Below are 241398 nucleotides of genomic sequence, written 5' to 3'. Positions count from 1 at the left end.
TCCTTCTTCCTCCAGTAGCTTCCTCAATGCTTCTATTAGCTCCTTCTCACAGTGAACCTGCAACTACATTTCCACAATTAGTTTCAGGATAGGCATTAATCTTCCATCTTAAATTAAATTAATAGATTACCTGGCAGCCAGCACTTGCCCTCGCCGTTGTGATTGCATCAACCAACCCAGTGTAGTTCCAGTTCTTATCACATTGTAAGGTCCATCATGTATCGCAGCTTCAATGGTGTAACCACCATTGTTATCAGGAAGATGATACTCTTCTGCTCACACGCAGGCATTGTTGATACTCTTGTGCGGTCATCTTAGAAAAACAATCCAACAGTGAGAGACCGTATATTAGATTCTCTCTTATGTATAAATTATTTATATAATGTACAAGTTATTTCAAGTAAGGGTGTCAGCATTGACAAACAGATATACCTGTAAAACTATTAAATAAAGGGAGAACGACTTACACGTACCCAAAATTTATCGTAACGACAAGTTGGTATCTAAAAGGTTTTGAAACAATAAATAGGTACCTTTTGTCATGTTCTGTTAGTGGTTTCTATTTATTACTGTTTATTAATAGTGAAAAGACTAAAATGCCCTTAAAAGTTTGAATTTTAGTTTTTTATAAATTTAAAAATTACTAAAAAACCCCTTAAGTTTACAAATTTAACTAAATACCCCAATGTATAAAAATTTTGTAAAATAACAAAAACACCCCTGCCACCTGCAGTGCCAGATTCCGGCCACCACCGCTGGAATCTGGCCGGAAAGTTGCGTTACGACACAGACCCGTCGGATCTGTGTCGTGACGCGTCGATCTGGCCTTTTCCGGCCAGATCCGTGGCTGATCTGGCCGGAAAAGGCCAGATCTACGGCTAGATCTGGCCGTCGACACTGCAAAACTCCATCTGCGGCGTCGACGGCCAGATCTGGCAGTAGATCTGGCCCTTTCCGGCCAAATCTGCCACGGATCTGACCGAAAAAGGCCAGATCGGCACGTTACGACACAGACCCGACGGGTCTGTGTCGTAATGTAGTTTTTCGATCAGATTCCGGCGCTGGTGGCAGGAATCTGGCACTGGGGGTGTTTTTGTTATTTAACAAACATTTTATATATGGGGTGTTTAATTAAATTAGCAAACTTAGGGAGTTTTTTAGAAATTTTTAAATTTATAAAAAACTAAAATTGAAACTTTGAAGGGCATTTTAGTCTTTTCATTATTAATAAACAGAAATCAGTAACAGAATATAACGGAAGGTATCTATTTATCGTTTTAAAACCTTTTAAGTACCAACTTATCGTTATGGTAAATTTTGGGTATGCACAAGTCGTTCGGCCTTAAATAAATTAAGAAACAGTAAAGTCTGTCTCCTGAGTTAACGATTAATTATTTGACTAATCCTGGTTACGGCATGGATCAATAGACAGGTAAATTGCACATGGTTTTCTGGTTCTGGGCCCTTTGCAAAGGCGTTACTTACAAGGCAATTTCGTTGTTTATTCTCTTCAAAACATTAGTCAACAAACTTATCATTTTTTTTATTTTTTATTTTTTGTTAATAAGGGATGTCCAGACTGATGTTAAAAGGCCAAGTAAATCTTTTTAATAATCATACCTATTAGTGTATAAAGAGACTCGAACTCAAGAACTCATATTAAATTTCTTTACTCTTTTACTATTAAATCATCCAATTGTGGTTAAACAAACTTATCATTTTTCTTCACTAAACCTAACAATAGCAGCTTGATATGTGTTATCATATCAGTATAAAAACATAAGACACCGATTATTTAATTAGGAAAGGCACACATGTAGGAGTATTTGGTTATGGTAGAACGTACACTGCAAGCATTGGAAATTTTGAAGGAATAAAAGATGACCAAAACGGTTTGTACTAATTTGTAGGGGCGGATCTAGAGTATATTGAGGGTGAAAATATTTATATGTAATTTTTTTTCTTTTTATGACAATTTCAACTAAAAACATATAATATGAATATTATATGCTATTACATTTTATTTTGGCCCACCCTAACAAATATTTCTGGATCCGTTACTACTAATTTGAAGAACCAGTAGATTTCCTTCTAAAATTAGTTTATCTACATATGGAAAAGGTATATTTTGGTTGTAATGTCTAGCAAAAGAAAGGTCCAAGCATTTTTGGAACATATAGTTGAACATTTAAAGCATAAAGAATGAAGTATTCATACACAACAAAACTAGAGAAATCAGGTAAAAGGATCGGGTACATATCATCAGCACAAAATGTCCTTGTCGCTTGCCATTGTTATTTAAATGGAAGAAGGAAAACATCATTTAACTTCTAGTTTAAGGATTTAAGCCCAAGAATATCGAGGGTTTGGTGGGCGGCTATTGACAAAAGAGAGCCTGGAGCCCAATTTCAGGAGCTCTTTACTGGTGTCATCCTTGTGAACAATTACCTCAATGAAGCAGAGGCAATCCTTCTTGCCTCCAGTAGCTTCCTCAATTGCTTCTATTAGCTCCTTCTCACAGTGAACCTGCAACTACATATTCCACAATTAGTTTCAGGATAGGCATTAATCTTCCATCTTAAATTAAATTAATAGATTAACCTTGGCAGTCCAGCACTTGCCCTCGCCGTTGTGGATTGCATCAACCAACCCAGTGTAGTTCCAGTTCTTTATCACATTGTAAGGTCCATCATGTATCGCAGCTTCAATGGTGTAACCACCATTGTTAATCAGGAAGATGATACTCTTCTGCTCACATCGCAGCATTGTTGATACATCTTGTGCGGTCATCTTAGAAAAAACAATCACCAAGAATGTAACTTTTGATAAAAAAAAAGTGAGACAATTGCCCCCAAAAAAAAAAAAAAAAAAAATGAATTCAAATACCTGGAAGCTACCATCTCCAATACAAGCAATGACACGCTTATTGGGCACATCCTGCGCATAACCAACAGTTGCACCAACCGACCATCCAATTGACCCGTATTGCAATTGGAACTCAAACCTGCAAAACCAAACCATATTCATATTATTCCCAACAATTTTATGTAATATTTCGTGAATAAATTGCTCACCCGCATCCCTTTGGCAATTTTAGTTATTGGCAGTCAAATCAAGAGTCTCCTGTGTCAGTAATCATATCAGTTTCACTAGACAACATCTTTTGTATGTGTTGGAATAGAATATTCACCCTCAATGCCGCTTTGGGTTCACACTTCAGAGGTTGCCCCTCAGGAACATAAATCCTGTGGTGATTGTCATAAGCTGTAGTATTGCGCTGGAGCCACTTTGAAAGTGCTTTCAGGAAGTCTTTCATCAAAACACATCCAAATGAAGGTCCATTTTCCAATAACCACGCGATCAGGCTGGACAATAATCGCCCTCTCTCGCTTCAGAAGAAGAGAGTACCCAACACAGCTAAGGTCATTAAATATGGGTCTAGCAAACAAATAAGCATCGGCAAATTCCACAATTTCAGCGCAAAAAGCTGTGCTCACTGCACCCCAATAAGTTCCAATAAAATGAAGGTGGTCTTCTGGTACTAGCTCTTTTGCCGATGGCATTACCGCAAGGGGGTAACCACAAGCATCAGAAAGCTCCAGAAAGGCATCACATGCCTTGGCCACTTGCAGTTTTGGTCCACCAACCAACACTGGTTTTGCTGCCTTGTTCAAGAACTCTGCTGCTGCATCAACTGCAGCCTCCAACCCCATTTGATGACTCAAATTAATATAGACAAAGGAAAAAGGAAACAGTCACATTAATCTATCATATGTTCTGATGTTGAGATAAGATAGTTAAATAATGAGGAGAGAAATTAGTCGAGGGGAAGTGAAAATGGAACTGGGTGACGGCTAAAAGTAGGATGTGGAATAACGGGCAAATTACAACTGATGTTGATATAAACATGCTTGCTTTCTTTCAAAGCAGTTGATATAGCAGTATCGATCAATTCATGCGCATCTTCCAAGTTATTCACCATAGCCTAATCAAAATATATATCATACACCAAAACCCCATAAACAATACCATAAGTCACACGTTATTATAGCTACCGTAAATGTTTGCCTCACTTAGTGTATTTTATAGCTACACTATAAGATAAAAATGAGAAAAGAAAACAAAGATTTCGCATATTTTAAAATATGATTTTAATAAGCCAATTGTGTGTGTTGCAAATCTGGACGTTGCAAGTTATCAAGAAGTATTTCACAACTCTCATGATATAGCCTTAATTTGCATAACTTTGTCAACAATTCAATATCAGCAATTACCAAGTTCTCGTAAGAAGATGGTTTTCCTGGGGCTCTCAAAATACATAATAAATTTTTGTCATGCATCATGCCCCCAAGTTTTCCTTTTATCGGTTCCACACATATGGGAATCGGAACCGAAACCCCAAGTACTCGTTGGTTCCAATTCTACCCAAAAATTGTGCACACATATATTTAATTCTTTGTCATGTTTGTACAAAAAGCTTGATACATTTTTTAAATTTCTCAGAAGATTGTTGTGGTAAAGAAGTTAATGATCAATGAGGTGTTGCCATGGATAATTATTTTTTCGTGTGAAGACTTTTGAATTATTAGAAAGCTACTTTGGATGTTTATGATTTGGAAAGTTTGGTTGAAGGGAACTAGTAGCCCCACAAAAATTTTAAATATTAAATAGAAAATTATGAATTTTGTCCTTGTAAATTCAAATTTTTCAACTTTGGAAACCTTAGATTTTGAACATCACATTTGGCCCTCATACATATGTGATCCAATTCGAACACAACACAACACAAATCCAAGCTAAATTCGGCCAATACAAATATTAGAGTTCAAGTCACTTACTTGCAATTTTCGGACCAAGACAAGTAGAAACACTTCAAGTATAAAAGATTGCTCCAGCAACTTGAATTGATTCACCACTAAATCCCTTTGCCAAGACTTGGATAAAGAATGCACACTCAAGAGCACACAAGTTCTCTCAAATGGATAAACCAAATTTCAATATATTTCATGAGCTAAATGTTACAATGAAAATAGTTGTCTTCATATATGCAAGTACAAGGTAAATAAGTAATTGACAAATACATTAAAATGAAATAAAATTAACTAATATTACAAGCTATTCATTCAAAAAGCAATGTCATGCTTATTTAATGCAAAAGAAAAATGATTCCCTAATTCTAGGATCTATGTCTTTAACCACATCATTAGTTGCAATAAGCTCACTTTATTAGATTAAAACTTGATCAATGGCCCTAATTAAGTTTACTAATAATGGTGCAAGAGTTCAGGCCTTGAGAATCTTGCAAATGGATCCAATAAGAGTTCATGTGGATTTTCCCCTTTAGAATGAGACTTGGGCCGGATTGGACAACTTCAACACTTGGGCTTTTTCTTGATGAGCTTGAGCTTCCCTTATTGAGCTTGGGCTTGCAATGGTTTGGGCCAAAATGTTTAGATTCTCTCCTTCTTTGGAACTTGTTTGGGCCAAATTTCCTCTATTGCATTCCACAATCCAAGTGTTTTAGGACTTTGAGTGAAATTCTTCAATCCAACCAAATTAGCAAGTGTTTTAGAACTTGTAATTCCTTGTCCACTCATGTTTACAAGTGTTTTTGGACTTGTAAACGTATCAATATGTATAGGTAACTTTGCAGTGCTCTAATCCCTTTATTCATTCAACATTATTTTCGACCCTCCCCAAAATATTTTTTGGCTCCACCCCTAAAGGGGACTATTGTATTATTTTGATTTGATTGTGTAATGTTTTGAACTTTAAAAATGTATTTATATATATTTGTAACCAAAGTGTCCAGGCAATTTATGCGTAATTTGACTAATCCTCGAAAGAGATTAGCTAACAATCCACCGCTATGACCTCCCACTTAAATTGCAGATGCTCAGATGGGGAATCGAACCTGAGACCTTACGTCTATCCCCATTATCTCCAGTTTGTCCTAACCATCTGGGATACGGGATACCCACGTATGAGTCTTTAGCTAGATAATGACTCGATCACATTTTAGTGTGTGTGTGTATATAGTCTATATATATATAATATATATATATATATATATATATATATATATATATATATATATATATAGATTGTAGAGTTTATACATTTAAATTCATATTTTAAGCATTATCAATGGTTTACAGGTTTTGAAAAAAAACAAATATAATTATATCAAAAGGCGAATAATTTGAGTATGTTGTGACTAATTGTGCATGCATTAATAGAGTTTATTTCATTTATCATTATAATCCTTGACTAATTGTGCATGCATTAATAGAGGTTTATTGCATTTTCATTTATATCCTTTATATAAAATGTCCAATTATTAAAAAGAATAAAGGACATATCATTTATCAAGGTTTTTTTTTTTTTTTTTTTTTTAATTATAAATGCACCTCGCCACTAACAATTACAATAGACTTAAATCAGATATACTAGATAAAGAATCAAACCTTATTTGTCTAACCATCTCAGCTAGCCTGTATGGATGTGTTAAATTCTAATAACACTTACATGGGTTTGTAATAAGTCTTTGTTGTACTGCAATAGATCTAGTGGTAGATTATTCCTTCGCTCATATGGTGATGGGAAGCAGACTAGCAGACAAAGCCATCAAACAGTCAAGGTTTTACCAAGGTTCTGATCAGGTTGTCTCCCATGTTCTTTTTTTTTTTTATTCTATTTTATTATATTCCAAGAGTTCTGCCGTGGACACTCTAGTGTTACGACATTAATATTATCTGTTATGTAAAAAAAGAGCAGTGAGTTAGGATTATACCTGAAAGCAAGTAACAGTCTGAAAGCAACTGAAATGTTGGCTAAATCTGGCAATCCAATAGTGTGATGAAGGATTTTGTTGGTTCCATAATCATTTGTATTTGGCCCTCCAACCAACAAATTACTGGCAAATTTTCAGCGTAAGCTCCAGCAACCGCATTCAGCACGCTAAGTCCACCAACTGTGAGAAAAGCAGAGTGATGGTGCGTGAACAAATGCTTCCAGATATATAGTCAAAACCCCACAAATGGTACACGATAAGAGAGAAAGTCAAAATGTGGTGCCGACTGATGAATCATGAAAGTAAAGGTGTAGGGCATTGCTTTTTCAATGACATCACGTGTCAACCATGAGAGACCATATATTAGATTCTCTCTTATGTATAAATTATTTATATAATGTACAAGTTATTTCAAGTAAGGTGTAAGCATTGAAAAATATATATGCCTGTAAACCTATTAAGTAAATTAGAAACAGTAAAGTCTGTTCCTAAGTTAATTATTAATTATTGGGAGAAGACTTATACAACCCAAGATTTATCGTAACGACAAAGTTGGTACCAAAAGGTTTTGAAATGACAAATAGGTACTTTCGTCATGTTCTGTTAGTGATTTCTGTTTATACTGTTTATTAATAGTGAAAAGACTAAAATACCCTAAAAGTTTGAATTTTAGTTTTATAAATTAAAAATTTCAAAAAACCCCTAAGTTTACAAATTTTCACTAAATACCCCAATATATAAAAAGTTTATTAAAATAACAAAAACACCCCCCACCGGCAAGTGCCAGATTCCGGCCACCACCGCCGGAATCTGGCCGGAAAGTTGCGTTACGACACAGACCCGTCGGATCTGTGTCGTACGGTATCTGGCCTTTTCGGCCAGATCCGTGGCTGATCTGGCCGGAAAAGGCCAGATCTACGGCTAGATGGCCGTCGAGCCGCAAAACTCCCATCTGCAGCGTCGACGGCCAGATCTGGCAGTAGATCTGCCTTTTCCGGCCAGATCAGCACGGATCTGGCGGAAAAGGCCAGCATCTGGCTGCTGCTTCGACGGCCAGATCTGGCCTTTTCCGGCCAGATCCGTGGCGGATCTGGCCTGAAAAGGCCACATCGGCACTTTACGACACAGATCCGATGGGGATCTGTGTCGTAATACATTTTCCGACCAGATTCCGGCGATGGTGGCCGGAATCTGGCATTTGCCGGTGGGGGGTGTTTTTGTTATTTTATAAAACTTTTATATATTGGGGTATTTAGTAAAATTTGTAAACTTAGGGGGTTTTTTGAAATTTTTAAATTTATAAATTGAAACTTTGAAGGGCATTTTAGTCTTTTCACTATTAATAAACAAAAATCACTAACAGAATATGACGGAAGGTACCTATTTGTCGTTTCAAAACCTTTTGGATACCAACTTGTCATTACAGTAAACTTTAGGTATGTACAAGTCGTTCGCCCTTAATTATTTGACTAATCCTAGTTACGGCAAGGAGATAATGATCAATAATAGGTAAATTGCACATGGTTTTCTGGGCCTTTTGCAAAGGCGTTACTTACAAAGCAATTTCGTTGTTATTCTCTTCAAAACATTAGTAAACAAACTTATCATTTTTTTTATTTTTTGTTAATAAGGGATGTCTAAGCGGATCCTGATGTTAAAGGCCAAGTAAACAGGTAGGAGTATCTGCCCCTAGTTAGTAAATACGCGTTTTATACGCGAATTATACGGCTGACCGTATAATTCGCGTATAAAACACATTTTAACGTATGTTATAAAAATTGTCGAATTATACGTGTATAATATGAATACCCGTATAATTCGTGAATTATTCGCGTATAATTCGTGAATTATTCGCGTACTATTGCAAAAAAAAAAAAAAACCTATTGCTCACGGTATCTCTTCTCTTCTTCAGTTCTTCTCCTTCCTCAGTTCTGCGACGGATGACATTTTCAGCTTTTTTTCCTCAGATCTTCAACTTTTTCAGCTTTTCTGCCAATACTTCTCCTTCCTCAGCTCGGACGGCGAACTGGTTGAGATTTTAACGGGTTTGTGTTTGTGTTTGGGGGAGAAGAATAAGTTTAAAGAAAGGAAAGTATTGGCAGAAAAAATAACCTGTAAAGCAGATGCCATTGTTGGAACTCTGGAAGAAGCAGTTGGCTTTGTGGGTGAGAGTGTGAGACCGTGAGACACTGAGAGATGATTTGATTGAAGAAGAGAGAGGGAGGGGGGTTTTCAAGATGGGTCACGGGTGTTTAATTTGTGTTTGTGGTGGATTTCATTATTTCAACACTCAACACTGTAGATTGCGTTTTATAATTCTATTGCATAAACAAAACAAAAAAATATATATATATTTTCTATTGGTGGGATAGAACAAGACATGGGGTGGGATAGAACAAGACATGGGCCTGGGAATTTATTAAGGCAAAGAAAATATTAACGTTACCATAGGCAAAAGCAAAAGCAAAAGATTTAATTTAAGTCAATGCTGAGATACATTAATAATTAGTCCATAAAAATATCAAAACTAAGATTAATATTGTCGTATTTTTTAAAACGTATTATTGATAATATATCGTATTAAACCCGTATATATCCGTATCGTATTTTTTCTGTATCCGAATTTTATGACCGAATTTTTATAAACGTATTTTTCACTGTTTACCGTATTATACCCGTAAAATTCCCGTACCGTTTTTTTGCCATACCCGTATTTACTAACTAGGGTATCTGGTTATGATAGAACGTACATTGCAAGCATTGGAAATTTTGAAGAAATAAAAGATGACCAAAACGGTTTGTACTAATTTGGAGAACCAGTAGATTTCCTTCTAAAATTAGTTTATCTACAGCCGGAAAATGTATATTTTGGTGGTTAATGTCTAGCAAAAGAAAGGTCCAAGCATTTTTGGAACATATAGTTGAACATTTAAACCATAAAGAATGAAGTATTCATACACAAAAAAACTAGAGAAATCAAGTAAAAGGATCGGGTACATATCATCAGCACAAAATGTCCTTGTCGCTTGCCATTGTTATTTAAATGGAAGAAGGAAAACATCATTTAACTTCTAGTTTAAGGATTCAACCCCAAGAATATCGAGGGTTTGGTGGGCGGCTATTGACAAAAGAGAGCCTGGAGCCCAATTTCAGGAGCTCTTTACTGGTGTCATCCTTGTGAACAATTACCTCAATGAAGCAGAGGCAATCCTTCTTGCCTCCAGTAGCTTCCTCAATTGCTTCTATTAGCTCCTTCTCACAGTGAACCTGCAACTACATATTCCACAATTAGTTTCAGGATAGGCATTAATCTTCCATCTTAAATTAAATTAATAGATTAACCTTGGCAGTCCAGCACTTGCCCTCGCCGTTGTGGATTGCATCAACCAACCCAGTGTAGTTCCAGTTCTTTATCACATTGTAAGGTCCATCATGTATCGCAGCTTCAATGGTGTAACCACCATTGTTAAACAGGAAGATGATACTCCTCTGCTCACATCGCAGCATTGTTGATACATCTTGTGCGGTCATCTTAGAAAAAACAATCGCCAAGAATGTAACTTTTGATAAAAAAAAGTGAGACAATTGCCCAAAAAAAAAAAAAAAAAAATGAATTCAAATACCTGGAAGCTACCATCTCCAATACAAGCAATGACACGCTTATTGGGCACAGCCTGCGCATAACCAAGAGTTGCACCAACCGACCAACCAATCGACCCGTATTGCAATTGGAACTCAAACCTGCAAAACCAAACCATATTCATATTATTCCCAAAAATTTTATGTAACAGTTCGTGAATAAATTGCTCACCCGCATCCCTTTGGCAATTTAAGTTTCGGGGAGTCAAACCAAGAGTCTCCTGCGTCAGTAATCACAGCAGTTTCACTAGACAGCATCTTTTGTATATGTTGGAATGCAATATTCACCCTCAATGCCGCTTTGGGTTCACACTTCAGAGGTTGCCCCTCAGGAACATAAATCCTGTGGTAATTGTCATAAGCTGTAGTATTGCGCTGGAGCCGCTTTGAAAGTGCTTTTAGGAAGTCTTTCATCAAAACACATCCAAATGAAGGTCCATTCCCAATAACCACGCGATCAGGCTGGACAATAATCGCCTTCTCTCGCTTCAGAAGAAGAGAGTACCCAACACAGCTAAGGTCATTAAATATGGGTCCAGCGAACAAATAAGCATCGGCAGATTCCACAATTTCAGCGCAAAAAGCTGTGCTCACTGCACCCCAATAAGTTCCAATAAAATGAGGGTGGTCTTCTGGTACTAGCCCTTTTGCCGAGGGCATCACCGCAAGGGGGTAACCACAAGCATCAGAAACCTCCAGAAAGGCATCACATGCCTTGGCCACTCGCAGTTTAGGTCCACCAACCAACACTGGTTTTACTGTCTTGTTCAAGAACTCTGCTGCTGCATCAACTGCAGCCTCCAACCCCATTTGATTACTCAATCTGCTCACCCGAAAAATAAACAAATTAGTATAGACAAAGAAAAAGGAAAAGGAAACAGTCACATTAATCTATCATATGTTATGATGTTAAGATAAGATAGTTGAATAATGAGGAGAGAAATTACCCGGGGGGAAGTGAAAATGGAACTGGTTGACGGCTAAAAGTAGGATGTGGAATAGCAGGCAAATTACAACTGATGTTGATATAAACAGGCTTGCTTTCTTTCAAAGCAGTTGATATAGAAGTATCGATCAATTCATGCGCATCTTCCAAGTTATTCACCACAGCCTAATCAAAATATCACACACCAAAACCCCATAACCATTAACATAAGTCAAACGTTATTATAGTTACCTTAAATGTTTACCTCACTTATTGTGTTTTATAGCTACACTATAAGAAAAAAAATGAAATAAGAAAACAAAGATTTCGCATATTTTAAAATATGTGTGTTGCAAGTTATCAAGAAGTATTTCACAACTTTCATGATAGAGCCTTAATTTGCATAAGTTTGTCCACAAGTCAATATCACCAATTACCAAGTTTCTCTTAAGAAGATGGTTTTCCTAGAGCTCTCAAAAAACGTAATAAATTTTTGTCATGCGTCATGCCCCAAGTTTTCCCTTTTACCGGGTCCACCCATATGGGAATCGGAATCGGAACCAAAACCCCAGGTGCCTGCTGGTTCCGGTTCTACTCGGAAATTCTGCACACCCCTATTTAATTCCTTGTCATGTTAGTACAAAAAGCTTGATACGTTTTTTAAATTTCTCAGAAGATTGTTGTGGTAAAGACGAAAATGATCAGTGAGGTGTTGTTTGGATGTTTATGATTCGAAAAGTTTGGCTGAAGGGGACCAGTAACCCCACAAAAATTTTTAAATATAAAATTTTCACTTTGGAAACCTTAGATTTTGAATCTCACACTTTGGTCCGCATACATATGTATATATAACTTTGCATTTCTCTAATCCCTTTGTTCATTCAACCTTACTTTCGGCCCTCCCGAAAATATTTTCTGGCTCCACCCCTAAGGGGACTATTGTATTATTTTGATTTGATTGTGTAATGTCTTAAACTTTAAAAATGTCTTTTTTCTATTGGTTGGATAATTTTTTTTTTTTTTTTTTTTGGTAACCAAGGTATCCAGATCAACTTACGTGCACCTCGACTATCCTCGTGGAAGATTAGCACAACAACTTATCGTCATAACCCCCCACTTAAATCATGATACTCAAATAAAGAATCAAACCTAAGACCGACGCCTATCTACACTATACCCAGTTTGCCCTAACCATCTACGCTATCCACAGATATATATATTTAGTTGGTTAATGACCCGATGAGACTTCGGTGTTGACTAGTTGTACATGCCTTAATAGAGTTTATTTCATTTATCATTATATAATCGTTTAATATAAAATGTATCCATTACTATTGATTGAATATATATAAAATTCAGCCACTGTTATGAAAAGAATGAAGTGTGTATCATTAATCAAGTGATGATATTATTATTATTTTTTACTTTTATAGTGGGGTTCTTAATAGTTTAGTTGAATTTTTTCTTTTCGTAATTCTAAAAACGAGGTACCATTGGTAGATGATTAGACAAAGAATCGAACTGAAACCATATATCTATTTATATTATGTTTAATTCGCTTTAACTATCTAAGCTGTCTACCAATGACGGGGCAATGAGTGTCTTCTAATAACACTTAACATGATTTGCCATAAGTCTATTTTGTTGTAATGCAATAGATCTAGTAAGAGATTATTCTCCTTCACTCATATCTATCTGAAAAGTTGGGTGACGGGAAACAGACTAACAGACAAAGCCATCGACGTCAAGCAGTCAAGGTTTTTACTAAGGCTCTGATCAGGTTGTCTCCCATGATTTTTTAGTTTTCCTTTTATGCTATTATATTCCAAGAGTTCTGCCGTGGATATTCTAGTATTACGACATTAATCCTGTTATTTAAGAAAAGAGCAGTGATATAGGATTATACCTGAAAGCAAGTAACAGCCTGAAAGCACCTGAACTCTTGGCTAAAATCAGGCAATCCAATAGTGTGATGAAGGATTTTGTTGGTTCCATAATCATTTGTATTTGGCCCTCCAACTATACAAATTACTGGCAAATTTTCAGAGTAAGCTCCAGCAACCGCATTCAGCACGCTAAGTCCACCAACTGTGAAAGTCACAACGCAGGCGCCAACACCACGCGACCTGGCGTATCCGTCGGCAGCGTAGCCAGCATTCAGCTCATTACAGCAGCCGATCACGTTAAGCCTAGGCTCGGCAATTAAATGATCGAGAAGAGTCAAGTTAAAGTCACCGGGTACAGAGAAAACGTCAGTGACACCAGCTTGGAGGAGTCGCCGTGCGAGGTGACCACCAAGAGTTGACCGCGGGGGTTTGACGAGTGACATAAGTGAGACGGAAGTTTGAATGGCTGACACGACGCCTGTTGGTGGGGTGCAGGTTAAGTTGTTGCTGAAGGATTTGTGGTGGATGTGTTTACTCAAATATGTATATTGAAACATTTGCACAGCACTCAAAAACACCATACTTGATCAAAAAATCGAAAAGCTTAATGCATTCCTTGTTTTTCCTCTTGTTTTTCCTTTTGTTTTTCTATAGCTCAAAAGCCTTATCCGAATGAAGAGGGGAGATGATTCTAGTTCTAAAAAATACAACCGATCACCACAAAATAAAAAGTGGAGAAATCAAATAATCGGTGCCACACATTTTTACTATTCCCAGCAGCGGCTACAGTATTTAAAAAAAAAAAAAAAAAGAATCTTCTTTACCCATTTAAGAAAAGTTCCATTGTCTTGGGTTAAGGTAAAATGGACCAGACTTTCATTTTCTTTGGGCTGCTAATCTAGACTTTGTAATGGGCTGGGATTGATCTTTGACAGGATGTGAAGAAATCCATTGATAATGTTGGCATGCATGGAGCATGGTTTTGCAGTAAAATGTGAAAAGATTTTTGAGGAAAATAGAAATGAGAGAAGATGAAATGCATGGAAATAGTTATAGAGTTGGGCGGACAGGTTGAAATTATGAGGTTTTACTGGGATAGGCTGAAAGTAATGGCAAATTGGAAACACATCTACCAAAACAGGAAAGCATCGGTCAATTCCCGATGGTTTCTTTCTGGTACCACAATAACACGTGTCATTTTTTATTACTTCCTAAAGTAATTCTTTCTAGTAAGTTGTATTCTTTTTAAAAGTTTCTATATCAAGAAAAAATGTCAAATTGAAATAATAATAATAAAAGAAAAGAAAACATCCACAAACGTGGTGGTATTAGGTAGTGTTGATGCATTTTATTTTTTTGATGAAACCTGCCTAAGAATTTATAGTAAACCAATATTATAATGCACAAATAATATGAAAATAGCAAATAAATACAAATAACAGAGAGTTTTTAAAGTGGTTTGGATGCAAAACTCAAATCCTACATCTATTGTTATTTTATTATTCTTTTTGTATATTTTTCACGTACAAGTGAGCTTAGCTCTTAGTACAGATGAGGCAGTTTTGAATAGTAGAAAAAAAGGTCCAACAAGATCCCCCCAATTAGGGTGAGAAATCAGTATATATACTGTTATATTAGTGGACTTACACATGAAGTAATCTTTTTATAAAGTGACACGGGCTTAGCTAACAGAACAGCCTTGAGATTTACCAATGAAGTAATCATTGATACACCTACAAATGAAACAACCCTCTCATAGAGTGACATATGACTTGAATGACAACACAACCTTGGGACGCGTGACGTTAACGTGAATCCATGCTGTATAGATTTACCACATAACAAGAAGCTACATGTAGAGAGCCAAAACTCAAAAATTTTGGTAGCGGATAGATAAGAGTAAAGTTGTAGGGCAACTATGAGCAAACTAATGAGAGACGGGCGTTAGATTCTCCAAATTCAATGTGTATAAATTATTTGTATAATGTACAAGTTATTTCATTAATGAATAGACAAATATAATTGTACGGGTATTAAATAAATTACTGACTCCTAACTTAGGGTCCGTTTGGTTCACTTTTGGGAATACTATTATTAGTATTCCAATAAGGTTAAACAGTAAAAATGACTTATTCTCAAAATATTATTCTATATTATTCAATTTATTTTAAACCCCTTAAATTTGTTGATTTAACTAAATACCCCCAAATATTTTTTTTTAGAAATTGCAAAAACACTAAGGCCATCCTCCGGCGGTGGTGGCCGACTGTCTGTATTTAATGGGTGGATTGGGAATGTTTTTGTTAACTTTTAATATTTTATTATAGGGGTGTTTAGTGAATAAACAAACATAGGAGATATTTTTTTTAATATCCAAATCTTCCATCGTAATACCGCCCAATTTAATTTTTTTTTTAAATATTATTCTAAAAACTATCCGAATAATGAATCAAACAGACTCTTAATGATTAATTATTTGACTAATACAAGCATTTTTGGAACACATATTCATACATAATAAGACTAGAAAAAAGGATCGAGAATCACTTCTAAAAGACTAATATTAGAAAACCGTGGAACTAGGCTGATTCAGCAAGCCAAAATCCTTGTGCTAGTCCTTGCAATTTAAATAGGAGAGAAGGATAATACATCATTTAATTTCTGGTTTAATGCTTCAAGCCCAAGAACATTGAGGTTTTGGCTGGCGGCTATTGGCAAAAGAGAGCCTTGACCCCAATTCCAATAGTTCTTTGCTGGTATCATCCTTGTGAACAATTACCTCAATGAAGCACAAGCAAGCCTTCTTTGGTCCAGTTGAATCCTCAATTGCTTCAATCAGCTCCTTCTCACAGCGGACCTGCAACAACAGATTCAACAACCGGTTTTACAATCATTGAATTGATTATGTGTTGGCACTGATGAACGAAAGCCAATGCAGGAATATTAACCAACTAACCTTGGCTGTCCAGCACTTGCCTTCGCCGTTGTGGATTGCATCAACAAACCCCGTGTAGTTCCAGTTCCTTATCACATTATAAGGTCCATCATGGATCTCAGCTTCAATGGTGTAACCACCATTGTTAATCAGGAAGATGATACTCCTCTGCCCGCATCGCAGCATTGTCGATACATCTTGTGCAGACATCTAAGAAAAACAATCGCAAAAATAGTTATATTTTGATAAAAACATGAGAGAATTGCAGAAAACAAATAATGAACTCAAATACCTGAAAGCTACCATCACCAATACAAGCAATGACACGCTTATTGGGCACAGCCTGCGCATAACCAAGAGTTGCACCAACCGACCATCCAATTGATCCATATTGCATTTGGAACTCACACCTTCAAAGCAAAACCATATTCCAAATTATTCCCTTAAATATATAAACGCCACAAGTAGCCAAAATATTATCAATTAATAATTGCTGTCATAATTGCTCACCCGCATCCCCGTGGCAATTTCAGTTTCTGGCAGTTAAACCAAGAGTCCCCTGTATCAGCAATTACAGCAGTTTCACCAGATAGCATCTTTTGTATATGTTGAAACAGAATATTCACCCTCAATAACGCTTTAGGTTCACACTTAAGAGGTTGCCCCGCAGGAACATAAATCCTCTGGTAATTGTCATAAGCTGTAGTATTGCGCTTGAGCCGCTTTGAAAGTGCTTTCAGAAAGTCTTTCATCAAAACACATCCAAATGAAGGTCCATTCCCAATAACCACACGATCAGGCTGGACAATAATCGCGCTCTCTCGCTTCAGAAGAAGAGAGTACCCTACACAGCTAAGGTCATTAAATATGGGTCCAGCGAACAAATAAGCATCGGTAGATTCCACAATTTCAGCACAAAAGGCAGTGCTCAATGCTCCCCAATAAGTTCCAATAAAATGAAGGTGGTCTTCTGGTACTAGCCCTTTGGCTGATGGCATCACCGCAAATGGGTAACCACAAGCATCAGAAAGCTCCACAAAGGCATTACATGCTTTGGCCACTCGCAGTTTAGGTCCACCAACCAATACTGGTTTCACAGCCTTGTTCAAGAACTCTGCTGCTGCCTCAACTGCAGCCTCCAACCCCAATTGATTTCTTGATCTGCTCACCCGAAAAATAAACAAATTAATACAGATTTAAAAAAAAAAAAAAAAAAAGGAACATTCATCATATGTTATGATGTTGAAAGAAGATTGTTAAATAATGAGCAGAGAAATTACCTGGGGGAAAGTGAAAATGGAACTGGCTCACGACTAAAAGGAGGACAAGGAATAGCAGGCAAGTTACAACTGATGCTGATATAAACTGGCTTGCTTTCTTTCAAAGCAGTTGATATAGCAGTATCGATCAATTCATGCGCATCTTCTAAGTTATTCACAACAGCCTATCAAAAAATCAAACACCAAAACTCCATAACCATTACGATAAGATGCTGCATGTTATTATGTTTTTGGTTAGAAGCTGTCAAGCTGATGATGTATTTTGTTTCTAAATAAGAATATGCTTTTTAATTTTCTAATTCTTTGTCATGTTTGTACATGAGGCTTTTGATTTTGTTGTATCCATGCTATACAAAAGACGTTGATATGTCCGTTAAGTTAGTTCCCAATAATATTGTTATGAAAAAGAAGTTGATGAACAATTAGATTTTGCTATGGAATCTATACCTGAAAGCATGTAACAGTCTGAAAGCACCTAAATTCTTGGTTGAAATCAGGCAATCCAATAGTGTGATCAAGTATTCTGTTGGTTCGATAATTTTTATTTGGCCCTCCGACTATACAAATTACTGGTAGATTTTCACTATAAGCTCCAGCAATTGCATTCAGCAAGCTAAGACCACCAACCGTGAAAGTCACAACACAAGCGCCGACACCACGCCACCTCGCGTATCCATCGGCGGCATAACCGGCATTCAGCTCATTACAGCATCCAATCACGTTAAGCCTAGGCTCGGCCCTTAAATGATCGAGAAGAGTAAAGTTAAAGTCATCGGGTACAGAGAAAACGTCAGTGATACCAACTTGGACGAGTCGCCGGGCTAGGTGGCCACCGAGAGTTGACTGCGAAGGGATGACGAGCGACATAGGAGAGACGGAGGTTTGAATGGTTGACACAACGCCGTTTGGTGAGCTGGCTAAGTTGTTACATACGGGTCTGTGGCTGTGGGAGTCAAGTAGTGTGATCCATTAATCTGGGTGTCCATGATTTTGCAATGAAATGTACAGAGAATTCTGATGAAAAATTTAACGAGAAAAAAAAGTATAAAAATCAGAGGTTGTGTGTTTTAGTTAGTGAGAGAAATGAAATGCATGGAGATATTTATAGAGTTCGGAGAAGACTTTTGAGTGGTTATCATTAGGAAGTTTTACTTGTACAGGCTAAGAGTAATATATTGCAATTTGCAAAATTGATCTTACCAAAAGAGACAAAGTATTAGTTGTGTATTGCACATGGTTTCTGTTATTGGTATAATAAGAAAAATTAAAATAGTAAATACCGTCTACTTTGTAAAGCCATTAAAGGCGTTTCTAACAATGAGAGGCGTCCGTAACAAGGACCTCCATTGCAATAGCAATTTGATATATGTTATTGTATAATTGAGCAAACGACATGTTCCCACCCAAGGTTTAGCGAAATGGTAAGTTTCCAACTCTGGTTTCATAAATTCAAGATTTTCACTCTTAAATTAATAGAAAATTATTTAATGTAACGATTAAAAAGTAAAATCGTCATTCCAAATCTCACGTGAACAGTTGCTAGCTGCCCACAAACTTGGCCGGTTTGTGTTGTTTTCCCTGTCTCACCGCTTGCAGTGCCGTTGCCATTTTCCAACCAATCTGGCCTACTTTTAGCACTGTGGGACTACTCCAACGCCACCATCATCTTCCCCTTAACCTCCTCTTCAAACCCCTACCTATCCCCTCTTGCCAACACTCACTAATCAACGACCATTGCCCTTGATCGATTCGCATGCTTCAAGCAAAATTCCAGTGGCTTTCGGTGTCGAAAATTGACCTCATCACCACCAATAGCTTCATCGGCATCCCACCTCAAAGACCCCCAACAGCCCCATCCTAGTTGCTCGTCGTTCATCGTCTGTCACTTCCTTTAGGGTTTTGCGATTTTGGTGAAAATTGGGTTTAACTAGAGCTCAATTTAGGGTTTTACAAGGAGTTTAAGGGTTTGTGATTGAATGGAGGTTAATTGTGCTTGATTCTTACATGTTTTAGTGTTATTTTTTGGGTTGGATTGATTTCCAGTGGGTTTGGAATAGCGTGGTTTGGAATGGGGTGGTTTGGTCAGCTATGGTGGTGGTTTGGCCGGAATGGGAGGGTATGAAGACGAGAGGAGGAGGGGCTGATGAAGGAGAATAAAATGGTATGACAGTTTGGTAATAGCACCCTCTGCATCTGTGTCAGAACCCAACAGTTATTAACGGAGTTAATTTAATGATGGGAAATTAGAATATATGAAACCAAGGGTGGAAACTTACAGTTTCGCTAAACCTTGGGTGGGAACACGTCGTTTGCTCCATATAATTTAAGACATCAACTAGGTTGCTAGCAATTTGTATGAGTAAGTGGTATTATAATTGGGATAAAACAAGCCTAAGCATTTTTGGAACATCTGATTGAAGATTACAAAAAAGAGCCTTTGTAATAATCCATCTACAACCAATGAAGAGGGAATGATCTTGAAATTTTTTTAATATAAGACTAGAGAAATCAAGTAGACGGATCGGATTTGGATATATATCATTATTGAAAAGACCCATAATGGAAAACAGCTGAAATTCTCTGATTGGTCAAGCCGTTCGAGAAACCGGAATTTATTTTCTCTTTCTAAAGGGTTCAAGCCCAAGTGATCTACTGAGGGTTTGGAGGGCGGCTGTTGGCAGAAGAGACCCTGGAGCCCCATTCCAGCAGCTCTATGCTGGTATCGTCCTTGTGAACAGTTACCTCAATGAAGCACAAGCAATCCTTCTTGACTCCCAATGCCTCCTCAATTGCTTCGATCAGCTCTTCCTCACACCGAACCTGCTACAACATATTCAACCAATACTTCCAGGATTAGCATTAACCTTCTGGATAATGGATTAAAGCAATATTAATTATTTGAGACTTAAAAATTGATATAATCATTACATAATTAGTATTATTTATAATAAATTAATTAGCTGATAATTGACCTTGGCAGTCCAGCAATTGCCCTCGCCATTGTGGATTGCATCAATCAAGCCAGTGTAGTTCCAGTTCTTTATTACATTGTAAGGTCCATCATGTATCTCAACTTCAATGGTGTAACCGCCATTGTTAATCAGGAAGATGATAGTCTTCTGCCCGCATCGCAACATTGTTGATACATCTTGTGCAGTCATCTGAGAAAAACAATCGCTGAGAAAGGTGATCTTTCCATTTAAAACACGGTGTTTTTTTTTTTTTTTCACCAACCGGGTTTCTCATTGTTGGCAAAACATGAGAGAATTGTTAAAAATAAATGATAAATTCAAATACCTGAAAGCTACCATCACCAATACAAGCAATGACACGCTTATTGGGCACAGCCTGCGCATAACCAAGAGTTGCACCAACAGACCATCCAATTGATCCATATTGCATTTGGAACTCATACCTGCAAAACCAAAAGAATATTCAAAATTATTCACTCAAATATAAATGTCACAATGGGCCAAACTATCATCAATTAATAATTTCTGTATTAATTGCTCACCCGCAACCTCTTGGCAATTTCAGTTTCTGACAGTTAAACCAAGAGTCCCCTGTCTCAGCAATTACAGCAGTTTCACTAGACAGCATATTTTGTATATGTTTGAAAAGAACATTCACCCTCAATGCCTCTTTTGCTTCACACTTTAGAGGTTGCCCCACAGGAACATAAATCCTGTGGTAATTGTCATAAGCTTTTGTGTTGTGCTGTAGCCGCTTTGAAAGTGCTTTCAGGAAGTCTTTCATCAAAACACATCCAAATGAAGGTCCATTCCCAATAACCACGCGATCAGGCTGGACAATAATTGACTTCTCTTGCTTCAGAAGAAGAGAGTACCCAACAGAACTATAGTCATTGAATATAGGTCCTGCGAACAAATAAGCATCGGCCGATTCCACAATTTCAGCACAAAAGGCAGTGCTCACGGCACCCCAGTAAGTTCCAATAAAATGAGGGTGGTCTTCTGGTACTAGCCCTTTTCCTGATGGCATTACCGCAAGTGGGTACCCACAAGCATCAGAAAGCTCGACAAAGGCATCAGATGCCTTGGCCACTCTCAGTTTAGGCCCACCAACCAACACTGGCTTCACTGCCTTGTTGAAGAACTCTGCCGCTGCCTCAACTGCAGCCTCCAACCCCATTTGATTACTCAATCTGCTCACCCGAACAATAAACAAATTAATAAAGACAAAAAAAAGAAAAAAAAAAAAAAAGGTTAAATAATGAGCAGAGAAATTACCTAGGGGAGAGTGAAAATGGAACTGGCTCACGGCAAAAAGTAGGATGAGGAATAGCAGGCAAGTTACAACTGATGCTGATATAAACAGGCTTGCTTTCTTTTAAAGCGGTTGATATCGCAGTATCGATCAGTTCATGCGCATCTTCCAAGTGATTCACCACAGCCTATCAAACACCAAAACCCCTTAACCATTATGAGAAATCACATGTTGTTAGTGATCTACATATCAATGTCATTCATTCAAACCTGAACAATTAATGGATTATGTTGAATTTATATGTATACAATGGTACCATTATATAAGTTGCTTTGAGTTTTATATAATATATTACAAAAGCAGATATCCACATCTCATGCTGCAGCATTCTTCAACGACACAAGTCAACTTCACAAATTAAAAGTCATTAAATATACAGTCTGAATCATGATTTTACCTGAAAGCAAGTAACAGTCTGAAAGCACCTGAATTCTTGAGTAAAATCAGGCAATCCAATAGTGTGATGAAGTATCCTGTTCGTTCCATAATCGTTTGTGTTTGGTCCTCCAACTATACAAATAAGTGGCAGATTTTCACTATAAGCTCCAGCAATCGCGTTCAGCACGCTAAGTCCACCAACAGTGAAAGTCACCACACACGCACCAACACCACGCGATCTGGCGTATCCATCAGCAGCGTAGCCGGCATTCAGCTCATTACAGCAGCCGATCACGTTCAACCTAGGCTCGGCTATCAAATGATCGAGAAGAGTCAAGTTAAAGTCACCCGGTACAGAGAAAACGTCAGTGACACCAACTTGGACGAGTCGCCGCGCGAGGTGGCTACCGAGAGTTGACTGCGAAGGGTTGACGACTGACATGGGTGAGACGGAGGCCGTTTGAATGGTTGACACCACGCCGTTTCCTGGGCCGGCTAAGTTGTTGCTTACGGGTTTGTGAGAGTACTGAAGTGATCCATCATTAATATTGGTGTCCATGCTTCGCTTTTGCAATGAGATGTGAAGAGAGTTCTGATAAAACAAATGAGAGAGACGTTGAGTTGTTTCCGTGAGTGAGAGAGATGAAATGCATGGAGAGGGATAAAGATAATGGGTGAGTTTCTCACATGTGAAACTTGCAGCTGTTAAGTTTTGTTTAAATTAAATGAACAAGACGACAATGGGGTGGTTTGCATGAGCATGAGGAAAAAGCTGATGCAATATGATAGATTATTTGAATGAATCCAATTTGCAATAACAATGAAGATCTCGAAGATGGGTCATAATCTTATTTATTTTACATAAATTTATAAACTATTAGATTAATGGGTGTTGTTCATGATAAAATTGAATCTAACCAATAAAATTAACTAATTAAACCTCCATAGTTGGCTTTGTTTTTGCTTTGACGAGTGAATCATACACAAATAATGTAGCCATTATTAATTGATTAATTGGTACAAGAACATGCTAATTGCACTTAAACAACAGAAAAATATTTGATGTTGTGGTTGGTGAAGGGGGTGCTCTTGTTTAATCTTTATCCTTCAAGAATTAATTATGGGTAAAGTATGTGACTTATAACCAATAATTAATCAACTCCCCTAAGGAAAATAATATAATTTTTTTTGTTACCCCATAGTGTCCAAATCAGCTCGCATAATTAATCCTCCGAACCCTAAAATTAAAGACCGAATAAACCCTCCAATACTCACCTTTATTAATAACCTAGATAAATCAAACTCGAAAACCTCTCAAATAATACACCCAAAAGTCTCTATCCTTCACCCAATCACGCATACAAAATTACCCACATAATTGCCCTTTTATTCCACTCGTTACCAACATATTTAGTTCGTTTTAATTTATAAAATTTTTTTCTAATGTAGAATTAACTTAACAAGTTAAAAATGATCAATTTACAAAATTCTTGCACCCATTAATATATGTTGAAACAACAGAAACCTCATTTGTTTGGTCAAAAATTCTTCCACCCTCCTGCCTCTGTGCTAAAGATGCTCTTCCAGTCCACTCTTTATGTGCAAATAATAAGCATCACCCGTTACCTTGTATCATTGCTGTTGTTAGATAATCAAAATTTTCGTGACACTATTACTCTCCGATCACGCTGTCTACAGTATGAAATTCTGATACTATGTTCTGTTACCACTATTACTTGATAACAGGCTTCTGTCGTGTCTTGGCAAATTGTACGTCCCCATTAAGAACAGAACCGATAAATCTCTCGACTTCTTCTGTGCTTATTTCACCAGTAAATGCTGCAAACTTCCCCCTTTTAGGTTTGTAGGCCACCAAGAACTTCTCAGATGACTTGAATCCCGATTTATCAAATGCACTTAAGAATGATGACTGCTTTGTAGCATCTAAGAGGGCATAAGATATGGCGTTTCTTGAGCTGAAGGCTGAATTCTGTTGCCTGGATAATGATTTCTGTGAGACCTGAAAGCAAAACACAGACAGCAAATGTAAGACCAAAATCATAAATCAAATTGCAGGCAGGCAAAGAGAGGCAAAGACGACACCTTCTATGAACATCTATCCATTAAAAAAAAAAAAGGGACAACATTTGTGACCTTAAGTCAATGTTAAATGCTCGTAGACTAAATGCTTAATTGAATAGAATTGAAACAGTAACCAAGTATGAGGATGTGAGACAAGGCTTTTAACTAAAGCTTAAAAACTACAGCATCTTCCTATTTCTTTTAGCATATTAGAATATGTTGTAATCCTTTCTTATTTCCAACCAGTAAACCAACTTATTCAAGACAAGAAAATATTACTCACATCTAACAAAATGGAGTGCAGTTTCTCTTTTCCTTTGGATGATCTGAAAGCACCTATAATACAAACGGGAGTTGCCCCCCCACACACAGCATCAAAATTTGATACTGTCAGCAGAGGTATCTTCTTCTCCACTGAATCAGTTTGTGCAGTGCTAGCCTGATAGGAAGCTGCCTTTTTGTTTTTTTTCTCAAAACCATCAAGTAATATACTAAGTTCATGAATTGCAGATTTCAGATCTTTGACAGAAATCCCTGTTTTAAGGACGTGCTTCTCTCCATTTGATAACCAACCAACTATAGCTGGAAGGGCATCAACTCCCAACTTCTTCACTGCCGGATCAGAAACATCATGAACCTACACAAACGTGAAAGAAAGAAAAAAACAATTTTACGTCAATCTCAGAGAAAAACAATAAGCTATTTTAAGCAAGAAATGGGAATCTAATACTGTCAAGTCAGAGTGTCAAACCAAATATGCACCCAAGAAGAGAGAGAGAGAGAATTTGCGTGTCAACAAGCAAACAAACAGTTCTATCTTTCCAACATCCATCCCCACCCCAGCCCCCTCTCACAAAAGACTGCCATAAAGAAATAGAATAGACTAAGCCAGTGAACACCATAACATACCTCCACATCATAGAAAATTAATCGTTCACGATACAAGCCACTGAGAACTCGCCAAATTACAGGTGTATCTCTTTTTGTGGAAAGAAGTACCACCCTTGGCAATTTTTCAGCAGTTAATTCAAAACGAGTCAGGTCAATCCTCTTAGAATATCTGGGCAAGTAGTCTTGACAAAAAGATTTTAGATTCTTTGCTGTCAAATCACCATTGTACTCCACCAAAGAACCCTTATCACCTGTTTTGTATGAATAAACAAATATCCTGGGAGCCCTACGGGGATGTATGCCAAGTTCCTTACAGAAAGATAATTCAGTTTCACAATTTATGCTTCCAACCTGTAAAAGAAAAAGAACAACAATCATTTGCAAAGATCTTAACAGACAATCAAATAGAACGAACACATGGAAAAATATACAAGCAATCAAGTACCTTTAAAGCTCCTTCCAGTGAACTGGCAACTTCCCCAATAATGGATTCATAATACTGGTCCCCCTTCAAAGAGGGTGTGTAAGATAACAAAAGCCAAGTCATCCCTTGGTCAGATATTTCTTTCTTGAAAACCTGAGAATTTACGGCTCTGAGGCTCTTAGGGGGATTCCTAGATCGAGATTGAGAACCACCAGAACCACTAAAACCACCGAATTGACGCCCACCTTTGACATTACCCCCAAAAAAGCCGGAGAAAATATCATCCAGGCCAAAACCAAATGAGTTCCCTCCACTTGGACCACCAAAGGAAAATGAAAAAGTTTGGGAACTTCCCTGCCCACCCATATTCTGCCATTCACCAGACCTAGAAGTAAACCGACTTTGCCCTGGTCCACCACTTGTGAAGTAAGTGTAACCACCGTGATCCCCAGGTTGGCCAGCATTAAATCCAGGATTGCCCTTCTCATCCCCATACAAATCATAATTTTTTCTCTTCTCTTCATCAGATAAAATATCATACGCTGATGAAAACAAGCAGGAACAAAACAAAATTTTATCATAATAAAGAATTACAAAAGAGGATGAACGATAAGGAAAAAGTAAAAAAAACCACTCATTTTTCTTCATTAGATAATTAATTATTTTGGGGACAATAGTCATTTCAGCTCAGGAAATTAAGAAAACTGCACCAAAATACAAACAAAAAAGAGTGTGCCATACCATTGTTAATCTCAGCGAATTTCTCTTGAGCACCTTTATTTTTATTCTTGTCTGGGTGATATTGAAGAGAAAGCCTACAAGAAGTACATTAGAAAAGGAAAAATGAGCAAGAGGAGACCTTAAACAATGTTTTAAGTGTGTGAGCATTCATCATCATGTATATATCTATTTGTGAATCTATACAAATAACTATGTATCTGGGAAGACCAATTACAGTTGAGTATACCATCAACTCTCTAATGGACCTATATGGCCTTTAATGAACTGGCAATTCAAAAACATATAGATTACAAAATACTTAATCAACAGCAAATTATAGATATTCAAATTAACTAGAACATTCGAACTAGAACAAAATTCAGAAGACCCCACTTTACTTGAAACTTATGTCAGATTGCAATAAATTCAATTTAAAACGGAATTTTACGTATATTAGCTTAACAATAACAATGAACTATTGAACAGAGCTAAGTAAATAATACATATAACTCCAAAGATATACGTTAGTATGCATAAACAAACGCAGCGCTCGTCTACTAACGAAAACCACTATAGCAACGCCACATGCACCATCAGAATTGGTATCATCAAAAGGGTGACCTGATTTAGCAGAGCAAAACAAAGCCACTCTCTGAAACCAGGGCCAAACCTTTCTAACAATTACACTCTTAATCTAGACTGAGGCCAAGCCAAGAAAAAAAAAACAATGATGTCATCATACGCCTTTCCCATGGCTACTTCTAACCAAGATTGCAATCACGCTTTAACTATCAATTAAACTCATGTCTCAGCCATGATATAATTTGTAGTAAGAAGAAACTAAATCCGTAAAATTTAATTTAAAAGAAAAAGGCAAAAAGAAACTATATCATGATCATTATAACAATAAATGGGATAAAAGAGGGACATACTTGTGGAAAGCTTTCTGAATTTCACGTTGGCTTGCGTTTTTGTCAACCCCAAGAACCTGCCAGGGAAATCTGATTCATAAGTAACCTTTCCACTGAATGCAAACTTGATTCTTAAACAACGCAAGCTACATGGGCAAATAACTCCCAGAAAAATAAAATCATCATTCTATACAAAAATTTGAAAGTTATTTCCTAATGCTATAAATTATATATAGTATTATTTTCTAATGCTATAAATTATATATAGCAATCCAAAAGAATTCAACAATTGCCAGTAAATTACTGCAACATTGAACAATATCTTATCTACAAAAGAGTAAATTCTACAGTTACGCACAATCGAGAGCTGAAAGGAAAGCTAATGCAAACAAGCAAGAGAATTCAGAAATTAAAAAAAATTACCTTGTAAGGGTCGATGGTTTTGGCTTCCGGGTTTAAGATCAATATAGCTGCAAATACGAAAATCAAAATTGCAAAACGGATATTCATCTTCGAACCTGAGATTTTTTCAGTGCTTTGTAAAAGGACGAGCCGTGCGGTGTTTTGGAGCGAGAAAGTTTTAACGAGGGAGAAGAAATTGAAGGATGAAGAATAAATAGGTTCCCGGGCGAGAGAAATTCCAGATGCTTCGGGGTTCTTGCAACCTTCGGTGACGTGGCGCTTGATGGTGATCCCACGCACATTAACCAATAGGATTTTAGAATAACAGATTTGCTGTATAATTACATTCGTGTAGGTGTAGCCAAAGCGCACCGCTCACGCGCCCTTTTTGGCACGCTCTACTAGCGCTAACCATTTTGGGCTGCAAAATTGGACCTAGAGTAGCCCAAAAAATTCCCGGCAACTACGAAACGGGCCTTGCTAATGTACTAAATACACGTAGTACTTTTCTAAATACACCTTGATAAAATTCCCGGCAACTATGAACGTATTGGAATCATAAATTAAAATTGAGCGTAGGCTTAATAGTTAATGGCTAAGGTTCAAGGACCGGACAGCCTACTAGTTACAAGTTTGGTCTTGATCCCTGGGTTTAGTCTCGATCAACACTCCAAGTCAAAATATCATATCATAATAGGACAAGATTTTCTGTGGAAAGTTGACAGTTGCGATGGCGTGCTTACTTAAAAGAAGATACATCCCGCCGCATTGAATAGAATCCTCGAACACTCAAGCTCGTATATGAGCACCACCATATATAAATATTGACAAGCTAACCAAAACGACGAGACGACCGTCTTCTTCCATTTCATTTTATATTTTCACCTGGAAAAAGTAAAATCACAACAATCACAAAGGTCTCACACAAGCAAAACCTTTCACACTTAAATCTCTCGTCGTAGTAAAGTTTCTGTTTCTTTAGGTCTCAATACTCACCGATCCAACTCACTAACTCGGTCCGCTCAGTTCGCTTAACAACTCACTCAGTGAGAGAGATTGTTTGCTGTAGCTATGGCACTTTCAGCTTCTGATTTACCGATGATGTACACGCTGCTTTCTAATTCAATGAGTGGCGATGAGAGCATTCGCAAACCGGCCGAGGCGGCGCTGTCTCAGTCCGAGAGTAGGCCTGGTTTCTGCTCTTGTCTCATGGTACTACCATCGATTTTTCATTTCGAGGGTTTTAGTTTTGCTTCAGATTTTGAATTTATCTACAATGCGATTAATTTTGTTCGTGCAGGAAGTGATTACTGCAAAGGATTTAGCTTCTCAGGTTGATGTTCGATTGATGGCTTCTGTCTACTTCAAAAATAGTATCAATCGCTATTGGAGGAATAGGCGCGATTCTTCGTAAGAAATTAATCTATATAATACTTCCTAGAAAGTTCTTTTTGAAAGCACTGGAGTTCATTGCGAAGTGTTTAGCTTGTTTTATTTATTTATTTTGGTAGAAATGTAACTTGAGCATTTGTTCAGGGGAATAAGCAGCGAGGAGAAAGTGCATTTGAGGAAGAAATTGTTGTCGCACTTGAGAGAAGAGAATTATCAGGTATTATATAAATTATATTATTCTTTAATCGAGCAATCATTTGTTGGCTTTTTCACAAGCCTATATTTCTTTTATCACAAGTTTTATTTCTAAGTATAGTACTATAGTTGGTCTCTGCGCATTTATCATTTGATCAAATTATTGAGTTTAGCAGTTAGGTTTGCTGATTTTGTTATTTTGCGTTTTGTTTCTTCACAGATAGCTCAAATGCTTGCTGTTCTTATTTCCAAAATTGCTCGCTTTGATTATCCTAGAGAATGGTATACATTTCACTCCGTATTTTCTTTATTTATATTGTATTATCACAATTTTAACATGACTTACTAACTTCTTTTTTATTTTTCAGATAATAATTGTTATGTCATAGTAAGCAAAAAAATGTGAATATATAAATAAATGACTCTAGACCATGTATATATTAAAAAAAAAAAAAAAAAAAAAAAAAAGACTTTAGAACGTATTGAAAACGATTTAGGAGCTTAGCGACATTATAGCTATTATCTTTCATTAATTGTTATAATACAATTGCCGGAGCCACCCTCTATTGCTCATAGCTTTTCTTTGAAGATTATGAAGGGTGAAAAGAGGGAAGTGCCATAATTAATAATTAAATAGATGTATGATATATACATATATATTAGCAATTAATAGACTTACCAAATTCTGCTTACATTACACTTATGTTACATTAAAGCCTACTTTAAACATCTAAGGATACTTGTTGCTAATGCACGTGTGATCTTTGCACCATAGACATTAGATTTTCGGCTGCTATGTCGTTTGACCTTTATTTGTATTAGTGGTTGCATGTGGTGCTTGTGTATATACATAAAAATCAAAATTTTGTCAATTTGACTTATGCTTATATGTGAAACAATGAGCAAATTACCAATTTTTCTTCCCCGTTCGCATAGAACTTCTCAATCTTTTGAATCAACCGAGAATATATGGATATACCTACAATTCCTTCCACATCTGAATTTCACTTGGAATTTCATTTATGATGTACCTAGAACAGCATCTATTAAGTTTATGATACTTCAAAGAAGGACATAATTTCAAGGTAGTAAAAACAGATTTCACATTTATGGAGGAAACATTATGAAATGCGATAGCGAATAGAATGGTTTGACTGGGGCTGAGTTCATACATATTTTCAAATGTGTACTCTCTGTGCGGAAAATAAATGCATTGCCGTTAAAGTTTAAACTTTTTTCCTTAAGAGCACTAAATTGTTCCTTTTTATTAATTCTTGTTATGTAGAGCTACAGTGTTCCGTTTATTTCCCCTTGTGCACTGAACTTGAGTATATACTCTAAAATTTCTGTTGCACTGCAGTAACTGATTTTTCTTTGTTGTCATACAAAGGGACTCTTATTTTGTTGTTCATTTCTCGGGTGTCCATTAAGCTAACTTTATGTATTGATCTATATTGTATAGGCCAGAGCTCTTTTCTGTTTTAGCACAACAGCTTCAAGTGGCAGATGTTCTTACATCCCATAGGATTTTTATGATCCTATTCCGGACCTTGAAGGAATTGTCTACTAAGCGTCTTACTGCTGACCAGAGAAATTTTGCCGAGGTAATGGTTGCTCTACCATCTATTTTTTCTTTTTCCTGCCAACCTAAGATTCATTTAGTTTTCATAGATACTTCTAATCCTAGTGAATGTTCTTTCGCAGATTTCTTCTCATCTCTTTGATTACAGCTGGCACCTTTGGCAAAGTGATGTGCAGACAATATTACGTGGTTTATCAACAATTTCCCCTAGCTATAATTCAAATGCTTTGGAGCAGCATAATGATGAACTTTATCTAACATGTGAGAGATGGTTGTTGTGTTCCAAGATAATACGTCAATTGATAATCTCAGGGTTTCAAAGTGATGCAAAATGCATACAGGTGGTTATCTATCTTTGTTTTGTTTTCTCTGAGTTTTAGAGTTGGACATGCTTTTTTTTTTTTTTCTCTGTGTGTGTGTTCTGCTTTTGTTAACTTGGCATAAGGAGTGTTTGACTTTATCCTTCAGGAAATACGACCAGTAAAGGAGGTCTCTCCTGTGCTCTTGAATGCCATCCAGTCATTTCTACCTTACTGTGAGATGTCTCTCTTTTTCTCTGGTGTTACTATACATACATTCATGGACATATGGATTTTTTTACATGAGATTATTCTCAAAATTTGTTCTAGAAGTTCAATTTTTAAATGTCTCTTTCATAATTATGTCATCTTTTGGCTTTTAAAATAGTTAAAAAACTAAATTGGAGTTCATACTGTAGTTACGTGCGGTTATCCCATTTTTGGCCATTTAATCTTCATATATCTAATTTTATTGTAAAGAAGCTGAAGCCAGTTTAAATACATTTAATTCTTGAAAATTTAGTGGTAATAACTTGCTCATGTGAGTTACTTTCTTTTGCAGATTCAGCTTTTCAGAAGGGAAATGATAAATTTTGGGACTTCATCAAGAGGGCATGTACCAAATTGATGAAAGTTTTGATTGCGATTCAGGGGAGACATCCTTATACATTTGGTGATAAGTGTGTCCTTCCACCAGTCATGGATTTCTGTTTAAACAAGATAACAGACCCTGAGGTGGATATACTGTCATTTGAACAATTCCTGATTCAGTGTATGGTAATGGTGAAATCTTTGTTGGAATGTAAAGAATACAAACCAAGTCTTACTGGCCGGGTGATGGATGAAAATGGGGTTACACTAGAGCAGATGAAGAAAAATATTTCCAATGTTGTTGGTGGTGTCTTGACTTCCCTTCTGCCTAGTGAACGAATAGTTCTTCTGTGTAATGTATTGATAAGAAGGTATGATTATCTGGTCTATGGTTGTTGCTTATTAATTGTGTTTGTTATGCAAAATTTTAGTAACTTTGCTGTGTGTTAGTTTGACATAACGATGTCAATTATGTGCATTAAAATTATGTATAGTTATCATATTTCCACTACTCAGATGTATGATTAGGTGAAGTATTATAGTTGTGTACTTGAAATTTATCTATTGAATTTGTTTTTGGAAACAGAGGTTAATGGTTGAAACCACAGATTATAGAAAATTGTGTTATTTATTGTAATTTTGCTTCTCTTAAACCAGTATATTGATGTTTCAACAGGTATTTTGTTCTAACAGCAACTGACTTGGAGGACTGGTACCAAAACCCCGAATCTTTTCACCATGAGCAGGATATGGTTCAATGGACAGAAAAATTAAGGCCTTGTGCTGAAGCATTATACATCGTATTGTTTGAAAACCATAGCCAGGTAGGTAGCAGTGACATTCAAATTTTTATGTATTATTTTATTTAATTTTGTGTTGTGACGCCAATTTTTGTTGGTTGTAAATAAATGTGTTATTTATTTTTCAATGTCTTTTTTCAGCTGCTAGCTCCTGTTGTTGTGTCTATCCTTCAAGAGGCAATGAATGGTTGCCCAGCTTCAGTAACTGAAATCACTCCAGGGTTGCTTCTCAAGGATGCTGCTTATGGTGCTGCAGCATATGTTTATTATGAGCTTTCAAATTATCTGAGCTTCAAAGATTGGTGTGTGCATTTTCCTTTGTTTTATCTATGGTATTTTGTTGCAACTAAGAATGGGATTGTTTGCAAGAATTATATGTAACTCGAAACTGGTATCCTATGTTATCTGGGTGTTTTTGTTGATATCTGCCCACATACTAACACAAATTCCAAATATTGTTGATAACATATGTTTGTGCTCTTTTGTTTAACTTTTGCTAAAGACCGCTTACTCTCCCAATTTTGTTGATGACATATGTTTGAACATCAGGCTAGATTTAAATTTTAATAAATACATTTTCAATGAGGGAAACCAGTTTTTGTACAAAATGATGCTGTTTCAACTTTAATCCTGCCCAACATTGAATGAGAAAAGGTAAAAAAGAACAAAAAAATAAAGGTTCCACGGTGAGGAAAAAAAAGAGTGCTTATTCTCATCTCAAAATGCCTATTTCTTTTTCTTCTTTATAGGGTAGATGTCAGTTCCCTTTGATTAACATTGATGCGAAACCGAATTATACTGCAAGGAAGTAGGAGTGGTATTTGGTTACTGCCTTTTGATTTAGCTAATGTTTCAGATCATTCTATTGTTAAAGTTGCTGTTTGTACTGCAATTTGATTGTAGTTTGTTGAGCATTCTTATGCCTTCCTGTTGATTGCTGGAGTAGTGAGCTGACTTTTATCTCTGAAACTATCCATTACAGGTTTAATGGTGCTTTATCCCTTGAACTCTCAAATGATCATCCAAATATGCACATCATCCATCGGAAAGTTGCACTAATATTGGGACAATGGGTGTCTGAGGTAACACAAATTTGTTAGTTACATAATAGTTTGGCATATGATAAAATGTTAGATTTTTCTCTCTCTAAAGAGTACTTCACTGGTTGTTGCTGATGGCTATATGGCCCTCTACACATTCAATGGCTAGTTTTGTTTTATTCTAAATTTTTAAAGTCTATGTGAACATTAATTGATTGTGCATGTTATCCTAAAAAATACTTTGAGCACATTTCTCCGCAATTGAAGAAACAGGGCACTAGTACCGCAGTTGAAGGTAGAGCTTTGATGAGTCAACATTTTAAAATGTTCTTTAGAAGTATGCTAGAGTTCTTTGACAGTTCTTTTGAGAGCCATTTCTATAAATTGAGAGCCTGGTACGAGTCAATAATCATTGTACTTTGTAAAATGTTTGTCCAAGGGGGTATATTTGAAATCCTATGACCCACAGTGATGTTTCTTTAATTTCTGATTTTCAAGTCTGTTTTGATGTATTCTAGTCACAATAGAAGTTGTGTTTCTAATTTTTGATATTTTGGCAGATTAAAGATGACACAAAAAGAGCAGTATATTGTGCTTTGATCAAATTGCTACTGAATAAAGACCTATCTGTCAGGGTATGATCCATAAGTTCACTTTTCTTTTGCACATCACCTATTTTGCTCTTTCTGTTAGCAATTGTTTGATAAGCTTCTCCCTCATAAATTTTCATGATATTATGTTCAACTAAAGAATTTGTGCATTTGTTGTTTTAGTTGGCAGCCTGTCGGTCTTTGTGCTTACATATTGAAGATGCCAATTTCTCAGAACAAGATTTTAGTGATCTACTTCCTATTTGTTGGGATTCATGCTTTAAGTTGGTTGAGGAAGTTCAGGAGTTTGACTCAAAGGTACATGGAATTTTATTTGGCGTGTGTGTTAGAGTTGCGGAAGAGTGAAATTCCCCATGATATGTAGGTTTCTTGAAAATATATCTTTCGCCAAGTTTACAAGCCCTGAGATGAGTGCATTAATAAAAAAAATAGGTTAATGGTTTCTATTAAAAGAAAAAGTAGAATGAGCTAGGATTTTGAACAAATCCTACTTTTATATTATATAACATATGAATTGAATTTGAATCTAATTTTTTGTCCATTCTTTAATTAATTTCAGGTTCAGGTTTTAAATTTGATATCCATTCTCATTGGACATGTCAATGAAGTCATTCCATATGCAGACAAGTTGGTGCATTTCTTCCAAAAGGTGTATGAATGACTTAAATGTGCATATTATTATTGATTTCTTAATCCTCTAGAAATTAATTGCCAAACTTGGAGTCAAGCTTGAATCCTTCTACTGTAATATTATATTTCAGAACTAATAAAACTATAATATTGCTGACTGGTCAATATTTATTTTTACCCTCCAAAATAAATTTGAAAAAAGAACAGAAACGGCCCTTGTTATAGCAGGTCAGATATCATGAAACATGAATAGTCTGGGAAATTAAACGTCTCGACCATATTCTCCTATTTACTAATCATGGGAAACCTTCAAGAATTATAAATTGTCAGTCTGACCTATATTATCTGTAGTTATCTTCTGTTGGTAGTGTGGTAATGCATTAAAATAGTCGTAAACTACACTAATTAAAAGTATTGCTTCCCTGACTGTTCGTTTTCTCTTTTTAATTTTTTTTATCTAATTTGGGAAGGTTTGGGAGGAATCTTCTGGTGAAAGCCTTCTACAGATGCAGCTTCTTATTGCTCTTCGAAACTTTGTGGTTGCTCTTGGATATCAATCACCCAAATGCTACAACATGCTACTTCCAATTTTGCAAAGGGGAATCGATATTAATAGTCCTGATGAGCTAAACCTTCTGGAGGACAGCATGCTGGTTTGTTTAACTGTTTTATTGATGTTATTAGCTGACTTCTTTTATCCTTGAACATATAATGCTAAATGCTATCATCATAATTGTGCAGTTGTGGGAAGCCACACTTTCTCATGCTCCTGCAATGGTACCTCAACTATTGGCATACTTTCCATGTCTAGTTGAAATTATGGAAAGAAGTTTTGATCACTTGCAGGTCAGACTTACTTAAAAAGTGACCATATGACATTTTCTACCGTGAGTCTGTTGTTGCTAATAGGAGCATAATATTTTGAAGATTTGTGATTGAATTGTGTCTACAATGAGAATTATATCTTTAAATATTGGATTGAAAACTGTATAAATGCTTTTTAAAAGTTAAAAGCCAGAAGAGAAACCACTTGAGTAGTACCTACAGAAAAAGAAGTTGCCAATTTATCTAGCCAAACCTTTTTGAGAATGGAAAAATGAAGTATCAAGGGTTTCTTTATTTGTAATTGCCTTTGCTGAATACCTTTGGGAGCTCAAGTTTGAATAGATGAATTTTAGATTTTGAATATATATTTAGTGTCCTGAACCGTGGACCAGAAGATTATCTTCTTCCCCTAGTGGTGTTCAATAGAGAGAGAAGATAATTACAGGAACCTTTGAACTATAATTCTATAACTTTCCTTTTGTTTCATAGCTAGTTTGCTTCAGTCAGCATATAAGTGTGGTTGTACATGGTTGATTTTCTTAATCTGCATCTATCTTCAGGTTTTGCATGTTATTTTTACTTTGAAATATAATTGCAGGTTGCTGTGAACATCATCGAGGGTTACATTATTCTGGGTGGATCTGACTTTTTAAGAATGCACGCCTCCAATGTTGCTAAACTTCTTGATCTGGTTGTTGGAAATGTTAATGATAGAGGGCTGCTCGCAACGCTTCCAGTCATTGATGTTCTAATACAGGTGCTTTAAACTTGAAAGAGTGGTTTTTGAGGGAAAAGATTATGAAAAATATTTTATTTTAGATGTTTGAATTGTGTGGAACCAGACAGTGTTTGTCTAACATTAAGAATTTACTCTCAGTTCCAGTGGATGTTCAATTTAAAAAATGATTCAGATTTCAATTATGATGTTGCGCTTTCTACTTCTGATGCAGTGTGCCTCAGTTTCTGAATTTTTCAAATGTTGAATGTCTTTATACCGTAAGGTAGCCTTCAAATTTATGTTTTTATTCCTGATCCCATGTTTTCTGTTGGCTCCATTTTTGTAGTTTATGCCTTCAGTTACTAATGAAACCGAATAAAGCCATTTGATTCCCCTTGGTCTTTAGATGTGTTTATGATAGTCAATGATGAGTCAATCCAAACTGACTGATTCTTCCTATTTTGGCAGTGTTTTCCTGTGGAAGTGCCCCCGTTCATCACCAGTACACTACAAGTAAGTGTTGTTCTATGCCTGTGAGAATCTGTTATGATTTTTTTTGAGTAATTGGAATCAACTACGCATTTTGGAAGCTTTTTAACATACTAGTTTATCTGGTTCAATGTTTTTAGAAATTGATTGTTATATGTCTGAGTGGAGGAGATGACCATGATCCTTGTAAGACAGCGATTAAAGCCACTTCAGCTGCTATTCTAGCCAGGATTTTGGTGATGAATACCAATTACCTTGCTCAATTAACATCTGAACCATCAGTTTCATTACTACTCCAGCAGGCGGGTATTCCAATCGAAGAAAATATACTACTTTGTCTAGTTGACATATGGCTTGACAAGGTCAGTAGTAGGGCATCATTTTTATGAAGGATACTTTGGGAGATTGTAAAAGTTCTTGTTCTTTTTTATGTTTTAAATTATTTTTACTTGTATGCATATGTTATGGCCCTTGGAGAGCTGCATTCTGTTACATACATGTAGGGAATTTAGAGTTCATATCTTTACTTGTGGATATTGTTATTCAGAAATCATTCTTTCTCAAGACTCCATGAGTTTACTTGACTTGGAAAGTTATGATTTTTATACTGATATACGCTTTAAAATTCCTACAAGTAGCTCACTTGACAATGCAGATAGTAAATTATCCTTGTTAATTAGGTAAATTTATGTTCTTAGTTTAATTGTAATTATCATAATTTGATGTCTATATACAGGTAGACAATGTATCTTCTGTCCAGAAAAAGATATTTGGCTTAGCCCTTTCTATAATTTTGACAATGAGACTACCTCAAGTTCTTGACAAACTTGAGCAGATCCTAAGGTATGACTTCCCCCTGAAATTGATGCATCAGTTACAATTCGAGTATTGGATCTCCTTTTATGCTAATAATGATGATTCTAACTTATCATGCAGCGTATGTACAAGCGTAATTTTGAGTGGAAATGATGCCTTAACAGAGGAAGAGTCCAGGTTAGATTCCTTATGATTCTAATTGGACATGTTTTACTTAGATTAGTGATTTTGAAAAAAAAAAAAAAAAAAAAAAAAAGATTAATGACTGAAAAATTATCTTTATGCATGATCTTTATGATGAATGCCAGTGGCGACAATATGAGCTCTAGCAGGTATCACAGTGAAGGCACAATCCCGAGTAAAGAGTTAAGAAGGAGACAGGTGAACATTCTTGAATATACCTAAGAAGGCTAAATACTGGTGATAGACTAAGTAGACAACAGTTACTTTCTAATGGATTTTTTTTTCCTTTTCTAGATCAAGTTTTCGGACCCTGTTAACCAGCTGTCATTAGAAACGTCAGTGAGAGACAATCTTCAAACATGTGCTGCCCTTCATGGAAAATCCTTTGATTCAGCCATGAGTAGAATGGATGGTTCTACAGTTATTCAATTGAAGCATGCATTGAAGATGCCGTAGCCATGGTGGTGATTAATGTCAACCTTATGAATTAGTAAAATGGTGAGAGCGTTTCAAATTTCCTATTAGTTTCATATATTGAAAAGGTAAACCTTCTCTCCATACACAGACACGCAAGATTGAATCATTCAATTGGTTTACACATCTAATTAAGCATATTATAATTGTTTGCACAGGTGGTGTTGAAGGTTTTTTGACTTTGGATTGGTTTCTACATTCTTTGTACTAATAATTTATAGGTGCGTGGGCCGGGTGTTGATTTCATCATTCATATTAAATTTAATTTGTAAATGCCCCTCTGGCAACAGGAAACTCTGTAAATAGATTGCTGCTCCTTTCATATCTGCTTATTGAAGGCATGGAGGATCAGGCATTGAGTTTATAAGAATTGTCAATACTTGTGAAAATGAAATGAGGGAAGAAAGGAATGTATACGGAGTTTTCTTAGAATGATCTTTCTGGAAATTGCTTTTCGGATTCTGTTTTTTAGATTGAAGATTTGAGTATCATCACTTCAGTGCAACAATTTACTATGCAGAGTTCTCCTTTGTTTCGATTCGACTCTTCATGTTCTTTCTCTGCTTCACCGAATCCAGCAGCAGCTTTGGCATCTCTTTTGTTCTCTGTTTTCGTCCCCTCTTTCCACAACCTCCTTCAACCATCTAGACCCAACTTTCTATCTGGTTAAAACGAAAGCACTTGGGCACAACACAACCAATTCTGAATTCAAAAGAATGTGAACTAACCCAAAAGAACATGAAAAGAGATAAATTGACAGTTCTTTAATCTGATTTACACTTTCAGCATGTTCTCCTGTTGACAGTTGTTTGAGCCTTTCTGATGAAAGATGATATTATAAAAATTAGGAATTTTTAACATATGTAAATGACCATAACGAACACAGTCATCATTGCTGAAGTTGCAGATTTTGAATTCATACAGTAACTGCCGCGGAGTCTGAGCCACTTTTTTTTTTTTTTTTTTCTTTTTAACTAAAGAGTTTGAGTCAGTTTACTCACACCTTAACTAATCATTGAGGGAGACTAACGCATCAATCTATCATTACGGTCTTTTACTTAAATTATGGATGCTCATATGGGGAATCAAACTTGAGGTCGTGTGCCTATTCATACTATTCCCAATTTGCTCTATCCATCAAGACTACTCATGGATGGGTGAGTGTCTTTTCATAATTGCATAATTTTGCAATTGTTTGATCCGGTTTATACAGTCCCCATATTTTCAACTCACCATGCTCACTGAACGCCTATTTTTATCCTGGCCAGACAAACAATCAAATAGGTAATATACTTGGAAAACGATAAAAAGATTCATCAAAAACTAAACACGCTAAAATGGCCATGATTCATATATTTCTAAAAAGTAAAGCTTAAAAGTATAACGTCTACAACCATAACCCAAAAAACAAAGAGGGGTGAACTACATTCAGATTGATTCAGAAGTTGCCCTTCTAATGATTCAAATATAGGGTGTATTGGAAATTTATGGGTTGTAACCAATGTCAAATCTATGGTAGCAGATAAGAGCAGTGTGCCGGAGCCCACACTTTCCACAAATTTGACAAGTTGGTTGTGAATAGTTTCTTCCTCCACTGCTTTGGTCAAGGGTAACACCTGCAATCAACTGAGTAAGTCTACTCTCATATAACGGCAAAATCTCAAACACCCTTTGGAGACTAAGAGAGCCTATCATGGCAGTGATAGTGCCGGCTGCAGTTTCATATTCTCTCCCCAGTCCCTCAAGAAGTTGCATTATCTGATCCTCAGAAATTTTATACTCAGCAGCTCTTAGATGATCAAATATGTTTTTCATTTTTGTGTAATAATCAGCCATGCTCATATGACTCTTCTTTGTGTTAATCAGCTCCATCCTGAGTGGTAAGATCATAGCCCATGATGAGAAAAACTTCTGCCAATGCAACCCAGCGGTCATAAGTGGTGGTGCAATCCTTGACGATGCTCAGAATAGTTGGAGTCAGGGTGGAGCATAGCCATTTAAGCAGTGTTTGATCTTGGCTTTTCCAGGTTAAGTACTCTGGATTGGCTGTAGTAGTTGTATAGCACCACCTTGTGTGCTGATTAATACTGGATTTGTTGAGTTTTTTGATCCATCAATCATTCCCTCAAGATTGTCAGCTCTGATCCAAGGCATGATCTTAGTTTTCCAAGTTGAATAATTTCTCGTGTGGAGCTTGATGGGCATAGCAAAGTTGTAAAGAGTTAGCTGGGTAATGGTGGGATCTGATTGATTTGAACTGTTTGAGCAGAGAGCAATCCTCTATTTATAAAAAAGAAAGAACGCCCTAGAATTTAGATAATTTTGAAAATAAAATAAATAAAATTCCTACTTCGCCATGTTACAGTGGGGTGCTGCTCTAGTTTGTTGTAGGTAATTGCTTTCAGGAGAGAGCGCAAATTAGAGGGATTCTGCATTAGCGGGCATTAATTGTAATTTAAAATTTGTAAAGGTGATTTGGTTACACCTCAATTTAAAATGCTTTAGAAATGTTTCTTTTATATATTGATTAACCACCAAATTAGGGATCAAGAATACATGGTATCATCGCATCTCTTATTGGAGATTGGCAGGAATTCCCCTGGGACCAATGGGGCATTACAAGTTTACGTCATAATTGGCCTTGTTTTAATTAAGCACACATTGAATGTATCTTACAACATTCCCAGGAGGCTTATGACGCTCAACTTCTCCATTAAATGTCAAAAGAAAAGCATTTAAAAGTTAAAACAAAACAAAACAAAACAAAAAAAAGGTTACGATGATGAGGTATCATAAAGATGCCATATAAAGGTGAAAAAGCCAATTAGAATCATTGTCTAAACACTATATTAATAAACTGAGACAAGCAGATACAAATGAACAAAGTGCCAAAATTGGAAAAAGAAAAAGGGATGGAGAAACAAATTAGAGGGGACTCATTCTTGAGCTGGTGCACCATTTGTTGCATCCATAGGCTCAGCTTCTGCTGACTCCTCAACTTTGTCACCCTTCTTACCTACACAATCATCCCACACAACACAGAAATAAATTAACATTCTAAAATTAATTCAACCACAAAAATATGTTAAGCAATAATGTGTCTTAAACTGCTAATGACACCACTCATTCACACTTTCAGAATACCTTTCTTCTTCTTCCCACCACCTTTCTTCTTAGTTTTAGTGCCTAAGGCCAACCAGGCCTTTATTTCAGGATCATCTATTGTCTTGGTGGGCTGCAACTCCTGCAGAGGGTGAGATGTGATCCGGTCTGAACCATTTGGCATTAGCAAGACCGTGAATTTGATATGAGCAACATAATCACCTGCAAAACCCTTGTCCATTAAAATTTCATTGAAGAATAGTAACCACAATGACCACAAATCCAAACATATTGGTTCTACCAAGAAAATACTACAACAATCAGCAAAATCTTACCAGGCTTCTCATGAAGAACAGGATATGGCTGCAGGAGGTCATGATTCACACATTCCACTAATCCCAATCGAGCCCTTTTTTCTTCCAAAGCCCTGAGGTGAATAAACCACAAAGCATGAGGGGCCACAAAAGAGACTACAAAAAACCAATTAAGAAAACTTCTGGTTCTAAGCAAATATGTTAAAAACACAACAAACCTTGCAGAGAATGGCATGATAGGAAATTTCTGGCTTATTTCACTAAAGATAAATCTAGAAGCTTTCATCTTTAAGTGATAGTTCTTGTCTACAGCTCTCTTATAAATAGTCGTCTGCTTCTCATCCAACAACCTAGGCTGCAAATATAATAACCAGAGACTTCAGGGCACAAATAATAAAACAACTCACAAGAATAACTTCTGATTTAATTTCAGGGTTTACAATTACCTTGCCATCCCCTGTGCTTGTAACTATATCTATTGCATAAATTTCGTTCTCCTCAAATTCTGCATCATCAACCCTTGTTTCTGGATTGGAGACACTGAGTACAACTTTATTTCCATCGATCACAAACTGCTTCAGCTGGTGGCTAAGAACACCTTCAACAATCTTGCAATCGTATGCAGACGCAACCTTCTGAATTGCTTCTGTTACATCCTTGTTCTGCCATAAAAGGATAAATTATGAAAAAGTGACTTTAAAAAAAAAAATACAGCTATAATTAAAAAGAAACAACCATGGCAATCAGGCATAACATATAAGCATATATGTAAAAGGCCAGAAATATTTTTAGCTCGATATGAATCACTTTGCAATGACAAACAAATGCATCGCTGCTTATATAACCAAATCCAGCCAATTTCAATATAGGCAACAGGGAAAGGAGGAAACCAATAAGAAATTGGGGTCCTCGGCAAAGTTGCCTTTCTCTCCATCAAGGAGCATCCGCTAATATCATTTTTTGTCTACACCTAAAAACCACTAATCAGAATTGTCTTACTCACCAGAGAGCCAAGTAAATTAAATGTACTAACCTAATATGACATGATATCACCCCATCAGAGTAACTATGACAAGAGCCTCATATGGGTGTTATCCCATAGCTTCAAATAGTGTTCATCATATAGGGACACAGATGGCTGAGACATACAGAAATCACTCTTCTGAATGCACGCTTTACACAAAGTTTTAAACCGGAAACAAGCACCCTGAAAACATGATGATCTATTAAAGCAACAAGCAAGATAAAAACTAATTTGGGTGTGCCATAGAGATTGCTAGGCTGAATCCATGAATAAAAATACCAGAGGAAAAAGCCAGGTGGAAGAAAAAGAAAATTTTTACCAGACAACCTAAGAAAATTCTTAGTAGAATTGAAACATGTGGAGATGGAGTTTGGAAAGGCGACACAACTGATTACAGACAATACCCTATCAGTGTAACTATGACTAAAAAAGGTTTCATTGGAGATTCATCCATCACCTTTGAAGTCCTCATCATGTAGAGTATACACCAAACACAAACGATGGCAGAACAGAGTTAAATGTCCCCACAAGAGGGGGAAAAATAACTACTGAAATGCAAACCTAGAAATGTGAGCAGTCAAAAAGGTAACCAATCAATAGCATACAAGCTTATGCAATGGACAGAATTTTGGCCCATATGGCAATAGGAATCAATAAAACAGAGATGTATCAACCCAAAGCAGGCCAAATAAGAGCGACAGATAATGTTGGCAACAGGGAAAAGAGGAAATCAGCAAGCAATTGATCACCTCGGCAAAGTTGCCTTACAAACAGTATCAGATGTACAATTATCAAAATAAATTTCACAAGCTCAGAAAATCCTTTCACAACTCCATAAAAGAAGCAATCTCAATTTGTTAATAGTAGTAAGGCAATCAATCATAATACTGAGCCATCGCCTCCTCCACCCAGAAGAAACAAATAATGCGAGTAAAAAAGTGGCCTAGAATATAAACGGAATTTAATATATTAGGTTGTAAGAAATGATATGCCCCTATCAGAGTAACTATGACAGAAGCTTCATTTGGATGTTAGTCCATGGCTTATCACACAGATTCCTCATTTAGGGATGCAAGGATAAAGCAAACACAATCTTTAACGCTCGAAAATTTTACCATGAAGGGACCAACACACCATAAGGTTGACAATTCAAACTTTTAGAAGAAAAATAAAGCTATCACATGACCACCAGAAAAGAAGAGGTGCAGAAATCAGTAAAAACTGCTAGGTGTGATAAAGGAAAAAATGTAAGTCAGCCTCGTAATCAACAACAAAAGAATGCAACACTAAAAACTCATAGACAGAGCCCTGAGTATTCCCAAAACCATTGAACCCATTGAAACTTAGCAAAATACTAAAATAAAACAGCTAACCAGCATAAATTTGATAAAAACAATACACTAACAGACTGAAAATAATTCAAACTCTCACAGGAGAAGGTAACTAGATTAACTCAAAACGAACAAATTACCTTCTTTCCTGGCCTTACAAGCCTTAAGGCAACTTCAGCAGCAGTATTTGCTGCAGCAATGACATCAGCTGCCCTGCCTGTAACAGGCCCTTCCTGGACAACGTGAGTATGTGCAACTACAGCAATAAACCCATCTATGTGACATCCCATATCACTGCATCCCCAAAAAACTGAGTCATTTGACTGTCCAAACATTAGTCAAATGATTAAACAAATAAGGATACTCAGAGAAAAGGCTCACATCTTCACCATATCGCCTTCTTGCAACACTGACTCGTCACTGGCAAGCGGTGAAAAATGGCACACTGTGTTGTTTACAGAAACGCAAGTTGGGAAGGCAACACCTCTCTCAATCTTCTTCTTAACATTCTTGTACATGTTCCCAGTTTGCCTTTTGCACAAAACGGAAGAAAAACATAAAACCATTGAATCAAAACAGACTAAAACAACCAAATCACAATCAAATGACATTCAACATTAGCTTACTCTCTGATAAATGAATCTCCTTTCTCACAAATGTCAACAATCTTAACTCCAGGTTTACATGCTGGTACTACCAATTGCAACGCCTCTGGAACCAAAAAACAACGACGATTCAAACAATTAATATCAAACCGCTAAATTAAACAAACATTGAAAAATTTATAGGGAGAGTGAGAATATTAACTATTGACAATTTCAGCAGCGTTCTTATATTTGGTGACGACCTCAGGAGAGCTGAGATCCAACTCCTTCTCCTCCCTCTCGTCGTCCGACATGGTTTTGATTGAGCTTCAAAAATCTAGTTCCTAAAAGCAGATAGACAGATAATCGAGTGGAGTAAGAGGAATTAAAATGAAGAAATTGATAAAGAAAGAAGAGAATAGAGGACCTACCGGTATAAATAGACGGCGGTGGAGCTAGGGTTTAGTGACAGCTGAGACAAAGAATAAGAAGTGAACAGTGGCTCAATAGAGAGAAACTAGGGTTACGGTTCTTATGCAGCCTTTGCTTATATAGAATTTTCTACATACTCTAACTAGGGTTTTGTTTGGTTTATATATATTTATTTATTTATTTATCTTCCGGTGCAGAAATTTCTATTGGGTTAAAGGGTAAAGGCCTATTTTGTAAGGGTGGAACTGGTATTAATATTAAAAAAAATTACTTTATTATAAAAAAAATCAAAGGCTTTATATTAAGGTTTTCATTATGAATTTTTCTATTTATATAAAATAAATTATTATAATTTTTATCAATTAAGACTGAAACAGCCATTAATATAGTTGTTTCCAACATTGTTGAGACATAAATATAATATATTTGACAATTAATACAACATAAAACGACAAGAAATATCTTATATTTATTATGAGAAAACAGAATCTTAAAAATGATTAATGACGTAAAACAGTTATCTAACTATACATTAATGATTATATAATGATTATTGGACAATGCTTAAAAACTACAACAATGCTCAAAAGTGTCGGATGTTATGTTAACCGTTGAATTATAATTTATCAATGATTATAATTAAGTGTCTTAAATTAAGTAAACATTTTAAATTATTATAGCTTGATCCTTTTTTTTTTAATATATAGAAATTCATAGAAACATAATTATTTTTAATCATAAACTTTTATCATGAGAATTACATAATCAAGTAAGTTAATTTCATAATATTGTTAAGTATCCCAATTTCGCATAGTAACTAGGGATAATATCAATTAGGGTACAAACCTTTTAAACTTTTGCAATAATAGAAAAGATTATTTTTATTTAAAAACATAAGAAAATAAATACAAAATTTTTCAATTTGTTATTTTCTCAATTTTCCTTTAATGCAAAAGCAGTACATTTATCTATGAATTACAGAAGGGGCCACGGCGGTGGATCGCTATGAGATAGACTCCCTTAAAGATTAGTCGAGATGTGTGTAAACTGATATGAACACCTCAGTTAACAAAAAAAAAAAAAAAAAGATTAATTTTCCGTCTGTTTTTTAGTTTTTTCAAATTAATTTAAGAAGTAAATTTAGTTAAAATTTTGAATAAAAAATCAATAGCATCTAAATATTTGATCATTTTTCAGAAAATTAATTGCAAATCACGTTAGATACCTCTTAATTGAATTATTTGAAACTTTTATTTTTACATAACAAAAGTCGCGAAAAAGTTTGTACCCTAAATAATATCCTTCAAAATTATCAATTATTTACTTACATAATATCAAATTATATTATTTTAATTCATCAACAAAATTATAATTTAAATTATTTGAGGAAAATTAATTTAATTTAATTATAAACATTTAATCCTTCTAAGATTAACTCCTACTAAACTCATTAAACTTTTTAATTTTTATTTTTTTATTAAAAAAAAAAAAGACAATTTGAAACATTAAAGTAATATAAAAGAAAAAAGAAAAAAAAAATGATAAAAGCCAACCTTAACCCTAACCTAAGCGACTCTCTCAGCCTCTGTGACTCTTTTTAATCCCTGAGTTTCTGCCTCTCTCTCTCTCAATCTCCGTCTTCGCTGCCGACAAAGGTTTGATGTCCTTTTTTCATTCATAAGATTTATGTTATTCTGATTCGTTTTTCATCCCTAACTGGAAATTTTAGTGTTCTTTCATTCGTTAAAGAAAACTCGAATATGATCTCGTTTTATTAATTCATTTGTTTCAGTTGTTGTACAGACAATTCGAGGAAATTCTATCAACCGTCTTAGCTTCAATTTTGTTTATTTGTAAGTTTTTTTTCTAGCCCACTCTCTTAGTTTGCGTTATTTGATATGAAGTTTAGCTAGACGTGATCGTGAACCAAGTTTATGATTTTTTGTTTCAGTTTTATTTTATCGCTATCAAATTTAGTGTAATATTGTTATACAAAATGGATGATCGTTAAATATTAGCTGATTTTATTGAGTGTTTGACCTGATTGTATTGCAATATGGGGGTTTTTTTATGATGATGATAATATTGTGAAATTTTACATATAAGTGGCAATATACAAATTGTTGTTTTAAACTTTTGTATTTTGTGCTATTTTTGTTCTGGTTTCTGAATTAGAAGAAGCCTGTATTTTTGAGACTTCTAGGAGGCAGTGTCTCAAGAGGGTGATATAAATTTAGTGTAATATTATTAGGAAGAAAATTGATTTCTATTTTAGCTAGTATTGTGTTTGGAATGATTGGGTTTTCCTTGAAATTTCGTTATGAGTTTATGCTATTTGTCAGTTTGTTGAAAGTGTGTTTGCCTCTTTTTGCAACTCGTTGATTGTTTGTCGAACAGTCATAGAAACTATTTTAAATATGCCACGTGAAACACTTGCATATATGGAAGTTTTGTACAGAAGTGCTGCAAACTCCTTGTTTATGTTTTTATTTTATTTTATTGTTTTTGTTCTATGATCCTGTTAACAGCTTAGGCTATTGAATTGGTCGGTCAACTGTAGTGATAGTTGCCTTTATTATCCTGTATTATTATTGTGATATTTTAGCTGTGAACACCTGTTGTTTCTTCTGATATTAATTTGACATCGACTTACTGGTTAATGTTTGGTTGTTAGTGCAGCTTTGACGGCCATAAGGTTCATATGTAAAGAAGGATTTTGAAGCAGCATAAAACTATTTAGGATACTGGTGCCAGCATAGTCCTTGTTTCTTTTCTTTGAAGGTTTTGAAGCATTATGGTAATCCATGCAGGCTATCGTCTAATTTCCTACTCGAAAGAGATTGTAGATGGACAGCCGATTTTTGTTTCTTCAAATTGTCTTCCTGTAAAGGCTTCAAAATATGAACCTGCTGGTCATTCTTTTCATTCTGCTGCACTTAAACTCCTCGGATGTGAGGAAGATACTGATGTTGATGATCAGAAAGTCTCCAATGATAAGGAACAGACATCTTTGCCACAATATGAGTCTTATAGTAGCAAAGGTAAAAAGAAGTCAGGTACAGGAAGCAATCAACAAGATCATTATGCATTGCTGGGATTGAGTCATTTGAGATACCTTGCCACAGAGGATCAGATAAGAAAATCTTACCGTGAGACTGCTTTGAAATACCATCCTGACAAGCAGGCTGCACTTCTTCTTGCCGAGGAAACTGAAGCTGCAAAACAAGCAAAGAAGGACGAAATAGAAAGCCACTTTAAGGCCGTCCAAGAAGCGTATGAAGTTTTGATTGACCCTGTGAAGAGGAGGATATATGACTCCACAGATGAGTTTGATGATGAAATCCCATCTGACTGTTCCCCACAAGATTTTTACAAGGTCTTTGGTCCAGCTTTTATGAGGAATGGAAGGTGGTCAGTTAGTCAACCAATACCATCTCTAGGTGATGAGAGTACTCCATTGAAGGAAGTCGATAATTTTTACAATTTTTGGTATAGCTTTAAAAGCTGGAGAGAGTTCCCACATGCAGACGAGTTTGATCTTGAACAGGCCGAGTCTCGTGATCATAAGAGATGGATGGAGAGGCAGAACGCTAAACTTTCAGAAAAAGCTAGGAAGGAAGAATATGCACGAGTCCGTACTCTTGTCGACAATGCTTACAAAAGAGACCCTAGAATTCTAAAGAGAAAGGAGGAGGAGAAAGCTGAGAAGCAAAGGAAAAAGGAAGCTAAATTTCTGGCAAAGAAGTTGCAGGAGGAAGAAGCTGCTAGGGCTGCTGAAGAGGAGAAACGCCGAAAAGAGGAGGAGGAAAAACGAGCTGCTGAAGCTGCATTACAACAGAAGAAGCTGAAGGAAAAAGAGAAGAAGCTCTTGCGCAAAGAGCGGACTCGTCTTAGAACACTTTCAGCATCCATTGTATCCCAGCATTTGCTTGATCTCTCTGAGGAGGATGTGGAAAGTCTGTGTATGTCACTGGATATTGAGAAGCTGAGAAGTTTGTGTGATAAGATGGAAAACAAGGAAGTCCTGGAACAAGCAAAAGCTATCAGGAATGCACTTGGACATGTTGATGAATGTGAGGGAAAGAAACAAGATGAGAAAAAGAATTTACAGCAGAATGGTTCTGCGGAGGCAAATGGAAGTACCCCTTTAAAAAGCTTTGAGAAGAAGGAGAAGCCTTGGGGAAAGGAAGAGATTGAACTTTTGAGAAAAGGAATGCAGAAATATCCAAAAGGAACATCTAGAAGGTGGGAGGTTATTTCGGAGTACATTGGTACAGGAAGAACTGTGGAAGAAATTCTGAAGGCAACCAAAACAGTCCTCCTTCAGAAGCCTGATGGTGCAAAAGCTTTCGATTCTTTTCTTGAGAAGAGGAAACCTGCAGTGTCCATTTCTTCTCCCCTTACAACTAGGGACGATGTGGAAGGGGCATCGACCCCTCAGGGACCTCAAAAAACAGCTGCAAAGGTGGATATACCAAATGAGTCTTCAAGTTCAAACAGTCCTGTGGATGTGTCTGCTGCTAATGGGGTTTCTTCAAGTTCCGAGCACGATGTGTGGTCTGCTGTACAAGAAAGGGCATTGGTTCAGGCTCTAAAAACCTTCCCCAAGGAAACCAGTCAGCGCTGGGAGCGAGTTGCAGCTGCTGTTCCTGGAAAGACTGTGAATCAGTGTAAGAAGAAGTTTGCACTGCTGAAGGAGAACTTTAGAAACAAGAAAAGTGCAGTTTAGTTTTTCTTTGGTTGGCTTCTTCCGCTGCTCAGAATGAGAACGTGATATACATGCGGGAGATTTTTCCTGTTATTTCATTTAAATTTAATTCTTATCTCGTTCAAGGCAGCGATCTCGTGAAGTATTATTATTTGCGAAAAGAGAGGAATTCTTATTCCTGGAGTCTGTTACCATCGGTCCGGTTTTTGGTTGTTTCCCGTACAGGTATTATAGCTGATACTTATTGGAAGGGAGAACCCTTTAGATATAGATATTAGAAAATCCAAAATTTCTCGATATATGGTTGAAGGTGCTTCATCTTTGACGGAGACTGAGATTAATTTTGTAACCTTTTATCCTTTTGTTACCAGTTAAGGCATTATATTATTGTATGGTTTAATTCTGTTTTTTATTGATAGAGAAGAGGGGATCATGTTTTAAACTCAACTCATCCAAGAGTCGGGACAAAATAAAAAGCCATATAATTTAAGACACTTTCAATATGGTGATTAGTGCCACAATAATTCTTGAAATTAATTATAATTTGCTTGAATGGAAAAAGCTCTAAAACTTAATTACTATTGTTAAGAAAGGAACTTGAATCCCCTTGAAATCTATTCGTTTACATGACATCCTGAGATATATTCAGACCGTTTAATATTCCTATGCAATGCCTTTTCGAATTTGAGAATTCTGAATTCAGGTGGAAGGGAACCAAGATGAAGCTTACAGAATTTCTCACCTTAATGAAAAGTGCCATGGCCAGAAGATTTCCCTAATATCTGAAGTCTACAAGCGGGCATATGGGATCATGTTTAAGAATTAGACAGATAAAATTGCATTAACAAAGAAAATTATAAAATGCATTCAAAGCCCGCTTTAAAATCAAATTACCAATGGATGCTTTTACAATACATACTAGATAGGAAATAGCAAACATCTGATCAGCCGATATCCAATAATAAAAAATTGCGATGCTAATACCGCAAACAGAAATAGCTGGGTAAAGATCATATGCCTGGACTGATTTCTATTTTCAGGTGTTACAGGGAACTGCTGCAAGTATTGTGCCCATACAAGCAGGTTATGATTCCTATTTCCTAATACAAAAACAAATGCAACTTGTAACAAAGAAATCTCCATCAAAATGACTGTCTACGTTAAATCCTGTGAAAAACAAGAAGTTTATAGGAACTTTCTCTCGCCTTGCTGTCTAAAATTGGCATTAAGGTTGAGGGAATCTTGCGATTGAAACTACCCACATTTCCCTTGTCCACGAACACAAAATATTGAGTTGGTTATTAAAAGTAGTGTTCAATTGGAGAAACCTAAGAACTATATGAAGAAATATTGAAGTAATCTATTGCTTTATGCTTGCATTGGCACAATGAACCAAAACAAGCAAAACAATGTAAACAATACCTACAAGGGTGCATTGTGAATATATCTTCTCTCATAAAAACCAGTCACTTGGTCAGCCACAGCCCACATGATGGCCTGGCCAGGGGGGATCCTCATGAGCCGAGGCAGCAGTCCTTTCCACAAGGCACGAAGCCCCTCCTCAGCATATATTGTTCTGATAGCATGGATCATGCCCTTGTACTTCAACTCACCCCCAGCCCGACTCTGTGCCATTAACCTTGTTTTGACAACATCAAAGGGACCAGTGCATACTGGACCAACTGTTCCTGCAAGGAATCCCGATATCATAGATTGCCATGGTTGAAGGGCTTTCCCATCACCTTCATGTTTCTTCCACAAAAATACATCAAAAGCATTTTTAGCTGTGAACATGGCAGCCTGGTTTGTCCCATTGCGCATAACAGTTGGGGCAGCCCCTGCCCAGAGTCCAAGGAGCCCTTCTTCACGGATGATCAAACGAGCACAGTGTATTGGACCCTTATACTTTAGAAGCTCAGGACTCAGCCCTCTCTGTTGCTGCAGTCTAATTTTCACCACCTGCACCAGTCCATAAGCAGTCACAACTTATAAGCAATCCCATTTTACTAAAAAAACATATGGAAAGTGGAAACATTGTGGATGCTTATACATTGAAACAATAAAGCAGTTAAATGGCATAACTATGACTTGAGGTTAATAACTAACCAACTAATTAAAAAAAAATCATCATTAGTTGGATATCAATGTTGTAATGCCTTCTTACTCAAATCATCACAAGTAGAGCTACTTGTTTTCAATCTTACTCGGTGACTTTCAGTAAGCATGAGCTTTTAGCATAGAATACATACGTGTTGGGAGTTTGAGCTAGATATGTACGTGTGCACTATGAAATTCTCATGTTATTTTATTTTTCTCTCAACTCTTCCAAATGTATGGCAAGTTGACTTATTTAATATCTCATACATGAAGAATTTACAAATCTACTTTTCTTTAATGTACACATAGTGGCTGTCATTTATTATTACAAGAGCTTGACATTCCATTTTCTAACCTAGTGCACTTGTTGATTGACTATAGAATACTATCCATCATTATCCTCATATCAGCAACAACATATGTGCTATGAATATCACATCACAAAATAAAAGAAAGAAGTTAATTAAAATATGCACTTCACAACAGTATTTATCAAGTGGTCTTAAAATACACGGCAGCACGGGTAATCAAGAATGAGCAATGAATAAACTAAATCTTTCTCGAAGGTTGCTCTGTAAATTCACCAAAATCAACCAATACTCACTCAAGTATTCATCAAAAGGTAAGATAAGCAGACGATGTTGATATCACCACCAACTCAATAAATTTAAAAAAGATTATATAATCAACATATCATAATTCCAAACTCAATTAAGAGCTAGAGAAGAATTTTCTGACATTTACTATATTATGTCTATGAAAATGAAATGACCAGTGTAACTCCAGCGTCGTATGCCACTCCCTTAAATTTAAATTTTGAACCACTGCAACGCGGGAAATTCTATCTCTCTCTATCTCTATCTCACACACACAAGACAGATTGACAACAGAGACCCATGAACCTATGGCCTAACATCTCTATAAAATTAATTGAACAGCATTCTGAAGCTTCAATCAGCAATGCTTTCAAAATTAGATCCTTTCTACCAGAGATAATGCTATTGAAACTACATACACACACACACACACCTTTTAATCGCTTTCCACGCTCACCCACCAGGGCAAAGCACTTCCGCTCCAAACAAAGAATTGCATTTATTTCCCTTCATTTTCATAAGCACCACCACCACCAAAAAGCGAAGTCAATGAAGCGGTCAAGGAACTTGGATAAATTGATACATCTAATAAAGCACACTCTCCCCGTAAACTAAAACAAAGTAAACTAGTAAACTAATACATCTAATCTCCTACAAACTTAAACAAAGTTTTACCTTTTCACCTAATAAAAGATGCCTCACTAAAATAATAACATTAAAACTTAACACAACTGTTTTCTAAGAATTCAGATCTCATTATGAACTAGACTGCAAAATGAAACTTGTTTTCATATAAACACCCAAATCACCAAAATAAAAAATCTCCCCAATAAATTTCGCGTTTTCATCAACAAATTTTAAAAACTGTAAAACGAACCTCGAAAGGAGTAACAATAGCGAGTGCTTCAAGAACACCAGCACCGAACCCAGAAAGAATTCGACCGTGATTACTAATTTTCCCAGTTTGTGAGTCCTTAAAAGCAGATTGAAGCACCGCATTTGACCCCATTCGAAGCGTGTACTTCAATGTCAAGTGTGTAGCGAAGGGAGTCAAGCCCTTCCAGAGAGCCCGCACGCCTTCCGTACGCGATACGGTTGCGCCGCAGTGGATTATTCCCTTGTAAGTCCCCGTCCTATCCAGCTGTAACCTCGTCTTGATGACGTCGATGGGTTGCAAACAACATGCCTCCATGATCCCTCCCAATGAACCCGACACTGCCTTCATGTACGGCGGGATCGATTTCTTGGGATTCGAGGTGGGGTTCTGCAGTTCTTGCTCTTGTTTATTCATGGTTTAGATGGAAAATTGAATCAATCGAATTGAGACTGAGGAAGAAGAAGAAGAAGAAGAAATCGTTTTGGCTTCTCTTCTCCTCCTCCTTCGGGGTGTGAATGATTGTTTGTTTGAAGTCGTTGTTGTTCAATTTTAGAAGTTGTTTGCGATCCAGCCCACGTGAGCTGACAAGTTTTGGAACATGTACAAATACAGCTGAGACAGGGACGAATAGTGTGGCAGGAATCCTGCCGCAGAATTATTGCGACTGGTTCACGTAATCACGTTATAGAAGATTTTTTTGTCGCCTTCTTTTAAGAACTGGTATTAAATAATTAAATTTATATAAATTCTCATATGCACATTTTTAGAATTTATATGAGAATTCTTTGAATGCAAATCCTGTCACATGTTTTGTATTGTTTTTTATGTTTTTTCTATATACAAGTACGATTTACAAAATATAAATGAAAACATATTAAGTGAAAAATAAACTTTTATATATTATTATAATGACAAACTTATAAATAAAATTAACTTAAAAAAATAATATGTAACATGAATCTATGTCTTAAGGATTTGCTAGATAACAAATCTCATCTTCAAAATTGCGATTATAGGTTACCTATCAAAGAAATATATACAATGGATTGACCATTTCTAAGTGATCGTGTCTAAATTCAGAGGATGTCATATTTACTTACTTTCTTTTTATTTATTTATAAATAAATATATGAGTTAACAACTTTTTTCTACCCAAATAATAACTTAATGACATTTTTCTACCCACATACTTTAAATATCACCTTATTATCCAAATTCATATTCCAGTGGCGAATAAAGAACAAACTCGGTTCAGATTGTTGAGGATTTTGAAGAGGGGAGGCTGATGAGTCTTTTGGTGATGGAAAGTTGGATTTTGGTAGTTGAGATTGATCATAATTTGACTTGAGAATGGCGGTTGTGTAAACCCTAATCCCTTGATTGTCAACTATTGGCGGTGTTGATAGGAGTGGGGTTTTAAGAAGTGATGATCGGGGAAGAGAATAGTGGTGATGTGGGGTCGCAATGATACCCGAATAAAAAATGGAATATAAATTTGGGTGATAAAGTAGTATTTTAAAAGTTTGTAGGTAGGAAAGTGTCATTAAACTATTATTTGGGTGGGGAAAATAGCTTCCTCTAAATATATGGTAGATTTAATGTTTACCCTGCAAAAGAAGAGTCAACTATTTTGCCAACCCAAGGTTTGCCTTAATAACACTTTCCCACCCAAAATGTTTCAAAATACTATTTTCCCACCCAAACTTTACATTCCGTTAATATTCAAAATACACTTTACTTTTTCAGTCGGCATTGACAAGTTACTAGCAACTAAGGTGAGAGGGGTTTTATAAAGTAGAGGCCGATAGATCGAATGATGATGACCAATTGAATATCCGCTGTCGGAATTAGCCAAAAATTAGCTAAGAACAGGAAATTCTAACTTTGTGATGGTCGGTAATCGGTAAACAATCAAATGGCAGAGTGAGATAGGTTTTATAGAGAAGAGACCAGAGGTTCAAATGGTAATAACAGAGAGAATTTTTGCTATTAGAATTGACTGAAATTGACTTCAGGTATTAACGGAATATAAATTTTGGGTGGAAAAATGGTATTTTGAAAGGTTTTGGGTGGGAAATGTCATAGAGGCAAATCTTGGGTGGGAAAAAAATCGTTTACTCTAAAGGGAAGCCAAAAACTTTCCCATTTTCCTGATGTTGTCAAACCTAAGACACTGAGGCCTGCTTATTTTCAGCCCAGGAAGGTAGAGAAATGGGCTTATTTAATTCAAGTAGCTCTATTGTGATTACAGAAGCCCATGTATACAGTGAAGTTCACACTCTTATCTAATCTTTTTACTGCAGCAGTGCACCAGTGTCATTTTATCGCTTTTGAAGATCCCGTTTTACTGACTAAGCAACTGCGTGTCATTGCTAGATGGCTCCGTCTCTCCGATATCGCCACGTCGATCACCATACGTGTGTCTTCCTCCATAAGACTCACTTAGTCACCTATCACATCTCACAATTGTTCTCACTCATCATCTATATAAATCCGCCAAGTACCACTCTCCAAGCACGACATACTTTGGAGTGTCTGCAGAAGAATAGAAACAAGCTAAATTAAGTCTAAGGAAGAACATCGAAATGGCATCAGAGCAGGAAAGGAAAGAGCTTGACGCAACGGCAAAGCAGGGAGAGACAGTTGTTCCTGGTGGAACTGGTGGCAGGAGCCTGGAAGCTCAGGAACACCTTGCTGAGGGTAACCCCTATGAATACGAATTATGGTTGTTTAGTTTACTTTTGTTATGAATATGAACCAACTTTTTTTTCATATGGTGATGAAGGGCGTCACCGTGGAGGGGAGAGAAGGAAGGAGCAACTTGGAACAGAAGGGTATCAGGAGCTGGGTCACCGTGGAGGGGAGACAAAGAGGGAGCAAATTGGGACTGAAGGGTACAAGGAGATGGGGCGCAAAGGTGGGCTGAGCACCATGGACAAGTCTGGAGGAGAACGTGCTGCGGAGGAAGGAATCCCGATTGACGAGTCCAAGTACAAGACTTGTAGTTAGTTAACATAAAAATAAAAATAAAAAAATCTGGCTGTCTAGACTCGTTTAAGTCGTGTTAATGGCCAAAATAAATAAGGAAGTGGGGAGTCTAGATTGTCCAGAGCAGTGTAGGAAGTGTACTGTACTATACTGTTGTGTAAGTTTGAAGCTTTCTGTTTTTAAACTTTCTAGGTTTTGTATAGGGTGGCATTTTCTGTATATATAGTGTCTAGTAGGTCTCGGTCTTTTTTTGTGATGGTGCCAAATGCCTCTCCCGTTTCTGTACTTTGCTCTTTGAATCTAATGCAATGCTAGCTTCGGTTGAATAATATGCTTTCTTATATATACATATATGCATGCGCATAAATCTTTTTAAAATAGTTGTCACCTTCAGATAATAATCAGTTAATGCAAGGAGTATAAGGTTGCAACGTAGTATACAATTACCAATGGACAGAAGTAGTGGTTCCGAGCAACAGCTAGTTGATGAAGGAATTCTGAGAACTCAAAAGGCTTTCTGTGATCCTTTTCTTTTCCTTGGCGCTCAAATAATTAAAAGCTAGAAATCTTTGGATGCCATTGCCCTCAGTCATATATATTTGCTGTTTATCTAACTTAAAAAAGGAGGAAGCCGATCGATATTGAAAGTGATGAACTCACACGTACTTATAATTCAAGGCTTAAGCAGAAAATTAATGCTTATAAATTAATTTAATTGGAGAAACTTGTACTATGATATATAATCAGTGAAGAGATATACTGTATCTGAAAGTATTGTGAGATATATGGTAAACATATATATGAATGAAAGTAGTCACAGTGCAAGAATCCAATACATTCTGAGATATATTTTCCATGTTTACGTATACATTATTATTCTCTAAAATCGGATGCCCAGAAAATGAGGAGCAAGAGTACTGACTGTTCAGGCTAAGTGTGTTTATAAAAAGATTAATTTGGACGTCCAGATAAACTTAAAAAAGTTAACCCACACCAACTTCTGGGTGACATATATTCATCCCATAAATACTTTTAAGCCGATTCTTCAACGCAAAAAGACTTCATGTCAAGCTGATCATAATCAAGTAATATTAGATTTATAAAAGGTAATTTTGTGATCTAATAAACATAAGATTCTATTCTATAAGATTCAAAATACTGTATATAGATACTATAAAATCCTTATCTTATGATCAACTGACATGTGTGTGTGCATATATATATATGTTAACTTTCAGTCTCCCAATTGAAGTTCATGAAATTTTATTATCCAAAAAAAAAAAAAACAAAATTTTTGATACTTATATCAACATATAATATAAATATACTCTTGAATTAAATAGAAATATGGAGTTTAAGCAAGCTGTATTATTGTAAGCCTGCAAGCCTGCACCTCAAGTTATGTAAAGTTGAAAGAGGCCTACCGCCGGTGTGTTAATTAACCCTTTTGTTTGAAATAAATATGATGTATCAGAACTTTTATCAGTTGCCGCTTCAGTGGAGATTTACGGATAAGTGACTGACAGCCTCGAGAGTTGGAAAATTTCACCGTCTATAAAATTGATTTACCGCAACCGCAAGGCACTCGTGTCATTCTGCTTGCCTTCTCAAATACTGTTAGGATTGACTAAGCATCTGCTTGTCATTACATCTAGCATGGACACTGTTTGCCTCCTTACGTGTCGCGCCTTGCTTTGATGATCTCACACCCAGTTTTACGACATTCTGCTCCATATAAACACACTCAAAACTATTCTTCGTATCATTGGTGTATCGTCGATAGTTTGTTTACAGAAACACTCCTAAAATTTTGCTATAAAAAAGTAGTCTGAATCAAGAGAGATAAAAATGTCTTCAGAGCAGGAGATAAGTGAACTTGACGCCAGGGCCAGACAGGGAGAGACTATTGTTCCTGGTGGAAATCGTGGCAAGAGCCTTGAAGCTCAGGAGCGCCTTGCCGAGGGTATATACAAAACTCTCTATCTGTTTCAATATGTATATATGTTTTATATTGTTCTGAGTGTTTGTGTAGCTAAGTCTTGATTTGGTGTTTGTAGGACGGAGCCGTGGAGGGCAGACTAGGAAGGAGCAGATTGGACATGAAGGGTACCAGGAGATGGGCCGCAAAGGTGGACTTAATACCACGGACAAGTCTGGGGGAGAGCGAGCAGCCGAGGAAGGAATCCCCATTGACGAGTCCAAGTACAAAACTGGCAGTAACAATTAACATGTCGAGTACTCCAGGGATGTCGCTAGGCTTATGTTTGTGTATCAGTATGTATGTTTTCAGTCTCTTGTTTGCTGTAAATTAGTCTAGCCACCTAGACTTCTGTAGGTCCGTCGATGTTTTGTAGGTGAAGGTTGTGCCTTCACCATTTGTGTTTTTATTTACTGGGAATGGGAGGGGCATGTACCCCTCTCTTTTTGTGTACGCTTCATGTTTGATTATCTAATGGAAAGTTGTTTTTAAGTAATTGAAACGATCGGGAATTCGGGATGCTTAAAATCATTTTCCAATTAATTAAAAGGAAATGAATTAAGATGAAATATTATATGGAAAGGTACACCGAGTTGATGTATATATGCCTGCCAGAACGTCCATATATATGCTTGCCAGGTGTTTCACCATCAATGCAAGTATACTGGTCAAATAATAGAACTTGCTTTCCAACAAGCTTGCAATGCAGACCTGAATTCAAGAAAAAATGACATTTTATGCATGCTCGAGTAATCCAAGGTCAGGGATGAGAAACAAACACAGTAAACTCAAGAAAAAAGCGTTATTACGAGACTAAAAAATTAATGAACTTTGTTGTTCCTCAGAAGATGCACAACGTATTGTACACATCTATCGGCTCCACGGCCCACGCATAATCTGAAATATATATGATAACAGAAAGGAATTAAAGATCTATAAGTAGTACGACCTCGTATTAATGGTGAAAATATTATGGAACTGCACAAGAGCACCTCAGCTCATATGAGCTCCTCTTTATGTCCTGTGCTAATAATTCCTATGATATTATGAACTCTTTATCACAACGCTGGCTGTACATTATTTCGTGAATTGAATTTCCCAGTTCACTCTTACTATCAACTGCTCCTTTGCAAAAACTGAGAAAGATTAGAGCCGTAATGGCCCCTCAGAACAGGTGGAAGATGCAAAGAAACGCAACCGACTGAGCTCATTAAATGGACTCGTGTCAATTGATTGAGTTGGAGAAAATTGCCATGGTTGATATAGCAGCTGTGTCATTACCAAATAGCTACAGTGTTCCTTCTTCGTTACTTACGTGGCCCCTTCTCCCCTTTTTTCTCAACGATCTCTTATCTTCAGAAAATGACCTTTCCTCCATATATAAGAATAAGCCCTTTAATTATTTCATCTTAAAGTTCAATCGGTCGGTACCACAAATTCCTTAGTAGATTACTAGTTAATCCGAGTTTCCGTTTCAAGGTCAAGAACTAAAAAAATGGCTTCAGGACGGCAAAGAGAAGAACACGACGCCAGTGCAAGGCAGGGAGAGAGTGGTGGGACTGGGGACAACAACCTTCAACGTCTTGCCGATACTCTCTCTCTCTCTCTCTCTCTCTCTCTCTCTCTCTCTATATATATATATATATATATAGTCTTATGTTAACTGGGTTCAATTTCATGTTTGAAAATGACAACTGATATTTTTTTGTGGTTATATAGTGCACCGTGGAGGGCAAACAAAGGGAGAGCATCTTTGGGTACCAGGATACCAGGAATCAAGAGGCCATCAACATCAAGGACAGCAGAAAAAAGAGCAGCATGGAACTGAAAGCAACAAAGAGATGGGACATGGAGGGGCTGGAGAAGCAGGTGAAGTCAACCAAGGGATTGATATTGATGAATCTACTGGCTAGTAATAGTAATAGCCCCAAATGATCACAACTCTTCATAAACGGTATTCTCTGAGACCATGTAGCATCCTCAGCTTATGTTCTGTTCTGTTTGTTGCAATAACATGTTTGTGACTTTTGAGTATTTTCTAATTTGCGGTTTCACCCATTAAAATCTAGGACAAAAAATATAACTCCACTTCAATCTTCATGTCAAACAAACAACAAACAAATGGGGGTTCCTCATTTGTAATCCTAATACAGTTGCCAAATAAATCCAAATTCAGGCTCAAACCTAGAAAATGGAACTTTTGGTGCCTGGTAAGTTCTTAAAAGATGTTTCACTGAATAAGTTTTTGCAAGGCAACGTGGAAGAAAGGTGGGGGAAAAATGAACTTTAGCACAGTTTTATAGATACATGATAAGCCCAAAATGATGTTCGATTACTTTTCCTGTAATCAGAATTTTTCGTGTTTCCCCTTTTCTTCTATATCTCCCATTTCTTATTCCCCTTGCTGCCAACCTTCTGAGATTGCTTCATAAGATCAGTGACTTACTGCTAATGCGGTCACAAGCAAACCAAGCACAAGAAATGGCTGGGCACTAGCCTGAAACACAATTAAAGGAACAATGAACTTTAGCATCTAGTACCAATTTACGTCAGCAGAATGATATATCCTACAGTTTATATTCCACAAAATAAATTGAGGACTCAATTATGTAACCCAGGATGATAACGGAAAAAGTACCTGATATTTAACGTCATATTTTACAGGGTCTTTGAGAAAGTACTGAAACTGCAGCATCCAAAGTATTGAAATGAGCACAGTGTTCAGAAAGGTAAGAAGAACTCGAAATCAAACTATTGGCAGCATATCACCTGAGTGAACTCTATGCAATTTGAAAAATAAGCTCTAACATTTTAAATCTAAAGCAAATCTTTTATCAGGTTGAGAAACATGGTGCAACTTTCATGACCAGAAGAACATTTTCAGTCTTTAATGAAAATAATCGGAAAAGTGCTCTACCTGAAACACGACTTGGGGAATTATCAAAGCTAGCAATGCTAGGGCGTAATATGGTTTACCGGCCCCTAGTAGATAACCTGCAATCGTGAGTATGTACAGCCATGAGCCATCTTCATAAAGGAAAACACAATTCAAGTTCATTTTCCAAACCAATAAACAACAGGATCCCGTTTAACTGGTACTTAAATCAGTCTCACTTTCTTCCGTAATAATTCTTTGAACTTTTTGAATAAAAATTATGCAATTTTTATTAATTTCATTTTCTCCTCAACAGCCAATCCAGGTCACTACGTTGCAACCGGGTAACTGATGAATGGCACTTGATGATGAACAAGGTCCACCTTTTGTTTTACGCTTAAACTTTCTTAAAATCAGCCAGCAACTTGCTGACATAGTAAGTGATGGCTAATTAAACAAAGAGGTGATTAGCTTACTATATCTGGCAAGAAAAATATTAGTTTCTTGAAACATAATATTGAGGTGATTTAAGAATAATGTACCAGCCACAGATATCTGAGTTATGTCGATTGCACCAACACATATCCATTTAGCAGTTTCAGCACCAAAAGCTACTGGAAGTGACTGTTCAGCAACACAAAGAAGATTATAACAAATACTTGTAAGGATACAAACGAAAATTCATTTGAAGATTGCAAATTGTTTATATGACATGTAACAGAATGGACTAAGAAGAAAACCTGAAGTCCCATCGCTCTGTCTCCTTCGATACTCTTAAAGTCATTTACAATCGCAATACCTAACTGAACCATCGAATTATTAGTAAAACAAATCAGGTTCGGTTGGATTATTTCATGCACGCATACAATAAGATGTGAAAAACGTACCCCAGCTATACTGTACAAGAGAGTGAGAACTATTATATCAGGTGTAAGCGTCCCAAACAAAGCTTGGCCAGCCCACCTATTAAAGAAAGCGTAGCACAACACTTATTATTTAACAATACAAAGAAACATTTTACAACACAATAGCTATTATGCAACAAAGTGAACTCTATTTTAGAGCCTCTGCCACAAGATTACTAGAATATAGTTCTTCTACAGGTTAAAAGTGTCTATACAAGGCATACTAGCTAGCAAAATATTTAAGAGTATCCTGAAGATAAATCAACATACAATTGATAGTCCTTCCTAAAACAAATCTAACACCATGAAGATGCAATCATGATGACAATCATTTTATCAGATCACTTGGGTGCACTCTATGAACAATCATCAAAAGTAGTATACTTCAATTAAAATAAATAAATAAAAGAAATATGGATTGATTATGATAGAACTTGTCTCGGTCAAAAGTATTAAGTCACTCTCTAACTCATGTGTATCGTGGTTGGCAATGGTGACTAATTGACAAATGCACTTTTTCTTGAATGGTCAACTTAAAACATTTAGATGAATAATTTAGACATCAAGCTGCTGAAAACCTCAAGACAGAGTTCAATTCTGCCAACAAATTTAACAAAAGATAGATAGAGAGGGAAAATCACACCATGGCAAACTTATATAGCTTGCTCCCAATGCAAAATTTCCAATCCATCCATTTTGTTTCAGCTGCAACAATATAATATTTGGAGCATAGTCAGCGCTTTACCAGATTCACTTCTGTAACATGAGAGAAAGTAAAGTGGTTTGCCTTAATTAGAGGAAGAAAAAAATAAATGTAAAAATCTACCTTCAGAGGTGGGGCAGAGTATATGTATGACAGCAAGGATCCACCCAGAGCAAGGTAAAACATTATTGGGAAGTTATGACCAGCCTGTTAAGGAGAAGAATTCAGAAAACAACTTCTAAAACTTTAACTTTTGTTTAGTATGGCATACATACTGAATTTACCGAACAATGTGAATTACCTACCCACACATCTAACAAACCAGCTAAGCCAAGGCCTGCTAGAAGAAGCACCCAGATCTGGGTAATGACCTGAATGAAATTTTTTAGGAAAATTAGAAGGAAAAAGTTGTGAGTGTTGATGTGGAAATATTGTATAGGAAACAAAATCTAGTTTAATTACATACCTCATTCTCAGATATTGCACCAGAAGGAATTGGACGATAAGGTTCATTAATTGCATCAATCTCTCGGTCATACCAATCATTGATTGTCTACAATGTGAAATAGCAGGCAAATTTACATTATTGCAGTTTAAAGCTCTCATTTAGTCAAGCAAAACACAACTCTAAATCCATCAGAAAAAGTACCTGTGTATAGCCAGTGAGACAAGGGCCAGACATCATCATGCAAACAATTGATTTAGCAACATCATCCAAATTCCAATGAAAGTTTCCTACAACGTGAATCAAATCAGGTCAAATGTGACTTACAGGACGGGAGAATCAAATTTAGTTCAGTTTTATAAAAAGACATATGACTAATGAACTAAGAAAGATCAATGAAACCCACTAGTTAGAACATTGCCCATGCCTATATCTATGCCAAAACATAGCAGATATCCTCCACACCGATGTCAAAATGCAGAAGTTATATTGACTTTGAAAGCCAATAGATAGATGTGTCTCAGAATTTCATCCTATAGATTTTGAGGGAACTGGGTGGAGTTTAGAGACAAATTAAATAATAACAGTGAAGGTATTAGAACTTAGAAGAATATAATAATCACTGCCACCAGAAAGCATAAGAACTTATAGGCAATAGGAGAGAAAACCCGGAAAAGTTCTTAATATACATTCAATGGTGCCATGAGGTAAATATCTATAAGGCTCTAAGCACTCTCTAGAGGTACGTAACTTCTCTTCAGAATGTCTAAATTGAAACAATATCTATAGGTCAGAAGAGGTCTTTAAATTTCAGTACAAAATATTAAGCAAAGATAAGTACCAGAAGCAGCAGCTCCACAAACTACTCCCCATACTAACGGAGGCCAAGTAACAGGCTTTGTCAGTTGAAGACGAATCTTCCATTTATTCTGCAGAACAAAATTCAAATCCAGTTTAATCCCTTTCGAATGTTACCCAAAAGTACAAGCATTGTACAGATTATACATCAACCATATGTGCAGTTTCTCAAAACTTGCAATAAGTGTGGGCATTTGTCAGAATAATTGCTAAACAAATTCAATGTCGATATTCAATTCTTCTTTCTTTTAATCCTGAAGACTCCGTTTTTTCAGAAATCACACAGCAAGCCTTACAAACAAGACAGAAAACTACACAGATGTCGTATATGCAAGATGTTCCATTTCCACCTAATATTAACTCAGGCATGCTACACTTCAGATGTAGCACACAAATTAAACACCCTCTTAAGATAAATTGAAGCATGATTTTTGTCAAGCTCTCTACTATAAAGTGTTTTCCTTTCTTTTAGGCTTTTAGCACGAGGAAAAAAAAAATACAGCTTGGAATTAAGTGGAACCCAGCACTGAAGACTCACAGATTCTTGTGCAGCTCCTTTGATGCCAAGAAGTTGATTGAAGCTGGACCCACTTGCAGCTGGCGCTTTATCTGGTGCCTGTGATTTAACTACCATAAAACACAATAAAACCGCAGTCAAAAGCCAGTACAAATCACTCTTCAACAGTTGAACTAAACTTCTTCCTAATAACATAATCAACCAAAGATTGCTCACGAAACCTTCTTCTGCACTAGACTCCTGTGCCCTCACAGTCAGTCTCCGCGCTGAAAAATTAACAAATATTTCACACCATCACTACATAGAATCAAAATAGTAATTTTGGTAGCCGTAAAACGAAGCTCTTGAATTGCATCTTTTGATTGTTGTTATCATTACTGTTATTTATACTTCAGTTACGTAGCAACCAAACAAAGCATTAACAAGTGAACTCACTGGTGAAAGAAACAGAGCAAGGAGACAGCACAGGCCGAGTTCGAACTCGGCAGTTGGAGTTGACGTGGGATAATCTCGTTGACAGAACCGTATTCAGTACGGACGACATTGAAGTTCAGGTTGCGAGGGGAAGAGAAGTGAAACTGAGGAAGATAATTAAGTTTATCTGAACCTGCTGCGAAACGATACAATTGTTTGTAGTCTGTTGGGGTGTAGGAGAGAAGAGGAGGAACTTTACGGTGTGCGTCACAGTTATTTTAAATTGTTGTGATGGTTCGCGTGGTGAGATCTTATTGGTTGCTTTGTTGTTTTAGGGGACCCACATTTTGGATGATGTAAGATTCCGACCAAGGCCAACGTTAGAATTTGAACCGTTCGGTCTTTGGACTATGTTGTGTCATGTGTGAGTCAGCTCTTCAACAAGCAGTTTCCTATTTTCCTCTATTAATACTAAACAAACAGTTATTTACAATTGAAAAAATAATAGTTTCTTAACTAGTATATTTTTGTTAATTAAATTATTAATTCGTCATATAATTTAAGATCTACGTCTTTAATAACTTAGGTTTGAATATAAGAAACTGTATTTTGAAAGCATATAAAACAACTACTTACTTTAATCATGAAACGAAACTACATAAAATTTGCTTTCAAAATTCAAACCCAATTTCAAGACTGGGATTTCAAGCCAAGCATCAACAATTCCCAATTGCGATTTGAAATTTTTGGGCATTAAACTAGCCCAATAAGGCCCAGTTTTTTCCTTTCAAGCACATTCAGCCCACTAGACCTATCCAATGTTTACCCTTGATATATTGAGCGCCCAAATTCCACCTCCTTCTAAAATAATTGCAGACCCCCCTGGTTGATTGGATTAAAATCAATTGTGATGTAGCATTTAAAGGAGTACTCTCAAGTATGTTTCAGCTGCAACAATATAATATTTGGAGCATAGTCAGCGCTTTACCAGATTCACTTCTGTAACATGAGAGAAAGTAAAGTGGTTTGCCTTAATTAGAGGAAGAAAAAAATAAATGTAAAAATCTACCTTCAGAGGTGGGGCAGAGTATATGTATGACAGCAAGGATCCACCCAGAGCAAGGTAAAACATTATTGGGAAGATATGACCAGCCTGTTAAGGAGAAGAATTCAGAAAACAACTTCTAAAACTTTAACTTTTGTTTAGTATGGCATACATACTGAATTTACCGAACAATGTGAATTACCTACCCACACATCTAACAAACCAGCTAAGCCAAGGCCTGCTAGAAGAAGCACCCAGATCTGGGTAATGACCTGAATGAAATTTTTTAGGAAAATTAGAAGGAAAAAGTTGTGAGTGTTGATGTGGAAATATTGTATAGGAAACAAAATCTAGTTTACTTACATACCTCATTCTCAGATATTGCACCAGAAGGAATTGGACGATAAGGTTCATTAATTGCATCAATCTCTCGGTCATACCAATCATTGATTGTCTACAATGTGAAATAGCAGGCAAATTTACATTATTGCAGTTTAAAGCTCTCATTTAGTCAAGCAAAACACAACTCTAAATCCATCAGAAAAAGTACCTGTGTATAGCCAGTGAGACAAGGGCCAGACATCATCATGCAAACAATTGATTTAGCAACATCATCCAAATTCCAATGAAAGTTTCCTACAACGTGAATCAAATCAGGTCAAATGTGACTTACAGGACGGGAGAATCAAATTTAGTTCAGTTTTATAAAAAGACATATGACTAATGAACTAAGAAAGATCAATGAAACCCACTAGTTAGAACATTGCCCATGCCTATATCTATGCCAAAACATAGCAGATATCCTCCACACCGATGTCAAAATGCAGAAGTTATATTGACTTTGAAAGCCAATAGATAGATGTGTCTCAGAATTTCATCCTATAGATTTTGAGGGAACTGGGTGGAGTTTAGAGACAAATTAAATAATAACAGTGAAGGTATTAGAACTTAGAAGAATATAATAATCACCGCCACCAGAAAGCATAAGAACTTATAGGCAATAGGAGAGAAAACCCGGAAAAGTTCTTAATATACATTCAATGGTGCCATGAGGTAAATATCTGTAAGGCTCTAAGCACTCTCTAGAGGTACGTAACTTCTCTTCAGAATGTCTCAATTGAAACAATATCTATAGGTCAGAAGAGGTCTTTAAATTTCAGTACAAAATATTAAGCAAAGTAAAGTACCAGAAGCAGCAGCTCCACAAACTACTCCCCATACTAACGGAGGCCAAGTAACAGGCTTTGTCAGTTGAAGACGAATCTTCCATTTATTCTGCAGAACAAAATTCAAATCCAGTTTAATCCCTTTCGAATGTTACCCAAAAGTACAAGCATTGTACAGATTATACATCAACCATATGTGCAGTTTCTCAAAACTTGCAATAAGTGTGGGCATTTGTCAGAATAATTGCTAAACAAATTCAATGTCGATATTCAATTCTTCTTTCTTTTAATCCTGAAGACTCCGTTTTTTCAGAAATCACACAGCAAGCCTTACAAACAAGACAGAAAACTACACAGATGTCGTATATGCAAGATGTTCCATTTCCACCTAATATTAACTCAGGCATGCTACACTTCAGATGTAGCACACAAATTAAACACCCTCTTAAGATAAATTGAAGCATGATTTTTGTCAAGCTCTCTACTATAAAGTGTTTTCCTTTCTTTTAGGCTTTTAGCACGAGGAAAAAAAAAATACAGCTTGGAATTAAGTGGAACCCAGCACTGAAGACTCACAGATTCTTGTGCAGCTCCTTTGATGCCAAGAAGTTGATTGAAGCTGGACCCACTTGCAGCTGGCGCTTTATCTGGTGCCTGTGATTTAACTACCATAAAACACAATAAAACCGCAGTCAAAAGCCAGTACAAATCACTCTTCAACAGTTGAACTAAACTTCTTCCTAATAACATAATCAACCAAAGATTGCTCACGAAACCTTCTTCTGCACTAGACTCCTGTGCCCTCACAGTCAGTCTCCGCGCTGAAAAATTAACAAATATTTCACACCATCACTACATAGAATCAAAATAGTAATTTTGGTAGCCGTAAAACGAAGCTCTTGAATTGCATCTTTTGATTGTTGTTATCATTACTGTTATTTATACTTCAGTTACGTAGCAACCAAACAAAGCATTAACAAGTGAACTCACTGGTGAAAGAAACAGAGCAAGGAGACAGCACAGGCCGAGTTCGAACTCGGTAGTTGGAGTTGACGTGGGATAATCTCGTTGACAGAACCGTATTCAGTACGGACGACATTGAAGTTCAGGTTGCGAGGGGAAGAGAAGTGAAACTGAGGAAGATAATTAAGTTTATCTGAACCTGCTGCGAAACGATACAATTGTTTGTAGTCTGTTGGGGTGTAGGAGAGAAGAGGAGGAACTTTACGGTGTGCGTCACAGTTATTTTAAATTGTTGTGATGGTTCGCGTGGTGAGATCTTATTGGTTGCTTTGTTGTTTTAGGGGACCCACATTTTGGATGATGTAAGATTCCGACCAAGGCCAACGTTAGAATTTGAACCGTTCGGTCTTTGGACTATGTTGTGTCATGTGTGAGTCAGCTCTTCAACAAGCAGTTTCCTATTTTCCTCTATTAATACTAAACAAACAGTTATTTACAATTGAAAAAATAATAGTTTCTTAACTAGTATATTTTTGTTAATTAAATTATTAATTCGTCATATAATTTAAGATCTACGTCTTTAATAACTTAGGTTTGAATATAAGAAACTGTATTTTGAAAGCATATAAAACAACTACTTACTTTAATCATGAAACGAAACTACATAAAATTTGCTTTCAAAATTCAAACCCAATTTCAAGACTGGGATTTCAAGCCAAGCATCAACAATTCCCAATTGCGATTTGAAATTTTTGGGCATTAAACTAGCCCAATAAGGCCCAGTTTTTTCCTTTCAAGCACATTCAGCCCACTAGACCTATCCAATGTTTACCCTTGATATATTGAGCGCCCAAATTCCACCTCCTTCTAAAATAATTGCAGACCCCCCTGGTTGATTGGATTAAAATCAATTGTGATGTAGCATTTAAAGGAGTACTCTCATCAAGTAGCGATGAGAATTGTAGTAAGAGACGACAAGGGTATGCCATTAATTGGACAAACATCAAATTTTTTTTTGCTACAACACCCCTTGTAGCAAAGGCGTTAGCTTTTAGAGAAGTTATAACTTCGGCTTGCAATTTCGGTTTGGGTAAGATTTTGTCGGAAAAAGACTGTTTAGATCTTATTAAGGCATGTGGGAAGGAAAAAGTTTTTTGAGAGATTGATATAATTGTGAGAGATATTCACAATTTAACCCGTAGCTGTTTCTCAATCGTCAATTGGTTTTTGATAGACTAGAAGGAAAGTTAATTTGTTAGCATATGAGGTTGTTGGGTTAGCAGCATCGAATTCTCTACATACGAATTGGTTGACTTCTTGCCCAACGAGTAATTTAAGAATTTGTCTTTAGGATAAACCATGTTAAGATCTGTTTGGATTAGTATGCTTGGTTTCTAACTTATGGCTTTCATATGTATGATGTAACCTCATATGTATGTCATGTGCGTTATGGAATGAAAGTTTCATTTTGAAACCCCCCCACCCCCCCCGGCGCGGGGGCAAAAAAAGGACCTCTCCAATGTCCGATTAGTTTAATGTCTTTTATTATAATTAAGAGTGATAAAATGGATCAATCTATCGTGTCAGATTCCTGACGTATTATATATGTCTTAAATCGAATATGATCCATTTAATTATTCGTGTTAGAGGTCATATTCATGTCTGATTATCAATTTAACTAATTTATAATAAACAATACAGTGCCACTTTTTTGAACATTTAAGAACTTTTTATAAAACTTTATAAAAGCAGTTTAACAGAGTTTTGGAACCAAGCTAACAAGTATACAACTGGTGAACACATTCCACTAGCCTTTTCGTGGATAGGTGAAATGAAATCCTCCATTAAAGAGAGAGACTTTATATTTGGTGAATATTTAACAATGGATCGAAGGGGAAAGATAAGATTATTATATGCATAAAAGAAGCTATTTTAAATTTGGTATTGCTGTTGGGGATTCTTGGCAAAATCCAAATCTAATTCTGATATCTAAGGTCGCCGTTTCACCTACTTTGTAGATAATTGCTTTAAGTTATTGCCTTACTGGTTTGTGCAAATCTGCAATGAGGATGGGCACATTAAAGTTTTTGGTATTTAGACCAAATTCTAATTGGCCAACAAAGCAAAAGGGGATTACCCCAACACAAGTCTGAGTATGTTCATAGTCATAGACAAGCTCTCTCTTTATAAATGCAACTAAAAAATATTATCATCTTTGGATGTGACATGTATACATTGTGTGAATTAATAGCTAGGATTGATTAATAATTAGGTGATAGTGGAGCAGGCACTATCATCTGAATAGGTTAACCAACCTATTATGCTAATTTCTGGCAGACCCTGAAAACAAAATTTGTTTAGGATAAATATGGAAGGATGATTTGATGGTTAAAAAAATAAAAAAAAAAATCTATCACAATTAGTAAAATGACGAACTAATATAATTTTTTAAGTTTGAATTCATTTAATAGTAAAAAAATAAGAGAAAAATCTAATATGATTTTCTAAGTTTAAATCCTGATAACTGTTAATAGAGGTAATCATTAGAGTTTTTATCCGATCGATAGTTTCAGAATCTTAAGAGATTAGTTGAAATACGCGTAAATTGATCTAGATATCCTCGATCATTAAAAAGAAAAATATAAATACGCCCAGTTTATTAAGCAAGTTGCTGCTACACATATTCTCCACTTCTCTATCCTTATACAACGATTGAAATGGGAATGTGATTCTTGATCCTATTCCTGTGCCTCCCATTGATGATATTAGTGAACAGTAAAAAAGAGTGTAAGCTTTAAATAAAGTTATCTTTGGTCGAAAAGGATGGAAAGGACTTAAAACTAAATTAATTGTTTTTAGTATGAGTATCAGATACATCTGTATATATTGCAATTAAAGATTGTCATGAGTTTCTAAAGTTGTTTAAAAAACACACGATCAATCACAAGGCCCCATATATATAACTCCAAACTGGGTTTTGCAAAGTGGAAAACACATCACACGTAGTTGTAATGCCAAAACTTTGTTGTCTTTTACTCTTGTAGCTTTTACTATTCTAAACCCATCAATCAATGTGTTCCATTTTTATATTAACTTTGTGTTTGGATTCTTTCTTTAATATAGGCATTTCCCTAGCAATTATGATAGCCCAAATGGCATGCAATGATCAGTACAACCTCACCCACAAAATTCCAAACTCAATTCAACTTGGTTTATTATTGTGGATGCAATAATTTGCACCAATGAAAAGTACATAAGATCCGTGATGGGTTTATGTAGAAGTTTGTATGAAACTCGTGATATTGATGTTGGATTAATAGATGAATAATAAGCAAACACAAAGAACAAATTTTTTTTTTTTTTTAAATAGTTCAAATGCAAGACATAAATTTGAGGTCTACTATTATGGTATTACTTTTGTCGTGTACAAATGGAGTTTACTCTCAATCTAGTTGAGGTGGTTTAGATTAAGTTGAAGAAAAAGATTTCCCATTAAAGTGAGATATCAGTATCTATATTGTTACACTAGTTGACTTATAAGTGAAGTAAATCTCAAATAGAGTAACACACGGTAAAGATTGACAGCATAACCTTGAAACGCGTGGCGTGAATCATGATGCCCAACAATTATCTTATTTTGTTTGAGCTTGGCTCAACTAGTTTGATTCGAATGTTGTTGTGATCTAAGTTAATATTAATTTTAAAACAAAGGAAAGGGGCTATAATTTGATTGCAATCCGAAAATCCAAAGATTGAGGAATGAGGACTTTCACCCAAAGGCGATATGCCACATTATTCCCCACTATCACCCACTTTACAATTTACATGCACATATTCTAAGCTCAATCCACCACGCCTCCTTGCTTAGATCCCCATAGCATTAGATTGAAATTTGTTGATATATGGTAATGGTACCAAAACGAAGCTCAAAAGAATAAACTGATACACGTAAAAGAATATGATTATGAGCGCGAATCTGACGCTATTGAGTAAAATGCCGCCTCCAAATTGAAATTGTATTTACTCAACAAAATTCCGCCTCCTGTCCGGTCACATAATGTGGATAACGAAAGTGACTCACAATCCACACAGCTTCCACATTGCCTCTATCTCGGTCCCACTCCCCACTCCCCACCCCACCCCACCCCACCCCACTATCGTTTTCTATTTTTAATAATCACCGCCACTCCTAATTACAACACATGCTTCTTCTTCTTTCTAATTAGTCACTATTTACCGCTCATATTTTTCTCGGAAGGTTTAGCAAAATGACAAGTTCTTACCCTTAGTTTCTTTTTTAGTGGTAGAGGGTATTTAAACTAATTTATGTATATTTTAACTTCTTTTGAGACCCTGAAATTGACAGTAAAATAAATCCTCTAGCGACCACCTTTATTAACAATACATATAGATCAAACTTATAACTTTTTGAGTAATACAAGATCTATGAGTTATAATTGACTGTTGAACTACCCAGTGGTAGTTTTTACTAGGGGTGTTCAGTTCTGAATACCTTGTACTTTTTGAAAGAATCGGAACCGACGGTTCCTTGAAATTTGGAATCAGAACTGGAACCGATGGTTCCTGTTTCTAGGTACCCAGAACCAGAACCTGTAACAACGGTTCTGGTTCTGGGTACCCTGTAAAATTTAATGACCCCCCAAAAGTTTTTAAAATGGTAAAAAAACCCTTAAAAACTTACAAATACCCCGCACCTGACATTTGTTAACAAAAATAAAATTACAAATTACAAACTTCATTACTTTGTAAAGATAGATTCTCAAAAGTCAAACCAACTTACTTTAAATGTTATGAAATATAAATGTATTGACATTATTTTTTCTATAAAAGCTTTTATTAACCCCCATAATCTTTAATTTTATTTTATATTAGTCTCAGTTTCTGGTTTCTGGTTCCAGTTTCGGTTCCTAACTATAAGAATCGGAACTAGAATCGCATAGTAACGGTTCCTAAAATTTAGAACCGGAACCTATCTATTAATGATTGGTTTTGGGTAGGAATTTGAACCAAACCTAGGATATCCATCGGTTCCAGTTCTAACCGATTCTTTTGAACACTTCTAGTTCTTACCCCTGATTTTATATATCTCAACTTTTTATCTTTAAATTAATATAAATTATTTAATATAACGTTTAAAGGATAAAATGGTTATTCCAAATCTCAAGTCTCATTCACGCTCTCTCAACTCACCGCCATTGTCGACTATCAAGCTAGGAGGGGGATTTTGTACAAGAAATGTTGATAGAGTTCGACTTTAATTAATTTTGTTTTACTTTAAATCTAAGGTAGTTTTATAATTAACACGTGTATAATTATTACTTGAAGTTTATAATTAATACGTGTCAAAATTGATACTAATCACAATCATCACAATTATTTAAATGAATAAAAAAATTAGATAATGTTTTTAATAACCCAATGAATAAACAAATATTAACATGGAAAAGCGGCGATGAAACAAAGCAAAGCGGGCAACGTCTTTGGCCACTGGTACGGGTACCACCACCAAAACAAAAAAGTTAATACAACAGTAGTATTAGTAGTTTATTTAAAACAGAGAGTGAGTGAGTGAGTGACACAGAGAATCTGTGCTCATGTAAATTTTGCTTATAAATACTGAAACAATCCCTCACTTGTCCCGAATAAAACAGACCTCTCTCCGTTCTGTTTTTTTCTTTAACTGTTCATTGCTAGTAGTAGGGTTTTTGTATCTCATGGACGCCTACGCACTGCATCTAGCCATGGCGGCTCTCGTTGGCTCCTCCTTTGTGGCCGTATCGGCCTACCATATGCATAGGAAAACCCTAACGCAGTTACTTGAGTTTGCCAAATCGCTCGAGAGAGAACGAGACGAGAACAACATCATCTCCGACGCGGTTTTCTATTTTTTAATAAATCACCGCCACTCCTAAATCCTAATTACAACACATGCTTCTTCTACTTACTAATTAATCACTATTTACCACTTGTATTTTTCTCAAGGTTTAGCAAATGACAAGTTCTCACCTCTGGTTTCTTTTTTGGTGGTCAAGGATATCCAAGCCAGTTTATATGCACCTCAACATTTCCTAAGATCTTAAAGTTGACAATGAGATAAATCTCATAGTGGCCATCCTTATTAACAACTTAGGTAAATCGAACTCAAAACCTCTTGAGTAATATAAGATCTAAAAGTCATAATTAACTGTTTGATCATTCAATGATGGTTCTTATTCCTGGTCTCATATATTCCAAATTTTTACCTTTAAATTAATATAACGTTTAAAGGATAAAATAGTCTTTTCAAATCTTAGATCTCATTGACGCTCTCTCAACTTACCATCATTGTCGACTAATGGTAGGCAATAAGGTAGGAGGGGGATTTTGTCCAAGAGGTGTTGATAGAGTTGACTTTAATTAATTTTGTTTTACTCTTAATCTAAGGTAGTTTTATAATTAATACGTGTATAATAATTACTTGAAGTTTATGATTAATACGTGTCAAAATTGATACTAATCACAATCATCGTAATTATTTAAATGAATAAAAAAATTAGATAATGTTTTTAATAACCCAATGAATAAACAAATATTAACATGGAAAAGCGGCGATGAAACAAAGCAAAGCGGGCAACGTCTTTGGCCACTGGTACGGGTACCACCACCAAAACAAAAAAGTTAATACAACAGTAGTATTAGTAGTTTATTTAAAACAGAGAGTGAGTGAGTGAGTGACACAGAGAATCTGCGCTCATGTAAATTTTGCTTATAAATACTGAAACAATCCCTCACTTGTCCCGAATAAAACAGACCTCTCTCCGTTCTGTTTTTTTCTTTAACTGTTCGTTGCTAGTAGTAGGGTTTTTGTATCTCATGGACGCCTACGCACTGCATCTAGCCATGGCGGCTCTCGTCGGCGCCTCCTTTGTGGCCGTATCGGCCTACCATATGCACAGGAAAACCCTAACGCAGTTACTTGAGTTTGCCAAATCGCTCGAGAGAGAACGAGACGAGAACAACATCATCTCCGACGCGGAATCGCCGCAGCATGTTAAACGCCATGCGTCGCGTCGCGCTCGGGAGAGGCGGAAGGGAAACAGCTATTATCGCCGCGGCTCGGCTTCGTTACCGGACGTTATGACCTTTTCTGTTCCAGCGATTGATGGCGATGATAGGCGAAACGGTCCGCTTCCTGTCGACGGGATTCCCCCCGGGCTTCCTAGGCTGCACACACTGCCTGAAGGTACGGCTTTAAGGACTTATTGCTGGAGCGATAGACTTTTTTTTTTTTTTTTTAGTTAGGTTATATATGGAGAAACGATAAGCTTCTGTTAATGAATAATGAAACAATATTGTAGTGAATATATATTAGACTTGTCATTTTGAAACTAAATGATGCCTAGTTTTAATTTTTAAAACAATTTATTCTGCATTGCAACTTTTACTAGTATACGGTTTCTGTCTTCTTTTTCATGAAGAAAGAATAGAAAAGTTGAACTCGACTTAAAATAAAGCAAAAATAATCTGAAACGTAAAAGCTAAAAGGGAGTGAATGACTACGGTGGCATATTATTCGTTTAATATATTCCAGGGTGGAAACAGTTTTTTCTTTTCTTTTTTGTTTTCAGAGAATTTATGAACTGATTTTGAGGACGGTTGATGTTGATCAACAAAATGGAAATATGCATATGGATTTTTACTTTTCTTAATCCACTGAAATGTGTTATGGTTTACCAGCACTTGTGTTGTATAACCTTTTGCTTTAGGGACTTCTCTTCTTTTTGAAGAAGTCCTAAGGATGGAAACATGCTTCTCCTCTGCTTTTAACAAATGAGAAGGACAGATAAATCAGTGATTTTAGCTAATAATAATATTAACTTCAAACATACAATTATAACTGCACTTACTATTGTCTATTCAAGTACAATTGTTATATTTCAGGGAAATCTGCTGGACATGGAGATTCAACAAAGAGGGTCGGGAGTCTTATCAGGCCAACTTCTCCTAAATCTCCTGTTGCTAGTGGTAGTGCCTTTGAGAGTGTGGAAGGATCTGATGAAGAGGATAATATGACTGACGGTTCTAAACTGGACACTACTTACCTGCATACTAACGGAAATGCGGTAAGTTACTTAAGCAATTATGAAGCACTTTTTTATTTCCTAATGAGCTACAATTTTTTAAATTCTGTTTCTCTCTCTCTCTCTCTCTCTCTCTCTCTCATATATATACTCATATTACAAAAAATTAACTTAGCATTGGGTACTGCAAATTATACTGTGACCTCTTGGCTGAGGAATGAAGATTTCCTGGATAATCCCTTAAAAAATCCCTTTTAATAAGATTTGTTTTACTGTATTTCTATTTTATGTCTAGAATCTTGATGGACTTATGAGTTATTTATGAAACTCTTATGTTCAGGGCCCGAATTTAGCAGACCACAATCCCAATGGAGAGCAAATGTCTACAGCTCCTTCAAGCATGATTCGATCCCATAGTGTATCTGGTGACCTGCATGGGGTTCAGCCTTATCCTATTGCAGCTGATATTTTGAGGAAAGAGCCAGAGCAAGAAACTTTTGCTCAACTTGTGATCACTCCTACTGGTATTGACTATTTTCAGCTCGATTTGATGTACATTACAATCATTTTTTACGTTATTAGAGAGATAAGGGTCGCAAGCTTTTCTCAACAGCTTCTGTTGGGACTTAATTGATAAAACTGGCAAACCTGGTCACTTTAGATACAAAGTTGCCATTTTATCTGTTTGATTTATTGTCAATATGTTAATAAATTTTGAATGAACTGCTAAGCTGATACTTTTGGAATGCCAAATTTGTTCCTGTTTCTGATGTGGTTGTGTCTTTGTTTGAAAAATATGTTATATGTCAAGTTTGCACAATTTAATGTTTAATTGTGGGTTGAGATATGCTCAGCTCTAGCTGTGATTTTCTTATCTCTTAAACCATTTTCCAGAGGTGCCATCTCCGGATGAAGTAGAGGCCTATGTGGTACTTCAAGAATGCCTTGAAATGCGAAGGAGATATTTATTCAGGGAAGCAATTGCTCCATGGGAGAAAGAAGTAATATTGGACCCCAGTACACCAAAGCCTAATCGAGAACCATTTTCTTTTACTTCCGCGGGAAAATCTAATGTGAGTTCATGTTTATGATCATTCCCACGTTCTGTGCCTCCACAAATCTTACTAGTGTTGTCACTTTATGCTATTTTTCTGCTCTTAAACATGCCTTATTTTTTTCTGCAGCATTACTTTGAAATGCAAGATGGAGTTATTCATGTTTATCCGGATAAAGATTGTAAGAGACATCAAGTTGTGCTTCTCTTGTTTTTCATGATTCATGGAGATCTATTCCTTTATCAAATGTTTATTCTGTTTAACTCTTGCTTTTTTTTTTCTTTTTTTTTTAATTGTTCTCTAACCAGCAAAGGAAGAGCTTTTCCCTGTCGCGGATGCAACGACCTTTTTCACCGATCTGCATCACATACTTCGAGTTATTGCATTAGGAAATATGAGAACTCTATGTTTTCAGCGGTTGGCTCTTCTGGAACAAGTGAGTACTTATCTCTTGATAATTATAAGTTACTGAAATGCATTCTTTTAAAAATTATTGTCAGTAGCAATTAGATCCTTACCATGTATATTTTTTCTTTGGTGCTGTGCAGAAGTTCAATCTTCATTTGATGCTTAATGCGGATAGGGAGTTTCTTGCTCAGAAAAGCGCACCTCATCGTGACTTTTATAATGTTAGGAAAGTTGATACACATGTCCATCATTCGGCATGCATGAACCAGAAACATCTTTTAAGGTTTATAAAGTCCAAATTGAGGAAAGAGCCTGATGAGGTAACTATTTGTATATATCTGATGATATGTTGTCAAATTCTCTTTTCTGACAGTCATTCATGACTAATATGGCATGCTCCAATCCTTTTTAACATTATGTCTTTGCCAAGTAACTAATGACAAAATTATTGTCCTCTTAAGAATTCATGTCAATTATACATTTAGGTATTTGGTCATAAATTTTGCATTGTTTGTTCAGTAACACTAATTATTGTCTTCTCTAATCAGGTTGTGATATTCCGTGATGGGACATACTTGACCCTGAAAGAAGTATTTGAGAGCTTGGATTTAACCGGGTAATGAAATTTCCCTATTGTGGTCTTCATTTTTCCTCACTCCAACCCCTGAAAAATTATAAATTTTTTGTCTTATTGTTGATATTTTTATTGAGTTATTAAAATCTGTAATCTTTGTTAATATTGGTTGAACAGGTATGATCTCAACGTTGATCTTTTGGATGTTCATGCAGACAAGAGCACATTTCATCGCTTTGATAAGTTCAATCTTAAGTATAATCCCTGTGGTCAAAGTCGGCTGAGGGAAATTTTCCTTAAGCAGGACAATCTTATCCAAGGTATGCTTTTTTTATTTATTAGGTTAAGCCACATATGATATGCTGGGGCTGCAACTATGGAAAATGACACCTTTAACTTTGTAATGGAAGATCATATAATTGTCTCTCTTTTGTAATCCATGCCTGAATTCAGATCTTAAACCTAGTTAACTACTGCTATATATGGAATTTGTTTCACTACTTCAAATCTGTACTGAGATGAATACTTCTTGCCTTTGCACTTATTTTCGAAATCAATATTTGGGACTTTATTTTTATTTACCTAGTAGTTATCTGTCAATACTTAGAAAATGTGAATTAAATGGGTATCTAGTTGTGAATTCTATTTTGGAGTTTTGAGGAATTTCAATTTTTTTTCTTATGAGTCCTGCTACTATGTCATGCTGACTTGTCTTCACTAGATAGATGATTCTTTGTGCCATGGTTTGATTCCTTTGGTTGAACTAGAAGCTCCTCCCTCACAACTTGTTGATTTATTGTGGTCATATTTTTGTTTGTGATTGAACAGGTCGTTTCCTTGGTGAGCTGACGAAGCAAGTGTTTTCTGACCTTGAAGCAAGTAAATATCAGGTGCTTCCTTTACCTTTTTATACTGCTATGCGTAACAGCTTCAGATTTTTTCTTTATCTTTGATGCTATGGTAGTTTAAGAGGGTTGCTGAATTGATTTTTGGAGATGAGTTTATTTGCGCATTTTATAGACAAAGGCATAAAGTGGATGGAATAGTTTGGCTGAATCTCTGTTTGATGCTAAAAAATTGTTAGATTTCACATGGTAATTTCATACTTAAAATTTGGCTCATGGTTTTACTTTATCTTGTAGGAAGTGGTATTGATTATAATCTATCTGTATAGTTGGAGCTGTTCTATTAAGACATCTGTGTATGATTCTATTGCTACGATGACATTAAACTATGGAAAAAAGATTGGGCAAACTTTTCTTTACATGTATTATAATCTACATTATGCTTTTGCATGTGGTTTTGATGTTCTGTATCTCTCTCTATATATGTGTGTTTATGTACATGTATGTTTGCTTGTTTACCATGCTTGATGCTTAATTTGGTTACTGCAGATGGCTGAATATCGAATATCAATATATGGAAGGAAACAAAGTGAATGGGACCAAATGGCAAGTTGGATTGTGAACAATGAATTGTACAGTGAGAATGTTGTATGGTTAATTCAGGTACTGTTGAAAATTTCTCAGAATTTATGTAAGTGTATGTTGTAAAATATTGGAGATTAGATTTATTGCTCCCCTCTCTATGAATGTATGTGAAACTTTGCATATTGTGCTAATTAGTTCTTGCTCATGGTGGTTGTCATTTTGCTTTATATCAAGAAGGTATATGCCTGGATAAGAGCATTACATCTAACATTAGTAAATATTGTGCCATTATCCCAAAAAAGAAAAAAAAATCCATAATGAGCTGATAAGAGGCTTTCTATATTTGTCTATATATAGCTTGCTCTGAGGATGATGAAGTATAGTTATTGGTCAGAGGTTCTGTATAGAATAAAGCATTAGTATCTCTTTCGTCTTTTGTTTTGATCCCTATCGAGATTTTTCTTTATTTTTTATCTCTCTGTATACCTGCTAGTGTTTTTATTCAGGTTTCTCTTGATACTTACAATGCCAAACAATTTCATGGGTTTTGGGGACTTTTATGGGATTTGCATTCACAGATTGCATGGTATATATATATATATATATATATATTTTTTTTTTTTTTTTTTCTGTTTTCCAGCTTCCACGGCTGTACAATGTGTACAAGGAAATGGGGATTGTGACATCCTTCCAGAACATTCTTGACAACATCTTTATTCCACTGTTTGAGGCTACTGTGGATCCTGATTCTCATCCTCAGTTGCATGTTTTCCTGAAACAGGTTTGATATCATTCTGTGTAATCTTCTAGTATTATTATGTTGGGATTGTATCTTTTACTGAAGTTTGGGATTAGATTATTCCATTTTGTGATATATCTGATCCACTATCTAATCTTTTTTCCCAGTAATGCACATATCTAAGTTTCCTATCAACAAAAGTTATGAGATAACCTGCTTTGTTTTATTGTTTATTCTGTACTCTTTTGAACTTTTAAGTCTTAGACTTAACTGTGTGATATGAACCTATCATTTATTTGGATTTTTAGGTTGTTGGGTTGGATTTAGTTGATGATGAGAGCAAGCCTGAAAGACGCCCCACAAAACATATGCCCACCCCGGCTCAATGGACCAATGTATTCAATCCGGCATATTCATACTATGTGTATTACTGCTATGCTAACCTCTACACATTAAACAAGGTTTGTATTATTATCTCTTAGCAATCTTGTTCTTCAAAACAAGGTTCTCTTTCCACTTTGGGGGAAAAAAGCTTGTGATTTACCCTTGTTACCCTCTGTACCCAACAAATCTAAATTGTCAAATAAATACATAGGGTCATTTTTTTAAGCATGAGTTCGTAACTTCTTTCCTAATGTAATCTATTATTCCTATCTGTTAATTTTAATCCTGAGTCTTTGGTCCTGTCATCCATATTACCGCTGCTATTTCTAGGTGCTAATGCCTTGATTTTGGTGCTTCAAGTGCTAATTTGTGAGATAATACCTTTCAGCTTCGGGAGTCCAAGGGCATGACGACTATCAAATTCCGCCCACATTCTGGAGAGGTACTCATGGAAGCTTCTTTTACTTGATCATAATATCCTATTGTTGGTTGTCTCATGTATGATATTTTCAGGCTGGTGACATTGACCACCTTGCTGCAACATTTCTCACGGCTCATAATATTGCACATGGAATAAATTTAAGAAAATCTCCTGTTCTCCAGTATCTCTATTATTTGGCACAGGTAAGTATGAAAGGAGACTGGTGTCAAGTTTATGCTACCAAGTTGTGATTTGCAATTTTAACTATGTTACCATGTTTATCAGATTGGTCTTGCTATGTCTCCTCTGAGCAACAACTCCTTGTTTTTGGACTATCATCGGAATCCTTTACCTATGTTTTTCCTACGGGGTCTCAATGTGTCACTATCAACAGATGATCCACTTCAAATTCACCTAACTAAAGAACCTTTGGTGGAAGAATATAGCATAGCTGCTTCTGTGAGCTCTCTGCTTCTCTTCTCTCTCCCTCCTCTCACCATTTTACAACATCTAGATCTTAAATACATAATGATCAAGCCCTTTCCTTACAGGTGTGGAAATTGAGTTCATGTGACTTATGTGAGATTGCCCGAAATTCAGTCATCCAATCAGGTTTCTCACATGCTTTAAAGGTATGTACACTTATCCATCTGACATGATAGGAGATGTTGTTTTTCATTGAGAAGGATGGTGGCCCAATGCTTTCCTCTTTTATAATGAAGAGTGAGGTTGGACTTTTGAAGTTGGCAGTGATTGACATGATATTTATTGTGACTGTAATGAATTTGATAGGCAGCTTGTCATTAGAAATGACTACCATGAAAATTGGACTTCTCCCTGTAAGTGTGGATGATTTTTTTTCAAAAAATTATATATTTTAGATGTATTCTTGTTCAATCTTATTGCATTCATGTGAATTTGCCAAAAACAAGTAAATAACATAGATTTGGAGTTGACTAAGGGATCCTATTTTGTCATGATTCACTCTGAATTAATATTATACACCAATCTCAGCAACTTTGAATGTATATGCTACCGTGCTGAATAACAGTGCATTAGGTTATTTTTTTTTTTTTTTTCTTAATTAATGATACTGTTTGGTTTTAGCATATCACCAGCTCCACTGATATCAACATTTAACATGCAAATTATGACAGAAGCTGGAGAGACCTTCTGGAGTTATACTAAATTTGTCTAGGTATTTTGATGTTTATGTCTATCTAATTGTTAGATCTGATCTATTAAGTTTTTTGGTTTCAGTCACATTGGATTGGGATGAAGTACTACAAAAGAGGACCAGATGGAAATAATATTCACAAAACAAATGTGCCCCATATCCGGGTGAAATTCCGTGACACGGTATGAAATTTTCTCTCATATGCTTCCCATCCTTGTGTTTTGGAACATTAGAATTTATTCTCTGTTCTTTTTTGTTATTATTCGTAAATGTAAGAATTTTTATGAAAATTAGAAAAATCTATGTTAAAATGGCTGCTGCAGATCTGGAGAGAGGAGATGCAACAAGTTTATTTGGGGAAGGCAATAATTCCCGAAGAAGTGGACAGGTGATGGCTGCAACAAGTTATTTGATCCATTATTGGAAACAGTTCGTTATGTTTGTAGAGGTAGATATAAACTTGTTATATGTTGTTTGAGATATTCACGGAGATTAAATGGTCGGTTAATCTGGATTTGCCCTATATGTTGCAGATGGAGGTTAAGTACCTGCACTTGAACCTATTGATACTTTGTGAAAAGGGAGAAAGCATTGATTATGGAAGATGAGAAACGGCTTGGGACAAACACGGTGAACTCAAAACAAGATTGGAGGACTGAGGAAGACCATTGTACATGATGGAACGGAACAATAAGATGGAGAAATCCACTACATATCAGACAGAGCTCCAATCTATATACACAGACATAGCAACAAGTAGTCGGATACTATATTGATAATATAATATAATATATATGTTTTTAACTTTAGCTTAAAATTAGGATCAATAATTAATATCATAAGAGGCTGAATTTGATATTATTGCAGCTTTTTGTACCTTGTATGCTTACACATTGGCAAGGGGAAAATAGTTCTCTTGCTTCATCAATTTTGTCCCGTAATCTTTACCAGCTACAGTTGGCGATTGTGTCATGAACTATAATATTCAGTGCAATACCTAATATTTACTGTCTCTGGTTCCAGTAAATAATTATGCTAATTGGGATTTTAGATAATCCCTTCCTCTACCCATTAATTACCTTTGACCATCAATTTACGTTGTGTTGGGACTTTGAAGCGTAATGGAGGGGCGTTTGACAAAAACACCGCATTATCATTTTGGGTGCGTTTTGGTTTGAAGAATGTTTTATTATTGAAAAGGTAGGATTACTTTCAAAATAGATTATTATTTCTGTGATAAATTACTTTAAAGATTACGAGGAAATATTATATCTTGGTTAGATTAGTAGATATAAATAATTAAGATATTTGGTTAGGAAAAACAAAATATTATTGATAGACTTTTATTGAATTGCTATTCTTTTTTAATATAATAATAATAATATATTATTATTATTATTTAAATAAATTCCTTTAACCCCCTATATTTAAGAATTGAGTTAAACACCCCAACAACAAAGTTTAAATTTTAACAAAATATCTCTAGCCATCCAAGACCACTGTCGACCGTCGAAGTCAATCACCAAAACAGCACACGATCGACGAGATCAGGCTAGCCATGCACTGTTTTGGCTTTTTTTTGCCAGATTGAAGGTTGAAAACAGTTAGATCACTGTGGATATGGTTGTTTCTAGCCAGATCCATGCTGATCTAGTTGTTTTCAGCCAAATCGAAAGTTGAAAACAGCCAGATTGTCGTTGATCTGGTCGAAAATGACCACAAATGGTCGATCTATTTTGGCCGTTTTCGGCCAGATCCACGACGATCTGACCGTTTTTTACCTTCAATCATTGTTTTAAAACCCAGACCAGAGGGCAACCCGTTTTGCTGCTTGAGTCATGGGTCAATCGGTCCAATCGGTTGGATCAATGACATCCGCGACAATTTTATTTTTAAAAAATTACATATTAGTCTCTTAAATTTTAATATATTACAAAATTCCCTTAAAAAGTTCAAATTAGTCCCTAAAGTTTTTATTTATTACAAAAATACCCTAAAAAATTATCAATTAATCCATAAACTTTTGACATATCTCCAAAACACCCCTATAAAATTACAAATTAACCCTTATAATTTTAAAATATTATATAAACCCCCTAAGACCTGAACCGGACCGGAGAAGCTACCGGGTCCAGGTCGGATCGATCCGGTCTGATTTTTAAAACAGAGCCTTCAATCTGGCCAAAAACAACCAGATCGACACACGGATGACCTGATCCTGCCTGTCATGCGTTAATATGGTGACTATTGTCGATGGCCGACGGTGGTGGCTGACGGTCCACGATGGTCTTTGTTGACTAGGGGTAATTTATTAACTTTTAAACTTTTTGTGACGAAGGTGTTTTAGTTAAATTCTAAAATATAAGGGATCTGAGTTATTGTTATTTGGTAAACATTTGAGGGCAATTATGTCTAAAATGGTATTTAATTAAGGGTAAAATGGGTATAAAATTAAGATTAGCCTGGTAATCTTTAAATATCATCCCTTATTTAACCTGCAGTAATCATTGTTGGTATTGAAAGATTACTAAAATCTTTTATTACTTGACAAGAGAATGTTCGAAATTAAAGATAGATTATCAGAGTTATTTTTCCAGAGCCCTAACCAAACACACCCTTTGGATATCTAAAATCTATTTATCATCATTTTTTTTTTTTTTGACATCACACTTAACACAAGCAAAGCGTGATTTTAACCTATAATTTTTACTTGAGATTCTTTTTTCATTATTTCAGCAACAGGTGGGTCTCTAGTCTAAACATCAGGCTTCAATCCTCAACTGTTTCCCGCATGATATATTCAGTCTGTTTCAGCAGAATTAAGGAATAATTAAAAGATAAATATAGACTGTACTAAACTGGATGACACTGAATCTCGAGNTTGGGACAAACACGGTGAACTCAAAACAAGATTGGAGGACTGAGGAAGACCATTGTACATGATGGAACAATAAGATGGAGAAATCCACTACATATCAGACAGAGCTCCAATCTATATACACAGACATAGCAACAAGTAGTCGGATACTATATTGATAATATAATATAATATATATGTTTTTAACTTTAGCTTAAAATTAGGATCAATAATTAATATCATAAGAGGCTGAATTTGATATTATTGCAGCTTTTGGTACCTTGTATTGGTTACACATTGGCAAGGGGAAAATAGCTCTCTTGCTTCATCAATTTTGTCCCGTAATCCTTACCAGCTACAGTTGGCGATTGTGTTATGAACTATAATATTCAGTGCAATACCTAATATTTACTGTCTCTGGTTCCAGTAAATAATTATGCTAATTAGGATTTTAGATAAATAATCCCATCCTCTACCCATTAATTACCTTTGACCATCAATTTACGTTGTGTTGGGAGTTGGGACTTTGAAGCATTATGGAGGGGTGTTTAACAAAATCACCGTATTATCATTTTGGGTGCATTTGGTTTGGGAAATGTTATATTGCTGAAAATGTAGAATTATTTTTGAGATAGATTACTATTTTTGTGATAAATTACCTTAATCTTTAAGGGGGAATATTATATCAATATGTTTGGTTAATAAATTCCTTTAACCCCCTATATTTAAGAATTTAGCTAAACACCCCCAATAACAAAGTTTAAATTTTAATAAAATACCTCTGGCCATCCAAGACCACTGTCGATCGTCGGAGTCAATCACCAAAACGGCACACAACCGGCGAGATTAGGCTAGCCATGCGCTGTTTTGGCTAGATTGAAGGTCGAAAACAATCAGATTACCGTTGATCTGGTCGAAAACGGCCTCAAATTGTCGATCTACTCTGACCGTTTTCGGCCAGATCCACGGCAATCTGGCCGTTTTTTACTAGACCCACGACGATCTGGCCGTTTTCGACCTTCGATTTGGCCAAAAACAGCCAGATCGGCATACGAATAGCCTGATCCCACCGATCATGCGTCAATATAGTGACTATTGCCGGTGACCGACGGTGGTGGTTGGTGGTCAACGGTGGTCTTTGGTGACTGAGGGTAATTTATTAACTTTTAAACTTTTTGTGGCTGAAGTGTTTTAACTAAATTCTAAAATGTAGAGAGTTTTGGTTATTGTTATTTGCTAGACATTTGAGGGCAATTATGTACAGAATGATATTTAATTAAGGGCAAAATAGATATAAAATTAGGATTAGCCTGATAATCTTTAAATACCACCCTCTTAACTAGCAGTAATCATTATTGATATTGAAAGATTACCAAAATCTTTTATTACTTGACAACCAAATAAGAGAATGTCCGAAATTAAAGATAGATTATCGAAGTTATCTTTTCAAAGCCCTAACCAAAACATACCCTTTGGATATCTAAAATCTATTTATCATCATTTTTTTTTTTTTTAATATCACACTTAACACAAGCAAAGCGTGATTTTAACCTATAATTTTTACTCCGAGATTTTTATTTTCATTATTTCAGGAACAGGTGGGTCTCTAGTCTAAACATCAGGCTTCGATCCTCAACTGTTTCCCGCATGATACATTCAGTCTGTTTCAGCAGAATTAAGGAATAATTAAAACATAAATATAGACTGTACTAAACTGGATGACACTGAATCTCAAGAAAGTTGCCAGTAATTTAAGCTAACAGTGACCAATACAAAAATCAAAAGCATATTTCCTCGTTAGGGCAGTGCAACGAGTCACAGCCGATCTTCACATTGCAGAGTTTAAAGTCTGGCCATATTTAACCCTACAAAGCATGATCTTGGCCAAGATTTTTATTCTTATCGATCAGGTGGCTCATAAGAACAACTCTGTAAATGTCCTGTGATTTCTCTTTTCAATAAACAAAAAAGGGAAATCAAAAATCATTAGCAAACATAAGTCTTTAGCAATTCAACTCGCTTATAAATTTCTAATTCAAAACAATTAACCTATCATAAATAGTATCGTTGTTACTCAAGATTATGAATTATGAAAAATAAATATCCGGAGAAAATTGGGGCGCATGCACCTAAAATTTAGCATACACTATGGAGTACAAGTGCAATGGACAACACTATACTTCTATTTCTTGTGTTGCTTTATCTCTTTGATTACACCATCTGCTAGCGAATCAACATCATTATTCTTCCCAAAAAATTTTACAAACTCCATCTTAGGACTCATTAAGTACCTGCACAAGATTACATAATTGTCACAAAGTTCAACAAGGGGCCTCGTATAAGTTGAGAGACCATCTTTCTGATGTACTCTTAAACAAAATATGCCAATTTTATTCCTTTGTTATTATCATTTCTCTCTCTTAATAGATCAAAAAATCATTCTTGTAAAGGATACACCATAAAAATCATACGGCAGTTACAAAAAACAGTGCACAGCAGACATAGATACTATTACTCGAGAGGCAGCAATTTTATGAATCCAGCCTAACTAATCATTAAGCTAATGTTTCATAGCTTCTTACGAATATGGAAGCTAAGAATTGATAGCATGGAAAGGAAGCTTGATAACTAGTAAACTAATCCAAACATCATAAAAAGGTCATCTAACAATAAATATTTAAGAAAATAAAAAAGATAAACATAACATATAATGGACAGATGATGACTTATAAACCATTAACATAAGCAGAAAATTTTGAAGTGAAAAAGTTGCAGAAAACTGATACGTACATGACTATGGAGTGATCAACAAGATAATCTGAATCTTCCTCTGCTGTCTTCATATAATAAACTCGATATGCACGAGCAACTTTCTTTATCTCATCTGGACTCCCAGTTAACCCAACCAGTTTTGGATGAAACTCTGTGATAGTAAAAAAGCATGGAAATCAACTTGAATTGATCCAATCATAGTTAATATGAGCAAACAAAACCAAAAAGTGCACTTTAAGAAATGAATTAAGAAGCACCTTTGACATACTCGCGTACTTGCTCCACAGTATCTCTCTCAGGATCAACAGAGATGAACACAGGCACAACATCAATTCCCCCTTTTTCCTCTACAACATAAAAATAATAACCATTACATCCTCATAGTAAATTTTTCAAGCTAGTTTCTCCCATGTAATATGTATCCTGCAACTTGGAAATAGATCTTGAATTTACATCAATAATTTTGTTAAGGGAAGCTATTCTTGGAGTAGTTTTTATCCAAATTTAAAGTTTCGATCATGCCTCTAACTTAACCTCCATTTGGATAATGATAGATGTGGAGGGGCAAGACTATCAACTCAGATTTCTTGTAAATTAGTTACAGGTACAAACTTTAACAACTAGAATATTCTGAAGTTTGATGAGCAACATACACTAAAAACACTACACTGTACATCACTAAAGACATTACTAGTCACCAGCCCAAAATAAACTTCAGATATGCCTATAATTTGTTCAAATTACAGGTAGTATTGTTCACTACAAGATTCAGAAGCAGAATAGTAGAGACAAAAAGAGTGATTCCATAGTAATATTGCAAAATGCAGAAAAGAGATAGAAACTCACTTGTTTTATCAACTGCAGCAGCTAGCTTTTGTAACTCATCTGGGCAGATATCAGGACAATGAGTGAAGCCAAAATATATCATTGTCCAATTCCCTAGAAAGTCTTTATCAGTTACGCGCTTCCCGTCATGGTTTATAAGATTAAATGGCCCCCCAATGGCCGCTTTGCCTGCAGATGGTCCTTGTTTAACAGCTTGTGAAGCATTATTTATTTCTGCAGCAACAAATGTAATATCAGAGAAGATCTAGCAAAATGCTTGCAAGATCAAGGCCATCAGCACTGTAAACAAAAAACCAATCTATCAATGTGTGTATGCATAATAATTAATTTGCTGCACCAGTGGCACAATTAGCTACCAAACCTTACAAGTGCTACGTTAACTTCTTTCATTCTTTACTACTAAAAGCATTCATTGGAAAAGAAACAGTTCACAACATGATAAAATCAGCCACACCGCACATATGTGGCATATGATTAACAAACAGGGTGCGTAATTACACATGCTAATACATATATCAAAAACTCACCATAGAAATCTACCTTCAATATGTCGTTTCTTTTCCCTGTCATAGTACCATATTATTCCAGCTCCAGTAAGAACCAACAATAGAAAACTCAACCATGAAACAGGCTGCCAAAAAAAAGAAAAAGAAAAAATCAGTATTCAATTAATTCATATAACAAACAAAATCCCCCAAACGCAATATTTGCAATCTTTTTAGAAACAAAAATAAAAAAACCAATCATTACCCCGCCACGAACAGGTTTTCCACCATCGCTTTTGCCTTGATTCGAATCTCCCGATTTTTCAGCTCCTTCAGAATGCGATTTCGCATCGCTTTTCGGTACAGGTTTTTCGGATTCAACAGCTGTAGGTGTGGTACTGGTACTCAACAAATATCTTTGATTAATCACAAAAGATTGAATTCCAAGACCAAAAGGGAGAACCTGAATAAAAAAAAAAAAATTATAATTAAATAACTATACAACAGTTTTTATTACTAAATAAAATTAAAGTAATAAGAGAGAACAAACTAACGAACGAACCGGTGGAATTAAAGGTAGAGTTCGAAGGTGAAGCGCGTGGATGATTGATGGTGATGCAACTGTGGATCGGCATTGGCCAAAAGTACCAACATAAGAATAGAGACGTATATGTTTACAGAGGTTTCGAAGATGATTTGCTTTACTAGCAATAGCTGTTGCCATGCCTCTTCAGAGATTTGGTATTGCAGTAGCTCGATTTCTAGTTTCTCTCTTCGTTCTTCATTAAACCCCTACAAGGGGTTTTAATCCCAGTTATTCTGGGGCTGCTTGGAGCCCAATGGGCTCAACAAGACTGAGGCCCAAATGAAAGTTAGGTATAATAAAGGGTTAATATCTTTGATCTCCCCCGAATTTTACTATCGAATAAAACACCCATATAATTTGTGAATGATCACCAACCTCTTTTGAAAGTCTGCTTAACCTTAAATAAAAATTGTTTAGCGTTTCAGCAATAAGGATATTTTCCCAGCAAGTGCTAATAATGATGCTTCCTTATCAACAATTTTGGATTTATAACTTGAATAATAATTTTTTTTTTTTCCTTGGATTCTCCTAAATCATGTAGTTTTTTTTTCTTCTATTAATGTAATTATTTTGTTTATATCCAAACCAGATAAAAAGAACCTCGTCGCTAGGTATTGGTGTAGGGCGCCAAGGATCCCATTCCCGATTCCCTAGGGGGGGTTCCCTGTCCCCGCCCCCGAATTTGTTGGGGAATCCCCAACCAATTCGGGGCCGGTTAGATGCCCATCCCTACTCGTTGCAACAAGTGCGATACTGTATGAGTGTATATTTTGCTTGGCTTTTAATCTTGCTATTGCCAGGATCACAACCCGGAACAACAAACATGATTTGGTAGAATATAGACACAAAAGGTTGAAATACAGATAAACCTCCACAAATGCAGATATTTATTTATATTACCACGACTAAGTAGATAGCTACAATTTATATTAAAAAAAAAGCTACATGATACATCAGAGATAACCAGTTACTGCGACACTAAACCCAATATTGCAAAACTCGTTTCGGCCAATCCTTATGGTGAAAAAGTGTAGAAATTATTCTGTATGGTGCAGTACCAGATCCAACATTCTATTGTATGAATCACTGGTTCTTAGACTGCAAAAAATGTTCACACAGTTAAGGCCGAACCACTTAAGTATATATGTCATATCACATTATGTAATAGATACCAACCTCAAAATTTTTTGAGAAATCTTTCATCTGCTCAGCAAGTTCTTGCCTCTTCTGAACAGCTGCACGAATACAATAACCAAAATTTAAGAATAAATTGGCTCAACACAATCAATCACTTCAGTCCCTTGTAACCACATATTTTTGGGCTAAATACAAATTAGCAAAAGAACATCAAATTCAAACATAGCAAAGTAACTCAATGGCAATGAAAACATACCCTTACTAGAAATATCTTCAATCCTCTTTGATGTCCTCACAGCAAACCGTTGGAATGCAGGACTGAGAAACCACAACAGAAAAAACGTTAGAAAACCATGGAACCTGCAAAACATAAATTTGTTGCTTTAAATGCCCATATGCAATATAATGCAACATCAAAGATGTCAGGTTAAGAGAATAACGCCTCAGCTCTTAAATGTTACTTGCAGCATCATTTTCACAATGGGTACAAGCCTACGAAGAGTCATCTTAGGCAAGATAAAGATAAAGATAAAGACAAACAAACACACACAAAGGTATAACAAATCAACTTCAATGAGATTACTCAGAGGAAAAGGAACCAAGAGGGTGATCAGGATTACAAAGCCTCAGCTCTTAAACATTAATTGCAGCATCATTTCCATGATCAGTACAAGCCTACGAAGAGTCATCATTGGCAATAGAGAGAGAAAGTCATCATTGGTAAGATAAGAGAAAAAATATATATGAATTCATAGCTCATATAAGTCACAGAGATTATAGGTAACAGATGACCTTTTTTTGGGTGGGGAGTTGTCCAAGATAAAAAGCCTCAGCTCTTAATGGTTAATTGCAGCGTCATTTCCGCAATCAGTACAAGCCTACGAAGAGTCATCATTGGCGAGAAAGAGTGACCAAAAATAGATCTTGGTTGATTTGAGATTGTTCCTTATGATATTTTTGTCTAATTGTGGCCCAAAGATGTTTTCTTGTCTCTCCTTTCCAAAATATATTTAAGAAGAACGAATTGAACTCATCCATCATCATCATTGGTAATAAAAGATATGACATGCAGATTCAAAGCTCATATCTATTCCAACTAATTCAATCCTATAATTGCTATTGGTTAAAAAAAATCATATACCCAGATCAACGAGACCGTTAAACAAATAATGTTAGGTTCAATGAACTCAAACTCATTAAAATACCATATCTAGTAAAATATTGAGATATTATGAACAGGCAAAGTTATTGCAGATAAAACAATAAAATGTGATTGCAATGAGTGACTATGAACATGATCTTATGATTAGTTTAGAATATTTGTTATTCTGAATTTTTCCAACAACATCCATATAGTTCACAACTTAAAACAAGCATGAAAATCATCACCAAAATTTCACTTAAAACGCAAAAGAAAAAAAATGATCGATCAAGATATCAAAGATATAACACCCCAATAACCATTAAGTTTACGACAAAATCTTCTCAACCTTCCGGTTGTGCAGTGCAATACTTGTTACACTGCAAATAATGACGTCAGGATTTGAGATTATTTCGCTTCAAAAGAACGAACCAATCAGGAAGAGATAAGTCCTGATGGTCAGAGAACGAAGCTTAAGCTTCTATCAATTAACAAAATTACACTCAAAAAGAAAACATGGAAAGACAAGAATTAAATGAGAGGATACCTGTTGGCAAGACCATTCACGACAATCTCATTAACAAGATAAGACATCACTCTGTGCACAAAATTTCCACCCGCCATTATCGTATCTCTGCTGGCAAGTTTTTATTAACTACAAATAAAAAAAGAAACTTCGTCAGCTACAAGACTCAACTCAGCCCTAGCAACGTTAGAAATTAGAAAAACGTCTTTCAAAGATTAAAAGATCATTTAAACAAGCTAGGTAATCGATTTTCAGCACAAAACAAGCAGTATACTAAGATCAGATAAACTTAATTATCAGAATAACACAATGATACCTTCGATAGAAGATTAACAAGGTGAAAGAAAAAAAAAAAAATTAAATGAAATTTGAGGAGCCAAAAACTTAACCGGAGAGCCGATACCAATTCGTAGACCCTAGTTTCTAGAAACTCCTGTCGCATTGGCGTTGGCTCGCTACATGTTAATATCAATTATATAGGAAAGTTTCGGGGCTTGTGTGGGCCAGAATTTAGAATTGGGTCAAGCGGCCCACCTTTGACAGTAGTCCTTGGCCCACATAAATGAGTTCAGCCCACATAATATTATTTATTTGATAATTATTTAGAAAATGAAAATTCACATGATAATAATTGATATATGATCAAATTGGTCTGCTTCATCACACGGGTATTAATAAAGGAGAACTTAATTTCCATTAGCAGAGCATAAATTTTATACGTAGGTTTGAAGAAACTTATCACGCAGAACTTGTTATGTTTGTTCATTGTGGGTGTGGATTGGGTTGGATAAATTAATGCCATTCTAAGCTATTGTTTGTCACGTCTGTAATCTTGGTCTGACGAGAAAGTTAATTACATGTTGTATATCTAATTTGCAAGCAACATCTTCTCCTTTTGCTCAAGTCGTGTTGCTGTTGTACCTGCTATAATCTTACAATAGTTGGTATAAATCATAATCAGTCGCAAACCCAAGCCACTGATTTGAGATCTTTCAACAATTAATGGAAAAGAATATGAATTTTAGAATTTGATCCCAAAAGAAAAGAGAAAAACAAAAGTTGCTTTGCAGTGTATAAATGAAACAACTTACACATACACAGACGAATTAAAAGTCTATGTATAATTTCGCTTTTGTAGCTATAAGGATGCTAACAATATTTGATTCCATGTATCTGGGACTCCTGGCAAACACCAATGTATGCAATCTGCGTGGTGAAGAGGGTCAGCTTTTTGCTCTTCAGTTAAAAGCTTGCCGCCGGTCTCAGTGTAAACTGATGCGTGAGCATCGATTCTGTACTCAGAAATTTGTGTTACATTGATGAATGTAACAGGAACTTTCATTTTCTCCGCTATATCAGCCACCACACTCATCATTCTTTTATCAGAACCACTTCCCCAGTACTTCTTCTTCATCACTGGCATTGTTTCATTGTAGCATTTTGACCCGTTCTTGTTGCCCCAGTCTATGCTTCTGCAGAGACAAGTTAACACATGATTATAATTATTAATTAGCTGTATAACTAAGAAACATTATTTTGGTTAATTAATTTAGGGAGAGAGAGAGAGAGAGGGAGACTTTGTGTGTGTAGGAGACATAGTTGTGAAAAAGACACGAGTGTTGTTGGGATTTATATTTGAATCGACCCAATTCGCCCATGTCTTTAGGCCAATTCTATAAGCAACTGGAGTGTCCAATTCTTCAAAACCTTCTTGCCCATTTGAAAATGAACCCCATCTGTGTTCAAGTTGACATATATATATATTATAATCAGCATATTGTGTCCTTAATTTAGAGTTCAGTGAGGTTGAAAGAGAAAACTTACAGTGTCTTGAGCCTAGGACCACTCATCCACCAAACATAAGTATTAAAAACAAGGATGTCTACTCCAAGCCAGTGTTTGGCGTGCTTGGCAACTGAATCCACTTTTAAAATCCTTTTTTTGGTGTCTCCTATAATATGGAGATCGGAATTCGACTCAATTAGAAATGGAGCCCAATAGAATTCAATAGTAGCATTATATTCCTGTAACGTGGGGAGAAAGCGTATTAGATTTTAATTTACAACAAAATAACAATGTTACTTTACGTTTGGTTAATGGACTTGACATCATTGACAAAATGAGTTTGACGGTCCACCGCAACCATCAATTTGTGCAAGTTTTAATTAACAACTCATGTACTATACCTTAGCTTTGAAGACAGTATGAGAGCGACCCCGTTTCAGTGACTTCTTTTCTTCAGGAATAATGAATTCAACCATACAAACAAAAGATTGCCATTGACCTCTTTGTAATGAATCTCCTACAAAAAGTAACCTCTTGTTTCGAAGTTTCTTAAGGGCAACTTCTGGATTGAATCTGTACAAGAAATCACTTACAATAAAATCTCATGCGATAGAGAAGACAAAAAAAAATATATATATGCAAACATGGGGGTGATTAGATTTTTACCTAGGCAAAGTACAGTCCTCTGGCTGCCATTCCCAGTGACGGTAGTCAGAATCCGGCCGCCCATTTTTGACACAAGACACTTGCCTATCTAGATATGGACAAGTTCTATCAGTATACAAAGGCTTGATTGAACTGTTGAACACCCACTTCCCATTAACGACATTGCATTCTTCTGGGTCGAAGTCAAATCTATCATCTAGTTCGGTGTTGTAAATGTTGTCCTGTGCAGCTTTATGCTCTGTGGGACAATAACAGGAGAGATTAAAAACATTTAAAGAAATTTAAAGAAATGAACGTAACATGTAGGAGATAGATGATGAGACTTACTAGATTTCAAAGCAGCACTCCTTCTGGAACAGGATGTACTTCTGAAAAAAGAGGTGGAAGAAAGTAAAGTAATTCTTTCAGTGTAAAACAGAGCTACAAAAGCAAGACTACAGAGGGCAATAGTGATGATGGAGAGAGGTAGCTTTCCTCTAGAGTGTTTCATTGTGGCTCCAGAAGAAGTTGTTATGCTCATGGTTGCGGTTGAAGGGAGACAGAACAGAAAGTTAACGGAAGAATTAAGAGTGGTGCATCAGAATGATTGTGGGAGATTATTATTAATTTGAAGGGATGGGATGATGAGGTTGAGTAGGAGTAAAGCTAAAGGCATGTATGGTTTAGTTTTCACATCTATTGATTGAGTGTTTTTATATTTGTTAATTGTTGGAGGTTAATTAGCAGGTAAGTTGAAACGCTGACATCTTGGGCTCCTTTCTTCTTTCTTTTTTTAGCATATGGTTGAAGCTTATCGTAACCTTTAAACATTTAACCATATATTCTGCTGTTGTTAATTTATTTTAATGAGTAGACCCTTCAGAAAATTCATCAGATGAGATGATGTTATTGCAAAATTTCCTTTCAAACTGGTAGAATCATTGTCTACAATAGACAATTGTACATCAAGGTATTTCATGGAAAGGAGGAGACGATGACCTTATATTTGAGTTTGACCTTACGTGTCACTGACCTTGATAAAGAGAGAGAGAGAGAGAGCTCAAATCCATCGGCCCATACGTACAGTATATATATTTGACCTGCTGTTCCTACATGAAATTAAGCGTACATATTGAAAGAGAATTGGTTGTTTAATGCTGTATATGTATTTGATATGGACATGAAAACCTGTCCACACAATTGAAGATAGGGCAAATCGACTTACCTTAATTAAATCAAGCCAGGGCATTGTCGCTTGAAAATCGGATTATGAAAAGTCAAAGTTCAGGTGGATCGGATCGCTTGAGAATATGGATTTAACCTAATTCTATTTCTAAATGTTACATCATGATTGACATAAATGGAGCCTCATTTTTTTTTTTTTTTTTGCTGTCATTCTACTTTTTAAGCTTTATATTATGAATTCATATTCATTAATCATTATTAACACTCTTAAGCGTTAGCCTTCTTTCATAAGTTAATTGGGGGAATACGACAATAAAATGGAAGGGATTGTTAAAGCACTATCAATTTCTTGAATATAATGTGAGACCAACAGTTAATGGTGACACTGATTAATTAAATTTATTTTCAAGGTACACCATCAAATTATTATTATTATTTTGTTTTTGTCACCTTTTAATTGATGTGCATGGCAGAATAGCATTTGATATTCACGAAAGAGATCTTTTAACTGTTTTCCTAAAATCTCGAAAGATTGGAATCTTTCTAGCTTTTACACTTTCCTTTGGTACATTTTATAATCTATAAATGGAAATCTTCTTATAGAGTATACATAACATACCTAACTAATTAAAACTATAAGATTATCAAACTTATATAATGAGAAGATGCATGAGTTGAAAAATATTATATTTTAAATGCACTCTCAACAATGAAGGTGTTTATAAACCACAAACATTGTGGTTATATGACAATACTTTAGTTAGCTAAGTGATTAGGTGGGTTACTCAGAGGTCTTCTGTTTGAATCTCCTAGCATATTAGGATTGGACTTGTAAGGTATTCAATGGACCATGAGATTAGTTGAAATACACACAAATTAAGTTTTTAATGTTTAGATGTTCAATGAACCCCAAAAATTAATTAAAGTGTACATAAGTTAATCCGGATATCCCAGTTAAAAAAAATAAAAAAGGAAGGTTTTTATATCAATTATAATGGTTTACTTTATAAATAACATTGATCATAAGGGCTAATTGAATTACACACGTTAATAATATAAGGAATTCTGTTATTTCATAAATCTGAGGATAATTTAAGTTATAAAATCAAATATCGGGGGTTTGATTTCTTAAACAATGAATATAAATTCTTTCTTAAATTTGAAGAATTCAAGGCTGCGTTTGGATGAATATTTTCATCCATATTTTGAGTCCGATTTTGAGAATAGTGTTTGGTTCAATATTTAGACAATAGGATTTTCAAAATTCTATTCCAACACTTTTCTGACAGCTTGACCGTTTGATTTGTTTTTTTTTTTTTTTTTTGGCAGTCTTCCCCTTTTTCATGCATTCTCTTTTGACAACTTATGACACGTTTGAATTTTTTTTTTTGTAATTGTTAATAAAGTGTACGTGTAAAAATGATTGTAAGGGTTGATAATTAGTACTTTTGTCATATATGTATTAATATGTGTTTTTAAACAGTTAAATTAGTACTTGAATAATATATAGGTTTTTATTCTTAATATCTACGGGTGACAAAATTACCAATAAAATATTTAGTATTATTAAAATGTACTTGTTAAGTATATATTAATAATATATTATTTTAACAAACAAATAAAATATTATATTAAAATCATATATAAAAAATATATATTATCAAATATTCAACCAAATATCAAGGCAAATACTCAACCAACACATATTCTGTAAATCCTATTCTCGTAATCATAACCCTATCACCTATCTAACTCCTATTTCTTAAACAATGAATATAAATTCTTTCTTAAATTTTAAGAATTCAAATTACCTTCGCCATACCACTGAATTAGAGGAGGATTTGTTATACAATGAATGCATGACTGATGGCACAACCAATTTACCTGCTGATTGGTTATAAGGAAAACGTTTTCTTGTTAAAGATATTGTGCCACCTACATAGGCCAAATTGGAACCAGAAAAGCCCATTGGTTATCCAGTTAACAGGTTGATTTGTAATTTCCCTTCAAGTATCGAGCGAACAATAATAACTGATATCTGTAAAAGAGACGGCGATAGCCGATAGCTTACAGAGCTCGCGTCTCTCCATCTCAAACTCAAACTCAAACTCAAACTCAATGGCCACAAACACAATCAATCTCTCTACACTTCAAAGCTCCTCTTCACTTCGCTTAATCTCTTATTATTCTCCCAAAACTACCCCCAACCTTTCATTTTATACACGCTTTAGAACCTCTGTCCACCTATCCTCCGTTTCTTCTAAACCCTACAGAAATACATTTAAACCTCGCTCTCTAATCATCACTGCAGCTGTCAAAACCCTCTCGGAGACGGAGATACTCGCCGTGCCGTTAACTGCTGAAGAGTTCAATTTGAAATTGCCGTCAGATTCCGGCGTTTACGCTGTTTATGATAAAAACGATGACCTTCAATTCATTGGTATTTCACGGAACATTGCCGCCAGCGTAGTGGCTCATTTAAAATGGGTACCGGAGTTATGCGGCTCCGTGAAGGTACGTATATTTTATCAAACAGCTTCATAGATCCTTCTGTTTGACTTGAATTTTCAGAAAACTCGCAATTAATTTGCAAATGTATTGGAGGGATTTATTAAATAGTTATAGATATTTTTATAAACCTTCTACACATCGTTAAATACCTCCTTGTGGTTCCATAAAGTTTATTACAAAGCATAGAGTTGTCCTATGAATGAAATTTACTTGAAAATAAAGGAGTAGGAGTCTCAATGAGGCTTATTTGTGTGGGAGTTAGTCATTTTTGTCAAGAGATCCTGACCACTCTATTGCTACATTTTACAAACCTTTTATATTACAAAAAGCTATGCGTTGACCTTGTGCGTTGAATATGCATTATTAAAAAGAGGCTAACTTCCTATCTTAACTGGGGTGATTGGTTTATACTTCGGAATCTTGTTTGTCAATTGGTTTATGCTTTGGAATCCTGTTTGTCTATGGGTTCTTGGAATGTGTTGACCTAAAATGGTGGCTGGTTAGTATACGATGTTTGTAAAGTAAGGCAAGATAACTGGGGACATATGTTCTTTTGATCTTTATTGGGAAGATTTGTTCTTTTGATCTCCATTTTTCTTGGTGTTGTCAGATTAATCTATTTTTCTTTATGTTGTTAGATTAATGAAATTGGATTAATGAGATTAGGGTGTTGTAAGATTAATGAAATTAGAGGGCAAAGACAAGCTGCTGTTTATATTTATGTGTAAATTATGAAAAGTTAGATTGTGAATTTTGAATTTTGAAGATTTAACATCCAGGATGTTTACCATCGAAAATTGTTATGAATGTAAACTGGGAAAGCCTGTCTAACTCATCTTTGTTTGGGCTCTTTAGACAAAGGCTATGCTATGGTAGAACAGTTGTCATTTGTGTAAGATTTCGGTGATAGGCATTTGCTTAAATATAATGTCGTCATTTTAACTTTTTTGTAGGTTGGAGTAGTAGATGAACCTGATAGAACAGTTTTAACCCAAGCTTGGAAGTCATGGATGGAAGAATACATACAAGCCACCGGAAAAGTCCCACCAGGCAATGAATCAGGGAACAACACTTGGGTTCGGCAGCCTCCTAAGAAAAAACCTGATCTCCGTCTCACTCCTGGTCGTCATGTCCAGCTGACAGTTCCACTTGATGAGCTCATCGATAAGTTGGTAAAGGAGAACAAGGTGGTGGCCTTTATAAAGGGATCAAGAAGTGCACCAATGTGTGGATTCTCGCAGAGAGTGGTTGGCATTCTTGAAAGTGAAGAGGTGGATTTTGAAAGTGTGGATGTCCTTGATGAAGAGTATAATTATGGATTGAGGGAGACACTAAAGAAGTATAGTAACTGGCCAACATTCCCACAAATTTTCTTGAATGGAGAATTGGTTGGAGGGTGTGATATCCTTTCCTCCATGCATGAGAAGGGTGAGATTGCAGGATTGTTCAAAAAGTAAGTAGATTTTTGAATTTATGTATTTGAGAGAGTATTGTAATAGAGTACAAAATTAGATCACAAGACTATTTACGTGGGAACAGAGTTGATTGTCTAGGCGGTGGATGTTTTGTGTACAATATACAAACTTGATCCATTCGAGAACGAAGGAACAATTGATTCCTATTTAGTATTGAGCGTCATCCCTCTGTGTAAAACAATTTGTTGAATCACTTAATGTAACTCTTTTTCAATTTTGAAGGACATCTTTTCTGGGCGAAGCCTTGTTGCCAAATGCAAACAATTATAATTCATTTTCTTGTAGTACAATCAAGGGAACATTACTATTGAAACTTAAAAGTCTGAAACTCACCAAATTTATCAATTAAAAGTTGGAAGCCCATTCAATGCANAGGGTGTTGTAAGATTAATGAAATTAGAGGGCAAAGACAAGCTGCTGTTTATATTTATGTGTAAATTATGAAAAGTTAGATTGTGAATTTTGAATTTTGAAGATTTAACATCCAGGATGTTTACCATCGAAAATTGTTATGAATGTAAACTGGGAAAGCCTGTCTAACTCATCTTTGTTTGGGCTCTTTAGACAAAGGCTATGCTATGGTAGAACAGTTGTCATTTGTGTAAGATTTCGGTGATAGGCATTTGCTTAAATATAATGTCGTCATTTTAACTTTTTTGTAGGTTGGAGTAGTAGATGAACCTGATAGAACAGTTTTAACCCAAGCTTGGAAGTCATGGATGGAAGAATACATACAAGCCACCGGAAAAGTCCCACCAGGCAATGAATCAGGGAACAACACTTGGGTTCGGCAGCCTCCTAAGAAAAAACCTGATCTCCGTCTCACTCCTGGTCGTCATGTCCAGCTGACAGTTCCACTTGATGAGCTCATCGATAAGTTGGTAAAGGAGAACAAGGTGGTGGCCTTTATAAAGGGATCAAGAAGTGCACCAATGTGTGGATTCTCGCAGAGAGTGGTTGGCATTCTTGAAAGTGAAGAGGTGGATTTTGAAAGTGTGGATGTCCTTGATGAAGAGTATAATTATGGATTGAGGGAGACACTAAAGAAGTATAGTAACTGGCCAACATTCCCACAAATTTTCTTGAATGGAGAATTGGTTGGAGGGTGTGATATCCTCTCCTCCATGCATGAGAAGGGTGAGATTGCAGGATTGTTCAAAAAGTAAGTAGATTTTTGAATTTATGTATTTGAGAGAGTATTGTAATAGAGTACAAAATGAGATCACAAGACTATTTACGTGGGAAGAGAGTTGATTGTCTAGGCGGTGGATGTTTTGTGTACAATATACAAACTTGATCCATTCGAGAACGAAGGAACCATTGATTCCTATTTAGTATTGAGCGTCATCCCTCTGTGTAAAACAATTTGTTGAATCACTTAATGTAACTCTTTTTCAATTTTGAAGGACATCTTTTCTGGGCGAAGCCTTGTTGCCAAATGCAAACAATTATAATTCATTTTCTTGTAGTACAATCAAGGGAACATTACTATTGAAACTTAAAAGTCTGAAACTCACCAAATTTATCAATTAAAAGTTGGAAGCCCATTCAATACATTGACTTGTGGTTGGAAGACGAAACTTTAGATAATTTAGAGATCTTGTGTTAGAGTCTCAACAAGTGTGGACATCAATACGTTTAAAGGGTGTTCAATGGATTACAAAATTAGTTAAAGTATACATAAATTGGTCTAGATGTCTCGGTTACCAAAAAAATAAAGAAAAGTTGGAACCTCTTTTACAGTATTGTCAATTGGACAACTCTAAGTTTAGGATTAAACATTAAAGACTTGTTTAAATTTATACCAACCTTTTAAAATTGTATAAATGGAGTATTTGACCATATAAAATGTATTGAATATTTACAATATACTGTATATTATAATATTTGGCCACAGAAGTGATATTTTACCGAATAACTAATGAAATTGACTTATGTCACTTATCACATCACATCACAAATTTGTAATTGGGACGCTCTTATCTAAACCTAATTCAAGAATCCAGGCTGGGTCCACATCATTATTGCTCAGCTCAAAAACAACATACCCAACATTACAAAACAAAACTTAATCCACAATGATAATCGACTAATATTAGTTACATAACCTAATTTTACAATCAATTTTTATAATTTTGATGTAACAGCTTGTTAGTAATAGCTTATAAAATAAGTCCCATTTATTTGTATAGATTTCGCTTAACTATTGAGAGCTAATTAATGATAAATTATTATGTTGTTAACTAATGATAAATTATTATATCGAATATCATTAGAGAAAATTGTGAGATAACTTATTATTAAATATTACCCATAATAATCAGATTATTATGATATCATTTAATTACGCAAAATGATTTTATTTTAAAAATATAAAATATAATTATGTAACTTGCCTTCCCGTATTTCTTTTCCTTCTTCTATCAATGAATTCGCATGTTTCTCGCGCTGATTTATCCTGAATCGAGTTAGAGATAATGGAGACTGAATCATCTTCGTCTTCCAGTAAATTCAAGCTCTATGAGCAGCTGGAATTGCTGGAATTTAAGGATAAGTACGTGATAAAATCTCTCGAATATCCCGATCAAGGCTTCTCAATTGACCGTAGTGATGGGAATATTCAGCTGCTTAACGGTAACAGTTTGTTTTTTGTAATATAATTTGAGCAACTTTCTGTTTGGTTTCAGAGAAAAGGAGGGAAAAGAAAATGAAATTTCTAGAAATTAAGTTTCAGGTAGAGAATAGTCAAGTATTTTAAGCTTGTTTGAAACTAATACAATTATTTAACTTTGTTGAGATTTGTTTTCTGATAATGAAATCTATAGGAAGGTTATTGTATTTTACATTATAGTTTTGTTGAGTATGAACTGAGATTCATCTTTAGGCTGACCAGTTGAATTGGAGATAATTAAGCAACTTGTAAAAATTAAATATTTCTACTAGGTCAAATTAGTGAATTTACATAGACAGGTTATTCAACATCTATCGTTATTCACATCTTATGGAGATTATCTGACTTTTGTTTTATTTTAATTGGCTTCCTTAACTTGGGAACTTAATTACATTTTATACAGATGATACTTGTTCTGGAAGCCCATGTCAAACCACTACAATATGTGGCGTGGTGGGAACAATTCGACTGCTAGCTGGTATTGTTGCTCCAAATAACATCAAATATCCAATTCATTTAATTGCCTGCTGTGGCAAGTGCCCTGCTTGAAATGTTGCTTCTGTGCAAATTGATTAGTAAACCACTATAACTACTCTATACAGCCTTTTTGTCATTTTTTTCCTTTTTGTTGACTCTTTTAATTGTATGCTGTACTTGAACTTTCAAGTAACCCATGGACTAAACTTGCATAATAGTTAACTGCCTTCAGAAGCTTAGTAAGCATTGAAGTCATGAGAAAAAAGACAGTGATCATAATTTTATGAGCTCTTTTGTTGTTAGATGAGGTTTCTAAATCTAATTTTCTGCATGAGTGCAGGAATATATGTACTAGTAATTACTTCACGGAAGGAAGTTGGAACTTATCTTGGTTTCCCTGTTTATAGAGTAATGTCTATGAAGTTCTTGTCTTGCAATGAGGCTCTGAAGAATTCAAGTTATCAAGAGGTAAGGTTTTGCTTCTTTTGGTCTCAAAAGAGTTTAGTGAGGAACGTCTTCAGATGATTGATTTTTTTTTTCCTAACCTTAGTATTATGTGCCTGTGCAGAAAAAGGATGAGGCTCACTTCATGAATCTATTGAAAATAGTGGAAGCAACCCCAGGGTTGTATTATTCTTATGAAACAGATATAACACTGAAGTAAGTCCTTTTCTCTTGAAGCATGTATTTCAAGTATTTTCCTATTGTTAGCATAATCATCTGTGATTTAGGTACATTTCTATGTTGACATTTAAAAACTGTTATTTATAAGATGCATTTGCTTGTGTGGTCCAGCTTACAGAGGAGATGTAAGTTAGCAGAAGGGTGGATGGCTAAACCAACTTGGAAGCAGGTTTGCTTGCAAATATGGTTTTCATAGACAAGTTTATATCTGAAAATAATTTGTATCTTGCTCTTTTCATAAATCATTGTGATGTAATTTCAATTTTTGCACATTAACTTTTATGGTGTTATTCTAAGCTAAGGATGTGGGTTTTTTGGTGACCATTTTTTATTGCTTATTCTTTACAAATGCTAGTATTCAAAGATTTGTAATAAGTGACAGCAATTTTGATGTTTTCTGAGTTCTGTATTTGTTAGAATAAGTTATCAGTACATAAGGAAATAGTGTATTTCAGTGTTCATTGATGCTTGCTGATAATTTGAATTCCAATTTTCTGTTCATATTCCAGGCTGACCCTCGATTTGTTTGGAACAAAAATCTATTGGAGGAACTTATTGAGTACAAGGTTAGAATTCTTTTTGCTTAGATTATAGGTTAGCTTTCTGGTTGTACTTCTCTTTGTTTGTCTGAGGAAAAAATAACGTAGAATTTCAGTAAGAAGGAGAGGAAGGATCTCCTCATTAATTCTTCAAATAGGATTCTCTATGAATTACGTTTCTTCTAACACAATTGTTTTTCTGGTGGCAGCTTGATGGGTTTATCATTCCTCTTTTACAAGGAAATATCCTTAAGTCTTTAATTCCTTATGCTTTTTATTTAATATTTGTATGTATATGTGGGTGTGAGTGTGTGTTTTGCATGTGTTCACTTTAATTAGAAACGAGGGAATAAAATCCAGTGTTATTCTATCTTAATTGTTTTATTTAACCAAGTTTCAAGCTTTGGAGTTGCTAAGTTAAAGCTAAAGGATTCGCTTGCTACAATAACATTAGTTTCAAGGAGGTGTAATCGGCGTCTAGGTGCAGTATTATAAAAGATTGATTCTCATAGTTATTAATGCTGCAATGTTGGAGTAGTTTTGATCTATATGATTGTGATATGGTAATATGGTGACCTAGGGACACGAATGTGGAGAAGAGGAGCTAATTTTGAAGGTGACACTGCCAATTTTATTGAAACTGAGCAACTGCTAGAATTTGAAGATTTCAGATCCTCATTATTGCAGGTATACTGTATCTAATGGTAATTTAGAAAATGATTGTGTGCTTTAACATTGGTGTATCCAGCTATTCAAATTTTTAATAAGATCAGCTACTATCCCAACTCATGGCGTTATGTTGTCTAACATGTTATGCATAAGGACCCAATATTACTCTGGGATCAAACTTTTTGACGAAGCATTGTGACCTTCAATTTTTTATGGGATGTCTATGTCTAAATTAAGTGTAGAAAATTTGTAGGCGTATTTTGTTTTCGCTCACCTAAATTAACAGACAACTTTGTTTAGATATTGCTGTCTACCATAGAAACTCTCTTCCAGATAGTTTTTGTGTGCCTTTTGATGCTGTATTGGGTGTCTAAATTGTCCTTGTTTTATTTATTATTACTTTGCTAACACACAAGAACAATTTTGTAGTTATATTATATCATTATAACTACATACTTATTATACATACTTCTGCCAGAATGATTGTTATAGATATGCAATAGGTAGTGCGTACATGTTAGGAGATGAGCTTGCATATTCATTATTTGAAACACTTTTGTCTTTTTCTTTTTTAACTTCATAAATGAAGATCTCCTCAATTGGCCAGGATGATACACTTGCATTATTTGATAATTATGGCCATCAACCTTAGAGATGTCAAAATGGGTCAAATCAATTGACATAGTAGGATATTATATGGCTTAATATGATATGTATCAAAGAATTTAGTTTTTATACCAACATAATTTTAACACGAAATATGCATAAACTATGCATGACATAATTTAATGCTCCCATCTATATTACATAGGTGACAAAAATGACCCGTTTGACATCTCTAATCAACCTTAAATACTGCTATCTTGCGGAACACGACCTGTCAATACTTTAACACAATCCAGATTCTGATAAAAGAATAATATAGTTATAATTGAACATCTTTATTGTTTCTTCATATTCTGACTAGGGTTGCACACAATATCAATCAGCTATCCAGCAGTGTTAGAGTTTATTTATCCAGTTAATAGGAAAGAAATAATTTCATTTTCAATGCCTATATTATTGGTATTCTTATTAATTTTTTTCTGTTTCAGATTCGCGGTTCAATTCCTCTGCTGTGGGAACAAATTGTTGATTTGAGCTATAAGCCACGGCTAAACATTATTAATCATGAGGAGACGGTACAGTTTCCCTCCAAAATATGGTGCTATTAAAATTAGAGGTATAATGATGTTTTCTGTGTGTGTTCATGAATTTGTCCCTTTATATACAGCCAAAAATTGTGGAGCGGCATTTCTCTGGTCTATTACAAAGATATGGAGAAGTTGTAGCAGTAGACTTAACTGACAAGGTAAGAAATTTCTTCTCGGTTGTCTTTACCCTTAAAAGCAAAAATATGTCATCTAGTGTCAGTAGTTTTTCTTTTGACCAATTGGCAAGCCAGAAAATTGAGTAGCTGGAGCCAAGAGTTTCCTTTGTGATTTTTTTGAGCATAATATCTCTTTGGCAGTTTTAAATTCATGGGATTACTGGTATCTACTAATTTTTTCTAGTTGCCTACTTTATGGATTCTTTACTGTGGTCTATCTACAACTTTGAATTTTTCTTTCACAAGGAAAATGTGTCTGCTGAGAATCCAAACTTATAATCAATTCACTGTTATTTATTTTACAATTGTAGCATGGTGATGAAGGTCAACTAAATGCAGCATATGCAGCCGAAATGCAAAAGCTTCCAGATGTGAGGTGATATTTTACATTTCGTTATATCATTGCATGGCGACAATAATGGTTGATTTGCTACTTTTTGATTAACTCTTTAAATACCATCTTAACCGACTTATGCTATTGTCATTAAAAAGGTAATATATTATTTATTCCGTGACAAATAGTATTAATTAACTTCACTTCTCTCTAGAGTGACACTTCTTTTTTAATTTAGCTTTCATTTAGTGTTTCTTGATTGTAATATCATCTTGTTCTGCATATTTGGTAATCTGTTGACCTTGTTTGTCTCACTTTTGTCCATTTTTCTTTTTCTTTTACTTTATTGCAGTTAATGAAACTTTGTTGTCAAAAGTTAATAAACTAACTTGTTGGATGATTTTTTTGTTAGATTAATCTGCTGAATGTTAATATGATTGGTTATATAAGATGGCAGGTGCTTGGGGTTAACATTTAGGAACTTGGTTATGTGTAAAATAACATTTACGATACAAAGTCAGTATGAGGCTTAAAAATCTGAGCCAAAGTCTGAAGTGGATAGGGCTTGTACAATGAGTAACCTATCGGCGGTTAGCTGATAAGGAATCAAGAAGTCCATCTAATTTTCTCTAAAAATAAATGAAGAAAAGAAAATCTTTATGGAACCAATTCAATTTGGCCACTGGTTGCTATTTGCTCTTCATTATCTAGGATAGCATTTTTTTGGACTGCAATTCTACCTGTTGCTGAATCTTCAAGGAGGTGTTGCTTCATAGAACTTTGGGGTCTATTAACTTAACCACTTGTTTGCATCTATTGCAGATATTTTTCATTCGATTTCCATCATAACTGTGGCAACTCAAACTTTGATAATCTAGACGTTCTTTATGATCAGATCTTGGAGGAATTTGAAAAGCAAGGGTAATTAAAGAAAATAAAATTTTGCATAGGAACTTTTTGTTGAATAATGATGCCATCATCCAGGTATGCTATTTATCCATGATACTCTTTTTTAACCATAACTATTCCAGCTGAGCAGATACCTCCTCGTAGATGCAGAAGGGAACATTATACAGGAGCAGAAAGGAGTCATTAGATCTAACTGTATTGATTGCCTTGATCGAACAAATGTTACCCAGGTATGTGCAAAAGTATCAGTGTAATGATTTTCCTGCATTAGTGCAATCTGTTCATGCCAAACTCTGAATGCCGTATTTTTAAGGGAAAACGTGTTCTAAATCTATGCTATTCTGCTTTTCCTTTTGTCTGTTTTCAAATTTATATACAGAGTTACCTGGCTCAGAAGTCTTTAAGTTTACAGTTGCAAAGGATCGGGGTGCTAACTCCCACTGAGTGCATTTCTATGTTTAATGAAGAATATCTTAAATTCAGAGCATGTATGTAATATTTTTTATATTATTGTTTCAATCTTCCTTCCTGAGTTAGTAGTTTAATTCATGATGATTTCTACGTGTCATTGTAAACTGACATCTTACTTGCATCAGTGTGGGCTGAGCATGGTGATGAGATAAGCCTTGAATATGCTGGGACTCATGCCCTGAAAGGAGACCTGGTTAGGTAAATAAAAAATGGTGATATGTCTTAAAGAACCATTTGTCTGTCTATATGTGTCCCAATCTGTGATCCAATTTGTATGTCTGATACTGCAGATATGGAAAACAGACCGTATCTGGACTAATCAAAGATGGAATGAGTGCTATTTCAAGATACTATTTGAATAATTTCCATGATGGAGTTCGGCAGGCAAGCCATCTCTCCATCTTTTTTTTTTTTTATCAGCTGAAACATGTGTTGAATGAAATTCTTATTTCCTTTGTTTTTTCTTTTATCTTTTTCAGGATGCATTGGATCTTATAAGTGGCCACTATACTGTCAACAGAAATAATCCTTCACCATTCCAGCTTAATGGATTTGAATCATTCTCTGTACGTATCAATGCCTTATGGTATTATCTATATTATAAAAACATTATTATTTCCCACACCACCACCAAAAAATTGTGGCAATCAAAATGTTTCAGTTTTCGTCAACAAAACACCCTCTAAAGACAAATGAAAATAAGAACAAAAGTGTTGTAAGTTGCCTCATTCAACTGTGTTTCATGTTGCAGTATCTGCCAATGGCATCAGCTTTGTTAATTGGAGGATTGACAGTGACGACTATATCAGTCCATCAAGGTATATCTTTTTCTTTAGAAACTCTAGATACAGTGGCGCTGTTGATTTATATTTCTTTTCTTAAATTATATTGGCGGAGAGAAGTAAAATTTTGTTTCTTGTTTATTTGAAAGTGGGGAGAAATGCACAGCAATATCTATCTTCTGTGGTCTGGGCTGGAGTGACTGCTGGAGTGTTGGCAATGGTGAAAGCAAATGGAAGGCAGTTCTGTTCTAGACCTCGACTCTGTGGCCTTCGTTAGATTATTCTAAGCCTTAAGCTTTGGTTGAGACAATTTGATAGCGTTTCGAAACCGCATTGTTATTTTTATCACTCAATAATTACCATTACTCTGTAAATTATTAGTCAACTTGTATATATTGTTTTTAATCGTAAAAAATGACCTAACATAAATAATAGAAATGATAAAGAAGAAAACTATAACCACGAAATCCAACTAAGAAAGAACAAAAATTCGAAACAGTGTCTCATTCAGTTAGGACATGGGTAGCCTACATAATTGACCATCCAACTTTTCTTGCTGAAGAAGAAGAATAGTTTATTGTTACTTGGGGAGAAAGCTTACATTATGACTTGACTGATGACTGACTGTTTGCCAACGTATTATTTATAAGAAAGGTTATCATCAGACTTTTAACTCATATATTTGAAGAGGTAGATCACAAGGGTTTCAGAGATTGAACATGGCAAAGCACAATCCTGATCTGATAATGTGCAGGAAGCAACCGGGAATAGCCATCGGACGGCTGTGCGAGAAGCATGATGGTAAGTGTGTAATTTGTGATTCTTTAGTAAGGCCATGCACTCTTGTGCGGGTATGTGATGAATGCAACTATGGATCATTCCAGGGTCGGTGTGTTGTGTGTGGAGGTCATGGGATTTCTGATGCCTATTACTGTAAAGAGTGTACTCAGCTGGAGAAAGACAGAGATGGGTGTCCCAAAATTGTCAATTTGGGAAGTGCCAGAACAGACCTCTTCTATGAACGTAAGAAGTATGGCTTCAAGAAAAGATAGATCAAACATGTGAGTATTTCATAATTTGTATTCTTCCATTTTTAAGAATTTTGTATTACATACAATTGTCTTACTGTTGCTGTCGTTTTATAATCATGGAGCGGAGCCTGTATGAACAGAAAACATATATTCTTCTTACACATGGTATCACTAAAATACCAATTGAAGGCTAAATGATCCTTCAATGTGAAATGAAGTGTGATTCTAGTTTCCGGAACTCTATTACATAGGACAAAAATGACCCGTTTGACATCTCTAATCAACCCTTAAATACTGCTATCTTGCGGAACACGACCTCAATACTTAAACACAATCCAGATTCTGATAAAAGAATATATAGTTATAATTGAACTCTTATTGTTTCTTCATATTCTGACTAGGGTTGCACACAATATCAATCACTATCCAGCAGTGTTAGAGTTTATTTATCCAGTTAATAGGAAAGAAATAATTTCATTTTCAATGCCTATATTATTGGTATTCTTATTAATTTTTTTCTGTTTCAGATTCGCGGTTCAATCCTCTGCTGTGGGAGCAAATTGTTGATTGACTAATAGCCAGCTAAACATTATTAATCATGAGGAGACGGTACAGTTTCCCTCCAAATAGGGTGCTATTAAAATTAGAGGTATAATGATGTTTTCTGTGTGTGTTCATGATTTGTCCCTTTATATACAGCCAAAAATTGTGGAGCGGCATTTCTCTGGTCTATTACAAAGATATGGAGAAGTTGTAGCAGTAGACTTATGACAAGTAAGAAATTTCTTCTCGGTTGTCTTTACCCTTAAAAGCAAAAATATGTCATCTAGTGTCAGTAGTTTTTCTTTTGACCAATTGGCAAGCCAGAAAATTGATAGCTGGAGCCAAGGTTTCCTTTGTGATTTTTTGAGCATAATATCTCTTGGCAGTTTTAAATTCATGGGATTACTGGTATCTACTAATTTTTTCTAGTTGCCTACTTTATGGATTCTTTACTGTGGTCTATCTACAACTTTGAATTTTCTTTCACAAGGAAAATGTTGCTGCTGAGATCCAAACTTATAATCAATTCACTGTTTTTATTTTACAATTGTAGCATGGTGATGAAGGTCAACTAAGGCAGCATATGCGCCGAAATGCAAAAGCTTCCAGATGTGAGGTGATATTTTACATTTCGTTATATCATTGCATGGCGACAATAATGTTTGATTTGCTACTTTTTGATTAACTCTTTAAATACCATCTTAACCGACTTATGCTATTGTCTTAAAAAGGTAATATATTATTTATTCCGTGACAAATAGTATTAATTACTTCACTTCTCTCTAGAGTGACACTTATTTTTTAATTTAGCTTTCATTTAGTGTTTCTTGATTGTAATATCATCTTGTTCTGCATATTGGTAATCTATTGACCTTGTTTGTCTCACTTTTGTCATTTTTCTTTTTCTTTTACTTTGTTGCAGGTAATGAAACTTTGTTGTCAAAAGTTAATAAACTAACTTGTTGGATGATTTTTTTTGTTAGATTAATCTGCTGAATGTTATATGATTGGTTATATAAGATGGCAGGTGCTTGGGGTTAACATTTAGAACTTGGTTATGTGTAAAATAACTTTACGATACAAAGTCAGTATGAGCTAAAAATCTGAGCCAAAGTCTGAAGTGGATAGGGCTTGTACAATGAGTAACCTATCGGCCGTTAGCTGATAGGATCAAGAGTCCATCTAATTTTCTCTAAAATAAATGAAGAAAAGAAAATCTTTATGGAACCAATTCAATTTGGCCACTGGTTGCTATTTGCTCTTCATTATCTAGGATACATTTTTTTGGACGTCAATTCTACCTGTTGCGAATCTTCAAGGAGGTGTTGCTTCATAGAACTTTGGGGTCTATTAACTTAACCCTTGTTTGCATCTATGCAGATATTTTTCATTCGATTTCCATCATACTGTGGCAACTCAAACTTTGATAATCTAGACGTTCTTTATGATCAGATCTTGAGGAATTTGAAAAGCAAGGGTAATTAAAGAAAATAAAAATAGTTAACTGCCTTCAGAAGCTTAGTAAGCATTGAAGTCATGAGAAAAAAGACAGTGATCATAATTTTATGAGCTCTTTTGTTGTTAGATGAGGTTTCTAAATCTAATTTTCTGCATGAGTGCAGGAATATATGTACTAGTAATTACTTCACGGAAGGAAGTTGGAACTTATCTTGGTTTCCCTGTTTATAGAGTAATGTCTATGAAGTTCTTGTCTTGCAATGAGGCTCTGAAGAATTCAAGTTATCAAGAGGTAAGGTTTTGCTTCTTTTGGTCTCAAAAGAGTTTAGTGAGGAACGTCTTCAGATGATTGATTTTTTTTTTTTTTCCTAACCTTAGTATTGTGTGCCTGTGCAGAAAAAGGATGAGGCTCACTTCATGAATCTATTGAAAATAGTGGAAGCAACCCCAGGGTTGTATTATTCTTATGAAACAGATATAACACTGAAGTAAGTCCTTTTCTCTTGAAGCATGTTTTTCAAGTATTTTCCTATTGTTAGCATAATCATCTGTGATTTAGGTACATTTCTATGTTGACATTTAAAAACTGTTATTTATAAGATGCATTTGCTTGTGTGGTCCAGCTTACAGAGGAGATGTAAGTTAGCAGAAGGGTGGATGGCTAAACCAACTTGGAAGCAGGTTTGCTTGCAAATATGGTTTTCATAGACAAGTTTATATCTGAAAATAATTTGTATCTTGCTCTTTTCATAAATCATTGTGATGTAATTTCAATTTTTGCACATTAACTTTTATGGTGTTATTCTAAGCTAAGGATGTGGGTTTTTTGGTGACCATTTTTTATTGCTTATTCTTTACAAATGCTAGTATTCAAAGATTTGTAATAAGTGACAGCAATTTTGATGTTTTCTGAGTTCTGTATTTGTTAGAATAAGTTATCAGTACATAAGGAAATAGTGTATTTCAGTGTTCATTGATGCTTGCTGATAATTTGAATTCCAATTTTCTGTTCATATTCCAGGCTGACCCTCGATTTGTTTGGAACAAAAATCTATTGGAGGAACTTATTGAGTACAAGGTTAGAATTCTTTTTGCTTAGATTATAGGTTAGCTTTCTGGTTGTACTTCTCTTTGTTTGTCTGAGGAAAAAATAACGTAGAATTTCAGTAAGAAGGAGAGGAAGGATCTCCTCATTAATTCTTCAAATAGGATTCTCTATGAATTACGTTTCTTCTAACACAATTGTTTTTCTGGTGGCAGCTTGATGGGTTTATCATTCCTCTTTTACAAGGAAATATCCTTAAGTCTTTAATTCCTTATGCTTTTTATTTAATATTTGTATGTATATGTGGGTGTGAGTGTGTGTTTTGCATGTGTTCACTTTAATTAGAAACGAGGGAATAAAATCCAGTGTTATTCTATCTTAATTGTTTTATTTAACCAAGTTTCAAGCTTTGGAGTTGCTAAGTTAAAGCTAAAGGATTCGCTTGCTACAATAACATTAGTTTCAAGGAGGTGTAATCGGCGTCTAGGTGCAGTATTATAAAAGATTGATTCTCATAGTTATTAATGCTGCAATGTTGGAGTAGTTTTGATCTATATGATTGTGATATGGTAATATGGTGACCTAGGGACACGAATGTGGAGAAGAGGAGCTAATTTTGAAGGTGACACTGCCAATTTTATTGAAACTGAGCAACTGCTAGAATTTGAAGATTTCAGATCCTCATTATTGCAGGTATACTGTATCTAATGGTAATTTAGAAAATGATTGTGTGCTTTAACATTGGTGTATCCAGCTATTCAAATTTTTAATAAGATCAGCTACTATCCCAACTCATGGCGTTATGTTGTCTAACATGTTATGCATAACGACCCAATATTACTCTGGGATCAAACTTTTTGACGAAGCATTGTGACCTTCAATTTTTTATGGGATGTCTATGTCTAAATTAAGTGTGGAAAATTTGTAGGCGTATTTTGTTTTCGCTCACCTAAATTAACAGACAACTTTGTTTAGATAATGCTGTCTACCATAGAAACTCTCTTCCAGATAGTTTTTGTGTGCCTTTTGATGCTGTATTGGGTGTCTAAATTGTCCTTGTTTTATTTATTATTACTTTGCTAACACACAAGAACAATTTTGTAGTTATATTATATCATTATAACTACATACTTATTATACATACTTCTGCCAGAATGATTGTTATAGATATGCAATAGGTAGTGCGTACATGTTAGGAGATGAGCTTGCATATTCATTATTTGAAACACTTTTGTCTTTTTCTTTTTTAACTTCATAAATGAAGATCTCCTCAATTGGCCAGGATGATACACTTGCATTATTTGATAATTATGGCCATCAACCTTAGAGATGTCAAAATGGGTCAAATCAATTGACATAGTAGGATATTATATGGCTTAATATGATATGTATCAAAGAATTTAGTTTTTATACCAACATAATTTTAACACGAAATATGCATAAACTATGCATGACATAATTTAATGCTCCCATCTATATTACATAGGTGACAAAAATGACCCGTTTGACATCTCTAATCAACCTTAAATACTGCTATCTTGCGGAACACGACCTGTCAATACTTTAACACAATCCAGATTCTGATAAAAGAATAATATAGTTATAATTGAACATCTTTATTGTTTCTTCATATTCTGACTAGGGTTGCACACAATATCAATCAGCTATCCAGCAGTGTTAGAGTTTATTTATCCAGTTAATAGGAAAGAAATAATTTCATTTTCAATGCCTATATTATTGGTATTCTTATTAATTTTTTTCTGTTTCAGATTCGCGGTTCAATTCCTCTGCTGTGGGAACAAATTGTTGATTTGAGCTATAAGCCACGGCTAAACATTATTAATCATGAGGAGACGGTACAGTTTCCCTCCAAAATATGGTGCTATTAAAATTAGAGGTATAATGATGTTTTCTGTGTGTGTTCATGAATTTGTCCCTTTATATACAGCCAAAAATTGTGGAGCGGCATTTCTCTGGTCTATTACAAAGATATGGAGAAGTTGTAGCAGTAGACTTAACTGACAAGGTAAGAAATTTCTTCTCGGTTGTCTTTACCCTTAAAAGCAAAAATATGTCATCTAGTGTCAGTAGTTTTTCTTTTGACCAATTGGCAAGCCAGAAAATTGAGTAGCTGGAGCCAAGAGTTTCCTTTGTGATTTTTTTGAGCATAATATCTCTTTGGCAGTTTTAAATTCATGGGATTACTGGTATCTACTAATTTTTTCTAGTTGCCTACTTTATGGATTCTTTACTGTGGTCTATCTACAACTTTGAATTTTTCTTTCACAAGGAAAATGTGTCTGCTGAGAATCCAAACTTATAATCAATTCACTGTTATTTATTTTACAATTGTAGCATGGTGATGAAGGTCAACTAAATGCAGCATATGCAGCCGAAATGCAAAAGCTTCCAGATGTGAGGTGATATTTTACATTTCGTTATATCATTGCATGGCGACAATAATGGTTGATTTGCTACTTTTTGATTAACTCTTTAAATACCATCTTAACCGACTTATGCTATTGTCATTAAAAAGGTAATATATTATTTATTCCGTGACAAATAGTATTAATTAACTTCACTTCTCTCTAGAGTGACACTTCTTTTTTAATTTAGCTTTCATTTAGTGTTTCTTGATTGTAATATCATCTTGTTCTGCATATTTGGTAATCTGTTGACCTTGTTTGTCTCACTTTTGTCCATTTTTCTTTTTCTTTTACTTTATTGCAGTTAATGAAACTTTGTTGTCAAAAGTTAATAAACTAACTTGTTGGATGATTTTTTTGTTAGATTAATCTGCTGAATGTTAATATGATTGGTTATATAAGATGGCAGGTGCTTGGGGTTAACATTTAGGAACTTGGTTATGTGTAAAATAACATTTACGATACAAAGTCAGTATGAGGCTTAAAAATCTGAGCCAAAGTCTGAAGTGGATAGGGCTTGTACAATGAGTAACCTATCGGCGGTTAGCTGATAAGGAATCAAGAAGTCCATCTAATTTTCTCTAAAAATAAATGAAGAAAAGAAAATCTTTATGGAACCAATTCAATTTGGCCACTGGTTGCTATTTGCTCTTCATTATCTAGGATAGCATTTTTTTGGACTGCAATTCTACCTGTTGCTGAATCTTCAAGGAGGTGTTGCTTCATAGAACTTTGGGGTCTATTAACTTAACCACTTGTTTGCATCTATTGCAGATATTTTTCATTCGATTTCCATCATAACTGTGGCAACTCAAACTTTGATAATCTAGACGTTCTTTATGATCAGATCTTGGAGGAATTTGAAAAGCAAGGGTAATTAAAGAAAATAAAATTTTGCATAGGAACTTTTTGTTGAATAATGATGCCATCATCCAGGTATGCTATTTATCCATGATACTCTTTTTTAACCATAACTATTCCAGCTGAGCAGATACCTCCTCGTAGATGCAGAAGGGAACATTATACAGGAGCAGAAAGGAGTCATTAGATCTAACTGTATTGATTGCCTTGATCGAACAAATGTTACCCAGGTATGTGCAAAAGTATCAGTGTAATGATTTTCCTGCATTAGTGCAATCTGTTCATGCCAAACTCTGAATGCCGTATTTTTAAGGGAAAACGTGTTCTAAATCTATGCTATTCTGCTTTTCCTTTTGTCTGTTTTCAAATTTATATACAGAGTTACCTGGCTCAGAAGTCTTTAAGTTTACAGTTGCAAAGGATCGGGGTGCTAACTCCCACTGAGTGCATTTCTATGTTTAATGAAGAATATCTTAAATTCAGAGCATGTATGTAATATTTTTTATATTATTGTTTCAATCTTCCTTCCTGAGTTAGTAGTTTAATTCATGATGATTTCTACGTGTCATTGTAAACTGACATCTTACTTGCATCAGTGTGGGCTGAGCATGGTGATGAGATAAGCCTTGAATATGCTGGGACTCATGCCCTGAAAGGAGACCTGGTTAGGTAAATAAAAAATGGTGATATGTCTTAAAGAACCATTTGTCTGTCTATATGTGTCCCAATCTGTGATCCAATTTGTATGTCTGATACTGCAGATATGGAAAACAGACCGTATCTGGACTAATCAAAGATGGAATGAGTGCTATTTCAAGATACTATTTGAATAATTTCCATGATGGAGTTCGGCAGGCAAGCCATCTCTCCATCTTTTTTTTTTTTTATCAGCTGAAACATGTGTTGAATGAAATTCTTATTTCCTTTGTTTTTTCTTTTATCTTTTTCAGGATGCATTGGATCTTATAAGTGGCCACTATACTGTCAACAGAAATAATCCTTCACCATTCCAGCTTAATGGATTTGAATCATTCTCTGTACGTATCAATGCCTTATGGTATTATCTATATTATAAAAACATTATTATTTCCCACACCACCACCAAAAAATTGTGGCAATCAAAATGTTTCAGTTTTCGTCAACAAAACACCCTCTAAAGACAAATGAAAATAAGAACAAAAGTGTTGTAAGTTGCCTCATTCAACTGTGTTTCATGTTGCAGTATCTGCCAATGGCATCAGCTTTGTTAATTGGAGGATTGACAGTGACGACTATATCAGTCCATCAAGGTATATCTTTTTCTTTAGAAACTCTAGATACAGTGGCGCTGTTGATTTATATTTCTTTTCTTAAATTATATTGGCGGAGAGAAGTAAAATTTTGTTTCTTGTTTATTTGAAAGTGGGGAGAAATGCACAGCAATATCTATCTTCTGTGGTCTGGGCTGGAGTGACTGCTGGAGTGTTGGCAATGGTGAAAGCAAATGGAAGGCAGTTCTGTTCTAGACCTCGACTCTGTGGCCTTCGTTAGATTATTCTAAGCCTTAAGCTTTGGTTGAGACAATTTGATAGCGTTTCGAAACCGCATTGTTATTTTTATCACTCAATAATTACCATTACTCTGTAAATTATTAGTCAACTTGTATATATTGTTTTTAATCGTAAAAAATGACCTAACATAAATAATAGAAATGATAAAGAAGAAAACTATAACCACGAAATCCAACTAAGAAAGAACAAAAATTCGAAACAGTGTCTCATTCAGTTAGGACATGGGTAGCCTACATAATTGACCATCCAACTTTTCTTGCTGAAGAAGAAGAATAGTTTATTGTTACTTGGGGAGAAAGCTTACATTATGACTTGACTGATGACTGACTGTTTGCCAACGTATTATTTATAAGAAAGGTTATCATCAGACTTTTAACTCATATATTTGAAGAGGTAGATCACAAGGGTTTCAGAGATTGAACATGGCAAAGCACAATCCTGATCTGATAATGTGCAGGAAGCAACCGGGAATAGCCATCGGACGGCTGTGCGAGAAGCATGATGGTAAGTGTGTAATTTGTGATTCTTTAGTAAGGCCATGCACTCTTGTGCGGGTATGTGATGAATGCAACTATGGATCATTCCAGGGTCGGTGTGTTGTGTGTGGAGGTCATGGGATTTCTGATGCCTATTACTGTAAAGAGTGTACTCAGCTGGAGAAAGACAGAGATGGGTGTCCCAAAATTGTCAATTTGGGAAGTGCCAGAACAGACCTCTTCTATGAACGTAAGAAGTATGGCTTCAAGAAAAGATAGATTAAACATGTGAGTATTTCATAATTTGTATTCTTCCATTTTTAAGAATTTTGTATTACATACAATTGTCTTACTGTTGCTGTCGTTTTATAATCATGGAGCGGAGCCTGTATGAACAGAAAACATATATTCTTCTAACACATGATATCACTTAAATACCAATTGAAGGCTAAATGATCCTTCAATGTGAAATGAAGTGTGATTCTAGTTTCCGGAACTCTCTAAGATTTTTTGAACTACCCTTTTCAAGTTTACATATGTAATTTCATCCCTATTTTTCACGGTTTAGTTTTGTTTTTCTGACCAAAATTCAAATAATTAAATGAAGTAATATATATTAGAAATCCAAACCAAAACAAAGCAATTTGAATCAGGCTTAACTAGGTTTGCATTAATTATTTTAAATGTAAATACAAATATTATCTTCCCTTCATCATTTACATACTAATAATGTATAATATGCTTATTCAAGATAAATTTAAAAATCAATTATCATTAAATTATGTAAGAAGTATTAATATATGAATACACATTATATTATTACTTATTAGCGCTTAATATTATACTATGGTTGTGAAAGTTGTATAGAATGATTGTTACGTTAGTGGCTTGGTAACTTGATCATGGAAAATAATACAGCCACCGACGGTAGTACACCGAATTTGTACACCGAATGACGTAGTAAAATCCTAATCGTTGATTAATTTTAACTTAATATCAATCAACGGTCAAGATTTTACCACGTCATTTAGTGCACAAATTCGGTGTACTATCGTCGATGGCTGTAGCATTACTCCTTGATCATATTGTCTATAAACATGGAGGCCTCCAGCATGAAGATGAAATCATTCATTCATATATATACACTACCACTCCTATTTTGAGCACAAAACCACCGCAATAGCAGCTAATGGTTTAACTCCAAGAAGTCAATTATTGCCTCTTGCTCCATACAAACAAAGTCCGCATTTTTGTGATTTTCAAATGGGCTCGGCTCCATTGAGTGACTAGACTTTCTCCACTTTGCACTTTCCATTATCGAAACGTGTCACGAGTCACGACCCCTGAACAAGCCTACCTGGTAAACAGCCAGCTAAACCAAAGCGAATACACTCTCTTTCCTTTTTAACATTTCGCCATTCCCCATCATCACTTGCGACAAAACACACCGAAACCAATCTCTCTCTCTTTTGCCAGTCGGTGAATATGTCCTCTTTGCTTTGAAACACAACCACTATTCATCCTCTCACTCACTAACTCCTAAAAACTTGTGTTAATGGAGAACTCTCCTTTCTCCCCATTCTCTTACGTCACACGCGTCACTCACTCAGATTTTTCTTCCAACTTGCTCCTTCTCCAACTTCAACCTTCCACACATTTCTTTCCCACCCAGCAAACTTTCGTTAATATTCCATCTCTTTTATTCAAAATTTCCCATATATATATGTAATTATATCCCTGTTGCTTGGCTTTGATTCCTCATTTGGTATCCAATGTCAAGACCCAGAACCAACCGCATTGCGGTGTCGTTTGAGAATTTCTTCCAAGGCTGGCTAGTACGTCAAGAGCACTACTTGGAGGAGCTACTCTCGGCCAAAGACGACTGCCACGACGATCTCAAAGACTTGATCAACCGCGTTCTCGCTCATTATCATCAGTACTACGAAGAAAAATCAAGACTCGCTCATCGTAACATCTTCTTGCTATTTTCTCCCACCTGGTTCACTGCCTTCGAACAAACCTTCTTTTGGATCGCAGGTTTCAAGCCAACTCTTGCCTTCGCTCTCGTAAACGACGCCATTACTTTAACTCAGGAGCAAAACCAGAGGATAAATAGTCTCAAAGGAGAGATTCGGATGGAGGAAAAAATACTCAACGATGAGCTGGCCAAAATTCAGGAGAGCGTGGCGGCTCCCCCGATAATGGAATTAGCGAGGCGGTGGGGAAGTTCGGTTGACGGCGGGATTACGGAGGAGCAAGAGGTGATGCAGAGTCTCCGGTCAGCCCTGGAGTCGTTGGTGGCAAGTGCTGATTTGTTGAGGACGACGACTGCGAGGAAGGTGGTGGAGATATTAAATCCGGTGCAGAATGTGAGATTTTTGGCGGCGGCGACTCAACTTCAGCTTAGGATTAGGAGTTGGGGATTGCAAAGAGAAGGTGAAGGACAAGAAACACAGATTGAATAGACATAGCGGTAGTTTGTTTTACAAGGGGTTCTTGAAATTTAAAAAAATGAAGGACTTTTGACGGCAACGTTAGTGGTAAGTAGTTTAACAACTAGTTTATGACATGATTGTCAAACTGCGTGTGTATCGAGATCTAATTTTTTGAATAATGTGTTATAGGATACGCTTTTTTCATTAAAATTAATAATAATAAAAAATTTCAAAAATTATGTGCGTGTTTGGCTTACTACTTTTATCTGTATTTTAGACCAGATTTTTGAAATTGTGTTTGTTTTATTACTTGAAATCCAACTCTGATAATAGAATCCTGACACAATCTGACATTGACCGTTACATTTTTTTTTTCTTTTTTTTTTTTTTCACTGCACCTCACCATTTCACTTTCTTCTCCGTGCTTCAGTTCTCAATTCAATAACCGTTTTAGTGCTTCATTTCTCAATATCACCCCACCATTTCAGTCACCATTTCAGTTTCTGATAATCCATTACCAGGTTCGATGCTTCACTTCCCAGTTTGCATTACCACCATCTCCCTTTCTAGTTTCCAGTACCAGCCCGTGAACCCCCAATGCCCTGTGTCACAAACTCACTGTAACCCAACGTGAACCCACCGTCAACCCGGAAACCAGCCCACCCCGAGCCTCCACGCACCACAACACCCTATCTCTACCCCAACCCAGCCCACCGAGCCACCACGACCCAGATCTACCCAACCCAGCCTACCCAGCCACCACGACCCCAACCCAGCCCACCCCACCACCAGCCACCCGAGCCACCACGCACCCGATCTACCCACACAAGCCACCCACCAAGCCACCACGCACCCCAACCCAGCCCACCGAGCCACCCGCAGCCACCCCGAGCCACCACGCACCCGATCTACCCCACACAAGCCCACCCAAGCCACCACGCACCACCACGACCCCACACAACCCACCAGCCACCACGCACCACCACGCACCCCAACCCAGCCCACCCGAGCCACCACGCACCCACCCCAAGCCACCACGCACCGATCTACCCCACACAAGCCCCCCAACCACCGCCACCACACGACCACCACACCCCACCCAGCCCACCCCACCACGCACCACCACACCCCAACCCCCCACCCAGCCCCCGCACCCACCACGGCCCCACACACACCCGACCCCGATCTACCCCACACAGCCCACCCAAGCCACCACGCACCACCACGACCCCAACCAAGCCACCACGCACCACCACGACCCCAACCAGTCCACCAAGCACCACGCACCACCACGACCCCAACCCAGGCCACCTCGAGCCACCACGCACCCACCCGAGCCCCCACTCTCCATCAAACCCCACCCCAATCTCCATCAAACCCACTCATATCTGCGTAAAGACACCCACCATTTTGAAACTGAATTTTTTTTCTTAAAATAAAATGCTTTGTTTTGTCTAATAAACAAACCCAAACCCACACATATAAAAGCAATTGGTTTTTTCGGCTTTTATGGGTTTTTTTTGGGGCAATTCTTGTTTTATTTGGGATTTTTTTAATTCGGTTTTTATTTGATTAGGCTATTGGCATATAATTGTAATTCGGTTTTTTTATTTTATGTAATTGGCACAGGATTGTTTTAATTGGGTTTTTTGTTTTGTTTGACAGCTTTTTAATCTCGGTACACACGGATCCATTTAATTGTATTTGGATGTTTATCTGACTCAGAGAAGGGAAAGAGACTCACGACGTATCCAAATCAATTTTGTAAGTTTCCGTTATCTATTTGTTTTCAAGACACCGAGCCGCTATTTTTTTCAATTTTTTTTTTGGAAATAATTTGTATTAGTATTGTTTTTTTTTTTTCATTAATCCTTTGAATTTGGACTTTAATAATGCGTTTTGTATTTGGTTAACTGAAATATTTTATTCCGGTTTCACTAATTGATTTATTTGTTTATAGATTTGACATCGTTCTTTAATCGTACCCAGAAATTACGCTCATATGCATAGATGTCAGCATATTTATCTCGACGTCGCAGGATTGATTATTACTTGCAACAGAGGCGAAAGTTTCGACGTTTTCTAGAGTTGGAGTTCGTCATACACCTGTTGGTCGACAGTGTCTGTATCTTCCCCTGCATTGACGTCTTCAAGCAGTGTCGGATCGAACGAGGTACACTTTATATGTGTTTAGTGATTACGTTAACATGTGATTATTATATTGTAATGTGCTTGGTGATTCGTATGTGCCCCAATGTTGGTTGTCCCTCACCGTACTGTCCTTAGATGGTGATTCTGTGGCTTGGTCTGCTGAGATGACACACAGATTTCTGGTCCTGTTATCTGAGCGGGCCAAAACTTCACATGGTACTGCAATAAAAACAGCTGATTACCAAGAAATGTTGACGACTATCATCATTGGCTGGCAGGAGACTCAACGTGACCAATTAGCCTCTAAGTTCTTTCGCCTGCGAAAACTTTATCAAGCATGGCGGAAATTGCTGCAACACACAGGATTGGGTGGGATCAAGAGTCACAAAGTCCAACGTGTCCCGTTGAGTTTGGCAAGAATATGTCAAGGTAAATATATTTTTTAACTATTATTATTCAACGTCATTGTAAATATACGCATTTTTTCGGACTGCTAAATATTAATATATTATTCGTTTACTCATCAGCAAAACCCACTGGCGCAACAATTTTACCACAGGGACTTCCCCACAAGGAACTTTATGAAATAATATTTGAGAAGCAAACTGCCACTGGAAGATATGCGTACACATCTACATCCCAACAGGTGGAGCCTTCCAGTTATTCCAATCCCGGCTCGGTTCCTATGGATGATAGCGACTTTGAACCTGATCCTGATCGTTGACAGGGGAAAAAACGGTCAAACATATCTGGTCATGGAGGAGCGAGAAATCGGAGGCATAGAAGGGGGCCCGGACATACAATTGCGGATGCCATTTATAGCTTGACGGATGAGCTTGCGGAAAAGCGGACAATGGGATCCGGGCTTCCGATCGTCCTAGAGATAGAGGGAAGAAGCGAACACCAGTGCTCCATCTGATCCTTTCTCCATGAGACAATTGTATTGACATCATGACGGCCATGCAAGTACCGACACAGTTTTTCCTGCCGACTGTCACGTACTTATATGAAAATCCAGGGTGGCGCGAGATATTTGTGAAACTCCCACTGGACAAAGGGCTAACTGGATTCAAAAAACTTTTTCAAATAATTCGTAGATGACACTATATTTCATAATTGTTTGGCAACAATTTTGTATGCGTCAGTGGGCAGTTGTCATTACAATTACAATTATACGTTACTGTATGAACTTATTTATGTGATATTGTAATGTGTAAACACTGTTTTGATTGTCATTGCAATTAAATATTGACTGTTATATTTTTCAAAGTAGTACAACAACTATTAATTGTTGATAAATGTTGCAAATGTGTAGGTTTAAATGGCGTCGTCTAGCCGTACAGGAAGAAGACAACGTGCTACAGATGAGAGGGACGAAGAAGAAATACTGACAGATATAGCCATTGCACTATGCGGTGTTGCCGCGTTAGAAGCAAGTCGACCTCAACCACGACATACATCTGTATTAACTGGTCATCAGTACATGTTGGAAGTACCAACGGTCATCCTGACAGGATCTATGACAAGTGCCGCATGGACAGAGACTGTTTTACATTGTTATGTGAATTTTTTCCGATCAAGGCAAATTGCAACCAACCAGGAGGACGAGTTTAGAAGAACAAGTTATGATATTCTAACAATCGTTGGAAAAAATGAGACAATCAGAACGATGATGGAGGATTTCCAACATTCGGGTGAGACGATTTCTAGACATGTTACCGCAGTTTGCGATGCTATATGTGGAGTTAAGACAGAGTTTATCAGACCACCTACTTCAATGAGTTCCATGGGAAATATCAGCCAACAGAAAATATACCCTTTCTTTAAGGTACTGTTCATTATGTTTGGTATTAGTATAGTTAAGTTCATTGTATTATTATTTGTTTAGTAGGTTAATATTGGAAATGACTCATTTCATGATAGGACTGTATTGGAGCCATAGATGGCACACATGTATACGCTTCGGTTCCACGTGAATTTGCCATTAGGTACCGGAATCGCAAAGGAGATGCAAGAATATAGGCTGTATGCGACTTTAACATGATGTTCACTTATGTCGTTACTGGATGGGAAGGATCAGCGCATGATTCAGAGTTTTAAATTCAATTATTGATGATCCTAATTCTGGATTCCCATATCCTCCACCAGGTATAAGTATTTCTTGACGTATTACAGCGTATTACATCCACTGTTGAAGCCCTGTAATTCAAATAAAATGTCGTATTATTACAGGGAAATACTATTTGGTTGATGCGGGTTATGCAAATAGGGATGGGTTCCTCGCCCTCATAGGCAAGTGGCTTACCATATTTCTGATCACCGCCGTAACCGAAGGGGGCCACAAGAGTTGTTTAATTACAGACATGCTTCACTCCGCAATGTTATCGAGAGAACCTTTGGTGTTTTGAAAAAACGGTTCCGTATTCTAAATGGAATGAACAATTATCCTTGGACAAACAAGGGAAGATTGTCATGGCATGTTGTGTACTTCTAATTTTATAAGAATGTACAATATGGACGACCTATCTTCGAACAAACCAATAATAGTATGGGTAATGAGCAAGCATATTGTGATCATCAAAACGGGGCAGAATATGGCGGAAATGGAGAAGGATCGAGTCAACCGCAACAAGGTATTATAGACACTGATGACTGTACGGATAACATAACGAATGCACTGTGGGTAGCACAGTGGACCATGTCATAGTTGTTACTGGAGTAAACGTGTAATAATGATTGTAAGGGTTGATAATTAGTATTTTGTCATATATGTATTAATGTGATGTTTTTAAACTGTTGGATTACTTGAAATAATATGGGTTTTTGTTTTTTAATATAACGGGTAACAAAATTATCAATAAAATATTTGTATTATTAAAATGTGAGGTGATAAGTTATATATATATATAATACTTATTTCACAAATACAATAAAATATTTTATTAATAAATCATTATAAAACAAATATATTAATCAAATATTTAACACAAATATCAAGATCAAAATACTCTACCAAACACTATTCTGAAAATCATTTCTCGTAACTAACCTACTCCAACTATCCAATACTATCCTCAAAATCCTACCCAAATACTAACCAAACGCACCCATATTATCTTAAAATAATTAAAAAATTTTACGGTATTATTAGTTTTAAATTATAGTATTACGTAATTAAATTATCACAAAATTAAGAATATATATCATTTCCTCTCAACTATTCATATCATTTCCAAGATTAATGTCAATATCTATATTTTCACTGTATTATTATTATGATGCAAAATAGACAACACATGTTCCTTTTCACTTTCTCCATGTAAAATGATAAATTTGAACAAGTTTTAGTAAATTGGGTTGGGTAATTCGGATCCGACCCGAAATTTTTTTAGGCCTTTAGCTCAAATTAATAAAATTGTATCGATTTGTATCGATATTTTTAAGGATACATAGTACGTATCGTATCAATAATATATATCAAAGTATCGACAAATATAGAATATACTATTGATACGTATCATTGACGACCTATATCGAATCGTACCTAAGATACGTATCGCGTATTATAGAATACTAAACCATGGTTTATGGGTTTATTACCAATTTTTGGCATTTTGTGAGCCAAAGAGTATTGTAGAATACTAATAACCATGGTTTATGGTTTATTACCCAATTTTTGCATTTCTGAGCCTCCTTTGGCTCATTGAACAGGCTTTTAAGAATTGAGAATATGCTATTTTCATTTTTCAGCATGATCGTGAGTAATTCTGAATGAAGCTCTATTTTCATTATAAAGATTTGATCGTTGATCTCAAAAAAGGAAAACATAGGTGCGTTTGATTCATTATTTTGAATAAAATTTTGGGAATATATTGGTAGTTAATAGGGAGTATTACGAGATAAAATTTAAAAATTTACAAAAAAACCCCTAAGTTTACTAATTTAATGAAACACCCCAATATATAAAATGACAAAAAACACCCCACTACCCACAGTGCCATATTCCGGCCACCACCGTCGAAATCTGGCCAAAAAAACTGCGTTATGACACAGACCAGTCGGATCTATGTCGTACGCGTTGATATGACCTTTTCCTGCCAGATCCACCACGGATCTAGTCAAAAAAGCCAGATCTACCACAATGTGGCCTTCGTTTTCGATCAACGACGACCATTTCTTAGGCCGTCAGATCTGACTGGGAAAGGCCAGATCGATAAATAACCGACCAGTTTCGATCATGGTGTAAGTCGTAGGGACAGATTCCTGCTACCACCAATGGTGGTTGCTGAAATCTGACAAGTGATGGTGAATAGGGGTGTTTTTGCTAATTTTTAAACTTTTTTGAGATTTTTAGTGAAATTAATAACTTAGGGGCCTAAAAATATTAAAAAATACACAAATATTTCTGAAATAATATGCCAAACAATATTTGAGGATAAGATTGGAAATATGGGTAAAAATATTGAACCAAACGCACCCTATAGATTTCTACCGACCATTAGATAGCATATCCCGATTCAATTTTTCACATTTCTTTTAGAGCAGCAATTTTGGTAGCAAATATTGGCAAATTGAACATATATCACCCGTTTTCTGTCCCCATAAAAACAAGCAAGCAATTAAAAGACTTAAAACGTCAACATCCGGATTTGAAGAAAGTTTAGATTTATACTACTTACTTTTTCAGCCTATGGCTATGGGTCGTTTATTAGCCTGAGGGGCGTTAGCATTTTTAAAGGGCAAGACGTAATTCAAATAGGTATTGTGAATGTCAGATGATGTCTAAATATTAGACACTTGATTTGATATACTTTAGAATCTATTACAATTTTGTACTTTATAAGTGGTTTGATGCATTTGGAGCTGACTTTGGTCTTATTGAAGATACGGGAACAAAAAAAAAAAAAAAACAAAGATAAAAACATAATAGCACTCTCGTCATCAATCTTATGCACTCCGACAAGCATAATGAAAGGGCTATGGAAAATATAATAGTGCATGGAAGGCTCAATTAAAATTCGAAGCATGTCCCAAAGATAGAAACAATCTTATTTCATTAACAAGAAAGATAATGTTACCATCAAATCAAAGGCGGCTTCGCTGTGGAGGCGCCTTGAAACTTGCAAAACCAGTGATTTCCCTACCCGTTACCAAGCTGTTGATGTCGTAAGTGCCTTCGTAAGTGTAAATGGGTTCCAAATCACAGAATGCCTGCAATGTCATCCAATCACAACAATAAAATAACCTATCATAAAACTAGGGCCAATCAAGCATAAAACGAAGCTTGCATTATATGAATGTCATGACTAAAACTTCTGTAGTGGATGCAATGGATGGACATGGTAAGCAATTATACCTATCAAAAGAACCTGTTAGCTACCAAACTCTTATACATTCAAATTTAAGTCAGAGTCCTAGAGATAAGCATCAAACCTTTGCAACAAGAAAATCAGCCAAAATTCCGTTGCCACCAAGTAACTCACGTCCAAGAGCAACTGTTTCCCTAGCCCTTGCGGTGATCCATGACTGAAAATAATGTAATTTGTCAAAGCTGGAAAACGCAGGAGAATACCAAATTTATTAAAAGGCTTTTGACTCATCATACCTTTCCCAAGCTGGCATGACCCGGGGTCATTTTACTGCTCTCATACAATTTACAAAGGCGCAAACCAATAAGAACCATGGCTTGAACATTGCCCAGCATTTGAACAAGTTTCTGTTGGTTGATTTGGTATGCCGCCAATGGTGCACCAAACTGTTTCCTCTCTTTCAGATACCTTTGAGTCGCAAAAATTTTAAAAATGTCATACTATAAGCTTGATTGATATAAATTCGCATGAGTAATGCTAGCCTTACTCACTACTCTTACTCACTTTGTAAATACAAAGCATAGTACGGGTACTATAAGCATAGTACGGATACCATATGTCATTTTAACAAAGGTGAGTAAGAGAAGTGAGTAAGGCTAACATTTTTCAATTCGCATACAGAAGTAAAAGGCATCTTGTCATACCGGTGACACATGTCATAGACACCCATTGATATACCAATAGGTTGCCAAGCAACCATTACACGTGAAACAGCCAAAACCTGTATTGGAACAGCAGTACTTGAATAAGTGGCAGAAAAGTCAGACATCTGAATTTGAGACAAACATATAATATTGTTGAGAACAGAGTACAATCCAACAACAGAAAGCAAAGTTGCAATCAGCATTGCAGAAGTTAACTATCAAGTTTTTATAGACATAAAAATGCTTAGTGGTGACCAAGTGAAATAATAAAAAACTTATTTCCAAGTAGTAAAAAGAGAAAATTGGACAATAAATTATATTCAGTAATATAATATATATGTTGCTTTCAGACAGTCTAATGAAAATCAGATCTAAAGACTAATAAATCCACATGAGCTCACCAAAAAACTCAAATTACCAAGCTAGGTAATTTCAAAACTTATAAAGTACCCAGTGAACCAGACTAATCACTCAACTCTGCTTGTCAAAACTGACGTTACTACCCAAATGATCAATGACCAACCAATTGCAATTCAGGGAGAAAAATGTTATCCAAGTGCATGTTCCGTACAAAGGTGTCACTTAAGATGCCAGTTTCACATGCAAGAGTCTAGTTTCTGCATATTCAAGTTCTTAACAGCCAAGGGAGATATTTTCTTTAAAATCACAGTTAAGATCTAATTCTTGTCTAGATGATGATCAATCAAAAAGCAGAAAGTAGAAACAATACCTTGCTTGTATCCTGAAAAGAATTGACTCCAGGTAATCTGTCCTCATCAGGTACGAAGACTTTCTTCAACAGAATGTCTCCATTTTGAACCATCCGCAGACCAATTTTGTTTTCTATTTTTGTAGCCGTTAATCCAGGAGCATTCTTCTTTACAATATAACTGCCACATTAAGCACAAGCACTCAACATGTAAAATCATGCCAATATCCATAGCCAATTATAAGGACTAATCTTCTTAAAAAAGAGAGAGAGGAGCATCATGATAGCAATATAGGGGACACAAAAAAAACCACCACACATGCACAAAACCCAATGGAAAATTTCTGAAATCACAGTCTACATCCTCTTCCAGTTCCAGTTCCAGTTTCGGTTCCTTATTAACGAAACTTTGACATGTTTAATGGAGCATTTCTCAATCAGTAGTCATATAAAAGCTCTGTATAGCAATAAAAGTGGCTTTTGGGTCTTCGCATAGTTTGCTTAATCTACATATTCTAAGTAGATTAGTTCCCCAATAAAATTCTAATTATCGGGTGGTTTGTACCTGAATTAGTTCCAATCTCATATCTGGGAACTTTGATTCTCTAGGACTAATGGAGTATTTCTCAATTGGTATACAAAATCTGCAAGTTTGAAACAATAAAATAATTTAGTGCTGGCCAATCATCTATTTTTAATTCAGTTACTATATTATCTTCTTTCTCAGTAAATTGGGTGCCCAATATTTTTCCTAATAATTATGGGTGGTTGGGACAGGCCATGAGACATTTATATGCAGTGGTTTTTCATGTCTCGTCTTTAGTAGCATACTAGGCCTCCAAGTTTGCCAATTCTTCAGGGTGGTTGTACTTGGTACCCATAAAAGTCTATTACCCTATCCTTGTACACTATACTGGGTGCTACTTGGAACAGCATCCTGTATACATTGCAGACTTCCATTATCTTTTGTATGTGTACCTGGTTACCAAGGGGAATACAAAAATGACGCAAGCATAGTATTTAGCAGCTACCACAGATATAAGCCACGCAGGATCAAAATATGAGGAAGAGGTTTCATTTGCCAACATACTCTTCAGAACATGCATTCCAGGATGTGTGTATGTTATGACAACTGAAACAGCTTTAATGCATTTCTTTCGATAACCTTCCACCATGTCAATCATTACAATGAGACTAGATATCATATACTTCTAACATACCCATTTATTTGGTTCGTAGTTAAATTCCTTGCAAAAATAATCAACACATCTGCAAAGGTACTATTTCCTATCCAACGCTTTTGGCCCTCAAGTATCCACCCTCCTTCCACCTGATCAAGAATAGAGATAGCAAAAACATAACACAGCATGAAACTTGGAACATCAAAGTTGATTTTATCTAGACATTATGTAAACCTAGAGATGGATGTGAGAGGTTGAGAGCTTGGACCTTTGTCGCAGTTGTTTTCAAAGCACTTGCATCACTTCCATAATCAGGTTCAGTCAAAGCCTTAAAATGTTAAAGAACTTATTAGGGTGGCTCACTTTAACAAAAACTTCATTTTTCAGACAACATGCAGTACGAAAAAGGAGCTACTTACCCAACATGCTATGGTGTTTAACTGTGCCAAAGAAGGCAAATATTTCTGTTTCTGTGCCTCTGACCCACATAGTGCTATTCTTGAAATAAGGAGAGTCCAGAGGAGTTATTCAAGGCCAAAATTTCTTAACAGCATCAAGTATTTGAACAACCAAAAAAAAAAAAAAGACAAAAGAAGAGCCAGCTTATAACAAATTATTTAAGGAAAGAAGTTATATCAAGCTCTCACCAATAGTGAGCATGCCTAGAGAGGAATGGACCAAAATGAAAGTGGAGCAACTAGCATCAACTCTAGCTAGTTCTGCTGTAGCAAATGCAGATCCAGTAATGGACAGACCAGGACATCCATAACCCTGAGTCAGAATCAGCTCAATTCAGTCACTGCATCTTTCACCTCAGAAAATGGACCAAGCAAACAAAAGTAAAAGATATGTATAAATCACCTTGATCGTGCCGCCAGCAATATGAAGGGCACCAAGCTTCGGAACAACATGAAATGGAAACTCTGCCTTCTCCCAGTACTGAAATTAAAGAAAATATAAATCATTCTTTTTATTATTGTGCCTATCAATGTAGTATATAACAATCAAAGCCTAAGCCATCATATACAGAAAAATGTCATCATTATCTTTCAAAGAGAAGTGGGAATTAACACAAGAAAGATACCTCTGCCATTATTGGAGCTATTTCTTTTTCCACACACTCTCTTACTTTCCTTCTAATAGCCATCTCTTCAGAAGTCAAGAGATCATCAAACTGATAATAGTCTGACACTGTAACGTTCAAACACCAAAGAAATGAAAATAAATGGTAAATATAGAAGTTCTGATTGAGCACAGCACACAAATAAATTTTACAAAATACTTTAGTGCTTCCTGCGCAACAAAAAACCTATCTAACAAGTAAAAAATGAACACTCCCAGTCTTGAAGAGCAAATACTTATTACTGTATCATCTAAATTTACTCACAAGAAAAAAAAAATTTAATATGATAATGTTACTGGAGGGAGATATACTGAAAAAGTACAAGGAATAATTGTGTACAATTTCTCAATTCATCATTTTATCGTAGCAACTCTAAAATCTAACGCATAATCAATACAAACCAAAAAGCAAGTACAAGTCTCTAGTATGGCTAAAGAGAAGTGTAATTTGCTCATCACTCTTACCAGAAGGAGGGAACTTGGCAGCTGGAGTTGCTTGAGGGAATGCAAGGGAAACATCCAATGCTGGTAAATTAAAATAAGAACTCCTTGAACTTTTCTCGGCATCATCTGTGAGAAATTGAGTATTAAACAATTGATTGAATCAACTTCAAACTAGCAAATAAAAAACAAAAACCACTAAACAACAATACAAAACAAAAAGAAAACAGATTGCTAGAGCAAGTTGAGAGGTTTCACTCTGAAATTGCATTTCTTGATCGCTTTCAATTAAACCTAATCATAAGCGCCAATTATTGACTTACTAATTTCCTTTATCAGCTTATAAACTACATGTAGAAACAAGTAAATCAATCCAATTCGTTTCAGATTTTCAGTTATGATCCAATCGAACTTCGTATAAGGAAAAAATAACAAACTAAATCGAATGGATGATGTAAACGAAGCTAATAGAAGTGGATTCTCAGATCAAAACAGTAACGAAAGAAAAGAGAACAAACAAAACCTTGATGTTTAGAGGATTGAACTGTCATGGTGATTGATGTTTCTGAAAGAAAACTCCCAGTGGACTGTATCGGACGATTTAATGGAGGATATAGTGGGCACGCAAGTTTAGGCACTTCTTTATAAACTTAAGCCAGCACGTTACATTCAGATTAAAAAAACAATTTTCTTTTCATAATTATCTATAGGAGCTGGTAATTGATCATCGGAATGACATAATGTTGGTTAACTCTATGTCGCTTTGGTCAAAGGTTAATGTTATTATAAGATAAATGGTGTTTGCGATTATCATAACCGTTGATTTACTTATACTGTGATGTAATTATTTACGTGGATCCCGCGTATGAAACTTCCTTAGAATATTGTATAAAATCTGCGATGCCTTGCTGGATTTTTTGTATTGCTTTTTTTTTTTTTTTTTTTTTTTTTTTTTTTTTCGATCAAGTGTGTTTACGAAAAAAGATTTTATTTGACAAAAAGTAAGCTTATATATGTTTATCATGACAAAATTAATCTTAAATAGAATAACACGTAACATAATTTGTACTCCATTGTCGCATACCATATACTAACATATTTAATGAAATAAATCAAAGAACAGACATCTATAAACAAGAATGGCCTCCAATCTCCATGACAATCACACATTGTACAAGTCAAGAAAAAATAACTGAGAAAAATAATGGTGTAAAGTATTTGATGATCAACTTCAATCTTAGTAAGTGCCTGTAGCGTGGCCGTAGTAGCTTTCGCAAATTCCTGTAATTGCAGGGTCAACTGTGCTATATATCAATGGCGCTGCACCTTTGAGACTAAAGTGAAGTCTTTTCTTGAGGTTTCATGGCTGGAAATAGAAGTACTTCCTGTCAAAAGCTCCAAAAATTTTATGTATGTTTCAAAGAAAATGTCAGTGTATTGAACAACGAAAACACCAAATTAATGAGTTGTCTAACCTTGACATTTTGTGAGTCAGTCAACAGCATGGCAAGCCGATCAATTCCCATTCCCAGTCCAGCAGTTGGGGGTAGCCCGTACTCCAAAGCAGTACAAAAAGATTCATCTGAAACCATTGCCTCATCATCACCCATTTGTCGATCCTAGTTCAACACAAATATGTGCAAGCTATTAAGTGAATGCAATGGTTGCTTTCTTGGGAGCTAAAAGTTCCGGCCTACTTAAAATTACTACAGCAAATTAACATTCTACCTTAAGTTGCTCAGCAAATCGCTCACGCTGCACTTCAGGGTCATTTAGTTCAGTGTAGGCATTGCATAACTGGCAATAGAGAAGCAATAATTGGATGGATTAGCCGTTGAAGTAGTAACCAATATATGTACAAGTCTGCTTTAGAATGTAATATATAGTACCTCTCGCTTGTTAACAAATAATTCAAAGCGCTCAGTCAAGCCTGGTTTTGATCTATGCCATTTAGCTAATGGACTCATGATCTCTGGATGGTTGATTATAAAAGTAGGATTCACACAAGTTTCTTCAAGAAAATGGCCCACAAGCTGTCATCCAAATAACATCCACAATACTTTCATTTCATCAAATGCTTAATAAATCTTGCATTTCAACTGGTTAGCATCCATTCAAGAAACAGGAACAGAAGATACCAAAGCTCTCTACATTCTCTACTATAGGTTCTCAATACAGAAAAGAAAATTTGGAGCTTAAGATTCAAATTTTCTTGAAGCCAGAAGAATCATCAAGATGTTATCAAATGTAACAAATAAATTATAAAAAGCACAAACGAGTAATTGGCATATAGATTAAATTAGAATAGAAGTTGTTTATTACAGAGCAAGCAATGAGCTACTGACCTTGTCTAGCAACCGAGTTGTGCTGAGTGGAGGAGGGCAAGTGACATTGAACCTTTCACATGCATCCAACAAATACTTATTAGCAGCTTCAGTAGAAAGATCCTTGGGTATGTTGATGTTTGCCATACTCTCCAAACCCTCGACCAAGTCAATCCTTCTGTAGCAGTTACGGAAGCACCAAGCATAACTATGGGGGATAAAGGCTAATATATCATAGACACAAAAAAAAAAAAAAAAGGTGTTCAGTATAATCCTGATAATGATCATACCTGAAAGGTGGAGTAAAATCAATCTCTATAGGCTCATGATCAGATCCATTGACATGGTATCTTATTTTATGGCTCCCTGTTAGCTCCTTCACCATTCCTGTTCAAGTTATAATGCCAAAATCATATGCATTGCAAAATCTTTCAGTGACATTCATCCCATAGATACTATGTTATGAAGACCAGCCAAGGCACTGCATTTTGTAGTAAGGTGCGTGAAGTCATAGAAGTGTGAAATTAGTAGCTTCAAACCTTTGTGGGCTAACCTGATAGCAATTCTTCTATTAATTCCATCATGTCATTGTAATCAGCATAAGCCATATAAAACTCACACATTGTGAATTCTGGAATATGNGGGCAAGTGACATTGAACCTTTCACATGCATCCAACAAATACTTATTAGCAGCTTCAGTTGAAAGATCCTTGGGTATGTTGATGTTTGCCATACTCTCCAAACCCTCGATCAAGTCAATCCTTCTGTAGCAGTTACAGAAGCACCAAGCATAACTATGGGGGATAAAGGCTAATATATCATAGACACAAAAAAAAAAGGTGTTCAGTATAATCCTGATAATGATCATACCTGAAAGGTGGAGTAAAATCAATCTCTATAGGCTCATGATCAGATCCATTGACATGGTATCTTATTTTATGGCTCCCTGTTAGCTCCTTCACCATTCCTGTTCAAGTTATAATGCCAAAATCATATACATTGCAAAATCTTTCAGTGACATTCATCCCATAGATACTATGTTATGAAGACCAGCCAAGGCACTGCATTTTGTAGTAAGGTGCGTGAAGTCATAGAAGTGTGAAATTAGTAGCTTCAAACCTTTGTGGGCTAACCTGATAGCAATTCTTCTATTAATTCCATCATGTCATTGTAATCAGCATAAGCCATATAAAACTCACACATTGTGAATTCTGGAATATGAATTAGATCCATCCCCTCATTTCTGAAACTTTTTCCAATCTCATATACACGATCAAATCCACCAACAACCAATTTCTTGAGATAAAGCTCTGGGGAAACACGCATATACAGTTTCATGTCCAACTCATTGTGGTGGGTAATAAATGGCCTGGCTGCAGCTCCCCCTGCTCTCATATTCATCACAGGAGTTTCCACCTAATGATGATCAATAGAAGAAGGTCAATAGGAGTCGCGTTAAAGTTCCCAAATTAATAATATACTGCACAGGTTTCACACCTCTATGAATCCAAGATTATTGAGGAAATTCCTGTAATAAGAGATGATTCTGGCCCTGGTTCTAAATATTTGTTGAACCTCTGGATTCAACATTAGATCTAAATAACGTTGACGATATCGAGTTTCCTACCAACAGAACACAATATTATTTCATATAAACCAAGAAAAATAAGACTTAATTAAGCCTTAGCCTAACTATTTGAGGTCAGCTACTGATAAACAAAATCATGCAAAAGAAATTGGTGGCACATCACACACAAAGAAAAATTGCCAGGCAAAAACTCTATACCTGATCTTTTAAGGCGTAAATTTCTGGGTTCCTGGCCATTCCAGGCGCCCATCTATAATTAGTTGCTTTCTTCTCATCCTTCAAGGAGGAAAAAAATAATCTTATTAGCGCTGAAGGAAATGTATGAAAAGCATTGATTTTTATTGTAAATATTGACCTTGTTATGGTCTTCATCTGTGCTAGAGTGAACTGATTGCCTTGGTAACATGTGAAGACATGGGGCTAGTACCGTCATCAACCTTGGAAATACACTTAACTCTCCTCTTCGGCTTTTCCCTGTGGCATGATCAAAGTATAACATAATGCAAAACCAAGAGAAATTTGTTTTCTATATTATGCATCTATATCTTTCGACATAAAGACATCCTTAGATTTGTAACTCTAGATCATTTTTCTTTTTCTAAAATTTGGAACTAGGTATGACATTGAGTCACTGACACCCGTTGGATGGACATTGAAGAAGCAGAAAAGAAATAAATCATAGAGTACTGAGCCTTCAAATTTTCAAATATTAATTTATCTGAACCCAAAAAGAGAGTTCCACTAACATTCATTTCATAATTAAGGCATCTGTTTAGTCAGCGAGAGAGTATTATATAAAATGTACATGACACCTACTGACCTACCAGGAAATCCACAGATACCAACAATGTCACCTCTCTTCACACCAGAGTGATACCTTGAGAACTCATCTTCATCCATGTTAGAATGCCTGTTAGAACCAAAATACAACGCAAATAGATGTTAGTTCTCTTATGCAGTGAACAGGATGAGTGTAGAAAGAAAAATATTTAGCTAAAACTGAAATTTAGCAAGCCAACTTAAAAGTTTTGCCTCTATGAGCATTGAACTACATATATCAATAAATATCTTACTGATGGACGAACTTCAGATAAATAAAGTAGTACCTTGCATCTGCCATTACTTGAATTTTAGCTCCATCACCGTGAAGATCGTAGAAGTAAAGTTTTGAAGATGATATCCTCTTTTTCATGATTCTCCCTTAATAAAATGATTGTAAGGTGAATTAGAATAACACTAGAAGTGAGATATAAACAGACAGCGTGCATACACTCACAAAACTTAAACCAACCCTGTAAGTTAACTAGTACCAGCTAAAGATATTTCAGTGCTTTCAACATGTTCACCAACGCTCAAAGTTCCATATTTGCCAATAAAATCAGTTATGGACATTGAAACAGCGAACTTATGAGGATATGGATTCAAACCACGTTCCTTAAGTGATGCCAAGCTCATTAGTCTGTTGTTCAAATATTGCTGCCACAATATTCACGAGGGTCAGTAAAAAACCAAAGGAACAATTATTGTTTCTTCACTTTCTCAATCATATCAAAGAGGAAAGAAAAATTTTGGAAAATAATCAAATGTTGAATGCACCGTTGGGTCCATATTATCTTCATCTGCTCCATGTGGCTTCTGGTGCTCTGGTTTTCCAGTTGCTGAAACCTGCAAATGCAAGTAATGGCCCATTATACCAAAAGAAACAGATTACAAATAAACTTCTGTGGGCTTGATCATGTGTTGTCTAGTGTCCATGATTGTATAATTGAGGCTCTAGCAGGAATTCAAGCAGCAGTAAGTTAAGTTAATTTATAGTAGAAAAGTTTTTAGCATGATGAAATTGTTAAATATCATAGACTAGCAAAATAAAGATAAAAACTAGAGAAAACCATGCACGACCTTCTTTTTCTCCTCCTCTTTCAGCTGCCTTTCTCTAGCCTTCTTTTCTTTCTTAAGAGCACTAAACAGAGTAGCAACATTAGATAATATGTAATAAGATTTCTATCAACATGCAGTAAGTAGAAATAATTAATTAAGAGCGAGCAATACTTCTTGCTCATGGGTTGTGATGAAGCTGCTGTCGTTTTGGATTCCATAGATGACTGCTCTAAAGATGCTTCTATGCTCTCCTTGTTGTTATGTTTTAGCCCTTCAAATCTTATTGGTCTATGGTGTAACATTCTTAATCTCTTATACCTGCTCCATTTTAGGCAACTTACAATAAACTATACAGAAAACAACATCCTGCTGCCATTGTTTTCCATAAACAAACAATTAATTAAGCCCGACCATCCATCCTTCCTACTAACTTTCCTCTATTATTATAATCAACTAAAGAGCTTTAAGTTCCCATTTGTCAACAATCTATCCTTGTTTTGCAAGTAATTTGACCTCAACTCTCTACCACCCCTTCCTTACTTTCCAAGTTAAAACTGAAAAAACTTAAATTCACTTTCCGAGTCTTGACCTCACTTTCTACTTCTCCTTTTCCAAGTTAAAAACTGAAAAACGGGTCCTCACTTTCCAAATAAAATACTGAACAAACTTGAATGCAAAAACAAATCCTTACTGATAATTCTAAAACCTAAAATCATGGAGATGCGGGGTATCGATCCCCGTACCTCTCGCATGCTAAGCGAGCGCTCTACCATCTGAGCTACATCCCCTTATACTTTACGGCGCTAAATAAATTTATATAAACCTTTTTAACTTCTTTGACCCTCTCAGTAATTTGATAATGACCGCTCCGGGTTCCAAACAAATTTTATATCTTCATTGTTTTATACTCTATACTGATTTCATTATGAATCCCTGAAACTACATTTTCTAACCAACAGTTAGAGGACGTATGTACGTTACGAAGCAGTTATGTTCACAAAGTACAGTCTTCTGAAGTTGGTATACAAAATAACCCATTGTAGATGATCCTTACTCATAACAACGGCTCCCAAAGCTAGTCGATTGACTAAGCAAAGTTTAAGTCCAGTCCAGCAATGGAGCATCGGTTTAATCACTGAAACATTGAACAAACTTTCAAATTTCACTCACTTAATCAAACTACGAAACTAGACCCTCCAATTTCACTTAAATTTTCTTTCTTTTTTCTCGATTCGCCATGTTTGCAAAACGATTCTTGCAGAAAGCCATACACCATGCCCAGGTAAATTTTTTTTTTTTTTAATTCTATGTTTAAAAACATACCTTTATTCGATCCGTTTCTTGTTTCAGCACAACTTACCACAACATGGCAGTTTAACATCGGCAGATTTAGATTTACAAATAGCCATCCACTATGGCATCCCATCAACGGCTTCAATTCTGGCTTTTGATCATACCCAACGGCTGTTAGCCATCGCTACATTGTAAGTTCAAGTCTTATATTTATCTTGAACTTTTATGATTATTATTTTTTTATTTTATTTTACATGGTGATGGTGTGTTCATCACTTGGTAGGGATGGGAGGATTAAAGTTATTGGTGGTGATAATATTGAAGGACTTCTTATATCTCCAAATCAATTGCCTTACAAATACTTAGAGGTCTGTACACTTATCTTACTTTTGAATTTATTGACCACTGAATGAGAAGATATTAGTAATTAGAATTACATTGCACTTATGCAAAACTTAGAGATATACAACAGAATAATACTTTGAACTTTTGTGGCAGTTTCTACAAAACCAGGGCTTCTTAGTCAGTATCACAAACGATAATGAAATTCAGGTATTAGTTCTTCATTTCTTCCTACTTCATTTTTTTTTTTTTTTAATTGTTGTTGTTGAAGTTAACTTACTCATTGTTCCATTTTGAGTGCGGAAAGTCCCATATATTCTTGAATCTTCGATGTTTTCAGTTTGTTTTTTATTCTTTTAAGATTTTGTGCTTTGAGATTAATCAATCATGTGTTTATTGAGAAATCAGATTAGATGTATAGGTGCCAAATGGCAACTCTTTGGGCTGTGTCTATATGTTAAATATTTGTATGGGTGATAACATCTTGATTTTGGCAGGTTTGGAATCTGGAGAACAGGTCCATAGCAAGTTGTTTACAATGGGAATCCAATATAACTGCTTTCTCTGTAATCAGTGGTTCACACTTCATGTATATATTGACTACATGCTAAAGTTGTTAAATTATCTGCTAGTTGGTTGAAAAATGGAAGTGATTGCAAAATTGCTACCTTTATCATTTCATGCAGGTATATTGGAGATGAATATGGTATGGTGTCTGTGTTGAAGTATGATGCTGATGAGGGAAAACTTATTCAGTTGCCATATAAGATATCTTCCAATTCACTGAGTGGTAATTTCTTCTTTTCTTCTAACAATTGATAAAGTATGTTTACCTTATGTTGTGTAACAATTATCACATAATCTATTGATATTTTCCCTTTGACTCGAAGTATGTTTTTCACACTTATAAAAATGATGATTGCTGATTATTGGTTAATAATCTTTTTCAGCCATGGCTAACTCTTCTAGTATCTTAAGTTTAGTTTTTTATATGTTCTATTTTTATATTTTTGGATAATATTGTTGTGTTGTGCTTTGGCACAGAATTGGCCGGTTTTCCGCTTCCTAATCACCAACCTGTTGTAGGAGTTCTTCCCCAACCTTGTTCTTCAGGAAATAGGCAAGATATACTTAAATTATCTTATTTATGATTTTGACCACAGATGTGAAATTTGAATAAAGGCTCAATTATTATTTTTCATTACTGTTACTTTGATACCTTTCTTGGAATGCTATGTCATTAATTTGTGTTGAGAATGTCAGACATAACTTCGTAGCTATAATGCTGTATATATTTGTTCCTTTACAGTTAAATCTTTATTGCTACATATTTTTGTTATATAGGAATATGAAGTTACCTTTTTGCTCATTATGTTGTTCTCCTGTTTTATATTTGCATCAATTCTATATCTTGTATAACAAATTTGTCTGCTGTGTTCTTATATCCGAAGCTTCTGATATGGAATTTTATCATCTTGATCTCTTGAAATGTTTATCAAAAAGAGATGAATTCTGAATATTTAGTTTCAGCACCCATATGATACCCCATTCGTGTTTCTATTAAAAGTGAAAGTCAGTAGCCTTTCTATGTCATGACTAGATGGGAACTATAAGAGCAACAGATTAGAGTGAAGTCTAATATAAATTAGTAAGTTTTGGACTGATGTGCTTACAGTGTACTAATTGAAAGCAAGTGAAGAATGATATATATGTCTCGGTGTGTATATGAAAACCTGATTATGTTGTTATGCCCCAAATTAGATCTAGCTCTTTGTCTCTACCAATATGTACTATGGCTACTCCCTGATAAACATGATATAGCTATGAGGTTATATGGTGTATCACAGTATCAGACTATACTGTTATAGAAAAGCTATTAAAAATATCTGTTTTTTATCTCTATTTGATTCTGCTATATAACTTTTGCAGAGTACTAATTGCATATGAGAATGGATTGATAATTCTTTGGGATGTTTCCAAAGCTAAAATTATTTTTGTTGGAGGTGGTAAGGTTCTCCAATTGAAGGATGGAGTTGTTGATTCTCCAAGTGAAGTGGATTCTAATCTTCCAGATACACCTGAGCATCCTTTACAAGAAAAAGAAATAAGTGCTCTTTGTTGGGCATCATCAAATGGGTCCATTCTTGCAGTTGGGTACATAGATGGAGATATCTTCTTTTGGAATACATCAAGTTTTGGCTCTTCTAAAGGTCAACAAACTGGATCAAGCAACAATGTTGTTAAGCTAGAATTATCATCTGCTGAAAGGAGACTCCCTATTATTGTCTTACATTGGTCCCTAGACAATGAATACCGTAGTACCAGTAATGGGCGACTTTTTGTCTATGGTGGTGATGAGATAGGATCTGAAGAAGTTATTACGGTGCGTAATGTTGTATGGTGTCTATTGGATAAATTTTATGCAAAATATAAACAATTTTGAAGACATGGTTATATATTTTAAAAAGGTGTGATATCTTGTAGGTGGTTGTAAATTTATCATTCATTTATATATTATTGAAAGAATGAAGTACATTGCTTAGGAAGATGAATCATTTCTTAGAAGACTAATGGAATGTTACTCAAATACTAACTATTTACAATATTCATCCTTTTTCTACCAAAACATTTCATGTATAATTGTCTTGCTTTCCTTTCTAATGGTTTAAAATGTAAACTTGGTATATTTAGTTTTTACAACTAGTAATGATATTGGCTTTTTACATTGGTGTTATCTGTCTATCTATCCAGTATGGCAAAATGGTGGAACCTGTAATTAAAACTTCGAGAAAAATTCCTCTGACATCCACCATGGAAGCTGCTCTTATTACTTGATATGGCTGTTACAGGTTTTGAGTCTTGAATGGTCATCTGGGATGGAGGCTTTAAGATGTGTTGGCCGCATGGACCTTACACTCAGTGGCTCTTTCGCAGACATGATTTTGTTACCAAATTTTGGGGCGAAAGGGGGTGATCACAAAGCTGATCTTTTTGTATTGACAAGTCCTGGGCAACTGCATCTTTATGATGGTGCTGGCTTGTCTGCCTTACTGTCTCAGCAAGAGAAGAAACCATCTGTCTGTGCGGTTGAATATCCTGGGGAGATACCTACAGTTAATCCAATAATAACTGCAGCAAAGTTTAGTGTATTAACCACGGCTGAAAACTCATCAAAAGGTCTGTCAGAGGTATTGATTTCAGTCGTTCGTTATCCACTATTTTATCTGATTTAGTTGTCTGTTAATTTTGTTTTACTGACTCCATATTTTTTGTATATGCTTCAGTAGCCTCTCCTGTGAAACTTGGTTCATCACCTATCCTTGCTGGTCAAATGAAGTGGCCTTTGACTGGGGGTGTACCCGGTCAGTTGTCTGTCACCAAAGATCACAATGTTGATAAGTTATATGTGGCTGGTTATCAAGATGGAACTGTTCGGATATGGGATGCCACATACACTGTCCTGAAACTTAGTTCTGTTATAAATGGAGAGGTTAGAGTTCCATCCATTATTTGGTCCTTAGAGGTAAAAGACATTCTTCATACCAAGTAATTTATTGATATTAGCAGGTGCAAGGTATAGAAGTGGTTGGCTCTAGTGCACCAGTATCAAATTTGAATATCTGTTTCCTTAATTCAAGTTTGGCTGTTGGCAACGAATGTGGTCTGGTCAGAAATGTTTTTAGTGGATTATCTTTTTGAAACAGTATAATTTGGTGCTATATTTACCTTTCTGTCCTCTTCACTTCTGTAGATTCGTATTTATAACCTCAATAGCTGCTCAAATGACACGAATTTTCACTTTGTCTCAGAAACTAAACACGAAGGTAAGTTATATATGTATCAATACAAGCACACTTGGTTGTTATAATATGCTACCACCCTTTCCAGGAATCATTTGAGAGTAAGATTTGAAATTTCATTCTGGCATGAGTTAATCTTTCAATATATTGTAGTACGATGTATGATGTTAAGAGCCAAATATGAAGTTTGAAGAGTTCATTTAACATCACCACTTCATTTACATATGAACACCACATAGGATTACACATCACTTGAGATGAGAGTTTGGGATAACTTTTGGGATGTGTAGATAATTAATACCAGCCTTGAAAGGCTTTCTCCTTGATGACTATTGTATTTGATTTGGTCAAACTCTAATCTACCGATTCTGAATGTATTCTACTTGTCTTTTTTGTTTATAAGTTTCGAAAATTGTTCTGTGGTCTTTCACTGCAGAAAAATATTATTTCATCTCTTGGTCATTATTAAAGTTATCTTGAGATACTTCTATATGAGATGTCTTTTTCTCTTGAAGTAACATTGTTCAACTTCTCTCACAGTCCACATGTTGCCTGAAGAGAAAGGACCTTGCTGTAGAGCTGTTTTTTCTCTTGTCGATTCCCCTGTTCGAGCCCTCCAGTTTGCAAATAGCGGAGCTAAACTTGCTGTGGGATTTGAATGTGGTCGTGTGAGAATTATCTTAGCACTTGTTTATTTTGCATTGTCTGTTATTGCCATAATAAGTAACCAAATAGCCAGTATCTTTTTTTTTTATTCAGGTTGATTTTTGAACTGATGCGTGGATTTCAGGTTGCAGTGCTTGACATGAGTTTCTTATCTGTAATGTTCGTCACTGACTGCACTTCTGGCTATAGCTCCCCAATCGTTTCAATGATTTGGACAGAATATGGAAATAAAAATAGCCTTGTGAAAAACCCAAATCACTCAGAAACAAAAATTCCAGTCAATCCAGAAGATGAAGGAATCTTCATCTTATTCAAGGATGCAAAGCTTCGCATTATTGACGGTGCTACTGGGAACATGATAAGTTCCCATCCATGGCACTTAAAGAAAGAAGCAACTGCAGTTTCCATGTACATTATAGGTATGTGCTATTTTCATCTAGGAAGTAATTAAGATGTTATATATTTGATTCCATCTGAGAATATTATAAAATTCTAAAATTTTTGTTGATTTTCAGAGGAAGCTACAGTATCTGGCCTTACCACTGAAAAGCAGCCTGTGCAATCTGGCAAGAATAACAGCGCTAAAAATGATCCAGTGCCTGATGCTACTCCAATTGAAACTAATTCACATGAGACTGATCATCTCTCCTCTTTAGAAATTGATTGTTCAGGAGAAAGATTATCGGATGCACTAGTGTTGCTTTGTTGTGAAGATTCACTGTGCTTGTACTCCAAAAAATCCATAATTCAGGTGCTTCTAGTACCTATATTTAATTTTAAATTCCAATATTATTATGCTTATGTTTGCACACTGCGGTGATATGATTCTATAGGGATACAATAAAAGCATTCATAAAGTGAAGCACACAAAACCTTGCTGTTGGACCACAACCTTTAACAAAGATGGAAAATTGTGTGGACTGATGTCACTGTTTCAGACTGGAGTAGTTGAAATCAGGTATATGTGGTAGCTCATCCTTTTGTGCTCATATTGCACAAAAAAATTTCAAAAGTTTTTACTCTTAAGTAATTGACACATTGTTGAATTTCAATGTTAGCAATAGAAAGTTTGTTTCCTCCCCTCCTGATCATGATATCACATCCAATTAGCTGTATTTATCATCAAGTGATTCATATTATTGCTTTCTGTTTTTGTGCAGATCTTTACCTGATTTAGAATTGGTAAATGAGACTTCCTTAATGTCAATTCTGAGGTGGAGTTTCAAGGCAAACATGGATAAGACAATTAGTGCAGATAATGGGCAGATAACGCTGGTATTGTTTTGTTGGAATTTTCAAAAATTTGTAAAAATCCAATTTTTAAATACTATAATCTGGTGTTCCAACTTGTTTAAAATAAGTTAAGGAGTACTTTGATCGCCTTAAACCTCTGAAATTAAATATTGATTCTAGAACCCTTTGAATTTGCATGTTTTCTATTAGTTATGACTCACTTAATGATATGTTTGTAATTGAGGATTAAATAGGCAAATGGATCTGAAGTGGCTTTCATCCATCTATTAGATGCTGAAAATGATGTCAGGTACACTTGCTATCTGTTTAGCATGCTGTGATGGAAGTATAAAATTTAGCATAAAAGTTCATCAGGTTAGCAACAAAATTCTAAAAACCTTATCATTTTTCTAGGTTTCTGGAGTCTTTGCCTTGTCTTCACGATAAAGTTCTTGAAGCTGCTGCAGAGGCAGCCTTTACTGTCTCTTCAAATCAGAAGAAAAAACAGGTTCAAAGATTCAGACCCATTTTCTTTAATTATTATTTTGTTTAAATTATGATTTTTCTTATGCAGCTTATCTTTGTCGCTGCAGGGCAATGCACCAGGGATTCTTGGTATTGTCAAAGGCTTTAAGTTGGGGAAAGATATCCATACTGTGGATATTAGTACGGCTCCTAAGTCAAGTTTTACTCATTTAGAGGGAATATTTTTGAAGCCCCCATTCCCAGACTCATCTCCTACTGTAACAAATGATGAGAAAGTAGTGGAGCTAAATATAGGTTCTGTCCAACCTCTCACCAAAGTATTTCTTTTTGTTGGTTCTTTGCTCACTGCGTGCATTTGTTTTGGTACAGATGACATTGAAATAGATGAAACACCATCTGTGGCTGCTGCTTCATCTCATGAAGTAGCTCATATGAAGAAAGGTAAATTTGACATTCATCTCATTGTTTCTGTGCATATTTGGACTTCCACAGATTAGTAAAATTCTTGTGGAACTGCAGATAAGGGAACAGACAGGGAAAGATTATTAGGTACACCTTATGATACAAAGCCCAAACAGAGAACATATGAAGAAGTTATTGCTAAATATAGAAAAACAGAGGTAATTTGAGATGACGGTTTTATTTTTCCAAGAAACAGCAGTTCAAATGAACTGTCATCTAATGAGTGACTGATTTCAGGATGCCTCTTCTGCGGCTGCACATGCAAGAGACAAACTTGTAGAGAGGCAAGAGAAACTGGAGGTAAGGATTAAGGCTTTCCAACTCATTTTATATTTGCAGTCGATAAAACTGCTTGGCAGTTCACACTATTTTCTTCTTGTCTATATTTTTTTGTGAGTGGGGATGATGATAGAAAAGTTAAGGTGTTGAATTGAAGTGCTACAATGGGGAGCAAGTGTAAAAGCATAACCTATTAAGATAGGATTTGCATTGGTTCAGAAGGCAAGTAGGGAGAGAGAGAATTTGAACAAAAGAATTTATCCAGTTACTCTTCATTATAGTACTAGAGAACAATTCCTCAACTTCAACAGCTATATCATGGTCAAGTTGGTGTTAATTTTATGAACTTCCATCTTATTGTGTCCTTGTAGATTAACATATGTGGGTAATATGTTCTGATTCCTTTTCTAAACAAGCAATTTCCCTGTTACTTCTGTCAGAGAATTAGCAGACGAACTGCAGAGTTGCAAAGTGGGGCAGAAGATTTTGCATCATTAGCAAATGAGCTCGTTAAGACAATGGAAAATCGAAAATGGTGGCAAATGTGAATAAAATCTTGCTCAATTTGCACATACTTTGATTGTTCATTATGTTAATTCTAATCCTGGAGGTTGGACCTTGGAGCGATGGAAAATCACTGAGTTACCCTGAAAACGAGATTCACAGGCTCACATCTGCAGTAGACCTCCGACTAAGAATATGAACTTGATGCTTTAAGTTGTGTGAGAGTGAATTTTCACCGTGACTGATGTAAATTAATACATGCTAGCAACTCCTTCAAAGGGAAGGCAATCTTGCTTTATTCAGTAAGGGTGGGCCAATTTCCATGATCAGTCCTCAGCAATCGCACTAGGAGTCTTGCAGTGGCCTTCAATTGTAAACGTTATATTTCATTGCATATGTTGTTAATAACTGAATTTTGTTTTCTCAAAAAGTTAAAATATTGTATCTTTCAGCTTTTGCTTCTTAATGATCATTATTTTAGATGTCTCAAAGTCATAACGGTTGTCCTTCTACAATTGCACATGCAATCGCAATAAGGCGAGAAGTGTTGTAAATCACATTGCAGAATTAGCGAAGATAAACCATTCAGAAAATAATATAAAATAGTTTAAATTTAAGGCTTTAAGCACTCCAATGAGAACACCTGACTCAGCCTTTTTCAAATTTCTATGTTGGGGTTCTCGGTAATCAAAATTATACGTCCAAATGGTAACAACTAAGGCCTGCACTAAATGAAGGTGAAACACCATCGAGAACAAGAAGAAGAACCCTCCATCCCTAACAATAAATATACAAGATCGAAAACTGGGGAAAAAGACAAACCACAAATGTATCCTTCAGTCTATTATCTGCCACAAAATGCATCTTCTCATGTTGAAAAGCCAATATTATAAGTTGATAACATGAAACTGATACCTTCCATTACATGAGGTGAGGCACTAGGACCAGATTCCTCTTCCAAGCCCACCAACAACTCCTAAATTAGCGAGCTTTCTGATGACAAGTTCCCTCAACTCAAATTCGCTTGGGAATCTATGGTGCATCAGCTTTGAGAAAATCTGCAGTATTTAAGGACACAATTATGAGAAACTTTCCTTTACTAATTAGACCCAAAATAATGAGCAATTCCTTCCATTTCCAAGAGAAGAAACAAATTACCAAATCACCATTACAGAATACTTCAAAAGCTCCAGAACTCTGAAGATAGGAATGAATGAAATTTCCGAAAAACCAGGTGCTTGCAATGGTACCATATCTATTGGCACGCAAGAAGTAATACCAGGGAGGTGGTGTTATATAACCCAACTGTGGAAAAATATGTTCACCTCCCATTATTATTACAATAACTCCTACTTGAAAAGTTGTTATTACTTTGCTCAGCAGACGTTGCAGGAGCGGAGGAGGGTGGTTTCCAAGAACTATATGAATCCCGGGAAATGCTGCTTCAAGCATATGTTTCATTGTTACTGCATGTCCTCTGTCAAAACCGCCATTAAAACATATTGACCTTTAAGTTTTATGAATTTATGTGTTAAAACATTTCAAATTAGTTTCTGAATAGTGTCTACCAGAGGGTGCTAATTAATGAAACAATTGACCAGTTACTTTGTATAATATAATTTTGGCCATCATTGACCAAAATGTTAAATAAAGAAAGATGAATTTACCAGATTCCAAATCACAAGTGGGATAATTTTGCAGTTCTATATGTTGAGACAAACGTGCAACATGAAATTAATTGATAAGTAGACTGAAAATCGGAGAGCAGCCACTACTTTCAAGCTCCAAATGACCTTACGTAAACAATGACGTTAGACCAAATTATTAAAGCCTTCGTCAAACATAACACATAACTAATCAGACAAATGATAGGAGATCAGTCATAATTAACTATTTTCTCGGTGAAAGTAATTAAACAGAAACTCAATGAACTTCCTAGAAGGACCAAAAGAAAAAAAGGGATTAATTTCATTGGCTTCCAATGTTTGACCTGGTAAACTTATAGTTCCGAGAATATGCATGAATCTCTCCTGTTATAAGGTAACCAAACCTTCTCTCCATTATCAAAAAATAAAATAAAATAAATATTGGAGATAATGAATGAACCTGTGAGAACAAGAAGAACAGAAGCTAATTTTAACAGTGCTGCCAACGCCTATCCCAGATCCAATGCTGCTGGTTTTCTGCATTCCATCAAAATCCTCAACATTTATCCATTTATTATACAGTACATACGCACATATCGCTAGTACAAAAAAGAATATGTACAAAAAATGCATGACATTGGAAGATTTATATATAGGTCTATAATCATATATAACTGGGTAAGGGATAATTAATAAAATGTTACTCTTGAAATGATTGGAAGATTAGGTTTTTGATGTAGTCAGCTATTTATAAGGTTGAGGAGAGAATATGCACATATAATTGTCTATCATTAACAAATACTCTCTCTCTTTTTTTTTTTTTTTTTAATGTCATTTTGAGGGTGTAGTTTTTTTCCAAATTAAAAATCGCTGCTTGTCTTGTCTGTCTCCCTTCTCTATTTTTCCTTTGATTGGGAGAGAGAATAAATTTTTTATTAAAAGTCGTGTACACCTTTAAAACCACTTTAAAAAAAAAAAAAAAAAAAACAGAGGGAGTAATTAAAATAAATATGTACATAATTTCATATAATTAGATGATAATTATTTTGTATTCCTAAGTATGATTTTTGTGATGGACTTTCTTGGATTATCTAACAGTGTGTACGCCCGATTATTATTGGATCCGTTTGGTTTGTTATTTTAGATATAATTTTAGGAATAGTATTGGGTAGTTGAATAGGGTGATTATTATGAGGTAAAATTTAAAAATTAACAAAAAAACCTCTTACGTTTGCCAATTTAACTAAACACCTTAATATATAAAAAATTTGTAAAATGACAAAAACACCCCCACCCACCCATAATGCCAGGTTTCGACCACCACCGTCGAAATCTGGAGTTATGAAGCAGACCGATCGGATCTAGCTAATCGTGCGTCAATTTGGCATTTTTCGACCAGATCCATCACAGATCTGACCGAAAAAGACCAGATCTACGGCTAGATCTGGTCGTTGATGGCCGTCAAAGCCCAAATCTCTCTGGTCGTCGTTGACGGTCAACGATGGCTAAGCTGGCATATTCTAGCCAGATCCACGGAAAAAGCCAGATCGGCTAATTACCGGCTAGTTTTGGTCGTTTTTATGCCATTGTAACAGATTCAGGCCACCACCGACGGTGATTGCTGGAATCTGGCAACTATGGGTGGGTATGGGTGTTTTTATTAATTTTTAAACTTTTTTATGGGGATGTTTAATTAAATTAATAAACTTAAGGGGTCTAAAAGTAATTAAATAAAATATAATAGTATTTCCTAAATAATGAAACAAATAGTTATTTTGAGAATAGGGTAGGAAATAAGGAACCAAACAGACCCATTATTATTATTATTATTATAATCGGAGTGTTTCAGTCAGTTTGTACATACCTTAACTAATCTCTGAAACATAAAAACTTTGAATAATTCATTCAGATGGCTAAAGTCTTGTGGTTCAATCACAAGACTAATGGTTATGCCTGATTAATTTTCTAAGAAAAATAATATAGTTATCGAAAGGAGTACACCGAATTCATACACCAAATAATGCGACGTAATTTTAACCGTTGATTAATTATATATTAATATTAATCAACGTTTAGAATTATGTTACGTCATTTGATGTATGAATTCGATGCGCTATTTCGTTGACGATATCGTTACTCATTTTTAAATTAGGAGGATACGTGTTTAGAATAATAATTTGACTGTTACTTGATTTAGCAAAAAGACCGCAAGACTTTAGCCATCTCGCGGTTCAGCCGCAAGACTAATGGTTATGCCTGATCAAATTTCCAATAAGGAGGATACGTGTTTAGAATAATAATTTGACTGTTACTTGATTTAGCAAAAAGACAGACAATGACTTTATTAGGAATTAATTAATTAAACTTTAGTTTTACGCTGGTCCAATCAGTTTCATAATATAGTTGTTATCATAATATTAAAATTTTAACATCTTAATTAAGGTAGCAACTTTGCAGGATTTATATATTAATACATATAGAATTAATTAGATGATTTGATGCCCTAAAATTGAAATAATTTTTCTTTTAATATCATATCACTGGAAGCAAAAGAAAAGTGAACGGTCGACGAAATTTTGCAGCATGCTGAAAGCATGGGCTGCTATTATTTGTCCTCTCATCTCGTGGTCTTGTTCCTCTCCATTAAAATAAAAATCACGTGCGGCTCATGCCCTGATTTATGAGACACACACCGCCGACCCATAAAACATATGACCAACTTGCCCATCAATTAAATATAAGGAACAGGTCAGGGCGTCAAGCACTTTTGCCTAAGTGGAGGTTCGAGTTTCTTCAACTATTAACTCAGTGAGTGACTCGATTCGTTCGCAAAGTCTTGCGTAAGCCCTTGATACCCGAGAGATTGGGCGTCGGCGAGTTCTCTATATAACAGTAAAAATACACAACAGTGAACCACTCTTAACTGTTGTTATTTTATTACTTTAAAGCCTTAGATATTTTGCTTTACTTCTCCGCCATACCGTCGTTTCTTTTTTCTCTCTAATTCGTTGGAGACGGACTCAGAGGCTTGAACCAGCGAGTTATATCCATCTGGGTCGTCTCCAATGGCGAGTTTTGTCATCTCAGAATGTGGTTTAAGGCCTCTTCTACAGGTTTTTCCTAAACCAAGAACTGGAGTAAACCCAACAAAAGCCAGATTTTTATACACGAATAAGTCTCCAACAGATCTAAAATTTCATTCAATAAAATTTTCCGGTGACTTTTCAAGGGAGAGAAACTGGGGGCTAAACGTGAGTGCTCCTTTGAGAGTAGCACCATTAGACGAAGATGAGAAAGAAGATAGAATCAATGGGTTTAATGGGATTGAAAATAAAGAAGCAGCTGAATTTAATCCTGGGGCGCCCCCTCCTTTTAAACTAGCTGATATTAGAGCCGCCATACCAAAGCATTGTTGGGTGAAAGATCCATGGAGGTCTATGAGCTATGTTGTTAGAGATGTTGTGGCAGTTTTTGGCTTTGCTGTGGCCGCTGCTTATATTAACAACTGGGTTGTTTGGCCTTTGTACTGGGCTGCTCAAGGAACCATGTTTTGGGCTCTTTTTGTGCTTGGTCATGACTGGTAATGATAGGTTTTTTTTCTTTTTCTTTATAGATCTCTTGGCTCTAGTCCTAGGTTAAAGTTTGGATTTTGATGTTTGGATTTGAATATGCAGTGGTCATGGAAGCTTTTCAAACAATCCCAAGTTGAATAGTGTGCTGGGGCATTTGCTACATTCTTCAATTCTGGTTCCTTATCATGGATGGTATGCTCCTGATTGATTTTTTTTTAATCCTAATGTTAAAGTTGCGAGAATAACCTTCTGTCTTCATAATCTTAGTTTCGTCTTGTTATGCTTGTTTGAAGTTTATAATATTCCAAATAGATGCTTTAAAAGTATCTCTGATATATGTTGTGATTAAATTCGCAGGAGAATCAGCCACAGAACTCATCATCAAAATCATGGCCATGTTGAGAATGATGAATCATGGCACCCGGTTAGTTATATCCTCTGTTTATGTTCTGGCATATTACTGTCTGTAATTATGTTTCTTCTTTTAGTCTCAAAGTGAATATTTCCCTGTTTATTTGTTGCAGTTGTCTGAGAAAATATACAAGAGTTTGGATAAAGCTACAAGAATTTTACGTTTCACTGTGCCGTTTCCCATGCTTGCATACCCATTTTATCTTGTAAGTATGTGGTATCTTATTTGATCAATAAATGATTGGACACAAACTTAAGGCTAAAAATCATTTTAATAAATTTGTTGCTGATGATAACTTTTTATTTCAACTGACAGTGGAGTAGAAGTCCTGGGAAAACTGGTTCTCACTTTGACCCAAACAGCGATTTGTTTGTCCCAAGCGAAAGGAAAGACGTGATCACTTCTACCTTATGTTGGACGGCCATGGCTGCTTTGCTATTGGGTTTATCCTTTGTAATGGGCCCTACGCAATTGCTTAAACTCTACGGCATCCCATACTTGGTATGTTTCATTTGCTCTAACTAGAAGAAAAATAAAGGTAGCATGTGTTTTTATCCCCAATTAAAGAATGCAATTTTAACTTGATTCTGCTTCACGTTTAGGTTTTTGTTATGTGGTTGGATTTAGTGACATATTTGCATCACCATGGTCACGAAGAAAAGCTCCCTTGGTACCGTGGAAAGGTAAGAGTTTCTTAGCTTAACGCATCTTTTTTCAAGCTTGCTTGATTTTCGTGTTTCTGGAATTCAACATTTGGAAAATTTGTTACGCCAACTACCTTGGTATTTTGCTGAGTCAACTTTTAGTAATACTAAAGAACAAAAAAAAGTAGGCCATAGAAATTTTTATGTTGAATTCCTCCTGGCTTATACTGTACAGGAGTGGAGCTATCTAAGGGGAGGGCTTACAACTCTTGATCGAGATTATGGATTGATTAATAACATCCACCATGATATTGGAACTCATGTCATTCACCATCTCTTCCCACAGATACCACACTACCATTTAGTGGAAGCAGTAAGTATATCTCTTCAATTGAGCAAACAACTCTCATTAGCAACTTCTCAGAAGCACTTTGTTTTGTATGCTTCCTAATTGTTTTAAATATGAAAACCTTGTAGACTGAGGCTGCTAAACCAGTACTTGGGAAATATTATCGCGAGCCTAGTAAATCAGGGCCTCTACCTCTCCACCTCATTGGAAGTTTGATCAGAAGTTTGAAAAAAGACCATTATGTTAGTGATGATGGCGATGTTGTGTACTACCAGACTGACCTACAGCTGAACTGCTCTTCCAAATCTGGTTAAAGCTTTCATATATGGCCTTCCTCAGCGGTGTAGTGAATGGCTAGCAAGCTCTTTATAGCTGACTTAAACTTAAGCAATCAGAGAGCTTGTATTGCCGTGTTATGGCCAACCCCGCAATGATATGGTGACAACCTTGATTGACTGGCAAACAAATCATTCGTATGAAGATGAGTGATACCTAAGAAGGATTATTGCAGCCGCTGTTGGTTATTTAGGCAGAGGAAATATCAAATATGTGAGGTGTTTCCCTATTGGGATTTTGAAGGGAGAGTGTATATTATATACTATAATACCTGAAGAGATAATTAGCTCTTCAGCAATATTATTCATGTATTGCTGAGTCAAAACTTCATAAATTGAAAGAAAATTCAAGGAAAATTAAATGAAAAGGTTAATTTTTTACCTGTTTCTATTGGGCTTTAGACAATTGAAAAAGCTACTTGTAAGATTCCAGTACTTTAGACTGATCTCCATCATTACTTCAGGAAGTAGGCCCAACAGCAACCAGTGCAGAAAAATAATCAAAATAATTGAGCATTAATCATTATCATAAATATCATCTTCAATAAACAGAACCGTCACGGGCTGTCCCTGACAATTGCAAAGTCATTTTCTTGATCCTCTTTACAGAAAACTCTTGGTTGTGATAATTGCCAACTTCCACGTGCCTATGCATGTACTTGTCACCGCTCACCAACGCAACAAGACGTTTATTTAGCCACCATTATATTACCCAATTTTTCATTTTTTTCTTTAGCTCAAAATGGGAAGTTAGTTTTTATTATTTATCACATAATAAAGTTGTTGCAAATTTATTAGCACGTCACATTCGCTAGGGTCTTTAATTCGATAGATATCATCAAGGCTCTTAAATCAACAAAACAAAGAAAGAATCTGAGAGAGTCAATGAGGTCTCAAAAGTCTTGGCCCTCCAAGAGATAATCCTTCGGTAATTATAACGTCAAAGGAGTATTTCGACGTGTGTTTAGGAAGCCCAAGTGAAGACTTTACTTCAGTTGAGCATTGTTCAATTCAAACACATCATTGTACATCTCTTTGCCTAAGTGAGTACAAACTTCATGGATAAGGCCAATGTATCATTTTTTTTTTTTTAAAATTACTGTACAAGTTTCAGTCCATACGTAAAGCTTAAATCTCGGCCCAATCTAACCACAATAAACCCAAAACAACAGCGAAGCCCAAAGAACTAAGAAAAATGAGCAGAGAGTAGGAGTCGCAGTCAATAGAGTCGGTGGATGTAAGACTCATGTGGTCCAGGAGGACCAAGACCAGGTTTCAGAATGATCAAAAAGTCAGCAACCTCATGCCACAGTACTCTATATTAAATTCTATTTTCTTTGACTACAAACCCAAAAGGATCATCAGTTTCAAGAGAATAATAATCAAATCCTTGAATCATAAACAGCCCCCGCGTTTCAAATTCTAAAATTCCAAGATAGGTTTTATTCCTGCTATAAAAAGGTGCGTAGCATAGCAAGAATCATCAACTAATTGTCAGAAGAATTTTCAAAGAAAAGATATAGAATTGACAGCCCAGCCACTCCTATGTACTATACGCGACTTAGTTGCGCGTAGCTTCTCCTATACACCGACCTAACTCCTCACTCACCAATCACCAAAGTCATACACTACAGTTCAAATCCAAGGCCCGCCTGTTCCTTCCTCCGTCTGTTATATACTACTTTCTTGAATGGACTATTGTTTTTGCTTACAATTGTGAAGCGTTCTCTAGCATATAATTTTTCACTTTTCATTTGTCCATTTACTGCCTCTCAGTTTTGGATCTTGACTGAACAATGTCTACCACACAAAAAAATGATTCTGGGTGTTTCTCTTGCATTTTACGCCGGCTTTTATGCCAGGGTAGTCATCAAACATACCCATCTGATCAGATTGCAGAGCCCACGGAAGTTGAGTTCAATGAGCCAAAGAAAGAGTTAAAACCTGAGACCGAAATTTTAACTCAAGGGGCTCCAGGAATAGTGGCAAGACTTATGGGTCTAGACTCCTTGCCAGAAGCTAGCTGTGTTCCGAAAGGAAAAGCCCCGGATGCAGTTACAAGAAGTAAGTCAGTGAATTTTATGGATTACTTGTTGCAGTTCGATTTAGCTCAAGCTCCTCAGCATCGCAGAGTGAGAACATCAGTGTCCTTTCGCGAAGTCCCAACATTTTTGCATCAACAAAATCCCGAGTTACTTGCTCTGTACTTGGATGAAGTAGATGAAAAGAAGAAGAGGGAGTCAAAAGTGAGAAAATCTGGTAAGGAGTTTGGAGAGCTGAAACAGAAGAAAGAAGAGAGAAGTAAAAACAGTAAAGAGAGATTGGCTATGAAGAAGAAGGAGAAACAAAGCAACAGAAAGAAACTCTCCAAGTTCATTGATGAGCCCCGGAGAGTTTCTGTCAAACGTCATTCAAATATTAGCACCAGTAAGAAATATGGAGAATCAGGAACAACTGTAAAGGAGAAAAGCTCAGTGAAGCGGATGCATCAAAGTGAAGTATTGGCTAAACCGAAAGTCAGTAAGAGTAAAGCTCAGCAGTCAGTTGAGGCAGTGGAGGCAGCTGAATGTAGTTCAGAAAATCCAAGTCCTATCTCTGTTCTTGATGTCAATGATTTTTCAATCTATGAAGACTATCCATCATCAGGTTAGTTCTTTATTAGACAAAATTCTTTAAAATTCTATTGAATTGAAAACTTCATCATTAGCTGATTGTTTTTCTTTTTCTTCAATATATAGATAACACCTAAAACTAATATGCTCTTTAAAATGTGTGAAGCAGAAGATCCAAGGTGTTTGGATTTGAATTTTGAGAGGAAATCTTCAGTAAAGACCATGTACTCTGACTACCCCTCTGCAAATTCCAAGCGAATTTTGAGCAATGATGATCTCAGGCTGAGAGTCGTCAATAAAAGGGACAATGAGTCGATGGATAATCAGATCACCGACTATTACAAGAAAATGGTGGCCAAGCTTTGCCGTATTACGGAAGAATCTATAATGCAGTCGAATTGGATGCCAAAAAAGGAGCTCAATTTTGAAGATTTTGAAGAAATTTGCATGCAATTTGGGCAACACATCCTTGATACTTTATTACAGCAAGTTGTAGATGAATTTGCGGGATTTAATACAGAAAATATTGCTTTGTAATGTTCCGAAAAACTCTTTGCAGAATTGTCGATAAGCTATGTACATACATACCCTGATCCTGATAATAAGATGTGGTGTGAAATGTGAAGGAGTTTGCGGATTTGGGTCACCCAAGGAGCTATATCCGTTCCGTGCATAAACGATAAGAGTCACGTGGTCTCGGATGACTTGTCGTACATGTTTGGGAAACGTAAACTCTTTCTACTTAAAAGATGATTTCATCCTTTATTTATTACTTGAGCAGCTTTTTTATTCTAAAAAATCTAGACAAGAAACTCATGGAAAATTTACCTGTAAAAAAATCCTACATTCTGGAGCTTTCTGACATAGCTAGAGAGTTAAAGATGATTTACTTGTGTTGTTGCCCGTATGAATTGTAGTTCAAACAATGAGAAATTCCTGCGGAGAAATGAAGTTTCAGATACCAAACATAAACTAAATTCAGGGACAAGTATATGCTACCATATATCCTCTAATCTTAAGGGAAAACTTAAGCATAATATTGGAAAAATAAAATTTAAATTTCTTTGACAAACTTTTATTATAATAACACAATGCATTGATTATCAAAAAGCTGAAAGAAAATAATAGAAAAATAGGAGATGCAATAGCTTGGGACAGATGGTGACAGAATTAGACAACTTTTTATTTGTTAAATATTTGAAAGCCGTAGCAGGTGTAAGTTGTTTGTCCTTGCTTTGATTCTCTTTATACATTATAAGGGCTCAATCTACTTCACTTTTTCACTTAATTAATATACTGTGATAAGAATGCCCCCTGCCTTAAAATCAAGAAATATTATATTTAAATTTTAGAAACAAACCTCTTCATTCATTTTCTTGCTTAATTAATATCAAATAACCAAAATTGAAATTAAGAGGGACAAGATAAATAATAATAATATAATTTAAAATATTTTGAAGAAAATGTAATAAATCTTGTTCATGTTTTGTACAAGACTAAAAACCTCCAAATTAGATGATAAAAAATAAAGAGGAAGCCATGCCAATTTCCTTTTAATTCTTAAGCATGGAAAAGATGATACGCTTTAGAAAAGTTCATCTTCGCCAGGGATAAATTAAATTAAACCTGAATTTGAAGCAGCAGTAAGCATATATTTGATTGTTCTACAATCACCACAATAGAAACAACAGTGAATTAATTGGGGATAAGTAACCAAACACCAATGATTTTTTAATGAATATTTAACTATTTTAAATCTTAAAGACTGCGACTTTGTAATTTTTAAACATTTATCTAATATCTTTGACAAGACCATACGTTGAGACGAAGATAGAGACACTACTCTTTCCTCCAAAACAAAAGAGGTCAAAACAGTGGTTGCACTAAGAATTCAACAAAAATGATAAAGCTCCTAAAATTTATTTACAAATTGATGTATGATATCCACATACCACAGCCTAATATTATATTATAGTAAGCCACATGTTCCCACCCAAGGTTTCACAAAATGGCAAGTTCCCACCCTTAGTTTCATAAATTTCATATTCTCACCCTCAAATTAACAAAAAATTGTTTAATGTAATGTTTAAAAAGTAAAGTAGTCATTTGTACAACATTAAATCTGAAATGAAAATAAAAAGTTCAAAATAACTCTCCACATGTCAAATTTCTCTTACAACCATATCCACCCAATTCTCTCAACTCACCACCATTGTTGGCGCCATCGCTGGCCGTTTTCCATGGATCCCTACTGGATTTCTCACCCAAATCGACAAGATTCATCACCTTGACCCCAAATGGACAAGATTCATCACCCTGACCCCAAATCAAACACTTTCCTACCCTACGATTTCGATGTCCTTGGCCTCCCCCGACACTATTGATAAGAGCTTGAAAATAAGTGTTTAGTTAGTGATTCAATTAGATTATTTGTGGGAAAATTAGTTTAAATTGTAAAATTTGAGTTAATTATTTCATAAATACCTTTTATGCAATCACGGGTGTATTTTGAGTATTTTCAGGATATAAATGACATTTGAATGAAGAAGGATGATGTCAATGGAATTTGTGACAAGTATGAACAAACGGTATAAGAATCAGAGTAAAAAGCAAGAAAGTTGTGATGCCTTGAAGATGAGACTTAAAACCTGAAAATTCTTCAAGATGAGCATACTTCAATGTTTTAATTATAACTTGAGCTGTACAAATCAGAATTTAATGATTCTTATGGCGTTGGAAAGCTTATTCAGAGGGCTATAAATTTTATGCTGATGACTTTGCCAAATTCTGAACATATCAGACTCGTGGGACAGAAATAACTATTATCGTAGCGACCATTTCTATCACTGCAACGATGTAGTGCGAGTTTGGATGGTTGTTTTAAAGCCTAGTCGGAATTTGACTTGTTTGAGATATTTAATTCTTTCCTGATTAACCTCCAAACCCTAGCACTATAAATAAGGGTCTTTAATTAGTTTTTAAGAGANTTGTTCATGTTTTGTACAAGACTAAAAACCTCCAAATTAGATGATAAAAAATAAAGAAGAAGCCATGTCAATTTCCTTTTAATTCTTAAGCATGGAAAAGATGATACGCTTTGGAAATGTTCATCATCGCCAGGGATAAATTAAATTAAACCTGAATTTGAAGCAGCAGTAAGCATATATTTGATTGTTCTACAATCACCATAATACAAACAACAGTGAATTAATTGGGGATAACCAAACACCAATGATTTTTGAATGAATATTTAACTATTTTAAATCTTAAAGACTGCGACTTTGTAATTTTTAAACATTTATCTAATATCTTTGACAAGACCATACCTTGAGACGAAGATAGAGACACTACTCTTTCCTCCAAAGCAAAAGAGGTCAAAACAGTGGTTGCACTGAGAATTCAACAAAAATGATAAAGCCCCTAAAATTTATTTGCAAATTGATGTATAATATCCGCAGACCACAGCCTAATATTATATTATAGTAAACCACATGTTCCCACCCAAGGTTTCACGAAATGGCAAGTTCCCATCCTTAATTTCATAAATTTCATATTCTCATCCTCAAATTAACAAAAAATTGTTTAATGTAATGTTTAAAAAGTAAAGTGGTCATTTGCACAACATTAAATTTGAAATGAAAATAAAAAGTTCAAAATAACTCTCCATTCTCAAATTTCTCTTCCAACCTTACCCACCCAATTCTCTCAACTTACCACCATTGTCGACGTCGTCGCTGTCCGTTTTCCAAGGATCCCTACTGGAATATTTCTCACCCAAATCAACAAGATTCATCACCCTGACCCCAAATCAAACACTTTCCTACCGTAAGATTTCGATGTCCTTGGCCTCCCCCGACACTATTGATAAGAGCTTGAAAATAAGTGTGTTTCGTTAGTGATTCAATTATATTATTTGTGGGAAAATTAGTTTAAATTGTAAAATTTGAGTTAATTATTTCAAAAATACCTTTTATGGGATCACGGGTATATTTTGAGTATTTTCAAGATATAAATGACATTTGAATGAAGAATGATGATGTCGATGGAATTTGTGACAAGTATGAACAAACAGTGTAAGAATCGGAGTTGAACCAAGGAAGTTGTGATGCTTTGAAGATGAGACTTAAAACCTGAAAATTCTTCAAGATGAGCATGTTTCAATGTTTTGATTATAACTTGAGCTGTACAAATTAGAATTAGATGATTCTTATGGCATTGGAAAGCTTATTCAGAGGACTACAAATTTTATGTTGATCACTTCACCAAATTCTGAATATATCAGACTCGTGGGATAGAAATAACTATCATCATAGCGACCATTTCTGTCATTGCAGTGATGTAGTGCGAGTTTGGATGGTTGTTTTAAAGCCTAGTCCCAATTTGACTTGTTTGAGGTATTTAATTCTTTCCTGATTAACCTCCAAACCCTAGCACTATAAATAAGGGTCTTTAATTAGTTTTTAAGGGCTGAAGAAAGAGAGAAGAGCAACCACTCTTTGGAGATCAAAATTCTCAAAGTCTTAGGTTCACCAATTAGCAAAGTTTTTCTATTTTCTTTCTTATACTCATGTTATTCAATACAATGGTTGTTTTTAGTACTTAAAGTATGAACTAAATTCTTTTCTAGGGGACAGATTTCACACCAATTTTATCCTATGCATTGACAATTATTGCTAACCTAATTAAGCTTATTTTAAAGGCCAAGTTCCCTAATATTCTGAAAATTTTCTCTCAAACAATTACCAAATAAACCCTTAATCAACAACCTAAAATATCTCTAAAGTGAATTTAGAAGCTAAGAGATCATTAAGTTTTATAGAATTTACTAGAGCCTCCCAGATTGCGGTAACATATCTCTAGTGTTCGCTCGATCTGTGGTTTTATTACCTTAGACTAATTAGGTTTTATCTCTCGATATCAACTAGGGGCGGATCTAGCCACTTTTTGGCCCACCCTAACAAAAATATTAATGGACAAAAGTATTAATGTATAATTAATTTTTACTTTGGCCCATCCTAACAGAAATTTCTAGATCCGCCACTGATATCAACCTAACCTGTAAAATCATTTAGCTCTTAGGCCCTTAAAAATTGAAAGCATTAAGTGTAATAATAAAGCTTAGAACAAAACTTAATAAAAATTAGCAACAAATAATTCAATGCATATTAATAAAATTGGGCTACATCTTAGCCCTCCCTACACCTAAACCCCCATGATTTCCTCCTAATTGCTCCCACCAATCGCCGTCCGCCGTCAGGTTTAGGGTTTTGCCTTTTGAAGTCGAACTGCAGCCAATTTCGACAGCTAAAATCCCACCTGAATGGTGGTTGCTCACCTCTACACCTTACCACCTCCACCGAAAAACCTCGCCCTGCTCACCAGTTGGAGTTGAGTTTGTTTGGAGTGGTGTTTTGAATTGGGGTTTGCTTGAAGATTGAAGTTTGGTGAACTTGGTGACTGCCTTTTTTTTTTTTTTTTTTTTTTTTTTTTTGGATTGGATTTTTGTATGTGTAGTGGATTGATGTGGTTGATTTTATGTGTTGATGTCGAAAGCGGTTTATTGGCTGACGACAGTGGATTTTGTTGATTTTTGTTTTTTTATTTATTTTATTTTTTTATAAATAAAAGGGTAGATTTAAAAAAAAAGGTTGGATGGTGATAGTGGTTGGGTGGCGGTGGCGGTGGCGATAATGTCTAGGTAGTAGCAATGGCTAGGTAGCGGTGGCATCTAGGTAGTGGTGGTAGTGATTGAAGAAGATGGTGTTATTGGAATAAATTTGAAAATAAGATGGTCATTTTTCAAATTTTACTAATTTGGGGATAAAAAATAATTTATTCATTTATTCATTTGTGATAATAATACCCTCTACATGTTATCTAAACCTAAAAATCATTAATGATATTATTTTAAATGTAGGAATATAGAATTTATAAAACTAGATGAGAACTTGCCATTTTGTGAAACTTTAGAGGAATCTCTATTATATTATTAACTCTTGTATCGGTTTAGTTAGTTTAGTACATGATTTGAGACATTTAATATTGTTTTATGCATATTCTTTATTGTCTAAACAGAGTTTTCATCAACTGAACTCCATTTTTGATATAGTAAATTAAATAAGGATGTAAAAAGTCAACCGACAAGAACCCATATAGGTGATGAAATAATGAGCAATCCATTAAGGTGGCACCCACACCTAGCCATAGGCCACCTTAATCGTCGGTTGCTGGGTACCTACTAACTTATGAATAAAAGTAAATTAATAACACGGATTAGGATTACGACATGTCGTTGCTAAGAAGGATGCCAATACTCTTATTATTAGTCGGAGTCTTTGTTGGTCAAATTTCAGACAAGTAGAAAACTAAAACAACTATTGCAATACACGTAAAATACTAGTCGCCTGCAGATTCAAAATCCAGCTGGACTAATAAAAGAAAAAGTCAAAGTATATTTCTCGTATATCCGGAGAATATAAAAATTAGGCATGGCAATGGGACGGGGTGAGACAGGGCGGGGATCTCATTCACCGTATCCAACATTGACTTCGAAATCACTCCCCATCCCTGTTCTATCCTTGTTACTAGGATGACAAGAATTCTCTTTCATCGTGTTTGAAGCCCGTCCTCGCCCTATTCATTTTACATAAACATAAATTAATTTGAACATTACTAAACATAATAATTAATTCTTGTTCACATGATAAACACTTAAATTAATCGTTTAAACATAATTAATTATACATAAATATGGATTAGGGTTTGTTCTTGTTTAATTTTTAGGATGAAGAAAATTGGGAAAATATTGGTTTATATAAGTAGAATAATTGTGTAATTAAGTAAAATATATGAGTATTAGTGAAAAACATATATATATATATTATATACGAGACGAGACGGGCAGGGGAAAGGCATCACGCACCCCCACCCCAATCCCATCCTTGAGGACGGGATTAAAATGACCCCACTCCCGCCCCTATCTCTAAAAAATTCAAGGCTTTCCCACCCCATATGGGTTGGATCGTATGGGGTGGATGAAGACGGGTCCCTGAAAATCAGAGAAACATTGCCATACCTATTAGAAACCGTTGTCGTATACTTGAAATATTCTTATCTCAGCTTAACCTCACCTCTACAAGTGTTTCTTCCCATTGCATGCAAACATTCTCTAGAACTGGCGTATTTATTTAATATTATTAAATGTTAGGATTTTGCAATCATTAATTTTATATACGGGGCCCTTTCAAGAATCAAGAGCAGAATATTAGGATTTTGTAATCATGAATTTATTACTGAAATAAAACATCTTTATCTGAAAGAGTAATTTATATTTCAATTAATTTAAGAATTAAACAATATATGATATCATAAATTTGGCAATTCCACCACATCAACATGTCAATATATGAAAAAGTTAGGAGAGATTACAGAGGTAATTAATCTCCTAAAATTAATTAATAGAGAATGAAACTCCATCGAACAATAAACAATTCAAAACATCTCATGGGTTTGCTTCAACTTAGAACCTGACTATTGACTACAGGCAAAATGATTTAAAAATGAAATTAATCATCTCCAGCACAAAACACAATCTATGTCGGTGAGAATATTTAAGTGTAACTCAGCCAAAAACACGCTTGTCTCGTAGACTGACAAGAGAATACAATGTTACGCGTTGTTTGCATGTGAGCCTCCAGTGCAAAACCAGCAAAGATTGATATCCATTTACACTTGAAACAAAATAGATTGTCAAACAAAGTGAGCTGCAGAAATTAATGAAACTCAGCATTAAGCAAGTGTTGAATGGGAATGGAGCAAAACAGTTTAATTACTATCATTTCAAATGGAATATGGGTCGGATCTTTCCTTTACATTTGCAGACATATAAGCTTTTACCACAAGGGCAAGTCATGATATTGTTAGAGAAATTGGACTCAAGACGGCAGGGGTAATAATGATCAACTAAAAGGAGATGCAAGTTAATTCCCGAAATAAAGAAAAAAATTTCTAAAAGCAAAGAGGAAAAGTAGTATAACTTATTCTACATGAAATCTAATGAAAGCAAGACTAAACACAAAAGGGTTATTGTTCACCTCTTGGGATGCCAAAAGCACAACTTATAAATAAAACAACTAAAAGTAAAATGAGATACCAATATTATTAATTCACCTACAATATATAAATTTAATTTATTGGACATGTATCACTTTTGAACAGCTAACATTTCTCTAAAACTTTTACCACCTCGCTCCAAACATGAAGATCGATGAAAAACTATATACATAATTTCAAATTATACTGTCACCGCATATATTAATTGTATATATCCACCCCAAAATCTTCAAAGGCTATGAAGTAAAGTCAAGCAGATCTTAAAATTATTATAGAAACATGCTATAGGAACAACATAAAAAAAATTAAGAAGAAGAAGAAGAAGAAAGCAACAAACCATGAGGCTCACACATAACGTTCAAATGTTGGAAAAAAGAAAGTTATACATATTATACGTACCAAGCTACTTATATATATACAAAAAATTACATTTTTAAGTTGAGGTTTTAAGGAACATACATAATAAATATCTTAATACAAAAAATCCTATTATGTAGATGTTTGCATGTATTTTCCTAAGTCTTTTGATAGGAATTAATAGCAAGTTCATGAAGATTAATTTCTTTTTTAGCATATTGGTAAACACTAAAGATAACAGGAGAATAATTATCAACTATTGTCTTCGAGAGAGTTGACATGTGAATTTGAAAAAAAAAAAAAAAAGGATTGTATTTTTTTTTTTGAAACATAATGTTTGAGCCAGTTTGTGCACACCTTGACAAATCTCTGTAAGATAAATGCAAGCTAGTCCGAACATTCTGTTTCAAAAAATATATATTAGAACACTGTATTTCGCAAAACTCACTTCTTACACAAGAAAACTCTGAGCTTCATGTATATATTGATAAGAATTTGTAAAATTTAATTATTTTTAATTAATTAAATTACTTTAGTAAAAAAATATTAAATTTCACAAACATCCTTATAATTCTTGACTTGGAAAGTTAATAAACTCATGGTTGTAAGTATGTTTGCACCTAATTCTTAAACGTTTCCTGTTTATTTATGGTTAGAAGTGAAGTTTAATAATAAAAACAGGCAGCAGTCTTTCTCTTCTACTCCTTATTATCTACCTAAACCAATATCATTTTACATGCAGCTATACATAAAAATTATTGGAACGAACGAAAATGTTTGTTCACATCAATAATGATATTCCAACACTTAGATTAATCTGTTTCTTGCAACACAAGATAACTGCTAGTTGAAAAATTTTCGTGCACATGTTTTGACATCTCGGATCTGCTAGTAGAAAATTCCTATTTAACTAGAACGAGATAAAAATGTTAATGCAGTGCTGCAAAGTCAAAACCAATAACATGTTTCATATAATGTCATAATATACAGTATATAAGATATTTCTTAGGTGTGGACTCTAAATTATAAGAGAATGCGAACATTGTATTTCCTCTGAGGTAATACAGGTCCACCACCCATCCATTGATAAAATTTGACAACTAAGAGTAAGTTATGCAATTTGATGACCTAATTAACTGGATTTTTCAGTAACGTTATAGACTTATATGAGGCCTATTAGCCTTGTCACAACTGGCTACATAAACAATGGACACATTATAATAGGTGAGACGTACATTTGTGAGAGAGAATGATTATGCCGGTGTAAGTGAAAGTTAAAACAAGTTGAAGACCATTAGCAACAAGCTTGCAAGAATGGAGCATTAACTTGGCAACTGTTCTACCACCCCTGGATTCTTGCAAAAGATATATTTATGATATATGATCTACTTTCATGAGCATTATCTCAAACACTAAAGTTTGTGGATTCTCTATAGTTGGATATGCAGATTGCCTTCTTTATTCCCACTATGATATATAGATCTTAAACCTTTTTAACAAGTATGCTTTTTGCTATTCTTCCAATGATAACATGATTAATTAAATCACAAGGTATATAAAATGAACAAATTTAAGCTTTTTTCACTAGCTAAAGGAAACCCAAAAGGGGATAGCGAAATTGATGATAATAGTATATAGAAGAGAATCCACGGAACAAAAACATATCTCATGAATGAGAGTTCCAGGACAAACCTCTCAAAACAAGTAAAAGGCTACATGTCTTCTCTTCTAAACTTGTTTAGAAGTGTTGTGATAAGAGCATCTCTCTTCTCAGCCCTAGCCTCTTCTCTCATTTTTCTTTGTTCTTCTCTTTCTCTCCACCTCCTATCCATCATTATCCTCTCATTCTCCAAGGCTTCCATTGTTTGTCTCCACTCCATCTCCCTTAACCTCCTCTCGTTCTCTCTTGCTTCGAATGCTTCTCGCCATTGCATTTCCATTTGCATCTGTTGCTTCATGAAATCCTCCAATATCTCTCTCAAATTATTGTTGCTTCCACTACCACTAGTATTCCCACCGGTCTTGCTTGTCTTTTTTATTTTCTTCTTAGCGTTACCCTTCTCTCCTTCACTGTCTTCGTTATCATCTTCTTCATCTGAAGATAACTGCACCCCTTTCTTTTTCGACCCGCTGGCTGCTCCTTCGGCTTCAGCCCATAACATTCTTTGCATTCTAGCAGATAAAATCGCCTGCAGCTCATTGTAAAATGGGAATTGCTGCCTCAAAGATTCAGGTTCCACCGTTTCACAGCCCTAAACATAAAAAAAAAAATAGGGTTTTCAATAAGAATGGTTCACTTAAATAAAAAATATTGATAGTATTTAAATATTAATCGAATAGTGAGGTTCATATTATTGTTATTATTAGTCTGTTACCTACCTTGTATCGAGTAAAGAGGTTTTTCCACTTGCACTTGCACTGTTCAGCGCTCCGATTATAACCCTTTTCTTTCATCTTTGTGGCGATAACTTCCCATAAAAGCTTGTTTCTCTTTGTCTCCATAAAGGTTCGATCTAACTCTGCTCTGATCATCAAGAACTCCTTCGTTTCTTGAACACTCCATTGAGGAAACCTATCACTTGTATCCACGTTAACACTGATATGAGGATGAGGATGTTGTTGATGTTGATGATGAGGATGATGGTGTCCCTCCATAATTAAGTAGCCACCAAAACACGCAACCGAAACCAGATTAATTTTGCACCAAGAAAAGATAGATCGAAAGACAGAAAAGATAGAAAGAGAAAGAGGAAGAAAGATTTATATGAAGGTGGTGTGAATAGCCGGTGTGAAATGGTTTGCTTTAGCCTAGGTGTCAACCTCAAAGCCAGCGTTGTATTATTCGTTCAGATTTTTGAAAACGAAAACCGAAGAGAGGAAAAGCTCTCTCTCTCTCTTTTCTCCTTCGACATAGTCACCTTCTCAGTCTCATCTCATCTGTCTACGCGGAAACTCAATTTCTTTCTCCTTCTCTCTCTCTCTTTCTTTATTTTATTTTTATTTATTTTTAATTATTTAATTGTATCCCCATTTGTTCCCATTGCGTTTACGTGTCGTCAGGCTTACGAATAAGTCTACAGGTGGTGGGGGCTTTATTCTCTGCAACCAGGCTTAGGAAACTTGCACTGCAAGCTATTTTATTTTCTTTCTAATTTTGTTTCATTTTAATTAGTCAACTTTCTGGTCCATTCTCTTTGATCCATGTGACGGTGACAGGAGAAAGGCTTCGAGACTGTACGTGGAGGCCGTAACGCTAGGACTAACTTTACTTTGCATGGTTTTTGAAATTCAAAGGCAGATGATTAAGATAAGTTTGCATCTTTTTGGAGGCTTGTGGGCCGTTCATCACTAAATATCATACGCGCTTATGTTGTGATCATTAATCATTTCATTTTATTTAAAGCACTTTGTTGTGTGGACGCTTTACTATCCTTATCCACGTGTCATGCATGACGAGATCATTAGATGTGATTAGTGGACCCGCAACCCTAGGGTTCACACCTACGACCTATTCTAGTCGTATCCGATCTTTGGACATTTGACCCCATAGTGGTTATGCTGATGATCCAAAAGGACCAATGGAAGAAGGACACGTAATAAGTTGGTGGGGTAGTATAAGGATTATGGGATATCTTCAGGTGTGGCTGGTTTTTGAAGAACACACGTGGATCAACGTTATGATTTGTCGCCGGATGAAACGGAAGGTGCGAATCGGATGGGAGAGTGAGATCCTGAAGTCCTTGACCAATTTATGTGAACTCGGCTGCAGACAGAAAGTTGTAAAATTTGTTTCTTACGTTGACCGTCTTTGTGGAATTCATTGATGAGATTGAGACACAGGAATGAATTAAGCTGAAAGGAAGCCAATTGTTTTCACTGAGATGACATTTATTCTCGGGTTGGTAACTGGGTTAACCGCATGCACCGTCAATCACCCACTGTTTGATTTTACCCATTCTAGAACCATTAAATATACAATCTACATAGAATTAATTCAAGGCAAATGTTTGAACGGTAAGTGGTAACATTTCAATTCAATCATATATTTATATTCATATAAAATAATTAACACATCATACAATTTCAGTTAAATTTCGGCCAAATTCAATTTTACATTATTCATCTTTCTAAGTTCAAATTAATATTGTTATAACTTTTTGAATTGTCTGAATATGTGTTAGTATACCTAAGAAATTGTGGAAAAACTTGTAAAAAAAGGGAGGAGGAAGACTGGAAGAGGTCAAGAGGATAGTGATTTTGTGACTGTTAATGCCAATATCAAAGATATGATCATTAATAATTAATGGCAATAGGAGGTTTCTTTTGATTCTTCCTAGGATTATAATTAATATGTCAATCAATTTAATGATTCCTAATTATGACATAAAAGTCTTTGTATGGAAAACGTTTTATCAGGATGCAGAAAATTTAATATGCTTTTGGGTTGGGCACGTATATATATAAAATTTATGTTAAATTAATTTAGCTACTATACTAATGCCCGCAGGATTGGAATATTTGTATTGAAATTGTTTTATATATATCATATTCTTTTTACCATGCAATCCCTCGTGGTCGTCGTCCTTCTAGATGATTGTACGATAATCCACAAAAAAGTCTTGGTCTGACTCCTTAACCTAATTCAGCTCTTATTGTAGCAAAATTAGATACTCAAGGTATGAAAAAAATATATATAATAATTTTATATTATTAGAGTGTAAATACAATTCAACATTTCTATAGTTATAATGGCGGAAACAAATTAATTTTATTATTATAAAGATATTATAACTTAATAAAGTTGTAGTTATAAAAATTATTGTTCTAACTTAGTTATGTTTAATGTCAGTAGTATAGTGATAAAGTATGACCTAACCGAATCGATATTAATATCTTCCTCAATCATCCAAATGAACAACAAGTCATGTAGTTTATTTTTATGAGTTAACGACATGTTCCCACCAAAAAGATGGCCATTAACAAATTACCCACCTACTTTTTAAATACTCTTTTTTAGTACCCAAATCACAATTTTATTAGTAATTTTTGCTATGGAGAAGGGTAAAATGGTCAAAAGTTTGTTATTAGTGAGGACAGAATGGTCAACAAACATTTCGCTGCCTGAGAAGAGAAAAGAAAAGGGAAGGTGCACATTAGCAAGAGATGTCGCACGTTAGCAACTTTGGAGCTAACAGTTTTCGTCGTTTTCTAGCAGATCCCAGCATCCAAAATCACTTTTGAGACCATCCACAGAATCCCTATCACCTCCTCTACAAAGCCCAAGCCTCCATTTGCCGTTATCACTCACCATTTCCCACACCACCACCTCCATTCACATGGCCAACTCTTCAAGCTAGGTTTTCAGTCATTTATGGTGTCGAAAATCCACCCTGAAACTCACCACCTCCTCCATCCTCTTCCTTGAGCAACTCTCCACCCTTAATCTGTTCACCCAAGCCCGGTGCACATGGCAATCGTCGAAAATCGCTGCCTAAGTTTTTACGCGATTCCCCATCTTTCCAGTCGATTGATTCAGTCACCCAAAATGCTCCAGGCCACCATCGTTTGAATCCCAACCCTTTGCTCTTTAAAACCCACCCCTCCCTAACCCTCCGTGCTCGCCATTTGCTGTCCTTGTCCAGCTCTTTCCACCATGAGACAATCACGATTTGCAGCGGTTTCCTCGGCAAATCGTTGGATTTTTGGTGCTGGATCAATGGGTTTTGATTGGTTGTGTTGGTGTTATGTTTTTTTCAGCCATCGTTCTCTCCCAGATTACTCCAACCTCGTTGCCTCAAAGTCGCTTACTAACTGTTCGATTAATTGTCGCACCCAGCTCCTAGTCGACAATGGGAGAGGCCAGAGATATTTTCGTAAATTACTGTGTTTCCCACCCAAAACATAATATCTGGGTACTGAAAGGGTATTTGAAAAGTGGTTGGGTATGAATTTGTCAATGGGCCATTTTTTGGGTGGGAACATGTCGTTAACTCTATTCTTATTTATAAATGGTCCAATTTGGGACCAAAATTCTTTATGACTATATGGAATTTAATCTTCCAATTCCAATTTGTATATAAATATATAGGGACATAGCCAAGATTTTTATTTAGTGGGATCAAAACATCTAAGTTAATAAACTGAAACCCCAAATCTTATAACTTAGATTTTTTAAATAATTTCTACTAACCTAATAAAATTCAATTCATAAACCCATGAAAACTCATCAATCTAACTCTAAATATCAAGCAATTAACCAATATATCAAAATTAAACCAAATATTCAAATCTCTACAACTTAGGGTTTCATCAATTCTTTAAATTATTCAAAATTAACTCAATAACTAACCGAAATTTATCAAACACAACCTAGGTAGCGTTTGGTTCGGGGTGATATAAGATTAATCCTCTAATCTTTGTTTAATTTTCAAGATTCTCTCATTTGGTTGTCAAGTAATAAAAGATTATGTAATATTTTATTGTAAATAGTGTTTACTGTTGGTAGTATTGGGGGTAATCAGATTACCTTCCCAAGGGGTGTTAATATAAGATTACCGAGGTAATCTTAATTTTGACCCTATTTTGCCCTTAATCTTTTATCATTTTTGACACATTTGCCCTCATATGTCTACCAAATAAAAATTACCCAAACCCTCTACATTTGAGAATTTAGCTAAAACACCCCGCCACAAAAAAGTTTAAAAGTTAACAAAAGACACCCAACCACCCAAGACAATCACCAGCCGCTAGCCACCACCACTGGCCGTTGACAAAAGTCGTCATATCGGCACAAGATCGGCAAGATCTTGCCGTTCGTGTGCTGATAAGGACATTTTTGGCCATAGATTTGTGATGCATGGTCGGAAACGACCAGATCTAGCCGTGAAAAGGCCAGATCTGTGGCCGTTTCACGACCATATCTTTGGCCGTGAAACGACCATATTCACGGCCAAATCTAGCCGGATTAGGCCTTATCGATGCACACTAGCCAAATTTGGCTGGTCGTGCGCCATTATGGCGGCTGCCAGCAGTGGCTTGGGGTGAGTGGGGGTGATTTTGCTGCAAATTAAAGTTGTATATGGTTGGGGTGTTTTAAGAAAATTTCAAATATATGGGGGTTAAAAGAAATAATTTAAAAAATAATAATAAAAATAATATTATATTATTATTTAAAAAGGAGGGTTATTTAGTAATTTACATAACATACCCACTCATTTATCCTCTCAACCAAACATATTATTATAACACACCTACTAATTTATTTCAATCGACCAAACCCATTTATTTAAAGATTCCCTAGTAATCTATCTTTCCAGTAATACAACATTCCTTAGTATTATAACACTCTCTGAACCAAACGCATCCTTAAAATAATAACTAATTAACTCATACCTCATCATAAACAAGATTAAATCAAAACCCACATTCAAATCTAGGAATTTTATCTTCCAATTTCAAACTGATTTATTAAACTCAACAAAAACCCATAGCTCATGATCTTTCATCAATTAAAAAAGCTAAAAGAAAATAATTTTAAGTAAAAAATAAAAATAAAAAGTTAGCATCATCTTACCTTGTATCCAAGGGAGTAGCCTTTCTTGAGTATTTAATCAAAAGAAAAAGATAATATGAGAGAAAAAGAGAGGAAATGAATAAGAGGGAAAAGTTAAAAAAAAATTAATTAATAATTCATTTTTGTACGGTTAATATGAACTATGAAGTTAAATGGGTCAAAATTATAAAACCCATCAAACATTAAGACTTTTTTGAATTTTTTTAAAAATTGAGTGGGTTCAATTAAACCCACAACTATCTTGTGATTACGTTCATGTTATATATATATATATATATGCACATACCTCAATTAACTTCTAAACCAATATCACTGTATAGATATTTTACTGTATTATGTTTTTTTGGAATAAGCTTTTACTTAAATGTTCAGATTTTTTTTTCATATATATACATGTAAGGAAAAGGTTGGTGCTTTTTTTTTTTTTTTTTGACCTTGTGTCTTGCCGGCATTGTGCATTAAACAAAAGTAGTTGACGAGAAATTGGTAATTGCTTAGAAAATATCGGATGATGCCTTGGATTGTTTTAATTAATCGAATCGTCAGCAATGACTCGCCATGTTTGCATATGTTGAATTAGGAAGGATGACGCGATGGCCATTGCATCACTGCACCGTAATTCACGAGTCTGCATAGTAATGTTGAAATAGGAAGGATGACGAGATGGCCATTGTAAGAATATTCTTTTATTATATTAAAGCGTTTTTCTTCTACATAGGATGATAGGAATATAATCAAAATTTATATGTTAATTAAGTGTAAACATAGCACAGAATAGTAGAAATTAACAAGGAAACACTTAAGTGCGCAGTACTAGTCCTTTTCTCTTACCTTTCAGCTTGTCTTTGTCCTCAGCCTCTACAAGAATTTATGCATTGGGTCCATGTCCATCGTCTTCCTTCAACTCTAACTAAAACCCATTCACGTTAAAGTTAAATGGACCAATAAGTTAAGCACCTCAATCTTCCACAATCATGATATTTGTCTTCAATTTATTATTTAATTTGTTGGCAGTAGATTATATTAACGGTACATGGAAGCTTAATTGAGAAAGATGTTATGACAATGGTACGTGGTGTAGCAGCATTAATTGATGGAGTTATAGAAACCACAATTGATGAGAAAGAAAGATGGGTTTAACTTATACGTAAATTCAAAGAAATAAGTGTTGGGCATCATATGGATCTGCTACTAAAAGTTGTATTATTTATGAGAAATGGGCCATCCACAACGCTAAGAAGTTGCCAATATTAAGTGGGGTTGTCTGTTGTCGATCATCTTCTCTGTTGTATTGTATTTATTACTTGGAGGTGAAAAACAAAAAATAGTGTTCTTCATAAATGTTCCTTCGATTTTAACCAATACTTTTTTAAATCTCATCATCTTGTTACTACCACCAAAGCCATATCTTTTCTGTACGTGAAGCCAACGCTCAAAGTATATAATTACTTCCCTTGTATTAGAGTTAGTTTATAATATTAGTTCTATGGCGATGGAGCAAGAGGGTCAAATATTTTGGCTGATGAGGCACGCTGTCTGCACAAGACAACAAGTAAGAGCATCAAATGCCAACTCATAAATTTTTTTTTATAATATTCTCGTTTGACAATAGGAGTCTTGCATGTGAAGTCAAAATGAATAGAATGACACTCAAAATGCAAAGAAAGGAGAAAGCCGGTTGTTTGTTTGAGTGTCATATGAGACCCACACTAGGCTAATGCACAACAACTCTCCCCTAAATTCAAATCTTTGCAAATTAAAGACACAACAAATGGCATCTTCTTTTCCTTCTTAATTCTCTCCATATTCTTTTTTTATTATTACCATTTCTGTTTTTGTGCGACAATCTGCCAATATTCTCTTTAATATATCCATCACACAATTACTAATCAATCTAATGGACTACAAACCTTCCATTCTATCTTTTGGCTACACCTTAGAAACAAAAATAAGCATTTCTTCCAACCGGAAACACTAAATAAGGATGATAGGTAATAGTATTTTTAAAGTGTTAATCTCATTTGTTCTCTAAAAGAGGAAAAAGTCATGATAAAACAAAGGTAGCAACAAAAGCTCAAGGACCTGAAAATTAAAACAATTATTTTAATGAAAATGTTTATCATTCTGTCTCTTCTCTAGGTGTTCGTTAAAATACCCAGAAGAAGGCCATATAAATATTAGAAAAATAAAAAAAATCCAACCAATAAACCGTCAGACCCCCCATCTTCTCCGCTTGCTTGTTTGTTCCCGTCCCGTTCCGACCGTTCAACCCTCTCGATTAGCCGACAAAATTCTCAGACCTAAACAAGACGATAAAATATTCCAAACTAAAGTAATTAAATTAATTATCATTTATTTAAAAAAAAAAAAAGAAAAAAAAAAAACTTACATGATATCAAAAGACTCACTCACTCACTCTCTTCAAAAGCATATCACTCTCTCTCTCTCTCTCTCTCTCTCTCTCTCTGTCTCTCTCTCAGTCACTTTAAATCGTCTTCTACTCATTTCTCACTATAATGTGAAACCCTAACTAGCTATATTTAGTTAGGGTTTGTACTTACTAGATCCGTACATAAAGCAGCTATTCAATGGGAAATTGCTGCAGATCTCCGGCGGCCGTTGCCAGAGAAGACGTTAAATCTAACTTTTCCGGTCACGATCACAGCCGCAAAGACTCACACGCTAACAAGAAGCAACCGATCACTGTGTTACACGGAGTCCCAAAAGAGAACATCGAAGAGAGGTACTTAGTGGACCGTGAGCTCGGCCGTGGGGAGTTCGGCGTGACGTACCTCTGTATCGAGCGTGAAACGCGTGAATTGCTGGCCTGTAAATCGATATCCAAGCGGAAATTGCGAACGGCCGTTGATATCGAAGATGTGAGACGTGAAGTGGCGATAATGAAACATTTGCCGAAGAATTCGAGTATTGTGAGCTTGAAGGAGGCGTGTGAGGACGACAATGCGGTGCACCTAGTAATGGAGTTGTGTGAGGGTGGAGAGCTTTTTGATCGGATTGTTGCGAGAGGCCATTATACGGAAAGAGCGGCCGCGGCGGTTACGAGAACGATTGTGGAGGTTGTGCAGTTATGTCACAAGCATGGTGTGATTCATAGAGACTTGAAGCCTGAGAATTTTTTGTTCGCGAATAAGAAGGAGAATTCGCCCTTGAAGGCTATTGATTTCGGACTCTCCATATTCTTCAAGCCTGGTGAGCTTTTTACAATTGGATAAATTTTTGGTTTTTTAATTATGTAATTACTACATGACATGTTCTTGGTTTTGAATTCAATGCTTTTATTATTATCTGCGATGGAATTGGCTTGTGTTTAAGTTCTCTGGACACACTTGAACTCTAGGATGTTACTTTAATTGTTTGTTTGAAAAGATGGTAAATGTTGTAGTCTGGGGACTTGAAATTCTGTTAGCTTTGCAGCTAGTTAAATTAAGCGAGAGAGTGATGTAGGATGAAAATTGAAATGTATGATTATTGTTGCAAGTTACTAATAAAATTGAACAGGACGCTGTGACACTAGTGAAGAACAGAGAAATGAAAGATATAATGGAAACATATTGTTTGATGTTTATGACATCATCTTGTTGATCATAGCGGTTTCACGTGTTCACCAATGGCTGTTTGGTGTGTTCTAGGAAGGATGCTTGAAGATCTTTGTAACAAAGAGTTAGGGATTAAGTTTTCATGCATAATTAGATTTGGTTAAACCCTCAAGTGAGTTTTAATCAGCTGCAATAAACTCGGTTCCTTGGATTGGCTGTCTTATGCTATGATAAGCAGTTAAACCAGCTTGGCAGAGCAATTTGAGTGAAACTGGATGGTTCTCCCTTTGTATAATGGTATATCCACCCATAGGAATTTGAGGTTTGTGGACGAAGTCATAATTCATTTTGCCAATATACTGTTACATGCAAATAGTAGCATGGTAGATCTGATTAGATTGTGGTTACATTGATCTTTTTCAGTCACATTCTGTACCAGAGTTTACCACATCATTTGTGGAGCCATAAGTTTGGATCTTTGGTTTGGAGTTTCTCTTTCTTGTTCTTTTGATGATCTCTAGGTTGAAAGTACTTCATATTTGGTGGGCTGTGTGAAGGAAGAGGAGAAAGTGGCCTGTTTGGGGAGGATGAAATTGTGACGCAAAGGCTTATTTTATCTAGTGTGATGTTCGTGTGCCTACAATTTTTACACCCTTGATTTCGTTCTTCTTGGGTATGTGTATTTTTTTCTGTGAGAGTGCTGATGATTGCTATTGCAATTTCCAGGTGAGAGGTTTTCTGAAATTGTTGGGAGTCCATATTACATGGCTCCTGAGGTGCTCAAGCGAAATTATGGACAGGAAATTGATATATGGAGTGCAGGAGTTATCCTTTATATTTTGCTGTGTGGGGTTCCTCCATTTTGGGCTGGTGAGTATGTTCTTTATTCTCTTATCTTTTTTTGTGCCTCTTTATGGAGGGTTGGGCAGTAATTTTTATTACTATTCTTTAATATGTTGTTTTCCATTGACCTAAAGTACACTTTCATGCAGAATCTGAACAAGGGGTCGCACAGGCTATTCTTCGGGGGCTAATAGACTTTAAAAGGGATCCATGGCCAAACATTTCAGAAAGTGCCAAGAGTCTAGTCAGGCAAATGCTGGAGCCTGACCCAAAGCTTCGACTAACTGCGAAGCAAGTGCTTGGTAGTTTGCATATCTTTTGCACTGTATTTGGTTGTTAGCTATTTTGTGTACATCAATGCATGCCATTTCTTCTTGTGTTTCTTGGGTGGAGTTTGGTGTAGGTTGCATTAGCTTCTGGTAATTTACATTCTACCTTGTGCCCTTGGGCTCTGAATTTGGTTATAAGAGAATGGCACAGTGTTGGGAGTTATCCGAGGTTCATGTCTGACCTGTCAGAAAAATTCTGTGCTCAAATTTGTAATAATATCGCATCACACCTACCTTATATCAGCATTGAACATTATAGTATCACATAGCAAATGAGCTTCAGAAGCTTACATCAGTATTTGTAATATGGTTTAATGTTCCAATACTTTTTTCGATCTCAATGTAGTGAGATGGTTTCCTTTAGAAGCAGTAAATGATGCGTTATACTAGGGATAGGTAATTGTATCCTGGTCACTGTAAAACTTAAAGAATGGGTTTAAGTTAATAAATACCTAGGATTTTGCTGCCTGTTAAATTTAAACATGCATTGTAAGTGTTGATTTTGCTGCCTGTTAAATTTAAACATGCATTGTAAGTGTTGATTTTGTGTTGCCTAATGTGTCTATCCTCTCCTTTTACAGAGCATCCTTGGCTCCAAAATGCTAAAAAAGCTCCAAATATTCCTCTTGGAGATGTTGTCAAGTCAAGGCTCAAGCAGTTTTCAATGATGAACAGATTTAAAAGAAAAGCTCTCAGGGTTGGTTGACTTCTAAGTTTTTATCCTTTGGCCTTTTTTTCTTTTCTTTTCTTTTCAATATAATTATTTAAAATTGTTCTGTCAATTAGGTTATTGCCGATTTCTTGTCCATTGAGGAAGTTGAAGACATCAGAGAGATGTTCAAGAAGATGGACAGTGATAATGATGGAATTGTTTCAATTGAGGAGTTGAAATCTGGCCTTAGAAACTTTGGCTCCCAGCTTGCAGAATCTGAAGTTCAGATGCTCATTGAAGCTGTGAGTGTGCTTTTGCTTTACATATTCCATTCCATCTACAGGCACCACACTGACATCAACAAAATATACTCTAAATCTAGTTTGTTTTATTTAAACATTATATGTCGTATTGAAGAGGACCAACATATTTTCTCATGTACGTATCTAGTGAGACATTTGATACTTTTAATTGATAAAATAGGGCAACATTTGACCACAAGGGCCAGGATAAGTTGACTAAGACGACTAGCCTTCATCATGTTGTTAAATCGTACTTGTTCGGTGCTTCTATGGATCCGACGCATGTGTTGTCTTTGACTTATGCAAAACCGTTTACCAGATCTGTTACATTATACAATTAGACTATGATCTGGTCTGTGGTCCTGAAAGCATTTTTATTGCTGTTGTCTTCTTTTAGGAAAACATCATTGATAAATTGTTGATGCATATGTCTATTCCAGTGACAATTTTATAACGTGAATAGACTTGAAAATACTATTTAGATATTCCATTTATAGTAGTATTACACTTATATGCAAAACTTTGATCCCAACTGATTTGATTGTTGAGGTGGCAACACCACATTCATTATAGGATGATGTGATAAATGATATTACGTTTCAACAATTAATTGTTACTACTATATTATAGTCATATTAGTTGAGATACAAAGTTGGGATCTCAACTTTCTTAAGTATAGTAGTATTATTGTTCCGTTTAGGGGACAAAAATTTAATTTCCAAAGGGCCATGTGGTGGTTGATGGAGAATATGTGTCGTTGCAATTTGGGAAATCACTATGCTCTTGGATAGAGGGACATCTGCTATGTTAAATGAAGAATTACCAAGTTACTCGAATTATTATTCTGTGCATTTAGTGGGTATAATGGAGAGATAAGCTCAATCATTGCCCTCAGTTTTGTCTTCGAACTATAGAGTTACTGTTGCTGTTGTTTGTGTGTTGCTTCCTAGTACTTTTCCCTGCAATATCAATCTTTAAAGGCTCCCCATGCTTTTATATTGAGTGGGATGTGTTTGCTAACAGGTAGATACTAATGGGAAAGGAACACTCGACTATGGTGAATTTGTTGCTATTTCTGTCCATCTACAGAGAATAGCCAATGATGAGCATCTTCACAAGGCCTTTTCCTACTTTGACAAGGATGGTAATGGCTTCATTGAGCCAGATGAGCTCTGTGATGCCTTGATGGAAGATGGAGCTGATGATTGTACTAATGTTGCAAATGACATCTTCCAAGAAGTAGACACGGACAAGGTGAACATCCAATTTTTTTCTTGCATTTGTATATGGTTTTGATTTGTAGATCTCTGTCTGATATGGTTATATTTTTCAAATGCAGGATGGGCGAATTAGCTATGATGAATTCGTGGCCATGATGAAAACAGGAACTGACTGGAGAAAGGCTTCTCGTCACTACTCAAGAGGAAGATTCAACAGTCTGAGCATTAAGTTGATGAAAGATGGTTCTCTAAATTTGGGCAGTGAGTAGGATGTATGTATTCGTAGGCTTTGTTCAGTTCATTTAATCGACTCAAGTACCGACGCTTCCCATACATTGTGGACCTACTACTTCCTTTTGTGATTATTTGTGGGGTCCCTGATTATATGGGATCCTTTTGCTTGGTGGTTTACAAGAATGATGGAGGGCCGAGAATAACTTGTTTATCTTCTCTGCAAGTATTTAATCTGTGTAAAAACCTTGCAGCCGTGATACACCACTTGTGATTGTGCCCTTCTTTACCACGTCAACCTCTGATAATTGTTTCTTGTTCAAAGTATGGGAGTGGCGAACTGAGCTTTGTAGTTCTGTAGTATATTGTTGTCCAAGATATATGGCCACCCTAGTGTCTGCGCCTGCTTTTTCCTTCAAATTTCCCAAGTTCAAACAAATCAAAGTGTAGTAAGCAGTTGCTAAATGACTATTTGCAATTCAATAATACTAATCTCACTAAGTCCTCTCGTTAATCCCATGTGAGAGTTTGTAAGTTTGTGATTGGCTTGATTAGGTGGGATCTATTATTGGAGAGACAGGACTCATGTGAACTGATGAATTGTAAACTGACATGTGACGTTAGTAAGAGAAAGTTAGTGAGAAATATTAGTAAGTGTAGTGTTACTATGTATAATTTAACCTTTTTCTCATTGCAGTTGGCGTTGGCTGAGTCTTTAAAGCGATTGGGTTTGTTTTGTGAGGAATGGGGGTTTTATAGACATAGGCCCACCAAGGTTTTGAGGCCGATTTTCAACTAGAGCTACAAGTTGTATCCAGGGATGGCAGTGGGATGGGGCGGGGCAGTTAGGGCTTCCCCGTCTTCACACCCCAACCCCACTTTCCATTTTGATCTCCATTACTTAAGTAGCTATCCCTTTCCCATTTCAATTTGCTTTCTAAACCAATTTCATTTCCCATATCAATATCTTCATCCTCACCCCAGTGAAGTAGAATCCTTGTGGAATCTCAAACCTATAGAGTACAGACTTGTTGTCATCCTTAAACTCGATCAAACCTAAACATTCTATCCCTTACATATTAAGATTAAAAATTTGTAATAAGAATATAAACGAAGACAATTGAATGACATTAGGTGGGCGATTTCGCCATTATTTATAAAGGAACCCATTTCTTTTAAGGGAAGAGGTGTCCTTAAAGCATGTGGTGGGTTAAATGTTGGAGCTTGTATGGGCCTTGAAGCTTATTAGAAGGCCCTTGTAGGGTTACCTTATAAAGATGATTGGGGTTTGCAGTTCAGATGAGATGATAGGATAGATTGACCAATGACCCATGGTGTTCTTAACAATAATATTCTTATATAGTTTCATCTTTAATTATTAAAAGTAGGATATTGATGGTGATGATCACCAGGAGCTAAACAATGATCATACTCTTGCTCTATTGATTTGGTCATACCACATGTTCCCCTGAACTGAACTGAACTTCACCCAATTTAATTTATTAAATGAAAAATAAAAGCATTTTCATTTTTCACATGGAAGAATTCAGATCAAGCGTAATCATTGATTCATTCCTCTTGTGTTTCACACACTTCCGATGTAACAATTGTTATTATGTTTGATTCACATTCAAATAAGCAAAAAAAGCAAATATCATTGGACAATTTGTTTTTGATAACAGCTAGAGCTGGCTGTATGGTCCAACCAACAAAATTAGTAGTGTATTTGCAGGAGGGTTGAGATGGAAGGTTCTCCCAGCCGTTCCCTTTCAAATAAGCCAAACAAACACATGATCAAGAAGATTGAATTACATATATGTATTATTAAAGCACAAAGAGGCTAGCGAACCGGCCATGGCCATAGATTATTGAGAATTTCTCAGGCTCCAATGTCTTGTTAGGCGCTGCCAAGGTTAATGTCAATCACTGTCATGGAGACTCAGCAATTGGGACCAAATAAATCATTTGTCGACAAATACTGCATACCACAATAACAAAATCCCAACGTGCAGCAGTAACCTATTAATTTTCATGTATAAATTTACGCCAAAGATAATGTGTCATTTTGGTTGGCAGCATGCTGTCCGCCCATATCCACCTAATCTCCATCATTATCATCAATATATACCACCCTTTACATTTCTAAATCACAACAACTCTACACTGTAATCCATCTTGTTTCCTGTGGGTTTGGTAGCAAGGCAGAAACTTCAAAATTCAGCCACATTTTTCAAGCTTTAATTGATTGAAAAGTATTAATTTGCATGCGTATGCGTCTACTAGATTAATAGTAGTGCGACTATCAATCTATGAAAAGAATGTAGGTAATTAAGATTAATAGTAGTGCGACTATCAATCTATGAAAAGAATGTAGGTAATTAAGGAAAATGGTAGAGTTATCAAAAAGTTTACACCGAATTTGTGCACCGAATGACGTGGCAAAATCCTGATTGTTGATTAATATTAACTGATAATAAATAAACGGTCAGGATTGTGCCACGTCATTCAGTGCACACCCGTCGGTAACTGTAGCATTACTCGGTAATTAATTACATGAATTTCATACCAATTTTGCTGTGCTATCTTCTCTTGGGCCATAGCTTTCAATTGGTCAAAAGATAGGACCAGTAATTGGAGTAGTGCAAGACGTATAATTAAATTAGAAGTGCAAAGTGCACTAGTGATGTAGAGGTTACTTGTAGAACTTGTTAACATTCTGTCTACATAGACTTTTGCACTGAGAAAAGTTTTCACTTGTTAGAATAATTGTTGTCACAAATCACACGAGGCAATGCCTTTTTGAGAGTGTCATGTCGAAGAATATAACTAAACGTTAGTACGCAAACACAACACATGATTTATCTACGAAATATTTGGTGCAAAGTGATCCAATTACATCTTTGTTTGATGCTCTCAGCTGTGACTGTGCTGCATGGTCCCCTAGCTACAGAAACATTAGATATTTTCTTTGGATATTGAGCCTTCACAATCACATGTATGCTGCTTCATCTTCAAAGGAAAGCGTAAATTTATGTCTGGCCTACGCTATTTCTGCTGATTTTACCTCAATCATTCTTGTCATGTGCTTTCACATGGATTGAACATCAATATCGCAGTGATGTGATAATGATCGACAACTCTGCTACTTTTTTACACTCCTAAATGTCCCCACAAAGTACAACTTTGGTTTCACAGTTCACACTAATGCCATTCAACATTTTAATCATTGAATTTGATTACTACACCAGGCTAAGCCAAAACTACGGTGAATTTGAAAATGCTGTGCCTTTTAGTATTTTACAAGTTTTGCATGGAAAGCAGGAGTGGGCACAAAAACATTCAAGAAATTTAGCTTTATTTCTACTACTTCTACTCACCACCTGCACCTGCCTTCATGTAATTTCCTCAAAGTGAATAAAACATACAGAGAATAACAAACAGCAAAAAAAGAAGCAATATTTCTACTACTTGTACATAGACATTATAAATTTCAAAGATCTTATTGTACTGTACGTGTAATTGCCTCTAAAAATGATGCCATAGAAATGAAGAGTATTATTTCACTAATCCGAAGCTAATTAAAGTAGGTCACAGTAATAATCCACTAGCTGAGAGGAGACTCAGAAATAATGCCAAATACCAAATCCCACTATCATTAAATATTCAGTACTGTTTCTTAGCACTGTTGTAAAAATAAATGTGCTCTAAGATCAAATAAAAAAATCATAAGTTGATGTGGAAATCATGTATGTATCAGAAATAAATAAGTGATCAATAAAATGCAAAAAGAATCGAGTCAAAAAATGTAAAAATTTGAAACAAAAGCATTAAATATCTGAAAAATGTGTGGATTTATTACTAAAAGGATTTGTGGTTTTGGTTTTGAATGGAGAATTGAACTGGGGACAGAGCGTGAAGCACGAGGGCCTTCTAGTTACCGACTCCATTCTACCACGTGGTATCCTTTTCCAGCTTACAAGATGTTTCATGCGCAGCCTGAGCCTGCATCTTAATTTAATTCCAGTTTATCAAAATATAAAAATTACATAATCAACCAACTAACCTTTCAGTAACTTCTGTTATCACTCATTCTATTGTTACAGTTTATTCGAATTCCCTTTTAATGGTTGAACTTATATCTTCTTTACATTTCACGCCTCGTGGGTTTACCCTTTTTTTAAATGAAATAATAATAGTTATTCAATTACTTATAACGTTAAATGCATATCAAAAACCATTTAATTGAGGGATTTACTAACTTACAAGGTTTTTTATTCTCTTTCTTAACCTTAATGGTTTAAGAGTGGCCAATTATGATTGATATAACTTGCATTGAATTTTATATATACACAGTAATTCTTTAGTTAGTACCGTCTTGATACAACTATATAGGATTATGCTTAATTACAGTTGAATGTTTATATGTAAAATATCCTTGAGTGAATCCAACAACACTCAAGCATGATTTTGATATAATTATATCAGAATGGTCCTGACTAGAGAATTTTTGTGTATATCAATGTTTTAAAACCCAACCTAGGGTCAAAGCCGGCAAAGTGGCTGGGTCTCAGGAGGTTTAAAATCTAGCAAACACACCCCTAAAAATTACACATCAGTTTTTATAAGTTTAAAATCCAACAAATACACCCCAAGTGCAAATCGGTGGTCGACCGGTTGGTAGCGACGACATGCCAAATGCAAATCCCACTCATCCTTTGAGCCATTTCCTGACAATATGCCCAAAATCTAGTCGAAATCAAACCATTTTGCAACCATTGTCGGCGTCGACAACACTCTCTATCACCATGAAAACACTTTCCTCAGTCTCCTAACTAAACAACAACCACCCCCCCTCCTCGGTTCTTTCTCTTTCACCACGCCAATCACTGATAACAACCTGCTGTTGTGGCTGCAAGACTTTTGTCTTTTCCAATCGTTTCACTCACTAGAAATAACCCTCGTTGTCACCTTTCAACTCACCAGAACTTTCTCTCCAAAACCCTCGATAGCCCCGCCACTTGTTGCTTGTTGATCACCGCCTTCCTCTCCAGGGTTTGTTTAAACAATGGAAATGGGTGACCTAGACTGACGAAGGCCTTGGGTCCCAGTTAAACTGGCTACCGGGTTTTAAAACACTAGTGTGTGTATATGTATATATTGAAAAAAAGATAAATAAATAGTATATCAATTAGCATACCAAAATAGCTTTACAAAGTCCAATAGAACAATATTATGTTACACCCGAATTTATAAATGGTTTGTTAATAACATGAAATAGGTGGTTAATGTTTTTATTTATATAAAAGTAATTAATTAATTCATTATAATTAAGCAAGCATTACAGTTGAAGCAAATGTAGCGATCATATTTGGCACCCCACATCATTTGTGCGATTGAAAATATATATGTGATTGATAAAGCTTAATTTGTGACAAATATTTCTTAATCTAAGTTGACGACTATTGTATTATATAGGAAGTGATAAGGCTAAGATATAGATTTGAATTACATCAAATTGAGTACACATGAATTTTTGTTACGAGCATCTTCATAACTTGAATGCAATTCAGAAGACGAATTCAAGAGTTTAAGTTGATGTGAAATTGATACGATTTACGTGTAAAATTATATCATATTAGTTGGAAAATAACATACTTGAATGAGAAACAAAATAAAAGCAAGCGATGGAGATATGATCACGTGTTTTAAATAAAGATGGTGAAAAATAGGCACGTGATGAAAAATCTAAAATCTGAAAGAACCGTAATCTGATGTCGGCCTGGAAAGACGACTCCAACTCCACTTCCACTTCCCATCTATTCACGTGTCTTTAAACACAATAACCAGAATCTGCCCTCACCACTTCCCACGGAATCTTTTTCCTTTTCCAGTTATTTCTTCTCCAATCAACTAACATTATATTAATAATAATTTCACAATAATTAATATAAAAATTCCATGATATTTACTTAGATTCATTAGGTTAGAATTATTTCCCATTTTTGGGTATTATTCATGCATCAATTCTCATTTACCAAAGGTTTCGGATTGAATAGAAAGTTTAAATACAAATAGAAAAAATACCCAAAAATGAATATCTTTTTTATGAAAAAAGAAAAAGAAAGAACAGATGGTTCCTCCAATCCAATAAAGGGTTATGTCGGCCAGTTATAGGGCAAGTTAGAGAGAGTTGCATTTAATTTGATCCTCTTAATAATGGTACATGTTCATTGCTATACATGTCGGCATATCTACTGTTCTTTCTTTTTAAGGAAATTTGTCTAGTCTCTAGAATTCTCATTCAATTATTGGCGAAATTATAGCTTACACATTGACTTGTTAACCACCATCATTTAGCTCATGTTAACTGCACGCACCATCTTAATTAAGTCCCCATGTTATTATTCATTGTGCCCGCATGTAGAATGTGAATTCATTTAAGACTGAGCAATTGCATTTTTTTTTTTAAATTGTTTGAGAAAATGATTTATGTTTTAGAGTTGTTACTACATCGTTTAACTTGCGAATACATTACTCGCTAGTATGGACATGTTCTTATTGAAGCCAAAATATTTATAGCTTCTCAAGCGTGTTTGGAGCTTCTTGACACGAAATTTTTTATATTTCCGTACTAATGATTATTTCTTTTCTTTTCTTGTGTAATTGTAGTAATGATTTATTCTTCTGTTAAAGTATACACGCATTCGATTAGTATAGTGAAATTATCAAATCTGATAACTCAATTCTACAATGACTCTTTGATTCTTCCCATCTACTTTATTTATAACTTGCAATTCATCGACATTAGGGTTCATAACTTTGTAATGCTTAAAACAATTAGCAATTGCTTGTGGCTTCACATTAGTTTAACCATATAATAACTGTATTTACAATTCCATCAAGGACATTTATCTTTATTGGTTTTAAGATACGATCTTTTATTTGTTTAAAAAGTAGATAATTGAAGCGCTGAATTGAAATCATAATACTATTAAAACTTGAATTCAAATCTTAATACTGTACTACTAAAACATGAATTATAAAATAAGAAATTTTTGTAATTATACCTCTATTAAATTATAACCTCTTTATAGTAATAAAATTAATTAGTTTCATCGTTATGACTATAAAAATGTTTTATATTATAAAATTGATTGATGAAGTGATTATGAGTGAATGATAATCAAAATAAGGTAATTATACTATATTTAAAAAAAATTTGATTGATGGGGTGATTTTAGGTAATTAGTGTCTCATAATGATAAGTCAGAATCATAACATTTATATTTGATCAATAATTACATACCTACCGCTTCGCTGTAACATGTGAGAATTCATATCTCTCATTCCATTATGGGTATTATCACAATACACTTCCTTTAAGGCTGAAAGCAAATCTCTTCTCTCATGGAAACAAAATAAATACGGGAAAAAGTAAGTTCAGAGAGATACACTGTATGTTGCGAGAGAGATAAGACAGAAACTCTCTTTCATGGTAATCAGGGAGATATTAAATTTAAAGCCAATCCAATTTTTAATTATTTTATTTTATATAAGTTGTCCCTCAAAAGGCACGTGGACAAAATCCACCCCCTTTTGGACTGGCCAAGTGTAGTCAACTAAAGCTTTACCCAGTAAAATGCCACTCACTTGTGTCACTCAAGTAGCCAAGTAGGCAAGTAGGCATCCAGGTTGGGGTATGGAGTGCTCGGTGAGCCTCTGCCTACTTAACCCTTTGAGGTAGGGAGACAAAAAATCATCCAAATCAAGTTTTCTTTTTATTAATTAAATGTGTGATAAATATAAGCAAATCAATTTCTGCACGGCGCCCAAATTATCCTTATATAAACGTCTCAATCCCACTTCAACATACCCACACAACATCCTCTCCCTTCTCTCTATCTCTCACTCTCTCAAAACTTTTATTTTTCACGTTATTTTTTCATACCATTATCACCCACAAAATGAACTGTCTTCAGAGTTGGCCTGAACCTGTTGTTAGAGTCCAATCTTTATCTGAAAGTGGCCTAACTTCAATTCCAGAGAGATACATCAAGCCGACCGTTCACAGGCCTTCAGTGAACACAGAGTTTCATCCTCATGTCAACATTCCTGTTATTGATCTCCAAAACATTTTCAGTAACGACCAAACCCTCCGTGACGACACTCTAAGTCGCATCTCAAGAGCATGTCGTGAGTGGGGTTTCCTTCAGATTGTTAACCATGGAGTTAGCCATGAACTTATGAAAAACATGCGAGAGGTGTGGCGTGAATTCTTCAAACTCCCGCTTGAGACGAAGCAAGAGTACGCCAACTCGCCTGATACTTATGAAGGGTACGGGAGTCGTTTGGGAGTTGAGAAAGGGGCTAAACTTGATTGGAGTGATTATTTCTTTCTTAATTATATGCCTCTGACCCTCAGAAACCCCAGCAAGTGGCCTGCTCTGCCAACTTCCTGCAGGTTTGTATCCTGTCTTACTTTCACTGCATGATATAAAACTGCTTGTCATCAGTCTCCCTTCTTTCTCCTTCAATCTTCGTTTAAAATTTTACAGAATTATTTTTAACACACTTCACAATAATACTATAATTATACAAGAAAAATATATATGAAGATTGTTTTCTCTATATTCAAAAGTGGTCGGCTCATCTTTCTGTGGTAAAACATAATTATGATCGATCAAATTAACATACCATTAACACAAGAACCGTGGCACACTCTTCTCGACCTGAAAAACACAATTTCCATATTGTCAAAGACGCAAAAGAAAAGGTTGAGATATTTAAGTATATATACTTTATTTGAAACTGTTTTTCAAATTTTCTTAAATAATTTATCATTTTCTAGAGTGCTAGAAGAGACAAGAGAGGGTAATCACTCACGATACATAAGTCAAACTTTAAAAATTAAAATTTTAGACATATGGGACAAATTATCTTTTGTCACATTAATTGAATCTTTCCCTAACTATAGTTAATTAACTTTATTTAAACAAAGGAATCGAAAGTATGTAATTAAGGCACCATCTCATATTGCTTGGTTAAGACTTGAGACGCACTACCTAATTGTAAAAAGTTTTCAAAACACTTCCTTTTTGTCTCAGTCCAAAACATGAACTACACGAAATGGATTTTTATTTATCGCATGTTTATTGTGCATATTAACTGTACACAGCTAGCAAGCTAGCTTCTACTGTTTATACAATATAATTAATTAATTAATGCAGGGAATTGGTAGCTGAATATGGAAATGAAGTGGTGAAATTATGTGGAATACTAATGAAGGTTCTATCTGTAAATCTTGGACTGGGAGAAGATCAACTTCAAAATGCATTTGGTGGAGAGGAAATTGGTGCATGCTTAAGGGTTAATTTTTACCCAAAATGTCCACAACCAGACCTTACTCTTGGTCTCTCTCCACACTCAGACCCTGGTGGCATGACCCTTCTCTTGCCTGATGAAAATGTTGCTGGACTTCAAGTCCGAAAAGGCGATAATTGGATCACAGTAAAGCCTGCTCCAAATGCTTTCATTGTGAACATTGGAGATCAAATTCAGGTATTGATTAAGTTCAACACAATGATAGATATGTATATATATAATTTCAGTAACAGTATTATAATGCTAAGTGTTGTTAATATATGTGTATATAGGTGCTTAGCAATGCAATATACAAGAGTGTGGAGCACCGAGTGATTGTGAATTCAGGACAAGAACGTGTGTCATTGGCATTCTTCTATAATCCAAAGAGTGATAAATTGATTCAACCAATGAAGGAGCTGGTGACAAAGAACCGACCAGCCCTTTACGAAGCCATGACATATGATGAATATAGACTTTACATACGGAGGAAAGGTCCATGTGGGAAGGCACAAGTTGATTCCTTAAAATCAAGCAGATGATCATAAACATCATCAATTTATATTTATGTCTCAGAAAAGTTAGTAGTAAAGATGAAGTATCCGTATCATGATTTCCCTTTTGCTTATGATTTACATGTAGTCACAATCGAGGAAATGAAATAAAGATGGAATTGATTGATAATGTTGTGTGGAATGGAGCTTGTTTTCTTTCACACTTAAATGAGCAGTGGATGAATAAATTTTTTATTGATGTTTTAGTAAGGCTAAGGCTAAGGCCATGAATCATGTGATTCATTATAATATGTATAAGACAGTCAAAAATGGTGGTCATTCAATGTTCTACTTTTACCTGATATAGTAGCGCTCCTGGTGTCACGTGGAAGATAATATTATATATTATAATACAGTACAATGGTTTTTTCAAGTTTAATGCATGCATGTCAAATCTGTGGTTAGTGGTTACGTTATTCGTCTATGAATTTGTTTTCAAAACGTACAAAGTTTGGTTTGAGTTGGATAACGCAATCTGAACTAAATTTTCTTTTATAGAAACTAATTAATCATATTCATAGACTTTTATAAGATAATCCTCCAATTAAAATTAACCGGAATAAAAATAAAACAAATTGAAACACGTTTATTTAAAGTTTAATGAAGAATGGTATTGTGGTTGGCAAGTAACAATGTTAGAGTTGAATTAGTCAAAAAACACTCAAAACGTGCAACCCCAGGCCCAGTAGCAGTACTTTTTCTTTCACTTATCCAACCATTTAAATGTTTTATCCAACTATCCCTTTCCTTTGAAACTATATACCACCACATGTTATTTATGTTTATTTCATTCCTCAATAATCAATATGTTGACTGTTTCATATAATTACAAACTCATCTCCAGCACTTTAAATTAACAACTTCTAGATTCATTAATTAACATAAATCAATAAAATTCATACTAAAGTCTAAATAAAAATAACATATTCTTCAAGAGTTTTGCCGACAATAATCTCTACTAACACATGCTTTTATCATAAAGTTTTTGAATAATCAACAATTCAACTTATTGATTTGTTGAACACAATAGCTATTGCTAATTGCTATATTGTAGGCAACCCTAAATTTTAATTTATTCATTTTTCACACGGGTACTCTAAATAATCAACGGCTGATGTCATTCCAGTTGCTGAGATGAGATCATAGTAGTATGATAATAATAATACAGTAAAACCTCTTTATAGTCATAATAGTGAGATCAACTAATTTTATTATTATGCGGATGTTATAACTTAATAGAGGTGTAGTTACAAAAACTATTGTTTTGATTTCTTATGTTATAAGTCATGTTTTAGTAATACAGTATTAGGATTTCAATTCATATTTTAGTAGTATTAGAATTTCAATTCAACTCTTCAATTGCCTACTTTTAAATGGATAGAAGATCGTGTCTTGGAACCAGTAAAGATAAGTGTTATTGATGGAATTGTAAATATAGTTGATGCATAGTTAATTAATGTGAAGCCACAGACAATTGTCAATGGTTTTAAGCATTACAAAATTAAGACCCTCAAACCCGATGTCAATGAATTGCAAGTTATAAATAAAGTGGATGAGGAGAATAAAAGAGTCATTGCAGAATTCGGTGATTAGATTCGATAACTTTACTACACTAATCGAATGGATATTAATTTCTTCCTCGATCATCCAAATGAGCAACAAATCGTGTATATTTTAACTGAAGAATTAACTATTGTTGTAATTAGACAAGAAGAGAAAGGAAATAATCCTGTTAAAAATATTTTGGCTTCAACAAAAAGGTGTTCATGCTAGCGAATTATTACGTACTCGCAAGTTAAAATATGTGGTAACAACTCTAAAACATAAATCATTGTCCCAAAAAATTTTAGATAAATATTTTATTTTATCTTAAACCTTTAATGTAGCATAAACTATATTTTTTGTAGTATATATATAATTATTACTATGTAGAGACAACTTTCTTCAAAATGAGAATTAGAAAAATTATAACTTATTACAATATGAAGTTTATTCTTATTTATAATTATTCTAAATTTGGACTATAATTTTTTATAACTATGTAGAGTTTATTTTTATATAGAGTGTGAGATTTTATTGTAATAATGAATAATAAAAAGACAAAATCAGAAGCTACAGTTAAATTATTTTACAGATTTTCTTATTGACGTTTCAGTTCTGGCCCATTTACTTATCTAACAACTAGAGCCCAGTTTAATGGATTGCCCATTTGTCTGACCTGTCCAATTGGAAATTTCTTCACAATGACACAGCCTCTTACATCTTTTCTTAAAAATGAAATTACAATTTGTCACACAAACATCAAATCTTATAGTATTTATTAACAATAAGCAGAGTAATACATACTACTTTCATCTTATTTATATATGATACATAATCATCCCTAGAGATGATTTGATATTTAGCTTCCATTATCTTAAAAGCATACATGTCCACACAAAACTACATATGATAATGGAGCAACTGAATATATCTCTATCCATTCTGAAACTTATTATTTAGAAAAGAAAAGGTATTATTCTATAAAAAGCTGGGCACTAAAGGTGGGGAGCAAGCTGCAATATTCCAGGGAGGATATGAAGTTTCTGGTTTCATGTCTTTGTTTAGTGTGAACATTTGTGGGAAAAAATGATCATCATTAACATCAACCCTAGCCCTTTTCATAGCTCGAATTGCGTCTGCAGATTCTATTTCATTTATGTCAGCTTCAGAATCAGAATCGAAATCCTTTGCATTTGAATCAGAGTAGTCCTCACAGAGGGATGGCAATGATATCGATGTGGGAGAATAATTAGGCTTTGCAGGTCGGTTTCTATGTTCATCTGCAATTCTATCAAGGAACCTTACTTGAGCTTCGATTTTAAGCTTCAAACTCCTTTGAACCTTCATTGTAAAACCCAAATCAGCATAAATATATTATTTTCCAATTCACGTTTGCATGGCAGCTGAAATTAAAAAATACCTCAAGTTGATCATTCAGTCGCCTTTGTACTTCCATTTGCATTAGTAAGGCTTCATTAAGCTGAGCTGCACTGCATTGTTCACACCAATATTAATGTTCATTTGGAGTTAAACAAGTTGAAGAGTGATACGTTCAAAGTCCAGGTGAGACTTACGATGTTGTACCAAAATTAGGCAGTATCTCTGAAATATTCCTCCTCTCAAACTTCCCTCCTGCGAGTTTTAAATGCAAAATACATATTATATTTAACATTAAACAATTTAAATAAATTTGATTTTAATATGCTTATACAAAAACAGATTGTTATTTATTCATACTAAATTAAGGGACACAAAATACACTTTTAAAAATCTGAAGCATTTTCCTTTAACGAAGTTTTGAATCCTTTTCTTTATTTTTTTTTTATCAAATAACTTAATTTAGAATATACAAGTACTAAGATATCTTTAAGTGAGATAAAGTGCAATAAGGGATAATTTAAGTAAAATTTTAAAGAAATTAATTTATTTAAAAAAATATATATAAAAGAGGATGTATGTAAGATAAAAGAGAAATCTATACAAGTATTTGATCATAAAAGAAATTGGTGTGAACAATGATAATTTATAGTAGTGGGAGAGGTAATTACCCGAAAAAGGAAATTAAACTAATATGATTATTTACAGATGAATGAAGCAAGTAAAACAGCATATCATTTAAAATTGAATTGAATATTTAAATGAAGTTTTCCAAAGTTGTAACTTACTAGTAGTTGATTCTGGTATAAATTTTGAGATCCTGTACTTCTGAAAGAAGAGAATTCAATCAATAAATAATAAATTTTATATTTATAGGAATATTTAAGAAAGAAAGAGCACCTGCAAGTGACTTTTGACATGGTAGATAGTCAGTCCAGCAACGCCCATAGCCTTCAAGATCCCCTTGGGTGTAGCCCCTGAAGTTAAAACCACCCCAATCAAAATAATTTCACAAGCATTTAATTTTATTATATTAGAGGTGGGGATGATTAGATTAGACTCACTATCAGGGCCACCAAGCTGATTAACAGCTTCCTCGAATCTATAATGAAGCTCTTGAGTCCAGCGCAAGCGTTCTTTACCAGAGCCATCTGAGCGACTGGAACCCATTTCAGAATTGAATTAGGGGATAGAGAGGCTCAAGCACTGCATGAGCAATATGGCTTGCTTGCTCAGAGGATTATAAGACAACCCAATAACCAAGACAAATACAGTTGTAAACACAACATGGGCGATGAGCACTAAGAAGTTTTTATAGGATTAGATGCCAAATTATGTCGCTAATTGTCGGAATTAACCAAGTTTTCCCAGACTCCAAATCATGTCAAAGTCAAACACCTAGTTTTTACTTCTCGCTTTCCAGGAAATCAAATGTCAGGCCTGATGTGTCCAAAATGAGCATCTAGCCATTGTCAACTGTCCCCCTAATCAATTCTAATTTGTCGATAAAAACTGTGTTTTAGAGAGTACAGACATTGCTAGCCTAGGCCAACCAGCTACTCAGTCAGGCCATGACCCTCTAACTATGAGGCATTTTATTTTGATATAGTAAACTATAGTATAATGATTGACCGTCAAGAGCAGAGTGATTGAACATGACAAGTAAAAATGTTCTGTATATCGCTGCTCTGTCATGCAATGAGGTCCTGATTTAGGTAACTGTTGATAACATCAAATGACTTAAAGCTCTCCCAGAGTTTCACATAGCGCAAAAGTCACCCTTACAACAAAATCTTTATGGAAGAAAGTAGAAACCAACCATGCAAATATTATTCAAGCATTGTCATAAAACAACAACTTCTACTATATATAAGTTAACATTTAAGCAAGGATTCAGCAGGGAAGCCCTAACAAAGCATCTGCTATAAACAAACATCACAACAAATTCATTACATAACTTTTTAACTTTTGAAAGAGACCTTTCTATACTATGTCAGCCACTGAAAGAACGCTGTTCAAACCCCTTCCTCCACTTGTAACTTGAGTTTAGTGATACTACTGCCTGCCCCTCTTCATGCTGCAACTTGGACATTTGTACTGCTTTATATTCTCAGCCTTAGCAGGTGTTATCTTCACACACTTTCCGTGGAACCACCTCTCACAGATGTCACAGCCAATCCAAAACTCATCTGCATTGTAATTTCCACCACAGCTCCCACATAGGGTTTCACTGTGTTCATCTTCCTCATCCTCATAACTCTCATCTGCAAGCTTAGGGACGGTTTTAACTTGGCCATCACTTGATCTCTGCATGGATGATGAACCAAACGAATGGACACAAAAATAAGGATGCATAAAATGGTTGAAAACATTTACCACAGCCAGAATAAGGGGGTAAGAATTCTAACTTTGTTACAGAAAGCCAATATATGGAACTCCGTGGCCAACTGGTTTAGAATTATAAATACAATTCTTCATTTTTAAAAACAAAGGAAACAAGAAATTTTAAGAACAAACGTTTAATTAATGTTTTAACAATTTTCAGTTAGAAAGATGCTCCTAACTTTCTTTTTTCTCCATAGTTATAAAATCTGAGATGCAATTTTTTGAATGTTATATTAAAGACATTTTTAGATAAAACTACTGCAATACAATACAGATTTTTGGATCTTAGGTTTGAAAATTATTATTTAATCATAAATCACACAAGCTCTTAGGTTCCCTTTCAAATCAACAATCATCTCCAATGAGTAATTGCTTATAGAACATCAGAACAGCACAACTATGTTGTGTGCCTCAGAAAAAGGTAAACAAAGAATGCAAATTACTAGATTGAATCTGAAAAACTTGCAGAGATATAAAAATTAAGTTCTAAACTAAGTTCAATCCCTCAAACCTTTGTGCTGCCCCGAGACTTGCTACCACTATCCACACTGGGTTTATCTTTTATAGGCTTTCTTTCTGTAACAACTTCAAAGACAGTGGGCAGATCATTGATCATGCTAAATAGACGTTTCCTGTCAAGTAGAACTGACATGAGTACTAAACAATACCATTCTCTAAAATTAATAGAAAATAAAATAAGAATTCCACTAATCAATTCAATATACTCGCAAAATGCAAACAGATGTATCAGAGTACATGCATAACACACAGCCAACTACACCAGAAACCAATAAAGTTGAACAGGCAATTCTTCCTCTCCGATGGTCTAGTGTGGACTTATCACTCAACAGAAAGAGGCACATCTAAAGCACAACCAGTCATCACAGATGATATGCATATAACCATAAACTGTCATGTAGTGAACTCAGGCTCACTCTTTGGTATGACTTACTGTGAAGCCTTTTTCTTTTCCCTCTTTTGTAGCCCAAACGTGATATTCTAGTCAGATCACAAATGTCACAGCCAAAGGGAAGAAGTGCAGGAAGGTACGACTTATTACAGAATCAAATTGCATTTTGTAAACGGTGGTAACCCATTAATAAAAAATTTCTTTGTTAAAGGCCTTAACGTGTGTTCTAAGATGACTCCAATAGTGGGAAAAAAAAAAACGAACGACAAAAGAAGATTGGCATAATTAATATAAGTAATCTCCCCAACTTCCGGCAACAGGCTTCATAAACAAATCACAATATTTCCTTCCCTCGAAAACTTCCCTCTGCGAGTTTAAATGCAAAAACATATTAATTTAACATTAAACAATTTAATAAATTTGATTATATGCTTATACAAAAACAGAGTGTATTTATTCATACTAAATTAAGGGACACAAAATACACTTTTAAAAATCTGAAGCATTTCCTTTAACGAAGTTTTGAATCCTTTTTTTTTTTTTTAATCAAAAAACTTAATTTAAATATCAAGTATTAAGATATCTTTAAGGTGAGAAAGTGCAATAAGTGATAATTTAAGTAAAATTTAAAGAATTAATTTATAAAAAAATATATAAACGAGGATGTATGTAAGATAAAAGAGAATCTATACAAGTATTTGATCATAAAGAAATGGTGTGAACAATGATAATTTATAGTAGTGGGAGAGGTAATTACCCGAAAAAGGAAATTAAACTAATATGATTATTTACAGATGAATGAAGCAAGTAAAACATCATATCATTTAAAATTGAATTGAATATTTAAATGAAGTTTCCAAAGTTGTAACTTACTAGTAGTTGATTCTGGTATAAATTTTGAGATCCTGTACTTCTGAAAGAAGAGAATTCAATCAATAAATAATAAATTTATATTTATATTTTAGGAATATTTAAGAAAGAAAGAGCACCTGCAAGTGACTTTTGACATGGTAGATAGTCAGTCCAGCAACGCCCATAGCCTTCAAGATTCTGGGTGTAGCCCCTGAAGTTAAAACCACCCCAATCAAAATAATTTCACAAGATTTATTTATAGATTAGAGGGGGATGATTAGACTCACTTCAGGGCCACCAAGCTGATTAACAGCTCTCGAATCTATAATGAAGCTCTGAGTCCGCAGCAATGCTTCGACTTTAAATTAACAACTTCTAGATTCATTAATTAACATAAATCAATAAAATTCATATAAAAGTCTAAATAAAAATAACATATTCTTCAAGAGTTTTGCCGACAATAATCTCTACTAACACATGCTTTTATCATAAAGTTTTTGAATAATCAACAATTCAACTTATTGATTTGTTGAACACAATAGCTATTGCTAATTGCTATATTGTAGGCAACCCTAAATTTTAATTTATTCATTTTTCACACGGGTACTCTAAATAATCAATGGTTGATGTCATTCTAGTTGCTGAGATGAGATCATAGTAGTATGATAATAATAATACAGTAAACCTCTTTATAGTTATAATAGTGAGATCAACTAATTTTATTACTATGAGGATGTTATAACTTAATAGATGTGTAATTACAAAAACTATTGTTTTGATTTCTTATGTTATAAGTCATGTTTTAGTAATACAGTATCAGGATTTCAATTCATATTTTAGTAGTATTAGAATTTAAATTCAGCGCTTCAATTGCTTACTTTGAAATGGATAGAAGATCGTGTCTTGGAACCAGTAAAGATAAGTGTCATTGATGGAACTGTAAATACCATTGATACATAGTCAATTGATGTGAAGCCAGAGACAATTGCCAATGGTTTTAAGTACTGCAAAATTAAGACCCTCGAACTTGATGTCAATGAATTGTAAATTACAAATGAAGTGAATGGGGAGAATAAAAGAGTCATTGCAGAATTGAATGATCAAATTCGACAACATTACTTCACTAATCGAATTAATATTAATTTCTTTCTCGATCATCTAAATGAGCAACAAATTGTGTATGTTTTAACTGAAGAAGAAACTATTGCTACAATTAGACAAGAAGAGAAAGAAAATAATCTTGCTAAAAATATTTTGGCTTCAACAAGAAGGTGTCTATGCTAATGAATTATTACGTACTTGCAAGTTAAAATATGTGGTAACAACTCTAAAATATAAATAATTGTCCCAAACAACTTTAGATAAATATTTTATTGTATCTTAAACCTTTAATATAACATAAAATTTTTTTTTTTGTAATATACATATAATTATTACTATGTAGAGACAGATTTCCTTAAGGCGAGAATTAGAAAAATTATAACTTATTACAATATGGAGTTTATTCTTATTTATAATTATCCTAAATTGAGACTATAATTTTTTATAATTATGTAAAGTTTATTCCTATATAGAGTATCATTATAGAAATGTTTTACTGTAAGAGTAATACTAGCATTACAAAGAGTCAAATCCAGCCCTTGAAATTCATGATTGCCTCTTTCTCTCTCTTTTTTTTCCTTCTTTCAAGAACTGGATTTAACTTTTTATATAACTCTTTATATGTCTTTTTATAAGACTAGTGTTACGCTTACTGTAATAATGAATAAGAAAAAGACAAAATCATAAGCTACAGCTAAATTATTTTACAGAAATCTCTTGCTATAGGTCCAATAACCCAAATTTTCTTATTGACGTTTCAGTTCTGGCCCATTTACTTGTCTAAGAACTAGAGCCCAGTTTAATGGATTGCCCATTTGTCTGACCTGTCCAATTGGAAATTTCTTCACAATGACACAGCTTCTTACATCTTTTCTTAAAAATGAAATTACAATTTGTCACACAAACATCAAATCTTATAGTATTTATTAACAATAAGCAGAGTAATACATACTACTTTCATCTTATTTATATATGATACATAATCATCCCTAGAGATGATTTGATATTTAGCTTCCATTATCTTAAAAGCATACATGTCCACACAAAACTACATATGATAATGGAGCAACTGAATATATCTCTATCCATTCTGAAACTTATTATTTAGAAAAGAAAAGGTATTATTCTATAAAAAGCTGGGCACTAAAGGTGGGGAGCAAGCTGCAATATTCCAGGGAGGATATGAAGTTTCTGGTTTCATGTCTTTGTTTAGTGTGAACATTTGTGGGAAAAAATGATCATCATTAACATCAACCCTAGCCCTTTTCATAGCTCGAATTGCGTCTGCAGATTCTATTTCATTTATGTCAGCTTCAGAATCAGAATCGAAATCCTTTGCATTTGAATCAGAGTAGTCCTCACAGAGGGATGGCAATGATATCGATGTGGGAGAATAATTAGGCTTTGCAGGTCGGTTTCTATGTTCATCTGCAATTCTATCAAGGAACCTTACTTGAGCTTCGATTTTAAGCTTCAAACTCCTTTGAACCTTCATTGTAAAACCCAAATCAGCATAAATATATTATTTTCCAATTCACGTTTGCATGGCAGCTGAAATTAAAAAATACCTCAAGTTGATCATTCAGTCGCCTTTGTACTTCCATTTGCATTAGTAAGGCTTCATTAAGCTGAGCTGCACTGCATTGTTCACACCAATATTAATGTTCATTTGGAGTTAAACAAGTTGAAGAGTGATACGTTCAAAGTCCAGGTGAGACTTACGATGTTGTACCAAAATTAGGCAGTATCTCTGAAATATTCCTCCTCTCAAACTTCCCTCCTGCGAGTTTTAAATGCAAAATACATATTATATTTAACATTAAACAATTTAAATAAATTTGATTTTAATATGCTTATACAAAAACAGATTGTTATTTATTCATACTAAATTAAGGGACACAAAATACACTTTTAAAAATCTGAAGCATTTTCCTTTAACGAAGTTTTGAATCCTTTTCTTTATTTTTTTTTTATCAAATAACTTAATTTAGAATATACAAGTACTAAGATATCTTTAAGTGAGATAAAGTGCAATAAGGGATAATTTAAGTAAAATTTTAAAGAAATTAATTTATTTAAAAAAATATATATAAAAGAGGATGTATGTAAGATAAAAGAGAAATCTATACAAGTATTTGATCATAAAAGAAATTGGTGTGAACAATGATAATTTATAGTAGTGGGAGAGGTAATTACCCGAAAAAGGAAATTAAACTAATATGATTATTTACAGATGAATGAAGCAAGTAAAACAGCATATCATTTAAAATTGAATTGAATATTTAAATGAAGTTTTCCAAAGTTGTAACTTACTAGTAGTTGATTCTGGTATAAATTTTGAGATCCTGTACTTCTGAAAGAAGAGAATTCAATCAATAAATAATAAATTTTATATTTATAGGAATATTTAAGAAAGAAAGAGCACCTGCAAGTGACTTTTGACATGGTAGATAGTCAGTCCAGCAACGCCCATAGCCTTCAAGATTCCCTTGGGTGTAGCCCCTGAAGTTAAAACCACCCCAATCAAAATAATTTCACAAGCATTTAATTTTATTAGATTAGAGGTGGGGATGATTAGATTAGACTCACTATCAGGGCCACCAAGCTGATTAACAGCCTCCTCGAATCTATAATGAAGCTCTTGAGTCCAGCGCAAGCGTTCTTTACCAGAGCCATCTGAGCGACTGGAACCCATTTCAGAATTGAATTAGGGGATAGAGAGGCTCAAGCACTGCATGAGCAATATGGCTTGCTTGCTCAGAGGATTATAAGACAACCCAATAACCAAGACAAATACAGTTGTAAACACAACATGGGCGATGAGCACTAAGAAATTTTTATAGGATTAGATGCCAAATTATGTCGCTAATTGTCGGAATTAACCAAGTTTTCCCAGACTCCAAATCATGTCAAAGTCAAACACCTAGTTTTTACTTCTCGCTTTCCAGGAAATCAAATGCCAGGCCTGATGTGTCCAAAATGAGCATCTAGCCATTGTCAACTGTCCCCCTAATCAATTCTAATTTGTCGATAAAAACTGTGTTTTAGAGAGTACAGACATTGCTAGGCCAACCAGCTACTCAGTCAGGCCATGACCCTCTAACTATGAGGCATTTTATTTTGATATAGTAAACTATAGTATAATGATTGACCGTCAAGAGCAGAGTGATTGAACATGACAAGTAAAAATGTTCTGTATATCGCTGCTCTGTCATGCAATGAGGTCCTGATTTAGGTAACTGTTGATAACATCAAATGACTTAAAGCTCTCCCAGAGTTTCACATAGCGCAAAAGTCACCCTTACAACAAAATCTTTATGGAAGAAAGTAGAAACCAACCATGCAAATATTATTCAAGCATTGTCATAAAACAACAACTTCTACTATATATAAGTTAACATTTAAGCAAGGATTCAGCAGGGAAGCCCTAACAAAGCATCTGCTATAAACAAACATCACAACAAATTCATTACATAACTTTTTAACTTTTGAAAGAGACCTTTCTATACTATGTCAGCCACTGAAAGAACGCTGTTCAAACCCCTTCCTCCACTTGTAACTTGAGTTTAGTGATACTACTGCCTGCCCCTCTTCATGCTGCAACTTGGACATTTGTACTGCTTTATATTCTCAGCCTTAGCAGGTGTTATCTTCACACACTTTCCGTGGAACCACCTCTCACAGATGTCACAGCCAATCCAAAACTCATCTGCATTGTAATTTCCACCACAGCTCCCACATAGGGTTTCACTGTGTTCATCTTCCTCATCCTCATAACTCTCATCTGCAAGCTTAGGGACGGTTTTAACTTGGCCATCACTTGATCTCTGCATGGATGATGAACCAAACGAATGGACACAAAAATAAGGATGCATAAAATGGTTGAAAACATTTACCACAGCCAGAATAAGGGGGTAAGAATTCTAACTTTGTTACAGAAAGCCAATATATGGAACTCCGTGGCCAACTGGTTTAGAATTATAAATACAATTCTTCATTTTTAAAAACAAAGGAAACAAGAAATTTTAAGAACAAACGTTTAATTAATGTTTTAACAATTTTCAGTTAGAAAGATGCTCCTAACTTTCTTTTTTCTCCATAGTTATAAAATCTGAGATGCAATTTTTTGAATGTTATATTAAAGACATTTTTAGATAAAACTACTGCAATACAATACAGATTTTTGGATCTTAGGTTTGAAAATTATTATTTAATCATAAATCACACAAGCTCTTAGGTTCCCTTTCAAATCAACAATCATCTCCAATGAGTAATTGCTTATAGAACATCAGAACAGCACAACTATGTTGTGTGCCTCAGAAAAAGGTAAACAAAGAATGCAAATTACTAGATTGAATCTGAAAAACTTGCAGAGATATAAAAATTAAGTTCTAAACTAAGTTCAATCCCTCAAACCTTTGTGCTGCCCCGAGACTTGCTACCACTATCCACACTGGGTTTATCTTTTATAGGCTTTCTTTCTGTAACAACTTCAAAGACAGTGGGCAGATCATTGATCATGCTAAATAGACGTTTCCTGTCAAGTAGAACTGACATGAGTACTAAACAATACCATTCTCTAAAATTAATAGAAAATAAAATAAGAATTCCACTAATCAATTCAATATACTCGCAAAATGCAAACAGATGTATCAGAGTACATGCATAACACACAGCCAACTACACCAGAAACCAATAAAGTTGAACAGGCAATTCTTACTCTCCGATGGTCTAGTGCGGACTTATCACTCAACAGAAAGAGGCACATCTAAAGCAAAACCAGTCATCACAGATGATATGCATATAACCATAAACTGTCATGTAGTGAACTCAGGCTCACTCTTTGGTATGACTTACTGTGAAGCCTTTTTCTTTTCCCTCTTTTGTAGCCCAAATGTGATATTCTAGTCAGATCACAAATGTCACAGCCAAAGGGAAGAAGTGAAGGAAGGTATGACTTATTACAGAATCAAATTGCATTTTGTAAACGGTGGTAACCCATTAATAAAAAATTTCTTTGTTAAAGGCCTTAACTTGTGTTCTAAGATGACTCCAATGGTGGGAAAAAAAAAAAAGAACGACAAAAGAAGATTGGCATAATTAATATAAGTAATCTCCCCAACTTCCAGCAACAGGCGTCATAAACAAATCACATTAGAAACTAGCCAAATAAATTAAAGAATAGGCCTTATTAATCAATAGGTAGAATGACAAAATCTTGACATCAGCTTATACTTATAATCGAAAAAGGAAAAAAAAAAAAACAATAGAAGAGCCTTCTCATGTTAATAAACTCACTCCAATCTTCCTAAATTGAGACTGCACAAATCAAAATCTTCCAAAAACCACTGAATATCAACAAAACAAGTCGAATGGCATTACAAACTGACACAAAAGTATGTAAATCAACCACACAATTTAATCCAACTCCCAAATATTCAAGGATACTATAAGCTACCAGGGAATGTTAACACTACCAAATAGCTATCAGTGATCACATAAAGTTAAAAACAATGATAATTCAAATGCAGCAAAAAGGCAAGGCAAAATTTTACCTTTCATTGCGGTTAAGACGAGCTCCAAGATAGAAAGCCACAGAAAGCAACCACGAATCAGTATGCACCGCAACGAGAGATAGCCAATCCTTGCGGTTCATTCCATCTCTTGCAAAATTAATCCCAAGTGCCGGCTCCGGAAGCTCCGGTGGAACTTCCTCAGCTGGCAGAGTAACTTCCCATGACTCGTTCGGATGTCCGTAGAGGCACAGGTTCTCCTTGTCTAAACCAAAACCCCCAATTTTTAAATGAAAAAGCAGTATAGTAAATTTGGTAACTAGTAATTTTCTCTTTAAGACGGTTCTCTGATTTAACAAACTTCCTTCAGTCTGGAAATTATTTTCGTGAAATTCAAGTAAATATTATCTCTGTTTTCAAACCAGCAAAATAAATATAGGGAAAATGCATGTAAAAATTCAAACTTGGCTCCAAACTTTTAAAAAAAAAAAAAATTCAAAATTTGACCTAATATAGCATAAAAACTAAGAAGAAAAATTAAATTAAAATTAAACAAAGAAGGACAACTCCGATCTACAATTGCACGTTACCTGGATCACAGAGTCCGTAGAATTCATCGACATCTGAGAAAATTACAAAGGAAGAAGATAAAGGCACGCGTCAAACATAGTTAAAGATAGACAAAACCTAAGAGAGAGAAAGTAGAGATTGGAGTTACCGTAAGTTAAAGCACGAACAACGCCAGCTCGTCTGGAACAATAATCTTTGAAGATCTCCTCGACGGTTCGCGGACTCGAAGCCATTTCCATGGCAAAATAGAGATCTAAGTAAGTTGATTGGATTTAAATAGAGATATGAATTGGATTTTATTGGAGAAATTGGAATTGGAGAGACATGGAGATGGTATCGAAGAAGAAGAAGAAGAAGAAGAAGAAGATTCACATGTAGACGTGAAAATAGCGAAACAGAGTGTTAGATTAACGCTACTAAGGTTATAATTTCTATTTGACACACTCACTTTTTATTACTTCCAAGTTTGAAAACCACTTGGCTGTACCAGAAGCGTTCTAAATATCGACTTAGGAGTGTACCTAGTAAAACTAAGAGTGGAAAAATTGTTTTAATTTTATTTTCAGTTTTTACCTAGTACTAGTAGAACCATTTCATTTAGAAGTTAAATAATACTCATTTTGCAATAGCTTTGTAATTGATAAAAAAACTTCTTTTTAAATAATATTTATTTTTCATGAAAAAATTTAATTGATGAGATTATACCAACATAATATTTTCACTTAAAGTGCTAGATATTAATATTTTAATCCTTAACGTTAATACTATATATTATAATTAAAGTTTAAATGTTGATAATATAGTAGAACATCTCTATAGTCATAATGTTAGGATGAACAAAATTTATTACTATAAGAAGGTTATAACTTAATAGAAGTGTAGTTACAATAATTATTGTGTTGATTACAAAATTATTGTTTTGATTTCTTATTTTATAATTCATGTTTTAGTAGTATTATGATTTCAATTCATTGTTTTAGTGACATTATGATAGTATGGAAATAGATATCAAAGAATCATTACAAAATTGAGTGATCAGATTCGACAATTTCACTACACTAATCAAATGAATATTAATACTTAGTAATAAATGGTGTATGTTTTAATTGAAGAATAAATTATTACTAAAATTAGATAAAAAGAGAAAGGAGATAATCCCGATAATGAATACACTATGGAAATACCAAAAGTTTCGTGCTAAGAAGTTTCAAACATGTTTAAAAGCTAAAAATATTTTAGCTTCAACAAAAAGGTGTCCATGTTGGCGACTTATTATGTACCCGCAAGATAAAATATATGATAACAATTCTCTAAAACATAAATCATTGTCTCAAACAACTTTACATAAATATTTTATTTCACTTTAAACATTTAATGTAACATAACATATTTTTTTTTTATAATATACATATAATTATTATTATGTGGAGACAAGTTCCTTAAGACGGGATCTAAAAAAATTATAACTTATTACAATATAAAATTTATTCTTATTTATAACTAACCCAAATTGAAGATTATTCCTATATAAAGTATTACTAAAGAAAAGTTTTACTCTATTATTATTATTATTATTATTATTATTATTTATGTCAGTTCATCCACTTCAAAAACCATTAGAATTGAATCATCATGATCTAATATTACAAATTTAAGTCAATATAAACCTAATTAAAAAAAATAAAAAGAGGTTATCTGTTCTTATTCAATATTTGGAATTTCTATGATAGAAATTATAAAAGTTAATTAATATGACTCGTTAAAATTCCTTAAAAGACGGAAACTTTAAAAAAAAAAAAAAAAAATTCCATCGTGTCTTCGTGGCGATTGACTTTTGCCCCAAGCCTTGTTTTCCATAACTTTATTTAGTTGTCTCACTTCAGTTTCTAGTTTCCATCTTTAATGCTTGAAAATATGAAGATGACAATGTAAGGAGCCATCGAGGAACGCCTTTTGCTGGTTGTTTCAAAGCTTGTTATTACAGTAAAAATTTTAACACAAGCAAATTTAAACAAGAAAAATACAACTGTTGGGGTCGAGGAAAAGGAAAGGAGGCGGTAATTGCTTTTTTGAACAGGAATAACGGAAACCAATTAGTACGGTAACAGTAATGCAAATAACAATTTAAATTTATAACTCTAATGTATGGAATCCGGAATTCAACAACATATGAATTTCCCTTTCCAGAACCAAAAAACCAGCAAAGAAAACCAAAAGCAAGCTTACATGAGTTTTGATGATCTTTTATTACGATGATATTAATCGTTTAAGTCCAGTTTTCTGCTCCGAGGTAAGCTTGGATGGAAACTTGATGTTGAACTTGATTCTTAAGTTCCCCCTTTTGGAAGGTTCCTTGGGGATAGGCATTCCCTCCCCTTTAACAACTTCTTCATGGGTGGGACTGATGACAGAATTGATGGGAACCGTCAGATTCCGCCCATCAAGTGTTGTCAATTGTGCTGTGTAACCAGTCAGAGCTTCCACAAGAGATATCTTTTGGGTGACTATAAGATCATTGCCATCCCTCTTGAACACACTGTGAGGCTTCTCATCAATGATGAAGACAAGATCGGAGGGTATAACATTTCGCTGTTCATTTCCCTTCTCCGGAAAAGTAATTTTTGTCCCTTTCTTCCACCCTGGCTTCACTTCAATTGTCAGAATTTCCTCAACGGTACTGGGTCTCCTGTGCAACAAAGTAACATATCAGAGATGTACATGAGATTAAAAATAATAAATGAGGTAATAAATCTCTAACTTCCCTATTGTAAAGTTCAATAGCACAATTTTGTTGGTTAACAGATAATACATTAATGAATTAGATTAAATGAGTTAAAGAATGAAGGAATCCTGATGGTATTTTTATTACTAAAATTTCCTTCTACAGTACACATGTTTAATGCTATCAGTTAATAAATGGTTCATTTATTCATATATATATGAACGAAGCTATCATCCCCGTTTTGGTGAGTTTTGGGAGCAATTATAAACCTAAAACCATCAACTGAATAAGACACAAGCGAGGATAAATGGTCCACTCTCTATTCAATAGGCCATGCCTGAACAAATTCTAAACAGCAGCCATCCTCCAAATGAACTCACTTGTTGCCCAAAACCTGAAACAAGATCCAGGTTACTATATGCTACTCGATATATAGACACTAGTGGCCACAAAACTTGATGGGAATTATAAAACCAGTCCCAAGTTTGTTAAGATGCTCCAAAATGCCTCTTGGATCTCTTTTTGACATCACACCAGAAAGAAGGTACAAAATGAGCTTCTGATTTGTTAGCAAGGGAGAACAACAGCCATTAGTAGACAATTTTGCTAGGAAGAACACCCAGGTTTCAACTCTATTATAAAGCTTATGAGTGCCTTTTGATACTGGCATTGACAGACCAGACAAACATAACTCTCATCAGATGCAAATAACAAGGTGAATTAGAAACAGTAAACCGCTTTGCAACCAAATACCATTTGCTTTGTCCTTTAGGTAAAACTGGTGGCATAGCTTAAAAATTAGGAACTGAAACAATAATCATCCATGAAAGTTCTCTTATCACCCCAAGAAATGTGAAAAGACAATGCACATGCACTGCATACATCCTACTAAAATGTAAAGCAGAAATGCATCCACAAACATCTATAACATATCTATAATCTTTCCCTAACTGGCATTACACAACAAACCTGCAAAATAATGAAACTAAGATTACTATAGCAGACAGAATAAATAAAAGACATTTACAATTTCATTACAGCTCATTCAGAAGTTAACTCTTGCAATGCGACTAGTACCTCATTTAGTATGAGAAAAGGTATGGCAGTGATGCCAAAAAAAGTGATACAAAACAACCATTTACCATTTGATAAGCAAATCATATTTCAACTTATTTTCTATAATTAAATCAGATTATGCAAAGAGTGTTAGTTTGTCACTGAGAAAAAAATACATATTAGCAGATGCATAATTGCACACACATGCATGAAAAAAAATCACAGCCACTCCAGTATTTCAGTCGTTGAGTAATTGATACAGATGAAAATAAAAATTGCTCAATGACATAGCAACTATAACCAATAATATCATTAGCATCCATTACTCATATGTTGAATAACATTTCATCAATAATAATCTTATGCAATTACACAATTAGAGGAAATTTTTATTGCCTTTCTGGGTATGCAGATAACTATCTTAATACAGTATGATTTTCCAACAAAAGAATCAATTGTTTAATTAGGATGTCATAGGAGAAGAAGCTAAGTGAAATTTGATAATAGCTACTGATAACCTGTAATTGTACCCACACCCCCCACCCCCCCAAATCCAAAAAAACTCAAAAAAGCACCTGAAGAAGCCACAAAGTCTGCCAAATTACAATTTTCTTTCTAAGAATCGAATAATATCTCGCATTTATAAAGTCGCACCATTGCCATGCAAGCAAATAAGAATTTTCCAAAAAAGATCACTCCACCTATTCCACTTTTCTCAGGTAGAACAAATTGAGAAAAACCAAGTAGTTTTAAACCACAAATTCAGATCGATGTTCATCAAGTCCATTATCTATAATATCAATGTGATTAACGAGTATGATTCAACTTAAATTTTCACCCTTGAATATAGCTAAGTCATGAACTAGACCACATAAAATCAAAACAGTAAATCAGAATTGAAGTTTAATTTAAAACTTAGAAAAAAGAGCTTACCCAGAGGCATCAATAACATCCCTAGAAATCTTCATCTTCTTGGTTGTTCCCTTATACAATTCCTCCAAACTACAAGGCAATGTTCGCTCTATAGCCGCGGCTTTTCTTGGCGCATTCGTAGAGCCTTCGCCGGCTGCTCCTCTAAATGAGGCAAAAATATCATCGCCGAACATACCTCTCGGAAATCCTGAAGCGCTGGCGCGTGAACCCCCCATGTCACCCATCCCTCCAAACGGACTTGAAAACCCGAAAAACTCGGAAAATATATCTTCGGGATTCCTAGTATTGAACCGAAACGTCGTCGATGGCCCACCCGAAAACCCGCCCGCACCAGGTGGCGGTACCTGGCCCTTCAAACCTTCCTCTCCGTACTGATCATACACCGCTCTTTTTTGTGGATCACTCAAAACCTGAAATTAACAATTAATGAATAAATATATACATATAAAAACACAAATACTACACCATTTAGTCAAACAGAGAGGAATTGTACATCATAAGCTTCAGAGATTTGTTTAAATTTGGCTTCAGCTTCTTTCTTGTTGGTAGGGTTCTTATCTGGATGCCACTTCATGGCGAGTTTGCGATATGCTTTCTTCAAATCTTCGTCTTTGGCGTTCCGGTCTACTTGGAGAATCTTGTAATAATCTACACCCATCGGTGGTTCTTCGTCTTTTTGCCTCTTGCGTTTCCTCGTGGTTGGCAGTTATATCTGAAAGTTTTCGATACTTTGCTTAGTTTATGGCCGGAAGTTTTTAATCGCCGACACTGCTGACTGGTGTTACTTTTAAAGCTGGGTTCGGGCTCAGCCCATTGATTCTTGATCTATTATACCGGGCTTCTATACGTCTTGTTACTTACCAACTTTCGGGCTTACGACACGACACGACAAGACTAATGGCAAATTTTAATGTCATGCCTAATGTTTGATTTAAACTTAATACAGCCGCTTCAGTTTCAGCAATTTAATTTGATCTCTCCTAATTTTTTTTCAAAATTATCTCTTACATACCTTACGTCATGAGCTAGGTGCTCGCCAAACGTTAAAAAAGGACTAAAAGGTTGTCTACTACCTAAAAGATATTACATGTGATATTGTTTACCCACGAAATCAAGTGTCACGATCCATATTCCTTACCCAATCTCATTGGCCTTTATAAGAGTACCATTCAGACCCTCATAAGCCCAACATCCAACTGATTACCCCCCAACATTATCATTGGCTTATCCAACTCACATTTAGTTGATTCATTTGGTTTGTGGTAAGATGACATGACTTTAGATTACTTAGAAGTCTTGTGTTCAAGTCATATTGGAAGATTAGTTAAGGTACGCACAAACAATCTTGTGGGTAGACAACAATACTTTACGCGAGGTCTTATATTAATGAGATCTATTCACCCCTTATTGATTTAGGTATCATTCGTCGATTTGAATAACCCATTTTGTTGATTTGGACCACATGACGAAGAACCCAAACTCACCATTTTATTAATTTAGGTATCATTGGATGATTCAACTCACCTATTTGTTGATTTGGATAGCCCACGTGATGAGAACCCCTTTCTAACCCTTAGTTAATTTGCAGAGTTCACATAAAGAGAACTCCCTAAATAACAAACAATAATGCTAAATGTACAAATAAATCTTACAAAGATTTGTGTACAAACTAATGTGGAAAATGAATAGAAGAGTGAATATGATGAGTTTGACTTTTTGTACCCACTTTTCTATTTATTTTCTGCCACATCAGTTTGTACATAAATCTTTGTAAGAGTTGTTTGTATATGTAACATTACTCAATAATAAAACCCTCACATGATGAGAACCCCTTTACGTTTATTAATTTGGGTATCAGTAGCGGCCTGGGTTCGACTCACCGCTTTGTTAAATTGAAGAGCCCACATTATGAGAGCCCTTTGGAGAGCCCACATGATAAGAACCCGCAAATAATGAAACCCTCAAGAACCGCTTTGGACTAATCGGTTCGACTCACTCCTTTATTGATTTGAAGAGTCACATGAAATTGAATAAAGTAAGATATAATTGAAGATTCGAGATATCTAAAATGTACTCTTAGACATATGACCCAACTCAAACTCTTTTCAACCCTAATATTAAAAGGAATGTTACAAAAATAAAATTGGAATTATATATCATTTTATTATCTTAAATTTTCTTTTAAAAATCATATGATATTGTTTTCAATTATCATTAATAAATTGATATTTTTGTCATCTTCGTTGTTAAAAGTAAATCATAAAATGAAACTTGACACACCAAAATTAGTTTAGAATCATAAAATATTAGAATTCTATGTAGTATATATATTTTGTATGAGTTGATTGAGTGATTCTAAGAGCCGTTGATATTTGAATTCAACGTTAAATATACAGCATAGAATTGGGTTGCCAAAAGCAGTAGCCTCTACGTCACAATCTTGTAATAATAATAAACTATAGAAATAGAAATAGAGAAATATTCTCAGCCTTGTCTGGAGAGTAAAAAATAAAAACAAGAAAATAATTTCTCTTAGTCGAGGCACCAAAACCAATTAAAACGCACCATAACCATAACCAGAATAGATCCGACTCAGATTACTGATCATATTCATATTGATGGCGGAGATGGAGATGGGTCAGATCGAAGTATGTGTACCCCGGTCCGTACAAGTGTGGAGAGGATTAATTAATTGGGTCGCGTTTTTGTTTCAGATTTTTCTTCAGATCCTCAGAGGCACGCCTTCCTTTATCTCTTATATAGTAGGTCTTAGAAGTAGACACGTGTCACTTTTTGTTCCTTCTCCTTCTTTTAAGCCCTTGCCTGTCTTTGAAGTTGAACTCCCTGTTCAAGAGTCTTCAGTGGTCCCCACTCACGTGGCTGCCGTTCACGGTAGTGTCGGTGATGATGGTGGTGGTGACGAGCACGCAACCGAGAAGCTCACTGTAAGCTTTCTTTTTTTTTTTTTTTTTTTTTGTTCTCATTTGATATAAATTTTATTAGTTTTTGGTGTTAAATATATAGTGTATTACTCAGTTATATTCTTCAATATCGATGGCAGTTCTTTAAAGAAGAAAGGTGAACTTTTTGTTCGTATGATTATATGTGATTCCATATTTTGTTGAGTGATGATAGTAGCTTTTAGGTGATACTGAGGATCGTTGTGTGATGGATGTTTTAGTTTGTTGTTTTGATTAGAGTATCTGCACTCTAGGTGTATAATATTTGGTGTCAATATTGCCTGCAAAGCTTTAACTTCTGTGGGTTGTAGAAACTGAATCAGTTAGTTCTGCTTTGAGTGTTGGCTATTTATTTCAGGTGTTTTAAATTTAATAAGATTCAATTTAAGAAGATTTTAGTAATTAGTTAGTGTAAAGTTATATCTTGTGTATTATAAACTGCTGTATTGGGAGAGTAACAGGATTTATTGCCATGTAGGTGGTTCTTGACTTGGACGAGACTCTAGTGTGTGCATATGAGACATCTAGCTTGCCAGCCATTATTGGTACTCAAGCAACCGAAGCTGGGTTGAAGTGGTTTGAATTGGAATGCTTGTCTTCGGACAAGGTTTCTATCTCTACTTTATCCTCTATAGTTCCTGCTTGTACTTTTTATTTGGTAGTTACTTAATATGTGATCACTATTTTGTCCATGTTTTGAAGGAATATGATGGAAAACCAAGGATCAATTATGTTACTGTGTTTGAACGACCCGGTTTGCATGAGTTCTTAAAACAACTTCATGAGTTTGCAGATATTGTTCTCTTCACTGCTGGCCTTGAAGGTTTGATGTTTTTCAACAGTTTTATGATCTGTGTTTTGATTTGTTTCCTTTGTTATTCTTTTCATTTCGATTCTTCTGTTTCACCATGCAGGTTATGCTAGACCACTTGTTGATAAAATAGATGTGGAGAACCGATTTAGCCTTCGTCTTTATCGACCCTCAACTGTTAGCACGTAAGCATTGTTGCCAGTTACCTATAGAAAAGTATGTATATTTTTATTTATTATGTTTGTCCAAAGAAGGTTTGGGAGAGGCAAATGCTCCCAAGAAAACCTATTCTAGAGCCACTCAAATTTGACTTGTGATCCTGTAATGTGCTGGTAGGCATGGGGCACGATAATTAGTGAAAATATGACTTAACAGTTGGTGCATCACCAAGTAAAGTCAATCATTGATACATGGTGCTAGTGAGTGGATGGTGAATGCAAAATTTGCCTCGTGTTTAAACTTTGTTGTGAAAGTTTGCCTCATTTCTTATTGGACTGTAAGAGTGCATAAGTTATTGGTTCTTTTAAAAGTGCACTTTCTAGGCGTAAATTGACTATTACTGCTGATGGTTAACAAACAGTGAACTCTTTACTGCACTTCATAGTTAATACTCAAGTTTGATTGGCACTTATCTATGAAATTATAAAAAATTTTAATGTTCATGCGTTGTTCATTTGTTTAAACTAAATCCAAGATCAACTCATATTGAGAAAATTTTGTCGTTCTGAATTACAGAGAATACCGAGAACATGTGAAGGATCTGACCTGTTTAACTAAAGATCTCTGTCGAGTTGTAATTGTTGATAACAATCCCTTCAGTTTCTTGCTACAACCACTGAATGGAATACCATGCATTCCATTCTCCACTGGACAGCCATATGATGATCAGGTGGGTCAACATTTCCATTGCAAAAATAATTTTCTCAAGTTTTCATGATGAGTTGGCTAATGTCCATCCTTATTTCCCCTTTGTTCTGCTATTTGACTTATGTAGCTTTTGGAGGTCATTCTCCCACTCCTCAAGCATCTCTCTCTGCAGAAGGATGTTAGGCCTGTACTTTACGAGAGATTCCGAATGCCTGAGTGGTTTCAAATGCATGGAATACCTGCTGCTGGTTTGACAGTGTGAAAACAAATAAGTTATATTTGGAATAGCTATCATTCGTTGTTGGGCACCTGAGTAGATTGGCCTTATATGGCGGCATTTCAAGAGCAGATGTAGCCAGTTGTATATTATCATTATGTTTAAAGGTGCCATTGAGACTCAGATATGCTTGGTACAAGTAGCTGCAAGTGCCATTGCATCTCTGAGAATATATGTGTGCCGCCCCTTTGTGAAAATCCAGTGCTCTTAAATTCTTTTGTAATTAGGTGCACTCCCATCTTGTGTCAATAGTTATGAAAGGTTTCACAAATTGTTGTAAGAAGCTATCATGCTTGTCCCCATGACAACAATGCTGTATGAAATGCCAATGCTTTATTATTTCATTCTTGCAGCGGGAAATCTGTCGTTTTTCATGTTTCCTCTAGATGACTAATCGTTAAGACTAATCCCACTTTGTTTAACATGTCAAGACAGATCGTAGCATGTGTGCGCATCTCATATTATTCATACACAAAATTTAAATTAGTGGCGCCCCCAGTAAACGAAAACATGTATTAGTCTAGGTGATTCAGAGCCATGCTATGGCAATTTGCACATCTTCAAGTAAAATAAAACTAAAGAGCTCAGTTAAAGTGTAGAGTGTAGACATTGACATTTGACAAAAGCAGCTCGCAGCATTCTAAATTAGTTTCAAAACCACCTTGGTACATTTAACTTGAAATTCATTAGCATTTATTTCAACTTACAAAAATTCCACCTAGCCCTATTTTACATTTTCACCTTGTGTAATATGCTTTCCAAAATCTTCTGCATTGTCATTCTTTATAGCAGCAGCGGTAATTTGTTACAAAGGCATTCTGATGTGTATGACATAGATACAGTGCATCCTATAGCATATTTGCTGCTATCCATTTTCCCCCTCCTGCTTATGTACACAGCGAAAGATCGTCACTTAATAATCTTTGATTTGGCCCATTTGAAAACTAGGAAAATCGGATGGTTTAGCCAGAGCCACCTTGGTTGTCAACAACTGTACGATTTGAAGCATAATGTTACAGTCATCCAAATCATTTAATTGGCATGTCAACTAGCACTGGATGATTCTTCTTTAGATTTGTCTGTCATCGTCTCCTTCTCTGAGTTGTTTATATCTCCAGTCTGTCCCTGGCTTGTTTGTGCCTGACTTGAAGTCTGGGAATCTGAAGCAATTCCCAAAACGGCCAACACAGATCTAAATATGATACATACAAAATCCAACATCAACAATCATAAACTGGCAATGACAGATTTTGGAAGGAAGCAGAAAGAAGCTTTTCCAACCGAAAAAAGTAAAAGTCTTATGCTTCACAAGGAAACATGTTTTAACAGACCTTGGAAGTGAAGAGCGGATATTTAGTTGGCTTGCGTGAGCGATCAAAGGAGCCTTAAGTGCAGCTATTCTATTCAATGCATTTTCCAGCTGTGGTGGCGGTAGCTGGGGAAAATAACAATAACCTGTCAGGAACAGATAAAGAACAATTTTTGCTCCAAAATGCTCAAGTTAAATTAATGCAATAAAAAAGCATAGCCAAATTAGGTAAAAAAGCATAGCCAAATTAGGTAAACACAATTATATTAAACACAAGTAGAGCCAGGCACTGGGATGCATAAATTTAATCTCCATGCAAATAAGACGCCAAGGAATCACTTAAATGCATTAAATGTCTCATGCTATTTTCTGGAGTATTTGACAAAACCATCTTAACAAATCTTAGGGGGTTTTAAGAGTTACAATGGGAAGTTTGGGGGAATATGAGCAATTAGCACACAGCATGTTGTAGAGTTGAGGAAGCAAAATTTTTGGTTCACAATCTCAAGTAGATGTTCCTTAATCCTTATTAATTCTAGAGCTGGATGTATGCCCTGCCTCTTTCTATGACTCTCTCTCTCTTTAGTGTCTCGAACTGCAGAGATTAATTGTATTCCAATCTTATGGGTGCTTTTCTCTTATATCACTGGGTTTCTCTGGCTACAGTATGTTTGTTTTCTAAAATTGCAAATCCCAAGTAAATGCAGGAATTTGTGCAAACTCAGGAACAAATCACCTAAAGAGAAACAGAAGTAACGAGTGACTGATAAAATGTGAGTACAATTCGTATGTGCTTCCCAGAATTAATTACATAATAATATATAACTAATCACACTTTGAAAGAAAAACAATGCACCTGAAGCAACACATTGAATGACTGAGGCTGTGTCAGGTGTGCACATTTCAAGAACCCTACCCACAACTTTGGGTACTTCCATATCTGTAAAAGAGCATTTAGTGGATAAAAAATTAAGCCTAAGCCAAATTAAGATTTGCAACCAGCGAATTGAGATAAAACAGATCACCTGCTTGCTAATAAGACGAGAAAGGATCTCCATTACAAATTCCACCTACATTTCAAGAGATAAAATGTAGCTCATCAATATCTCATCTAAAAGATACTTAATTAGTGCATAGGCTAAGTTCATTTTTATCTTACATTAGTGGGAAAGCAGACAACTAAAAGCGGGAAACCTTAAAGGGACTCAAAATAATAATATATATAAAAAAAAAGAACTTGACTTCCTACAGGAGGCTTTCCCAACTAAATTTAGAAAATCCGTAACATTATTTAGCATTCTTAATGTTAACTTGCTCATCAGCTCAGAACTTCAGTTGTAAAATATCTGGAAGTTAAACATTTGACAAGAAATCAGAAACATTCTTGTCAACCAATCAATGGTTAGTACTGCTATCCCCTAAAAGTGTAAAATAAAATTTGCACCTAAATTTCTTACCAGTGCTGGAAAAGCACCAATAGCTTGCAATACTGTACGCATGAACAATAAGGGTAGAGGAATCTGCTCAACCTACAGGGCAGAAACTTGTCCATCAGATCTTCAGCTAGGGACAGCAGAAGTTCCCACATAGAACTTAAAAGACACAGGATGGTACAAACCAATTGATTCAAGACTTTTGCAAGAACTTGTTGGGTGAAGATCTGCCGTTGCTCAAAACAAGCATTACATGCATCTGTGACCTGATCACAGAATAATAGCATAAGTTATGCAGTTATGCAAAGCTGGCAAGGTTTTGAAAAGACTAAGAAAAATAAATGCCTTCTTCAAGGGAATTCCATCTCTGTCAGGATCAATTCCATGGATAGCTATCAACACTTCAGCTGGAGAGAGCTGCGCACCAGAATTAGATGACCCCTGAGTATCAAAGTTTCAAGTTAAAAAAACAATTAAAATAAGAGCAGACCATTCATCCTACAAGCATATTGAATATGTGCAATTTTTACAAATCAAATTTTATAGTCATTCAATATTAAATAAAGACAAGAAATCAATTATCTCAAGTGTTTTATCAAGCAAATAATTATTGTAAGAAAAATATCTACCCTATTGAGAGGTGCAATAACAATTGATATTCCAATACTGTCAGGAAACATGATCGTATGTATAAGGAACTTAAACCAGAGGTCATAGAGTAAATTTACTGATCAGGAATGATAAAATTTGAGGTGGGCTTGACTACTCACCCAATAAGGCCTTATTGAATGGGAGGATTACCCCCTCTTATAAATCAGTAGGCTTGAGCGTGCCTAGTTGGTGTGAGATTCCAACAAGGAAAAAAAAAAATAAAAAATAAAAAACAAGTGTAACTGCGACCGTAATAATATGCATATATTAGAGAAATGTCCGTGGGAAAAACTTTAGGAATGTACCAAAAAGGTCATCCTCTGAAAAATAATAACATACATATATATATATGTCGCTAGATAGGCAAATTCAAATGTAGCCACTTGAAGTATCCAGTGTCTATAATGTTTGCATTGAGAAACAAGGAAAGAAACATACCTGTAGTGTACGAGCAAGTACTGCCTGGAACTTGTCTAGAGGAAGATTGACAAGACGCGGAAATATCAGCAAGGCCTAAACACAACCAAGCTATTAGAATAATCTAATGTGAAAAAACCAAGGACAAAGCCAATAACAAAAATCTAAAATTCTATGTAAATTAAAGAATTTACTCCACATAAGCAAGAATGCATAAAATGAGTTGAACATAAAAGAGAGGACTCCACCCTGTTAGCAAACAAAATAATAATAATAATAATAATAAAAGACAAGGAAACCCATTTGATTGATAAGCATTAGTTGCTCATACCCAGAAAAAGTTGACATATTTATTGATTTTTCCCTATTTATTTGGAAAATTCCCAGACAAGTTCTTGTTACACGAAGGTTAATTATTGTTTAACAGTTCATAAGAGTTTTACATATCCATAGGGTTTGTGTCCTCAAGCAATTAAAATGCAAAACTTTCAATCGTATGAGTTTCCGGCAGATGATCTTCTCAAAATTCCATGATGATCAAATTCAGCCAATAAATCAGAAAGCGGAAATCAAGAGCTATCATTAAATATTTCATAAACTGATTTTCTAATTTATAATTGCATTTCACAAGATACCCAAAAGTTTCTAACGGCGAAGGACTTTCCTTCAAAATTTTGGAAACTGATCAGTTGATCACCTAATGTTACCAAACAGATGGTGGTCATTCAAGTATTGGAATGAACTTCACCAGAGAGGACCTAAGAGGCAACCCCAACGAGCCAAAACTCACAACTTTGTACGATTCAAGAGCTTTTAGTACTGTTATCAAAATATAACTTGAAAACCAATAAATCCGAAATATTTGAGAGGACAATCTCCATTCCTTCAATATCAAGGAGCCAAAACCAATGTTGCAAATAACTTGTGAGAAATTGTCGATAAAAAGTGTAAAAAAATTGAAAAATATATGAGACAAAATAACCCAATCATGCAAGATGTCAAAAAAGTAAAATATTGTGCGAGACATAATTAAGAATATAGAAATTTAAAAAGGTTGCTTCCATGCATGAACATCCGAGTGTTAACACTTGAAGAATAGAAGCAATTATATCCAAATATCTAAATGGGAAATACCTCCTCTCTCGGCAGGAATGGCAATACTGGAATTAGAATTTCTACATCCTGAAATCAACAAACTCAAGTATATATTAGCAAACCCAATTACTTGGTTCCAGTTAAAGAGAACACAACACATCTATACCTTTAATTTAGAATCATATAACTTCCTAATAGTGAAAATCAATTCTGGTGATGGAACTGTCCCATCTGTCAGTGTATGCAAAACCTGATGTAACAGGAGGGGTGGAGAAAGAAAAGACTTATCAGATAGAGTAACTTTAATCTTTTGCTTGATGTCAATAAATTACATAGGTGTTTATAAAACAAAACCTGCATCAGGAGGCTCTCACTTCCACTTGGAGGATCTGAAATAATTTCGAGTAGTCCAGATGATGAACCCATAGTACGAACCAGTATTGGGATATGACGTTGGACTGCCTGCACCATACAACTAATAAGAGAAAGCTCAGAAAAACAGCAAGAATTGTGACTCTCTTAATCAAATTCAAACAATTCACAGACCTGTTTGACAGCTGTTGATGCATCTTTGTAGATAACAAATATTTGGTGAAAAAGTGAGTGCTTCTGCCAGTCAATGAAACATTCAAACATTAATATTTTCAAAAGATAACTAAAATTAGGCCATTGAACAAATGAGGATTTAAAGCAGAGAGTAAACCTTTGTACACAGGGCAAAATAAAGCGACATGCATCGTTGGGCCTGGGGGATCGAAAGGGATGATGCACTCTGAGTTGTGCATGACTGATGAGTATCAGTGGAAATGTCTTTACCTAAGGCACCGACTGACACAAGATCATTTGATGGTTTCTCCAAATCAGAATCCTGTTCAAAAATGCAATTACAACAGCAAAGTAACTAGCTCAGTATCAATTCCCAACACTATTTATCCTTTGTATGCAGAGAACAAAAATGTCGGGGAGAGAGAGAGAGAGCAAAATCATAGAATATTTTAAAAAAAAGTTATTAAAGAGGTTACAATGAGGGCCTAGGTGATGCACCAAAAACTAAGACTTGTTATCTAATTTAGGTACTATTATATTTTTAGAATTTAGGCTATTAATTGCTTGAGTCAGACCAGGAAATAAACTAAAACATGATTCTCATCAGAGAGAGAGCAAAATCATAGAATTTTTTTTAAAAAGTTATTAAAGTGGTTACAATGAGGGCCTATGTGATGCACCAAAAACTAAGACTTGTTATCTAATTCAGGTACTATTATATTTTTAGAATTTAGGCTATTAATTGCTTGAGTCAGACTGGGAAATAACTAAAACATGATTCTCATCAAGTTAACCATTTCCATTTCTTAAACTTTTCAATTGAACCATGTCCAAGAACATATGTTTGATAACTTTCCAGTTTATTATTGATAGGATATGTAATTGCAAACAAACACAAACATTTAGTAGCTCCAATTTGAACAAAACTTAAATAGGACTATAAATAAAATTAAGTTGCAAAATTGAATTGGTCCAAAGTGAAAATCACATCATCAATGCTTAAAGCATTACCTTGAGTGCTTCAATAGTTGATCCATTGGCATCTGCTCTTTCTGAAGAATCGACATTTATTACAGAAAGCAAAATTTCCCGGGCAAAATCTTCTATTTGTTGAGCAATGGATGATAAAGGATAAAGCTTATTTGCCACCTGTAAGCAAACACATCCAAAATTATATTATAGATCATGCCAAGCAGCTAACCAATTTGTTACATAACAAGTTAGGCACAAGTACCAGTCGTATCGCCTTCATGCGCACTTCCTCCAAGTGATGAACTGCACTCTTTGAGGGGTAAAAGAGAAAAACAAAGTCAATTACAAGACAATTTAAGGACAAGAAGTTTAAAAAAGACAGGAACCGTGACTAAAAACAAGTAAAAAAATGTCTTAGTATCATGGTACAGCATCCTTTTTTTTCTTTCATTAGAATATCATAACAATGTCAATTATGAGGAACATGCATAGCAATTTGCAAGCAGACATCACTATAGTCATAACAAGGTTCAAGATAAGCAGAAAATACCTGCAAAGCAATTCTCAAGCAGACATCTCGCAAAGGAGGCCTCAGCAGGATTAGGCTCCATACAGCACTGAGACCTTGAGTAACTCGGTCTCCACTCTGTAAAAGGAACAGTGAGAATAGTGGTAAAGGTCCTCTTGTGTTCGTAAGATCTTTAAAGTGTTGACTGAAACCGTTTATCCCTTGAAGTGTTTCGTTAGATGAATTTCTAAACAGACTTCCACCTTTACTTAGAGCTTCACAAAGTCGGACGTAATTTTTTTTTTTTTTTTTTTAAAAAAAAAATTCCTAAGACTGTTTACCTTGCATTGATGAAATGAACACTGGAAAGCAATACATACCACAGTCAATAGGAATGTTTCATATACAGCAGAAGCAGTTGTAGAAGAAAAGAAGTCACGTTCCTCTTCTGCCTCTCCATATAATCTGTACAGTACACGCAATGTCAACTCTTGTCCCTGAAGACATTCAGTGATTGTTGTCAGCAACAATGCATCTCATACAAATCAAAGGGTGCAGAAGCAATAAGACTGTTTCTGAAATTCATGAAACAATAACTAGCAGAACAGACATCAGTAGACATAAAATTTTTAACAATCTAGGATTTTTAATTATCAAACATGTCAATGATTCTTTTGAACCATCAACCATCTGAGAAATAAAAATGATTTCTTCAAGCTAATGCACAATAGTCGTTTAGAAGACATTTTCTTAACTACTCAACCTCAAAAAGAAACATAGATATCCAGGACATCATAAATATCAGCACAAAAAAATAAAGCTTTAACGTACACTTACCTCATGATTCACATAATCTTCCAAGATGTGCTCCTGTAGTGGTTTCCATGGGTCCAACTCTGAGGGAAACTGAAAAAACATAAGATAAAAGAATCTATGATTACTAGTAAAACAATACTCTAATGTGAAGTAGTGAATAACTTTACAAATACTCTTCGTAGCAACAGATAAGACAACTTAGTATGATAAAAAAAAATTGGAAAAGCAGACACAGAATGTAATCAGAATTACATGCTAAGCAATTCATCCATAAACAACTTTACTGTGGCAAGAAGGAAATCTCATAATAGTTTCATCATTATATTTCACTCATACAAAGGAAAAAAAAGAAAGAATAAAACAGCAGCATGCACAGAGTTGATGGTGAAAGGTGAAAGCCGCTGTTAAACCCTAAACAATCACATAAATAAACATATGGAGAGCTAATCATGGGTAAATGCACCAGATATATCCTTCAAATCCAGTGTTTGATTGAATTATATTGAACAAGCTAAAAGAAAACTTATAACAAATCCTATAAACCCAAAATAAATAGAAGAAAACTTTAAGTTGATAGCAGCTATACTTTCTACATGCAGCATCAAACTTTAGTTCTAAGATACCATACTTAGCACATGGGTCAAACAATGTCGAATCTACCGTATTGAAAGCATTAGGATTCACAGGAAGTAGAATTTGTGATGTAACATAGTTTGCAAAATCAATTAGTTTTGTACAAATTTATGTTTACACATGAGAAAATAATACATCACTGCAGGTTTGAGAATGAAGGGGGTTTTCCTCCTATCTACTACATGAACAAAGAATACAGAAATAACATCATAGGGAACCAGCTCAACAAGCAATAAATATCAGGCACATAAAAAGCAACATTCGGAAAGGAAATAAAGATGCTTGAAAGCCAGAATATCTACCTCAACTCCTATATAAGCAAGTAAAGAAAAACGGATTTGTGAACCCCCAGCAACTGCTACTTGTTTATATGCCTCAAGAATGCGCATAAAAGCCAAGTTTTGTAATTGATCCTTTTGCTCATCAGCAAGGTCAACAACAGGTGCTGACATCTTGGGTAGGGCAAAAGGAGAAGACAAAGTGACAGAACTAGCTGTTGAGGCAATCAGACTGTTAGGATCCGTAGTAGCTGCTTTCGGACTAGTCTCTTCTGACCTAGACCTATCTGTTGAAACTGATGGCAAATCAAGCAGTGACCTCTCACCAGTTTCTTGCTCTTGACTGACATCTTCTATGTCTTTTGTGGCCAATAAGGAAGTAACAAAGGTCTCTGAAAAACCATCATTACAAGCAGAAGAATTCAGACCAGGTATATCACTCTCTAGACTTCCCACATCATGGTTATCAGAAGAAATGGATAAATCAGAATTCTCCTTTTTGGGCAAAACATCAGAAGAAGCCACTACACCAGTAGGTAAAGCTGCAACTTCAGCTTCGGGGGTAAAGCCATCGAATAAAACAGCACCATCAGCCACAGCCGGTGCAAGAAGTTCTTCCTCCCTCTGTGGTTTCTGCAATTTGAGTAAATATTTGCTTTATAGGTTAAAAAGAAACAAATTAAAAAGGATCAGACAAGTATTTTCTTTTTTCCTTTTAATTAGAAAAACAGAATCACTAAAATTCATTGTACCGCTGCATCATTGGCCATTGAATGTTGTTCATCAAGCAGTGAAGCTATCGGCAGGAAACTACTAGAAAGTGAAAGAACATCAGCCAAGAAAGATGCTGGATACTTGGCTCCAGTGTCACTGCCAAATATAGTCATTTCCAGTACTGATTCTTCATCTCCATCAGCTTGAGAGCAGTTGAGAGGAAGGTTACACATATTAGCCATCACTACCTCAGCTAGCAAGTCAGCCGAGATACTTGAAATAAGAATCTGTAAGGATCTAATGGCATTTTCACCTTGAGCAACCAAGACACCAAACATGGCAACAAGCTGCTGTACAGGTCCAGTATCACCATGTCCTTTGTTAGAGGCAGACCCAGTTGACGGAATTTGATCCTGAGACACAATAATATTCCTATTCAAAGCTTTACTTGATTCTTCTGAGACACTAAGTGTTGATCTGACACGTTTTCCAGACACTTCATTTTCTTCATCTGGATCACTGTTGTCGTCTGCTCCAGATCTCTTTCTTCCCAAGTTAGTGCGCACATCATCACAGGCCTGGATGGAGGGTTTCTCTTCCTTTAAAATATGAGATTATTAAGAAGTTCCAGACTTTCATTTCCAAACATCATTGTGCAGGTGCAAGTGAATGCATAAACATATAACCATATGCATATAGACTAACATTTACAAATAGAATAGGTACCTTAATAACTGGCAAATCATTTTTAATGTCTTCCACACTTCCATTAGCCTTGCAAACTTGACTTAGGGCTCGCTCTGCCAGCTCTCCAGCTTTCATCTCTTTCAGGGCATCAACTAGACGATCCCGCCACTACAGAAATCAAATTTGCATTACCAATCAGTATACTCAGTGCCAGTTTAATAGATAATGACACAAAAATTACTCAAGGAAACTGATAAGGAGCCAAATGAGACAGAAACTCTCTAAACCCATGAAACTTCTATCCAATTAATAAAATTAAATAAAGATATCTAAGCAAATTTAACCTCAAAATTATGAACTCATTTGCTATGCCTGCAGATGAAGCCGACTACCGTTAAATCTTTTGCATTTTTTAGAAACTAACCAATCATATTTAAGGGGAATGAGGAGGGATAATGTTATGTAAGGAGCACATAACCAAGACTATACATCTAAAGACTTAAATTACATTATCATAAGAATAAAACTTTAGTGATAATTGACTGTTACAATTTAGGAACACCAACAAAAAGGCATAAAGAATCTAGTGATCACATAATACATCTAAAGATCCAGATCCATTCTTTCAATCTATTTTACTGTACAGATCTATGACTGTCCACATGAAAACTCTGGAGACAAAAAATTCAGAATATTATTTATTCATGAAGTAGAAACACTTAAACATCAGTGAACCCAGAAGACTAGAGAATGACAATGAATTAAAATAAACTTCACCCATTCTGTTAAAAGATAATATATTTGAAGGGAACAAGAAATACCGGTGCAGCACCCGGGTGTGTACATTTCAAGCAGCTGAGGAGGGCATTTTTAAGAGCATGATGAGCACTAGAAAGATGCATTCCTTTGATGACAGAACTTGGAGGATCTAGAGCAAGTAAAACTGGCAAAATGCGTCCATAATATGCAGGCCTTTTCTTTGCAATTGCTGAAAGACTGAAAAGAAACATTAAAAAAAAAAGAGGGACTATTGCTTACATGTACTTGCCAGATTTGATTTTCTTCAAAATGAAGACAATGTGGCGTTTTACATAGCAAACAAATAGAATTGTAATTAAAAACGCATACAACTGGAATAGGCCACATACCTATTGATAAGAACAACAATCACTAAGCTACTGAGAGATTTTACTGTTGGGAACCTAAGCTGATCAAGCAATAATCCCAACTTCTCACCAGCCTCAATTGATAGATCTCCCATGTTCAGTACAGGATGGCCACCACGAAGCCAAGATATATTGAACTCCACAAGGTTTCCTACAATATAGTTGCCACACTGAATAAGCAAATACAAGTCATTTAAGATGGTAAATGACATATTAAAAAGGCATACTCATCTTTCCAATTAACAAAGTCTGAAAGGAAAAGAATGAAATGTATCACCTTCATCAGGAGAGGGTTTTAGAGAGCCGTTAGGATCAGGTGTGTACAGAAGTATAACTGCTTCGACAAACTTCAACGCTAGCAATCTTACCCCACCACTTCCCTGATTATTAATATGAAGTTGCAATAAATCAGACCACACACAAAATCCAGCTGTATAGTACCATCAAAATCATCACTTACCTGAAAAGCCATCAAATATATCTTCTCCTTGAACTTTAATATCCATGTCCATGATGATTCAACGGAATTGTCCAACTCACTCGAGTGCAGACCCTAAATTTACCCAAATCACATAAATAAACATATGGAGAGCTAATCATGGGTAAATGCACCAGATATATCCTTCAAATCCAGTGTTTGATTGAATTATATTGAACGAGCTAAAAGAAAACTTATAACAAATCCTATAAACCCAAAATAAATAGAAGAAAACTTTAAGTTGATAGCGGCTATATTCTACATGCAGCATCAAACTTTAGTTCTAAGATACCATACATAGCACATGGGTCAAACAATGTCGAATCTACCGTATTGCAAGCATTAGGATTCACAGGAAGTAGAATTTGTGATGTAACATAGTTTGCAAAATCTATTAGTTTTGTACAAATTTATGTTTACACATGAGAAAATAATACATCACTGCAGGTTTGAGAATGAAGGGGATTTTCCTCCTAACTACTACATGAACAAAGAATACAGAAATAACATCATAGGGAACCAACTCAACAAGCAATAAATATCAGGCACATAAAAAGCAACATTCGGAAAGGAAATAAAGATGCTTGAAAGCCAGAATATCTACCTCAACTCCTATATAAGCAAGTAAAGAAAAACGGATTTGTGAACCCCCAGCAACTGCTACTTGTTTATATGTCTTAAGAATGCGCATAAAAGCCAAGTTTTGTAATTGATCCTTTTGCTCATCAGCAAGGTCAACAACAGGTGCTGACATCTTGGGTAGGGCAAAAGGAGAAGACAAAGTGACAGAAGTAGCTGTTGAGGCAATCAGACTGTTAGGATCCGTAGTAGCTGCTTTCGGACTAGTCTCTTCTGACCTAGACCTATCTGTTGAAACTGATGGCAAATCAAGCAGTGACCTCTCACCAGTTTCTTGCTCTTGACTGACATCTTCTATGTCTTTTGTGGCCAATAAGGAAGTAACAAAGGTCTCTGAAAAACCATCATTACAAGCAGAAGAATTCAGACCAGGTATATCACTCTCTAGACTTCCCACATCATGGTTATCAGAAGAAATGGATAAATCAGAATTCTCCTTTTTGGGCAAAACATCAGAAGAAGCCACTACACCAGTAGGTAAAGCTGCAACTTCAGCTTCGGGGGTAAAGCCATCGAATAAAACAGCACCATCAGCCACAGCCGGTGCAAGAAGTTCTTCCTCCCTCTGTGGTTTCTGCAATTTGAGTAAATATTTGCTTTATAGGTTAAAAAGAAACAAATTAAAAAGGATCAGACAAGTATTTTCTTTTTTCCTTTTAATTAGAAAAACAGAATCACTAAAATTCATTGTACCGCTGCATCATTGGCCATTGAATGTTGTTCATCAAGCAGTGAAGCTATCGGCAGGAAACTACTAGAAAGTGAAAGAACATCAGCCAAGAAAGATGCTGGATACTTGGCTCCAGTGTCACTGCCAAATATAGTCATTTCCAGTACTGATTCTTCATCTCCATCAGCTTGAGAGCAGTTGAGAGGAAGGTTACACATATTAGCCATCACTACCTCAGCTAGCAAGTCAGCCGAGATACTTGAAATAAGAATCTGTAAGGATCTAATGGCATTTTCACCTTGAGCAACCAAGACACCAAACATGGCAACAAGCTGCTGTACAGGTCCAGTATCACCATGTCCTTTGTTAGAGGCAGACCCAGTTGACGGAATTTGATCCTGAGACACAATAATATTCCTATTCAAAGCTTTACTTGATTCTTCTGAGACACTAAGTGTTGATCTGACACGTTTTCCAGACACTTCATTTTCTTCATCTGGATCACTGTTGTCGTCTGCTCCAGATCTCTTTCTTCCCAAGTTAGTGCGCACATCATCACAGGCCTGGATGGAGGGTTTCTCTTCCTTTAAAATATGAGATTATTAAGAAGTTCCAGACTTTCATTTCCAAACATCATTGTGCAGGTGCAAGTGAATGCATAAACATATAACCATATGCATATAGACTAACATTTACAAATAGAATAGGTACCTTAATAACTGGCAAATCATTTTTAATGTCTTCCACACTTCCATTAGCCTTGCAAACTTGACTTAGGGCTCGCTCTGCCAGCTCTCCAGCTTTCATCTCTTTCAGGGCATCAACTAGACGATCCCGCCACTACAGAAATCAAATTTGCATTACCAATCAGTATACTCAGTGCCAGTTTAATAGATAATGACACAAAAATTACTCAAGGAAACTGATAAGGAGCCAAATGAGACAGAAACTCTCTAAACCCATGAAACTTCTATCCAATTAATAAAATTAAATAAAGATATCTAAGCAAATTTAACCTCAAAATTATGAACTCATTTGCTATGCCTGCAGATGAAGCCGACTACCGTTAAATCTTTTGCATTTTTTAGAAACTAACCAATCATATTTAAGGGGAATGAGGAGGGATAATGTTATGTAAGGAGCACATAACCAAGACTATACATCTAAAGACTTAAATTACATTATCATAAGAATAAAACTTTAGTGATAATTGACTGTTACAATTTAGGAACACCAACAAAAAGGCATAAAGAATCTAGTGATCACATAATACATCTAAAGATCCAGATCCATTCTTTCAATCTATTTTACTGTACAGATCTATGACTGTCCACATGAAAACTCTGGAGACAAAAAATTCAGAATATTATTTATTCATGAAGTAGAAACACTTAAACATCAGTGAACCCAGAAGACTAGAGAATGACAATGAATTAAAATAAACTTCACCCATTCTGTTAAAAGATAATATATTTGAAGGGAACAAGAAATACCGGTGCAGCACCCGGGTGTGTACATTTCAAGCAGCTGAGGAGGGCATTTTTAAGAGCATGATGAGCACTAGAAAGATGCATTCCTTTGATGACAGAACTTGGAGGATCTAGAGCAAGTAAAACTGGCAAAATGCGTCCATAATATGCAGGCCTTTTCTTTGCAATTGCTGAAAGACTGAAAAGAAACATTAAAAAAAAAAGAGGGACTATTGCTTACATGTACTTGCCAGATTTGATTTTCTTCAAAATGAAGACAATGTGGCGTTTTACATAGCAAACAAATAGAATTGTAATTAAAAACGCATACAACTGGAATAGGCCACATACCTATTGATAAGAACAACAATCACTAAGCTACTGAGAGATTTTACTGTTGGGAACCTAAGCTGATCAAGCAATAATCCCAACTTCTCACCAGCCTCAATTGATAGATCTCCCATGTTCAGTACAGGATGGCCACCACGAAGCCAAGATATATTGAACTCCACAAGGTTTCCTACAATATAGTTGCCACACTGAATAAGCAAATACAAGTCATTTAAGATGGTAAATGACATATTAAAAAGGCATACTCATCTTTCCAATTAACAAAGTCTGAAAGGAAAAGAATGAAATGTATCACCTTCATCAGGAGAGGGTTTTAGAGAGCCGTTAGGATCAGGTGTGTACAGAAGTATAACTGCTTCGACAAACTTCAACGCTAGCAATCTTACCCCACCACTTCCCTGATTATTAATATGAAGTTGCAATAAATCAGACCACACACAAAATCCAGCTGTATAGTACCATCAAAATCATCACTTACCTGAAAAGCCATCAAATATATCTTCTCCTTGAACTTTAATATCCATGTCCATGATGATTCAACGGAATTGTCCAACTCACTCGAGTGCAGACCCTAAATTTACCCAAAAAAAAAAAAAAAAAAAATTGTACAATATCATATACTAATTAGATGAAGATAATAATGTAAACTCAAAACTCCAACATGCTTCACAATAATTAACAGCTATAGTTTGACTGTCTTTCTTACAGTTCAGCTAAATGCAATGATACTATAGCAATTAAATGATACAATAATCAACTTAAAAAGTCCGAAATAATAAATTAAAAATGAAAGCAACCTGAATTGCAAGTTTTACAAGGGTAGAACGAAATAGATCAAGTCCACAAGTAATAGCTTGTCGAGCTACAGCTGGAGCAGAATCGTCAAGAACACTGATAAGTACAGGCATAATTTCGGGTAAAAACTGCACATGTTTTAATCCAACTTCACCAATAATCCTATAAATAACAAAAAAAAAAAAAAAAAAAATTAGAACTTAATTTAATGTGTTTCAATCAGGGGAAGATTGAGGTGAAGCGTACTCAGTGACAAACTTGCGAACCGGAGCAAAGGAATCGGATTGAAGGTCGAAGATACGAGGGAGAATTTCTGAGATAACAATGACATTTTCTTCTTCGATCAAATCTTGCTTTAAACGACGCAAGTATTCGAGTTTTAATGGTATGTCCATGGCTGCCTTGGTCGAGAATACTAAACTCGCGTATGTTTCTCTCGAGCTCGAATTCGTCATTCCCACCATAATTGTTGTAAATCAAAAACTCTAGTTGTCTAGTTTTCAGCTTCGTATCATCGGAGATTGAAGAGGAGATTTTGTCGCTAGGGCTCAGTAACTTCAATTAGCTTCGGTATAACGTACGGCAGTTACCGGTTAAGGGCGTTTTTGGTTAAAAAAAAAACATTGGGTTACATTCAAGTGATCAAATTTCTTTAACTATCAATTTTTCAAATTTAAAGAGACATGGTGCGTACATGATACACAGTACATACGTATACGAATGAAAATTCTCTAGTAATTCTTTAATTTTGTAATTACTAACCTTTAAAAAATATATAAATTTTAATGAAAATTGTCTTGATACAATTATATTAACATTGTATTTAAATATCGTTGGATTGATTGAAATGCTATTTTATTTATATTAATTCATCTTTGATTAAGCACGTTGATTAATAAACTATAAGAATTAGTTAATAATTCTTTAATTTTGCAATTACTGACCTTTTAAAAATATTTTTCCATGCCAAAATGCAATCGTTTTTTCTTAAAGGAATACATAAAAGAAAATCTCTTGTAAATTAATTTATTAAGAACATATGAACACTGAGATAATTGGAAATCTTAATTGCATTATATCACATATTTGCTTCATCAATGTTACAGCTTAAGTTGCAATGGACATATGGACTTTAGAAAAGGACATGCTTTAAGTACCAAAAATCCACTTATTTTGAGTTTAATCATTTGTTCAATTTTTTCCCCTCTATTTACGTTTTACCTATTTAATTTCAAATATTGAAATGTTATTCAATTTTACAAGCCATAAAAGTAGAATTGAAATTTTGATTATTAACTAAATACTCTTGACTCTTGCATTTGCCCAAGAGGTTTTGAAAGAAATATTAACTAAATCGAATATTGAATTATGAGATGACCTATTCAAAATATATGAAACCAAAGGGTTTAGAAAAATATCAAAAAAGACAAGGGGACTTTGGAGAGAAATACACCAAAATAAGTTTAGTTCCGGTGCCTGGGGTTGAGCAGTTGAGGATAAGAGAGAGAGAGAGAGAGAGAGAGAGATGGCAATTCAACTGAACCACCTCTACGCATCAACTTGGCAGCATGGGCAACACACAAAGCAATTCCTCTTCACCTCCACAAAAACAAGACCACTTCAAATTAGTGCAGTTATGCCCAGCAATGCGAAACTGCTAATACAGTCCGGTGTGGTCCGGCCTATATCGCCAAAGGAAGCAGTCCCGGCCATGAAGTCTGAAGGATTTGTACTCTTGGACATAAGGCCCGAGTGGGAGAGAGAAAAAGCACGAGTTTCGGGATCACTGCATGTACCACTCTTCGTTGAAGACAAAGACTATAGTCCCATTACTCTTTTGAAGAAGTGGGTTCATTTTGGGTACATTGGGTTATGGACTGGCCAAAATTTCACCATGTTTAATCCTGATTTTGTTCAGCAGGTGGAGCAAGCAGTTCCTGATAAGGATACTAAGCTTCTTGTAGCATGTGGTGAAGGGCTAAGGTGAGGATATTATTTCTTTAAAAGCAAGTTTTGGTACATTGGTTTTGTGTTAATCTGTGTTTGGTATGCATGATATTAGGTCGATAATGGCAACTTCAAAGTTACATGAAGGAGGATACAAGAACTTGGGATGGTTGGCTGGAGGGTTTAACCGTGCTGCTGAAGATGATTTCCCAGGAGTTGAAGGGAAAGAAAAACTGCAATATGCTACAATTGGGGGTGTATCGTACTACTTTCTACAATTGCTGTTGCTTCTTCAAGGCGTGGGTAAGAGTAATTGATTAGCTCTTCTGTGTGAGAGTAATTAGAATCCCCTCTGTTACAATGTCAACTAATGTGTTAAGAGTAATTTGAATAACCTATGTTTCAAAATATTTTTGTAAAGTTTATGTTGTTGGTTAATTATGAACACGATGTGATAAAACAAACTTATCTATCCGGTTCTCATGGATGTATATCGTTGAGAAACCCAACACCAGTTTTGTTACATTTACAGGTAAAATTTAAGTTGACAATTTCCGGACCCAAGGCCACGCAACGTCACAGCCCCCCGTTAAACGCCTTTTCATCTGCAGAAAATTACAAACGCTTGTTTTATTTTTAAAAAACTTGCATTCAACATTCTCTATCACAGAATGCATTCCATCTGCATAAATTACAAACTGTTTATAAAAAAAAAACTAGCATGCATCATTCTCTATCACCGTTAAAACTTGGTAAGTTCAATCTCAACATCCTCCGACAATATAAAACATCCACATATCAACAAACATAATTCATCACATGCATGTTAATCAACATGGGCACTTGAAAAGTTAAACTAATATTATTTTCTTCAAAGCAAACTGTTGACAGGCCCTAATCCTCCATCATACTGAAGTTCAAAATTCAAGGAAATGCAGAATAAAGAACCATAAAAAAGAACAGCTAAGTCAAATATTATACACAAAGTACATCTCACTGGATGTAAACTACATTTAAATGGTTTGCAGAAGACAAAGGATCCTGCACCGATCTTCAGCTGAATTCCCCAGGTTGAAAAGTCTGCCTGAAAAATGATTAAGCTTTAATTTGACAACATAGAAAACAGTTACAAGAAAATAAAAATTGGAAAAAAAACAGCTTAATAGCACTTCAAGATGAGCAATTATTCTAATTTCATTCAATTGGATATATTTTACCAAATTGGCTGCTATTCTTGATATAAAATAAAATACCTGTTGGCTATCATCTCAGTATTCTTCATACCTCACCTCTTTTCTTTTATTCGGATCGACTGGCGAACCTCTCAACCTTCTCATCCTTCAAATTGAGCCCCACCATGGCTTCACCCAACCCGCAACTCACCTCCGCCACCACCTCCGGGTCACTATAATGCGTCACAGCCCGTACAATAGCCTGGGCCCGCTTCACAGGGTCTCCACTCTTGAACACACCGGACCCAACAAAAACCCCGTCACAACCAAGCTGCATCATCAGCGCCGCGTCCGCCGGCGTCGCCACCCCGCCGGCCGCGAATTGCACCACCGGCAACCTTCCCAACTGCTTCGTCTGCATCACCAAATCGTACGGCGCCGCAATCTTTTTCGCGAAAGTGAACACCTCATCATCGTCCATGTTCCTCAAAACCCTAATATCACCCATCACGGACCGCACATGCGTAACGGCTTCGACAACATTCCCGGTACCAGCCTCGCCCTTGGTCCGTATCATCGCCGCACCTTCGCGAATCCGCCGCAGGGCCTCGCCTAAGTTCCGGCAACCGCAAACGAAGGGAATCCGAAAGTTGTGTTTGTTAATGTGGTTCTCTTCGTCGGCCGGAGTTAAAACTTCACTTTCGTCCACGTAATCAATCCCTATGGCTTCTAGAATTTGAGCCTCAACAAAGTGGCCTATACGGGCCTTGGCCATGACGGGGATTGTAACGGACTGTTTGATTTCTTTAATAAGTTGTGGGTCTGACATGCGAGCCACGCCGCCTTGCGCGCGAATATCGGCAGGGACACGCTCAAGAGCCATGACGGCACAAGCGCCAGCTTCTTCGGCGATACGTGCTTGCTCGGGAGTAACGACGTCCATTATGACGCCGCCACGGAGCATCTGGGCGAGACCTACTTTGACGGAGAAAGGAGATTTCTTGGTCTCCGTCAGTGCGCCGTTACCGTAGACAGCTACCACTCCGGTTCCTGCCATTTTTTACGGTGGAATAAAGAGAGAAATTAGCTAATGAGAGTTTTGACAGAGAGAGGCGGCGATAGAGAAGAGAGGTGGCGAGGTGTATAAATAGAGAAGCGTTGTTTTTGAATGGTTGTAGTGCGAGTAAGAAAGTGGGACCAAAGAGATCTGGTTTAAGTAGAGTTGAGAGTATTTTGATCGGACGGTTGAGAGAGAGGCTGTTAAGTTGTTTGATACGATTGATTAGAGGCCACGCGATCTTGGTATGCGGAGCCTCGGGTACCGGAAATAGTCTACGTGGGGACTCACGTTTCCATTCGTAATCGTGTTGTTGTGCTGGTTCCAGAAATACTGTGTATAGAACAGTGCCTAATGTAACAAATTCCACATTGAAAGCATATTGGGGAGGTTTTAGTTTATAAATAAGGGGAGTCCTTCTATCTAATAGATTAGTCTTTTGGGTGTAAAACTCCTAGTCTGTGACAAGTGGTATCAGAGCAGACCCAATCTGTCTTTCGATGTCCTGCCAAGCGCCCATGCAGGGGTGTCCACGTGTGATTATGGATCCACACGAGAGTGAAGTGAACGGGTAGATAGGGGGCCCTATCTGTGACGAGGGCATCACAGGATTGGATGAGAGAGAATGTAACAAATCCCATATTGAAAGCGTATTAGGGAGGTCTTGGGCTTATAAATGAGGGGAGTCCCTCTACTTAATAGGTTAACCTTTTGGGTGTGAAACTCCTAGTCCGTGACACTAAACCTAACTCGAAAAAGAATATATTATTTTAATGTCAGAGACGAGTCAGACCAAAAAAAGCAAAAAGTTGAATTAATTAATTTTCTGAAACCGTATTCGTTTGATTAGATTTTGATGATTACTTATTATGAAATGAAATATATAGGCCACATTGAATAAATTTGTTGAATCACTGAGATTGTTTTTGGAAATCTTATAATGAATCTTGCTCTCGGAAATATCGGTGGACAGTACACGGTAATTACTTCTTTTCTTCTCGTACAAAATTAAATAAAAAAAAAAAAAAAGTTGATTTTATGATGTATATTTAGAGGCTGCAAAGAGGGCAGTGAAGGGGGCCACTCGTTACCAATCTTGATTACCCCACTTCGCTTTGAGAAAGGCGTCTTCCACTTGTCTTCATTTTATTATTATTAATTAATTAATTCAAGGTGGCTTGGTATTTTTACTTGGGGTGGTGTTTGGAGAAACTTGCGTTTTTGACTGTCTTTATCATAATTCAAAACGAAATCGAATTTTTGTTCTCCTTCACTTTAATTATTACCTTCGGCACATGCACATACATTCATCATTTTTCTTTTCCGTCTAAAGACTGAATTAATTATGAATATATAATCATCACTTCACCGCCTCCCCTGTCTTACTCCGACGAACAAATATTATTAGAGTAATCTAGGATAAAAAATTTTATTATAGAGTGATCTAGGTTAGTATGTTAAAAAACTTGTAAAATAGTATAGATTATGATAAAATTAATCAAATTTTCCAGGATCATAACCACTAGAGTTCATACAACCATTTCTTTGCATTGAGTTGCTTTGTTTTTTCTCTTAAGGCCGCGTAAGTGGATCTCAATCTTTTTCTTTTGCCGTAATATGAACAGTAGAGCTCCAGCACTACGACGAATGCTTTGTTTGATCATCAAATGAAAGCAAAGAAGATAAAGCTACATTTTACTTTTCAAATACAGATCCAAAAATGTGCATTAATGGTATTACACAGAGGAAAGCCACCTGGAAACAAAAAAAAAAAAAAAAAAAAAATAACAATGGGCATTCCTCTGAAGTCTATGCTTTTAGACCATGTATGAATTTGAGATGATATACATTGACAAGAGGCAATGATATAGACAAGATAATCTGGCTGCAAGTTATTCAACTAGAATCTACAGGCATATCAAAGAGCTGCATATCTCTTACACCGTAAAAATCTTCCTAACCTTCTTCATATTCCTCCGACAAACAGGACATGTACCAGCAGCCTCTGCTATCCTGTAGAAAAATTAACAAAACATTTAGCCAAGTAATTTTACAAGATAAGCAACATTGTCATTCCAATATTCAGATACATTCTTTAGAGAAGAAGTCTATAATGTCTCATATGTATATTATCCTGTATTTGAACTGTACATAACATGCTAACGATTAACTTAAATGGGGAAACCTAGAGCCATTTCAAGGTTTGTCCTCATGGGGTAACAGAATAATTGGCACCAAAAACACTACTAACTCATATGCAATCTAAATCTGGTCCATGTCAAGGATGGAACAGTTTAAAGAAACTAATTTGATGTAAATGTAAGGTCAGGGAGTGGTTACCTTGTTCCACATTCAAAACAAGCTACACAATGCCCACATGGGAGGAAGAAACAGTCCCTTGGTGCATCAAAGCAAATCGCACAAAGACGGCGAGTATTATTACCGTTTTCACCATCTCTTATTGACTTCCCTTCAAGGCCAGAAGTAGCCAGAAACTCTTCAAGATCCTGCTCATCATTTGAGACAGAATCATAAGATGAACCCCAACTTGAGAGATCATCATCTTTGTATGAAAGCAAAGGTGCTCTGGCAGATTCAATATTCCCATATCGAATTCCTGCTCCATCTTCACGTGTAAATCGGAATTTGTTTAAAAAGTTGAAGGCCACCAACATGAGCAAGGTCATTCCACCTACAAGCAGGAATAGAAGAAAAGGTTAAAAAAAAAAAAAAAAAAAAATTGTATAAAAATGAATGTTATTAGAAGAAACAGTAGATATATACCTATGCCAACAACATATGTAAGCCATCTCGGTCCATATGAAACTCTAACGTACCAATCCTCACTGGTTGTGCTCTGAAGCAGCCAAAATACCACAAATATGTAAACAACCCCAAAAATTAGGAATAGAAGCATAATCAATATAGAGGGCATGGTCAGAATATATTTTACCAAGATCTTTAGCATGAAACCAGAACTAAAAAACCTAACTTTACAGGTATCCCATAGTAATCTCTTCTTTATTACTCATTTCAATTTTAAAAGTTCTGTAATACTAACCTCCCTTGAGGTTTAGCATAATCTCAAAAACCTTCTATCAGGTCTACAAAATAAAGTCAACCAATTGTCTTAGATGTTAGCTATAGAGTCCTTTCCTCCCTTGGTTATATGTTACTTTCTTTCTAATGGAAGATTGCTTCTTTCACAATTTTGGACATTGACTATCCTTGCCTAATATTTAACTTATGCAGATGTTCAACAACAAGAAACTGAGTTGATCATCCAATGCCAAATTGTTGACGTCTAAAAAATCCATACAACACCAAAAAAAAAAAAAAAAAATACACATCATTTCCACCCCAGATTAAAAAATTGGAATGATTCTGCTTCCTTGACCATTGCCCTTACATCTACCATCAACATGGGGTTTCATCCAAATTTCCATGAACTTCATTCCAGTTCCACCAACACCACATTTCCATTTCTACCACCTTTTCACTATAAATTAAACCACCATGAAGAGAAAGGTGCTAAATTCAGAGTAGTTTTCACAGATAATAAATTTATTGCTTTAGGAATCCTAAACAAGCTGAGAACAAAAAAGGTGAAGTTACTGCTCTGATTAACACCAAATAAATCTGACAGGTAGGTAATTGTTATTTTATAAGCCTCAAGGCACATCCGGGTAGTAATGCCAAACAGGGCAGACAGTTCATTGTACTACAACAAATCCACATAAGCATTAGAATTCCTCCAGATCCCTAAAGATATGAAAGTTAGATTTGTAGGTTTAACAGCTCAACTAGTAATTCGTTTTTCTAAACAGTTTTATTAACTTAGTTTAGCAGAAAAGGGGAAAGAAAGAAAATTTACAAGTGTGAGTAACTGTCCGAGAAACTAATAAACTTACCTGTTCCATACCCGGAGAGGTTAAGACAATATTGTTTCCCTTGGGAAACAAAACACTCAAACTACACAGGCCCTGAATGAAAGTACACTTGTAATAAGCTTCACTTGTATTATACAGGAAACCCCTTATTCCTAGGTTTAATTGCACCTGTAGACATAAGGATGAACAAAAATGAATAAAATAAACAGGCGAGGATGAGAAGTCATCAAGAGTTCAATTATTATTTTATCAAAGATAAAAGGCCATTAAGAAAACTTGGTCTGTTAACTGTTAAGTATTTTTGTATTGGTGAAATCTGATTATATGCATCAAGTGTCAACCAATAACAAATATATTACTTCGGAAGAAGCAAAGGATTAAGCACCACAAGGATTTTCATCTGCCAAGATGATATAAAATAAATGATATAATTTTGGATCAAATTATCCTAAAGTTTCTGCAAAAGCCAATTAGAATGAGTAAATTGCTAAAATAGGTCACGTTTTGCCCATTTACCTCCACCTCCTCTGAGTTCAAGTTACCCACTGCAACATAGTAACTTGAAGATGAGTATATGTACTGATGGATCACACCACTTCCTGTGAGGAATCAAAGGCTAACATCAGAAAAAATGATGTATACCAGCAAAAATTACATGTTTTTCACTTCTATCTCACCACGGATAACGTTCCATGATAGGGTGGTGTTGGGATATGTTGGGTCCTCAAGCCATTGAGCCAGGCCTTCATTTCCTGCAATGTGCCAGCTTCAGAATAATGAGATAAAATGCACAAATGTTATAAGTAAATAAAAAAGAGTATAGACAAATTACATAATGCAGTTGAAATTTTCATAACTAAGTAAATTTTGAGAAGAATAGAGATAAATGCATCCACTAACACATTCATGTCTAGCACTCCTATATAATTTCTTATAATCAGAAAGTAAGGGACTGTTTGTTCCCGTTTTCAGTTCCAATTTTCTTAGTTTTTTTTTTTCTTTGAAAACGTGGATTCTTTGTTGACTAACCAGTTTGTGTTTTTGTTTCTAAAATGCAAAATAGAATGGATTTTCTTTCAAAGCATTAAAGTTAGAAACACACAAAACAACTGTTGTTTTCTCTACTCCAAACTCATGAAAGGGAATGTTTGCCTAAAAATTGATAAGATGAAAAAGATTTTTAACACATGTTAACTGCTTCTCTAACATAAAATTTGTACGAAATATTCTACAAGAATAACAATTAATACATAAACATATTGACCAATTGATATTTGGTAATTGTCATAAATATTATTATAATTTTCAGAGAATTTTATATTTTTTTTTTTCAATTTTCTTTTAGCACTCTATGCGAAACAAAAATAAAAATCAAATACGTAAAATTTACATTACTGATTTTTTATAATAAATTATGATTGCCTTATTATATAATTATATATGTAAAACTATAACTTTCATTTATAACATTTTGATCTTTTAACATTTAATTCATTGATTTTCTTTCCTAACTTTACGTTTATGTATTCTTAACATGATTAACATGTAACAAGCTTAACGTAAATTAATTTAATCATGTTCAAATTTTTTTTTTTTTTTTTTTTTAATTTTAAATAGCTTAACAATGAAAAATTATCATTGTTCATAAAACGAGTTCTTTAGATATAGTCAGGGAATGTGTTTCCTCCATTTCAGTTTTCGATATCGCTTTCATAAAATGATAGTGAACACGTTTTCAAATTTTAAAAATACAAAATTAAATTTCTTATTTTCACTTCAATTCATTTTTGAAAACAAAAATACAGAAAATGCAAGTGCATGGCACCTGAGAGAATTACAAATTATGAGACATCTTGAAAAAAAAATTACAATTATTACATCTATGTTATTCCCAGGTGTTAGCTGTTTTTAAGAGGCCGATTCATGTTATCAGTTCCACAAAATCAATAATACATCATCAGGACTTATGAGTAAAGCCAAAAATATGACATCATTTACTAAGTATTTCCTCAAGCCTGGCTTCACTCATATGGCTCTGTGATTTATAACATAGCATCTTGAGTCAAAATATATCCTTATTAAAGAGAGTAAAATTAAAGATATGCAATACGCCAATACCGTAAATGATGGCTTAATGTTGTAATGTTAGTTGTTATGATGGTCTCTATTTTTATAAACACACTTAGAATTGCATGGGTCCATCACGCTTCTGTTGATACTCTAGTAGCATTTATACAAAAACTTATTGAAGAGCAAAAAGATTTATTAAAAAAAAAAAAAAAAAATTAATAATTGCAAAGTATTCTACTAAAGATTTAAGCATACCTTGGGCAATTATGAGGAAAACAGAGGAGCTTGGAGACTTTACACTGTATGTAATGTTAATTTGAGACCCTTCATTTAGGAAATGAATCCACTCCTGGTGACAGAAAAATACAAGTTGAACATCTAAATTCTAAAATTTCAAGAACAAATACAAAGCATCATTGAGGCAAAACAGTAACATGGCATTATCCAAAATCAAACTTGCCTTGTGAGAATCAGCTGGTACAGAGACACCATAACTTTCGGACCAAGTAGTTACTACATCAAGAGGTGGAGAATTATAAAACCCATATAGCTGAGGTCCAGGTTTTGTCCCTTCTAACTCTTCCACCTGATCACATAAACCAACGTAAATCACCACCACAACATCAAAAACTTGCATCACTAGAGAGGCTACAAAAAGTTGCCGCTGACCTTGATGGTCTGCACAAAAAAGGGGTTGGGTCGTATCAGAATGGATGCATTAGGACCAAGCCTTACATTTGCCGCACCATAAACTCCCAGGATTAGAGTCATTGAGACTGCAATATGTAAATTCAATCCTCATTATAATAATCAGACCACATAAACTTACAACTTACAAGAATAACCAAATGAGCAGGTCATAATTTAACAAACGGGGAAAAAATCCAGCAATTGCTGGTCAAATTATGTAACAGAAATGTAAAATTACACAATAAATAAAAAAAAAAAAAAAGAAACAGTAACCAGGACCAAATCGAACAATTGCATCAAATAAAAGACAAAATAAAAACATACTAACCGAAGAACCAAAAAGTGAGGACAACGATTATGCAAGACCAAGTGTCATCACTAATAACTGTCGATGCATCATCGAAAGCTGAAAAGTTTCCTCGATAAGCAAATCCAAAATTCTGATGCTCTAGTTCTGGCTGTCCAGATCGATGAGGATCATGATCATGATTATGATGAGTTTCCTCTTCTTCACTCACTGGTGATGAATTCAAAGAAGGAGACAATGAAGCAGCGCCTGCACCTGAAGAGTCTCTATTGGTGGAAGATCCCGAAGTAGAAGCTGAACTGTGATCTGGCTCCGCCATTCTAGAGAGCGAAAGCAGATAAGGATTAAAGAAATTGAGAATTGGATAAAATTAAAGCCCTAACCCTAACTTTAATTCAACGGGTAAAATAAAGATAACACACCTTGGCGTCTCTGTCGAAAATGGTCAGAGTCCATGAAGAGGAGAGTGAGGAACTGAAATTCACCAATCAGTCGCTTCGTCTTCGTGAGAATGGTAGTTGGCTTGGGGGACGAGTGACAGACTGAGAGTCTTATTTG

At 35.3% G+C, this 241398-nt stretch overlaps 43 protein-coding genes, 1 non-coding gene and 1 pseudogene across 59 annotated transcripts; 20 read left to right on the top strand and 25 right to left on the bottom strand.

The window, feature by feature from the left end:
* Positions 1 to 2343: 2343 nt before the first annotated feature.
* Positions 2344 to 8924, bottom strand: LOC116115172 (annotated as a pseudogene).
* Positions 8925 to 9878: 954 nt separating this feature from the next.
* Positions 9879 to 13916, bottom strand: LOC116115171 (pyruvate decarboxylase 1-like). Its single transcript, XM_031401334.1, has 6 exons — positions 13265 to 13916; positions 11381 to 11544; positions 10606 to 11256; positions 10418 to 10535; positions 10137 to 10325; positions 9879 to 10061 (listed from the first exon to the last, which is right to left on the bottom strand). The coding sequence occupies exons 1-6, from the start codon at positions 13823 to 13825 to the stop codon at positions 9879 to 9881; spliced, it is 1866 nt and encodes a 621-aa protein (XP_031257194.1). The 5' UTR covers positions 13826 to 13916.
* Positions 13917 to 15787: 1871 nt separating this feature from the next.
* On the bottom strand, positions 15788 to 19335 carry LOC116115170 (pyruvate decarboxylase 1-like). The gene is made up of 7 exons (XM_031401333.1): positions 19181 to 19335; positions 17907 to 18402; positions 17460 to 17623; positions 16690 to 17340; positions 16472 to 16589; positions 16201 to 16389; positions 15788 to 16101 (listed from the first exon to the last, which is right to left on the bottom strand). Exons 1-7 carry the CDS (start codon positions 19333 to 19335, stop codon positions 15919 to 15921), a joined length of 1956 nt encoding a protein of 651 aa, XP_031257193.1. The 3' UTR covers positions 15788 to 15918.
* Positions 19336 to 19768: 433 nt separating this feature from the next.
* LOC116115143 (pyruvate decarboxylase 1-like) lies at positions 19769 to 22727 on the bottom strand. 2 transcript variants are annotated; one of them, XM_031401298.1, is made up of 6 exons: positions 22144 to 22727; positions 21710 to 21873; positions 20974 to 21624; positions 20757 to 20874; positions 20432 to 20620; positions 19769 to 20282 (listed from the first exon to the last, which is right to left on the bottom strand). In XM_031401298.1, the coding sequence occupies exons 1-6, from the start codon at positions 22681 to 22683 to the stop codon at positions 20109 to 20111; spliced, it is 1836 nt and encodes a 611-aa protein (XP_031257158.1). In that variant the 5' UTR covers positions 22684 to 22727; the 3' UTR covers positions 19769 to 20108. The 2 variants fall into 2 exon arrangements, with proteins under 2 accessions (XP_031257158.1, XP_031257159.1); XM_031401299.1 differs by having other exon boundaries at positions 19769 to 20279.
* Positions 22728 to 23070: 343 nt separating this feature from the next.
* LOC116115146 (dnaJ protein ERDJ3A) lies at positions 23071 to 27842 on the bottom strand. Its single transcript, XM_031401303.1, has 7 exons — positions 27576 to 27842; positions 27174 to 27229; positions 26263 to 26336; positions 25543 to 26063; positions 25116 to 25448; positions 24490 to 24843; positions 23071 to 24144 (listed from the first exon to the last, which is right to left on the bottom strand). Exons 1-7 carry the CDS (start codon positions 27660 to 27662, stop codon positions 23857 to 23859), a joined length of 1713 nt encoding a protein of 570 aa, XP_031257163.1. The 5' UTR covers positions 27663 to 27842; the 3' UTR covers positions 23071 to 23856.
* A 557-nt stretch (positions 27843 to 28399) lies between these two features.
* On the top strand, positions 28400 to 38693 carry LOC116115150 (importin-11). Of its 2 annotated transcripts, XM_031401306.1 has the most exons (24): positions 28400 to 28766; positions 28855 to 28964; positions 29091 to 29163; positions 29362 to 29423; positions 30604 to 30745; positions 30846 to 31064; positions 31192 to 31258; positions 31585 to 31984; positions 32290 to 32437; positions 32555 to 32715; positions 33396 to 33495; positions 34014 to 34088; positions 34227 to 34361; positions 34624 to 34713; positions 35165 to 35347; positions 35436 to 35540; positions 36118 to 36276; positions 36706 to 36750; positions 36867 to 37088; positions 37463 to 37569; positions 37663 to 37719; positions 37851 to 37923; positions 38020 to 38267; positions 38358 to 38693. In XM_031401306.1, the coding sequence occupies exons 1-23, from the start codon at positions 28626 to 28628 to the stop codon at positions 38179 to 38181; spliced, it is 3036 nt and encodes a 1011-aa protein (XP_031257166.1). In that variant the 5' UTR covers positions 28400 to 28625; the 3' UTR covers positions 38182 to 38267; positions 38358 to 38693. The 2 variants fall into 2 exon arrangements, with proteins under 2 accessions (XP_031257166.1, XP_031257167.1); XM_031401307.1 differs by lacking the exons at positions 37463 to 37569; positions 37663 to 37719; positions 37851 to 37923; positions 38020 to 38267; positions 38358 to 38693 and having other exon boundaries at positions 36922 to 37084.
* A 2201-nt stretch (positions 38694 to 40894) lies between these two features.
* On the bottom strand, positions 40895 to 45111 carry LOC116115186 (ERBB-3 BINDING PROTEIN 1). The gene is made up of 10 exons (XM_031401347.1): positions 44986 to 45111; positions 44778 to 44898; positions 44597 to 44681; positions 44352 to 44501; positions 44111 to 44264; positions 42062 to 42277; positions 41834 to 41970; positions 41637 to 41728; positions 41344 to 41523; positions 40895 to 41215 (listed from the first exon to the last, which is right to left on the bottom strand). Exons 2-10 carry the CDS (start codon positions 44866 to 44868, stop codon positions 41136 to 41138), a joined length of 1185 nt encoding a protein of 394 aa, XP_031257207.1. The 5' UTR covers positions 44869 to 44898; positions 44986 to 45111; the 3' UTR covers positions 40895 to 41135.
* Positions 45112 to 46595: 1484 nt separating this feature from the next.
* LOC116115139 (dnaJ homolog subfamily C member 2) lies at positions 46596 to 50064 on the top strand. Of its 3 annotated transcripts, none has more exons than XM_031401293.1 (3): positions 46596 to 46641; positions 46790 to 46839; positions 47666 to 50064. In XM_031401293.1, exon 3 carries the CDS (start codon positions 47781 to 47783, stop codon positions 49713 to 49715), a length of 1935 nt encoding a protein of 644 aa, XP_031257153.1. In that variant the 5' UTR covers positions 46596 to 46641; positions 46790 to 46839; positions 47666 to 47780; the 3' UTR covers positions 49716 to 50064. The 3 variants fall into 3 exon arrangements, with proteins under 3 accessions (XP_031257153.1, XP_031257152.1, XP_031257154.1); XM_031401292.1 differs by having other exon boundaries at positions 46779 to 46839; XM_031401294.1 differs by having other exon boundaries at positions 46779 to 46839; positions 47661 to 50064.
* A 483-nt stretch (positions 50065 to 50547) lies between these two features.
* LOC116115193 (mitochondrial succinate-fumarate transporter 1) lies at positions 50548 to 53961 on the bottom strand. Its single transcript, XM_031401353.1, has 2 exons — positions 53265 to 53961; positions 50548 to 51653 (listed from the first exon to the last, which is right to left on the bottom strand). The coding sequence occupies exons 1-2, from the start codon at positions 53676 to 53678 to the stop codon at positions 51117 to 51119; spliced, it is 951 nt and encodes a 316-aa protein (XP_031257213.1). The 5' UTR covers positions 53679 to 53961; the 3' UTR covers positions 50548 to 51116.
* Positions 53962 to 55805: 1844 nt separating this feature from the next.
* LOC116115202 (carrot ABA-induced in somatic embryos 3-like) lies at positions 55806 to 56546 on the top strand. Its single transcript, XM_031401359.1, has 2 exons — positions 55806 to 55964; positions 56050 to 56546. Exons 1-2 carry the CDS (start codon positions 55850 to 55852, stop codon positions 56271 to 56273), a joined length of 339 nt encoding a protein of 112 aa, XP_031257219.1. The 5' UTR covers positions 55806 to 55849; the 3' UTR covers positions 56274 to 56546.
* Positions 56547 to 58097: 1551 nt separating this feature from the next.
* LOC116115128 (protein EMB-1-like) lies at positions 58098 to 58479 on the top strand. The gene is made up of 2 exons (XM_031401278.1): positions 58098 to 58215; positions 58310 to 58479. Exons 1-2 carry the CDS (start codon positions 58101 to 58103, stop codon positions 58477 to 58479), a joined length of 285 nt encoding a protein of 94 aa, XP_031257138.1. The 5' UTR covers positions 58098 to 58100.
* A 1019-nt stretch (positions 58480 to 59498) lies between these two features.
* LOC116115196 (late embryogenesis abundant protein B19.4-like) lies at positions 59499 to 60189 on the top strand. The gene is made up of 2 exons (XM_031401355.1): positions 59499 to 59810; positions 59950 to 60189. Exons 1-2 carry the CDS (start codon positions 59726 to 59728, stop codon positions 60141 to 60143), a joined length of 279 nt encoding a protein of 92 aa, XP_031257215.1. The 5' UTR covers positions 59499 to 59725; the 3' UTR covers positions 60144 to 60189.
* A 105-nt stretch (positions 60190 to 60294) lies between these two features.
* Positions 60295 to 65209, bottom strand: LOC116115195 (chlorophyll synthase, chloroplastic). The gene is made up of 15 exons (XM_031401354.1): positions 64969 to 65209; positions 64755 to 64799; positions 64555 to 64643; positions 64000 to 64087; positions 63363 to 63448; positions 63180 to 63266; positions 63019 to 63084; positions 62837 to 62920; positions 62654 to 62715; positions 61993 to 62068; positions 61846 to 61908; positions 61648 to 61729; positions 61148 to 61224; positions 60869 to 60916; positions 60295 to 60727 (listed from the first exon to the last, which is right to left on the bottom strand). Exons 1-15 carry the CDS (start codon positions 65075 to 65077, stop codon positions 60665 to 60667), a joined length of 1125 nt encoding a protein of 374 aa, XP_031257214.1. The 5' UTR covers positions 65078 to 65209; the 3' UTR covers positions 60295 to 60664.
* A 671-nt stretch (positions 65210 to 65880) lies between these two features.
* LOC116115169 (chlorophyll synthase, chloroplastic-like) lies at positions 65881 to 68393 on the bottom strand. The gene is made up of 9 exons (XM_031401332.1): positions 68149 to 68393; positions 67935 to 67979; positions 67735 to 67823; positions 67180 to 67267; positions 66543 to 66628; positions 66360 to 66446; positions 66199 to 66264; positions 66017 to 66100; positions 65881 to 65895 (listed from the first exon to the last, which is right to left on the bottom strand). The coding sequence occupies exons 1-9, from the start codon at positions 68255 to 68257 to the stop codon at positions 65881 to 65883; spliced, it is 669 nt and encodes a 222-aa protein (XP_031257192.1). The 5' UTR covers positions 68258 to 68393.
* Positions 68394 to 74907: 6514 nt separating this feature from the next.
* LOC116115138 (AMP deaminase) lies at positions 74908 to 83172 on the top strand. Of its 2 annotated transcripts, none has more exons than XR_004125628.1 (20): positions 74908 to 75364; positions 76063 to 76244; positions 76543 to 76726; positions 77097 to 77275; positions 77387 to 77438; positions 77566 to 77693; positions 77806 to 77985; positions 78214 to 78281; positions 78417 to 78559; positions 79068 to 79129; positions 79634 to 79747; positions 80310 to 80450; positions 80717 to 80869; positions 81181 to 81234; positions 81306 to 81416; positions 81499 to 81672; positions 81765 to 81845; positions 82474 to 82572; positions 82714 to 82838; positions 82924 to 83172. XR_004125628.1 is itself a non-coding variant. In XM_031401291.1 (20 exons), the coding sequence occupies exons 1-20, from the start codon at positions 74995 to 74997 to the stop codon at positions 82946 to 82948; spliced, it is 2565 nt and encodes an 854-aa protein (XP_031257151.1). In that variant the 5' UTR covers positions 74908 to 74994; the 3' UTR covers positions 82949 to 83172. The 2 variants fall into 2 exon arrangements, 1 of the variants encoding a protein (XP_031257151.1); XM_031401291.1 differs by having other exon boundaries at positions 82714 to 82778.
* Positions 83173 to 86823: 3651 nt separating this feature from the next.
* Positions 86824 to 90239, bottom strand: LOC116115162 (protein SCO1 homolog 1, mitochondrial). Of its 2 annotated transcripts, XM_031401325.1 has the most exons (8): positions 89913 to 90239; positions 89616 to 89813; positions 89406 to 89496; positions 88866 to 89078; positions 88277 to 88366; positions 88038 to 88170; positions 87428 to 87538; positions 86824 to 87198 (listed from the first exon to the last, which is right to left on the bottom strand). In XM_031401325.1, the coding sequence occupies exons 1-7, from the start codon at positions 90072 to 90074 to the stop codon at positions 87430 to 87432; spliced, it is 996 nt and encodes a 331-aa protein (XP_031257185.1). In that variant the 5' UTR covers positions 90075 to 90239; the 3' UTR covers positions 86824 to 87198; positions 87428 to 87429. The 2 variants fall into 2 exon arrangements, with proteins under 2 accessions (XP_031257185.1, XP_031257184.1); XM_031401324.1 differs by having other exon boundaries at positions 86824 to 87538; positions 89913 to 90238.
* A 549-nt stretch (positions 90240 to 90788) lies between these two features.
* LOC116115161 lies at positions 90789 to 93077 on the bottom strand. Its single transcript, XM_031401323.1, has 5 exons — positions 93057 to 93077; positions 92762 to 92869; positions 91330 to 91391; positions 91113 to 91171; positions 90789 to 91034 (listed from the first exon to the last, which is right to left on the bottom strand). The coding sequence occupies exons 2-5, from the start codon at positions 92836 to 92838 to the stop codon at positions 91020 to 91022; spliced, it is 213 nt and encodes a 70-aa protein (XP_031257183.1). The 5' UTR covers positions 92839 to 92869; positions 93057 to 93077; the 3' UTR covers positions 90789 to 91019.
* Positions 93078 to 93789: 712 nt separating this feature from the next.
* On the bottom strand, positions 93790 to 95758 carry LOC116115192 (protein trichome birefringence-like 3). Its single transcript, XM_031401352.1, has 6 exons — positions 95519 to 95758; positions 95192 to 95429; positions 94927 to 95098; positions 94565 to 94764; positions 94318 to 94476; positions 93790 to 94212 (listed from the first exon to the last, which is right to left on the bottom strand). Exons 1-6 carry the CDS (start codon positions 95709 to 95711, stop codon positions 93879 to 93881), a joined length of 1296 nt encoding a protein of 431 aa, XP_031257212.1. The 5' UTR covers positions 95712 to 95758; the 3' UTR covers positions 93790 to 93878.
* Positions 95759 to 98463: 2705 nt separating this feature from the next.
* Positions 98464 to 100572, top strand: LOC116115191 (bifunctional monothiol glutaredoxin-S16, chloroplastic-like). The gene is made up of 2 exons (XM_031401351.1): positions 98464 to 98869; positions 99820 to 100572. The coding sequence occupies exons 1-2, from the start codon at positions 98474 to 98476 to the stop codon at positions 100321 to 100323; spliced, it is 900 nt and encodes a 299-aa protein (XP_031257211.1). The 5' UTR covers positions 98464 to 98473; the 3' UTR covers positions 100324 to 100572.
* Positions 100573 to 100748: 176 nt separating this feature from the next.
* On the top strand, positions 100749 to 101722 carry LOC116115187 (bifunctional monothiol glutaredoxin-S16, chloroplastic-like). The gene has a single exon (XM_031401348.1). It carries the CDS (start codon positions 101061 to 101063, stop codon positions 101505 to 101507), a length of 447 nt encoding a protein of 148 aa, XP_031257208.1. The 5' UTR covers positions 100749 to 101060; the 3' UTR covers positions 101508 to 101722.
* Positions 101723 to 102725: 1003 nt separating this feature from the next.
* On the top strand, positions 102726 to 109661 carry LOC116115153 (phosphoinositide phosphatase SAC8). 2 transcript variants are annotated; one of them, XM_031401311.1, is made up of 20 exons: positions 102733 to 102975; positions 103416 to 103490; positions 103830 to 103957; positions 104058 to 104149; positions 104285 to 104342; positions 104683 to 104739; positions 104922 to 104955; positions 105113 to 105193; positions 105293 to 105399; positions 106476 to 106562; positions 106655 to 106732; positions 107062 to 107126; positions 107907 to 108005; positions 108124 to 108223; positions 108373 to 108481; positions 108590 to 108662; positions 108755 to 108848; positions 108944 to 109030; positions 109216 to 109282; positions 109396 to 109661. In XM_031401311.1, the coding sequence occupies exons 1-20, from the start codon at positions 102819 to 102821 to the stop codon at positions 109521 to 109523; spliced, it is 1776 nt and encodes a 591-aa protein (XP_031257171.1). In that variant the 5' UTR covers positions 102733 to 102818; the 3' UTR covers positions 109524 to 109661. The 2 variants fall into 2 exon arrangements, 1 of the variants encoding a protein (XP_031257171.1); XR_004125631.1 differs by lacking the exons at positions 108590 to 108662; positions 108755 to 108848; positions 108944 to 109030; positions 109216 to 109282; positions 109396 to 109661 and having other exon boundaries at positions 102726 to 102975; positions 108116 to 108223; positions 108373 to 108391.
* Positions 109662 to 109780: 119 nt separating this feature from the next.
* On the top strand, positions 109781 to 120505 carry LOC116115158 (PHD finger-like domain-containing protein 5B). 3 transcript variants are annotated; one of them, XM_031401318.1, is made up of 2 exons: positions 109781 to 110307; positions 120417 to 120505. In XM_031401318.1, the coding sequence occupies exon 1, from the start codon at positions 109966 to 109968 to the stop codon at positions 110296 to 110298; it is 333 nt and encodes a 110-aa protein (XP_031257178.1). In that variant the 5' UTR covers positions 109781 to 109965; the 3' UTR covers positions 110299 to 110307; positions 120417 to 120505. The 3 variants fall into 3 exon arrangements, with proteins under 3 accessions (XP_031257178.1, XP_031257177.1, XP_031257176.1); XM_031401317.1 differs by lacking the exon at positions 120417 to 120505 and adding an exon at positions 110405 to 110514; XM_031401316.1 differs by lacking the exon at positions 120417 to 120505 and adding an exon at positions 110400 to 110514.
* Positions 112445 to 118278, top strand: LOC116115154 (phosphoinositide phosphatase SAC8-like). The gene is made up of 18 exons (XM_031401312.1): positions 112445 to 112570; positions 112675 to 112766; positions 112902 to 112959; positions 113300 to 113356; positions 113539 to 113572; positions 113730 to 113810; positions 113910 to 114016; positions 115093 to 115179; positions 115272 to 115349; positions 115679 to 115743; positions 116524 to 116622; positions 116741 to 116840; positions 116990 to 117098; positions 117207 to 117279; positions 117372 to 117465; positions 117561 to 117647; positions 117833 to 117899; positions 118013 to 118278. Exons 1-18 carry the CDS (start codon positions 112514 to 112516, stop codon positions 118138 to 118140), a joined length of 1473 nt encoding a protein of 490 aa, XP_031257172.1. The 5' UTR covers positions 112445 to 112513; the 3' UTR covers positions 118141 to 118278.
* LOC116115156 (PHD finger-like domain-containing protein 5B) lies at positions 118453 to 120481 on the top strand. Of its 2 annotated transcripts, none has more exons than XM_031401314.1 (2): positions 118453 to 118924; positions 119017 to 119132. In XM_031401314.1, the coding sequence occupies exon 1, from the start codon at positions 118583 to 118585 to the stop codon at positions 118913 to 118915; it is 333 nt and encodes a 110-aa protein (XP_031257174.1). In that variant the 5' UTR covers positions 118453 to 118582; the 3' UTR covers positions 118916 to 118924; positions 119017 to 119132. The 2 variants fall into 2 exon arrangements, with proteins under 2 accessions (XP_031257174.1, XP_031257175.1); XM_031401315.1 differs by lacking the exon at positions 119017 to 119132 and adding an exon at positions 120417 to 120481 and having other exon boundaries at positions 118455 to 118924.
* On the top strand, positions 119874 to 123099 carry LOC116115155 (protein DOG1-like 4). Its single transcript, XM_031401313.1, has 3 exons — positions 119874 to 121176; positions 122737 to 122835; positions 123032 to 123099. Exon 1 carries the CDS (start codon positions 120409 to 120411, stop codon positions 121099 to 121101), a length of 693 nt encoding a protein of 230 aa, XP_031257173.1. The 5' UTR covers positions 119874 to 120408; the 3' UTR covers positions 121102 to 121176; positions 122737 to 122835; positions 123032 to 123099.
* A 5025-nt stretch (positions 123100 to 128124) lies between these two features.
* On the bottom strand, positions 128125 to 133409 carry LOC116115199 (acyl-coenzyme A oxidase 4, peroxisomal). The gene is made up of 13 exons (XM_031401357.1): positions 133212 to 133409; positions 132713 to 132817; positions 132210 to 132316; positions 131987 to 132064; positions 131773 to 131896; positions 131545 to 131618; positions 131394 to 131453; positions 131165 to 131274; positions 129966 to 130125; positions 129236 to 129312; positions 128828 to 128999; positions 128656 to 128748; positions 128125 to 128433 (listed from the first exon to the last, which is right to left on the bottom strand). The coding sequence occupies exons 1-13, from the start codon at positions 133237 to 133239 to the stop codon at positions 128308 to 128310; spliced, it is 1314 nt and encodes a 437-aa protein (XP_031257217.1). The 5' UTR covers positions 133240 to 133409; the 3' UTR covers positions 128125 to 128307.
* Positions 133410 to 133795: 386 nt separating this feature from the next.
* Positions 133796 to 138818, bottom strand: LOC116115201 (lysine--tRNA ligase-like). Its single transcript, XM_031401358.1, has 16 exons — positions 138651 to 138818; positions 138501 to 138561; positions 138198 to 138266; positions 137912 to 138077; positions 137708 to 137801; positions 137426 to 137511; positions 136957 to 137075; positions 136800 to 136877; positions 136511 to 136636; positions 136147 to 136429; positions 135884 to 135980; positions 135034 to 135190; positions 134578 to 134721; positions 134417 to 134485; positions 134164 to 134307; positions 133796 to 134073 (listed from the first exon to the last, which is right to left on the bottom strand). The coding sequence occupies exons 1-16, from the start codon at positions 138779 to 138781 to the stop codon at positions 134023 to 134025; spliced, it is 1875 nt and encodes a 624-aa protein (XP_031257218.1). The 5' UTR covers positions 138782 to 138818; the 3' UTR covers positions 133796 to 134022.
* Positions 138819 to 139194: 376 nt separating this feature from the next.
* TRNAA-AGC lies at positions 139195 to 139267 on the bottom strand. Its single transcript has one exon. It is a non-coding gene; the product is annotated as a tRNA-Ala (tRNA).
* A 449-nt stretch (positions 139268 to 139716) lies between these two features.
* On the top strand, positions 139717 to 148030 carry LOC116115168. Its single transcript, XM_031401331.1, has 24 exons — positions 139717 to 139761; positions 139830 to 139963; positions 140056 to 140140; positions 140271 to 140324; positions 140612 to 140703; positions 140801 to 140904; positions 141159 to 141234; positions 142044 to 142497; positions 142964 to 143291; positions 143399 to 143604; positions 143682 to 143780; positions 143866 to 143938; positions 144455 to 144582; positions 144705 to 144999; positions 145096 to 145331; positions 145414 to 145538; positions 145741 to 145855; positions 146068 to 146123; positions 146228 to 146321; positions 146407 to 146593; positions 146669 to 146740; positions 146819 to 146919; positions 146999 to 147061; positions 147481 to 148030. The coding sequence occupies exons 1-24, from the start codon at positions 139717 to 139719 to the stop codon at positions 147586 to 147588; spliced, it is 3330 nt and encodes a 1109-aa protein (XP_031257191.1). The 3' UTR covers positions 147589 to 148030.
* A 137-nt stretch (positions 148031 to 148167) lies between these two features.
* LOC116115205 (selT-like protein) lies at positions 148168 to 149881 on the bottom strand. The gene is made up of 3 exons (XM_031401364.1): positions 149651 to 149881; positions 148703 to 149021; positions 148168 to 148602 (listed from the first exon to the last, which is right to left on the bottom strand). The coding sequence occupies exons 1-3, from the start codon at positions 149821 to 149823 to the stop codon at positions 148483 to 148485; spliced, it is 612 nt and encodes a 203-aa protein (XP_031257224.1). The 5' UTR covers positions 149824 to 149881; the 3' UTR covers positions 148168 to 148482.
* Positions 149882 to 151918: 2037 nt separating this feature from the next.
* On the top strand, positions 151919 to 154891 carry LOC116115152 (omega-3 fatty acid desaturase, chloroplastic-like). The gene is made up of 8 exons (XM_031401310.1): positions 151919 to 152770; positions 152865 to 152954; positions 153120 to 153186; positions 153287 to 153379; positions 153490 to 153675; positions 153777 to 153857; positions 154054 to 154191; positions 154296 to 154891. The coding sequence occupies exons 1-8, from the start codon at positions 152256 to 152258 to the stop codon at positions 154479 to 154481; spliced, it is 1356 nt and encodes a 451-aa protein (XP_031257170.1). The 5' UTR covers positions 151919 to 152255; the 3' UTR covers positions 154482 to 154891.
* A 941-nt stretch (positions 154892 to 155832) lies between these two features.
* On the top strand, positions 155833 to 158048 carry LOC116115185. Its single transcript, XM_031401346.1, has 2 exons — positions 155833 to 157148; positions 157281 to 158048. The coding sequence occupies exons 1-2, from the start codon at positions 156299 to 156301 to the stop codon at positions 157649 to 157651; spliced, it is 1221 nt and encodes a 406-aa protein (XP_031257206.1). The 5' UTR covers positions 155833 to 156298; the 3' UTR covers positions 157652 to 158048.
* A 6494-nt stretch (positions 158049 to 164542) lies between these two features.
* On the bottom strand, positions 164543 to 168512 carry LOC116115135 (trihelix transcription factor GT-3b-like). 4 transcript variants are annotated; one of them, XR_004125627.1, is made up of 4 exons: positions 167963 to 168512; positions 167276 to 167835; positions 165941 to 165984; positions 164543 to 164877 (listed from the first exon to the last, which is right to left on the bottom strand). XR_004125627.1 is itself a non-coding variant. In XM_031401287.1 (3 exons), exons 1-2 carry the CDS (start codon positions 168236 to 168238, stop codon positions 167296 to 167298), a joined length of 816 nt encoding a protein of 271 aa, XP_031257147.1. In that variant the 5' UTR covers positions 168239 to 168512; the 3' UTR covers positions 164543 to 164877; positions 167276 to 167295. The 4 variants fall into 4 exon arrangements, 3 of the variants coding, with proteins under 3 accessions (XP_031257147.1, XP_031257148.1, XP_031257146.1); XM_031401287.1 differs by lacking the exon at positions 165941 to 165984; XM_031401288.1 differs by lacking the exon at positions 165941 to 165984 and having other exon boundaries at positions 164543 to 164844.
* A 7232-nt stretch (positions 168513 to 175744) lies between these two features.
* Positions 175745 to 180944, top strand: LOC116115136 (calcium-dependent protein kinase 13). Its single transcript, XM_031401289.1, has 7 exons — positions 175745 to 176366; positions 177440 to 177583; positions 177706 to 177858; positions 178467 to 178582; positions 178672 to 178839; positions 179863 to 180093; positions 180179 to 180944. The coding sequence occupies exons 1-7, from the start codon at positions 175745 to 175747 to the stop codon at positions 180326 to 180328; spliced, it is 1584 nt and encodes a 527-aa protein (XP_031257149.1). The 3' UTR covers positions 180329 to 180944.
* Positions 180945 to 188150: 7206 nt separating this feature from the next.
* On the top strand, positions 188151 to 190399 carry LOC116115129 (probable 2-oxoglutarate-dependent dioxygenase At5g05600). The gene is made up of 3 exons (XM_031401279.1): positions 188151 to 188751; positions 189518 to 189848; positions 189944 to 190399. Exons 1-3 carry the CDS (start codon positions 188255 to 188257, stop codon positions 190190 to 190192), a joined length of 1077 nt encoding a protein of 358 aa, XP_031257139.1. The 5' UTR covers positions 188151 to 188254; the 3' UTR covers positions 190193 to 190399.
* A 2091-nt stretch (positions 190400 to 192490) lies between these two features.
* On the bottom strand, positions 192491 to 194581 carry LOC116115132 (myb family transcription factor PHL7-like). The gene is made up of 6 exons (XM_031401282.1): positions 194188 to 194581; positions 194024 to 194100; positions 193912 to 193951; positions 193321 to 193378; positions 193167 to 193236; positions 192491 to 193087 (listed from the first exon to the last, which is right to left on the bottom strand). The coding sequence occupies exons 1-6, from the start codon at positions 194291 to 194293 to the stop codon at positions 192725 to 192727; spliced, it is 714 nt and encodes a 237-aa protein (XP_031257142.1). The 5' UTR covers positions 194294 to 194581; the 3' UTR covers positions 192491 to 192724.
* A 350-nt stretch (positions 194582 to 194931) lies between these two features.
* Positions 194932 to 196175, bottom strand: LOC116115134 (PHD finger protein ALFIN-LIKE 1-like). Its single transcript, XM_031401284.1, has 2 exons — positions 196020 to 196175; positions 194932 to 195430 (listed from the first exon to the last, which is right to left on the bottom strand). The coding sequence occupies exons 1-2, from the start codon at positions 196158 to 196160 to the stop codon at positions 195179 to 195181; spliced, it is 393 nt and encodes a 130-aa protein (XP_031257144.1). The 5' UTR covers positions 196161 to 196175; the 3' UTR covers positions 194932 to 195178.
* Positions 196176 to 199263: 3088 nt separating this feature from the next.
* On the bottom strand, positions 199264 to 201119 carry LOC116115133 (myb family transcription factor PHL7-like). The gene is made up of 6 exons (XM_031401283.1): positions 200961 to 201119; positions 200797 to 200873; positions 200685 to 200724; positions 200094 to 200151; positions 199940 to 200009; positions 199264 to 199860 (listed from the first exon to the last, which is right to left on the bottom strand). Exons 1-6 carry the CDS (start codon positions 201064 to 201066, stop codon positions 199498 to 199500), a joined length of 714 nt encoding a protein of 237 aa, XP_031257143.1. The 5' UTR covers positions 201067 to 201119; the 3' UTR covers positions 199264 to 199497.
* Positions 201120 to 201699: 580 nt separating this feature from the next.
* On the bottom strand, positions 201700 to 204875 carry LOC116115131 (PHD finger protein ALFIN-LIKE 1-like). Its single transcript, XM_031401281.1, has 5 exons — positions 204603 to 204875; positions 204475 to 204507; positions 203927 to 204149; positions 202788 to 202908; positions 201700 to 202198 (listed from the first exon to the last, which is right to left on the bottom strand). The coding sequence occupies exons 1-5, from the start codon at positions 204691 to 204693 to the stop codon at positions 201947 to 201949; spliced, it is 720 nt and encodes a 239-aa protein (XP_031257141.1). The 5' UTR covers positions 204694 to 204875; the 3' UTR covers positions 201700 to 201946.
* Positions 204876 to 206565: 1690 nt separating this feature from the next.
* LOC116115151 (dnaJ homolog subfamily B member 1-like) lies at positions 206566 to 209823 on the bottom strand. The gene is made up of 3 exons (XM_031401309.1): positions 209659 to 209823; positions 209166 to 209575; positions 206566 to 207140 (listed from the first exon to the last, which is right to left on the bottom strand). Exons 1-3 carry the CDS (start codon positions 209821 to 209823, stop codon positions 206702 to 206704), a joined length of 1014 nt encoding a protein of 337 aa, XP_031257169.1. The 3' UTR covers positions 206566 to 206701.
* Positions 209824 to 211740: 1917 nt separating this feature from the next.
* LOC116115147 (carboxy-terminal domain RNA polymerase II polypeptide A small phosphatase 1-like) lies at positions 211741 to 214440 on the top strand. The gene is made up of 6 exons (XM_031401304.1): positions 211741 to 212110; positions 212604 to 212732; positions 212828 to 212948; positions 213040 to 213121; positions 213672 to 213825; positions 213931 to 214440. The coding sequence occupies exons 1-6, from the start codon at positions 211784 to 211786 to the stop codon at positions 214063 to 214065; spliced, it is 948 nt and encodes a 315-aa protein (XP_031257164.1). The 5' UTR covers positions 211741 to 211783; the 3' UTR covers positions 214066 to 214440.
* Positions 214441 to 214621: 181 nt separating this feature from the next.
* LOC116115167 lies at positions 214622 to 230328 on the bottom strand. The gene is made up of 34 exons (XM_031401330.1): positions 229954 to 230328; positions 229710 to 229869; positions 229391 to 229483; positions 229208 to 229310; positions 228913 to 229081; positions 228586 to 228760; positions 227804 to 227932; positions 227116 to 227676; positions 226388 to 226996; positions 225766 to 225858; positions 225583 to 225685; positions 225288 to 225456; positions 224961 to 225135; positions 224179 to 224307; positions 223491 to 224051; positions 222763 to 223371; positions 221849 to 221917; positions 221361 to 221508; positions 221054 to 221253; positions 220766 to 220813; positions 220543 to 220680; positions 219689 to 219853; positions 219532 to 219594; positions 219340 to 219447; positions 219152 to 219235; positions 219025 to 219072; positions 217912 to 217986; positions 217168 to 217263; positions 217008 to 217088; positions 216847 to 216918; positions 216415 to 216459; positions 216246 to 216329; positions 215412 to 215515; positions 214622 to 215272 (listed from the first exon to the last, which is right to left on the bottom strand). The coding sequence occupies exons 1-34, from the start codon at positions 230169 to 230171 to the stop codon at positions 215125 to 215127; spliced, it is 5832 nt and encodes a 1943-aa protein (XP_031257190.1). The 5' UTR covers positions 230172 to 230328; the 3' UTR covers positions 214622 to 215124.
* Positions 230329 to 231144: 816 nt separating this feature from the next.
* Positions 231145 to 232163, top strand: LOC116115197 (rhodanese-like domain-containing protein 10). The gene is made up of 2 exons (XM_031401356.1): positions 231145 to 231690; positions 231770 to 232163. Exons 1-2 carry the CDS (start codon positions 231233 to 231235, stop codon positions 231969 to 231971), a joined length of 660 nt encoding a protein of 219 aa, XP_031257216.1. The 5' UTR covers positions 231145 to 231232; the 3' UTR covers positions 231972 to 232163.
* A 329-nt stretch (positions 232164 to 232492) lies between these two features.
* Positions 232493 to 234043, bottom strand: LOC116115159 (probable pyridoxal 5'-phosphate synthase subunit PDX1). 3 transcript variants are annotated; one of them, XM_031401322.1, is made up of 2 exons: positions 232939 to 234043; positions 232493 to 232738 (listed from the first exon to the last, which is right to left on the bottom strand). In XM_031401322.1, the coding sequence occupies exon 1, from the start codon at positions 233881 to 233883 to the stop codon at positions 232954 to 232956; it is 930 nt and encodes a 309-aa protein (XP_031257182.1). In that variant the 5' UTR covers positions 233884 to 234043; the 3' UTR covers positions 232493 to 232738; positions 232939 to 232953. The 3 variants fall into 3 exon arrangements, with proteins under 3 accessions (XP_031257182.1, XP_031257181.1, XP_031257179.1); XM_031401321.1 differs by having other exon boundaries at positions 232944 to 234042; XM_031401319.1 differs by having other exon boundaries at positions 232908 to 234040.
* Positions 234044 to 235551: 1508 nt separating this feature from the next.
* On the bottom strand, positions 235552 to 241159 carry LOC116115166 (E3 ubiquitin-protein ligase APD2). The gene is made up of 10 exons (XM_031401329.1): positions 240862 to 241159; positions 240513 to 240619; positions 240304 to 240429; positions 240099 to 240192; positions 238451 to 238525; positions 238290 to 238372; positions 237795 to 237941; positions 236668 to 236740; positions 236224 to 236575; positions 235552 to 235896 (listed from the first exon to the last, which is right to left on the bottom strand). Exons 1-10 carry the CDS (start codon positions 241157 to 241159, stop codon positions 235821 to 235823), a joined length of 1431 nt encoding a protein of 476 aa, XP_031257189.1. The 3' UTR covers positions 235552 to 235820.
* Positions 241160 to 241398: the final 239 nt, after the last annotated feature.

The sequence above is a fragment of the Pistacia vera genome, unplaced genomic scaffold (genome assembly GCF_008641045.1).
Source record: "Pistacia vera cultivar Batoury unplaced genomic scaffold, PisVer_v2 Contig732, whole genome shotgun sequence".
Lineage (NCBI taxonomy): Eukaryota > Viridiplantae > Streptophyta > Magnoliopsida > Sapindales > Anacardiaceae > Pistacia > Pistacia vera.
The sequence above is the reverse complement of the archived record's forward strand: the minus strand, read 5'-3'. Positions and strand labels throughout refer to the sequence as shown.

What these genes read in the sequence shown, in the direction of transcription:
- LOC116115135 (XM_031401287.1), bottom strand. Translation starts at nt 168,238, where the DNA reads ATGGAGGGACACCATCATCCTCATCATCAACATCAACAACATCCTCAT. An exon ending in ACCTCTTTACTCGATACAAG is followed by an intron (nt 167,836 to 167,962) that starts GTAGGTAACAGA and finishes TTTTATGTTTAG; the next exon opens with GGCTGTGAAACGGTGGAACC.
- LOC116115151 (XM_031401309.1), bottom strand. Translation starts at nt 209,823, where the DNA reads ATGGGTGTAGATTATTACAAGATTCTCCAAGTAGACCGGAACGCCAAA. An exon ending in AAATCTCTGAAGCTTATGAT is followed by an intron (nt 209,576 to 209,658) that starts GTACAATTCCTC and finishes TGTTAATTTCAG; the next exon opens with GTTTTGAGTGATCCACAAAA. An exon ending in GATGTTATTGATGCCTCTGG is followed by an intron (nt 207,141 to 209,165) that starts GTAAGCTCTTTT and finishes TTTGTTGCACAG; the next exon opens with GAGACCCAGTACCGTTGAGG.
- LOC116115139 (XM_031401293.1), top strand. Translation starts at nt 47,781, where the DNA reads ATGGTAATCCATGCAGGCTATCGTCTAATTTCCTACTCGAAAGAGATT.
- LOC116115195 (XM_031401354.1), bottom strand. Translation starts at nt 65,077, where the DNA reads ATGTCGTCCGTACTGAATACGGTTCTGTCAACGAGATTATCCCACGTC. An exon ending in TTGTGGAGCTGCTGCTTCTG is followed by an intron (nt 63,449 to 63,999) that starts GTACTTATCTTT and finishes TTCACGTTGTAG; the next exon opens with GAAACTTTCATTGGAATTTG. An exon ending in GTGCAATATCTGAGAATGAG is followed by an intron (nt 63,085 to 63,179) that starts GTATGTAATTAA and finishes AATTTCATTCAG; the next exon opens with GTCATTACCCAGATCTGGGT.
- LOC116115153 (XM_031401311.1), top strand. Translation starts at nt 102,819, where the DNA reads ATGGAGACTGAATCATCTTCGTCTTCCAGTAAATTCAAGCTCTATGAG. An exon ending in GAAACAGATATAACACTGAA is followed by an intron (nt 104,150 to 104,284) that starts GTAAGTCCTTTT and finishes TGTGTGGTCCAG; the next exon opens with CTTACAGAGGAGATGTAAGT. An exon ending in TTATTAATCATGAGGAGACG is followed by an intron (nt 106,563 to 106,654) that starts GTACAGTTTCCC and finishes CTTTATATACAG; the next exon opens with CCAAAAATTGTGGAGCGGCA.
- LOC116115185 (XM_031401346.1), top strand. Translation starts at nt 156,299, where the DNA reads ATGTCTACCACACAAAAAAATGATTCTGGGTGTTTCTCTTGCATTTTA. An exon ending in TGAAGACTATCCATCATCAG is followed by an intron (nt 157,149 to 157,280) that starts GTTAGTTCTTTA and finishes AAATGTGTGAAG; the next exon opens with CAGAAGATCCAAGGTGTTTG.
- LOC116115192 (XM_031401352.1), bottom strand. Translation starts at nt 95,711, where the DNA reads ATGAGCATAACAACTTCTTCTGGAGCCACAATGAAACACTCTAGAGGA. An exon ending in GAGGACTGTACTTTGCCTAG is followed by an intron (nt 95,099 to 95,191) that starts GTAAAAATCTAA and finishes TTTCTTGTACAG; the next exon opens with ATTCAATCCAGAAGTTGCCC. An exon ending in ATGTCTCCTACACACACAAA is followed by an intron (nt 94,213 to 94,317) that starts GTCTCCCTCTCT and finishes TTGTCTCTGCAG; the next exon opens with AAGCATAGACTGGGGCAACA.
- LOC116115201 (XM_031401358.1), bottom strand. Translation starts at nt 138,781, where the DNA reads ATGTTACACCATAGACCAATAAGATTTGAAGGGCTAAAACATAACAAC. An exon ending in AATAGAAGAATTGCTATCAG is followed by an intron (nt 135,981 to 136,146) that starts GTTAGCCCACAA and finishes TAACTTGAACAG; the next exon opens with GAATGGTGAAGGAGCTAACA. An exon ending in CAACTCGGTTGCTAGACAAG is followed by an intron (nt 134,722 to 135,033) that starts GTCAGTAGCTCA and finishes TTTGGATGACAG; the next exon opens with CTTGTGGGCCATTTTCTTGA.
- LOC116115138 (XM_031401291.1), top strand. Translation starts at nt 74,995, where the DNA reads ATGGACGCCTACGCACTGCATCTAGCCATGGCGGCTCTCGTCGGCGCC. An exon ending in TGTTTATCCGGATAAAGATT is followed by an intron (nt 77,439 to 77,565) that starts GTAAGAGACATC and finishes TTCTCTAACCAG; the next exon opens with CAAAGGAAGAGCTTTTCCCT. An exon ending in TGCATGTTTTCCTGAAACAG is followed by an intron (nt 80,451 to 80,716) that starts GTTTGATATCAT and finishes TTGGATTTTTAG; the next exon opens with GTTGTTGGGTTGGATTTAGT.
- LOC116115193 (XM_031401353.1), bottom strand. Translation starts at nt 53,678, where the DNA reads ATGAATAAACAAGAGCAAGAACTGCAGAACCCCACCTCGAATCCCAAG. An exon ending in CTATTGTTACTCCTTTCGAG is followed by an intron (nt 51,654 to 53,264) that starts GTTCGTTTTACA and finishes GGACTGGTGCAG; the next exon opens with GTGGTGAAAATTAGACTGCA.
- LOC116115158 (XM_031401318.1), top strand. Translation starts at nt 109,966, where the DNA reads ATGGCAAAGCACAATCCTGATCTGATAATGTGCAGGAAGCAACCGGGA.
- LOC116115162 (XM_031401325.1), bottom strand. Translation starts at nt 90,074, where the DNA reads ATGGCAACAGCTATTGCTAGTAAAGCAAATCATCTTCGAAACCTCTGT. An exon ending in CTCTACCTTTAATTCCACCG is followed by an intron (nt 89,814 to 89,912) that starts GTTCGTTCGTTA and finishes TTTTTTATTCAG; the next exon opens with GTTCTCCCTTTTGGTCTTGG. An exon ending in AGTACGCGAGTATGTCAAAG is followed by an intron (nt 88,171 to 88,276) that starts GTGCTTCTTAAT and finishes TTACTATCACAG; the next exon opens with AGTTTCATCCAAAACTGGTT.
- LOC116115196 (XM_031401355.1), top strand. Translation starts at nt 59,726, where the DNA reads ATGGCTTCAGGACGGCAAAGAGAAGAACACGACGCCAGTGCAAGGCAG. An exon ending in TGGGGACAACAACCTTCAAC is followed by an intron (nt 59,811 to 59,949) that starts GTCTTGCCGATA and finishes GTGGTTATATAG; the next exon opens with TGCACCGTGGAGGGCAAACA.
- LOC116115152 (XM_031401310.1), top strand. Translation starts at nt 152,256, where the DNA reads ATGGCGAGTTTTGTCATCTCAGAATGTGGTTTAAGGCCTCTTCTACAG. An exon ending in TTGCATACCCATTTTATCTT is followed by an intron (nt 153,380 to 153,489) that starts GTAAGTATGTGG and finishes TTCAACTGACAG; the next exon opens with TGGAGTAGAAGTCCTGGGAA. An exon ending in TCCCTTGGTACCGTGGAAAG is followed by an intron (nt 153,858 to 154,053) that starts GTAAGAGTTTCT and finishes TATACTGTACAG; the next exon opens with GAGTGGAGCTATCTAAGGGG.
- LOC116115129 (XM_031401279.1), top strand. Translation starts at nt 188,255, where the DNA reads ATGAACTGTCTTCAGAGTTGGCCTGAACCTGTTGTTAGAGTCCAATCT. An exon ending in GCTCTGCCAACTTCCTGCAG is followed by an intron (nt 188,752 to 189,517) that starts GTTTGTATCCTG and finishes TAATTAATGCAG; the next exon opens with GGAATTGGTAGCTGAATATG. An exon ending in ACATTGGAGATCAAATTCAG is followed by an intron (nt 189,849 to 189,943) that starts GTATTGATTAAG and finishes ATGTGTATATAG; the next exon opens with GTGCTTAGCAATGCAATATA.
- LOC116115186 (XM_031401347.1), bottom strand. Translation starts at nt 44,868, where the DNA reads ATGTCGGACGACGAGAGGGAGGAGAAGGAGTTGGATCTCAGCTCTCCT. An exon ending in CGCTGCTGAAATTGTCAATA is followed by an intron (nt 44,682 to 44,777) that starts GTTAATATTCTC and finishes TTTTGGTTCCAG; the next exon opens with AGGCGTTGCAATTGGTAGTA. An exon ending in TGTTCTTCATGAGAAGCCTG is followed by an intron (nt 41,524 to 41,636) that starts GTAAGATTTTGC and finishes AGGGTTTTGCAG; the next exon opens with GTGATTATGTTGCTCATATC.
- LOC116115167 (XM_031401330.1), bottom strand. Translation starts at nt 230,171, where the DNA reads ATGGTGGGAATGACGAATTCGAGCTCGAGAGAAACATACGCGAGTTTA. An exon ending in TTGCTTATATAGGAGTTGAG is followed by an intron (nt 221,918 to 222,762) that starts GTAGATATTCTG and finishes ATGTTTTTTCAG; the next exon opens with TTTCCCTCAGAGTTGGACCC. An exon ending in ATGGAATTCCCTTGAAGAAG is followed by an intron (nt 217,089 to 217,167) that starts GCATTTATTTTT and finishes TTCTGTGATCAG; the next exon opens with GTCACAGATGCATGTAATGC.
- LOC116115159 (XM_031401322.1), bottom strand. Translation starts at nt 233,883, where the DNA reads ATGGCAGGAACCGGAGTGGTAGCTGTCTACGGTAACGGCGCACTGACG.
- LOC116115187 (XM_031401348.1), top strand. Translation starts at nt 101,061, where the DNA reads ATGGAAGAATACATACAAGCCACCGGAAAAGTCCCACCAGGCAATGAA.
- LOC116115170 (XM_031401333.1), bottom strand. Translation starts at nt 19,335, where the DNA reads ATGAACGACGAGCAACTAGGATGGGGCTGTTGGGGGTCTTTGAGGTGG. An exon ending in CCATTTTCACTTTCCCCCAG is followed by an intron (nt 17,341 to 17,459) that starts GTAATTTCTCTG and finishes TCGGGTGAGCAG; the next exon opens with ATCAAGAAATCAATTGGGGT. An exon ending in TTGGTGATGGTAGCTTTCAG is followed by an intron (nt 16,390 to 16,471) that starts GTATTTGAGTTC and finishes TGTTTTTCTTAG; the next exon opens with ATGTCTGCACAAGATGTATC.
- LOC116115150 (XM_031401306.1), top strand. Translation starts at nt 28,626, where the DNA reads ATGGCACTTTCAGCTTCTGATTTACCGATGATGTACACGCTGCTTTCT. An exon ending in GAAGTTTTGATCACTTGCAG is followed by an intron (nt 35,541 to 36,117) that starts GTCAGACTTACT and finishes ATATAATTGCAG; the next exon opens with GTTGCTGTGAACATCATCGA. An exon ending in TCATCACCAGTACACTACAA is followed by an intron (nt 36,751 to 36,866) that starts GTAAGTGTTGTT and finishes CAATGTTTTTAG; the next exon opens with AAATTGATTGTTATATGTCT.
- LOC116115168 (XM_031401331.1), top strand. Translation starts at nt 139,717, where the DNA reads ATGTTTGCAAAACGATTCTTGCAGAAAGCCATACACCATGCCCAG. An exon ending in GGCTGAAAACTCATCAAAAG is followed by an intron (nt 143,292 to 143,398) that starts GTCTGTCAGAGG and finishes TATATGCTTCAG; the next exon opens with TAGCCTCTCCTGTGAAACTT. An exon ending in CTCAGAAACTAAACACGAAG is followed by an intron (nt 143,939 to 144,454) that starts GTAAGTTATATA and finishes CTTCTCTCACAG; the next exon opens with TCCACATGTTGCCTGAAGAG.
- LOC116115155 (XM_031401313.1), top strand. Translation starts at nt 120,409, where the DNA reads ATGTCAAGACCCAGAACCAACCGCATTGCGGTGTCGTTTGAGAATTTC.
- LOC116115202 (XM_031401359.1), top strand. Translation starts at nt 55,850, where the DNA reads ATGGCATCAGAGCAGGAAAGGAAAGAGCTTGACGCAACGGCAAAGCAG. An exon ending in TCAGGAACACCTTGCTGAGG is followed by an intron (nt 55,965 to 56,049) that starts GTAACCCCTATG and finishes ATGGTGATGAAG; the next exon opens with GGCGTCACCGTGGAGGGGAG.
- LOC116115134 (XM_031401284.1), bottom strand. Translation starts at nt 196,160, where the DNA reads ATGTCAGTTCTACTTGACAGGAAACGTCTATTTAGCATGATCAATGAT. An exon ending in AGTCTCGGGGCAGCACAAAG is followed by an intron (nt 195,431 to 196,019) that starts GTTTGAGGGATT and finishes TCATCCATGCAG; the next exon opens with AGATCAAGTGATGGCCAAGT.
- LOC116115146 (XM_031401303.1), bottom strand. Translation starts at nt 27,662, where the DNA reads ATGAATATCCGTTTTGCAATTTTGATTTTCGTATTTGCAGCTATATTG. An exon ending in ATTCGCTGAGATTAACAATG is followed by an intron (nt 26,064 to 26,262) that starts GTATGGCACACT and finishes TGTTTTCATCAG; the next exon opens with CGTATGATATTTTATCTGAT. An exon ending in CACTGGAAGGAGCTTTAAAG is followed by an intron (nt 25,449 to 25,542) that starts GTACTTGATTGC and finishes TTTCTTTTACAG; the next exon opens with GTTGGAAGCATAAATTGTGA.
- LOC116115197 (XM_031401356.1), top strand. Translation starts at nt 231,233, where the DNA reads ATGGCAATTCAACTGAACCACCTCTACGCATCAACTTGGCAGCATGGG. An exon ending in GCATGTGGTGAAGGGCTAAG is followed by an intron (nt 231,691 to 231,769) that starts GTGAGGATATTA and finishes GCATGATATTAG; the next exon opens with GTCGATAATGGCAACTTCAA.
- LOC116115143 (XM_031401298.1), bottom strand. Translation starts at nt 22,683, where the DNA reads ATGGACACCAATATTAATGATGGATCACTTCAGTACTCTCACAAACCC. An exon ending in AGACTGTTACTTGCTTTCAG is followed by an intron (nt 21,874 to 22,143) that starts GTAAAATCATGA and finishes GGTGTTTGATAG; the next exon opens with GCTGTGGTGAATCACTTGGA. An exon ending in AAATTGCCAAGAGGTTGCGG is followed by an intron (nt 20,875 to 20,973) that starts GTGAGCAATTAA and finishes TTGGTTTTGCAG; the next exon opens with GTATGAGTTCCAAATGCAAT.
- LOC116115205 (XM_031401364.1), bottom strand. Translation starts at nt 149,823, where the DNA reads ATGCATTTTTTGTACATATTCTTTTTTGTACTAGCGATATGTGCGTAT. An exon ending in TGTTCTTCTTGTTCTCACAG is followed by an intron (nt 149,022 to 149,650) that starts GTTCATTCATTA and finishes CGGTTTTGACAG; the next exon opens with AGGACATGCAGTAACAATGA. An exon ending in TATTCTGTAATGGTGATTTG is followed by an intron (nt 148,603 to 148,702) that starts GTAATTTGTTTC and finishes TAAATACTGCAG; the next exon opens with ATTTTCTCAAAGCTGATGCA.
- LOC116115171 (XM_031401334.1), bottom strand. Translation starts at nt 13,825, where the DNA reads ATGGTGTTTTTGAGTGCTGTGCAAATGTTTCAATATACATATTTGAGT. An exon ending in AGGCTGTTACTTGCTTTCAG is followed by an intron (nt 11,545 to 13,264) that starts GTATAATCCTAT and finishes TATTTTGATTAG; the next exon opens with GCTGTGGTGAATAACTTGGA. An exon ending in GCAAGTGCTGGACTGCCAAG is followed by an intron (nt 10,062 to 10,136) that starts GTTAATCTATTA and finishes ATGTAGTTGCAG; the next exon opens with GTTCACTGTGAGAAGGAGCT.
- LOC116115191 (XM_031401351.1), top strand. Translation starts at nt 98,474, where the DNA reads ATGGCCACAAACACAATCAATCTCTCTACACTTCAAAGCTCCTCTTCA. An exon ending in AGTTATGCGGCTCCGTGAAG is followed by an intron (nt 98,870 to 99,819) that starts GTACGTATATTT and finishes ACTTTTTTGTAG; the next exon opens with GTTGGAGTAGTAGATGAACC.
- LOC116115166 (XM_031401329.1), bottom strand. Translation starts at nt 241,159, where the DNA reads ATGGCGGAGCCAGATCACAGTTCAGCTTCTACTTCGGGATCTTCCACC. An exon ending in CCTCACTTTTTGGTTCTTCG is followed by an intron (nt 240,620 to 240,861) that starts GTTAGTATGTTT and finishes TACATATTGCAG; the next exon opens with TCTCAATGACTCTAATCCTG. An exon ending in TACATATGTTGTTGGCATAG is followed by an intron (nt 236,576 to 236,667) that starts GTATATATCTAC and finishes TCCTGCTTGTAG; the next exon opens with GTGGAATGACCTTGCTCATG.
- LOC116115147 (XM_031401304.1), top strand. Translation starts at nt 211,784, where the DNA reads ATGGCGGAGATGGAGATGGGTCAGATCGAAGTATGTGTACCCCGGTCC. An exon ending in ACGCAACCGAGAAGCTCACT is followed by an intron (nt 212,111 to 212,603) that starts GTAAGCTTTCTT and finishes ATTGCCATGTAG; the next exon opens with GTGGTTCTTGACTTGGACGA. An exon ending in AATGCTTGTCTTCGGACAAG is followed by an intron (nt 212,733 to 212,827) that starts GTTTCTATCTCT and finishes CATGTTTTGAAG; the next exon opens with GAATATGATGGAAAACCAAG.
- LOC116115161 (XM_031401323.1), bottom strand. Translation starts at nt 92,838, where the DNA reads ATGGCGGGTGGAAATTTTGTGCACAGAGTGATGTCTTATCTTGTTAAT. An exon ending in GTGAATGGTCTTGCCAACAG is followed by an intron (nt 91,392 to 92,761) that starts GTATCCTCTCAT and finishes GTGGTTTCTCAG; the next exon opens with TCCTGCATTCCAACGGTTTG. An exon ending in TGAAGATATTTCTAGTAAGG is followed by an intron (nt 91,172 to 91,329) that starts GTATGTTTTCAT and finishes GTATTCGTGCAG; the next exon opens with CTGTTCAGAAGAGGCAAGAA.
- LOC116115156 (XM_031401315.1), top strand. Translation starts at nt 118,583, where the DNA reads ATGGCAAAGCACAATCCTGATCTGATAATGTGCAGGAAGCAACCGGGA.
- LOC116115128 (XM_031401278.1), top strand. Translation starts at nt 58,101, where the DNA reads ATGTCTTCAGAGCAGGAGATAAGTGAACTTGACGCCAGGGCCAGACAG. An exon ending in TCAGGAGCGCCTTGCCGAGG is followed by an intron (nt 58,216 to 58,309) that starts GTATATACAAAA and finishes TGGTGTTTGTAG; the next exon opens with GACGGAGCCGTGGAGGGCAG.
- LOC116115132 (XM_031401282.1), bottom strand. Translation starts at nt 194,293, where the DNA reads ATGGGTTCCAGTCGCTCAGATGGCTCTGGTAAAGAACGCTTGCGCTGG. An exon ending in ATGTCAAAAGTCACTTGCAG is followed by an intron (nt 193,952 to 194,023) that starts GTGCTCTTTCTT and finishes CTCTTCTTTCAG; the next exon opens with AAGTACAGGATCTCAAAATT. An exon ending in TATACCAGAATCAACTACTA is followed by an intron (nt 193,379 to 193,911) that starts GTAAGTTACAAC and finishes TAAAACTCGCAG; the next exon opens with GAGGGAAGTTTGAGAGGAGG.
- LOC116115133 (XM_031401283.1), bottom strand. Translation starts at nt 201,066, where the DNA reads ATGGGTTCCAGTCGCTCAGATGGCTCTGGTAAAGAACGCTTGCGCTGG. An exon ending in TCAGCTTGGTGGCCCTGATA is followed by an intron (nt 200,874 to 200,960) that starts GTGAGTCTAATC and finishes TTTTAACTTCAG; the next exon opens with GGGCTACACCCAAGGGAATC. An exon ending in CCTAATTTTGGTACAACATC is followed by an intron (nt 200,010 to 200,093) that starts GTAAGTCTCACC and finishes TGAACAATGCAG; the next exon opens with TGCAGCTCAGCTTAATGAAG.
- LOC116115131 (XM_031401281.1), bottom strand. Translation starts at nt 204,693, where the DNA reads ATGGAAATGGCTTCGAGTCCGCGAACCGTCGAGGAGATCTTCAAAGAT. An exon ending in CGTCTTAACCGCAATGAAAG is followed by an intron (nt 202,909 to 203,926) that starts GTAAAATTTTGC and finishes TCTACTTGACAG; the next exon opens with GAAACGTCTATTTAGCATGA. An exon ending in AGTCTCGGGGCAGCACAAAG is followed by an intron (nt 202,199 to 202,787) that starts GTTTGAGGGATT and finishes TCATCCATGCAG; the next exon opens with AGATCAAGTGATGGCCAAGT.
- LOC116115136 (XM_031401289.1), top strand. Translation starts at nt 175,745, where the DNA reads ATGGGAAATTGCTGCAGATCTCCGGCGGCCGTTGCCAGAGAAGACGTT. An exon ending in AACTGCGAAGCAAGTGCTTG is followed by an intron (nt 177,859 to 178,466) that starts GTAGTTTGCATA and finishes CTCCTTTTACAG; the next exon opens with AGCATCCTTGGCTCCAAAAT. An exon ending in TTAAAAGAAAAGCTCTCAGG is followed by an intron (nt 178,583 to 178,671) that starts GTTGGTTGACTT and finishes TCTGTCAATTAG; the next exon opens with GTTATTGCCGATTTCTTGTC.
- LOC116115199 (XM_031401357.1), bottom strand. Translation starts at nt 133,239, where the DNA reads ATGACAGTTCAATCCTCTAAACATCAAG. An exon ending in TCTAGGCATGCTCACTATTG is followed by an intron (nt 131,619 to 131,772) that starts GTGAGAGCTTGA and finishes TTTCAAGAATAG; the next exon opens with CACTATGTGGGTCAGAGGCA. An exon ending in ACTACGAACCAAATAAATGG is followed by an intron (nt 130,126 to 131,164) that starts GTATGTTAGAAG and finishes TTAATGTGGCAG; the next exon opens with TTATATTGTAAAGAAGAATG.
- LOC116115154 (XM_031401312.1), top strand. Translation starts at nt 112,514, where the DNA reads ATGTCTATGAAGTTCTTGTCTTGCAATGAGGCTCTGAAGAATTCAAGT. An exon ending in AGAATTCAAGTTATCAAGAG is followed by an intron (nt 112,571 to 112,674) that starts GTAAGGTTTTGC and finishes GTGCCTGTGCAG; the next exon opens with AAAAAGGATGAGGCTCACTT. An exon ending in ATGGATTTGAATCATTCTCT is followed by an intron (nt 117,648 to 117,832) that starts GTACGTATCAAT and finishes TTCATGTTGCAG; the next exon opens with TATCTGCCAATGGCATCAGC.
- LOC116115169 (XM_031401332.1), bottom strand. Translation starts at nt 68,257, where the DNA reads ATGTCGTCCGTACTGAATACGGTTCTGTCAACGAGATTATCCCACGTC. An exon ending in TTGCTCTGTTTCTTTCACCA is followed by an intron (nt 67,980 to 68,148) that starts GTGAGTTCACTT and finishes TTAATTTTTCAG; the next exon opens with CGCGGAGACTGACTGTGAGG. An exon ending in AAGGAGCTGCACAAGAATCT is followed by an intron (nt 67,268 to 67,734) that starts GTGAGTCTTCAG and finishes TTTGTTCTGCAG; the next exon opens with AATAAATGGAAGATTCGTCT.